General features: G+C 45.2%; 1 protein-coding gene and 1 long non-coding RNA gene across 4 annotated transcripts in view; one reads left to right on the top strand and one right to left on the bottom strand.

Moving 5' to 3' along the window:
* Positions 1-129188: 129188 nt before the first annotated feature.
* Positions 129189-223996, bottom strand: cacul1 (CDK2 associated cullin domain 1). Of its 3 annotated transcripts, XR_015079192.1 has the most exons (10): positions 223416-223996; positions 194712-194838; positions 188467-188569; positions 170800-170895; positions 163588-163690; positions 160865-160954; positions 148844-148982; positions 137144-137187; positions 134854-136183; positions 129189-132283 (listed from the first exon to the last, which is right to left on the bottom strand). XR_015079192.1 is itself a non-coding variant. In XM_085994391.1 (9 exons), the coding sequence occupies exons 1-9, from the start codon at positions 223771-223773 to the stop codon at positions 136122-136124; spliced, it is 1122 nt and encodes a 373-aa protein (XP_085850517.1). In that variant the 5' UTR covers positions 223774-223996; the 3' UTR covers positions 134693-136121. The 3 variants fall into 3 exon arrangements, 2 of the variants coding, with proteins under 2 accessions (XP_085850517.1, XP_085850518.1); XM_085994391.1 differs by lacking the exon at positions 129189-132283 and having other exon boundaries at positions 134693-136183; XM_085994392.1 differs by lacking the exons at positions 129189-132283; positions 223416-223996 and adding an exon at positions 196288-196481 and having other exon boundaries at positions 134693-136183.
* Positions 223997-282123: 58127 nt separating this feature from the next.
* Positions 282124-288358, top strand: part of LOC147113386 (uncharacterized) — a 9291-nt gene continuing 3056 nt past the window's right edge. The window contains exon 1 of the long non-coding RNA XR_015079136.1: positions 282124-282323. This is a non-coding gene — a long non-coding RNA (uncharacterized LOC147113386). The remainder of the gene's footprint in view (positions 282324-288358) is intronic.

Genomic DNA, 288358 nt, shown 5'->3' with positions numbered 1-288358 from the left:
CACAGGTTCACCACTCTCTGGGTGAAGAAATTCCTCCTCATCTCTGTCCTAAATGGCTTACCCCTTATCTTTAGACGGTGACCCCTGGTTCTGGACTCCCCCGCCATCGGGAACATCCTTCCTGCATGTAGTAAGGGTACTACAGTAATCATGGGTGACTTTAATCTACATATAGACTGGCCAAACCAAATTAGCAATAATACTGTGGAGGATGAATTCCTGGAGTGTGTACAAGATGGTTTTTTAGACCAGTACGTTTAGGAGCCAACTAGGGAACAGGTTATCCTAGATTGGGTATTGTGCAATGGGAAGGGGTTAATTAATAATCTTGTTGTGCAGGGTCCTTTAGGGAAGAGTGACCATAACATGATAGAATTCTTCATTAAGATGGAAAGTGAAGTAGTCCAATCCGAAACTAGGGTCCTAAATCTAAACAAAGGAAACTACGAAGGTATGAGGAGGGAGTTGGCTATGATAGATTGGGGAGCTTCATTAAAAGGCATGATGGTGGATAGGCAATGGCTAACATTTAAGGAACGAATGCATGAATTGCAACAGTTATACATTCCTTTCTGGCGCAAAAACACAAAAGGAAAAGCGGCCCAGCCATGGCTAAGAAAAGAAATTAAGGAGAGTATTAGATCCAAAGAGGAGTCATATAAAGTTGCCAGAAAAATTAGCAAGCCTGGGGATTTGGAGCAGTTTAGAATTCAGCTAAAATGGACCAGGAGATTGATTAAGAGGGGAATAATAGAGTATGAGAGTAAACTTGCAAGGAACATAAAAGCAGACTGTAAAAAGAAAAAGATTAGGGAAGACAAATGTAGGTCCCTTACAGTCAGAAACTGGAGAATTTATAATGGGGAACAAGGAAATGGCAGAGCAATTAAACAAATACTTTGGTTCTGTCTTCACGGAAGAGGACACAAATAACTTCTCAGAAATGTTAAGGAACCGAGGGGGAGAAATTTGGTATCACCCCGTTTGGGGCACAATTATCGTCCGGGCACAAAGTTTAACGCCTGCCGTTAATTATCGCCTCCGACTGCAAACTTGGCTTCCATCGCCCCGGATGTGATTGGAGCACTAAATCAGGCACTACACACCTCTCTTAAGACGCTAACGCCAAGGAGCGAGGCGATACCTCAGAGCGCTGGCGAAGCTCGTGATGTCAGTCAGCAATGTAACACAGACACAATGGCGCCAGCCAGTTCTTAAAGGCGAAGGTTGATTTTGCTCTCCATCCACAGCCTGCTCATTGCAGCCTTGAATCTCAGCCTGGAGAGTCCTGTACATCAAATCTGCTGGAAAGAACAATGGAGAGGCCCAGGTAAAGAGCTCAGAGTGCAGCCCCCGTAGTCTCTTCTAAATCGATGCAAGGAAGGTCAAATCAAAATGAACCTGCAAAGTGCTGCTCAGTACCCAAAACTCCTTCACACAGCGTTGAATCTCTCCAGAAGTCTCTCTCTCTCTCTCTCTCTCAGAATGTGTAGTGCAAAAATGTCACCGACAAGAAAAGGCAGGAAACAGTCGCCTTTAAATAACGCTCCCCCAGTCCCTTCCCGACTGCAAAATGCTCCCTCAACCTGTCGTTGCTAGCGCAGGTGGTAAGGCAGGGGGCGCCACTCAATATCTGGTTCGGGATGCTACCGGGGCATTGCACACTCGAATGACGTCACGATCTGCGAGTGCAGGAGATCGTGACGGTAGTGTTTAGCGCCGCCGCAAATGTCTGGTCAATTTCGCGAGCGGCGCAAACATCACAGCGCACGGGCGCTAGTTGCTTTGCGCTTAGGGTGCTAATGGGAGGCGCAAAGCAACCACATTTTCCCCCCTATCGGTCTAGTGAGAAGGAGGAATTAAAGGAAATTAGTATTAGAAAAAAAATAGTGCTGGAGAAATTAATGGGACTGAAAGCCGATAAATCCACAGGGCCTGATAATCTGCATCCCAGAGTACTGAAAGAGGTAGCCATGGAAATAGTGGATGCTTTGGTTGTCACCTTCCAAAATTCTATAGATTATGGAACAATTCCTGCAGATTGGAGGGTGGCAAATGTAACCCCACTATTTAAAAAAGGAGGGAGAGAGAAAGCAGGGAACTACAGACTGGTTAGCCTAACATCAGTAGTAGGGAAAATGCTAGAGTCTATTATAAAGGATGTGATAAAAGGACACTTAGAAAATATCAATGGGATTAGACAAAGTCAACATGGATTTATAAAAGGGAAATCGTGTTTGACAAAACTACTAGAGTTTTTTGAGGATGTAACTGGTAGAATAGATAAGGGAGAACCAGTGGATGTGGTGTATTTGGATTTTCAGAAGGCCTTTGATGAAGTCCCACATAAGAGGTTAATGTGCAAAATTAACGCACATGGGATTGGGGGTAATATACTGGCATGGATTGAAAATTGGTTAACAGACAGGAAACAGAGAGTAGGAATAACTGGGTCATTTTCGGGGCGGCAGGGGGTGACTAGTGGGGTACCGCAGGGATCAGTGCTTGGGCCCCAGCTATTCATAATATATATCAATGATTTGGATGAGGGAACCAAATGTAACATTTCCAAGTTTGCTGATGACACGAAACTAGGTGGGGTTGTGAGTTGTGAGGAGGATGCAAAGAGGCTTCAAGGCGATTTAGACAAGTTGAGTGAATGGGCAACTGCATGGCAGATGCAGTATAACGTAAATAAATGTGAAGTTATCCACTTCGATAGGAAAAGCAGAAAGGCAGGGTATTATTTAAATAGTGATAGATTGGGAAATGTTGATGTACAAAGGGACCTGGGTGTCCTTGTACACCAGTCACTGAAAGCAAACATGCAGGTGCAGCAAGCAGTTAGGAAGGCAAATGGTATGTTGGCCTTCATTGCAAGAGGATTTGAATACAGGAGCAAGGATGTCTTACTACAGTTATACAGGGCCTTGGTAAGACCACACCTGGAGTATTGTGTGCAGCTTTGGTCTCCTTACCTAAGAAAGGATATACTTGCCATAGAGGGAGTGCAGCGCAGGTTCACCAGACTGAACCCTGGGATGGCAGGACTGTCGTATGAGGAGAGATTGGGTTGACTAGGCCTGTATTCACTAGAGTTTAGAAGAATGAGAGGGGATCTCATTGAAACGTCTAAAATTCTGACAGGGCTAGACAGACTGGATGGAGGGATGATGTTTCCCCTGGCTGGGGGGTCTAGAACGAGGGGTCACAGTCTCAGGATACGGGTAGGACATTTAGGACTGAGATGAGGAGAAATTTCTTCACTCAGAGGGTGGTGAGCCTATGGGATTCTCTACCACAGAAGGCTGTGGATGCCAAGTCACTGAATATATTTAAGAAGGAGATAGATAGATTTCTAGATGCAAAAGGCATCAAGTGGTACAGGGAGAGAGCGAGAATATGGTATTGAGATAGAGGATCAGCCATGATCATATTGAATGGTGGGGCAGGCTCGAAGGGCCGAATGGCCTACTCCTGCTCCTATTTTTCTATGTTTCTATGTTTTCTAAAACATGATGTTCCAGTATGTTTGCATTATAAGCTGCACAATTCATAGTAAGCCTTTAATCTTCCTTTATTTAAATTCATTGAAAGTCGGTGACAAAATTCAAAGATAACTTTATTAATATTCTTCCAACAGGTTCATTCGTGTGGAAAAAATTGATATAAAGCTTTCGAAGGTCTCAGAACAGCAACCCCTGTGTTTTCTCAATAATAATTTGAAAAACACGATAAATTAAAAAATATGTGTTTATTTAGAGAATATTGAAGATGCAGCTGAAATAATGGCCTTTGCATACATTTACTTCTCTAATTCTACAACCTGCTGTTCTACATTATACATCTACATGTAATTGCTTTCACATTACATATTATACAACTTGACCACGATTAAGTTGAAAGCTGGAAAGAAAATGAATTAAGTATGGTGCCCTTACAGGCACTGGAGCATTTATGCCAGATGAATATAAAATGATGCAAAAATAAATGCCCGCTCTAATTTTGTCTGCTGTGTCTGAAGAGAGCATAAGTGCTAATTGTTAGACAAACTTTATCCGCCATTCTATAAAAAGAAATATAAGGATCTAATTTGCACCATAAAACCTGATTATATTGCAAACACTCATGCTGCTGGCTTGTGGCGTAAAATAAATTCACAGCGTTTCTGAGCTTTTACCTTCCCTGAAGATACTCAATTTAAAATCCTGCAGAAGCCATATATCACCTTAGATTGATTAAACCATAAAATCCCCCCCCCCCCGCAAAAAAAATGTCTTCCAAATGCTGAAAGAAATACAAAGAGTGGAAACCTTTCACATCTTATGATGTAAGCCAAAGCTCACGAAGTTCTGTTCTGTACTGATTAAGGGAATCTGTAGCGAGGCCTGATGTACCATTATAAATTGAACCAGCACATTGTCAAGATGTCTGATTAAACAAAGCGGGACCTCAAATGGTAAATCGTTTATTCATGGCTGCCTGCCACTGCACCCAAGCAAAGTACAAGATCAATTATCCCCCCCCTCAGTGACTCAATAAGACAAAAAACACCAGGCCATAGCACAGTTACAATGTATGGTATATCCTCTTAGATTAACAGTTAAGAAACTTTTCATAAAATTTATGAAGCACTGTGACAAGTTCAGTCAATAATCTCTGTTAATAAAGGATGAGGTCAGTACAGTGTGAGAAAAGATCTTGGCTCGGAAGATCAAGTTGTAGAATTAGTTTGGGTGGAGATAAGAAATAATAAGGGAAAGAAGTCACTGGTGGGAGTAGTCCAAAGGCCCCCTAACAGTAACTACACTGTGGGACAGAGAATAAATCAAGAAATAATGAGGGCTTTTAAGAAAGGTACTGCAACAATTGTGGGCGATTTTAATCTTCATATAGATTGGACAAATCAAATTGGCAAAGGTAGCCTTGAGGACAAGTTCATAGAGTATATTCAGGACAGTTTCTTAGAATACATTATGGACCCAACCAGGGAACAGGCTATTTTAGCTCTGGTAATGTGTAATGAGACAGGATTAATTAATGATCTCACAGTAAAGGATCCTCTAGGGAAAAGTGATCATAAATGATAGATTTTCATATTCAGTTTGAGGGTGAGAAACTTGGGTCTGAAACTAGTGTCATAAACTTAAATGAAGGCAATTACAAAGGTATGAAGACAGAGTTGGCTAAAGTGGGCTGGGAAAATAGATTAAAAGTTAAGACGGTAGATAAGCAGTGGCAGACTTTTAAGGAGATATTTCATAACTCTCAACAAAGATATATTCCAGTGAGAAAGAAAGACTCTACGAGAAGGATGAACCATACCGTGGCTAACTAAAGAAGTTAAGGAGGGTATCAAATTGAAAGAAAAGGCATACAACGTTGCAAAGATTAGTGCTAGGCCAGAAGTTTGGGAAATTTTTAGAAACTTGCAAAAGATGATTTTTAAAAAAATAAAGGAGAAAATAGATTTTGAGTATAAACTAACATGAAATATAGAAACAGACAGTAAGAGCTTCTACAAGTATATAAAGAGGAAGATAGCAGCTAAAGTAAACAAGGATGAGACTGGGGAAACAAGAAAATGGCAGAGACTTTGGATAAATATTTTGTATCGGTCTTCACGATAGAAGACACAAAAAGCATCCCAATAATAATGGAAAATCAAGGGGCAAAAGGGAGGGAGGAACTTAAAACAATCACTATCACTCGAGAAAAAGTACTAGGCAAACTAATGGGACTAAAGGCTAACAAGTCCCCTGGACCCGCTGGCCTGCATCCTAGGGTCTTAAAAGAAGTGACTGCAGAGATAGTGGATGCATTGGTTGCAATCTTCCAAAATTCCCTAGATTCTAGAAAGGTCCCAGCAGATTGGAAAACCGCAAATGTAATGCCCATATTCAAGAAAGGAGGGAGACAGAAAGTAGGAATCTATAGGCCAGTTAGCCTAACATCTATCATTGGGAAAATGCTGGAATCCATTATTAAGGAAGTAGTAGCAGGACATTTAGAAAGTCATAATACAATCAAGCAGAGTTAACATGGTTTTATGAAAGGGAAATCATGTTTGACAAATTTATTAGAGTTCTTTGAGGAAGTAATGAGCAGTGTGGATAAAGGGGAACCAGTAGATGTAGTGTATTTGGATTTCCAAAAGGCATTCGATAAGGTGCCACATAAAAGGTTACTGCACAAGATAAGAGCTCACGGTGTTGGCGGTATTAGCATGGATAGAAGATTGGCTAACAGAAAACAGAGAGTTGGGATAAATGGGTCATTTTCAGGTTGCCACAGGGATCAGTGCTGGGGCCTCAATTATTTACAATCTATATTAATGACTTGGATGAAGGGACCGAGTGTACGATAGCTAATATTTGCTGATGATACAAGGTTAGGTGGGAAAGCAAGTTGTGAGGAGGACACAAAGGCCTAGAAATTCACTTTGGGGCGGCCAGCTCGCTCGCGCCCAAAAGTTAGCGCTGGGCGGGGAGCCATTAGCGATCGTCAGATATTCAGTGTTTGCGCCCCAATTCGGAACCGGGCGCTATACCAGGGTGTGCCCGCCTCCGCTTGGGGCGCTGACACTGAATTTCAGCGCTCTTGGCGCCGCTGCGCCAGCCGCTGCGGAGTGGCAGGCTGCGGTACTGCAGGCCTCCTCCTTCTCTTAAGGGGGAGCTGCCTGCAACGGGGAGATCGCCGCTGGAGAGTGCCGACAAATGAGCCCAGCACCACGGAGAAGTGCCGGGTTCGCGGAAATCAGCCGGCAATGCCGCGGGGGGGGGTTGGAGGAGGCCGGGGAAGGAGGTGCGGGCAGGCGGCCGCCGAAAAAGCGGCCGGCTGCACCTTCCCCTTTAAAGCGCCCCACTAAGGCTACAGCACGGCCCCGTTTTCTGGTCGCTGTTTGCGGCCGCTTCGGAGGAGGCGGCCGCTACTAAATATGGGGATCGGGCTGGTTTCGGGGCGGAACCGGGGCACTGCGCACACCGATGACGTCATCGGTGCCGGCGCAGTGCTAACGGCTACCGCCGCCAATACCGCTGCGCTGAATATCAGCGCAAACTCATTTTTGGCGCAGAAGCCCTCTTTAGGCGGTAACTGGCTGCAAAGCTGGCAGCGCCTTAATGAATTTCTAGGCCAAAGAGTCTGCAAAGGGATATAGATAGGTTAAGTGAGTGGACAAAAATTTGGCCGATGGAGTATAATGTGGGAAAATGTGAGGTTATCCACTTTGGTAGAAAGAATAGAAAAGCAAAATATTATTTAAATGGAGAGAGACTACAGAATGCTGCAGTACAGAGGGATCTGGGTGTCCTCGTACATGAAACACAAAAAGTTAGCATACAGGTACTGCAAATAATTAGGAAGGCAAATGGAATGTTGGCCTTTATTGCAAGGGGGATGGAGTATAAAAGTAGGGAAGTCTTGCTACAACTGTACAGGGCGTTGGTGAGACCACACCTAGAGTACTGCGTATAGTTTTGGTCTCCTTGTTTAAGGAGGGATATACTTGCATTGGAGGCAGTTCAGAGAAGGTTCACGAGGTTGATTCCTGGGATGAAGGGGTTGTCTTATGAGGAAAGGTTGAGCAGGTTGGGCCTATACTCATTGGAGTTTAGAAGAATGAGAGGTGATCTTATTGAAACATAGATTCTAAGGGGGCTTGACAGGGTAGATGCTGAGAGGATGTTTCCCCTCGTGGGGGAATCTAGAACTAGGGGGCATAATTTCAGAATAAGGGGTCGCCCTTTTAAAATGGAGATGAGGATTTTTTTTCTCTCAGAAGGTCGTGAATCTTTGGAATTCTCTACCCCAGAGAGCTGTGGAGGCTGAGTCATTGAATATATTTAAGGCTGAGATAGACAGAATTTTGAACTACAGGGGAGTCAAGGGTTATGGGGAACAGGCAGAAAAGTGGAGTTGAGGCCAAGATCAGATCAGCCATGATCTTATTGAATGGCGGAGCAGGCCCGAGGGGCCGAATGGCCTACTCCTGCTCCTATTTCTTATGTTCTTATCTTAGTTTATTTAATTTCTGGGACCATCGATCTTTTGACATATCATGGAACTCCTAGAGGATGCGCGATTTCTGTGATAAGTATTGACATGAATCAGTCATTCAATAAAGAAAGAATTATGAAATAATACTGAGTGGCCTGCGGGTGGTGCTGTCCAGGGAGAGTATAAATACTCGGGCACGGGCCCAGCTTGCGCAGGACATTCTTAACAGGAACTAGTGAAGGACACAACTGGACCTCCATGTTGTAAAACTGTTGATTAAAGCTTTGTTTAACAGTTAGACCAAGTGCCTAGTAGTTTTCTTACATCAAGTATGTTCAAGGAGAGCCAATGCAATAATCTTTCTGGCACCCATTTCAGTGCTGATATATCGGAGCCCATTTAATTGGATATCAAATAAGTGAATAGCCGGCTTATGTGAACAAAAGCTCAGTGCACAGATCCTTCTCTTATACTCACCATGTTATCCAGATTATTTAACTGAGTTAGGTATATAAGTGAATGAAAAAGGGTTTAGCTGCTGCCCAGCTCAGCTAGCAATTGCCAATTGCCAAGCAAATGCTTCAAATGCATCATTAATGCTAATTTACTCCAACTCATACACAAATAAAGATGCTATAACACGCTGCAGATAGGAGTGAAAGCTTCTGGTCCATCAGCTATGCTAACAGTACTACTGTTTACCTGCAAGCCTGGACCCTTCATTCGGAAAACAGAAAGAACTCTTCCAAAATGAAGGCTTTGCAAGTGCTAACATGTTGCATTTCAAATAACCGACTATGTTGAAACTGCTACGCTGGTTTAAAAGGGCAGCAGAATTAAATACAAAATGGGAAGAAAAAACAGAAGAATAGATAAGTGAATATTTTATTCTGGTAAATGGCTATTCATTTAATCAGACTCCGCTGTATTGTATTTATGTATATGTATTAAGATTGTTGAAAAACCATCCTTCTTTCATTTGTGGAATATATGATCCTACCACCAAGCACGCCTTTCTGTCTCCGGGCCTCGGCATGCGAGCTTGTTGCTCGCTCAGGCCCCTTGCACGGACTGATCTGCCCCCTCCGACTTAACATCGGGGCCTGAGTGTCAGAAATGATAACGGAAATTGAGGTGGATGCAAAATTGGGTGCAGAACCTATTTTACATAGCCCTGCAGTTAAAAATATGTAGATAACCGTAGAATAAAGATGATTCTATTTGCAATTCTGTTTATAACTATGGCCTCTTCATGTGCAAGCTTTAATTCAACACAAAACTGAAACAAAAGTGTAAGGATATAGTTGTGCAAAGATTATTCAGGAAGTATAATGATTTTTTGCTGGTACACTTTATGTATTGTAATACATAGGGGGAAAAATTTGGTTGGTTTGTGCCTCCTGTTAGCGCCTTAAGAGGGCACTAATGGGGCGCAAAGCAACTGGTGCCCGTGCGCGGCGATGTTTGCGCCACTCACGAAATTGACTAGACATTTTGCGGCGGCGCTAAACACTACTGCCACGATCTCCTGCGCCCGCAGATCGTGACGTCAGTCGAGCGTGCAACGCCCCGGTAGCACCCCGGACCGGATATTGAGTGGCGCCCCCTGTCTTACCACCTGCCACTAGCAACGACAGGTTGAGGGGAGAGCTTTGCAGTTGGGAAGGGACTAGGGAGCGCTATTTAAAGGCGGCCGCTTCCTGCCTTTTTTTGTCGGCAAAATTTTTCAATTCAATTCAATTCAATTTTATTTGTCATATATGCAGCAAACGTGTGTACTGCACAATGAAATGTTGATTTTTACGAGTCCTCCCAACATTGAAATAAATATGGCATAGCAATGATAAAATACTCATAGAAATACAGTAATAATAAATAAAACAACAGTAATAAATAATAATAAATTATTCGTTCATGAGTCTTATGGCCTGGGGGTAGAAGCTGTTTCAAAACCTACTGGTACGAGACCGTATGCTTCGGTATCTCTTACCGGACGGGAGCAGGGCGAAGAGGTTGTGGCTGGGGTGGCTCGCGTCTTTGATGATTCTCAGGGCCTTCCCCCGGCACCTCTCGGGGTAGATATCCTGCACAGCAGGTAGTTTAATTCCTATAGTATGTTGTGCAGCTTTCACCACCATCTGTAGAGCCTTGCGGTCTATGGCGGTGCAGTTGCCATACTAGGTAGTGATGTAGCTGGACAGGATACTCTCGATGGTGCACCGGTAGAAGTTGGTGAGAATCTGGGGGGCCATTCCAAATTTCTTCAGTCTCCTGAGGAAGAACAGGCATTGGCATGCTTTCTTGGTTACGACATCGATGTGATGGGACCACGTTAAGTCCTCCGTAATGAATACACCCAGGAATTTGAAGCTGCTGACCCTCTCCACCTCAGCCCCTTCGATGTAGATTCACCATGCATTCTGAGTGAGAGAGAGAGACTGCAGGAGATATTCAACGCTGTGTGAAGGAGTTTTGGGTACTGAGCAGCACTTTGCAGGTTCTTTTTTATTTGATCTTCCTTGCATCGATTTAGAAGAGAATATGGGGGCTGCACTCTGAGCTCTTTCCCTGGGCCTCTCCATTGTTCTTTCCAACAGATTTGATGTACATGTCTCTCCAGGCCTAGATTCAAGGCTGCAATGAGCAGGATGTGGATGGAGAGTAAGATCAACCATCCCCTTTAAGAACTGACCGGCGCCAGTGTGTGTTCCATTGTTGATTGACATCACATGAGCTTCGCCAGCACTCTGAGGTAACGCCTCGCTCCTCGGCCTTTGCGCCTTAAGACAGGTGTGCAGCACCTGATTTAGCTCTCTAATCACCTCCAGGGGCGATAAAAGCCAAGTTTGCAGTTGGAGGCGATAATTAGCGGCAGGCGCTAAACTTTGCACCCGGCCAATTATCGCGCCCTAATCGGGGCGATACTGAATTTCTCCCCCATAGAATCATAGAGTTGACAGCTTCAAATGTCAAATGAAAGCTCCCAGCTGATTGAGAAATGTTCCCTTAACCACCAGCTCCTCTACACTGCATTTCCACTACAGATTCAGAATGCTGCAAGTCTTTACACAAGTCTCTAGCCAGTCTGACCTCATTACCTCTCCCACCATTGACAGATCGCTTCTGTCATCTTTACTTCACCTGCCATCTATTCCATCAGCATCAGTGCCCGTTATACTCTCTCACCTTGGTCCTCAGAATCTGACCACGACCAGCCTGAACACCAACAGCACCAGCCACACCAGCAGCACCAGGTACACCAGCAGCACCAACAACCACACCAACCTTCTCTGCAATCAGCTGGTGCTGCACAGGACACAGGGCATCAGGACCCGACCACATTGCCTCCCGGGACGCCAGGGATGACCTCACCATGGCCAGATTTACTTCACTTGACACTGTACACCCTGGCTGCCACATGATGCGCCAGGTTGGCACCACCCCACACCAGCACCATTAAGTATCCCTACAATGTCCAAGTCATTCCTTTCACACTCATCATCATTGCGGGGGGTACCGTTATGTCTCACCATTCACTGCAACTCACTAAGCCATTTCCAAAGGTGCACGCAAATCTGTCCAAGAACGCAAAGAGTTGAAAATAAAGATTTCAATGTTTGACAGCACATTAACAGAAACTTCACATGAACATTGGCTAAAACACCCAAGTGCCTACCCTTGTGTGTTGTTAGTTGATATGATTGGACTAGGATGAGTTGGCTAGTGAGGGTTAGGGTTAGGGTTAGGGTTAGGGTTAGTGAGATGGGGAAGTGATAATGTAGATAGAGAGGGATGGGTGGAGGTGCAAGGTAAGTTGGTGTGAGTAAGGGTGTTCAGGAGTACGGTAGGGAAGGCAGAGTGATAGGGATGTGCTGAGTGGAACAGCAGGATGAGGTTGAGTGTAGCTTTGTAGTCATGGGAGGGAGGGAGTCATGGGAGAGCCTGGGTGCAGCCCTGCACCTCTGTGCAGTCATGGTCAGTTGGCAGCACCTCAATGCTGTAAAACACTGACAGCACAAATGTCAAAGTAAATTTGCACATAACCCCTTTAAGGAAACTGGCTGATGATGCGTCATCAGACCCGCTTCCTTCAATTGGCCGGGAAATGCGCTGGGTGGGCCTAACAAGCCCAATCAGGGGAAAGTCATGTCGGAGGCCGGGGTGGAGACAGGAGCGGGGCCGCAACCCACCACTGACGTCGCCCGCCGCGGACCCGCCGAGGTAGTGAAAATCGCGGCCTTAGATATTAAAAAATATATTAAATACTGCTATATGACATTTCTGTGAAAAGCTTCCTTTGAAAAGCAAAGCCTCCAGAGGCACTACTATACAGTCAAATGCGGGTGGACTTGAAACGGTCTCAAAATGGGGTCGGTAGCCTTGCCACCCTGTTAACACCAACGATGCGGCCAGCACCATTTAAAAAGGGGCCTACCTCTGGATGTCCCAAGTGCCAGCCTGTTTCAGGCAATAGGACCCTTTTAATATGGAAATTAGGGTCCTATGACGTAAATTGGACCCGGATTGGCACTTTAGGTAGGAACTGGTCGGAGCCTGTGCAGTGGAGTAGGTAGCACACCTCAGGCACAGCATCCCCAGTAAGTCTGAGCAATGACTGGCAACAATCGTCCATCATACCCATGTAGCTGACTCTACTGTGGAACACCAACCCACTGGGGTAGGACCTGCTGTGAGTCATGTGCTTCCTCTGAGCTCTTGGATTACATTTTCCTCTTCTTTGCGATATGCCAGCCAATGGCTGCTACACCCACGCTCCCTGACAAAAACCACCTCTGGGTCATTTGTTTCTCTCGCTGCTGTGCTGACATTGAAAGTGTTCCGGGTCATTAACCTCAGGAATGCTGGGCCGGAATCTGGTGTAAAGTGCTCACTTTATGGTGAGAGTCCGCAGCTGTGGAATTACATAAAATTCAAGATAACAAGACATTTGGCCCAGCCAATCCATGCTGCCGTTTGTCATCCACACGAGCAGAAGTCCTAATCCCAAGTGCCTGCCCTCTTGCTACAGTCCTTTATTACTCTTTTCTTCAACTACCTATCTAGTTTGGACATCACTGCCTCTAGCCCTATAGGCAAATCATTGATGTGCACAGTGAACAGAAGTAGTCCCAGTACGGAACCCTGTGGGACACTGAAACCCACCACCAACCACCCTGAGAAACTGCCCTTATCCTTTCTGCTTCTTCCCTTCTAACTAGTTTTTCATCCAATTTGCTGTTGTGAATCTTTAACAAGCTATTTTTTCCTTTCATCTCTTTCTTCCTTTTCAGTGACCTTTTTACTTCTATTTGAGTGACAAGAGTGCGCAGAGATGTGCTAAACATGAATAATTTGTCCATTGACACTTTCAGCTGACATTCCACTACTCTTTACTCACAACAGCTGTTTTGTTAAGATGAACAAACACAGGAATGTCGAGCCACGGACGTCCAAAGTGCAAAACTGTTCCATTCCTAGTTGACATTCCTCAGCTCAGTAAACGACTCACTCCCTCCATTTCTCAGACACCATTGTTTGGATTTTGTCAGCCCCGAGGAGGCGGGTATGGAGGTGGGACTGCCGGTAAAGTTGCAGAAAGTGGGGGAGGATGGCAAACTTGCCCCCATCCCGCCTCCGTGCCCTTTTGCCAGGAGGCGGGAAGCCGTCCTGCCCCGGGTCCCAGCTCCTCGAGGCGGGAAAGGGATTAAATCCTTTTAATTGCCTGTTAACAGGTAGTTAACAGGCAAAAAAAAGGATTAGTCCCATGTTACCTTTTCAAGTGCAGGCTTCCCGACCTCGGAGAACCCCACCAGGGTGGAGGAGACGTGTAGGAGGTCTGCGGGGGTCGGAGGGGTCTGAAAGTGCAATGCAGAGGTGAGTGATGGGTGCAAGTGTGGAGTGGTAAGTATGTGAGGTGAGTGTAAAGTGTTAGAAAATGTTCACTTACCTTTGTTTCTGCCTACAGCCTTCAGCTGCGATGGTTCCGGAGTCCCAACATCTTCGTTGTAGATTTCACAGACTGGCTGTTGGATCCTCCGAACCAACAAACTAATCTGATTTCTACAAACTAGAAAAGTTTGATGAGTCCTGAACACAAGGGCTCATCAAACTACACAGAATGTCAGTGTTTGACAGTTTCACAGAGCTGTCAAACGCTGACATTTCTTCTTTCAAGAAGTCTTGACAGATGGCACGTCAGACGTGACATGCTCTGTCAGTGACTTCCCCCTAATTGGCCTGCTGAGCCACTGGGTGGGCTTAACAAGGTCAATCAGGGGAAAATCCCGCTGGTTAGCCAGAGGCGGGACTTAGACCCGACAAGCAGCAGTCCCGCCTCCAGCACGTCTCCATTCACAAAATCCAGCCCCATAAGATCGAACAAAATTATATCAGCAGCGTCGAAGGTAATAGTACTTGCATTTATCTGATGACTTATCACATCAAAACATCTTAAAACACCTCCCATAGTTATTGAAAGCAGAAAATGTGATTGCACTAGAGAGTTACAGAGGAGGTTTACAAGGATCTAGCCAGGACTGGAGAATTTTAGCTATGAGGAAAGATTGGATAGGCTGGGGTTGTTTTCTTTGGAACAGAGGAGGCTGAGGGGAGACTTAATTGAGGTGTATAAAATTATGAGGGCCCGAGATAGAGTGGACAGGAAGGATCTATTTCCCTTAGCAGAAGGGTCAGTAACCAGGGGGCATAGATTTAAAGTAATTGGTAGAAGGATTAGAGGGGTGTTGAGGAGAACTATTTTCACCCAAAGGGTGGTGGGGGCCTGTAACTCACTGCCTGAGAGTGTGGTAGAGGCAGAATCTCTCATCACATTTAAAAAGTACTTGGATATGCACTTGAAGTGCCGTAACCTAGAGCTGGAAAGTGGGAATAGGCTGGATAGCTCTTTTTCAGCCGGCACAGACATGATAGGCCGAACGGCCTCCTTCTGTGCTGTAAATTTCTATGATTCTATGATTCTCTGAAAACATTATCGAATTGTCTTGAAGTGTAGTAGCCATTGTGCTTAGGTGAACACAGCAGCTTCTCTGTGCCAGAACATCCCACAAACAGCAATGAGATGAACAGTCAGTTCATCTGCTTTCCTTCTGATTATATTGGTTGAGGAAAGAATACCCGCAAGGGCGGCAGAAGAATTTCCTGCTCTTTCCTCTTTTATCAAAAGGTCAGCACCTCCAACAATGCAGTGCTCCCTCTGTCCCCATGTTACATCAGCGATTACACTTCCAAAGTGCTTATTTGGCTGTAAAGTACTTTGGCATGTCCTGAGGTTGTGAAAGGCGCTATATGATTGCAAGTCTTGTCTTATCTTGTCTATACTACACTGGAAAGTTAACCTACATTATGAGCTGAAATCCTGGGGGGAACTCACAACCTTCTGATCTACAGGTAACGGAGCTACCAATTAAACTAAGCTGACACATATCTAAATTATACAACACATCGTAAATAAGATTTGAATTTTTATCTTTTCTCATACTGACCTAAAATATAAACAATATAATTTATATCCTCTGAATTTTTGAAGAAAAGAAAGAACTAACTTGCATTTATGTAGCGCCTTTCATGACCTCCGAACGTCCCAAAGTGCTTTACAGCCAATGAAGTACTTTTGAAGTGCAGTCACCGTTGCAATGCAAGAAACGTGGCAGTCAATTTGCACAAAGGCAGGTCCCACAAACAACAATGAGATAATAACCAGATAATCTGGGTTTTTTTTTATGTTGGTTGAGGGATAAATGTTGGCAGGACAAGGGGGAGAACACGCCCACTCCTCCTCAAAATATTGCTGTTGGATCTTTTACATCCACCTGAGAGGGCAGACAGGGGTTTTACATCTCATCCGAAAGACATATTGGGCTGGATTTTGAAGTTTCTGACCTTGCAACTTTTATTAGCAGCAACAACAAAAATCAGCCAATGACGATACACATTTTGTAATGATCCTTCCTGCTTCCAAAGTAGTGAATGATTTACTTGACTCCTATATAGTTCAACATTTTTGAAAAGCCACCTCTTGGTGTAGACCTTTCCAGAAATGGAAAACAGAATCCACGAGGCTCGTTTCAGTGACTGGCATTTGTTGGAGAAAGTAAGCCCTGAATTTGTGAGAGAGGCAAAAAATGTGACGTCATGGGCAGGTTCCCCGCCTGGAACTGGCTTCCATTCGGGTGGGGAAGGCTGGAGAAGAGGCTGCAGCCAACAGGTAGGTGCAGGGTCCAAGGTGGGGAGGGGTTCCAAGCCCGGGGTGGGGGAGGGGGGTCGTCTGATCCCCGCCCCGGGTGGGGTGGGGGTTGATCCCGGTGGGGTCCAAACCCTGACACCGGGCGAGGAGTTCGATCCCAGGTGGGGTGGGGTGGGGGGGGTCTGAGCCCCGACCCGGGGAGGAGTTCGATCACCGACTGCGGTGGCGGTGAGGGACTGATGGTGGGTGAGCTTGGGGGGAGGCCCGGGAGGAAGCACTCCTGCTCCTCCCAGTCCACCAGGGTTGCTCCCCGAGGCTGTGCCCGCCTCGCTGCAGCTAGCGGGAATCCCGAGCCCTGGGATCCCCGGCCAGTCAGAGTTAAACCTGCACAGCAGGTAAAAGCAGAAACTTCAGGGCCTCATAATCATATTTAAAGTGCCAACCCGCCGCCTGGCAGAGGCTTGGTTGCCCACCGCCTCCCCCCCCCACCATCCCACCTGAGTAAAAGTTGAAAGTGGGTGGGTTGGAGGCGGGTTGGGGTTGGGATTTAGATTTATAGAACGTTAACTTCCCACCACCCCCTCTCCCGCTCCCAAACCACCCATTTTTTCATGTTAAAATTTCCCCCATTGTATCCGGTTTCCTAAATATCATTTAAAACAAGACATGGTAAGAAAAACATGTGTCCATTTACAAAAGAACTCAAAATATCTTTCATCCCCTGGAGGATCAGTGCAGGCAGATTTAAATTGGAGGGTCTGAGCTACACTGTGTAATGAAAAAAGGGCTCGGCTTCTAAGCAGAAATGACCCTTTAAAAGTATTATGAGAAATTGCTGTTTATAATGAGTCACTGTTCAAAATGTTCCAAACATTTATCTTCTCATAATATAGCTCTCTAGCTCCTCATTATATTCTGTTAAGAGTAATTTATACTACCTTGAAGAAGGAAGCAGTAGCTTAGGTTTTATATTAAGAGTCACTAAGTGACATTCAAAGCACAGGAATCCTTTCAACTCTACTCTTGTCACCTTTTCCATTTCACAAATTATCTCTAATTTTCTCTCTTCCTTCCTTTGAAATCACTTTTCTTTCTGATTCCCAAAAGTGCTCTGGCAAAACCAAGACACTATGGAACGAGAAGCAGCTATAAAACATGCGCAGTCGTGGGCTCTCTTCCAAATATTCAATCTCCATCGTGTTGTGTAAACTACCACCGTGCTAAATGGGATAGATTCAGAACAAATCTAGCAGCTCAAAATTGGGCACCCATGAGGCGCAGTGGGCCATCAGCAGCAGCAGAATTGTATTCCACCACAATCTGTAACCTCATGGCCTGGCATATCCCTCACTCTACCATTACCATCAAGCCAGGGGACCAACCCTGGTTCAATGAGGAGTGCAGAATAACATGCCAGGAGCAGCAACAGGCGTACCTAAAAATGAGGTGCCAACCTGGGGAAGCTGCAACACAGGGCTACATGCATGCTAAAAGCGGAAGCAGCATGCTTAGAGAGGGCTAAGTGATCCCACAATCAATGGATCAGATCAAAGCTCTGCAGCCCTGCCACATAGAAACATAGAAGATAGGAGCAGGAGTAGGCCATTCGGCCCCTCAAGCCTGCTCCGCCATTCAATGCGATCATGACTGATCATCCAAATTCAGTACGCGGTCCCTGCTTTCTCCCCATACCCCTTGATCCCTTTAGCCTTAAGAAATATATCCAACTCCTTCTTGAATATATTTAATGAATTGGCCTCTACTGCCTTCTGTGGTAGAGAATTCCACAGGTTCACCACTCTCTGGGTGAAGAAATTCCTCCTAATTTCTGTCCTAAATGGCCTACCCCTTATCCTTAGACTGTGACCCCTGGTTCTGAACTCCCCGACCATCGGGAACATCCTTCCTGCATCTAGTCTGTCCAGTCCTGTCAGAATTTTATAAGTTTCAATGAGATCCCCTTTCATTCTTCTAAACTCCAGCGAGTACAAGCCCAATCGACCCAATCTCTCCTCATACGTCATTCTTGCCATCCCAGGTATCAGCCTGGTGAATCTTCGCTGAACTCCTTCCATGGCAAGAACATCCTTCCTCAGATAAGGTGACCAAAACTGCACACAATTCACAAGATGTGGTCTCACCAAGGCCCTGTACAACTGCAGCAAGACATCCTTGTTCCTGTACTCAAACCCTCTCGCTACAAAGGCCAACATACCATTTGCCTTGTTAACCGCCTGCTGCACCTGCATGCTTACCTTCAGCGATGGGTGCACAAGGACACCCAGGTCTCGTTGCACTTCCCCTTCTCCCAATCATAATCATAATCAACTTTATTGTCATTGTTAGTGCACAAGTGCAGTACAATGAAATGTAGGCTTGCGGCTCCCGAGAGTGTACATTTAGATTAAGACATTTAAACATTCAACATTCATTTGGCTTGTAATACATTAACATAAGCATAACCATAATAAAGTGCATTGGCAGATGTGCAGGCTTTAGAGTTTATTTGTGGAGTTCAGTAGGATGACAGCCCTGGGAAAGAAGCTGTTCCTAAATCTGGTCGTTCGGGTGCGAATGCATCTGTAGCGTCTCCCAGATGGCAGGTGGGCGAACAGACTGTGGCTGGGGTGGGTAGGGTCTTTGATGATGGTCAGTGACCTCCGTAAACAGCGTTTCTGGTATATGTGCTCTATGGTCGGTAGCCGGGTGCCGATAATGCGTTGGGCAGTTTTGACTACCCGCTGCAGGGCTTTCCGGTCATAGGAGCTACAGCTGCCATACCATACTGTGATACAGTTCGTCAGGATGCTCTCTATTGTGCAGCGGTAAAAGTTAGAGAGGATCAGGGTTGACAGGTTACATTCCTTCAGCCTCCTTAGGAAATATAGGCGCTGCTGGGCCTTCTTCACCAGAGAGGAGGTATTGAGGGACCAGGAGAGGTCTTCTGTGATGTGGACTCCGAGGAACTTAAAGCTGTCCACCCTTTCCACCACAGCCCCATGGATGTGGATGGGGGTGTGACTTCCGCCTTTAGACTTCCTGAAGTCCACAATGATTTCCTGAGTTTTCTTGATGTTAAGGGCCAGGTTGTTATTGGCGCACCACTTCACGAGATGCTGGACCTCCTCCCTGTAGGCTGACTCATCGTTGTTGGTGATCTGACCTACCACCGTTGTATCATCCGCAAACTTGATGATGGTGTTGGAACGATGAACAGCCACACAGTCGTGGGAATCTATTGCCATTCAGATAATAATCTGCCTTCCTGTCGTGAATGGTGGTGGGCCATTAAACTACTAGCGGGAGGAGGAGGCTCCATGAATATCCCCATCCTCACTGATGGTGGAGCCCAGCACATGAGTGCAAAAGACAAGGCTGAAGCGTTTGCAACCATCTTCAGCAGAAGTGCCGAGTGGATGATCCATATCGGCCTAATCCTGAGGTCCCCACCACCACAGACGCCAGTCCTCAGCCAATTCGATTCATTCCATGTGATATCAAGAAACGGCTGAGCACACTGGATACAGCAAAGGCTATGGGTCCTGACAACATCCTGGCTGCCATGCTGAAGATTTGTGCTCCAGAACTAGCTGAGCCTCTAGCCAAGCTGTTCCAGTACAGCTATAACACTGGTATCTACCCTACAATGTGGAAAACTGCCCAGGTATGTCCTGTACACAAAAAGCAGGACAAATCCAATCTGGCCAATTACCGCCCCATCAGTCTACTCTCAATCATCAGCAAAGTGATGGAAGGTGTCATCGACAGTGCTATCAAGCAGCACTTACTCACCAATAAACTGCTCACTGATGCGCAGTTTAGGTTCTGCCAGGACCACTCGGCTCCAGACCTCATTACAGCCTTGGTCCAAACATGGACAAAGGAGCTGAATTCCAGAGGTGATGTGAGAGTGACTGCCCTTGACATCATGGCAGCATTTGACCGAATGTAGTATCAAGGAGCCCTAGTAAAACTGAAGTCAATGGGAATCGGGGAGGAAACTCTCCACTGGCTGAAGCCATACCTCGCACAAAGGAAGATGGTTGTGGTGGTTGGAGGACATTGCTGCAGGATTTCTTCAGGGCAGTGCCCTAGGACCAACCATCTTCAGCTGCTTCATCAATGACCTTCCCTCCAACATAAGGTCAGAAATTGAGATTTGTTCGCTGATTACTGCACAGTGTTCAGTGCCATTCGCAACTCCTCAGATAATGAAGCAGTCCATGCCCACATGCAACAAAACCTGGACGACATTCACGCTCAGGCTGATAAGTGGCAGGTAACATTCACGCCACACAATGACAGGTAATGACTATCTCCAACAAGCGAGAGTCTAACCACTGCCCCTTGACATTCAATGGCATTACCATCGCAGAATCCCCCACCATCAACATCCTGGGGGGTCACCATTGACCAGCCACATAAATACTGTGGCAACAAGAGCAGGTCAGAGGCTAAGTGTAGCAGAGCACTTGGAAAACAGTGACAGGATCAGACAAAGTCAACATGGATTTACAAAAGGTAAATCATGCTTGACTAATCTACTGGAATTTTTTGAGGATGTAACTGGTAGAATAGATAAGGGAGAACCAGTGGATGTGGTGTATTTGGACTTTCAGAAGGCTTTCGATAAGGTCCCGCATAAGAGATTAGCGTGCAAAGTTAAAGCACACGGGATTGGGGGTAAGGTACCGTCTTGGATAGAGAACTGGTTGGCAGACAGGAAGCAAAGAGTTGGAATAAATGGGTCTTTTCCCGAGTGGCAGGCAGTGACTAGTGGGGTACCGCAGGGATCGGTGCTAGGACCCCAGCTATTCACAATATATATAAATGATCTAGACGAGGGAACTAGATGTAATATCTCCAAGTTTTCAGATGACAAAAAGACATTATTCAAGAAGGGTAGTAGGGATAAACCAGGGAATTACAGGCCAGTGAGCCTAACATCAGTGGTAGGGAAATTATTGGAAAACATTCTGAGGGACAGAATTAGTCTCCACTTGGAGAGGCAAGGATTAATCAGGGATAGTCAGCATGGCTTTGTCAAGGGAAGATCATGTCTGACCAATTTGATTGAATTTTTCGAGGGGGTGACTAGGTGTGTGGATGAGGGTAGTGCAGTGGATGTGGTATACCTGGATTTCAGTAAGACTTTCGATAAAGTCCCGCACAGGAGACTGGTCAAGAAGGTAAGAGCCCATGGGATTCAGGGTGCCTTGGCACATTGGATCCAAAACTGGCTTAGTGGCAGAAGGCAGAGGGTGATGGTCAAAGGTTGTTTTTGTGACTGGAAGCCTGTGGCCAGTGGGGTACCGCAGGGATAGGTGCTGGGTCCCTTGCTGTTTGTGGTCTACATTAATTATTTGGATGTGAATGTAAAAGGTATGATCAGTAAGTTCGCAGATGATACAAAAATTGGTGGGATGGTAAATAGCGAGGAGGGTAGCCTCAGTCCGCAGGACGATATAGACGGGATGGTCAGATGGGCAGAACAGTGGCTAATGGAATTTAACCCTGAAAAGTCTGAGGTGATGCATTTTGGAGGGACTAACAAGGCAAGGGAATACACAATGAATGGTAAGACCCTAGGAAAGACAGAGGATCAGAGGGACCTTGGTGTGCATGTACATAGATCCCTGAAGGCAGCAGAACAGGTGGATAAGGTGGTTAAAAAGGCATATGGGATACTTGCCTTCATTAGCCGAGGCATAGAATATAAGAACAGGGAGGTTATGATGGAGCTGTACAAAACGCTGGTTAGGCCACAACTGGAATACTGTGTGCAGTTCTGGTCACCACACTATAGGAAGGATGTGATTGCTTTGGAGAGGGTGCAGAGGAGATTCACCAGGATGTTACCTGGGCTGGAACGCTTCAGCTATGAAGAAAGACTGGACAGGCTGGGGTTGTTTTCCTTGGAGCAGAGAAGGCTGAGGGGGAACTGATTGAGGTGTACAAAATTATGAGGGGCATAGATACGGTAGATAGAAAGGAACTTTTTCCCTTAGTAGAGGGGTCAATAACAAGGGGGCATAGATTCAAGGTAAGGGGCAGGAGGCTTAGAAGGGATTTGAGGAAGAACTTTTTCACCCAGAGGGTGGTTGGAATCTGGAACTCACTGCCTGAAAGGGTGGTAGAGGCAGGAACCCTCACAACATTCAAGAAGCATTTGGATGAGCACTTGAAATGCCATAGCATACAAGGCTACGGATCAAATGCTGGAAAATGGGATTAGATTAGACAGGGCTTGATGGCCGGCGTGGACGCGATGGGCCGAAGGGCCTCTTTCTGAGCTGTATAACTCTATGACTCTATGACTCTATGAAAAAGCTGGGTGGGCGTGTGTGCTGTGAGGAGGATGCAGAGAAACTGCAGTATGATTTGGACAGGTTGGGTGATTGGGCAGATGCATGGCAGATGCAGTATAATGTGGAAAAATGCGAGGTTATCCACTTCGGTGGCAAAAACAGGAAGACAGATTATTATCTGAATGGCAATAGATTGGGAAAAGGGAAACTGCAACGAGACCTGGGTGTCCTTGTGCACCAGTCGCTGAAGGTAAGCACACAGGTGCAGCAGGCAGTTAAGAAGGCAAATGGTATGTTGGCCTTCATAGCAAGAGGATTCGAGTACAGGAGCAAAGATGTCTTGCTGCAGTTGTACAGGGCCTTGGTGAGACCACACCTTGAGTATTGTGTGCAGTTTTGGTCACCTTATCTGAGGAAGGATGTTCTTGCCATGGAGAGAATGCAGCGAAGATTCACCAGACTGATACCCGGGATGGCAGGAATGACGTATGAGGAGAGATTAGGTCGATTCGGCTTATATTCGCTAGAGTTTAGAAGAATGATAGGGGATCTCATTGAAACTTCTAAAATTCTAACAGGACTAGACAGACTAGATGCAGGAAGGATGTTCCCGATGGCGGGGGAGTCCAGAACCAGGGGTCACAGTCTAAGGATAAGGGGTAAGCCATTTAGGACTGAGATGAGGAGGAATTTCTTCACCCAGAGAGTGGTGAACCTGTGTAATTCTCTACCACACAAGGCAGTTGAGGCCAATTCATTAAATATATTCAAGAAGGAGTTAGATATGTTTCTTAAGGCTAAAGGGATATGGGGAGAAAGCAGGGACAGGGTACTGAATTTGGATGATCAGCCATGATCTCATTAAATGGCGGAACAGGCTCGAGGGGCCGAATGGCCTACTCCTGCTCCTATCTTCTATGTTTCTATGTTTCTATTCTACCAGTTACATCCTCAAAAAATGGGCAATAAATACTGGCCTTGCCAGCGATGCCCACATCCCTTGAACAAAAAATCTAAAGAGTAATCACGGGTAGATGAAAAAAAACAGTGTAATTTCTCTAAGTGACTATCCATCCATCACCAGATCTCCACAATTCAACCCCGGTTGATTGCTATCCATAGATCACCTTCCCCTGACTCCAGCAGCACTGGATCCATGGACTATTCATATGATAGATCGCTGGCTGCAATCATTAATATTAGTCAGCCCATTAAAATTCTTCTCAGTCTTAATTAAAAGCTTCATAAAAAATGAACAGTGAGCATGAACTGATGGTAAATGTGAAGAGATTCAGTACTAAGTTATGAGCCCTCTTGAGATATGATTTTGATGTCAAATGACCTTAAAAGTTCTACTGTAGGATCACCTAGAAAGAAGAGAACAATGATGCTTTAGATGCTATGTTAAATAATTCAATGAAATTGGCACATCACCAAAGCTGCAATTAGTACACTGTGATAACTGGAAAATAATTTCTATTGCTTCAGTCATATACATGCATATACAAACGTTACATCTACATCTCATGGCTACAGAATAGTCTGATCCCTTGTCAAGATGCAAGCATCTTTTTTCTTGCATTTCTCTTCCTCTGCAAATTGCTAGACATATTAAGATAGAAATGACAATTGACACTGTTCTCGTATATTAACCATGGGTTGCCGCCTGGGTTGGAATTAGGTAGAGTGAACTTCAGTGCTCATCAAGTGTTGGTATAAGAGCAGGCCTGATTGTAATTTCTAGCCTATTGTTACACTGTCAAACACATTGAGGTTGATTTTCTGATCTGCTATCAGAATTGCTTAAAGAATCCTTTTATGGCAGGTATTAACAGATCACATCAAACCATGATGGATTGGGATATCTACTCCATTTAGTCTGAGTGCACAATTTTTCTTAATCTAATACCAAGGAAACAGTGAACAAGTTAGCTACTGCAGGGAATTTAAAACATGGTCACGTTCTCCATCAGCATGTCCCCACAACCTCAGGGGAAGTATTTTAATTCCACCATATGTTATACAATGGATGCCGATCTCACTTGTGCAGACAGGATTATAATGGTTGGTAATGCACCTTGGTTTCCTTGAACTCTCAGAATGCCAGTGTGCAGGGGCAGACACGTCGATATACCCTGTAATGCTCTACATGTGAGCACGGCGCTACTACAAGTTTCAGCGCAAAACTAAATGGGGGTAGTTTTCGCATGGCTGGTAAATTGGCAGAGAGTGTCGCCTGCCCAGCATTGAACTTGCCCAATTTCCAACGGGTTCTACAATGAACAGGCGATTCATTCCCCCAAGTTACCACTCAGGTGGTGAAGTTGAAAGCTACCCCCAATACATCTGGCCGTGTACAATTGAAGTTATTTACCGATAAAAATATACCAGCTTGGGGAGGGAGGAGCAGGGATGGGCAAGGTTGTACTTTTAAGTGATTGGGGATCATGGTATTAGGATGTCAGGACATGCATGGGCTTGTGGGCTGCTGTTATATTCAATGCTACTCCGGGGTCACAATACCGTCTTGATGTGGTCTCACTGCAGATGAAGCATCTAAAGCTGAATGCAGATTAGCTGCTTTAGGTTGGATTTTTTTGTGGTCAAATTCATGCCATAAATTGATATAAATTTGGTGCAGAAATCCAAGTGTATTGGGGCATGAGACTGGGAACTTACTACTTGGGAAATGCCATCAGGGAACTGTGCCTGGCACTGTATGGTGCAACATATCAGTGTACTAACACACTGTCCGACCAGCACTTGTGAGTCTTTTCTGTCTTCAGGAAGAAATGAAAGCCATTAAACATAAACTTGAGCTCATCCAAAACTCTGTTGCCCGTACCTTAACTCGCTCCAAGTCTCGGTCACCCATCACCCCTGTGCTTGCTGACCGACACTGGCTCCCAGTCTGACAACACCTCAATTTTAAAATTCTCATCCTTGTTTTCAAATCCCTCCATGACCTCACCCCTATCTATCTCTGTAACCTCCTCCTGCCCTACAAGCCTTCGAGATCTCCGCGCTCCTCCAATTCTGGCTTCTTGCAAATCCCTGATTTTAATCGCTCCACCATTGGTAGTCATGCTTTTGATAAAGCAGTTCGGGAGCATTTAAACTAGTATGGCAGGGGGCTAGAAACCTATGTAGTGAAATAGAGGAAAGTGAAAGGCAGACAGAAATAAATGGTAAAAGGGTGAGGAACAAAAAACAAAGGGCCAAACTAATTCATAAAAAATGTGAGCATAAAAAAAGCCTGAGGGTTTTATACCTTAATGCGAGAAGCATCAGGAACAAGGTAGATGAATTAGCTGTGGAAATAGAGGTTAATAATTATGATCTAATTGGGATTACGGAAACATGGTTGCAGGGTGAGCAGGGCTGGGAGCTTAACATACAGGGGTATTCAGTATTTAGGAAGGATCGACAAAAAAGAAAGGGAGGAGGGGTAGCATTGCTAGTAAAAAAGGGGATAAATGCAATTGAAAGGAAGGATATTAACTCAGTTAATACAGAATCTATATGGGTGGAGCTAAGAAATAGCGAGGGGCGAAAAACATTAATAGGAGTGGTATATAGGCCTCCAAATAGTAAAATAGAGGTTAGGGAGGGCATCACGAGGGAAATTAGAGAAGCGTGCAATAAGAGCACAGCTGTCATCATAGGTGACTTTAACTTACATATAGATTGGACTAGCCTAATCAGTAAAAATAATGAGGAGGAGGAATTCCTTGAGTGTTTAAGGGATGGTTATCTGGATCAATATGTCGAGGAACCAACTCGGGAACAGGCTATATTGGACTGGGTACTGTGCAATGAGAAGGGACTAATCAGTAATCTTGTTGTACGGGGACCCTTGGGTCAGAGCGATCATAACATGATCGATTTCTCACTCGAAATGGAGAGCGAAGAAATTGACTCAGAGACTAAGGTCCTGAATTTAAACAAGGGGAATTATGATGCCATGAGACGGGAACTGAGTAGGTCTGATTGGACAACGTTCTTGGGAGGACTGGAGGTAGATAAACAATGGCAAACATTTAAAGATAGAATGACAAAATTGCAAAAATTGTTTATACCAATCTGGCATAAAAGGAAATCTAAAAAGGTGACTCAACCGTGGATAACAGGGGAAATTAGAGACAGCATAAAATCCAAAGATAGGGCGTATAAAATAGCCAAAAAAAGCGCCAGAGCGGAAGATTGGGAACAGTTTAAGATAGAGCAAAGGAGGGCAAAGGGCATAATCAAGAGGGGCAAAATAGCTTACGAAAACAAGCTGGCGGAAAATATAAAAACTAACTCCAAAAGCTTTTATAAGTATATCAAAAGGAAAAGACTGGTGAAAACCAAAGTTGGTCCATTGCAGTCAGATACGGGGGAATATATAATGGGAAATAAGGAAATGGCAGATCAACTAAATGCATACTTTGGGTCAGTCTTTACGAAGGAAGACACAAAAAACCTCCCTGGGATATCGGGAAAAATAGGGACATTGGCAAAGGAGGAACTGACGCAAATCAATATCTCTAAGGATATGGTGTTAAGGAAGCTAAAGGGATTGAAGGTGGACAAATCCCCAGGGCCTGATAACATGCATCCTAGGGTACTGAAGGAGGTGGCCCTAGAGATAGCGGATGCACTAAGGATGATTTTTCAGAATTCATTAGACTCGGGAACAGTGCCCATGGATTGGAGGGTAGCTAACGTTACCCCACTATTCAAAAAGGGGGGTAGGGAAAAAGCAGGTAATTACAGACCTGTAAGCCTTACATCAGTTGTGGGCAAAATGCTGGAGTCCATCATTAAGGATGAAATAGCGGAGCACTTAGCAAATGGGGACAGGATAGGACAGAGTCAACATGGATTTACAAAGGGTAAATCGTGCTTGACTAATCTATTGGAATTTTTTGAGGGAGTAACTGGTAGAATAGATGGGGGAGAGCCAGTAGATGTGGTGTACCTGGACTTCCAAAAGGCCTTCGATAAGGTCCCACATAAAAGATTAGCATGGAAAATTGAGGCTCATGGGATAAAGGGGAAAGTATTGGCGTGGATAGGGAACTGGCTGTCAGATAGAAAACAGAGAGTTGGAATAAACGGCTCATTTTCTGAATGGCAGGCAGTAACAAGTGGGGTACCACAGGGATCTGTCCTGGGCCCCCAGCTGTTCACAATTTACATTAATGACCTGGATCAGGGAGTCGGATGCAGCATTTCCAAATTTGCAGACGACACTAAACTAGGAGGGGGGGTGGGCTCAGAGGAAGAGACCAGGAAGCTCCAGAGCGATTTGGACAGACTGGGCGATTGGGCGGATAAATGGCAGATGCACTATAATGTGGACAAGTGCGAAGTTATCCACCTTGGGTGCAGGAACGGGAGGGCAAATTATTATTTAAATGGCAATAGATTGGGAGAGGGGGAAGTACAGAGAGACCTGGGTGTTCTTGTACACCAGTCACTGAAGGCGAGCATGCAGGTGCAACAGGCGGTCAAGAAGGCAAACGGTATGCTGGCCTTCATAGCAAAAGGGTTAGAATACAGGAACAGGGATACCTTGCTGCAGCTGTACAGGGCACTGGTGAGACCACACCTCGAGTACTGTGTACAGTTTTGGTCGCCTCATCTGAGGAAGGATGTTCTTGCCATGGAGGGGGTGCAGCGGCGATTCACCAGGCTGATACCAGGAATGGCGGGAATGACCTATGAGGAGAGACTATGTAGTTTAGGGATGTACACACTGGAGTTTAGAAGATTGAGAGGGGACCTCATAGAAGTGTATAAAATTCTGACAGGTCTAGACAGACTGGATGCAGAAGGAATGTTTCCCTTGGCGGGTGAGAACAGAACTAGAGGACATAATTTAAGGATAAGGGCTAAACCATTTAGGACAGAGATGAGGGGGAATTTCTTCACTCAGAGAGTGGTGAACCTGTGGAACTCATTGCCACAGAGGGCAGTGTACGCCAGCTCATTAAATATATTTAAGAGGGAATTAGATATATTTCTACGGGCAAAAGGGGTTAAGGGTTACGGAGAGAAGGCGGGGACGGGATACTGAATTAAAGGATCAGCCATGATCTCATTGAATGGCGGAGCAGGCACGAAGGGCCGAATGGCCTACTCCTGCTCCTATCTTCTATGTATCTATGTATCTATGCCTTCAGCTGCCTTGGCCCTAAGCTCTGGAATTCCCTCCGTCTCTGCAACTCTCTCTCCTCCTTCAGGATGTTCTTTAAAACCTACCTCTTTGACGAAGCTCTTGGTCACCTGTCCTGATATCTCCTTATTGTTATATCCGTGTATCTTAATGTTGTGTCCTTCAATAATCAGACAACAGACTGCAGGGAACGATTCAACAGGTGTTTACTGAATGAGGGTTACTCCAGAAGTAACTCTACAGGTCACTACTCAGGGTTTATATACAGGTGTGGTCACGGCCGGTACTACAGTATACAGGAGCTGTAAAAAGTAGTTCTCTCCCTTAAGGTATATATACATTACATACATTACAATTCCTCCCCTTTTAGATTAACAGTACCATAATACTCATTTAACAATTAACATTTTTAATATACAATGTTATATGAAAATAGTCCATTCATATATTCAGTCTCTGGGGAGGCTACCTGATTCTTTCTGGATAATGCCTTTCCCGAGTGTCTCGCTCTTGGTGCGGAGGCGATTCTAGCACCCTGTCGTCAGTTGATTCATCAGCTTCCAATGCTATTGTTTCTGAGGTAGATGCGACCTGTACGTCGGGTTCCTCACCAGGTACGTATGGCCGAGACATGGGGTTGACTCGTTCCTGTGACTCTAGGATCTGGTCAGCATGGCGTCTCACAATGTTCTCCCCAACATCCACTGTGTACATTAGTGGCCCCTGCCGTGTGCATATCGTTCCTGGTTGCCATTTCTCTGTTCGGTAGTCGCGGGCCAAGACTGGTTGCCCTACATTGAAGCTCCTTGTCGGCTTCTCATTGATGTGCTGGAATTGCTTACTCTCAACATCTCTTCGTACATTTGGTCTGAGCAAATCCAGATGAGATCTCAACCTTCGGTTAAAGAACATCATGACCGGGGCCTGGTTGGTGACTGCATGTGTCGCATTTCTGTAGGCTAACAGGAAATTGTCCACCTTATGCTGCAGTGGAATGTCGTCATCGCACATGGCCTTTACTGCTTTTTTTAAAGGTTTGTACAAACATCTCAGCCAATCCATTTGTGGCTGGATGATACGGGGCGGATGTGTAATGCCTTACCGCATTCCTTTTCATAAATCTTCGAAAGTCTTCGGACACAAACTGTGGTCTGTTATCAGAGCAAATCTGCTCTGGCAAGCCGTTCCTGGCAAAAATGGTCCGTAGGACTGCAATAGTTTTCTCCGTGGTGGTGGAGGACATTTTGAGCACCTCAGGCCATTTCGAGTGCGCATCCACGGCTATTAAAAACATTGAGTCCATGAATGGACCAGCAAAATCAATATGCACCCGTTGCCATGGAGATGAAGGCCACTCCCATGGGTGTAGAGGGGCATGTGGTGGTGTATTTTGGACCTTCTGGCATCCTGAGCAGCTCTTTGTCAGGTCCTCGATTTGCTGATCGATCCCCGGCCACCACACATAAGCCCTAGCAAGGCTTTTCATTTTCACCCCTCCCAGATGACCTTCGTGAAGCTCATTGAGCACTCTCTCCCTTAACTTGGGATCCACACATCAAGGTCCCCTGGCATACTGACAGCTGTTCTCTTCTGGATGAGAATGCTGGCAACAGTGAGTCGCCATGTGCTGGCCATCCCTTCACCGTCAAATCATATACCCGAGACAGTGTCGGGTCATTTCGGGTCTCCTTCTCTATACCAGCGTTAGTTACTGGCAAGCATTCAATTATAGTCGAATGAAATATTTCGACAGGATCCACTGCTGGTGCTTCCTCCGCAGTAGGCAGTGGCAGGCGTGAAAGCCCATCAGCGTTTCCATGCTCTTTCGTGCCCTTATACTCGATTTCATATTGGTGCGCCCCTAGAAAAAGGGACCATCTTTGTAGCCATTGCGCAGTCATCACCGGAACGCCCTTCTTTGGATTAAAGATGGAGACAAGTGGTTGGTGGTCAGTCAGCAAGGTGAACTTCTGCCCGTGCAGATAGTGATTGAACTTTTTCACTCCCCACACTAGGCTGAGGGCCTCCCTGTCAATCTGGGCGTAGTTACACACGGCTGAGGTTAGTGACCGAGACGCAAAGGCTACTGGCCTCTCCGAGCCGTCCGGGAATTTGTGCGACAGCACCGCTCCAATGCCATAGGGTGATGCATCACACATCAACCGAATTGGTAGTGCTGGGTTGAAATGAGCCAACACCTCTTTTGATGTGATCAATGCTTTGCTCTTCTGGAAAGCTCGTTTACATTCGTCACTCCACTTCCATGGTACCCCCGTTTGCAGTAGGGTGTTCAGTGGGTGTAGTACGGTAGACAAATTCGGCAAGAACTTATGGTAGTAGTTCACCAGCCCGAGGAACGACCTCAGTTGTGACACATTTTCTGGTGCTGGAGCCTTGACTACTGCCTCAATCTTTTCAGGGGACTTTTTTAACCCCTCTTTATCAATAACGTGGCCACAATACGAGATCTGCTTCTGAAAAAACTCGCATTTGTGGCGATTAGCTCGGAGCCCATATTCCTTCAATCTAGTGAGCACCTGCTCCAGGTTGGCGAGGTGATCACTGTCATTTTCGCCCGCGACCAGGATGTCGTCCAAATAACACTGGGTCCCTGGAATCCCTTGCAGGACTTGTTCCATTGCCCTTTGCCAAATAGCCGGAGCTGATGCTACCCCGAACACCAGCCGGTTATATTGGTAGAGACCTTTATGAGTGTTGATCGTGAGATACTGTTTCGAGGCTTCTTCTACCTCCATTTGCAGGTACGCCTGGGCCAGATCAATCTTAGTGAAGCGTTTCCCTCCAGATAGCGAGGCGAAAATATCTTCAATCCGCAGAAGCGGATATTGTACAGTGTGAAGGACTGGGTTCACTGTCACCTTAAAGTCCCCATAGATGCGAACCTTCTTTGGTTCCCCATGCGTATTGCTCAACGACCTCTTCATTACAGGAACGATGGGTGTAGCCCACTCGCTCCAGTCCACTTTGGACAGTACTCCTGAACATTCCAAACCTTCCAGCTCTGCTTCGACGGCTGGGCGGATCGCATAAGGTACCGGTCTGGCCTTAAAAAACTTTGGGCTTGCATTTTCCTCTATTTTGATCGTCGCTCTTATGCCTTTTAGTGTTCCAAGTCCCTGCTGGAACACTTCTTGTGCGTCAGTTAGCATTTTTGACAGTCGTCCAGGTGTGACGTCGTCATCCTTTTTGGCATCTACAGTCAGTGCTTGTATGGAATGCCAATCTAGCTGTATCTTCTGGATCCATTCACGTCCCAGTAGTGGTGGTCCTCCATCTGGCAATACATATAAGTCCATTTTTGGTGTTTCCTTGCCGTTATATATAACGTTCACCCTTATTTTTCCTTCGGGGTAGACTTTTTGCCCCGTGTACGTCTTCAAGACAATCTTTGTATCTCTCAAGGGTATATGTGAGAATAACTGCTTGTAGTCCCTTCGGTTTATGACTGTTAGAGCTGATCCTGTGTCCAATTCCATTTTCACTTGGACTCCTGCTATCTTGAGCGTGACCCAGATAGTTTGGTGATCCTCCGTTTTGATCACATTATGTAGTTTCAGACAACCCAGCTCCTTGCTTCCGGAGGCTGTATCACTCTTCTGTTCATCTGAACTACTCTCCGTCACCTTACGTACCTTCTTGTACTTCTCCTGTGGAGATTTCTTGCTGCTGGTTTTCTTTCCCGACCTGCAGACTCTTGCTATGTGTCCTACTTTTCCACACTGTCTGCACACTTTGTCCTTGAACCAGCAATCATTATGGTCGTGTGTTGTTCTGCCGGCACTTCACTGTTCCGTATGACATTTCATTTGTGCCATATTCTTGCGGTCTCCGTTGTATCTCTGCAGCGCCCCGTGCTGCTGCTTCCTGTGATACTGCAATGCTGAAAGCCTTGTCCAGCGTAAGATCCTTTTCTGATAGAAGCCGTTTCTGGGTTCCTTCAATTTGAAGCCCACACAAAAAATTGTCCTTTAAAGTATCTGCTAGTCCCGTTCCAAACTGGCAGTGTTTCGATAGCTTGCGCAGTTCCGTTAAATACTCAGCATTACTTTCATCTTTATGCTGGTTCCTTTTGTGAAACTTAAATCTTTCTGCTATCAGCAGCAGTGTGGGGTTTAAGTGGTCCTGTAGGATTGACACTATGTTTTCAAAATCCTTTTCTACTGGCTTCTCTGGGGTTTCTAGGTTTCATAGTAAGCCATACGTTTTTGCACCCATTGAATTCAACAATACCAGCGCTTTCTTGTCATCTGGCACTTCATTCGCCTTGCAGTATACTTCTATGCGTTCGACATATGTCGTCCAGTCTTCGACTTCATTGTCGAACGCTGTGATACTGCCACTCTTCGGCATTTTTGGGTGTGGTTAGACTGGCTTAAAATGGCGTCTCCCGCGCTTTCCTTTCTTCCCCGCTGCGGCTTAAAATGGTGTCTCCCGCGCTGCTGCCAACGCCGCTCTCGGCGGTCCTCATGGCAAATGGCGACGCCCTGTGGGTTTCGTGCGCTGCTCCTGCGCTGCTGCCAATGCCGCTCTCTGCGGTCCTCGTGGCAATGGCAGCGCCTCGCGTTTTCCTGCACGCCTCTCTCCCCTGTTGACGCTGCTTGGCCCTTGAACACCGGCTGCGCTCTGCTCTCTCTCGTCTCTCTCCCCCGTTGACGCCGCTCGGTCCTGAACACCGGCTGTGCCCTGTGCACTCTGCCCTCTCTCTCTACCCCGTCGATGCTGCTCGGCCTTTTTCTGTGCCGCTCGGTCGGGCTCTAGCCCACCGCTGTCCAGGAAGGGTCTGCGCAGTACCTGTTGCCAGCCCGTTTCACTGGACCACTGTGGCTGGAAAGCCAAGCCTGGCTCTCGACAGCCTCCCCTGCGATGCTGAAATCTCCACTGGATGACTGGGCGGTTACCCGTGGTCGACACCAGTGCTTCTGGACTCGACCTTCTTCCACTGTTCTCCAGGAGCGAATCCCTGGGAGGTGATGCAGAGTTGCAGGTAGGTTCGAATCTGCCTCGTCGCCAATGTTATATCCGTGTATCTTAATGTTGTGTCCTTCAATAATCAGACAACAGACTGCAGGGAATGATTCAACAGGTGTTTACTGAATGAGGGTTACTCTAGAACTAACTCTACAGATCACTACTCAGAGTTTATATACAGGTGTGGTCACTGCCGGTACTACAGTATACAGGAGCTGTAAAAAGTAGTTATCTCCCTTAAGGTATATATACATTACATACATTACACTTATGTGGCTTGGTGTCAAAAATATTTTATTGATATCGCACTTGTTCAGCGCCTTGGGGCGTTTTGTTATGTTAAAGGCGCTATATAAATACAAGTTGTTGTTGTTGTAAACAGTCGAGTCAGTTGAACATGGCCCAGAAATTCGGGTCTCCACGGGTGAGTACGCACGGGGTACTCACCCGTAGTCCCGATGGAAGTGCCGGTTTCCTGCATGAACTGCGCATGCGCGGGAAACCGGCACTTCCGTTCCTCTGATAGCAGGGGTTCAGAGGTCGAACGCGTGCGCGGGGGAGGCTGCGCGTGCGCATCGAACTAACGTTTTTTTTACAGGTTTTTCCATGAGGGTAAGTCTGCAGAATTTAGAAATGTAAAAAGCAGGCGTAAGGCCTGCTTTTTACAAGGTAAGTGGTGAATTAATTAAATTAAAACATTTTTTCCACAGGTTTATTATTTTTAAATACTTTAAAGCAAGGTAAGTTTATTTTTAGCCCCGTTAGAATATAAAATTATTTTTTTTAAAAATTTAAATTATTGTTTTAACTAGTTATTTCGTGTAATTTATAGTTTATTTAAAAAATGTGATTTAAAATTTTTTTTATTTGAAGGTTTAGTGCTATTTTGGGGCCGTAGTATTTATAAGTCTTGACAGCACTTCCTGTCAAGACTTATGAATGGAGCATTCCCTGCTCCGATTGGCTCCCCATGGCCCACGTGATCCCAGGGGACGCATCGAACTAACTGCGCCCGCGGGAAGCCCCCGACTTGAATTTCTGGGCCATTAAGATTTGGGGCCACATATACCTCTGTGCATTAATTTTTAGGGAAAAAGAAGTAGTGCCTAGAATTTCCACGAGCTTGTCCTGGTCTCCCGCCGTAACTTCGGAGGAACCCCTGGAAAAATGGTAGATTAAGAGGTGAATTTTTTATGTTATACACGTTGTTGATTTAGTTTTTAGCGCTCTGTTCTCTGAAAGCTACGCGTTTGCAAGGCTAATTTCTTCACTGCAGCATAATGTGTGAAAAATGAAACCGTTATGGCACTATTCAAAGAGCAGGTCAGCATGCTTTCCTCAACCAAAACCGCCAAGAACAGTCAGGGTTGATTTTCCCGTCTGTAACCCACCATTACGCGCCAGCTCCCAGAGCATTGTGGGCAGGGGCTAGCGGCGATGGCCAGTAGAAACTCCATCTCCCTTTCCGCAGCAGTAATGGGGGAAAGGTGGACAGAAGGGGAACGGGCCAAGAAACTGGGTCCAGCCTCCCAGCTAGCATTTCTGTGCAGAGGGCAGGGCAAGGTTAGCCAATGGTGGCCCCAGGAGGAGCAAAGGAAGTCAAGGCTAGGGCGAGGAGTAATTGGTGGGCCTCGGCACCCAATTTTCCCTGTTGTTTCCGCCACTATCCTGCCTGCTTTTGGGCAGGATAATGGAAAAAAAATCTAAGCCATGGTTCTGACCATTCATCCGGAATCCCGCTTTATCCAACCAGATGTAAAACCGTGCCACTGTGGCAGCGTAACTGTAACGATCCACAGACTGAAGTATCAGTCATACATCCCATACTGTACTGTTCACTCCAACAGCATGTCCCAGCCTACATCCTCCAGCCCACCTGAAGGTTCCCCAGTGCAGCCTCCAAGTGTCAGCCCTGGCTCAGTGGGTAGCATCCTCACTTCTGAGTCAGAAGGTTGTGGGTTCAAATCCTGCTCCAGAGACTTGAGCTCCAAAATCTAAGCACTACTGAGGGAGTGCTGCACTGTCAGTAGGTGCTGTCTTTCAGATGAGATGTTAAACCGAGGCCCCCTCTGCCCTGTCAGGTGGATGTAAAAATCCTATGACACTATTTCGAAGAAGGTCAGGGGAGTTATCCCTGGTGTCCTGGCTAATATTTATCCCTCAATCACTAAAAACAGATTATCTGGTCATTATCGCATTGCTGTTCGTGTGAGCTTGCTGTGCACAAATTGGCTGCCATGTTTCCTACATTACAACAGTGACTACATTTCAAAAAGTACTTCATTGGCTGTAAAGCGCTTTGGGACATCCGGTGGTCATGAAAAGTGCTATATAAATGCAAGTCTTTTTATTTCTCAGACTCTAGACTAGAAACAAACGCAGGCCATTCAGCCCATTGAGCCTGCACCACCATTTTGATAGTTGTGCTAGCTCCATCTTTTTAATCCCAATTCCCTTCCCTTTCTCCATATCCTTTAATACCTTACTTCCCAATTCCGTGTCTATCGCCCTTTTAAACTCCTCAATTGACTTTGTATCTATGATTCTTGGAGCAGTGTCTTCCACATTCTCACAACCCTTTTGTGAAAAGATTTTCCTGGATTCACTTTTAATAAGTTTCATTCTAATTGTAAGATGAAGTCTCCTTGTTTTGGATCCCCCTACTCAAGAGAAAAGTTATTCCCTAGCTACCCTGTCAATTCCCTTCATTATTTTGAACACCTCAATCAGATCATCCTTCAAACTCCTCACCTCCAAAGAACATAACTCAAGTTTCTCCAGTCTCTCACAAAGCGGAGTCACTTCTTCCCCAGTAGCATCTCAGCGAATTGTTGCTAGACTTTCTCCAAGACTAGCACACTCCTCCATAGGTGGAGCATAAGAACATAAGAAATAGGTTTTATTTTTCTTTTTTTTTCTGCCTCTCCTAGGAGATTACCTGGCTGGGCGGGGCAGGGAGAAGGGAGGAGAGGGTGGGTGAGGGGGAGGAGGTGTCTAGTCATGATGCTTCGGCTATCACGGTGTGGGGCAGGCTTGATGGACCAGCTGGTCCTTTCCTGCCCGTTAATTTTGTATGTTTGTAGAACAAGAAAAAAGCCGATGGAAAGAAGATAACAAAAAAGGATATGCCATCCTCTAAAGGCTATTTAACCTAAAAGGACTTCTGAGTAATTTTTATTAAGACATTAGTATTAAGTTAATTAATCTTAAGTGAGGCTATGTCACAAAACATACAAATTTTGGGATGGAGATTAGAACTTAGCAAATAAAGAATAAGACCCAGTCGGAGCATCTATCTAGGATGATATTTCTTGTCTATAACATTAGTTTGAGACAATACAATTTGTTGACACATCACAGAGAGGAAATTGGGTGTAACATGTTGGAATGGCTTCATTCATATAAGCCCAACAGAGAGTGCCGCCAGGGAAGCTTATGCCGAGGAAGGCAGCAACTGGTTGATTGGTAGCTCGGGTGGACAGTCTCGAGGCACACAGAGCTGAGGGAGGGTCATAGCTGAAACCTTTGGCTTCCTGTCCAGTTAAGAAAGGACACAAAGAGACAGCCTCCCAAGAACTGGGAAGAAGTCACACAAAGAGAGAGACACCTTTCTCCTTAACTGTAAATCTCTCCGCCTTTCCACTTCTCTTTCCTCCTTTAAGACGCTCCTTAAAACCTACCTCTTCAACCAAGCTTTTGGTCATCTGCCATACCATCTCCTTATAAGGCTTGGTGTCAAATTTTGTTTTTTCTTTGATAACACTCCTGTGAAGTGCCTGGGGATGTTTTATTACGCTAAAAGTGCTATATAAATATAAGTTATTGTTGTTGTAGTACCAACTAGTTTCAGCAGAAAGAAATGTAGGTCACTAATAGGGGCAGTGTGGTATGCAATGTTATTTTCTATGTAAGATAAATCAGCTTATTGATTTATAGAAACATAGAAGATAGGAGAAGGTGTAGGCCATTCAGCCCCTCGAGCCTGCTCCGCCATTCAATGCGATCATGGCTGATCATCCAAACTCAGTACCCTGTTCCTGCCTTCTCCCCATATCCCTTGATTCCTTTAGCCTTAAGAAATATATCTAACTCCTTCTTGAATATATTTAATGAATTGACCTCTACTGCCTTCTGTGGTAGAGAATTCCACAGGTTCACCACTCTCTGGGTGAAGAAATCCCACCTCATCTCAGTCATAAATGGCTTACCCCTTATCCTTAGACTGTGACCCCTGGTTCTGGACTCCCCGGCCATCGGGAACATCCTTCCTGCATCCAGTCTATCTAGTCCTGTTAGTACTTTATGTTTCAATGAGATCCCCTCTCATTCTTCTAAACTCCAGCAAGTATAAGCCCAATTGACCCAATCTCTCCTCATACGTCATTCCTGCCATCCCAGGTATCAGCCTGGTGAACCTTTGCTGAACTCCCACCATGGCAAGAACATCCTTCCTCAGACAAGGCAACCAAAACTGCACACATTACTCCAGGTGTGGTCACACCAAGGCCCTGTACAACTGCATCAAGACATCCTTGTTCCTGTACTCGAACCCTCTTGCTACGAAGGCCAACGTACCATTTGCCTTCTTAACCGCCTGCTGCACCTGCATGCTTACCTTCAGTGACTGGTGCACAAGGACACCCAGGTCTCGTTGCACTTTCCCTTCTCCCAATCTATTGCCATTCAGATAATAATCTGCCTTCCTGTTTTTGACACCAAAGTGGATAACCTCACATTTATCCACATTATATTGCATCTGCCATGCTTCTGCCCAATCACCCAACCTGTCCAAATCATACTGGAGTTTCTCGGCACCCTCCTTACAGCACACACTCCCACCCAGCTTTGTGTTGTCTGCAAACTTGGAGATATTACATCCAATTCCCTCGTCTAGATCATTAATATATATTGTGAATAGCTGGGGCCCCAGGACCGATCCCTGCGGTACCCCACTAGTCACTGCCCACCATTCGGAAAAAGACCCATTTATTCCAACTCTTTGCTTTCTGTCTGCCAACCAGTTCTCTATCCAAGTCAATACCTTGCCCCCAATCCCATGTGCCTTAACTTTACACGCTAATCTCTTATGTGGGACTTTATCGAAAGCCTTCTGAAAGTCCAAATACACCACATCCACTGGTTCTCCCTTATCTATTTTACCAGTTACATCCTCAAAAAATTCCAGTAGATTAGTCAAGCACGATTTACCTTTTGTAAATCCATGTTGACTTTGTCCGATCCTGTCACTGTTTGCCAAGTGCCCTGCTATTACATCTTTTATAATGGACTCTAGCATTTTCCCCACAACCAATGTCAGGCTTACCGGTCTATAATTCCCCGTTTTCTCTCTACCACCTTTTTTGAATAGTGGGTAACATTAGCTACCCTCCAATCCATGGGTACAGTTCCAGAGTCTATCGAATTTTGGAAGATGACCAGCAATGCATCTACTATTTGTAGGGCCACTTCCTTAAGTACCCTAGGATGTAGATTATCAGACCCTGGGGATTTATCCGCCTTCAATCCCATCAATTTCCCTAACACCATTTCCCTACAAATACTGATTTCTTTCAGTTCCTCCCTTTCATCAGACCCTATGTTCCCCGACATCTCTGGGAGGTTATTTGTGTTCTCCTTTGTGAAGACAGAACCAAAATATGTATTTAGTTGGTCTGCCATTTCTTTGTTCCCCATTATAAATTCCCCTGATTCTGACTGCAAGGGACCTACGCTTAACTTCACCAATCTTTTTCTCTTCACATATCGATAAAAGCTTTTACAGTCAGTTTTTATGTTCCCTGAAAGCTTCCTCTCATACTCTATTTTCCCCCTCTTAATTAATCCCTTTGTCCTCCTTTGCTGAATCCTAAACTGCTCCCAATCCTCAGGTTTACTGTTTTTTCTGTCCAATTTACATGTGCTCTCCTTGGATCTTATGCTATCCCTAATTTCACTTGTTAGCCATGGTTGAGTCACCTTTTTTGTTTTATTTTTATGCCAAACTGGGATGAACAGATTCTGTAGTTCATTCATGCGATCTTTGAATGTTTGCCATTGCCTATCCACCATCAACCCTTTGAGTGACATTCCCCAATCAATCCTACCCAACTCTCGCCTCATACCATCATAGTTTCCTAGTTATTGTTGTTGTAGTACCAACTAGTTTCAGCAGAAAGAAATGTATTTAGGCCACTAATAGGGGTAGTGTGGTGTGCAATGTTATTTTCTATGTAAGATAAATCAGCTTATTGATTTATAATTGGGTCTCATCTCACTAGAGCGTTCATGGGTTTGCCTTTTGGAAAATAGAAGAAACACAGGTAGAGGCATGTGTGAGATTATAGTGTCCAGTTCACATAACAAAAGGTTTTCATTGTTACAAACTCCCTCCTGCCACTCCACCCCTCTCGTCCCCCAGGACATGCTTGATATCGGGCAGTAAAGGTAAACTCTTGATTATAAGGTAACTAGGGTCCACTTGCAGGAGAAACCAATGATACCAAACCTGAGAGAATATACAGACCCAAAATTTATAACAAGAACCTTATCCACGTTAAACCAGGAAATCCATGGCGTAGTGAAAGAAAGTTAAAAGCAACTTTAAAACCTTTTATTCACCTTCTTTTATCTTCCTTCTTTTCCAAAAATTGCATTTTGATTGGCTGAAAATCATTCTCTAAAGCTCGCTATCTAGCTAATGAATGTACTTATAGAAAAATCCCCTTACATGTTTCATAAGAGGTCCCTAGATTTCAAAATTCTGGCTTCAGTGGTGTATTTGGACTTTCAAAAGGTTTTCGATAAGGTCCCGCAGAAGAGATTAGCGTGTAAAGTTAAGGCACATGGGATTGGGGGCAAGGTATTGACTTGGATAGAGAACTGGTTGGCAGACAGAAAGCAAAGAGTTGGAATAAACGGCTCTTTTCCCGAGTGGCAGGCAGTGACTAGTGGGGTACCGCAGGGATTGGTCCTTGGACCCCAGCTATTCACAATATATATTAATGATCTGGACGAGGGAACTAGATGTAATATCTCCAAGTTTGCAGATGACATAAAGCTGGGTGGGCATGTGTGCTGTGAGGAGGATGCCAAGAAACGCCAGTATGATTTGGACAGGTTGGGTGATTGGGCAGAAGCATGGCAGATGCAATATAACGTGGATAAATGCGAGGTTATCCACTTTGGTGTCAAAAACAAGAAGGCAGATTATTATTTAAATGGCAATAGATTGGGAGAAGGGGAAGTGCAACGAGACCTGGGCGTCCTTTTGCACCAGTCGCTGAAGGTAAGCATGCAGGTGCAGCAGGCAGTTAAGAAGGCAAATGGTATGTTGGCCTTCGTAGCGAGAGGGTTTGAGTACAGGAACAAGGATGTCTTGCTGCAGTTGTACAGGGCCTTGGTGAGACCACATCTGGAGTATTGTGTGCAGTTTTGGTCGCCTTATCTGAGGAAGGATGTTCTTGCCATGGAAGGAGTGCAGCGAAGATTCACCAGGCTGATACCTGGGGTGGCAGGAATGACGTATGAGGAGAGATTGGGTCGATTGGGCTTGTACTCGCTGGAGTTTAGAAGAATGAGAGGGGATCTCATTGAAACTTATAAAATTTTAACAGGACTAGACAGACTAGATGCAGAAAGGATGTTCCCGATGGTTAGGGAATCCAGAACCAGGGGTCACAGTCTAAGGATAAGGGGTAAGCCATTTAGGGCAGAGATGAGGAGGAATTTCTTCACCCAGAGAGTGGTGAACCTGTGGAATTCTCTACCACAGAAGGCAGTAGAGGCCAATTCATTAAATATATTCAAGAAGGAGTTGGATATATTTCTTAAGGCTAAAGAGATCACGGGATATGGGGAGAAAGCAGGGACAGGGTACTGAATTTGGATGATCAGCCACAATCTCATTGAATGGCGGAGCAGGCTCGAGGGGCCGAATGGCCTACTCCTGCTCCTATCTTCTATGTTTCTATGTTTCTATGTTTATGATTTATTGCATAATGGGCCTCTTTCCTCCAGGTAGCCCTCAACAGTACTTCTAGGATATCGTAAACCAAGGATTAATGTAAGTAATACTCCTTGTTTGCCAAATTAGTTATTATTTGGCAATGGAGCAATAGGGAAATCCTGAAACCGGGGAGGAATTGGTTCATCAGACTATTGACATGATACTCTGCTGATTTAATGCTCAGACTACTAAAAAACCAAAAGGTGTTTTAATCACATTTGGACTTTGAAAGCAAACCACACAAAGCACTTAACAAGAGCTACCATAAGGCCAGGCCACAGTAAATGCTGCGACATTCTCCAAGACTCCTTAACACACTTCACTTCAGTGTATAATGGCCTGGATTTTGTGGTCAGCGGCGAAGTGACAGCGCTCACCGCTGACCTCGAACAAAGCTGCCCACAAAGATCTAGCGATCTCTGTGGCATGGATTTCATCTTTCCCGACGTTAATTTGATTCTGGCGCCAACTCTAGATCATCTCTGGCATCCAGCAACAGTGATGTCATTCAAGCAGGCTAAGCAGCCAATCACATTGAAGAATTCTCACAGACAGCAAACCAGGAAGTAAAATTCACAGATTATCATTCACTTTTTATAAATTTTATAGAGAGCGAAATAAAGATTGGGACAACACAAGAATTGTTTAAAGAAAGAAAAGAAAGACTTGCATTTATATAGCACCTTTCACAACCATTGGACGTCTCAAAGCACTTTACAGCCAATGAAGTACTTTTGGAGTGTAGTCACTGTTGTAATGTGGGAAACACGGCAGCCAATTTGCGCACAGCAAGCTCCCACAAACAGCAATGTGATAATGACCAGATAATCTGTTTTTGTTATGTTGATTGAGGGATAAATATTGGCCAGGACACCGGGGAGAACCCCCCTGCTCTTCTTAAAAATAGTGCCATGGGATCTTTTGCGGTCACCTGAGAGAGCAGACGGGGCCTTGGTTTAATGTCTCATCTGAAAGACGGCACCTCCGACAGTGCAGCACTCCCTCAGCACTGCACTGGAGTGTCAGCCTAGATTTATGTGTTCAAGTTCCTGAAGTGGGGCTTGAACACATATTTAGTTCAGCAGAGTTATTTTTAAGCACTTTATAAACACTCCTTTAGTTTGAATAATTATACACAGGTTTGAAATGGTCCATATTAGCTTCATGATGTTGCTTTAGAGGAGTGATAATTTTGCTGAGTAACAGAATTTCCCTTACAAATCGGAGTTTTACCTTTTTCACTGAGTGCATTTTTCACATGGAATCCTTGAAATTCTGCAAAATCAGCTGATCCAATGAACTTCTTTGAAATCTTCTAAAAACATTATTAAAACTCCAAAACTGTGTGGGCCATGGCAAATGTCTCGGCGGTTACACTGGGAACGTGTCAACGGCTGCCCTCCAGAGCTGACCCTGCTGGAGTTGGTGGAGATGACAGGAGGCCACCTCATCTGCATGGGCGCATCTCCGGTGTCTGCCTGTCCCATGAGGCCACAAGGCCTGGCCGCCATCAAGGGGGTTGCCCAAGTGCTCCCCCTCGGCCCCCCCGTGTTAGGAGACCGATATAAATCCATCGGGAGGCCAGCATTCCTCATCTCTCTCAATGTACAGGCCTCCAGTAATATGCCAGGTTCCTCCCGTGTGCTAGGGGAAAAAGTGGGAGCTGCCACAGTAAGGATCCCCTGCCCTGCTCTATCCCCTTGGTATCATTAGCCTTATAAGGTAGGTGTAAACTATCCCATGTGTAAGGAATTAGCACACGCTAGCGGGGTTGGGGTTATTGTCTCTGGCCAGTCAGAAGCCTCTGAGCTGCTCCAGTGACCCCCGTGCGGTTTCGAAGTGCTCCCCTATTCCTGGTTCTGACCGCCAGACTTATTCGGTAGCGATGTAGACAGAAAAACGTGACTCGTGGTTTGGGTGCAAAACAGATCAGTATTTATTGAAACAAAAAAAAAAACTTAAAAATCGATACAGCACAGGTTGTGCCTGGTACAGCACTTCTGCTTAACGCAGTACACTCAGTGTCCACTAGAGCGCTCCTTGCTCAGTGCAACACTCCTTTAAATACAGCACTTTAAAACAGCTGCACAGTGTTTACCACAGCACTTCTCTGCTAGGTACAACACCCCTTTTTAATACAGTTTTAAATACAGCCACTCGGTGTCCACTGGAGCACTTCTCTGCTCAGTGCAACACCATCTTTGATCTTCACCTTTTTCACAGACACACACACAAGCTGCCTTTTCAAGTCCTTTGTCTTTTGCCATGCGGTCTGGCAGCCATTTTGATCCCCTGGATTTTTAAAGGTATATTACCCAGGTATTCTTTAATCAAAAATTAATCTTCAGAATTGTAGGAAATTTTGAAATTATTGCAAAATCCTACAGTCCCCCATCGGATACTAAAACTTGCTTGTAGTATCCTTGTCAAAAGTGAGCAATAATTTTTGACCCCCCCACAAACAACCTTCCCTTATACTTAACTAAATCCATCTTCGATCCCCCAACACCTCCATCTCCCCTTCCCAGAGAGAATCATAGTACGGCAGGCATCTATTGATAGAAAACCCAAAATTAATTAAATAAACAATACACAGAGGGGTCCAATGCCCCTGCACCCCTTATATTCACAATAAGTCAAGCATGGAGGGGGTCCTACACCCCTGCACTGCTTGTAACATAATTTTATCATGATACAACATCTTTAAAGGGGCTGTCACCCAGCCAACATATCTGCTAAAAAAACAGATGGAAGACAAACGAGCTTCCTTTAACTCCAAACAAGCAGTAAAATAATTAACAAGTTCTGTAAATTCTTAATCTTAAATTGTATTTCCAGCAGCAGTTTTAAATGTTGTGGGCATCTGTTTCCTGCAGACCCCTTCCTTCGTGGACTAGGGGTGCTTCATCTCTCAAATCCCACGACACGCTGGTCCTCGGTGCCTTCCGGAACACTGAAAAAACAAAAGAAAACATCTCGCCAGGTCCCCTGGCTTGGGGGAGTGTAATCAGGTCCTGTGACCTTGATCCACAATACAATTCTGGAACGGTACCACACTTAAAACTTATACACTAATATTAATTTCAATATAAAAACAAAAATTAACACGTTCTACCTTAATACATGTTCTGCCTGGTTGGGCTGCCACAGGCTGCTCCCTGCGGCATGGCTGGCCTGATTCCAGCTTCTAGTCCCTCGCAGCTTATGGATGCTAGTTGGGGACCTCTGCCTTTTGGCCTCTCCCTGACTCGGGAGACCGCCCTACTCCACTGGAAAGTGGGTGACCATACTTTCTTGGGCTGGGGTACCTGAAGAGATCTCCTAGGGAGTGTTGCCGGTGGGGCTACCCTGGCGAGCAGACCCTTAGCTTGGGTCACATTCCCTGCTGGCTGGGGACCTCCTCCTTCGGGTCCCTCCCTTCCCAAGCCTGGGCTGGGGACAGGCAATCCCTTGCCACCGGCTGCCGGTGGCTGAGAGCCTTCCCCTTCAGGTCTAAAACCTGGTTCAGGCTCCTCCCCAGAGTCCCACAAGAGAGGGGGAATCGCTTGGGCCAAGTGCTGGGGAGCTTCTACAATCCCAGCTGCCTGTTCCCCTGCCCCCTGCTTAAACAACCCGCATTGTTTGATATACCTGGCTGCCTGCCAGTAATCCTGTTCAAAATCATGAATAGCTCCTCCCCTAACACAAGCCACAGTGCCTGCCTGTGCAGTCTGTGAACTTGGACCTGCTGTGGGCTGGGGATTTCTATTCTCAGGTTCACTCCAAGCTGCCTGTTTCCCTGTGGATCCCATTAAGCTAGATGGGACCCCGTTAGACCGGGGTGAATTGGTCAGGTCCTCCAAGTGGACCACCGTGCTGGAGGCTCCAGTCTCCACCGAATATCTCCCCTGCACCATCTCCACCCCTATCTCAACATAGGGCTTGCTCCCCTCAGCATTTTCGCGGGGACACAGGTCAACAGGCTGTGCTAGCTCTAGTCATTGCTGGGAGTGAGGTGGGGCAGACGGGGTTAAAACACCGGTGGTGGCTGCTACTCTCCCCTCACCACTCAGAAGAGACCGTAGGGACTGCAAAAATGACTCAATTGCTGCAGGAGGGAGGTCTGGCCCTGCCTTTTGGGCTGGGGCTGTGGGATCCTTTCCTTTGTCCTTCCAAGGATTTTTACAGTCTTTTCTCCAGTGACCGTCTTTCCCGCACCCATAGCAATTTAACCTAGACTGAGAGGGCCGGTTCCCCTCCTGGTGCCACTCTTTCTTACTCTGGCTCCCAGGTTTAACCTCATGGACTCTTCCCTTGGGTTGGGGAGCCTCGATACCCCTCATGTTCCTGAAGGCTACCGTGAGCCGGCGGATCACCGCTTCTTCAGTGGTCTGGGTCCAGTGCTGCCCGCCCTGGCATTCCCGGGCATGCGCCTGCGGGGACTCCCCTGGGAGCTGCACCGTTCTTTCCACCCGAGCGAACGGGCTACCATCATTGAGTCCCATGGCCTCCAATACTTCATTCTTGAGACCCTCATAATCCCTCTGCCCTTTTTTGCACTCGCCAGATAGGGACTGGAGGAGATCACCTGCCAGGGAAAACAGCAGCATTTTTGCTTGCTCTGCCTCATCGCAGTCGTTTACACAAGCTGCCTGTTCTATCTCCCTGACGTGCAGAGAGGGGTCTCCCTTTTTAGTGAGCTTGGGGATGGGGCTAACCATGTCCCTGAGCTGGTGGGTGCCATACGGCGCCACAAACTGATTCTGGATGGCCCCTGGGTCATTTTCATCAACGGGCGGACCGTACCTCCGTTGTCGGAGGGGGTACACTGGTCCTGGTCCTGGCCCCGGCCTATCTAGCGGGGCCTGCTGTGCTTCCTCTACCTTCCCATCCTCCACCCCCCTTTGCTGCCAGAGCTCCCGAAAGCTCGGAGCTGTGGGTGGCGGCCGCGGGATCTCTGACTCCCTGACCAACCTTTCCCTGGGTGTTGCCAGTGGGACGGTTTTACTTGGGTTGCCAGTAAAATCCAGCTGACCTGCCTTCAGGCTGATCAGACATATCATCCCCTTTGCTCTTTTTAAAGCCATACTCAGGCTTTCTATCTCTGCCCTACAGGGGTCATGATCTGCTTCCTCAAACCCTTGCTCGCAGGCCAGCTTATATGCTGCCTTTACCTCCCTAATCTTTTCCTCCTGCTCTTATAATTCTTGTATGAGGCGAGCGTTCTCCTCCCGCACCCTCATCTCATTGCTCTTGGCCTCTGCAACTAGGCACTTCAGGTACTCTGACTCGTGCCTCGTGTGGCTTTTGCCCTCACTAAACTGGAACACCAGGTGCTCTACCTTGGCCTGGTATTCTTCGACCTCCCTTTCCCTATCCCAACTCTCTGCCCTGGCTTCCCTAAGCCTGCGGGAACCTAACCACAAGCAAACCAGTGGGATAAAAAGAAACCCAATAACTGCTGTTCTTTCCAGACTTAAACCACTGTCTGCCACATCGCACACCGTTGCCGACGGTCCTGCCGCGGTCGCCATTTTGTAAGGAATTAGCACACGCTAGCGGGGTTGGGGTTATTGTCTCTGGCCAGTCAGAAGCCTCTGAGCTGCTCCAGGGACCCCCGTGCAGTTTTGAAGTGCTCCCCTATTCCTGGTTCTGACCGCCGGACTTATTCGGTAGCGCTGTAGACAGAAAAACGTGACTCGTAGTTTGGGTGCAAAACAGATCAGTATTTATTGAAACAAAAAAAAAAGAAACAACTTAAAAATCGATACAGCACAGCTTGTGCCTGGTACAGCACTTCTGCTTAACACAGTACACTCAGTGTCCACTAGAGCGCTCCTTGCTCAGTGCAACACTCCTTTAAATACAGCACTTTAAAACAGCTACACAGTGTTTACCACAGCACTTCTCTGCTAGGTACAACACCCCTTTTTAACACAGTTTTAAATACAGTACTTTAAAAACAGCTTGTTACGGGTGTGATAGTGGACCCAAGTGCAGACAGACAGCCAGAGACCTGAGATGGCGTAAAACTCAAAAGATGCTTTAGTAGAAGGCTCTTCAAATACAGGACGTACAGAGAATTTCTTCAAATAAAAGATCAAAGTAACAATTCCAAGAAACAAAAGTGAGGATACAAAATGCAGGGCCAGGACTAGAAACTAACCTGTGACTTGCAGGCATGAGAACTCAAGACTGAGCGCCTGGGGCTGGAAATAGTCAGCTTACATAACAGGCCTGATTACTCTGATGAGACAATTACTCTAATGAGACACAGGTGAGGAGGGAGGTACAGAGACATGGCAGTAGAGTACTGAGGCCTCCTAAACCGCCCTCTGGCGGCCAGCAAAGGAACATGTAGCTGAGACCCTGACACAGCTACACAGTGTTCACCACAGCACTGATCTGCTTGGTGCAACACCCCTTTTTAATACAGTTTTAAATACAGCCACTCAGTGTCCACTGGAGCACTTCTCTGCTCAGTGCAACACCATCTTACTTAAATAGGGGAGGAGAGAACGGACACAACGAGGGAAGATCGACCAAAATCACAGTTCTAACAAAATTCCCACTTAATTCCCACCCCTATACCTATTCTAAGTTGCCTTGTAAAGGGGCCAGAAAAATGTATGCTCACCAATGAAAACACCTTCTCCGTGCCCTGCGATCTTTAATCTTCACTGCCCCAAAGTAAAAACACCCCAGTATTTTAAAAGTAAACTGCTGGTGTTCCACTTCTTCAGGCAGACTCCCATGTTGTAGAGAGCACGGAGGCGAGGCCACAGAGAGAGAGATGGCTTCTGAGAAGCTATCTTTTATACCCCAATTTGGGGCCGAAATGTTCCCGCCCAGATCCGGATGTATCTGGGCTAAAACAAAAGGGATCCAAGCTGCCCCGTTATCTAGGATGGGTTTGGATGAATTACCCATTCATTTAAACTGTTCCTTTTCAGTTTAAATGTGTCTTCAATTGTCTGTGATGGGCTTTCGAATAAAGCTGCAGTGGTTTGAAATGTGTCCATTTCCTTGATTGCTTGAGTAAATAGCCTTGAAGGTATTGGAAACAGAAAGTCATTGTCCTTGTGGTCAGACTGAAACCAGTCTCAAGTGGTTAATCCTTTGTGTAGCAGTTTCTGTAAACACATCAATTGTCTCTGCAGGGAAGGGGGGGAATCTCCCTGAACTGCCTTTGATTGGCAGTCTGGTCAGCCATCTTTGATCATCACCTTTTTCACACACACACAAGCTGCCTTTTCAAGTCCTTTGTCTTTTGCCATGTGGTCTGGCGGCCATTTTGATCCCCTGGATTTTTAAAGGTATATTACCCAGGTATTCTTTAATCAAAAATTAATCTTCAGAACTGTAGGAAATTTCAAAATTATTGCGAAATCCTACACATGGCACTATATCGAAGAAGAGTAGTGGAAGGGGAGTTCTCCCTGGTGTCCTAACCAATATGTATCCCTCAACCAACATCACTAAAACAGATTATCTGATCATTATCACATTGCTTTATGTGAGACCTTGCTGTGCACAAATTGGCTGTTGTGATTCCTACTTTACAACAGTGACTACACTTCAAAGGCACTTCATTGGTTTTGGGACATCCTGTTGGTCGTGAAAGACACTATATAAATGCAAATTCTTTCTTTCTTAGCCTTGTAATGGGTAGACAGAGGTTCTGTTCCTTACAAGGCTGACCAGAAACTCCCAGAATCGGTGGCAACCAGGCATAACCAGGACCCTGCCTTTTTTGGGTTCCGCTAGGCTCCCGCCAGTGTTGCCGAGGAATTTTTGAGGAAATTCAGGTCCAAAGTACACTCAGTGTGAAACTCAGTAGATTTCTCCAAGTTGCCGGAGTTTCAGGGACTCCATTGCAAATACATTCCTCGTTTATAAAGCTTCCTTTTCAGTTAATTGTGTCAGCCTTGGCTCAGTGGTAATATTCTTGCCTCTGAATCAGAATGCCATGGGCAAGACCCACTCCAGAGACTTAAGCACATAATCTAGGCTAATACTTCAGTCTACTAATGAGAGTGTTCTGCAGTCAGAAGTTCTATCTCTCAGATGAGATGGTAAACCAAAGTCCCATCAGCCCCATCAGGGAGATGTATAAGATCGCACTGCATTATTTAAAGAAGGGCAGGGGAGTCTACTTGGTATCCTAGCCAACATTTATCCCTGAGTGATTGCCATTAAAACAGATGATCTGGTCACTTATCTCATTGCTGTTTGTGGGACCTTGCTGTGCACAAATTAGATGCCTTATTTCCCTACATTGCAATAATGATTACACTTTAACAGTACTTCATTAGCTGTGCAATGCTTTGGCACATCCTGAGGTTGTGAAAGACACTATTTAAAGGCAAGTCCTTTCTTTAATGACCTCTCTAGTAGCTCATTCAAATAGATTCATTAATTATTCACTGTTAGCCAGAGCTCTCTTGGCATTTTATTCAGAGCAGAATCCTCAATGTGCTGCTAGTTAGCTCTGCTGTCTAATCACGTTTGCACAGATCTCATTCACTGCTACGGTCTCAAATTATTGGTGAGCATATTCTTTGTTTGATGTGGTCCATTAATCATGATCCTAACTGAAAGAAATGTCTTAAGTGCTTTGATTTACCAATTTGCAATTTACTAATTTGTCAGTTCCACACCCTCCTTTAATTAACTAAAAGGTGCAGTGTTGAAGAATGTTTGTGAATCAACAATTTCTACAATCAAACAATAACTGCTTTGGAGTGTTAAACTGACTCTGAAAAATATCGATAGCAAAATACTGCGGATGCTGGAAATCCGAAATAACAACAGAAAATGCTGGAAAAACTCAGCAGGCCAGGGCAGCATCCGTGGAGAGAGAAACAGAGTTAACGTTTCAAGTCTGTGACCCTTTGTCAGAACTGTTGTTGCCTGGCCTGCTGAGTTTTTCCAGCATTTTCTGTTGTTATTTCTGAAAAATATCAGTCTGCGATAGATTTTACTGTGTAAAAAAAATTATTTTGTGCATTTGCAAAAACACAAGGGCCGAAAATTCACTCTGTTTTTTGACGACGTTGAGGATGTAATGTGGGCCGATCTCTCTATTTTTTTTTTAGGGTTATCATTTAGGGTGAGAAGCCTGTTTCCACTGATTTTACACCCAGGGAGGCGATTTTCCCACTGGAGGCGAGATGGAGGCAGGTTTCAGTTTGGGTGGGTTTGAAACTCGCCTTCATCAATAGGTTTCAAATTTTTGCGATTTTCCCATGATTGTCCACTTGATTTCAGAGGTGTGGGATGCCCTTGCTCAATTAGTGTTTTGGGACTGAAAGTGTGTTGACAGCACTTTTCCAGTCTGATTTTATGGCTTCTTGCTCCCTTGGCTCATTTCTGCGTCTCCTGCACCACCTCCAACATCTTTTGAGAAACCTATGTCCAATTCCAAGGCAAGGGCCTACCCGAGGCTCTTGGATGAGGCGCTGCAAATGTTGTTTGAGAGGGTGAGAACTAGCATGGAGGTGCTCTTCCACTCATCGCGGAGGAAGAGGCCTGCCAAAAAAACCAAGGCTGTGTGGGTACAGCTGGCAAGGGATATAACCTTCAGATCTGTGTGCAGATTGGGAGACTGTTTCTGTGTATTGATGAAATGCCATCCCTGTTGGAAAGCTTTAAAATGATTTGAAGCCAAAATGTTGGCGTTATGCCATCTGTTCTTTCGCCTTAGGAAGCTCCACATTGCGGGCACCGCCACACTTGCGCTGTCTGGTTGGTGGCCTGAGTGAAAGAAGGCAAGAGAGTCATGTCCATTGTCAATGAAGCCCTAGGATGGAGCCAAGGACATGTGCCAACTTGGGCAACCTATGCAAATCTGGCCATGATAAGTTCATCCCTTGCATCCCTGGCAGCCATGTGCTCGCGTGCTGCCACTGCCACTGGTCGATACACTGGTGCTCTGACCTCCTCCTGCTCCTCCTCCTCCTCCAGATCCTCCTCCTTCTCCTCAGCCTCCTCCTCCTCCTCATCTTCATCTGAGGAGGGCTGGAACTGAGCTGCTTGCTCATCAGGAAGCTGCAAGCCACGGCACTATGTGATGTTGAGCAGTGCACAGCACACCACGACCATTCTGGAGACCCTGGATGGTATACTGCTGGGTTCCACCTGATCAGTCAAGGCAACGGAAGCATATCTTCAACAGCCCAATGGTTTGCTCGATGATGGCCCTGGTTGAAGTGTGGCTGCCGTTGTAGCGCTCTTCAGCCTCGTTAGCTGGCCTCCTGATCGACGTCATTAGCCACTTCTTCAGGGGTTAGCCTTTGTCACCAAGGAGCCATCCATTAAGTTGGTTTGGTGGATTGAAAAGCGGAGGAACACCAGAGTGCCGCAGGATGAAAGAGTCATGGCAACTTCCACAGAACTTGGCGCAAATATGCAAGAACTCCTTCTTGTGGTTACACACCAGCTGAACGTTGAGGGAGTGGTAGCCCTTTTGGTTGACAAAGATAGCTGGGTTGTGATGGGGCGCCCTAAGGGCCACATGTGTGCAGTCTATGATGCCCTGCACCATTGGCATGCCTGCCATATTTGCGAATCCAACCGAACGGGTGGTTATACTTGCTTGATCCCTTGTGAACTGGATGTAATTGTGGGCCTTAGCAAAAAGGGCATCGGTAACTTGGGTGATGCAACTGTGGGCGGCTGACTGGGAGATGCTGCTGATGTCTGCTGATGATCCCTGGAAGGAGCCTGAGGCAAAGAAGTTGAGTGCGGTGGTGACTTTGACTGCCACTGGTAAGGGGTGTCCACCCGTTCCTCTGGGGACCAGGTCTTGCTGCAGCAGGCTGCAGATCTCTCGGACAACCTCTTGCAAAAGTCTCAGCCTCCTTTGGCACTACTGCTCACTCACGTTGAGGCAGCTCATCCTTTGTCTGTAAACCCTCTGTCGGGTGTATCTCCTGCGGCGAGTTGCCTCGATGCGCTGGTGCCCTCTGCAGCATCAGGTGGCTGAGCAGGAGGTTGGGGCTCCTGCTGATGTTGTTCCTGAGCTGCCTGAGCAGGAGGTTGGGGCTCCTGCTGCTGTTGCTGCTGAGCTGCCTGGTTCTGCTGCTGCCCTGGATGGTCCTCATCCTCATCTGAGGTCCATGGTGAAAGAAAATGAATGGTTCCCATGCTGCTTGTAGATGCCTCCTTTGGGGAATTGCTCATTGCAAGCGGGGAGAGGGTCTTCCAAGGAGGTCCCACAGTTGATGGAGTCAAGCTGCAGCACCTCCAACTTCGGAAAGCCTTCTAAAAGTGCTCAGAGACCTTTTAAAGCCAAGGTCTGGCACCTGCAAGTAATCCTTGCTGCAGTGAACGGTGTCTTGTTAGACCTGCTGCAGTGAGGAGGCCACCTACGAGTCAACCCACCAGGTTTACCTGGCGTGGTTCAGGAGTTGTGTGGATCACGCCGAAAAGCTGGAAAAATCACAAGGGCCTCTCAAAATAGGCTTAGAGAGGCCCTTAACGAGCATTTAATGAAGTTAATTAGCGCACTGGCCAGCTGGAGGTGGGAGCATTTCCCGACCTCCAAAACCGGCATTGTCAAAATCCCGCGGAGGCGGGCTGGAGGCGGGTTCCGAACCCAACCTCTTTGAATCTAATTTTCCGCCTTTCCTGCCTCCAAAGCCGCCTCCTCCGACGTCAGAAAATCGCCCCCTCAGTTTTCATTCTGGCAAAATTTCCAATCTGAGTGGGAGGGGCTATTGAGCTGCACTTTAAAATGCCAGGGTGAGGAACTCTCTAGTCACGGGCACCCATCCACTGTATAGGATACCATGCTGCAGTAGAGTTTCCCATTGGGGATTCGCTTCTTTGCCATCTTGATGAAGGTGAGGAACAGAAGGGAGCAAAGGAGACATAATCTTAAAATTAGATCCAGACCATTTAGAAGGGAAATCAGGAAGCACGTATTCACACAAAGGGTAGTAGAAATCTGGAATTCTCTCCCTCAAAAGGCCGTGGATATGGACAATTGGAGCTTTCAAAACTGTGATCAATATATTTTTATTAGGTCATGGTATTAAGGAATATGGAGATAAGGCGGGTAATTGGAGTTGTAGTACAGATCAGCCATGATCTAATTGAATGGCCAAGCAGGCTTGAGGGCTGAATGGACTTCTCCTGTTCCTATGAGAGAGAGACAGCATCAAAGGAGTTTGAGGCCAACCGGCTATTACCCATCACAATGAGTCCATAGGCCCCAAAGATTTTATGAGGATATAAGTGAAGAACTGTACCTTTGCCAAATTTGATTCATTAAGTACGTCCTGGATGAACTATGCCGCTTTCCGTACATTGGCCTGCAGGCCAAATCACGTAACTAAACAGCTCTGCCAGTGGTTGTCAAAGTGAGTACAGCTCTAAACCGTTATGCCACTGGCTCCTTCCAAGCTGCAAAGGAAGACTTCTGCAACATCACCCAGGGTGACGTCTGGTCCTACTTATCAGAGGTCACTGATGCCACCTTCAGGAAAGCTGGGGAATTAATGCATTTTGGGATGATTTTTAGGCAACAGTATGACCGGGCCATTCAGTTCTATCACATTGTTGGTTTCCCTGAAGTTAGGTGGCAATAGAGGTCACTCACATTGTACTGCAGCTCCAGCTAAGGAACCATTAACTCTCCTGAATATGAAGGGACTCCACTCCTTCAATGTTCAAATTGTGTTTTGATCAGGTAAAATGAATCTTGCATATCATTGCCAAATTTGCAGTGCGTGGTCACAATTCCAGCCTCCCAGCCCTATTCAGGGAAGATAGTCAACTATAGGGATGGCTTTTGGGAGACAAGGCATTCCCTTTGCTCCCATGGCTCATGACACCCACTTCAACTACCAAACTCACCAGCAGAACATTGCTACAACTACTCATCAACTCATCATAGGGATTCTGAAGACAAGGTTTTGTTGCTTTGATAGATTTGGAGGGGTATTTCAGTATGGGCCAGAGCAGATTTCTTGCATCTTTGTCGCTTGCTGTGCCGTTAGCAATTTCACTGTTCCAAAAGGACTGGAAATAGAATCCCTGGAAACTGGAACTCAGCCTTGTAAGGATTAGTACTTGGAGGATTCATCTTCACCGGCCATCAGGGAAATACGTAGAGGCATTAGTAGTCATACGTTCCCCTGGGAATAATGTGATATCATTTGAAACATTCCATCACTACATACCCCCTGCCTTCCTGCCAGCTACAATTCTATCTTTCTGACCCCCATTAACCAGGCCTTACAATACCTCATGTGTTCATTGAAGAACTGAGACAATTCAAAGTGCAACATCAGATTTATTAGTTACAGTGATCAGTCCTGCTTCTCGTCACCTTGTATCCCCTGGGTGCGCATACATGCTTTTCTATTTTCTATCTGGGTGCTCCATCTGCGTACCATTTGAGAGCAGGTATCACAAGAGGCTCTTGGGACTGAGGTGGCCCTCGTCTCACAACAGCAGAGTGCTGGCAAGGACCCACTGTGAGCTACATTTCTTTCGCGACTGCCTGACCAGCTTGGACCTACCTCCTATATGCAACAGGAAGGGTTAGGCCAAAGGCTTGGTATGTGCTGCTGTCCTGAGAAACAGCAACATCCTGCCAGTCAACTCCAGCTGTGTCACTGGTACTGGGCCCAGGTTCAGGGTGGTCACTGGTCATTCTAGTTAAGAAGTGAGGGCGATCAGTAAAGGGGTTTATATGCTAAAGTCAAAAGGTAAAGGCAAAAGGTCACTGTTCTCTTACCTTGCCTGCCCTCGTCAGGTTCTTGCAGTTTTTGAGGCAGTGAGAGAGGTGACACTCAATGCCACTACCACCTCCCTCCATATAGCCCATGGCAACTGCCTTACATGACCTCCTTCCCTGGGACTCATGCAGGCGATCTCTTCTCTGGCAGATCTCATCCAGGACGATTTGTAAATCTGCGTCTGAAGCGTCTGAAGCATTCTGGGCTCACCTGCTTCTGCCACCAGTTACCCTTCCTTGCGATTCACCATTGCATGATGTGGGAGCCATGATGAGAAAGCACAAACGAATCCTTTGGTTAAAAAGTCGCTACAGTTGAACGTCCTTGTCAAAGGTTGGAGGGGAAAACCTACCACTTACCTGCTGTGCCTCTAGGAAGCTGCTTCAACCTTAAGTTGCTGCAGGCTTTTAAACCCTGAAACAACAACTTTGCTTCCCCACCTCCCCCCACCTCCCAGCGATTTACTCCCATGTTGCACAGGAATTGCACAATAATTACATGAGCTTCCCCCAATAAATTCTACTGGGATCAGCAGTGCAATTCACTGGTCAGTGGAAGTTATGCCCCCACCAGCATTACTGCAGTGTAAATGCCCTCCAGGGCCTATGATCTTCACGATGAGTTGGGATACATATGAGAATCATGTAATAGCATGGAGTTATTAAACTGCAGGCAAAACCAGAGGGCACCAGGATATTAAACTGCCGATACCATTCTAAAACCAAGATTGCTATAGGAAGCGGGTACAATGGTAATCTGCTGCACACTATAATTTGTTTGGAACATATGAAAACAGCATGAAGTACAACCCACTAGAATGGATAGGCTACGTTTGTGAACCTTCTACTTTTTTGCAACCGCCGCTGTATTATTAGAGGCAGATTACAATGTACAATTGATGATTACACAGAGACAGAGGAACAAATGTGTTCTGCACCATTTCGGAAGGTAACTTCACCAGTCTGAGCCATTGTTCTGACAATGCAGCATTCCCCCAGTACTTCACTGAATTATCAGCCTAGATCATGTGCTCGAGTCCTGAAATGGAACTGGAACTCATGTTCCGAGGTAAGAATGCTACACTAAGCCAAGCTGACACAAACGCTGAACCAAGCTCCTTATTACCTTCAGATCTCCCTACAATGCTTTGGAAGTATTTTCAACGTACAATACTACAATCTAAGGCAAGAAAAATATAAGAACATAAGACAATATGGAATTAAGAAAGGTTATTTGCTCATCAAGCCCGTTGCTTCCACAGACCTTGTACAATGTGTCCTATTTGGGGCTCTCCTGTAGAAGGTAACTAATTGCAGGTGGAAATTTTAAGAAGGTAAAGCTCAGTGACATTTCTCCCTGGCTCCCTAGAGTAGTATAGCGGTACTCCAGAACATCAATTTAACATTCGAACCAACACTATTCACCCCTACTGCACAAATGGCATTTCAATTATTAGCAGCATAGGGACCATTATGCCCCAGACAGTATTTGATGAACCATGTCTGTACTTAAGTACTCAGGACCATTCTTTATCACATATTTATCCAACTCCCTTAAAGGTTTAATTAATTGACATGGCATATATTACATTTTCTGGCATTTTATACCACAATACAACTATTCTCAGGGGTGGGGGTGGGGGGGGGGGGGGGGGGGAGTTCTCCTTTTAGCCTTGCCCAATGTTGTACTGATACCTCCTAGTCTTATGATTACAGTCTAAGTCTTGCTTGCCTATACGCATCCATTCCACAGAGCATTAAAGAAAACAGGATTATGCCCCTTTCAATTCTATTTCACCCCTGTATAACTTATTGATAAAGCCGCATTGGGATATTGTGTAAGGTTTTGGGAACCTTGGCCTTGCTGTTGGTAATATTAACAGACAAATGTTTAACACGTTCGGATGATGTTTCTCTGTTTGCTATTTTAACACAGGCATTAGCCGAGTTATTTTGAATGGGTTAATTTCCTCCAACAAAATAGCAGACAGAGGAAGGTCATGCGAATGCATTAAATCTTCATCTGCTATTATCAGCCAGATTAATTTATAGGCTGCTATCTTTAAAAGGATTTAGTGCATTGGAGAGGGTTCAAAATAAAGGAGGAAGGATGTAATTAATGCACTGAATTTTCTTGGACTTTCTCCAAGTCTTGTTGGAAGTAAATCTCCAGGTGTTGTGTGTTTAATGAAGTTATTTATTGATGCAAAGTGAACACAGCTTCTGAGCCAAAAGAGCATATGTTCATCTTACTGCCTGTGCTGGTTGGTGTAACAAAACTCACTACACGCTTGGTTCGAGTATAAAGCAAGGCTTTAATCAACTTGTTTCAAAACATGGAGGTCTAGTTGTACTTCACTAGTTCCTGTCTTACAAAATGTCCCATGGCAAGCTGGGCCCATGCCCGAGTACTTATACTCCTTGGACGGCGCCACCAGCTGGCCGTCCAGTGTGATTTCATGAGTCGTTTCTTCATGATGATGAGATTTATAACACTGGTCATCCTGAATCACCTGGCTTCAGTCTCCTGTGGCTCAAACACCTCTCTCTCTCTCCGTATAATAGCAAAATACTGCGGATGCTGGAAATCTGAAATAACAACAGAAAATGCTGGAAATACTCAGCAGGCCAGGCAGCATCCATAGAGAGAGAAACAGGGTTAATGTTTCAGGCCTGGGACCCTTCATCAGAACTGGAAAAAGCTGGAAATGTAACAGATATTAAGCAGGTGCAGAGACGGGGGGGAGGTTAGGAGGGGAGGCAGGAATTGAAAGAACATGCTGTGAAAATGTTGCAAATGGGAATGGCAAAATCATACTTCATGAAAAATGGGGGCAGGGATTATTATCTGAAATTGTTGAACTCTATGTTGAGTCCGGCAGGCTGTAAAGTGCCTAATCGAAAGATGAGGTGCTGTTCCTCGAGCTTACGTTGAGCTTCATTGGAACAATGTAATAGCCCGAGGACAGAGAGATCAGAGTGGGAGTGAAGTGGAGAATTAAATTGACAGGCGACCGGAAGCTCAGGGTCACCCTTACGGACTGAACGGAGGTGTTCCGCAAAGCGATCGCCCAATCTGCGTTTGGTCTCCCCAGTGTAGAGGAGACCGCATCATGAGCAGCGAATACAGTATATTAAATTGCAAGAATTACAAGTAAATCGCTGTTTCACCTGGAAGGGGTGTTTGGGGCCCTGGACAGTGGGAAGGGAGGAGGTAAAAGGGCATGTGTTGCATCTCCTGCGCTTGCACGGGAAGGTGCCAGGTGAAGGAGAAGGGTTGTTGGGGGTGATTGAGGAGTGGACCAGGGTGTCGCGGAGGGAGCGGTCCCTTCGGAATGCTGAAAGGGGAGGTGAGGGGAAGATGTGTTTGGTGGTGGGATCACATTGGAGGTGGCGGAAATGGCGGAGGATGATCCGTTGAATGTGGAGCCTGGTGGGGTGAAAGGTGAGGACAAGGGGAACCCTATCCTGGTTCTGGGAGGGAGGGGAAGGGGTGAGAGCAGAAGTGTGGGAAATAGAACGGACACGGTCAAGGGCCGTGTCAACCACAGTAGATTCCAGCTTTTTCCAGTTCTGATGAAGGGTCCCAGACCTGAAACGTTAACTCTGTTTCTCTCTCCACGGATGCTGCCTGGCCTGCTGAGTATTTCCAGCATTTTCTGTTGTTATCTCTCTCTCTCCGGATCTTTTCATCTTTAAAGCAAATTGAATCTATCAAGTCTAATTTCCTCTCTGCTAAAATCCCCATTCTTGGTACTTCACAATTCACCATCAGTAATGGCTCCACTTCTCTTGTTATTTTACTGATCAGGCCAGACAATATGGAATTAAAAAAGGCCATTTGCTCATCAAGCCCGTTGCTTCCACAGACCTTGTACAATTTGTCCTATTTGGGGCTCTCCCGTAGAAGGTAACTAATTGCAGGTGGAAATTTTAAGAAGGTAAAGCTCAGTGACATTTCTCCCTGGCTCCCTAGACTGATTTCCTTCTCTGGTCTAGTAATTCAGCTAATCACTAGACCTTTCATCACTTTCCGTCCTAACTCTTACACTGCATCTGCCATTTTGCCATTTGACCTTTTCTTTGACAGCTGCCTTATATCTGCCTCTCGGAGAATAACCAGCAAAAAAAAATCACACTCTCTAAACTAGTCCCTTTGTGTTTGACATTATATGGTTGATTTTTCTATTCCTGACACAGAGAAGCCCAGACTGAGAAGCTGCAAGGGTATTCCTCAATAACATTTTCAACGTCCAACCTTGTGCTATCTTCTGAGGTCGGACAATTTATGTGACTGCCAGATCTAGCTTATGCCTGCAGCCAGGAGTCTGATGAACGTGCAAAAAATTTTGCAAGTCTCCTTAAATTTAAAAGGATGTAGCTACTTAAAGCTGTGTATGGGATTTGGACTAGATGTGGGAGAACACAGCATGCTAAAGGAATTTGGCAAAGTAAGACTATCTAACAGTACCAAGCCACATGACCTTCCCTCCATCATAAGGTCAGAAGTGGGGATGTTCGCTGATGATTGCACAGTGTTCAGTTCCATTCGCAACTCCTCAGATAATGAAGCAGTCCATACCCACATGCAGCAAAACCTGGACGACATTCAGGCTTGGATTGATAAGTGGCAAGTAACATTTGCACCACACAAATGCCAGGCAATGACTATCTCCAACAAGAGAGCATCTAACCACCACCCCTTGACATTCAACAGCATTACCATCACCAAATCCCCCAACATCAACATCCTGAGGGTCACCATTGACCAGAAACTTAACTGGACCAGTCACATGAACACTGTGGCTACAAGAGCAGGTCAGAGGCTGGGTATTCTGCGGCGAGTGTTTCCACTCCTGACTCCCCAAAGCCTTTCCATAAGGCACATGTCAGGAGTGTGATGGAATACTCTCCACTTGCCTGGATGAGTGCAGCTCCAACAACACTCGAGATGTTTCCAGCACCATCCAGGACAATGCAGCCCACTTGCTGGCCCCCCATCTACCACCCTAAATATTCACTCCCTTCACCACCGGCGTACCGTGGCTGCAGTGTGTACCATCTACAATACACACTGCAGCAACTCACCACGGCTTCTTCGGCAGCACCTCCCAAACCTGTGAACTCCACCACCTAGAAGGACAAGGGCAGCAAGTGCATGGGAACACCACCACCTCCAAGTTCCCCTCCAAGTCACACACCATCCTGACTTAGAAATATATCGCTGTTCCTTCATCGTCGCTGGGTCAAAATCCTGGAAATCCCTACCTAACAGCACTGTGGGAGTACCTTCACCACACGGACTGCAGCGGTTCAAGAAGGCAGCTCACCACCACCTTCTCAAGGGGCAATTAGGGATGGGCAATAAATGCTGGCCTTGCCAGTGACGCCCACATCCCAGGAACAAATTTTTAAAAACATGTTCCACGTTTACTGCTCGCCCATGCCAAGCTTCGCACAACCTTGCAGCTCTTTCAGCCATACAGCTTGGTGTGGGTGCTGAGCATCGGCCCCACAATGCGGTGTACAACTGTGGGAACAGAAGTAGCTGTCTGTGCTGTTGAAGTTGAATGGGAATCGATAATTTGTAATGATTGCAGCAGTTTGAACTTCTATAAAGATTGCTTCAAACCTTGAACAAACTGTTCAGTTACATCATCCAACATATACATCGAGTTGCATTATCCAGGATAATTTCTTCAGGTCAGCCATAAGAAGCTGACAGGTTTCTCAACAATTCTGTAGTTTTAGTTATGGGGAATCAAATACTTTCAGTATCTGGAATAAACATCAGCAGCTTCTTGTTTCTTGTTCAGCAGTGGCTGCCATGATTTACTTGCGTGTTTCCAGGAATAGTGCAGAGGAACTGCAGCAGTATTGCTGTTTGACTGACAGCAGTGTTTTGACGAGCAGTGATATATCCTCATAAAATGTAGGACACCAAAAGGAGCTGCTGGCCAGCACTTTCACTGCATCCATGTCACAATTATGTTCCTTATGTAGCTCAGCTACACAAGGGACATTCTTACTTGTTTAAGCAGTACCTGTAATCCCCAAGGTGCACAATCCATTTCAACAGAGGATGATCGCAAGTTGGTAAAATATGGCATCTAATTATCATTGTGGAATTTTCAGGCCAGAAAGGCACCTATGTCTTGTATAGTTGCAGCTGCAGTTTCTTTGGCAATCGTTGACAGATTGCTCATGAAGAAATATGAAAGAGCAAACATTTTATCTATTGGCAAACAGCTTACCAGATGAGCATTTCATCAATTGATGTTTCTGTGGTAAACCACTGTATTGTATATTGCCACCTCTGGGTGGCACTGTGTATGGAGGCATGCCTCAGCTGACTCCACCCACCACTGTGTGGGTTTCGTTCAGACTTGTTCAGTCACTCACGAAGAAGCATGGTCTCTTCTTAGCTAATAAAAGCCTTATTCATCTCTTCTTTCGACTCATCATCTCTTCTTCGACTCATCACCTTTTATGAAGTAATTGATAAGCGTATCAATTTTATTAGCTAAAAGTTAAATGGCGACACCTGAGGAGCAACAACAGCAACGGATACAGCAGACATTGCTGAGAGCCCTCAGACCACCACGCCTGGACCTCGACCCTCAAGATGTGGGTGCATCAGCCAAGTTTGAACACTGGCTGAGCTGCTTTGAATCCTTCCTCGCAATCTCACAGGTTACAGAGGAGGATCACAAACTGAAAATTTTGACCGCCCAGGTGAGCCATCAAGTATATATGCTAATCCGGGACTCTAATACGTACGTGGCGGCCCTCGAGCTACTAAAAGGGCAATATACGCGCCCAGTGAACACAATTTACGCCCGACACCTCTTGGGATCCCGCAGGCAGCAACCGGGAGAATCGGTAGGGGCATTTGCACAGGCGCTACTGGCACTCTGCAGAGACTGCGATTGTAAAGCGGTAACGGCTGTGGAGCACGCGCAGGGACTCGCCTGTGATGCCTTCGTCAGGGGCCTCCAGTCAGACCACACCCGGCAGAGACTGCTAGAAAGCAAGGAACCCGACCTGAAGACGGCCATTGCCCTTGCGCTCTCATTAGAGGAGGCCCACCGAAACCTCGAGGCATACCCCCGTAACGGCGCCGAGACATGGCAATCGAAACCGTGGGACACGGGACCGCCGCCCCCGGCACCAACCGCTGCAGCGACCCAACCGAGACAGCAGCCTCCGGTAAGAACTGCTTCGATGCCCAGTAACCAGGCCCAAAAATGCTATTTCTGTGGCCAGTTAAAACATCCCAGAGCGCACTGCCCAGCTAAGACAGCTACCTGCTCGGGCTGCGGGAAGAAAGGCCATTACGCTAACGCCTGCAAGGGGAAGCCAGCCAGCAGCGCAGCGTGCGGGCCGTGGGAGCAGCCATCTTATCCGCCATTTTGTGTACCCCCGGCCGCATGGCATCCGCCGCCATCGTATCCAACGCACTCAACCGCCATTTCGTCACCGGAACCGACCACCGTCTCGGCGGATGACTATAGTGACTCACTAAGCCACATACTGGCCTCCGTGACGCTGGATCAAGGCCACCCTCACCATCTATCCAGCTCCATGATGGATATCGCGGTAAACGGCCGCGCCACCAGTTGCCTGATCGACAGCGGGAGCACAGAGAGTTTCGTCCACCCCGACACGGTACGTAGCCACTCCCTCACGATTCTGCCAACGCACCATCGCATTTCTATGGCGTCCAAGTCCCAGTCAATGGACATCAGCGGCTACTGTGTGGTGACCCTGTCAGTAGGGGGCACTGAATATCAAAAATTTAAACTGCTAGTCCTGCCCCGTCTTTGCGCTGCCGTCCTGCTAGGGTTGGATTTTCAGTGCCACCTTAAGAGTGTCACACTAGCATACGGTGGACCCCTCCCCCCACTCACAGTCTGCAACTAACAACTTTTAAATCGCCCGCTGCAAACCACCTGCAGCCTTTCCACATTAAAAGTCCCCCCCCCTCCCCTGTTCGCTAACCTCACCCGCGACTGTAAACCCATCGCTACCAAAAGCAGGCGGTACAGTGCCGGGGACAGAGCTTTTATCAGCTCTGAGGTGGAGCGGCTCTTGAAGGAGGGCATTATCGAAGGTAGCACTAGCCCCTGGCGAGCCCAGGTTGTAGTCGTTAAAACCACTGCAAAACGCCGCATGGTAATCGACTACAGCCAAACCATAAACCGGTACACCCAGCTGGACGCGTACCCCCTCCCTCGCATATCTGATATGGTCAATCAGATTGCGCAATACAAAGTATTCTCCACCATCGACCTTAAGTCAGCGTACCACCAGCTGCCCATCCGCCATGAGGACCGCCAGTATACTGCCTTCGAGGCAAACGGCCGCCTCTACCACTTCCTTAGGGTCCCCTTCGGCGTCACCAACGGGGTTTCGGTCTTCCAAAGGGAGATGGACCGAATGGTTGACCAGAACGCGCTGCGGGCAACCTTCCCCTATTTGGATAACGTCACCATCTGCGGCCACGACCAGCAGGACCACGACGTTAATCTAGCAAATTTCCTCCGTACGGCCCAACGGCTGAACCAAACGTACAATAAGGAAAAATGTATGTTTCACACCAAGCGCCTGGCCATCCTCGGCTGCGTGGTGGAGAACGGAGTCATCGGGCCCGACCCCGACAGAATGCGCCCCCTAATGGAGCTACCCCTTCCCCACTGCCAAAAAGCACTGAAGAGATGCCTGGGGTTTTTCTCCTACTACGCCCAGTGGGTGCCCCTCTATGCAGACAAAGCCAGGCCCCTCATCAAAGCCACCTCCTTCCCCCTGACACCAGAGGCATGTGCAGCCTTCACTCTTATCAAGAACGATATCGCGAAGGCCGCAATGCACGCGGTGGATGAGTCCATCCCCTTCCAAGTGGAGAGCGATGCCTCCGACTTCGCCCTAGCCGCGACCCTTAACCAGGCGGGCAGACCCGTGGCCTTTTTCTCAAGGACCCTCCAGGGCCCCGAGACGAGACACTCCTCCGTCGAAAAGGAGGCCCAGGCTATTGTAGAAGCGGTGCGTCACTGGAGGCATTACCTGGCCGGGAAACGATTTACCCTGCTCACTGACCAGCGTTCAGTAGCTTTTATGTTTAATAATAAGCAGAGGGGTAAAATCAAGAACGACAAGATCTTGAGGTGGAGAATCGAACTCTCCACCTACAATTATGATATCTTGTATCGGCCAGGGAAACTCAATGAGCCCCCAGATGCCCTATCACGTGGTACATGCGCCAACGCGCAGAGTGATAGGCTGCAGTCCCTCCACAATGACCTCTGCCACCCGGGGGTCACCAGGTTTTTCCATTTTATCAAATCCCGTAACCTGCCCTACTCCATCGAGGAGGTCAGGACCATGACCAAGAGCTGCCAAATCTGCGCCGACTGCAAACCGCACTTCTATAGGCCGGACAGAGCAAGCCTGATCAAGGCCACCCGCCCCTTCGAACGCCTGAGCGTCGATTTTAAAGGGCCCCTCCCCTCCGCTGACCGCAATGTGTACTTCCTCAACATAGTTGATGAGTACTCCCGTTTCCCCTTTGCCATCCCTTGCCCAGACATGACCAGTACCACGGTCATCAAGTGTCTGAATGACATCTTCGCTCTGTTCGGGTTCCCCAGCTATATACATAGCGACAGGGGCTCATCGTTCATGAGCGACGAACTTCGGCAGTACCTGCTAACAAGAGGTATCGCCACGAGCAGGACCACCAGTTACAACCCCCGGGGGAACGGCCAGGTGGAAAGGGAGAACGCGACGGTTTGGAAGGCAGTCCTCTTAGCACTAAAATCTAAGGGCCTTCCGACCTCCCGCTGGCAGGAGGTCCTCCCTGCAGCGCTTCACTCCATTCGGTCACTGCTTTGTACTGCCACTAATGCGACCCCTCATGAGAAAATGTTCGTTTTCCCCCGGAAGTCTACATCGGGAACCTCGCTACCGGCATGGTTGACTTCTCCTGGGCCCGTCCTACTGCGGAGGCACGTGAGGACGCATAAAACGGACCCCCTGGTCGAGCGGGTGCACCTCCTACACGCCAACCCCCAGTATGCCTGGGTGACATACCCAGACGGGCGGGAGGACACGGTCTCCATACGAGATCTCGCACCCTCGGGTACCCCTGAATTACCACCGTTATCCCCCTTACCACCATTATCCCCCTTACCACTGTTATCCCCCACCACCCCTCCCAACCCAACCCCTGCAGACGGCATGCCAAAGCCCCAGGAATCTTCGCCAACCACCCAGACACCAGACCCGACGTCGGATGCTGCAACACCACCGCCGCCACCACGATGATCAGGACGTCAGACAAGGCCTCCTGATAGACTTAACTTGTAGTACCCTTCACCCCGCCGGACTTCACATTAAACAAGGGGTGAATGTGGTAAACCACTGTATTGTATATTGCCACCTCTGGGTGGCGCTGTGTATGGAGGCATGCCTCAGCTGACTCCACCCACCACTGTGTGGGTTTCGTTCAGACTTGTTCAGTCACTCACGAAGAAGCATGGTCTCTTCTTAGCTAATAAAAGCCTTATTCATCTCTTCTTTCGACTCATCATCTCTTCTTCGACTCATCACCTTTTATGAAGTAATTGATAAGCGTATCAGTTTCCATAAGAACATAAGAAATAGGAGCAGGAGTAGGCCAATCGGCCCCTTGAGCCTGCTCCGCCATTCAATAAGATCATGGCTGATCTGATCCTAACCGCCAATCTACTATCACTGAACCATCTCCTGAATCTAGCAGAATTAGACACACGAAATAGGAGCAGGATCAGGCTACATGGCCCCTGGGCCCGCTCCGCTACCCACAGGGCCATGACCGATCCGAACCTAGACTCATGTCCAAATTCCTGCCCGTTCCCCATAACCCTTTATTCCCTTTACTTCTAGGAAACTGTCTATTTCTGTTTTAAATTTATGCAATGATGTAGCTTCTACAGCTTTTTGGAGCAGCATATTCCATGGACCGACCACCCTCTGAGTGAAGTAGTTCCTCCTCATCTCAGTTTTGAAAGAGCAGCCCCTTATTCTAAAACTATGTCCCCTAGTTCTAGTTTCACCCATCATCGGGAACATCCTCCCCGCATCCACCCGATCCAACCCCTTCACAATCTTATATGTTTCAATAAGATCGCCTCTCATTCTTCTGAACTCCAATGAGTAGAGTCCCAATCTACTCAACCTCTCCTCATATGTCCATCCCCTCATCCCCGGGATTAACCGAGTGAACCTTCTTTGTACTGACTCGAGAGCAAGTATGTCTTTTCTTAAGTATGGACACCAAAACTGTATGCAGTATTCCAGGTGCGGTCTCACCAATACCTTGTACAGCTGAAGCAATACCTCCCTATTTTTATATTCTATCCCCCTAGCAATGAAAGCCAACATTCCATTGGCCTTCTTAATCACTTGCTGCACCTGCATACTAACCTTTTGAGTTTCGTGCACCAGGACCCCCAGATCCCTTTGTACTTCAGTACTTTCCAGTTTCTTGCCATTAAGATAATAACTTGCTCTACGATTTTTCCTGCCAAAGTGCATAACCTCACACTTTCCAGTATTGTATTCCATCTGCCAAATCTCTGCCCACTTACTTAGCCTGTCTATGTCCCCTTGCAGGTTTTTTATGTCCTCCTCACTCACTACTTTCCCTCCCATCTTAGTATCATCTGCAAACTTTGATATGTTACACTCGGTCCCCTCCTCCAAATCGTTAATATAGATTGTAAAGAGTTGGGGACCCAACACTGATCCCTGTGGAACACCACTAGTTACTGATTGCCAGTCCGAGAATGAACCATTTATCCCAACTCTCTGCTTTCTGTTAGATAGCCAATCCTCTATCCATGCCAGAATATTACCCCCAATCCCGTGATTTTTTATCTTAAGCAATAATCTTTTGTGTGGCACCTTGTCAAATGCCTTTTGGAAGTCTAAATACACTACGCCCACTGGTTCCCCTTTGTCCACCCTATATGCTACTTCCTCAAAGAACTCCAGCAAATTTGTCAAACATGACTTCCCCTTCATAAAACCATGCTGACTTTGTCCTATTAAATTATGATTATCCAAATGTCCTGTTACTGTCTCCTTAATAATGGACTCCAATATTTTACCTACCACAGATGTTAGGCTAACCGGTCTATAGTTTCCAGCCTTCTGTCTACTGCCCTTTTTAAATAAGGGCGTTACATTAGCAGTTTTCCAGTCTGCCGGGACCTTTGCTGATTCCAGGGAGTTTTGGAAAATTATTACCAATGCATCCACAATCCCTACCGCCACTTCCCTCAAGACCCTAGGATGTAAGCCATCAGGTCCAGGTGATTTATCTGCCTTGAGTCCCATTATTTTACCGAGTACCACTTCCTTAGTGATTTTGATCGTGTTTAGCTCCTCCCCCCTATAGCCCCCTGTTTGTCCAGTGTTGGGATATTCTTAGTGTCTTCTACTGTAAAGACTGATACAAAATATTCATTCAGTGTTTTTGCCATCTCCATATTTCCCACCATTAATTTCCCGGTCTCATCCTCTAAGGGACCAACATTTACTTTAGCCACCCTTTTTCTTTTTATATAACTATAAAAACTCTTACTATCTGTTTTTATATTTTTTGCTAATTTACTTTCATAATCTATCTTCCCTTTCTTAATCAATCTTTTTGTTACTTTTTGCTGTCTTTTAAAGTTTTCCCAATCCTCTATCCTCCCACTAGATTTGGCTACCTTATATGCCCTTGTTTTTAGTCGAATACTATCCTTAATTTCTTTACTTAGCCACGGATGGCTGTCTTTTCTTTTACACCCTTTTCTTCTCAGTGGAATATATTTTTTTTGGAAGTTGTAAAATAACTCCTTAAATGTACACCACTGATCATGTATCGTCTTACCCTTTAATCTATTTTCCCAATCCACTCTACTCAATTCCGCTCTCATACCTTCATAGTCTCCTTTATTCAAGCTTAGCACACTTGTTTGAGATCTAACCTTCTCACCCTCTAATTGAATATGGAATTCAACCATGTTATGGTCACTCATTCCAAGGGGATCCTTTACTAGGACATTTTTAATTAATCCTGTCTCGTTACACAGGACCAGATCTAAGGTTGCTTGCCCCCTGGTCGGTTCAGTTACATACTGCTCAAGAAACCCATCCCTAATACATTCAATGAACTCATCCTCAAGGCAGCCCTGCCCAATTTGATTTGTCCAATCAATATGATAGTTAAAATCCCCCATAATTATAGATGTTCCCTTATTACAAGCCTCAACTATTTCCTGATTGATACTCCGTCCAACAGAGTTGCAACTGTTCGGAGGCCTACTAGTGTTTTTTTCCCCTTATTATTCCTTACCTCCACCCAAACTGTTTCATTATCCTGATCTTTTGACCCAATATCATTTCTCTGTATTACAGTGATTCCTTCCTTTATTAACATAGCCACCCCACCTCCCCTTCCTTCCTGCCTGTCCTTCCTGATCGTTAAATAACCTGGTATGTTTAATTCCCAGGCATTGTCACCCTGCAGCCATGTTTCTGTAATGGCCACAAGATCATACCCATATGTAGTTATTTGTGCCATTAACTCGTCTATTTTGTTACGAATGCTACGTGCATTCAGATAGAGAACTTTCAAATATGTTTTGTGACATTTAGTTCCTGCTTTTGCCCTTTTTATTACTTTACCTTTTACTCCATACCTTCTGCCCCTTCCTGACACGCTCTGGTTTTTAATTTCCCCACTGCTACCTAAGTCTATGACCTTCTCTGTTATCATTTTTATTATTTGCTCTCTTGGAACCTCCCCCCCACTAGTTAGTTTAAAGCCCTCTCTACAGCACTAGTTATATGATCCGCCAGGACTCTAGTCCCAGCACTGGCCAAGTGAAGCTCGTCCCAACGGAACAGCTCCCTCCTGCCCCAGTACTGGTGCCAGTGTCCCAGGAAGCAAAACCCATTTCTCCCACACCAGTCTTTGAGCCACGCATTTAACTCTCTAATTTTATTTGTCCTAGCCAAATTCGCTCGTGGCTCAGATTATTACCCTTGAGGTTCTGTTTTTTAATTTGACCCCTAGCTGCTCATACTCCTTTAACAGAACCGGCTTCCTAGCCCTATCTACGTCGTTTGTACCAACATGGACCATGACAACTGGATCCATCCCCTCTCACTGCAAGTTTCTTTCCAGCCCAGAGGAGATGTCCTTAACACTGGCACCGGGTAGGCAACACAGCCTTCGGGACTCTCGCTCTCGGCTGCAGAGAACTCTATCTATCCCCCTAATAATACTATCCCCTACCACTACAACATTTCTATTTACTCCCCCCTCTTGAAAGGCCCCCCGTTCCACGGTGCTGTGGCCAGGTTGCTCATCCTCCCTGCAGTCCCTGCTCCTGTCCCCACAGGGAGTAAGAACCTCGAACCTGTTGGACAAGAGCAAGGGCTGCGGCTCCTCCAGCTCTACCTCCTGGATCCCCGTACCTGCCTCACTCGTAGTCACACTGTCCTGTCCCTGACCATGGGCTACATCTGAATTACTTAACTTCATAGGTGTGACCACCTCCTGATACACAGAGTCCAGGTACTTCTCCCCCTCCCTGATGTGTCGCAGCGTCTGAAGCTCAGACTCCAGCTCATCAACACGGAGCTGGAGTTCCTGTAGCAGCAGACACTTGTCACAGACTTAATCACCGTGAGCCTCAATGGGGTTCACCGGCTCCCACATCTCGCAACAGTAACACATCACCTGCTCCATTCTATTTAATTAATTAAATTTTTTATTGTTAGTTATGGACACCCTCTGCCCGATTTTAGATGCTAGTATCCCCTTTAATTAATTGGATTTAAATTAAATCAATCCCTCTAGTTACACCAGTTAAATGGTTTACCAACAGTCACTCTGCACCAGAAAGGCCTTGGTACACCACAGCAACCTTAAAAACTATAAACCACAGACTTAAAGTTTTAAAACGAGAGAAATACTCCAACCAATCACCTACCTGTTTTGTGGTGATGTCACACCTTGAATACTTTTTACCTCTCTCCTTGCCTGAGGTTGGAGATTGGTGAGGCCTACCTGAGCCTCTGGGGCCTCTTGTAGTCGCTCTGCCACGCTGCTCCGCCTCCACCCGCTGCCGATGCCGCACTGAGGCCTACCTGAGCCTCTGGGGCCTCTTGTAGTCGCTCTGCCGCGCTGCTCTGCCTCCACCCGCTGCCAATGCCGCACTGAGGCCTACCTGAGCCTCTGGGGCCTCTTGTAGTCGCTCTGCCGCGCTGCTCCGCCTCCACCCGCTGCCGATGCCGCACGGAGGCCTACCTGAGTCTCTGGGGCCTCTTGTAGTCGCTCTGCCGCGCTGCTCCACCTCCACCCGCTGCCGATGCCGCACTGAGGCCTACCTGAGCCTCTGGGGCCTCTTGTAGTCACTCTGCTGCGCTGCTCCACCTCCACCCGCTGCCGATGCCGCACTTGTGATGGAGTCCAAAACTAGGGGACATAAATATAAGATAGTCACTAATAAATCCAGTAAGGAATTCAGGAGAAACATCTTTACCCAGAGGGCAGATAGAATGAGGAACTCGCTACCACAAGAAGTAGTTGAGGCAAATAGCATAGATGCATTTAACAGGCAGCTAGATAAGTACATGAAGGAGACAGTTTAGAAGGATATGCTAATAGGGTTAGATGAAGTAAAGTGGGAGGAGGCTCGTGTGGAGCATAAACACTGGCACAGACCAGTTGGGTTGAATGGTCTGTTTCTGTGTTGTAAATTCGATGAAATTCTCTATAATTTGTACTTTATGTTACACTGTAAGAACACAAAATTGGCCATCTTTACCTCCTCATTGCTGCCAAAAAAACAAATGTCTGTTTTTGGACCCAATCATTTTAAACAAATGCTTAATAACATTAGAAAGCATGGAATGAGAAAAGGTCTTTCGAGCCATTTGTGTAACATGCCTGTTGGAGGGCTGTTTATGGCAGACTGATTTGGGATATATTTTTCTAATTTAGTAATGTCAAAAAATAATTTACTGAGGAAATTGTACCAGTCTATGCTGCTTCTCCGATGTACAATGTCTATTATCAACAGGTACCTAGTGAACCAGATTGCAATGTCTCCGCTCCCACCTTGGCCCATCTGCTACTGAAATCCTCATCCATGCTTTTATCACCTCCAGACTCGACTATTCCAACAATCACCTGGCTAGCCTCCCAGTCTCCACCTTAAACGTGAACGCATCCAAAATTCTGCTGCCAGTATCTTAACCTGCACCAAATCCTGCTCGCTCATCACCCCTATGCTCAATGACATATACTGGCTCCTGTAGTGTATGTACCTTTAAGAGAGAACTACTTTTACAGCTCCTGTATACTGTAGTACCGGCAGTGACCACACCTGTATATAAGCCTTGAGCATGCCTCTGTACCCCAGTCTTGAGATTACCCTACTCCAGTAAATACCTGTTGATTGTTCAGTTACAGCATCCGTGTGGTTATTGAAAAACATCATACTCTCAGAATCACGGATCTAACAGTGGCGACGAGTGTCGATTCGAATCTACCTGCAACTCTGCATTTCCCTTCGAGGATTCGCTCTGGGAGGGCGGTGGAAGAAAGTCGAGGCCAGAAGCACGGGCGTCGACCACGGGCAACCGCCCAGTCGTCCGGCAGAGAGTGAACATCACAGGGGAGGCTGTGGAGAGGCGGGCTTGGTTCCCCAGCCATGACGATCAGCAATAGACTGACGACAGGTACAGCGCAGACCCTTCCTGGACAGCGGCGGCTGCAGCCGACCGACGGCGGAGAGAAAGCCGAGCAGCGTCGACGGGGTAAGACAGAGGGTGAAGCGCACAGGGCGCAGCCGGGGGTTGAAAACCGAGCGGCGACGAGGAAAAACAAAATGGAGAGAGAGAGGGTAAAGCAACAGCCGGGTTCAGGACCGAGCGGCGGAAACGGGAAAGGCGCACAAAAAAGAACGCGCAGAGCACAGCCAGGGCTCAAGGGCTGAACAGTGTCCGCGGGGAGAAGAAGGGAGAGCGCGGGAGATGCCATTGAGCCGCGGAGAAGAAGGAAGAGCGCGGGAGACGCCATTTTTAGAAGCCGCAGCGGAGAAGAAGGGCGAGCGCGGGAAGGAAGGAAAGCGCGGGAGATGCCATTTTGTGCCAGCGGAGAAGAAGGGGAAGCGCGGGAGACGCCATTTTTGACAGTTAAATCACACCCAGGGATGCCGAAGATTGGCAGTATCTCTACGTTCGACAATGAAGTCGCAGATTGGGCGACATATGTGGAACGTATTGAGGTGTACTGCAGGGGGAATGAAGTGCCAGATGCTAGGAAAGCACTGGTTTTGTTCAATTCCATGGGTGCAAAAATTTATGGGTTACTGCGAAACCTAATAACCCCAGAGAAGCCTGAGAACAAGAATTTCGAAAGCATAGTAGAAATCCTACAGGACCACTTAAACCCCACACCGCTGCTGATAGCAGAACGATTTAAGTTCCATAAAAGGAACCAACACAAAGACGAAAGCAATGCTGAGTACCTAACGGAACTGCGCAAGCTATCGAAGCACTGCCAGTTTGGAGCGGGACTAGCAGATACGTTAAGGGACAAGTTTGTGTGTGGGCTGCAAAGTGAAGGAACCCAGAAACGGCTTCTATCAGAAAAGGATCTTGCGCTGGACAAGGCTTTCAGTATGGCAGTATCACACGAAGCAGCCGCAAGGGGCACTGCAGAGATACAACGGAGACCGCAAGAATATGGCACCAATGAAATGTCCTATGGAACAGGGACGTGCTATCGCTGCGGCAGAACAACACATGACCAGAAGGATTTTTGGTTCAAGGACCAAGTGTGCAGACAGTGTGGAAAAGCAGGACACATAGCAAGAGTCTGCAGGTCTGGGAAGAAAACCAACAGTAAGAAATCTCCACAGGAGAAGTACAAAAAGGTACACAAGGTGATGGACAGTAGTTCAGACGAACAGAAAAGTGACACAGACTTTCTGGGTTACACTCAAGATAGACGGAGTCCAAGTGAAAATGGAATTGGACACAGGATCAGCCCTAACAGTCATAAACCAAAGGGACTACAAGCGGCTATTTTCACATATACCCTTGAAAGCTACAGAGATTGTCTTGAAGACGTACACGGGGCAAAAAGTCTACCCCAAAGGAAAAATAAGGGTGAAAGTGATATATAAAGGCCAGGAAATACCTAAAATGGATATATATGTATTGCCAGATGGAGGACCACCACTGCTAGGACGTGAATGGATCCGGAAGATACAATTAGATTGGCATTCTATACAGGTACTGAAGGTTGAGGCCAAAAAGGATGACGACGTCACACCTGGACTGTTTTGATTTCTTTTTGGGTTCAATAAAGACTCATTTCTGAAAGAGAATGTTGTTTAATCTAAAGTCTTGTTCAAGACTTTCTACAGCTTTTTACAGAACACACTATGCTGTGATGCATCTAGAATGAAACTGAAAGTAAAACTCCTCTGGACTGCTTGTCTCTCACATGACCTCTGCTGGTCAGGCACAAGTAATCAAAAACACAGACAAATATGCTGTAAGGCATAAGTAATCAAACACAGACAAATATCATCATTATTTGCTGATATCATTACATCTCCCTTTCTTAAAACAAAAGTATTTTACTTTTAACTAACAACATTTAATGAACTTACATTATCATTATCATGATCAAAGTTTTTTACCCTTGCTTTGTGTGCTCACATGAAATATGTCAATACACTAGAACTTGAAGAAAGAATAAGATAACATTACTTCCTTCTTTAACAATAGTCCTTAAATTTGCTCAATGAGTCTCTCAGGAGGCTTCACGTGTCTTGAGGATTTTCTGATTGATTGTCCTTGAATCTGAGTTGTTGCCTCAGATGATTGGTTCTCAGCTGTGTGATCAGGTTGTTCACCAGTATCAGTCTCTTGACCTGCTGTGGCTGGTCCCATGAGAAGATCGCGACGATTTCTTCTCAGAACAGCACCCTCATCTGTCTGAATGGTGTATGATCTTGGTTGAACTTCACTCAGGACAGTTCCCTTCTGAGTCCATGTGTTTGTTTTGTCTTTCAACCTTACTTGGTCACCAGTGTGGAGTTCAGGTAGGTTTTGTGTTCCTCTGTCATAGTAGTACTTTTGCTTTTCTTTCTGTTGCTCTTTGAACTTCCTCACTTTCTCCCCCTCTTTTGTTTTCAGGAGGTTCTCCGGGATGGGTAGGTTTGACCTTAGCCGACGTCCCATCAGGAGTTGGGCTGGTGACATACCACACTCGAGCGGCGTTGTGCGGTATACAAGCATGCTTTGGTAGAAGTCAGTTCCACTGTCTTTTGCCTTGTACATCAGTCTTTTCACTGTCTGGACTGATTTTTCCACTAGTCCATTGGACTGTGGATAGTGAGGACTTGACGTTGTGTGGACAAAGTCCCACTCTTTGGCAAAGTGTCGGAAATTTGCATTGTTAAACTGGGGTCCGTTGTCTGTGAAGACCTCGCTTGCCACGCCATGTCTGGAGAATATGGCTTTCATACTTCTTATCACAGCTTCTGCAGTGGTGGTGTACAGTCTACAAACCTCTGGATACAGGGAGTAATAGTCTGTGACGACAAGATAGTCCTTCCCTTGACATACGAATAGGTCAGCGCCTACCTTCTGGTAAGGTCTGTCTGGTGCTGGGTGTGGCTTTAGTGGTTCTACCGGATTGCTTGCTCGATATTTCAGGCATATTGTGCAGTTTGACACCTCATTTGTCACATCTTGGTTGATTCGTGGCCAGTACATCACCTCTCGTGCTCTTTTCTTACACTTTTCGATTCCCAGATGTCCTCCATGGATCTTTTTTAGCATCTCTCTTCTCAGACTCTTTGGGATAACTATTTTACTTCCTTTGTAGATGATGTCTTCAACCACTGATAGTTCCACCCTGCAGTTCCAGTACTCTGCTATATCAGGTGAGCAGTCTTGCTTCATGTTGGGCCATCCATCCAAGATGCTTTTTCTCAGTCGTCTCATTGTTTCATCTTTGTTTGTCTCAGTCTTTATGAGCTCCATTTTTGCATCTGCTATGGGCAGTGCACTTGTGATCATGTCCACGTAGGCGTTCACTTTTTCATCCATTGTGGTGTTTGCGGGCTCACTTGGGTCAACAGCTCTGGACAACGTGTCTGCTGTATACATCAGCTTACCCGGTGTGTACGCAACATTCAGTGTATAGCGTTGCAGCCTGATCATCATTCTTTGTATTCTAAGCGGACAGCTATTCAGTGGCTTTTGGAACAATGCAATCAAGGGCTTATGGTCAGTCTCTACACTGATTGCTTGTCCTGCCACAAACTGGTGAAATCTTTCACAGGCGTATGTGATGCTGAGCAGCTCCTTTTCTATTTGAGCATATCGCGTCTCCGCGTCTGTCATTGAGCGCGATGCATATGCAATAGGTTGCCAGTAGTCATATTGTTGCAGAAGAACGGCACCGAGCCCACTCTGTGATGCATCTGATATCTTGATGGGTCTCGCTGGGTCATAAAACCTCAGAACTGGTTCCTCTGTGAGCAGTTTCTTTAGATCGCTCCATGACTTCTCATGCTCATGATTCCATTCCCATTCTATGTTCTTTTCAGTTAGTCTTCTCAGTGGCGCTATTTTTTCTGAGAGGTTGGATATGAATTTACCCATGTAGTTGATCATTCCATTAAACCTCTGCATGTCCTTTTTGCATTGTGGCCTTGGCATATTCTCAATGGCGGACACCTTTCTGGGATCTGGTCTGATGCCCTCACTGCTAAGGATATCTCCCACGAATGTCAGTTCTGTCACCCCGAGCTGGCATTTCTCTCTATTCAGCTTCAGGTTTGTTTTCCTTGTTGCTTCCAGCACTTTTTTCAGTCTCTCGTCATGCTCAGTTCTCGTGGTTCCCCATACTATGATGTCATCCATTGGTGTATCAACTCCTTCCAGGTGCTCATAGATCATATGGATAGTCTTGTGATACACTTCAGGAGCTGAGGCAATGCCAAATGGTAACCTTAGGAATCTGTATCTGCCAAATGGAGTGTTGAACGTGCACAGTCTTGAACTTGCTTCGTCCAGCTTCATCTGCCAAAATCCTGAGGACGCATCTAACTTGCTGAAATATTTTGCATTTGCAAACTGTGCCATGATTTCCTCACGTGTAGGAAGCTTGAAGTGCTCTCTCTTTATTGCTCTGTTTAGATCTCTTGGATCCAGGCAAATTCTGAGCTTTCCATTCTTTTTGCCCACTACGATGAGGGAACTCACCCACTCAGTTGGCTCATCTATCTTCTGAATCATGTTCAGGCTTTCCATCCTGTCGAACTCTGCCTTCAGTTGCTTTTGAAGAGCAAACGGAACTTTTCTGCATGGATGTATGACCGGTGTCATACTTTTATCTACTCTGATCGTGTGTTCTCCTGGAATGCAGCCTAGACCCTTAAATAGGTCTTTGTACTCTTTCATGAGTTCATCATAGACTGTCTCTCCTTCGCTTTCCACAACGAGGACTCTCTTTACCAGGTTCAGTCTCTCACAGGCTTTTAACCCTAGTATGGCTTGCACATCCTTTGGCACCACGATTAATGCTAACGTGTGCTCTCTGTCCTTGTGTGTTACTTTGACAATGCATTTTCCTTTCACTGGTATATCAGTACCTGAGTATCCGGTCACTTTCACTTGTATTCCATGTAACTTTGGTCTGGGTCTAATTCTCTTAAAATTGGTCTCTGATATCACATTAACTTGTGCTCCAGTATCCAATTTAAATGGAATGTGTATGTCATTCACTTTTAGTGTCAACATCCAGTCTCTTTCTTTTTTGTTTTCAGACACAACATCTACATTGAATTCCTCTATCTCGCTTTCATCTACTGTATGGACCTTGCTTTGTTGCGCTTGGTTCTTACAGCAACGGGCATAATGGTTGTTTTTGTTGCATCTACTGCATGTTTTACCATATGCTGGACACTTTCTTGGTGGATGCTGTGTACCGCATCGACTGCATGACTTCCGATTGTCTCTTTCATTTTCGTTTGCTGCCACGTCTCTTTTTTCACATTGGCGCTCTCTTTGTTAAACGGTTTGTATCCGTTCTTTCTCACTGCATCCACGTTGCAGCTACTGTCACTGAACAGCTCCTTTGCCTGCAACTTCACAGTCTCTGTAGCCCTACACAATGCTATGGCTTTTCCCAGGTCTAGATCTTGCTCTCTTAGCAGCCTTTCCCTTAGACCATTATCTGGAATACCACACACCAGTCTGTCTTTTATCAGCGAGTCTGTGAGTCCCCCAAATTCACACGATTTGCTCCGGTTTCTCAGTTCAGTCACATACTGATCAATAGTCTCGCCGATTTTCTGTACACATGTGAAAAATTTGTGCCTCTCAAAGGTCACGTTGCGTTTAGGTATGCAGTAGGCCTCAAACTGTTCCATTATTTTATCTAGCTTCATTTTGTCTCCATCAACAGCAAATATGAAATTATTATATACCTCCAGCGCTGCATCACCCACGACATGTAAGAACACGGACGATTTTTGTTTATCGCTTTTCTCGTCAGCTCCGATTGCCGCTAAATACAACTCTAAACGTTGTTTGAACCTTCTCCAATTTTCAGCCACATTACCTGTCAATTGAAGCGTCGCCGGTGGGAGTAAACCTTCCATTTTTTCACTTCGTTAGCTATTCTCTAATGGTAAGCAATGATGTTCTCTTCTGGCTTGCTAATATGTGGAGAGCTGATTTCGCTTACTTGCCACAACTGCTTTCACTGTCCCATCAAGTTGCTAACTTCAGATTTTTTCTCTTTCAGCCACTTCTGACATCATGTTTTGATTTCTTTTTGGGTTCAATAAAGACTCATTTCTGAAAGAGAATGTTGTTTAATCTAAAGTCTTGTTCAAGACTTTCTACAGCTTTTTACAGAACACACTGGCCCAGAAATTCCAGAACGGGGCTTGCAGCGCGTGCAAGCCCCGTATTTACACTTACCCCGCGCTACTGACGATCAGCTCCAGGGACGCCTGGACTTGGTGAATGAAAAAGAAGAATCCCGGGCAGCGTATGACGTCACGCCGCCCAGGAGTGCAGCCAGCGCGAAGCCAGGAGCGTGCAGTGTAAGTGAGACACGCCCCTTGAGGTCTCAGTTTCACTGGACACGCCCCCAATGTTTCTGTCAAGCTGCTAAGGATTTTTACATGCAAAGCAGCAGTTTAAATAGGTTTTTGGAAGTTTTCTGAAGATTTTGGTAACTTTTATAAACTTTTTTAAATGTTTACATTATTTTGAGTAATCTGAAGTAGTTTTAAAGAGAATTAAAGCAATTTAAAGACTTTTAAAAGCCCTAAAAGAATTTTTTTAATTCCATTTATTTATTTAGCAATGTCGTTGTCATACGTGTCTTCACACTGTTCCCTTTGGGGAACTGTATGAAGTGGTGGAAGGATTTATGGCCGTGATTAACGCTCATTCCGTGACCGTAACCATCTTTGAACCTGCCATTAGGGCGGTTAGTCCTATGGCGGGAGGGTTTTACGGGCTCCCACAAGCTATACAAGGAGGGGGGGCCACCCACACCCATGGACGCAAATATCCCACTGGATGTCAACCCAGAATTTAGAGCCGGAGCTCCGACTCCACTTGCCGGGACTGTCTGGAGCGGGGTTCGAAACCCTACCCTGATCTGGCCCAGCGGCGGGGATCCTACCGCTATGACAAAGGCCCAATCCGATTAGCAACGTGAAATGGCAGCATAGGGCTCCAGTCACGGGGAGAGAAAAGGCGCAGGAAACGTATGTGTGTCACCTTTTGTGCGGAGTGGGCCTTTTGCGTAGCAGTAAGCATCCCCACCGCTGGGCCAGAAGGAGTAGGGTTTTGAACCCCACTCCAGACAGTCCCGGCAAGTGGAGTCGGAGTTCCAACTTTAAATTCTGGGTGGACATCCAGCGGGATACTTGCATCCGTGGGTGTTGGTGGCCCCCCCCCCCTCAGATGGGTTGTGGGAGCCCGTAAAACCCTCCCGCCATAGGACTAACCACCCTAATGGCTGGTTCAAAGATGGTTACGGTCACGGAATGAGCGTTAATCACGGCCATAAATCCTTCCACCACTTCATACAGTTCCCCAAAGGGAACAGTGTGAGGATACGTACGATGATGACCTCTTGCGCAATGCACCTCCTTGGACCCTCAGTCGCAGGTGCGAGGGGGCAAGTCGTGCAATTGTTAAATTTTTCATTTTATTGACATGTCAAATGTTGGCCCAGTAATTCCCTTCCAACTGCGCGAGTACGGTCGGGGTACTTACGCATCTGGCCGGATGAAATGCCGGTTTTCAGCATGCACAGTGCTTTTGGGGAAAACCGGCATTTCCTGTCCTCTGAACGAAGGGGTTCAGAGGCAGAACGCGTGCGACTGCACAGGCAGCGCGTGCGCAGTATAATTCGCCGCTTTCATTACTGCTTTCAGTGAGGTCAAGTCCTTACAACTTACACATGAAAAAAGCATGGGTACAGTTGCTCCAGAGGCTGCGGAGGAAGATATTTCTTATCGTGGAGCTTCTGAAAGTATGTATGTCTGTATATATTCCTTTGCGTGTTATGTATATATTCCTTTACTTATGTGTATGAATGTATTATTTAATTATGACTTTCAGAGAAAGTAACTTATTTGAAAATCATAATTAAAAACATACATTCATACACATTAGTAAAGGAATATAAAACATACATACATATACGTAAAGGAATATATGTGGACATACATACATAACTCATTCTCACATTCCATTCACACAGCCACAATTGCTCCTTCTGCCTACCGTTCTGAAAACCCTTTTAAAAAAAAAAAAAATTTTAACTTTAAAACTTACTTAAAATTTCTTAAAATAACTTCCCTCCCTTTCCCAAACAAAAATATTGCATTTCAGAAGCTCCACGATAAAATGTTTCTTCCTCCGCAGCCAATGAACCACTTTACACTTGCTTTTTTCAAGTGTAACTTCTGAGGACTTAACCTCACGGATTTCATGAATGAAATCTACGAAGTTCACTGCGCAAGCGCTGCCTGTGCAGTCGCACGCGCTCGAGGTCTGGAAATGCCGGCGTTCCCCGCATGCGCTGTTCATGCTGAACGCCGGCATTTCCAATGGCCAGATGCGTGAGTACCCCGAGCGCACTCACGCCTTTGGCCGCGAATTTCTGGCCCATTATGCTGTGATGCATCTAGAATGAAACTGAAAGTAAAACTCCTCTGGACTGCTTGTCTCTCACATGACCTCTGCTGGTCAGGCACAAGTAATCAAAAACACAGACAAATATGCTGTAAGGCATAAGTAATCAAACACAGACAAATATCATCACTATTTGCTGTAAGAAGTCACACAACACCAGGTTATAGTCCAACAGCTTTATTTGAAATCACAAGCTTTCGGAGCGCTGCTCCTTCTTCAGGTGAAGTGGAGAAATGCATAGGAGTATCTTTATGCATTTCTCCACTTCACCTGAAGAAGGAGCAGCGCTCCGAAAGCTTGTGATTTCAAATAAAGCTGTTGGACTATAACCTGGTGTTGTGTGACTTCTTACATTTGTCCACCCCAGTCCAACTCCGGCATCTCCACACCATCACTATTTGCTGATATCATTACATGGACGACTGTCAAAAATGCTAACTGACGCAAAGGAAGTGTTCCAGGAGGGACTCGGAACACTAAAAGGCATAACAGTAATGATTAAAATAGAGGAAAATGCAAGCCCAAAGTTTCTTAAGGCCAGACCAGTGCCTTATGCGATCAGACCAGCTGTCGAAGCAGAGCTGGAAGGGTTGGAACGTTCAGGAGTACTGTCCAAAGTAGACTGGAGCGAGTGGGCTACACCCATCGTTCCTGTAATGAAGAGGTCGTTGAGTAATACGCCTGGGGAACCAAAGAAGGTCCGCATCTGTGGGGATTTTAAGGTGACAGTGAACCCAGTCCTTCACACGGTACAATATCCGCTTCCACGAATTGAGGATATTTTCACCTCGCTATCTGGAGGTAAACGCTTCACCAAAATTGATCTAGCCCAGGCGTACTTGCAAATGGAGGTAGAAGAAGCCTCGAAACAATACCTTACGATTAACACTCATAAAGGTCTTTAGCAATACAACTGGCTGGTGTTCGGGGTAGCATTGGCTCCGGCTATTTGGCAAAGGGCGATGGATCAAGTCCTGCAAGGGATTCCAGGGACCCAGTGTTATTTGGACGACATCCTGGTCATGGGCGAAAATGACAGTGATCACCTCGCCAACTTGGAGAAGGTGCTCACCAGATTAAAGGAATATGGGCTACGAGCTAATCGCCACAAGTGCGAGTTTTTCCAGAAGCAGATCTCGTATTGTGGCCACGTCATCGATGAAGAGGGGTTACATAAGTCCCCTGAAAAGATTGAGGTAGTAGTCAAGGCTCCAGCACCGGAAAATGTGTCACAACTGAGGTCGTTCCTCGGGCTGGTAAACTACTACCATAAGTTCTTACCAAATTTGTCCACAGTATTACACCCACTGAACACCCTACTGCAAACAGGGGTACCATGGAAGTGGAATGACAAACGTAGACGAGCTTTCCAGAAGTGTAAAGAATTGATCACATCAAAAGAGGTGTTGACCCATTTCAACCCAGCACTACCAATTCGTTTGGCATGTGATGCATCACCCTATGGTATTGGAGCGGTGCTGTCGCACAAATTCCCAGGCGGGTTGGAGAGGCCAGTAACCTTTGCGTCTCGGTCACTAACCTCAGCCGAGCGCAACTACGCACAGATTGACAGGGAGGCCCTCAGCCTAGTATGGGGAGTAAAAAAATTCAACCACTATCTGCATGGGCGGAAGTTCACCTTGCTGACTGACCACCAACCACTTGTCTCCATCTTTAATCCTAAGAAGGGCGTTCCAGTGATGACTGCACAACGGTTACAAAGATGGTCCCTGTTTCTAGGGGCGAATCAATATGAAATAGAATATAAAGGCACGAAACAGCATGGAAACGCTGATGGGCTATCGCGCCTGCCATTGCCTACTGTGGAGGAAGCACCAGCAGTGGACCCTATCGAGATATTTTATTCGTCAATAATTGAACGATTGCCAGTAACGAACACGGACATAGAGAAGGAGACCCGCAATGATGCGACGCTGTCTCGGTATATGATTTGACGGTGAGGGGATGGCCAACACATGGCGACTCACTGTTGCCAGCATTCTCATCCAGAAGAGAACAGCTGTCAGTATGCCAGGGGACAGTGATGTGTGGATCCAGAGTAGTGATTCCACCCAAGTTAAGGGAGAGAGTGCTAAATGAGCTACATGAAGGTCATCTGGGGGGAGTGAAAATGAAAAGCCTTGCTAGGGCTTATGTGTGGTGGCCAGGAATCGATCAACAAATCGAAGACCTAACCAAGAGCTGCTCAGGATGCCAGAAGGTCCAAAATGCACCACCACATGCCCCTCTACACCCATGGGAGTGACCCTCCTCTCCATGGCAACGGGTGCATATTGATTTTGCTGGTCCATTCATGGACTCAATGTTCTTAATAGCAGTGGATGCTCATTCGAAGTGACCTGAGGTGATAAAAATGTCCTCAACCACTACAGAGAAAACGATTGCAGTCCTACAGACCATATTTGCCAGAAACGGCTTGCCAGAGCAGATTTGCTCTGATAATGGACCACAGTTTGTGTCCGAAGAGTTTTGAAAATTTATGAGAAGGAATGGGGTAAGGCACTACACATCCGCCCCGTATCATCCAGCCACAAATGGATTGGCTGAGAGGTTCGTACAAACCTTTAAGAAGGCGATAAAGGCCATGTGCGACGATAAAATTCCACTACAGCATAAGGTGGACAATTTCTTATTAGCCTACCGAAATGCGACACATGCAGTTACCAACCAGACCCTGGCCATGATGTTCTTTAACCGAAGGTTGCGATCTCGTCTGGACTTGCTTAAACCAAATGTGCGAAGAAATGTTGAGGATAAACAATTCCAGCACATCAATGAGAAGCCGACAAGGAGCTTCAATGTAGGACAACCAGTCTTGGCCCGTGACTACCGAACAGAGAAATGGCAACCCGGAACGATATGCACACGGCAGGGGCCATTAATGTACACAGTGGATGTTGGGGAGAACATTGTGAGATGCCACATTGATCAGATCTTAGCGTCACAGGAACGAGTCAACCCCATGTCTTGCGTACCTGGGGATGAACCCGACATACCGGTAGCATCTACCTCCGAACCAGTAGCAGTGGAACCTGATGAACTAACCGATGAAAAGGGGCCAGAATCGCCTCCGCACCAAGAACAAGAACCTCAGGAAAGGCGCTATCCCGAAAGGATCAGGAAGCCACCCCAAAGACTGAATCTATAAATGGACTATTGTTGTTTAATGTACATGTTAAAGTGTTAATTGTTATTTGAATATTATGGGTACTACTAATCTAAAAGGGGAGGAATTGTAGTGTATGTACCTTTAAGAGAAAACTACTTTTACAGCTCCTGTATACTGTAGTACCGGCAGTGACCACACCTGTATATAAGCCTTGAGCATGCCTCTGTACCCCAGTCTTGAGATTACCCTACTCCAGTAAATACCTGTTGATTGTTCAGTTACAGCATCCGTGTGGTTATTGAAAAACATCATACTCTCAGAATCACGGATCTAACAGCTCCGAGGCTTCAAAAGCCTACACTTTAAAATTCGCATCCTTGTGTTCAAATCCCTTCATGGCCTCCCCCTTCCTTATCTCTGCAGCCTCCTCCAGTACTGCAACCTTCCAATAACTCTGCATTCCTCCAACTCTGGCCACTAATGCATCCCCCACTCCCATCGCCCCACCATTGATGGATGTGCCATCAGCCATCTGGGCCCTAAACACTGGAATTTCCTCTCTAAACCTCTTCATATTTCTCTTGTCCTATAAGACCTGTCTTAAAACCTATCTTTTTTTAACCAAGCTTTTAGTCACCCCTCCTAATATGTCCTTATTTAGCTCGGTGTCAATTTTTGTTTGATTACGCTTCTGTATAACACTTTGGGATGTTTTCCTACGTTAATGGTGCTATATAAATGCAAGTTGTTGTTGTAGTAAATTCAGTTCCAAAAACAGTCACAATTAGCTTTAGGCCTTGTTTTTCTAATTGCTGCAGCCCTTTTACCTCACATCCAATCTCCTGTTCATTACTCTCAGGTGTATCCCGCTCCATAAGGGAGTCAATTGTATAGCTAAATCACTGTATCTGTGTCAGTATTTAGAAATTGCAGAGAGTTAGCATCCTACAGTCTGTTGATGGGCATGCGAGAAATCTAACATAGCAGCTAATGGGTTCAAGGGTCTATTGTCTTTTTCCAGTTCATTGTTATCACTTCTGGACCGAACCCAACGTACTGGGGTCTCATGATACTAAAGCTTTGACTATGAGCAATCCTGTGCCTGGGTATGAATGTTATTGGCTCTGAATCAAATGTAAAGCCTAGGGTTATGGGTCCCAGCTAAAGGCCCTCGGCATATCATTTTTGTCCATGACTAATAGTCCCATTAGTAACAGGACAGTTTAAGCTTTAGGGCCATGTTAGTCCTTACCCTATATATTCTATCAGTACAACTAAAACTTCCCCGGTTTCCCATTCTATATGAACATGACATCTGACTAAGTAAAACCTGCAGATTTCAAAGTTTAGGGGGCGATTTTCCCAGCCCCGAGGAGGCGGGTTTGGAGGAGGGACAGGTGGGAAAATCATAAAAAAATGAGTGCGGGTTCGGAACCCTCCTCCAGCCCGCCTCCGTGCAATTTTGCCAGAGGCGGTTTTGATGGGTGCAATTCGGTCTTGCCTCCAGCAGTCCACAGAGGTAGTTAAGACCCTTAAATGGTTGTTAAGGGCCTCTGTAATCCTATTTTGAGAGGCCCTCGTTATTTTTCCGCATTTTCAGCGTGTTCCACGACCCTCCTCAACCATGCCAGTTAAACCTGGCGGGTTGACAAGTGGGTGGCCTCCTCACAGCTGCAGCTCCACCATTAAAATGGAGCTTTCATCAGAGATTAGTTGCAGGTGGCAGAACTTTGCTTCAAAAGGTCTTTCAGCATTTTTAGCAGGCCTACTGAAGTCGGAGGAGCTGCAGCTTCTATCTCTCAACTGTGGGACCTCCTTGGAAGACCCTCTCCCTGCTTGGACTGAGCGCTTCCCCAACAGAGGCATCTGCCAGCAGCATGGGAACCATTCATTTCCTTTCACCATGGAGCTCAGATTCGGATGAGGAGCAGCCACGGCAGCAGCAGAACCAGGCAGCTCAGCAGCAGGAGCCCCAACCTCCTGCTCACCCACCTGATGCTGCACAGGCCAGAAGGCACCAGCGCATAGAAGTACGTCGCCGCAGGAGATACCCCTGACAGAGGGTTTACAGACAAAGGATGAGCTACCTCAACATGAGTGAGCAGCAGTGCCAAAGGAGGCTGAGACTTTTGCGAGGTGTTGTCCGAGAGATCTGCGGCCTGCTGCACCAAGACCTGGTGCCCAGAGGAACGGGTGGACACCCCTTACCAGTGGCTGTCAAAGTCACCACCGCACTCAACTTTTTTGCCTCAGCCTCCTTCCAGGGATCATCAGCAGACATCAGCGGCATCTCCCAGTCAGCCGCCCACAGTTGCATCACGCAGGTTACCGATGCCCTTTTCGCTAAAGCCCGCAATTACATCCACTTCTCAAGGGATCAAGCAAGTGTCACTGTGCATTCGCTTGGCTTTGCAAATATGGCAGGCTTGCCAATGGTGCAGGGTGTCATAGACTGCACACATGTGGCCCTTAGGGTACTCATCACAACCCAGCTATCTTTGTCAATCGCAAGGGCTTCCATTCCCTCAACGTACTGTACGTGTGTAACCACAAGAAGGAGATTTTGCATGTTTGCACCAAGTTCTGTGGTAGTTGCCATGACTCGTTCATCCTGTGGAACTCTAGTGTTCCTCCGCTCTTCAATCTGCCAAACCAACTTAACGGATGGCTCCTTGGTGACAAAGGCTACCCCCTGAAGAAGTGACTAATGACGCCGATCAGGAGGCCAGCTAACGAAGCTGAAGAGCACTACAATGCCAGCCACACTTCGACCAGGTCCATCATCAAGCAAACCATTGGCTTGTTGAAGATGTGCTTCTGATGCCTTGACAGATCAGGTGGAGCCCTGCTGTATTCAGCAGCCAGGGTCTCCAGAATGGTCGTGGTCTGCTGTGCACTGCACAACATGGCACAGTGTCATGGCTTGCATCTTCCTGATGAGCAAGTGGCTCGGTTCGTAGCCTCCTCAGATGAGGATGAGGATGAGGTGGAGGAGGAGGAGCAGGAGGATGAGGAGGAGCAGGAGGAGGACTGACGCCGGTCTATCAACCAGCAGCGGCAGCACGCAAGCACATGGCTACCCATGATGCAAGGGATTAACTTATCTTGGCCAGATCTGCATAGGTTGCCCATGTTGGCACATGTCCTTGGCTCCATCTTAAGACATGATAGACAATGGGCATGACTCTCTGGCCTCCTTTCACTCTGGCCACCAACCTGACCACGCAAGTGTCGCGGAGCCCGCAATGTGGAGCTGCCTAAGGCAAAATAACAGATGCCATCACGCCAACATTTTGCCATCAAATCATTTTTATGCTTTCCAACAGGGATGGCATTTCATCAATACACAGAAATAGTCACCCAATCTGCACACAGATCTGGAGGTTATATCCCTTGCCAGCTGGACCCACACAGCCTTGGTTTCTTTGGGAGGCCTCTTCCTCCCAGATGAGGGGAAGAGCACCTCCCTGCTAGCTCTCACCCCCTCAACCAACATTTGAAGCGCTTCATCCGAGAACCTTGGAATTGGACATAGTGGTTTCTCAGAATATGTTGCAGGTGGTGCAGCATCGACAGAAATCCAGTGGAATGATCCAAGGCAGCAAGCAGCCCTTAAATGAGGCTGGAAAAGTGATGTCAGCAGAGGAGAGCTTCAGTCCCAAAACACTAATTGGCCAAGGGCATCCCACACCTCGGAAATCAACTGGCCAATTAGGGGAAAATCGCAATTTTTTCCCATCTCTCAGCAGAGGCGGGTTTCAAACCCACCCAAACCTAAACCCGCCTCCAACGGGAAAATCGCCCCCTTAGGTTCTAGGAATTATTAGCCCAAAGTCTATGTGCAAAAACTAAAACAAAAAGTCGAGCACAGTTCTCCCCATTTTGACTTTTTTATTTGCTACTACCATTCCATTTTGTCAGATAATGAGCACAATTCTTCACAAAGGAACATAGTCACCAACATTTCTCTATCTCTGCAATTTACGACACTCTACAGGAACATCTCCTGCCTGTAACCATTAATGATTTTCTCATGGCATTTGTAAAGTCTGTGGGTTGTACAGTTAATAACGACCCAGACTTCAGGAATAACAAACAAACAGGTCTTTACTATTCGAAGGTCAGGGCGAATCTGCCCCAGCAATCCTGCCACAACACTTATATACTGGTGTGGTCACTGTCGGTATTACAGTATACAGAAGCCAAACAAGTAGTGCCACACCTAAAGTAGTTCTCTTAAAGGTGAACGGTTACATACAATAGTTTCCTTAAAGGTAGACGGGTACATACACTACAGCATTCTTCACAATTACCTGGGAGCTTCACTGTAGAAAATAGTTCACTCTCTTTTGAGTTGCCCATTGGATTGTATTTCTGTGCCTGCTTTTAATTTATAACTCATGTCTGACTGATCAGTTAACGGAATAACTATCAAGGAATTTAAGTTAAATTTAACAGCTGTATGATGCCACAGTCTTCTTGTTAAGGGAAAATAATAATGAGAGAGTTTTTGGAATTCTAGATTAATGAAATCCAGAATGAAGCTCATTGAACCTTCTTGTCAGAGACCCAACCTGGGGTGAGGGGCGGACGAATAGGGAGGGTGCAAATTTACTCTTCAAATAAAATTTGGAAGAGTACCCGCATTCTTAGAAACTGCACATTTCAAGAGATGTGAATCTCCACTATTTTGGCAGCAGGTCTCGTTAATCATTTTGGAATAATATCAGAGCTATAAGAACATAAAAGCATAAGAAATAGGAGCAGGAATAGGCCACTTGGCCCCTCGAGCCTGCTCCACCATTCAATAAGATCATGGCTGATCTAGGGCTCAAAGCCACTTCCCAGCCAGCTCCCCATAACCCTTCACTCCCTTATCTTGCAAAAATCTGTCTATCTCCACTTTAAATGTATTTAATGACCCAGCCTCCACAGCTCTCTGGGGCAGAGAATTCCACAGATTTACGACCCTCTGAGAGAAGAAATTCCTCCTCATCTCAGTTCTAAAAGGGCGGCCGTTTATTCTGAGACTGTGCCCCCGAGTTCTAGATTTCCCCATGAGGGGAAACACCCTCTCTGCATCTACCCTGTCGAGCCCCCTCAGTATCTTATATGTTTCGATAAGATCACCTCTCATTCTTCTAAATTCCAACGAGTATAGGCCCAGCCTACTCAACCTTTCCTCATAAGTCAGACCCCTCATCTCTGGAATTAACCTAGTGAATCGTCCCTGAACTGCCTCCAATGCAAGTATATCCTTCCTTAAATAAGCAGACCAAAACTGTATGCAGTACTCAAGATGTGGTCTCACCAATAACTTGTACAGTTGTAGCAGGACTTCCCTGCTTTTATACTCCAACCCCCTTGAAATAAAGGCCAACATTCCATTTGCCTTTTTGATTACTTGCATGCTAACTTTTTGGGCTAGAATTTCCCAGGGCCGTGGAGGCGGGAATGGAGGCATGTGGGGTGTTAAAATCGCGAAATCGGGGGGGGGCACAAACCCATCCCGCCCCCAACCCGCCTCCATGCCCATTTCCCAGGAGGCATGTACCCGACCTGTGCTGGGAGCCGCCTCCCCGAGGCGGGAAGGGGATTAGTGCCAATTAATTGCCCGTTAACAGGTAGTTAACAGGCAGTTTTTAGCCAAATCCCTATTTTTATCCCTGAAGTGTGGGCTGCCCGACGGCTCCAAACCACGCCAAGTTAGCGAGGCGGACCGTCGGGCTGAAGGACTTGGAGGGTTCGAGCTATCCGGTGTTCAGGTGAGTAATGGGTGCATGAGTGTAGAGGTAAGTGTGTTTGGTGTGTGTAAAGTGTTTAAATAAGTTTTACTTACCTTTACTTACTAATGCAGGCTTCCTTCCTTCAGGTCTCGGGAGTCCCTCATCTCACCGGCACAGAAAGCAGAATGGCCGCGAGCTGTCAAAAATTGCAGCCTTCTGCTTTCTGTTCTGGAGAGATCTCTAAATCAGCCTGAGAGGAAGGAATTAACTTGGAGTACAGATTGTCAGTGTTTGACAGCTTCAAAGAGCTGTCAAACGCTGATATTTCATCTGTCAAAAGCTCCTGATAGATAAAATGTCAATCTGTGACGCCACGTGTTGCCGGGTGGCCCTTAATTCAACAAGGTCAATCAAGGGACAATCGAGTGGGTTGGCCACAACTCGATGGAGGCGGGACTACAACCCCAAAAGTGGGAGTCCCGCCTCCTACTCGCCTCCATTGATAAAATCCAGCCCTTATGTTTCATGCACAAGGACCCCCAGGTCCCTCTGAACTGTAGCATTTTGTAATCTCTCTCCATTTAAATAATAGTTTGCTTTTTTATTTTTCTTGCCAAAGTGGATAACCTCGCACTTTCCCATATTATACTCCATCTGCCAAATGTTTGCCCTCACCTAGCCTATCTATATCCCTTTGCAAATTCTTTGAGTCCTCTGCACAACTTGCTTTCCCACCCATCTTTGTATCATCTGCAAACTTGGCTACATTACACTCGATCCCTTCATCCAAGTCATTAATGCAGATTGTAAATAGTTGGGACCCCAGCGACGATCCTTGTGGCACCCCACTAGTTACCGTTTGCCAACCAGAAAATGACCCATTTATCCTGACTCTCTGCTTTCTGTTAGTTCGCCAATTCTCTATCCATGCTAGTATATAACCCCCAACTCCGTGAACTCTTATCTTATGCAGTAACCTTTTATGTGGCACCTTATCTTATCTGGAAGGAGGAGAGCATGCCAGGGGATCTCAGAGATGTCGTAATTGTGACCATCTTCAAGAAAGGTGACAAGTCTGATTGCGGTAATTACAGAGGAGTTTCCCTGCTGTCTGCCACAGGGAAAGTCATCGCAAGAATCCTCCTCAATCGTCTTCTCCCAGTGGCCGAAGAGCTCCTCCCAGAGTCGCAATGTGGATTCCGCCCACTAAGGGGCACAATGGACATGATCTTCACTGCACGTCAATTACAAGAGAAATGAACAGCACCAACCGCTGTACATGGCCTTCTTTGATCTCACAAAGGCCTTCGACACTGTCAACCGTGAGGGATTATGGAGTGTCCTCCTCAAATTCGGCTGCCCTCAAAAGTTTGTCACCATCCTCCGCCTGCTTCACGACGACATGCAAGCCGTGATCCTGACCAACGGTTCCACCACAGACCCAATTCACATAAAAACCGGGGTCAAGCAAGGCTGTGTCATCGCACCAACGCTCTTCTCGATCTTCCTTGCTGCAATGCTCCATCTCACCCTCGGTAAGCTATCCACTGGAGTGGAGCTAATTTACAGAACAAACGAGAAACTGTTACCTCCGTTGCCTCCAGTCCAGATCCAAGGTCGTCCCATCCTCTGTCATTGAATTACAGTATGCAGATGATGCTTGCGTCTGCGCTCACTCGGAGGCCGAACTCCAAACCATCGTCAACGTCTTCACCGAAGCGTACGAGAGCATGGGCCTTACATTAAAAATCCGTAAGACAAAGGTCCTCTACCAACCTGCCCCCGCCACACAGTACTGCCCCCCAATTATCAAAATCCACGACAAGGCCTTGGACAACGTGGACCACTTTCCATACCTCGGGAGCCTACTGTCAACAAGGGCAGACGTCGACGACGAAGTCTAACACCACCTTCAGTGTGCCAGTGCAGCCTTCGGTCGCCTGAGCAAGAGAGTGTTTGAAGACCAGGACCTCAAACCCGGCACTAAGCTCATGGTCTACAGAGCAGCAGTGATACCTGCCCTGCTGTATGCCTCAGAGACATGGACCATGTACAGAAGGCACCTCAAAGCACTGGAGAGGTACCACCAACGCTGCCTCCGCAAGATCCTGCAAATCCATTGGCAGGATAGATGCACCAATGTCAGTGTTCTTGCTCAGGCCAACATCCCCAGCATTGAAGCTTTGACCACACTCAATCAGCTCCGATGGACGGGTCACATTGTCCGCATGCCCGATACGAGACTCCCAAAACAAGTGCTCTACTCAGAGCTCCGGCACGGCAAGAGAGCCTCAGGTGGGCAGAGGAAATGCTTGAAGGACACCCTCAAAGCCTCCTTGAAAAAGTGTAACATCCCCACTGACACCTGGGAATCCCTGGCCCAAGACCGCACAAAGTGGAGGAGTAGCATCCGGGAAGGCGCCAAACACCTCTTCGCCGGGAGCAAGCGGAAGCCAAGCGCAGGCAGCGCAAGGAGCGCATGTCAACCCAAGCACCCCACCCACCCGCCCCTTCAACCACCATCTGCCCCACCTGTGACAGAGACTGTAGGTCCCGCATTGGACTCATCAGTCACCTGCAAACTCATTTTTAATGTGGAAGCAAGTCATCCTCGGTTCCGAGGGACTGCCTAAGAAGAAGGAGGCACCTTATTGAATGCCTTCTGGAAATCCAAATACAGCACATCTACTGGCTCACCCTTGCCCACCCTGCTTGCTACATCCTCAAAGAACTCCAGCAAATTTGTTAAACATGATTTCCCTTTCCTAAAACCATGCTGACTCTGTTTGACTGCAGTATGTTTTTCTAAATGCCCTGCTACTGCTACCTTAATGAAGGAATCCAGCATTTTCCCAATGACAGATGTTAGGCTAACTGGTCTATAGTTTCCTGCTTTCTGTCTCCCTCCTTTCTTAAATAGGAATGTTACATTAGCGGTTTTCCAATCCACTGGGACCTCTCCAGAGTCCAGGGAATTTTGGTATATTGCAACCAATGCATCCACTATCTCTGCAGCCACTTCTTTTAAGACCCTGGGATGCAGGCCATCTGGTCCAGGGGACTTGTCGTCTTTTAGTCCCATTATTTTACCAAGTACTATTTCCTTAGTGATCATGATTGTCTTTAGTTCCCCACTCCCTGTGGCCCCTTGATTATCCATTATTGGGATGTTGTTAGTGTCTTCTACAGTGAAGACAGATGCAAAATATTTGTTCAGAGTCTCTGCCATTTCCCCGTTCCCCATTATTAATTCCCCAGTCTCATCCTCTAAGGGACCAACGGTTACTTTAGCTACCCTCTTCCTTTTTATATACCTGTAGAAGCTCTTACTATCTGTTTTAATGTTTCTTGCCAGCTTAATCTCATAATTCATCTTCTCTCTTAATTGTTCTTTTAGTCATCCTTTGCTGGTTCTTAAAAATTTCCCTTCCTCTGGTCTCCCACCTTACTTCTTTAGTTAGCCACGGATGGTGCTCTCTTCTCTTAAAATCTTTCTCACTGGCAAAGTTATCATTAACTACATGTCCGATGCAGATCAGTTAATCTGCTAAAATGTCCCTAAGGATTAACGTACCGTTTTATATGATCTTGGAAAAAAGTAGGTTTTGGAATTAGAAGAGAAACTGCTGCAAAGTCAACATAAAATGGATGACAATCCAAAAATGAGTCCCAGTGAGCTTTGTGAAACCATGGCCCCGATATTTACAGCGAGGCGCGGAGGGTGCGGGTGAGGCCGAAAACAGCCGAAGAGCCCGGCATGGCCAGGGACGTGGAGGTTCTGCTGATCTTAACGGCAAGACCTCATTAACATCTTGTACTTCCGTCTCCCGCCCGGCAGATGGCCAAATGGACAGCCTGGCCTGCGGGCGGGAGGGAACACCAGTGGCGGAACGCTGCAGCTGGGGATCCTTGGGGACGGTCCACGGCATTCGGGGGCGGGGGTGGGGGCGGGGGGGAAGGTCTGCGATCAGGAGGACTGGGGGAGGCCGAAGGCTTCCTTGTGGAGTCTGGGGAAGGCCGAAGGCTTCCTTGTGGAGTCTGGGGGAGGCCAAAGGCTTCCTTGTGGAGTCTGGGGAAGGCCAAAGGCTTCCTTGAGGGGCCTGGGGGAGGCCAAAGGCTTCCTTGTGGAGTCTGGGGAAGGCCAAAGGCTCCCTTGTGGAGTCTGGGGAAGGCCAAAGGCTTCCTTGTGGAGTCTGGGGGAGGATGAAGGCTTCCTTGTGGAGTCTGGGGAAGGCCAAAGGCTTCCTTGTGGAGTCTGGGGGAGGACAAAGGCTTCCTTGTGGAGTCTGGGGGAGGACGAAGGCTTCCTTGAGGGGCCTGCGGGGTGCACTCCTGCTCCTCCTGGCCAACAAAGAGTGCTGAGAGGGCCACTTACCTTGTGGAGCTGGCAGCTCCTGCCTCCGTTTCACTGCCGAGTTTCCTGACAGAACAACAACTTGTATTTTTATATGGGGAACCCTGCAGTAGCAGTAAATTTCCAATCGGGTTACCAATTGCACTGTAGGAGCTTGATTTAAATATGTTAATTAAGCAGCCACCTCTCCACTGCTCCACTGTGGGACACTCGGACGCCCTGAACTCCGCCGCTGTATAAATGGCAGCGGGCGCGGCGGGTTGGAGTCACGTTCCGTGCATTTCACTTTTTAACTACCTTGACCTTCTCCCGCCCGCTGTGAGGGGGTTAATATCAAAGCCCATATAACCTGTTTAGGTACCCATCACTGTAACAACAAAGTACCTCAATTTACTTTACTGAGGCAGACTCACAGATTTTCTCATAAAGTCTCAATAGACAATAGCCGCAATCTATTTATTACCTATTAATATTTTTTCTTACAGAGGCAAAGCAGCCAAACCATAAATAAGGAACAATGAGGCACGGTATGAATGAGTGAAGAGTTATACAGTACAGGGGAGTTGGAGCAAAACATTAGAAGGGGCAAAATGGTTCTTAGTCTACATTTCTATCACGGTTATGGTTATTTTTGCATTGCGTATTATTGTGCAAGTCAGGGTTTACCTGCCCCTAGGAAAATAATAAACCAACCATTGCTTTTCAATACATGTTGGCTAATTGAGGTATTTTTTTAAATAGATAGTTTATGTTAGAGGATTTAAAGTTAAGGAAGTTGAGCTTCGTGCTTTCTTATACTGTCAGCCATGGCTCAGTTGTTAGCACCCTTGCTTCTGAGACAGAAGGTTGTGGGTTCAGTGACACTCCAGTGCAGTGCTGAGGGGGTGCTGCACAGTCGGAGGTGCCGTCTTTCGGATGAGATACTAAAATGAGGCCCCGTCTGCTCTCTTAGATAGGCATAAAAGATCCCGCGGCACTATTTCGATGAAGAGCAGGGGAATTATCCCCAGTGTCCTGGATAATATTTATCCCTCAATCAACATCACTAAAACAGGTTTTCTGGTCATTATGACATTGCTGTTTGTGGGAGCTTGCTGTGTGCAAAAATTGACTGCCGCGTTTCCTACCTTACAACAGTGGCTACACTTCAAAAGTACTTCATTGGCTGTAAAGCGCTTTGCGACATCCTGAAGTCGTGAAAGACACTACATAAATGCAAGTCTTTCTTTTGCTTTACTGATTGATCTTCCAGCTCTTTGAACGGTGCATGTAGCAATTTGAGTACTAATGATATAGTTGGAGTTGTAAATAGTAGTTTCTTGGTAATGTTGCCCCACATTTTTCAGTGATTGTGGTGTGTTACTGTTGGCAGTCATCCGGGTTTTTTAAAGTTGTATCACAGATGTCTTATAGTAGCAGTGCTAAAATCTGCTGATTGCTGTATACAGGAATGTATTATGTTATTAACATACTTTGTACATTGTATAATCTTTCAAGTGGTGGCATACAATTTACAAATAGTCACTTGCTATTAGTTATACTACAGAACTTTATTGGACTTTAATATAATGCAATCACTGGTGAATTTTAATTTTATTAAGTATTTTAATCTAGAAAAATCATGATGTGTCACTTGAGAGTGCTTTCTTTCTTGATTTAATAGTTCATCCAAAAGACAGCACCTCAAACAGGGCAGCGCTCCCCCTCAGTATTGCACTGAGGTGTCAGCCCAGATTAGGTGCTCAATCCTGGCGTGGTGCTTGAACCCACAAGCTTTTGACTCTGAGGTAAGAGTACTACCACTAAGCCAAGGCTGACACTTGAACCACACAGTCCAGACAGGACCTATGTTTGATCTGCAGTCTGCGCTGAGGTGTGAAGTTGCTAATCTCAGTTAGGGTAGCAACGGAGGAACTACAGAGTCCCGAGGGCGAAGGAGAGGAGAAAGATCCATAAGGACCAATGTTTGTTTTATGATACTCTTGGACTAAGGTCTATTATTTTAAAAGTATAAACAGTTTCACCCACGTTGCATAGGCCATCGCCTCAGCATTGCATAACTGAGAGGCAGTCGCTTCTGTTGCCTGCTATTAAAAATGGGCAGGTGTGCAACTATTTTCTCAAATGTAACAAAAGAGAGAAAATAAATGGCTTTACAATCAATAACATAGCCTTTAGTCTATTTTGCCCCAATGGTGTTTTTTTTGTTGCTGTTTTGCCTCCTTTTTCTCCCTTGCTCTGCCGATGGTGCCAACTCATATTGGGGCCTAGTTGCATGGGCACCAGTACCCCTTGCTGAAGTGAACATCAACAGGCTATTTGATTGTAAGGAGCATCAGAGGTGAGTCTGATCCTGTTCTCATTTAATGTTCATGTGCATGCGCTTCCGAGCAGGGGCACCCAGATAGCGGTCAGACATAAGAAGCCACGATTTTTTAAAAATTCATTCACAGATTGTGGGCGTGGCTGGGAAAGCCAGCATTTATTGCCCATCCCTAATTGCCCTTGAGAAGGCGGTGGTGAGCCGCCCTCTTGGCAACTGAGTGGCTTGCTCGGCCATTTCAGAGGGTAGTTAAGAGTCAAGCACATTGCTGTGGGTCTGGAGTCACATATAGGCCAGACCGGGTAAGGACAGTAGATTTCCTTCCCTAAAGGACGTTAGTGAACCAGATGGGGTTTTATGACAATCTGGTAGTTACATGGTCACCATTACTGGTACTAGGTTTTTTTTTCAATTCCAGATTTATTTAATTGAATTTAAATTCCCCAGCTGCCATGGTGGGATTTGAACTTATGTTTACTGGATCATTAGCCCAAGCCTTTAGATTAATAGGCCAGTAACATAACCACTACGTAACCGTACCTTTTATCTCCTTAGCACAGGGAGGCTGATGCTGGGGGTCTGATAATGAATGTTAAGATTTGGCACGTATTGTCCTCATTTTTCTGTTTCTGAGGATTTGAAATATGAGCCTAGTACCTGGTCAGTGCGTGATATAGCTAATCTATCAATGTCTGAGCTTAACTACAGTATTTATTTACCCCTCCAGGTAAAGCATGTAAAAGTCACATAAAATCACTGTATGTCTTTTTGAAGTGGGCCTCTACTTCAGCCTAGCTTCTCCGAGTCTCATCTCTCCTTGCAGGAGTAATCAGTGAGATAGCTGTCAGGATTAGAATTACAGCAAGATAAGAAGCTCTATCCCTGTTGATTCATAATTGGCAGTTACTTGATGCTGGTACTTAAAGAGCCCTGGCATCTTCGCACAGTGATGCTGCTGAGTTTAGCAGCGAATTCTGGGTGCAAGCCAACTCCCATCACTTTGTGACTGAGGTAAAAATTTGTTCACGCCCAAAAACGGGCTCGCAGGGAGGTACAGGAAACGATCCCAGCGCCTGAATGGATAGGCCCGAGGCACACCTAATATTGGGCCTCGACTGCATTTATGCTCAAACCGGCGAGCTGCAGACACTTCATGGGAGTCCTCCGGCAGCTGGTCAGAGAAAAGGCCTCAAAGATCGTGCCGCTGCATCGCTGGCAGTGGTCCTCAGGTAAGTCCTTAAAGGGGACCGGGAGAGGCGGCGATCGGGAAAGGAGGTGATCAGGACATTGCGGGGGAATAGGGAGGGGGGTGATTGGTAGGGCGGGATCGGGGAGGGTGGCGGTGGCAGTGGGGGGAGGTCAAGGTCACAATCAGAGGGTGGGGCGAGTGGTGGCCCGCAGTGGCCCACGTGGTTTGAATGTGAAGCCAGGAGGAACGCTGTGAAGCAGACTTCGAGTAGGTTCTCGGGGTGAGGGGAAATGATCGGCGGAGGGTGGGTGATGATCGGGAGGGGGCCTAGCAGCAGCCAGCAATAGGCTTTGACACTGCACTCCTGCACCCATCGGCTCCACATTCAGGAAACTATTTTTGAACAAACGTATCTTTTTGGTGGTGGTCTCCAGTGGTCCCTTTAAGGACCACTGGTTAGGCCATATGTAGACCACATTTTCCTGAACACAGCCAGCCTAGTGCCAGCTGTGTTCAGGGCAGACTGATTTTGCAAAGGGAAACTCAAACTAGCGTTAGGTCCCTCATTTGCATATGCAAAGCAGCTAACACCTGCTTCAGGCACAGGCACAAGACGCCTCTTTTTATGCCTTTACCAATATGGCGGGCGATGAACTTCAGGCCTGGAATATGTGCGAGCGCACGCCGCCCGCCATATTGGATGCTTTGCCGTCCATTTTACGCCTTGAACAAGGGTGCTGCATCAACCGGTTTCTAGGCCACTCTGTTTATCTGGTGGCTTTGGTCGAGAGTGTTGCATGTTGGAGAATGTTGGCCAGAATGCTTTCAAACCTGCAGCGGCAACAAATTTCCCACCCCAACCCTAATCACAGCAGATCTAATCCAGGCTAATGAACATGGTGTGAGGCTGACCCCAGAAGATTCAGTGGGGTCAGCCATTCCTAACTTTTGCAAGTACAACCTCCGTCCCATAACAGGGGTACCATGACCTGAAAGTAAACATTTGTGGCCAAGAAAATACCTTATGCAATATTACTGTACAGTGCCTTAATGTGTTGATAATAACATGTTCCTCTGCCTGCTAATTTAATGGAAGTGATAAGTCAGAGGTTAAAATAGCAGAAAGAGATATTAAAGTGTTTAGCGTTCATATGATTATATCGTTCAGTATTATTTCCAGGCTTATGTTGGGAGATATTTCTCTTTTGCTCAGCAACAAATTTTCCCACTGCCCCCAAACTAACTGTCAAGGGAGAATGATTACCAGAGTTCCTTCCACCTTTCAGGTGGCTATCCTTGGCGTGTTTATATACAAGCTATTTCCTGGTAATGTCCAGCACGGAGGTTTGCGCAGTATTCTTCCTGGGAGCTGCATGCTGACACTGGAGTAACAATACGCAGAAAATACTGGCAGAGAAAGACACACACGTGGGTTGGAATGTCACCGTGGAGTGGTCGTGATGAATTTGTTAACGTGTTCTTATGGAATTCCTCTGTCTGCTATTTTAATGAAGATGCTAACTCACTTATTTAAAATGGTTCAATGCCTTTCTTAAAATTGTGGAGAGGGGAATTTCATATGAATGCATTAATATATTCATTACTCATGTGGTGCAGAGATTTCAATCCCTGGTATCATCACGGTTTACTACCCAGCACATTAAACACCCCAAGAAAATTAAATTCCTCCGTGGAAAATTATACTCATAGGACATCAATGTGGAAAATCCTAATCCAAGTTTCAATTTAACTCTTCCATCGCCAGTTTTTATTTGTTCAGTTCTGTTATAAACAAACCTGGTTATATGCACCTTCTACCCATTCTAAACAATTGCATGTTAATGGGACTCTCTTCAGGCATAAATAGAACAAACAGAAATTCAACTTGCATTAAACTGCCATCTTCTGGTAACATTGTAGAAACACAGAAGATACGGCAATTGTTCCATGGGAATAGAATCTACTTGAATTTGACAATATTTCAGTCCCGACGCCGTCAATCTTCAGTCTTCATCCATTGCAGTCCAACCCTCTCGACCTCTTTCCGTAAACATTCTAGCTTGCTACTCGTCTCCCTGTGAAAGTCTCTTGAAACCTTACCTTTTATGATCATGCATTCAGCCACCTTCCCTAACTTTTCCACTACTGGTTGCTGTCCATATCTTCTCTGTGAAGGACCTCGGGACACTTACTGCAATAAAGATGCTGTATAAACGCAAGGTGTTGTTGCGATAGGTTCGCCCCATGAGAAGATCCTGTTCAGAGCCTTCACTTCTGATAAAAAAAATCAAACTTTTTATGATACATTTTTGTACTGCAAGAGGTTAGTTAATAGACCTCACTCTGTTACACAGCACTTACAAGAAACTCTTTATTATCCGGCACTGACGGGACTGGCGTGGTGCCGGTTTATCAAAAAGTCCGGATTACAGAGAGGTATAGTTAAAAGGTACGAGAGCTCCGTACACAGCAACAAATCCAGGCTTCCCTGTTGCTTAGCAACATGTGCAGGAACTCCGGCCACAGACCAAGCATCCCTGTTGCTTAGCAACAAGTGTAGGAGCCCCAGTTGCACAGCCACAGATCCAGGAACTGCCACTAATATGAAGTAAAACTTACCTGAACCTACTCCTGAATTTTGCCGGTTAACAGAGATTTCCGGTTATTTAGGTGCCGGTAAATGGAGAATTTCCTGTACTCTCCAGTTCTCGTCAGACATCTTCTTCTCTCTCTTTAAATGGATGTTCTGAAATTGAAGCTGACAATGCCCCTAATTGCCAGTACCTTTGGAGCACAAGTACCACTTTCTCAGAACTCATTCAGACTGTCATTTATATTATGATGTCTTAGGCTTTTTTGTGCCAAAGTAGCTTTATCTGAAGAGTAATCATCACACTGATGCCCCTATCTCTTATACCCTGAGCTGAAAGTTCCTATTATCACACTTCTTTTCCATTATTTTCATCCTGTCCTTCCTATGTAAAATGAATAGAAATACACCAAGAAAATAGAGAAACTAAAAATATCTCCACTCATTTTCACTGTGTACATGGGGATTTTTTTTAATTATTAAAGTTTTAGCTGTTACAGTTACAAGTTACTCTTTACTCCACTCTCCTCAGTCTCCTTGCTGCTGTTTCTTGCCGACATGAAAGCAAGGAATGAGAAAAGACCGTTCGGCCCATCAAGCCTGTTCCTTGCACAGAACAGGCAGAAACCATTCTATTCAACCCTCCCCCATCAAAGGTAAAGGCAGCGGAATCCCCGTTGGATCTTACAGCCTACAGTAAGGGGCAAGTGACACGCTCCGCATGTAGAGCCGTCAGCACAAGCACTGCGCAGGCGCTGTGAGCACCTGTGCACAAACAAACTGATCTTGCTTGATCTTATAGGTGAGCTCATGTGCATTATTTTCTGGCACTTCAGGCATGCCGGAGCATCAGGGCCACAACGTCAAGGCACCGCAGCCGGTAAAGATCTACTGCCCGTCCATTACATGCAAGACAATTTTCTGGCTTGAGCAGGGGGAGGGACTGGGGACATGAGCAGTGGGGGCTAGGGGCAAGGAGGTGAGAGTCCCCGGGGCCAGGTGTGCAGGAGGGGACCTGGGCAGTGGTAGCCAATGGTTGGTGGTCTTCCTTTCATCTCCAGTTCCAGCCAAATTACAGTAATGTCCCCTAATTTAAACTAAATTCAGGGGCCTAATAAGTCCACCTCACTGGGACCTCAGGTGTATTGTGCGTCTCAAATCTCTGCACCCGATTAGATGGGGAGCAGACATAGAAACATAGAAGATAGGAGCAGGAGGAGGCCATTCGGCCCTTGAGCCTGCTCCGCCATTCAATGAGATCATGGCTGATCATCCAATTTCAATACCCGGTCCCTGCTTTCTCCCCATACCCCTTGATCCCTTTAGCCTTAAGAAATATATCCAACTCCTTCTTGAATATATTTAATGAATTGGCCTCTACTGCCTTCTGTGGTAGAGAACTCCACAGGTTCACCACTCTCTGAGTGAAGAAATTCCTCTTCATTTCTGTCCTAAATGGCCTACCCCTTATCCTTAGACTGTGACCCCTGGTTCTGGACTCGTCGACCATCAGGAACATCCTTCCTGCATCTAGTCTATCCAGTCCTGTCAGAATTTTATAAGTTTCAATGAGATCCCCTCTCATTCTTCTAAACTCCAGCGAGTACAAGCCCAATCATCCCAATCTCTCCTCATACGTCATTCCTGCCATCCAAGGTATCAGCCTGGTGAATCTTCGCTGAACATCCTTCCTCAGATAAGGTGACCAAAACTGCACACAATACTCAACATGTGGTCTCACCAAGGCCCTATACAACTGCAGCAAGCCAGCCTTGTTCCTGTACTCAAACCCTCTTGCTACGAAGGCCAACATACCATTTGCCTTCTTAACCGCCTGCTGCACCTGCATGCTTACCTTCAGCGACTGGTGCACAAGGACACCCAGGCCTCGTTGCACTTGCCCTTCTCCCAATCTATTGCCATTCAGATAATAATCTGCCTTCCTGTTTTTGCCACCAAAGTGGATAACCTCACATTTATCCACATTATATTGCATCTGCCATGCTTCTGCCCAATCACCCAACCTGTCCAAATAATCCTGGAGTTTCTCGGCATCCTCCTCACAGCACACACGCCCAACCAGCTATGTGTCGTCTGCAAATTTGGAGATATTACATCTAGTTCCCTTGTCTAGATCATTAATATATATTTATATATTGTGAATAGCTGGGGTCCAAGGACCGATCCCTGCGGTACCCCACTAGTCACAGCCTGCCACTTGGAAAAAGACCCGTTTATTCCAACTCTTTGCTTTCTGTCTGCCAACCAGTTCTCTATCCAAGTCAATACCTTGCCCCCAATCCCATGTGCCTTAACTTTGCATGCTAATCTCTTATGCGGGACCTTATCGAAAGCCTTCTGAAAGTCCAAATACACCACATCCACTGGTTCTCCCTTATCTATTTTACTAGTTACATCCTCAAAAAATTCCAGTAGATTAGTCAAGCACGATTTACCTTTTGTAAATCCATGTTGACTTTGTCCGATCCTGTCACTGTTTTCCAAGTGCTCTGCTATTACATCTTTTATAATGGACTCTAGCATTTTCCCCACTACCGATGTCAGGCTTACCGGTCTGTAATTCCCCGTTTTCTCTCTACCACCTTTTTTGAATAGTGGGGTAACATTAGCTACCCTCCTATCCATGGGTACTGTTCCAGATTCCATCGAATGTTAGCAGATGATCAGCAATGCATCTACTATTTCTAGGGCTACTTCCTTAAGTACCCTAGGATGTAGATTATCAGGCCCTGGGGATTTATCAGCCTTCAATCCCATCAATTTCCCTAACACCATTTCCCTACAAATACTAATTTCTTTCAGTTTCTCCCTTTCATCAGACCGCATGTTCCCCGACATCTCTGGGAGGTTATTTGTGTCCTCCTTTGTGAAGACAGAACCAAAATATGTATTTAATTGGTCTGCCATTTCTTTGTTCCACATTATTAATTCCCCTGATTCTGACTGCAAGGGACCTACGCTTGACTTCACCAATCTTTTTCTCTTCACATATCTATAAAAGCTTTTACAGTCAGTTTTTATGTTCCCTGCAAGCTTACTCTCATATTCTATTTTCCCTTTTTTAATTAATCCCTTTGTCCTCCTTTGTTGAATCCTAAACTGCTCCCAATCCTCAGGTTTACTGCTTTTTCTGGCCAATTTATATGTCCTCTCCTTGGATCTTATGCTATCCCTAATTTCCCTTGTTAGCCATGGTTGAGTCACCTTTTTTGTTTTATTTTTATGCCAAACTGGGATGAACAAATTCTGTAGTTCATCCATGCGGTCTTTGAATGTTTGCCATTGCCTATCCACCGTCAACCCTTTGAGTGACATTCCCCAATCAATCCTACCCAACTCACGCCTCAGACCATCGTAGTTTCCTTTATTTAAATTCAGGACCCTAGTCTCTGAGTCAACTACTTCATTCTCCATCTTAATGAAGAATTCAATCATATTATGATCACTCCGACCCAAGGGGCCTCGTACAACAAGATTGCTAATTAATCCTTTCTCATTACATAAGACCTAGTCTAAGATGGCCTGATCTCTGGTTGGTTCCTCGACATATTGGTCCAGGAAACCATCCTGTAAACACTCCAGGAATTCCTCCTCCACAGTATTGTTACTAATTTGGTTAGCCCAATCTATATGGGCATTGATGCACTTCAGCACAGTGGGTGCACTGCCCACTATCATATTATTGGCCACAATATGTCTTTGACCAGTTGCCTTGCCTGAATGACAGATCCATTGTCCCAATGGCTCCTGACATTTAATCATCTCTATGGGTACATAAGAATATAAGAAATAGGAGCAGGAGTCGACCATTTGGCCCTTCGAGCCTGCTCCGTCATTCAACAAGATCATGGCTGATCTTCTACCTCAACTCCACCTTCCTGCAGTATCCCCATATCCCTTAATTCCTTTAGTTCCCAAAAATTTATCGACCTCTGTCTTGAATATGCTCAGCAACTGAGCATCCAGAGCTCCCTGGGGTAGAGAATTCCAAAGATTCACAACCCTCCGAGTGAAGAAATTTCTCCTCATCTCAGTCCTAAATGGCTAACCCCTTATTCTGAGACTGTGACCCCATGTTCTAGATTCCCCAGCTAGGGGAAACATGTTCTCAACATTAATCCTGTCAAGCCCCTTAAGAATTCTGTATGTTTCAATGAGATCACCTCTCATTCTTCTAAACTCTAAGGAATATAGGCCTAGTCTACTCAATCTCTCCTCATAGGGCAATCCCCCCATCCCAGGAACCAGTCTAGTGAACCTTCGTTGCACTCCCTCTAAGGCAAGTATGTCTTTCCTTAGGTAAGGAGCGCAGAACTGTACACAGTACTCCAGGTGTGGCCATAACAATGCCCTGTATAATTGTAGTAAGACTTCTTTACTCTTATACTCTAATCCCTTTGTAACAAAAGCTAACATACCATTTGCTTTTCTGGGTGTCGCTGGTAATGCCAGCATTTATTGCCCATCCCTAGTTGCCCTTGAGAAGGTGGTGGCATAGTGGTTAGCACTGTTGCCTCACAGCGCCAGAGACCCGGGTTCGAATCCGGCCTCGGGTGACTGTCTGTGTGGAGTTTGCAAATTCTCCCCGTGTTTGCATGGGTTTCCTCCGGGTGCCCCGGTTTCCTCCCACAGTCCAAAGATGTGCGGGTTAGGTTGATTGGCTATGATAAATTGACCCTTAGTGTTAGGGGGATTAAATACGTGGGGTTACGGGGATAGGGTGGGATATGTGTTGGTGTAGGGGTTATGGGGATCGGGTGGGATATGTGTCGGTGCAGGCTCGATGGGCCGAAACGGCCTCTATCTGCACTGTGGGGTTTCTGTGATTCTGTGAACTGCTGCAGTCTGTGTGATGAAGGTACTCCCACAGTGCTGTTAGGGAGGGAGTTCCAGGATTTTGACTCAGAGACGATGAAGGATCAGCAATATACTTCTAAGTCAGGATGGTGTGTGACTTGGAGGGAAACTTGGAGGTGGTGGTGTTCCCATGCGCCTGCTGCCCTTGCCCTTCTAGGTGGAAGAGGTCGCGGGTTTGGGAGGTGCTGCCGAAGAAGCCTTAGCAAGTTGCTGCAGTGCATCTTGTAGCTGGTACACACTGCAGCCACGGTATGCCGGTGGTGGAAGGAGTGAATGTTTAAGGTGGTGGATGGGGTACCAATCAAGCGGACTGCTTTGTCCTGGATGCTGTTGAGCTTCTTGAGTGTTGTTGGAGCTGCACTCATCCAGGCAAGTGGAGCGTATTCCATCACACTCTTTACTTGTGCCTTGTAGATGGTGGAAAGGCTTTTGGGAGTCAGGAGTTGAGACACTCACCGTAGAATACCTAGCCTCTGACCTGCTCTTTTTGCCACAGTATTTATGTAGCTGGTCCAGTTAAGTTTCTGGTTAATGGTGACCCCCAAGATGTTGATAGTGGGGGATTCGGCTATAGTAATGCCTTTGAATGTCAAGGGGAGGTGGTTAGACTCTCGCTTGTTGGAGATAGTCATTGCCTGGCACTTCTGTGGCGCGAAAGTTACCTGCCACTTATCAGCCCAAGCCTGAATGTCATCCAGGTCTTGTTGCATGCGGGCATGGACTGCTTCATTATCTGAGGAGTTGTGAATGGTGCTGAACACTGTGCAGTCATCAGCGAACATCCCCATTTCTGACCTTATGTTGGAGGGAAGGTCATTGATGAAGCAGCTGAAGATGGTTGGGCCTAGGACACTGCCCTGAGGAACACCTGCAGCGATGTCCTGGGGCTGTGATGATTGACCTTCAACCACCACAACCATCTTCCTTTGTGCTAGGGTTGAAGAATTAGATGCAGAGCTTTGGGGTGCTTGAGGACCAACTTGAGGTGCTGCTGATTTTTGAGAAAATCGAGAATGTCATAAGTAGAGCGTATTGGCTTCTGTACTGATTCTCCAATCCCCAGTCCAGTCAAGTGAAGCTTGCAAAATTTACCCTTTAAAGTCAGCAGAGGGAGAGGATTTTCATTCTTTCAAACTAGACTGCATTCAAACCCAGGTCTTCCCTTCTTAGGCAATCCCTCGGAACCAAGGATGACTTGCTTCCACACTAAAAATGAGTTCTCAGGTGACTGATGAGTCCAATGCGGGATCTACCGTCTCTGTCACAGGTGGGGCAGATGGTGGTTGAAGGGGTGGGGTGCTTGGGTTGATGTGCGCTCCTTCCACTGTTTGCGCTTGCTCCCGGCGAAGAGACTCGAGGTGTTCAGCGCCTTCCCGGATGCTTCTCCACCACTTTGTGCGGTCTTGGGCCAGCGATTCCCAGGTGTCGGTGGGGATGTTGCATTTTTTCAAGGAGGCTTTGAGGGTGTCCTTGAAGCATTTCCTCTGCCCACCTGGGGCTCTCTTGCCGTGTCGGAGCTCCGAGTAGAGCGCTTGTTTTGGGAGTCTCGTATCGGGCATGTGGACGATGTGGCCCGTCCTTCGGAGCTGGTAGCAAAGTGAAAGGACAGCATGCTAACTCAATGCATTCACTTAATTCCCTTTAAATATATATATATATATATATCAGGCATTCTCATAGAGAATATTCAGGGTGATAGGCAGCTAACCTATTGCCCATGCAGAATATGAAGCTTTATTCACAATTCAATAAATTTGACAATTATCTCTTTATGCATATGCTGCATAAATATACAATAGAGGATGCCACTTCTTTCACAGCGGAATATGTTAACTAATTAGTAAATTACCTGCATAATTCATGAAACAAAGCTGCTGCATGAACTGTTTTCCATATCCCACCCACTGTTCCATTTGAGTGTCTTTGTGGTGTTTCTAAAGTTGCACTGTAGGAAAGGCTCATTGTAATTAGACACTTGCTTCTACAGAGCAGGAAGCTGTACAGTGACATTTGTGCAGAGTTTGGTTGTTATTGATGGGTGCCGTCAGCCAAGTGTTGTGTGGCACAGATCAGAAGTCTGCACACACGGGGAGAAAGGAGGAGTAAGTGGGTCTGCTGGCTTCTGCTCGTGGCTTCGTTGTTGCAGTAAAACGCAACACTGGTTTGGATTGTTATTCAGCTCTAAACAGCCGCAGCAGGAATGGGTTATGGTGAAGCAACAAACGTGGAAAACGAAGAGGTGTTCTTGTCCAATTCTTTGTTGTCTTTGCTGTTGTAAAGACAGGGTCTGGTTTAAACACTAACAACTCTTATGGCGATGGTGCAATCATAGCCTTGTAGAGAACTTAAAGCTTGGCCACATTTCTTGCCCCTTTTAGCACATGGGGTTCTCAACCAGGGGTCCGCGGCCCCCTCGGGGTCTGTGAAACGGTTTTAAGGGGTCCGCCAAAAAATAACCAGATTCTACACAACATCCGACCCCTCACACATTCTGATTGGTTGGAGGACCAGAGGGTTGCATTTATATAGTGCCTTTAATGTAGTAAAACGTCCAAGGTGCTTCACAGGTGGGTTATTAGACAAAAATTGACGCGGGCCTATATAAAGAGATAATTAGGACAGATGACCGAAAGAGGTAGGTTTAAAAGAGCGACTTAAAAGGAAGAGAGAGAGGTTTAGGGAGGGAATTCCAGAGCTTGGGCCTAGACAGCTGAAAGCACAGCCACCAGTGGTGGAGCAAAGAAAATCAGGGATGCGCAAGAGGCCAGAATTGGAGGAGTGCAGAGAGCTCGAAGGGTTGTAGAGCTGGAGGAGATTAGAGAGATAGGGAGGGGCGAGACCACGGAGGGATTTGAACTCAAGGATTAGAATTTTAAAACTGAGGCGTTGCCGGACTGGGAGCCAATGTCAATCTGAGAGCACAGAGGTGCAACATTCCACTTATGGACAAATAAAGCTGCTGACAGTAGCAACTAGGATCAGGTTTTCTTGAGGATTCCCACTCGCATTCCTACTGCTACAGATTACAGATATTTTTTTCCACGTAGAAGCCCCAACACAGATCAAGTGTGGTTACTAAGCCAAGGAGCAAAATGTGCAAGTTCCAAAAGACACTCAGCACTCAAAAGGGTTAATCTGCGCCATTTCATTTCAGTGATGCGCGCCAGTGGCAAAACACTTGCTTTGGGTTGTTTTTATTGCAGTTCACTGAAAAGAGTTTGCAATTTGTTTTAGTCTAGAAATAGTCCACCTGGCTTGACAGAGTTATTAATTATACACCAGTTGTTTACCACTGTCCAATTCTGCCAAGAGGTTTTCAGTATTTCATGGGCTCTAACTTTGTGCTAAGCATCAAGAGAATCATTCTATTTTGCAGCCATGCAATTGACAGCATTACAAATCAATCAATTGGCTCTGAACCAAGGTTCGGCTACCATGAGATAGAGACAGAGTTAAGCTGCCTTGACGCTGTCCCATCAAACGCTCCTAGTCCAGGGCCAGCATGAGATAGAGACAGTGTTAAGCTCCCTTGACACTGTCCCATCAAACGTTCCCAGGTCAGGGCGTGCATGAGATAGAAACAGAGTTAAGCTCCCTCGACATTGTCCCATCAAACACTCCGATGGCATGGCCAGCTTGAGATAGAGACAGAGTTAAGCTCACTCGATGCTGTCCCATCAAACGCTCCTAGGCCATTGCCAGCATGAGATAGAGACAGAGTTAAGCTCCCCCGACACGGTCCCATCAAACACTCCCAGGGCAGCGCCAGCATGAGATAGAGACAGAGTTAAGTTCCCCCGACACAGTCCCATCAAACACTCCCAGGGCAGCGCCAGCATGAGATAGAGACAGAGTTACGCTCCCTCGACGCTGTCCCATCAAACATTCCCAGGGCATGGCCAGCTTGAGATAGAGACAGAGTTAAGCTCACTCGACGCTGTCCCATCAAACGCTCCTAGGCCATTGCCAGCATAAGATAGAGACAGAGTTAAGCTCACTCGACGCTGTCCCATCAAACGCTCCTAGGCCATTGCCAGCATAAGATAGAGACAGAGTTAAGCTCCCCCGACACAGTCCCATCAAACACTCCCAGGGCAGCGCCAGCATGAGATAGAGACAGAGTTAAGTTCCCCCGACACGGTCCCACCAAACACTCCCAGAGCAGCGCCAGCATAAGATAGAGACAGAGTTAAGTTCCCCCGACACAGTCCCATCAAACACTCCCAGGGCAGCGCCAGCATGAGATAGAGACAGAGTTAAGCTCCCTTGACACTGTTCCAGTTTCTTTTGATTGAAACATTGTCACATTCAGTGAGCTTTTGATGTGATTTGGTAACAAAAATATTGCGGTCCATTTTTACCTTGCTGCCTGTGTGTAAAACTGAGGGTGCAGTTAGTCGCCCATTATAGAAACTGTCCATTTTTTATTTAAATGAAAGCCGGGGGGTGGGGTTCTATAATGGGCGGTCAATCCGCAACGCCACTTGCAAGTTGAAAATCTACCACATTATTTTGTCTCTTTCCTTTCAGATGAAAAGTTTAACCACTCTGCAAAGACAAATGGCATTACTTCTGATGACACCAAGTGGATCCACGGGATGCCAATTAGAAGTAGTTGGAGGCCAGGGACTCTTCCCTGTTCCTCTGCAGAGCTTGTTAATACCGGGGCAGTGAAACTGCTGATTATGTTCTGGTGTTCCTGTGGAGAGGTCAGCAGTGTGCCACTTCCACGAACATCTAGCTTGTGTTGTTGTTGAGTGCTGTCAGGTAGCAGGGGAAAGCAGTCAATGCTTGTTCTATGTAGACACTACTTCTGCTGAAAGAGGAAACCAGCTGGGCAAAGCCTTTAGCGGCTGCGTCATGACCATCACAGCCTGTCATTTTTTTGTTTGCTTCTGACCAAAAGAATGGTTTTTGAACTTTTTTTGGTCATTGTTTAAACATAAATAATAATCCTTTCTCTTATCCTGTCATTTACTTGTGTCTTTCGGTCTCAGTAATTTTAAATGTCTCATTCGCTCAGTGAAGCAGAGGAGTATAACCAGAAATGGATGTAGAATCTGGAAGACAAAGGACATAAGCTTCAGGGAAAAGGGTGAAAGACCTTCCATTTATATAACCCTTTGTCTTGTCTCTCACAAGCTTCCCAAAGCTCTTCACATACAATAAATTGCAGTCATTATTGTCACCGCAGAGAGTTTTGCATGCAGCAATGTCCCACATACATGATACTGAAACGCTCAACTAGGCTAAATGCAGTAACATTTGCAAATGGTGGGCAAATGTCACCTGATCGGATGTCATGTGATTAAGCATCATGAGTGGTGTCATGTGATCGAATGCCTGGTGATCGAATGTCATATGATCAAATCTCCAGAAATATGTCAAACTAGAGTTGGCAACCCGAGCAGGAATAAACTATCAAAGGATCAGTTTCTGGACAGTGTGTAATGTGGAGATCTGGTTTAAAATCTGAGGAAATTTATAATTTTGTAATGAAGAGCTGGATTAGGTACAGCTTTATGGCCCTTTCTACTCGACTCTCTGCATCTAAATGAGCAGTCATGCCTTGTCATCTGTGGAGGCTAAATATGCAGGTGAATATTTTTGCCCCTTTACCACAGCTGTGGTGACAAGCTGCACTTCATACAAACCTTTTTTCTCGTTAATATTTCATGGACGACACAAAGTAGTGGTAATGATGTGGTCATTTACTCCAGTGATAACATTGCAATTGTTTGCATGCATGGTAAGGATTGTTAATTGATATGACTATGCTTCTCTCAAACGTTTTTCCCGGTTAGGAATGTCACCAACTTTATTTAAAGAGCCTGTTAAACTTATGCTGCGGTTATATTATAGAACTGACCTGTGAATGCAGGCTGCGATTCTCACTCTGCGTCTGCGCTTGCCCACATTCGCAGTGCTTCCCTCCCTGGCAGCTCTCGTTTACATCAGGATGCAAGCAGCTGCATTTGCCTTCTCGTAACTTCGGAAGGATTCAGTTCGAAATTCATTAGGTGCCCTGGGGATTCAAGCGCCTGCCTGGGCACTTCTGAAACCCAACTTCAAACTGAACTGGAGTTGAGCCCCACCTGATGCAAAGCCCAAGTGACGTGAAGCACTCTCCTGCAGAGGATTCGCACTGTAATCAGAAGTCAGACTGGGACCCGACTCCCAGAGTTATACTTTCACATCAATGTACACCCAAAACCGCTCTCTACTGACGTGAAACTGGCAGTATAATTGCAGTCTTAGATTATTTTTAAAGAGTTATGAGATCATTTAAGTGGAAACACCACAGCAAGAATGATCAAATAATGAGATGCAAATTTCAGTAATATTTACCTATAGGTTTAAATTGCATAACAAAATCAACGTGGTGTAATAAGGATTTATTAGTTCTTAAAACAGAACACATTATTTATCTATAACATTAATCTACATCTAGAGTTATCCAGGGCTTTAGAGGCTTTTTCTGAAGTCTAAAATGCAGCTTTAAAAATTAGATTGCTTAGTTGTTTAAATTTAATTTTTTTCTTAGTAACCTGAGTTTGGTTGAGGGAGAAATGTTGGGCAGGACACTGGGGAGAACTCCCCTGCTGTTCTTCAAAATAGTGCCATGGGATTTTTTTACGCTCATCCGAAAGGGAAGGTAGAGCCTCGGTTTAATGTCTCATCCAAAAGGCAGTGCCTCCGACAGTGCTACACTCCTTCGGTACTTATGTGCTCAAGTCTCTGGAGTGGGACATGAACTCTCAACTTCTGACTCAGAGGTGAGAGTTCTACCAGTGAGCCACAGCTGACACCGAAATAATATAAATCATTTTCCACTTTCTTTTATTTGAAGACTTAGCTGTTTTGATTTTCATCACTTCTGCTCCTAGGAATTTTTTTCCCAATCTAGGTTACCGATTAACATTACATTTTGAACAAAAGCTGTTTGATGCCACAGGTCTTAGATGTAACACTTTCAATTATCTAGTGTTCATGACACATGTAACATATATTTTATCCTCTGGATTCTGATTTCCTTTAGAAATAGAAGATGATTTTCAGGATGTCTATTAAATTTTGATTAAAAAGCTGCAGTGTGCATACAGTGATTACAGTTCAAAATAGTACTTCATTGGCTGTAAAGCGCTTTGGGTCGTGAAAGGCGCTATAGAAATGCAAGTCTTTCTTTAAAGCAAAATCATGTTCAAATTTGGGGGGTGGGGTAACACAGATCTAATTATGCTTCCTATAATGTCATTGCAATTGTAATTTTGCAAAGAACTATTCATTCTAGAGTTTCCAATGTATCAGAAAGTGTATCATAATGAAGAATAATAAAGGTTTCCAGTTGTAAGACTGAAACACCAGACTCCTATTAATGCAAAATTTGAATTGTGTGTGAGAATGCATCAGTGCAATGGACTGGAAAGTATCAATTCCTACTCTGAAGTTGATTAAATAGCCATTTAAGATCTGCAAAAACAAGAAAATCAATCTGGCTTAGCCAAATGAGGTTGACTAATTATTGGCTTTAGCTGTCTTCTGTAGTGTATGTACTTTGAAGAAGGAACTATATTCTGCAGCCCCTGTATACTGCAGTACCAGTAGTGACCACCCTGGTATATAAGCCTGTGTAGTAACTTTGTATAGTAGTTCCAGTTTTGTCTCCATTCAGTAAACACCCGTTATAACCAACTCCTGCAGTCCGTGTCTCAATTACACACGGACGTTACATCTTCCATTTTCTTTTGTTCATATTTCATGAACGACACAGAGTAGTGGTAATGATGTGGTCATTTACTCCAGTAATAACATTGCAATTCCTTGCATGCAAGGTAAGGATTGTTAATTGACTGATATGACCATGCTTCCCTCATAATGGCAGGTAACATTCATGCCACACAAGTGCCAGGCATTGACTATCTCGAACAAGCGAGAGTCTAACCACCGCCTATTGAATGGCATTACCATCGCCGAATCCCCCACCATCAACAACCTGGGGGTCACCATTGACCAGAAACTTAACTGGACCAGCCACATAAATACTGTGGCAACAGGAGCAGGTCAGAGGCTAGGTATTCCGCGGCGAGTGTCTCACCTCCAAAGCCTTTCCACCATCTACAAGGCACAAGTCAGGTGTGTGATGGAATACTCTCCACTTGCCTGGATGAATGCAGCTCCAACAACACTCAAGAAGCTCGACACCATCCGGGACAAAGCAGCCTACTTGATTGGCACCCCCTCCACCACCTTAACATAGAAACATAGAAGATAGGAGCAGGAGTAGGCCATTCGGCTCCTCGAGCCTGCTCCGCCATTCAATGCGATCATGGCTGATCATCCAAATTCAGTACCTGGTCCCTGCTTTCTCCCCATACCCCTTGATCCCTTTAGCCTTAAGAAATATATCCAACTCCTTCTTGAATATATTTAATGAATTGGCCTCTACTGCCTTCTGTGGTAGAGAATTCCACAGGTTCACCACTCTCTGGGTGAAGAAATTCCTCCTCATTTCTGTCCTAAATGGCCTACCCCTTATCCTTAGACTGTGACCCCTGGTTCTGGACCCCCCGACCATCGGGAACATCCTTCCTACATCTAGTCTGTCCAGTCCTGTCAGAATTTTATAAGTTTCAATGAGATCCCCTCTCATTCTTCTAAACTCCAGCGAGTACAAGCCCAATCGACCCAATCTCTCCTCATACGTCATTCCTGCCATTCCAGGTATCAGCCTGGTGAATCTTCGCTGAACTCCTTCCATGGCAAGAACATCCTTCCTCAGATAAGGCGACCAAAACTGCACACAATACTCAAGGTGCGGTCTCACCAAGGCCCTGTACAACTGCAGCAAGACATCCTTGTTCCTGTACTCAAACCCTCTCGCTACGAAGGCCGACATGCCATTTGCCTTCTTAACCGCCTGCTGCACCTGCATGCTTACCTTCAGCGACTGGTGCACAAGGACACCCAGGTCTCGTTGCACTTCCCCTTCTCCCAATCTATTGCCATTCAGATAATAATCTGCCTTCCTGTTTTTGCCACCAAAGTGGATAACCTCACATTTATCCACATTATATTGCATCTGCAATGCTTTTGCCCAATCACCCAACCTGTCCAAATCATCCTGGAGTTTCTCGGCATCCTCCTCACAGCACACACACCCACCCAGCTGTGTTATCTGCAAATTTGGAGATATTACATCTATTTCCCTTGTCTAGATCATTAATATATATTGTGAATAGCTGGGGTCCAAGGACCGATCCCTGCGGTACCCCACTAGTCACTGCCTGTCGCTGGGTCAAAATCCTGGAACTCCCTAACAGCACTGTGGGAGTACCTTCACCACACGGACTGCAGCGGTTCAAGGCTCACCACCACTTTCTCAAGGGCAATTAGGGGTGTGCAATAAATGCTGGCCTTGCCAGCGATGCCCACATCCCAGGAAAGAATTTTAAAAAAACATTTTGCCCTGTTAGGAATGTCATCCACGGCCTGATCTGAGTCAGGGGAGCAATTGAACTGGCTCAATATGCCTCAGAGACCCGTTCTTGGGAGTAAAGTTCCCGATCTCCATCCATTGATCTCCACTGAAGAACATGCATTGGGTGAGAGGAGGTTCAGCCTTGACTGTGATGTCCCCATGGTTGCACAGCATGGCAACAAGTATTGCCTGGAGGACTGGTTATTTGGACATAAAAGGTCCAATGGTGCTATTCCAAAGAAGAGCAGGGGAGTTCTCCTGGCCAATATGTCACTCTCCACCAACATCACTTAAAAAACCCCCCCAGATTATCTGGTCATTACCCCATTGCTTTGTGTGGGACCTTACTATGCGCAAATTGGATATCGTGTTTCCCTATGTTACGATAGTGACTACACTTCAGAAATATTTAATTGGCTGTAAAACGCTTTGAGATGTCCTGGGATTGTGAAAGGCACTATATAAATGCAAGTCTTTCTTTTTTACTCAAGAGAGGAGCAAAGGAGAATAACAGGGGAATAAATATAAGCATAGCATGTTTATTCAAAACAAAGTATAAATGAAAATAACCCACAAGCCAGCAACCTATCGATAATTCTGAACATCAGGGGTCCAGAGTTAATGAATCTACACTATTAACTAAAGCAATAAAGCTGTCTTGTGAAAAGATTCTACAAATCTGGCATCAATGTGTGTGGAGGAGCTGGAGCGCGCTCATTGGTTTTACAGATATATCGCAGCCATAAAGCTAGCTCTTCAGGTGAGATATTGTTGCTTTCAAGGCGCATAGATTTCTAACACTGCTGGGCTCGCAGAACGGCTTCAGGACATGCTGACAAGAATTAGTAATGACCTTTATCATCCACCGTGCCCTGCACTATTAACATCAAGAGGCTCAGCGTGATTTCCTGTTAGAATTCCAAAAAATTAATCACGACAAACCTTGCATTGGCAGCAGCTCTTAATGAAGTTCAGAATCTGAGGTTGATGCACACACCTTACTTTGTAACAGTGATATACAATTGTACCTTATTCCTTGTAATTGTTGTGTCTATAGCCTTGGGGATTTGAACCAATAAATTATACTTCTGCATGACAATGTTCCTTAATAATTATTAGTCCATTAATCATACAAAGTTATTAGAAATTTCTTATTGTTTTGCTGCTTTAATTCCATGCACATGAAAAATTACAATCTATTATAAAAAATGTACCTGTGCATGTGATGACCATTACACAATGCTCAAAAAGGGTGATGCAAGCATTTTACAGAAAGTAATTTTTATTAAACCATCAATTTAAATACCAATAAATAACAACTTAAAGGCAGACAGTTTTTTAAGTAAAGATTTCAACAAAGCATATTTGATCGTAAAGAACACATAATAAATAATGGATTCAAAAACAAAATACTGCGGATGCTGGAAATCTGAAATAAAAACAGAAAATGCTGGAAACACTCGGCAGGTCAGGCAGCATCTGTGGAGAGAGAAACAGAGTTAACGTTTCAGGTCGATGACCCTTCGTCAGAACTGGAAAAAGCTGGAGATCGAACAGGTTTTTAAGCAAGTGCAGGGGCAGGGACAGGGGGGAGGGGAGGAAAGAACAAAAGGGAAGGTCTGTGATAGGATGGAAGGCAGGAGAGATTAAGAGACAAAAGGGATGATGGTGCAAGGCAAAAGGAGATGGTAATGGGACAAGTTAAGAAACAAAAGATGGCTCTAGATGGAAGGCAGGAGAGATTAAGAGACATAAAGATTGTTCGGGATGGAATACAGAGTCCTGATTTGGTCTTGTATGCAGTCCACAAATGATGAGAGGCTATACATGTCTGAACAAGGGCTTAATCCCATACCAACTGTTATATTATATTGGACATACAGGGGTATTTTTCCACCTTATTTATATTTGTAAAAAGGGGTGGGAAGCTCCTTGGCGCGAGTTAGCCACATGATGAGGCCACTGATATGGATACTGAGGGAAAAAACTTCATAGATGTCTGGGGTCGGAGATGGAAATGGTCAGAAAATAATCTGCCTATTATGACATAAAAAGGAGTAGTTTACCGAGATAGATTTGCAGAAAATGAATGCATGTACAGTAATTATACAGAAAACTAGATGATTTAAATGTGTTACAAAAGGAAAGACCATCACGACCTCAGGATATTCCAAAGCGCTTTACAGCCAGTGAAGTATTTTTTGAAGTGTAGTCACTGTTGTAATGTAGGAAACATGGCAGCCAATTTGCGCACAGCAAGCTCCCACAAACAGCAACGTGATAATGACCAGATAATCTGTTTTTAGTGATGTTGGTTGAAGGATAAATATTGGCCAGGAGACCGGGGAAAACTCCCCTGCTCTTTTTCAAAATAGTGCCATGGGAACTTTTGTGTCCATGTGAGAGGGCAGACAGGGCCTCGGTTTAACATCTCATCTGAAAGACGGCACCTCCGACAGTGCAGCACTCCCTCAGTGCTGCATTGGCGGGTCAGCTGAGATAGTGAGCTCAAGTCTATGGAGTGGGACTTGGCTGCAAAAGAATGACGTTTAGAATAATCTACCAAGTAAGGTAATAAAGGTAAAGACATTAGGGTTATCCAAAATACAATCAGAGGCCACCATAGTGGACTTAATGTATTAGAGGTCTGAGCCTTGATGACATTTTCTTATCCCTAATTTCTTATGTTCTTGTTAGGTCAGCTTGGCTCAGTGGTAGCATTCAGAAGATCACAGGGATGAAATTCACCTCGGGCATTAGCAAAAAATGGGCGATAGTGAATCGACAGCATGTTTTACACTATATTCAATTTCCTTTTGCACTTGACTTCAATAGAAAAGGATATCGGATGGAGTGTAAAATGGGCGACCGGGTTGCTATCACACATTTTGTGCTACCTCCCGATATGAATTTCAGCCACCATGGGTACAAGCCCCACTGTAGCATTGTGAGGACATAATCTGAAGGCCGACACTTATGTGCAGTACTGCTGGGAGTGTCATCTTTCAGACATTAAACTGATGCCCTCACTGCCTGTTCTGGTGGATACAAAAAGATGACATGGCACTATTTAAAGAAGAGCAGAGGAGATCCACTAGTGTTTTGGTCAAAATGTATCCTTCACCCAACACCACCAAAATAGATTGACTGGTCATTTATCTCATTGCTGTTTGTAGGACCTTACTGAGTGCAAATTGGTTACTGCATTTGCCTACATAACAACGGTCATCACACTTTAAAAGGAATCCATTGGCTGAGAAGCACTTTGGGACATCCTGAAGATATGAATGGCACTATATAAATGCAAGCTCCATGAAACTTACTTGAGGTGCTAATATGACACTATAAACCATGACAGTGTATTAAGCCCTTGAACACATTTCTATCTGTAAGTGGTTTTTTTCTTGTTTCTAATCATTCCTGTTTGAGATTTAGTTAGAAGTTGTATCTTCAATTACCAATCATTTCTTCCTATCAAAATCCATAATTATTCTGGGTGCCAAGCTCCGCTGAATAGCTCTGAATCATGTAACAGGACGAGAGAATTCTTTTAACCTTATGGTAGAATTGTAGTAAAATAAAACATGTAATCTTCTCATGCAACTGAATTTTTTTTTAAACAGAAAAATAGATTCATTGTTATTCAGTTTGTACATATTACAATTCAGTAACCAAAGTGTTTCGAGAGACTGGTCCTGGCTCACATCAAAGCCAGTGTTCCCGCCTCTCTTGACCAACACCAGTTTGCCTATCGTGCAAACAGATCAACGGAGGATGCAATCACAACTGCTCTACACTCGGCACTGAATCACTTAGATGGTAAGGAGACCTACATCAGAATGCTGTTCATAGACTACAGCTCAGCATTCAACACTATCGTCCCCAACAAGCTGGCCACCAAACTCCAAACTCTTGGCCTGAACACTTCCCTCTGCAACTGGACCCTGGACTTCCTAACAAACAGACCCCAGTCTGTCAAATTAGGTAACCACACCTCCCCCCCCCCCCCCCGACCCTGAACACGGGGGCCCCACAAGGATGTGTGCTGAGCCCCCTCCTCTACTCCCTCTTCACCCACGAGGCTGTTCATGGTTCCAACACCATCATCAAGTTTGCGGATGATACCACGGTAGTAGGCCAGATCACCAACAACGATGAGTCAGCCTACAGGGAGGAGGTCCAGCATCTTGTGAAGTGGTGCGCCGATAACAACCTGGCCCTTAACATCAAGAAAACCAAAGAAATCATTGTGGACTTCAGGAAGTCTAAAGGCACAAGTCACACCCCCATCCACATCAATGGGGCTGTGGTGGAAAGGGTGGACAGCTTTAAGTTCCTCAGAGTCCACGTCACGGAAGACCTCTCCTGGCCTGGTCCCTCAATACCTCCTCTCTGGTGAAGAAGGCCCAGCAGCGCCTATATTTCCTAAGGAGGCTGAAGGGATGTAACCTGTCACCCCTGATCCTCTCTAACTTTTACCGCTGCACAATAGAGAGCATCCTGACAAACTGTATCACAGTATGGTATGGCAGCTGTAGCTACTATGACCGGAAAGCCCTGCAGCGGGTAGTCAAAACTGCCCAATGCATTACCGGCACCCGGTTACCGGCCATAGAGCACATATACCAGAAACGCTGTTTACGGAGGTCACGGTCCATCATCAAAGACCCTACCCACCCCAGCCACAGTCTGTTCGCCCTCTTGCCATCTGGGAGACGCTACAGATGCATTCGCACCCGTACGACCAGATTTAGGAACAGCTTCTTTCCCAGGGCTGTCATCCTACTGAACTCCACAAATAAACTCTAAAGCCTGCACATCTGCCAATGCACTTTATTATGGTTATGTTTATGTTAATGTATTACAAGCCAAATGAATGTTGAATGTTTAAATGTCTTAATCTAAATGTACACTCTCGGGAGCCGCAAGCCTACATTTCGTTGTACTGCACTTGTGCACTAACAATGACAATAAAAGTTGATTTGATTTGATTTGATTTGAAAATACTGTATAATTAAAAAATAAATCCACCCTTACAAACAAAATGTTACAAGAAACACTTTTTTATCCGGCATCGACGGGACCGGCGTGGTGCCAGTTGATCAAAAAGTCCGGATTACAGAGAGGTATACTTACTAAAGTACGAGAGCCCCGTACACGGCCACAGATCCAGGCGTCCCTGTTGTATGGCAACAGGTGCAGGAACCCCGGTTATACGGCCACAGATCCAGGCGTCCCATGCAGGTGCAGGAACCCCGGGTATATGGCCACAGATCCAGGCGTCCCTGTTGCATGGCAACAGGTGCAGGAACCCTGGTTACACGGCCACAGATCCAGGAACCCCGATTACACGGCCACTAATATGAAGTAAAACTTACCTGAACCTACTCCTGAATTTTGCCAGTTAAGAGAGATTTCCGGTTATTTAGGTGCCAGTAAAAAGAGAGTTTCCTGTACTTATATAGTCACAATAGTGTACCCTAGCTCATATATTAATGACTTAGGTCTATAGTAATATGGTCAATGAACATGAAATGTAGGTAGAGCTAACAGGAGTGTTGTTTATAATAATAGCATAACATAAGAAAAGACCAACAGAAAATGCTGGAAATACTCAGCAGGCCAGGCAGCATCCGTGGAGAGAGAAACAGAGTTAACGTTTCAGGTCTGGGACCCTTCATCAGAACTGGAAAAAGCTGGATATGTAACCACTATTAAGCAGGTGCAGAGACAGGGGGGGGGGGGGAAGAAATAGAAAGAACATCCTGTACTTTTGTAAGAGGCAGGAAAGATAAAATGTTGCAAATGGGAATGGCAAAAATCATACTGCATGAAAAATGGGGGCAGGGATAATTATCTGAAATTGTTGAACTCAATGTTGAGTCCGGAAGGCTGTAAAGTGCCGAATCAAAAGATGAGGTGCTGTTCCTCGAGCTTACGTTGAGCTTCATTGGAACAATGCAATAGCTCGAGGACAGAGATCAGAGTGGGAGTGAAGCGGTGAATTAAAGTGACAGGCGACCGGAAGCTCAGGGTCATCCGTATGGACTGAACGGAGGTGTTCCGCAAAGCGGTCGCCCAATCTGCGTTTGGTCTCCCCAATGTAGAGGAGGCCACATCGTGAGCAGTGAATACAGTATATTAAATTGCAAGAAGTACAAGTAAATCGCTGTTTCAGATGAAGGGTCCCAGACCTGAAACGTTAACTCTGTTTCTCTCTCCACGGATGCTGCCTGGCCTGCCGAGTATTTCCAGCATTTTCTGTTGTTATTTCAGATTTCCAGCATCCGCAGTATTTTGCAATTATATAAGAAAAGACCACTCAGTCCAACATACTTGCTCCTTCCATACATACACGGTCTACCTCTTCATGGCCTCTTCCCCATCACATTTAATCCTTTGACGGAAAATTCAGTGCAAATAACCCTCGCCTCCAAAGTCATCTAACAAAATTCTAAAGTCTTCATCCATCCCACATCTCCACGATTCAACCCTCATCTGAAAAAGGTAGAATTCCGTCACTGCTCCCCTGCCCCTCCTCTCTCATCCCAACCTCATCTGTACAGGGCCATTCTACTTATTGCCACCAGTTCAGTATATATCTTTCTCCACTAGCCCCAGCCCCAGATGGAACTTGTAACTGGTAGAAATGCAATTCAAAGTGTGCTTAAAAATAAGAAAATCCAAATAAAAACTTAATTTTTTGTTACTCTAAATATATTTAGAAATATAATGCAAGCGTTATTGCTCTTATAATTCACAGGAATTATGCCCAGTAGATGCATTTTGTAATGAATTGAAACCTTAAGCTCTATCTTGTTTATGAGCACGGGAACTGCATTCAGGGCTTTTGGCCTCTGCAAGCATCTCGTTATTTCTAGTGCTCCTAACACAAACATTAAGATGAATGCTGGTTGCTTGAATCAACATTGAAAATTCGCTACAAAGTACATCAGATACCTTATTTAAAAATGTGAAATAAATAGAGCAGAGCCCGTGCACAGAGTTAATTTTAACAGTGTACACCCTTTCATTTTGCTGTTACTGTACTGGTTCTAAGCCTCATCCCTCCCACCTTATATTTCATTGATAAAATGTAAACACTAGATTCCAGTAACACTCGAGTCAGCTACTGTATCCAACCTACCTCTATAGGCAACAGGGCACTCCAGATGTGGTAGCTTTACATCACCGCAATGCTACTCCTTTCCACATCTGTAAAAACTTATTACCTTTAAAATGCATTTTCAAATAGCTTTCAAAGAGAAGGTAACTGCGGGGACAAGTACTTTCAGCACACAAGAGATACCTCCTAATACATTCTACGTCACGATTTGTCCCTTAGGTAGTCTTCACTTCTTAAAGCATATTTTTAAATTATGCAAAGTGAAACAGATGCACTTCATTGATTGCAGCCAGAGGTGAAGAATCATCTTGGAGCACATCCGTTAAGCAGCATTTATTTCCATGCAATGTTTTTTTTTTATAAACTGAGCAGGATCTGCCTGCACCGCTTGTTTTTAAAGTGTAGTTACCGCCAAGTTTTGCGATTTAAAACAAAGCTTGGCACAGCCCACTCAGCCAAAGGAAGAAATCAATGTGCAATTATTCAAGTAAATTGAGAGTTTGTGCGTATGTGTGTGGCCCATGAGGGGTCCATCTGTCACTTGTTTCCTCGGAGGCCTTTTTACTGTGGCAAGCTGTATAATGAAGTACTACAGGTTGCTTTTAAACCCCACATACACAGTTCATGTGACAAGCTGTAGTTATTTGATTTGTCACAATAGACAAACTTTTGAATTAGGAGTCCACTTGTTGGTCAAATTAATTTGACAGTGGAGAACGGTCAAAGGGACTTTCGAAGGTGCTAATCAGCAGTCACGGCCATGGAGTCATCTTTGCTTGGGTAAAGTAAGTCCTTTAAAGATTTATCCTTAAAAAAGTACTTGTGGGAACTTGATATCACTGACTGTTAGTTCTGATGATTTTGGTGTGCAATTGAGTTAAAGTGGCAATTAGCATCTGATTTGTAGAAAATGAAAGGGAGCATTAACTGAAGGAATTTAGAATTTATAACAATGAAAACAATTGATCTGAAGCCAATGGCGCTGTGACTGCTGGCACGGCAACTGGGGGCTGAGCCTAAACACCGCCCCGCCTCTCACCGGAGCCGCTCCCGTGCCTAGCTGGTGTCTGTAGATTGTATCCTCCCTATTGCCAGCCCTTTTCTATCAGCTGCCTGCTTGCCTGGAGAAGGCCAGGAGATCGGAATGGGGTGGGAGAGAGGGGAGAGGGAAATTGGATAAATATTTGAAGGAGGAAAAAATTGCAGGGATATGGGGAAAGAGCAGTGACAGTGGGACTAACTGGATTGCTCTTCAAAAGAGCCGGTGCAGACTCGATGGGCCGAATGGCCAGCATCTGTGCTGTGCTATTCTATGATTCTATGAAGTCAACTTGAACTTAGCATCGGTGAACAGTTCAGCAGTGGGCAGGTGTTGCCTGATGGCACTATTGCTGCTGATTCCTACCATCATTCTGCTGATTCAAAAACAAAATACAGTATTGCAGATGCTGGAAATCTGATATAAAATGCTGGAGACACTCAGAAAGAGAAACCAACTAAAAAGGATGCCAAGGCCTTGGAGAGCGTGCAGAGGAAATTTACTAGAATGGTACCAGGGATGAAAGACTTGGAGAGACTCGAGAAGCTGGGGTTGTTCTCCTTAGAGCAGAGAAGGTTAAGGGAAGAATTGAGAGAGAGGTGCTCAAAATCATGAATAGTTTTGATAGAGTAAATAAGGAGAAACTGTTTCCCGTGGCAGAAGGGTCGGTAACTAGAGGACATAGATTTAAGGTAATTGGCAAAAGAATCAGAGGCAACATGAAGAAAAAAAATATTATACAGCAAGTTATGATGAACTGGAATGCACTGCTTGAACGGGTAGTGGAAGCAAAGTCAATAATAACTTTGAAACGGGAATTGAATAAATACTTGAAGGGGAAACATTTGCTGGGCTATGGGAAAAGAGCAGGGGAGTGGGTCTAATTAAATAGCTCTTGTAAAGAGCTGGTACAGGCATAATGGGCTGAATGGCTTCCTTCTGTGCTGTATCATTCTATGCGGTCTAACCAACGACCTGTATAATCACACTGAGGACACCATCCATCGTGTTGTGTGGCACTACCACTGTGCTAAATGGGCTAGATTCAGAACAGATCTAGCAGTTCAAATCTGGGCATCCATGAGGAGCTGTGGGCCATCAGCAGCAGCAGAATTGTATTCCACCACAATCTGTAACTTCATGGCCCGGCATATCCCTCACTCTACCAATGCCATCAAGCCAGGGGACCAACCCTGGTTTAAATGAGTATAGAAGAGCATGCCAGGAAAAGCACCAGGCATACCTGAAAGTGAGATGCCAACCCAGTGAAGCTGCAACACAGGACTACATATATGCCAAATCATAGAGTTATAGAATTTTACAGCACAGGAGGCCATTCGGCCAGTCAAAACCTGTGCCCGCTCTCAAGAGCTGTCCAATTTAGTCCCACACCCCAGCTTTTTCCCTATGACCCTGCAAATTAGTCCTCTTCAAGTACATGTCCAATTGCCTTTTGAAAGTTCCTATGGGATCTGATTCCACCGCCCTTTCAGGTAGTACAACTCTGGGTGAAGAAATTTCTCCTCATTCCCACTCTAGTTTCTTAACCAATTATTTTAAATCTATGACCTCGGGTTACTGACCCACTTTCCAGAGGAAATAGTTTCTCCTTACTTACTCTATCAAACCACTCATAGTTTTGAATACCTCAAGTAGGTCTCCCCTTAACCTTTTCTGGTCTAAGAGAACAATCCCAGCTTCTCCAATCTCTCCAGATAACTCAATTTCATCATCCTGGTAAACCTTCTCTGTACCCTCTCCAGGGTCTTGATATATCCTTCCTAAAGTGTGGTGCCCAGAATTGTACATAATACTTCAGCTGAGACCTAACCAGAGATTAGTAAAGGTTTAGCATGACCTTCTTGCTTTTGTATTCAACGCCCCTATTTATAAAGCAAAGTATCCCATACGTTTTCTTAACCTGATCAACTTGCCCTGCCACCTTCAAAGGTTTGTGACTATGCACCCCCAGATCCCTCTGTTCTTGCACCCCCTCAAAATAGTACTCTTTTAGATTATACTGCCTCTTCATGTTATTTCTCTCGAAGTGTATTGCTTCACACTTATCTGCATTAAATTGCATCGCCATGTGTCTGCCCATTTCACCAGTCTATCTATGTTCTCCTGAAATCTGCTACTATCCTGCTCACTATTTACTAAGTTGCAAAGTTTCGTATCATCCGCAAACTTCAAAATTGTACTCGGTGTACCCAAGTTCAGGTCATTTATATATAACAAGAAAAGCAATGGTCCTAATACCGACCCCCGGGGGACCCCGCTGTGTACCTCTCTCCAGTCAGGTAAACATCTGTTCACCACTACTCGCTGCCTCCTATCCCTCAGCCAATTTTGTACCCAAGTTACCACCGTCCCTTTAATGCCATGTGATTCTATTTTCCGAAGAAATCTGTTATGAGGTACTTTCATCAAATGCCTTTTTAAAGTCCATATATAAATATATACTTCACTACCTTCATCAACGTTCTCTATTACTTCATCAAATAATTCAATCAGGTTAGTCAGACACGATTTGCGCAGTCCTGCCACATACAGTCGTGAATGATGGTGGGCAATTAAACAAATAATGGGAGGAGGAGGCTTCATCAACATCCCCATCCTCAACAATGGTGGCGCCCAGCTCGAATGCAAAAGACAAGGCTGAAGCCATTCACAACCATCTTCAGCCATTAGTGCCAAGTGGATGATCCATCTCTGGCTCCATCTGAGGTCCACACCATCACAGATGCCAGTCTTCAGCCAATTTGATTCACTCCACATGCCATCAAGAAATGGCTGAGTGCACTAGATACAGCAAAGGCTATGGGCCCCAACAATATCGTGGCTGTAGTACTGAAGACCTGTGTTACAGAACTAGCTGTGATGCTGGTATCTCATCATGGCTAGCCTCTCTAGCCAAGCTGTTCCAGTACAGCTATTGGCATCTACCTGACAAAAGGGGAAAATTGCCCAGGTATATCCTGTCCACAAGCCAAATCCAATTTGGCCAATTACCACTCCATCAGTCTACTCTCAATCAACAGCAAAATGATGTAAGGTGCCGTCGACAGTGCTTTGAAGTGGAACTTACTCATCAATAACCTGCTCACCGATGCTCAGTTTGGGTTCCGCCAGGACCACTCGGCTCCAGGCCTCATTACAGCCTTGGTCCAAGGAATTCCAGAGGTGAGGTGAGAGTGACTGCCCTTGACATCACGGCAGCATTTTGACCAAGTATGGCATCAAGGAGCCCTAGTAAAACTGAAGTCAATGGGAATCTGGATGAAAAACTCTGGTTGAAGTCATACCTAGCACAAAAGAAGATGGTTGTGGTGGTTGGAGGTCAATCATCACAGCCCCAGGACATCACTGCGTGAGTTCCTCAGGGCAGTGTCCTAGGCCCAACCGTCTTCAGCTGCTTCATCAATGATTTCCCTCCATCATAAGGTCAGAAGTGGGGATGTTTGCTAATGATTGCAGTGTTCAGTCCATTCACAATTCCTCAGGATAAAGCAGTCCACACTCGCATGCAGCAAGACCTGGACAACATCCAGGCTTGGGCTGGTAAGTGGCAAGTAACATTTGCGCCACACAAGTGCCAAGCAATGACTATCTCTAACGAGAGTCCAATCACCTCCCCTTGACATTCAACGGCATTACCATTGTCAAATCCCCCACCATCAACATCCTGGGGGGGGGGGGGGGGGGGGGCGGGGTCACCATTGACCAGAAACTTAACTGGACCAGGCACATAAATGCTGTGGCTACAAAAGCTGGTCAGGGACTGGGTATTCTGCAGTGAGTGACTCACCTCCTGACTCCCCAAAGCCTTTCCACCACCTACAAAGGCACAAGTCAGGAGTGTGATGGAATACGCTCCACTTGCCTAGATGAGTGCAGCTCCAATAACACTCAAGAAGCTCAACAGCATTCAGGACAAAGCTTGCTTGATTGGCACCCTATCCGCCACCTTAAACATTCACTCCCTCCACCAGTGCACAATTGCTGCAGTGTGTACCATCTACAAGATGCACTGCAGCTACTCACCAAGGCTTCTTTGACAGCATCTCCCAAACCCACGACCTCTACCACCTAAAAGGACAAGGGCAGCAGGCACATAGGAACACCACCACCTCCAAGTCACACCATCCTGACTTGGGTAGACCTTGCCATTGCTTCATAGTCGCTGGGTCAAAATCCTGAAACTCTGTACTTAACAGCGCTGTAGGAGCATCTTCACCACACGGACTGCAATGATTCAAGAAGGCAGCTCACCACCACCTTCTCAAGAGCAACTAGGGATGAGCAATAAATGCTTGCCTGGCCTGCATCCCAAGAATGAATAAATAATTTGTGTTTTTTTTAAATGAGAGTGTATTCTGTGTTGGTCCAACTAACATGCTTGACATTATTTTTGTGTTTTATATGCCAGACTCGACTATTCCAATGTTCTCCTGGCCAGCCTCCCATTTTCCACCCTCAATGAACTTGAGCTCATCCAAAACACTGCTGCACGTATCCTATCTCGCAGCAAGTCCCATTCACCCATCACCCCTGTGCTCGTTGACCTACATTGGCTCATGGTCCACCAACACCTTCATTTTAAGATTCTCATTCTCATGTGGAAATCCCTCCATAGCCTCATCTCTTCCTATATGAACTCGGCAGAGTGAGTGAGCACTGTGCGTTCTCTGAACTCAGCAGCGTGAGCGTGGTGCGTTCTCTTAACTCGGCACCCTGGGAATAGGGTTCAGGCAGAACAGACAGTGTGGATCAACCACTTTATAAGTTAATAGAAGCAGAATAAGTTCGAGAAATGTAATAATACAACATGGTTGATAACAACACATTTAGAAACAGTTGCATTGCGATAGTGGAAATGCCTGTCTTCATTCAAAGCTAGATTTCACCGGGATGTGTTAATCACACAGAATCACAATCACAGAAACCCCACAGTGCAGATAGAGGCCATTTCAGCCCATCGAGCCTGCACCGACACATATCCCACCCGATCCCCATAACCCCTACATCAACACATATCCCACCCTATCCCCGTAACCCCACATATTTAATCCCCCTAACACTAAGGGTCAATTTATCATAGCCAATCAACCTAACCCGCACATCTTTGGACTGTGGGAGGAAACCGGAGCACCCGGAGGAAACCCACGCAAACACGGGGAGAATGTGCAAACTCCACACAGTCACCCGAGGCCGGATTCGAACCCGGGTCCCTGGCGCTGTGAGGCAACAGTGCTAACCACTATGCCACCGTGCTAGTGAATAGTTAAACTATTATTCATCGTATTACTCATAACTGGAAGGAGATCGGTACAATGCACTCCACAGCCCTTGAAGATTTCCTATTAGACTTAAGCTTTCTGATTTTTTTATTTGTAGCTGATAACATTCAGGACATATGAAAGAACATCACAGCCTTTAGGATCTCAATTTGTCACCAACACCATCTCTTAACAAAAAGTCCAATTGAAACCCAACTTCAAAGTGATGCATTTAGCACTTAGCTGAAAACATAACCTTAAGATTCTCACAACGGTATGAAATGCTTTGCCATTAAAAATTGATCCACAGAGTGCGTCTATGAAACATGAGGCTTTAAAGAGAAACAAGTTAGGGTGTCGATGAGGGGAAATGGAAGACAAAAGATAAATGGATGAGAGAGTAGGAAGTAGAAAATGAAGGTAGGTGATTGCAGGTGAGGGAAGGGAAAGAACAGGAAATAGAAGGTAGGTAAAGTGAAAGATGTACAGGAAAAAGATCGGTAGATGGGAACAAGGAGATCAGGAATCAGGGAAAGTAGATAGAGAAGGGAATAAAACATTAATTAGAAAGAGAAAAAAGCAGAAGAGACTAGAAGGTGGATAAGGAAAGTGAGTAACTGAAAGGGAGATAGAAAGTAGATGAGGTGGAGAAGTGTGGAAGGGTGCTTAAAAGATAAACAGAGTGAAAAAGGAAGTTAAAAGGTGAACAGCAAACGCTCCTATAACTCACCATATCATCTCCGACCCTACAGACCATCAACCAGGATTCAACCGGCCACGTTGTAGTTGAGCGGTTCTCAACCGCTTTAAACTGGACATATATTCAATTTCTACTGTTACTCCTTCATATACAGCTGAAATGCAATAAGCATTTGTTTTAACTTAAGTTTACAATACTCCGTGTCATAAGAATTCAGCCAGGCAAGTGACACTTAGCCAAAGACAATGGCAAATAAGTCAACACTGAAGCCAAGGTGGGCATTTTAGCAGACCGATAAACATGGGATAAATGAAGAATCAGGAAGTCCAGCTGTTGGATCTTCAGTAGGAAAAAAAAAAGTTACAAGTTCTACAGCGTATGATGGAAGCTAAACTAGAATGCAAGAGTGCGAATTATCGCAGAATTAGTAAATTGAGTCACGAGAAGTTCAGACCAAACCACGGTTCAGATAGGGGTGGAGGTTGAATGACAGAAAAGGCCATTTAACATAACGGAAGAAATAAAAACCGCATCCACACCACAGGCCACAATTTTAGACAAACAAAAAACAAAAATAAAACCTAAACCTTTATTGACTCACCAAATAATTATCGGAGACATTCTGAAATAGAAATAAATGCCATTATTTATGTACATCTCCATGGTTACAAAAATAAATCCTGGCAAATTTGCAGCAAACTGGATAATTTTATTGAAAGAGGGGTACACACCCAAGGTACTGCAGATCACAATTCAGACATCCAATACCAAATTAATAATCAATTCTCCTTTACTAAAATAGGTGACTTTACCAAATAGTATAACTTTGTTTTAGTGCAAACATGAATTTAATTACTTTATAATCATCTTATGCAACATATCGCCTTGCTTTCATTTGAATGTATTTTTTTATATAACGTGAACCACTTTTGTTGGCTTCTACTGGCTGAATTTTGAAACCAATTAAACCTATACAACATTTTGCTTTACTTGCATCAGTTCTTTTCTCCAAGCATATTTAAAAATACATTAACAGGACCACATTACCACAGCAGCATCTTTATTTGAAGACACACTAAGCAATCCTACTACAGTACTCAAACGAGATTTTCACAGAAACTACTTGGATGTTTTTCTAAAGGCTTGAGCACTTTGGGGGGAAAAAATGTGCTGCAAAGGTTTAATTTTTAGTTTTGAATTACAGCCTAGTTATGTCATGACAAAAGAATACCATTCTCGCGTCTCAATTTACAGCACAAGAGGTAATGAACATCTCCCTTACTTTCTATGCTGTAATCCCCCAGGAACTTTAATGATCCCTTATAGTTTAATAACTATGGAAATCTGTGGGGAGGGGGAGGGGGAGGCGTGTGGTGGGGTCTTCAGACTAAAACACAAAGATGTTACCAATTTATTTAAAGTACCATATTAAAGAACACATCCAGGTTACAAAAGGTTTGCATTTAATATTGAAATGCCATCATTTAATCATTTCATCTACACAGTAAATTATATTTTGAAATGAACAAAGGTAAGTAATTTCAGTGTAAGGTATTCTTTCCATAAACATCTATTAGAAAAGATTACTAAATGTAACTTCCACCTGTGAAGAAATTTCAGTTGACCTCATCAAGTTTCCATACTGCAAGAGACTCACTAAAATGGCTTTCCTGGTTTGTCTCTCTCTGCCCAGGTGCTTTAGGAGGGTTAGTTCCACCACCCCTCCCCCCCCACCACCTCCGAATATCCTCCCTGCACTCCCTCCAATCCTGAAGTTCACTCCTCTCTCAGGTAAAACAATTACAGAGACTAGTGGCCCTCAGGTGCTCATCAAGTGGCCATTCTTCATGATAAAGAGTATAAGCAGGATATTTGGTTCTGAAGTGTATCTGAGCCCTCATCTAACATAAGACACTAGCTAGCACTCAGGAGAGGGAATCCTGGTTAATTGTTTTCCGGTCCTAGTCTAGAGGCATTTTAGCTCTCCAACTGCTCCCCAAGCTTGGATTGGTTAATTGAGCGCAGTATCTTCAGGACTGTACCAAATAATATATTTACACTGTAATCCAATGGAGGAGCCTCTTGTGGAGAGCTCGGATCAGCATCCTGGCAGTGATCTCAAGGCTCAGAATCATTTGGGAATAGGAACAATACGAATCCTGGCTCTCTGCAGTAGCAACTAGCTGGAGGACATGCCACCAAAGTTGGGTTTCTTCCAAATGAGAAGCCAGTTGAGGTTTCTGACCTGCACTATTTAAGCCACTTTTACAATTACAGGAGTGCAGCCTATTGCAGATGTGTAGAACTCCAGAATATAAATGATCAGATGTTCCAGGAACCAATGGTGTCAAAATGCCATTGGGTTAAGGCTAGCCACTTGGAGTAAACATGGGGAACCAGTCCCAAGAGTTGGCATTCTGGATCTGCCATCTTGTACAACACAGCCCAGCTGTCTACAGAAACTGGCTTCTGATAGGGAGTGTAGAAGCAGGAGTGTATTACAAAGAAGTCTTTCCCCAGAAAGTCCAATCATTATAAAATCCAATAAGTATAAAAACATCTCAGTGAAGAGGTATGTTCAGCCATGTTATCTAACAGGGTTTATGGAAAAGTATATTACACTGAAAATACTTTCCCCCTTTAGATTGACACATCTCTCTTTTAAAGTCCAGGAAACAGTCTTGCTTAAAAGGAGCTACATGCCAGAAATGTGACCAAGCCTAGCATAGGGCTAGCTTAGATTTCAGGAGGTTTTTCTTTTTGTAGAGGATCATACCTCTTTGGAATAAGTTGCTGGCTTGTACAGTGAGTGCCGATTTGCTGCAAATATTGGGTGGTGTACGCTGTGATCACAGTTATCGCATGGAACTAGTTTTGATCGCCGGGGGGGGGGGGGGGGGGCGGTCAGAAAGGCATTTTCCAGAATTATTTTCTCCCCGAATTGGCTTAAAATCTTTTTTATTTGTTGGCTCTCCCGGGAGAATACATGGCTGCTGGTGGATGAGGAACACTGAGACTTAAGTTACTAAGTTACAACATGACTGGATGGGACAAACTCGATGCACGAGCTATTCTTTTCCTGCCCGTCTTTATTTGTATGTAAATTGTTTTAAAATTTTGAATCTTGAATTTAAGTTGCTCCTTTGTGCTCAGAATGGAGTCAATAGACAGTTCCATAGATATCATGGCTTAAATCTCTGCCAGGTTCCTTGCACTCTGTGACAGCCTTTGGCAGATCAAGAAGGCAGCAACCCCACTTTGACAAAAAGTAAACCGTAAGATATAAATTTGGGGCTTTAAACATTAATTCAAAAAGTGCAGTGTTAATTCAAGCTTCAACTGATATCTGTCAGAAACTATTTACCCTGCCCATGAGGTAATGCATCTCATTTTCTGGGCGTTTTCTCCATTTTTACCCCACCCCCTCCTCTCCCCCAACCTTTTTTTTGCTCAACTTGAGGGTTGAGCATTGTGCCTCTTCTGGTAAGGGACTGGGGTAGGTGACTTGGTCCTAAGCAACTCCCAGTGTTACTCCGTATCAATCACTAGGAGACATATGTGGAAGCCTATTGCCAAATCTTTTTCTACGTCCGTCCCTCCCGTCATTGTCCGAGCTTTCGCCTAGCGCCTCCAATCGTGTCTGGCTGAATAAAATGGAAGAATTGAACCTCTGCTCTCCATTCCAGATGCTGGATCATCAGTGCTCCAATAAGCAACAATACCAATCAAATGGGTTTTTGATATGAAATCTCATCATAAACAAAGATCTTCTTATGTTGACATCTTTAAGACAAAAGTTAAGATTTTAAGATGATAGTTTTTAGGATTGCTATAGTTAAAAAAAAAAAAATTGCGACACTTTTCAGCAAACACTGCCACTGCGTCTTTGTTTCCTAAGAGGACACAATTCATTATCTTTCCATGATATTTACTGGCAGCTGTCAGATAAATGAAAAACGTCTATCGAGATTAAATGATGGCAAAGTAATGCCAGGAATTAAATATAGAAGTGTTTTGTGTATGAAATGTATTTTGTTCGCAGCCTGGGGTCTTCCCTGAGGGGGCATAGATTACGACCAAAAGAAACAAACTTTTTATTTCAGACCTTGCTTTAAAATATATGTTTGCAATTCAACCTGAAAGCCAAGCCAGCTGCTGCAAATCATCTTGCCTGTTCGCTGCCTTTATCATGCTTTAATGCATAGAAACTGCATATTAAATAGTCAAATTATCTCATTTCTTAATTATATATTCTTTAAAAAATAACTCTGCTTTGCACAAACTGTATGAACTTTAACAGTTTTTCTATCATATCTGAAACAACTAGCAGAAGGTTCCATAATTTTAATTCATTTAGTCCAATTGGTTTCTGCTGTTTGCCATTTGGCCCAAACATAAATACATTCTTTAAACACCCATTTATAATTTCAGTACAATGTACTGTGGAAATCTTTCCCTGCCCCACCCGAATTTCACAAATATTAGAGACTGGCATCAGCATTACAAAATCGAGATTAATTATCTCCAGTTGGACATCAGCTCAGTCAGAAAGAAAGAAAGCCGCTTTGCGTTCTCATTATTTTCCATCTTTACATGAAGCACTACGATTTATATCTGGAATGTATACTTGTACGTCAAAAGACTTTCCTTCAAAAAGTTTACCAAAAATAGTATAGAGTAACACACTTTGGGCAACATTTTATTTTCAGTTTACATGGCGGTATTAACATAGAGGCTCATAACCACTGGGAGCAAACGCAGGTAAAGGTTTCTTTTTAAATTGGCAGCGCGCGTGAGGTGAAGTTAGACGCTGCTGGAGGACTACTTAAATTTAATTGTTTACATTGGCCACCACGGTGCTGGGGAAAAATATAAAACTATAAAACAACAAGTGCCATTCAGTGCCCCAGCTCAGTTTTTCAACTTTGTTTTTAAATGTATAAATTAATTACCAGTCCAGTCACAGAACAGGAAGCACAAGTCCCCCACTACACCAGCTGAGGGGAGTCGAAAACTTGGGGTCAAAAATATTAGATTGTCACTAATAAATCCAATAAAGAATTCAGGAAAAACTTTTTTTTAACCCAGAGAGTGGTTAGAATGGGGAACTTGCTACCCACATGGAATAGTTGAGGCGAATAGCACAGATGCATTTCAGAGGAAGCTAGTTAAGTACATGAAGGAGAATGGGACAGAAGGATATGCTGAGAGGGTTAGATGAATTAGGGTGGGAGGAGGCTGGTGTGGAGCATCAACACCGGCACAGACCAGTTGGGCCGAATGGCCTCTTTCTGTGTTGTAAATGCTATGTAATACTATGTAATACACCAAAGTGGCCTTTCATGAAGTACCAGTTGGAGTCTAATGCTGCTCCAAAATCGCCACTTTGCTTAAAAAAAACCTGAAAACACCAAGCTCATTTGGCACGTAGTGCAATACACTAAAGGGAATTTCTTGAACCAATCTCCTTCATAGCAGTGTAGCATGGGAATTCTGTAACAGTAGAGGTGGTGGCGGAGGGGGGTGATTTGGAAATAAAATACATTTCTGTGAGCTGTTTACAGAAATGAGTAAAAACAGCTGAAAGCAATATTAGCTACTTAGGGTGATCTGGAACTGCAGTAAAGTTCTGCCACTGGTCTGCTAGGGCCACAAGGTTGTTTCAACCCAGCTGGAAGAGTATGTCTTCATTTTTGTCACTGCATCAAATGAGAGCTCCCTGTTTTTATTATGCTCAATAGGAGGGCTGAGTGCTGGGGAACAGACCATTACGTTTCCAATTAAAGGCTGATTCATCTACAGTGTTAAACAGGTCTTCTATAGCTTACAAAAAGTGGCCATGAGCAAAAGGCTGAAAGCATTATTAGACTGGCTGCTGAGGAGCCATAGTTCAGCACTTGCAGCATCAGAAATTATAGCCTGTAATACTCATTGTATATGTTAATTAATTTAACAAGGGTTGTACACTCAATCGGCCAGTACCACCGGTTATCACCAATTTTCATGGTTGCATCAGAAGAAAAAGCCTTTCCATTCAAATTTCACCTGTGGGTAACAGTCTTTGTTCTCTATTGCACTCTTACGCCGAAGATTCAGTAGGTAATAATATGCAAACAGGTTGCAGTTAAGGACTACTAAGGTAAGCTATTACTACAATGGTTACAGAAGTGAGCAAAAGTGTGTTATAATATCCAAAGTCCAATTTTGAGTTTTATTGCACAATTGAAATAACTGCTATAGCCAGATGGGCAAGAGTTGTTCAATTTTAACCCCAAAATTACAATCATCATTATTTGTTCTCTCATACATTTTTCCTAAAGTTTTTACAATCATACCGAACGTTAGAAAGTTACCCATCAAGCAGGAGTAGTATCACGCTGTTGAATGTGAAATTATCAGGACATCGTCCCTCTTGTGCTTTTGTCCTCTGCTTCCATTTCCTGAAAATTACTGCCCTTCACAGTGAAACAGCAGGTGACATTGAAAGCAATCTCAGCGCTTGCAGTAATGCTTTAACTGCTCAGATTTAAAATAGTAGACCAGCTGTATGAGGGGAAAAAAAGAGTTTACATTCTGACTGCCGCTCGATGAACCAGATTCAAGACGATAGGCAAGGGGAATAATGTAACAAATACAATGGCACAGTTTTCACGCAGTCAAAATACCTTCAATGGCAAAATAGGTCACAGTGTACCAAAACTGATAAGATGCTCTACAATTGGTATAGTGGGATGCTAACAAGTTACATAAACTGAGTTACACTGTATTCAATAGGAAATACATTCAATAAAAACAATGCGGTTGGGGTTTCATGTATGTCGACGGGGTGGTAAGTCCCATTATGATTATTTTTGCGCGCACTACTTTGATTAATCCTTTACCAACAGTGAACTCTCAATATTTTTTAAACAAACCATCTCCAGGTCACCATACATCTACATTTAGATGTGCACGGTTTCTCACTATTGTGCAACCATTTAATTAAATGAGGTGCATATGGGCTAGATTTAGTTGAGATTTTGACAGAACAGTGGTGCAACAGTCAAAAAACACACAATTTGGCGAGGATGAGGATTAGTGTGTAAAATACAGTAAATACCGAAGAATTCCAATCCCTGCTTGTCCAAATGCAAATGCTTAGGAATTAAACTGAGACAGAAAAAAAAAACCATACCCTGACCGACGCAGTAAAATAGGGAGCATTTTTTATAAGGTGTTCTGGATGATAAAAAGCAGTTATGAAACTGGTAAGCGTGGGAAAAGATTACTGGAAACTGTGCTTCTTGCAACAACAAAAAATAAATCAGTTACATCCCATTCAGAAACCATCGCCAGGATGCTGAAGCTCACTCAATATGAACCTATAACAGGTCCAGGCAGGATGCCATATTACGAGCCATCGGAAAGAGTATTCCCAAGTCTATTAGCAGCATGATCATAAGGAAAAAAAACTTAAAGATGACAAGTCCTTCTTTTTAAGGGGGGGGGGGGGGGAGGGCAAGAGAAAAACAGGCCTGAGCTTCAGCAGATCCTTCTCCACTGCATGACTCCTGTACGGTTCATATGCCTTTCAGTTCAGTCCTTCTGTCAAGGCAACAGAAAACATGTCTTCACTTTTTCACTATCTGAATCCTCTTGCATTTGCACATGATGGTGATGATGATGATGATGATGATGACCCATCTAAAACACAAGGGAGGGAGAAGAAGAACAGTTGGGATTACACAATTATAAAAAGGAGGTAAAGGAAAGGTAAACGTTTGCAGTATTTAAATATACTACACAATTTTTCTGGAGGAAACTAAATTAAGCCACAAATAAACTTACTGGCTCGGAGTTCCTGCTTTGGGCCCAATCAACAATATGGGTGCAAATTGTGCCCAAAATTGCGCCAGTTGCCAGAAGTGGTTTTTTTTGCTCAAGTTTCCGCTCAAAATCATTTGTATATCGCTGAGTCTTCCATGTACCAGCGTAATTGGGGAGTGTTATAAAATGTAATTTAAAAAAAAACTGGGCTTTAAAAAAAACATTCCAAGAGTGGTAACTTGGTGTATTTTTATTAATACAGCTGAAAATGGATTTATCACAAAAAATAAGCATTTGTAATCAGAGTGCCAATCCACCACCTGAGACTATCCCGCTTTTAAATAACCGAAAATTACTTTTAAAAAAACTACACGGAACCATTTGCTAGTTACATTGTTGTACATTAGTCAGTTTCTTAGTAAATTAAAAAATATATTTTGAAAGCTTTTTAAAACATGCCTATTAGTGTCCTGGCGCCTAAAACAGGTGCTTCATTTTAAGAGGCTCCTCGAAGGCTGGCAAACGGGCGCAATTAGCAGAAGCTCGCCAGGGTGATTAATTCGATCAGGGGGCGTTGCCAGTTTTGTGAGCGGGGCCGGCTTCTCTCGCGATTTAAAAAAACTAAGCTAAATGATTGTAGAAACTCGATTTGCGCTGGACGTAATCTGCGCTTGAAATTCCTTGATCTTTTGCGCGGGTTCGGCCGAATTGGGCTGAAAAAACAGCGCAACCTAGTGGAAACTCCAGCCTACTGTGTCTTGCATACAATTAGCATATTTTGCAATGTCATTAGAACAAACTTTGAACAAACATATTCAAGATTAAAAAGTTACTTACTAAACATTAGTTCCTCTCCAGCTCTTTTTCGTGACTGGTCCCCTCTAATGAAATAAGAAGGGGGTAAATAAAAGTCAAAATCTCTATGCATCCGAGATCAGAATAGTTCAAGCTATTTTTTGTTAATAAAAATAAAAACCATACTAGAGCAAGAAAAAAATGCACATTTATATTACAAAAGTTGTAGCCTTGGGAAAATTAGCTTTTATTTTTTTTTTTGGAGAACAATGACATAAAATATGAATTAGTTTTTTTTGTTCCCAGCTCACTTGTTCACAAGCCGTCTGATGTGTGGAGAATGTCTGTGATATTTTAGTTATTAACCTGGCTTATCACTTTAGACACTGCTCATATACTCAGGTTGGGAAGTGGTCTCGCATCTCCTACATTTTGGTGTAGTGGGTCAGATCCATGTGTCACAACTAGTGGATCGCATATAATGAAATCACTTTTGAACAGGAAGAATTATGATCACAGTCACTGGCCTATGATGGCTATCTGTGTCATAAAACATTTATGTTATGAGATTCCAATATACAGGAAACTTTGGTTTATCCGGAGGTTGTATGTCCGGAAACCTCGATCTAACGGCAGAAATAAGCAGCCATTTTGGTTAGGTTTTTTTTCTTCCCCTAGTATTTTTTTTTTTTTTTATAAAAACAGTCAGGCTCTGGAAAGCGTCTCTGTAGCTTAGCAACAGCTTCAGAGATGCTTCCAAGGTACGGGCCGAGTGTTTACAAGCTGTTGCTAAGCAACAGTGTTTGTTGTCAGATACGGAGATGAAAACCTCCGTATCCTTCAACATTAGCGCTGGTCTATCCGGAAGTTTTGATAGATCGGCAGCAGCTTGGTCCCGTCGGTGCCGGATATCGCGAAGTTTCCTGTATTTAATCAGTTTTTGAGAATTGTATTCCACAATTCTATGCCTTTACAATTAGGGCCACTGGTGTATGCCAGATGAGTCACATTTGATCAGATAATTAAAATTCTGCTTTTACTGCATGTGTTTCTGGAATTTTTGCAAGTGCTTTGGGGAACCCATTTCACAATGCTGTCCTTTTTTCTACAAATGTTATCCTTTATCATGACTATAAACACCATGTCCAACTCTCAGTCTACTTTGAGCTTTTTGGACTCAATCATTTCAACCTCCTTCAATTCTGTACTTGTGTCTGTACCCGCCCCCCCCCCCCCCCCCCACCGCCTCGTTCCCCTCTTACTCTTCTACTTTTTACAACTCACTCCTTTTTATCTCTGTAGCCATAGGCACCAAGAGATTGGAAGCAATGGGACTCAAGTAGGCGAGTTCGACACAGCAGCATCTGGACTCCGGGTGGGGGCGTGAGGAGGGGGTAGAGGCATCTGTGGACACTGAAACCAGGGATGCCAGACATACTGCCATATGGTTGGGGGAGTGAGAATGGGGGGCGGGGTGGGTTTAGGACAGTCTGCTGGGCAGGCAGGGATACTCGTACATTCAGGCTCAGTAGCATCCCCCCCCCCCCCCCATGTGCGCTGCTTTTGTTTTTGTTATGCCAAGGTCGGCTGACAAAGCCCCGACAATAAACCTCCCCCCTGCTCTCAGTACAGAGCCAGAGCGGAGCACTATGAATGTAAAGCACTCGCCGCTGAAAAACCCACCAGCAGAAACAACTGATTAATCAGTGGAGGATTAAAAATAGCAATCAATCAGTGTCATGATTTGAGCCATCTCTTAAAACACTATCTATGCTCACAGCAACAAAGCAGTATCCATAGGCAGCTCTGCACCTCCTTTGAACCAAATCTTACAACCGTATGCATGGTCTGAAAGGATTAGCATGCTGAATGATTACAGGTCCCCTTTTAACAAGATATTTGGCACTAAAAGGTGCCCGAAATGCCCACTGTCTGCTCCTGATGTGACAGTGTCAGACCATACGCTGAGGCTAAAACTAAAACCTATTTATACAAGAAATAAGTTCACACAAGTAAAATACTGATACAACAAAAGAATGTTTAACTTACTTGTGGGAGCGTACTGTGTAAAAATTGGCTGCCGCGTTTCCTACATTACAACAGTGACTACACGTCAAAAAGTACTTCATGGGCTGTAAAGCGCTTTGGGATGTCCGGTGGCCATGAAAGGCACTATATAAATGCAAGTCTTTCTTTTTTACATAAGCTTTATTTCCTTGACTTGAAAATAACACTTTTTAGAATCTCAAGTCTCTTTTTGAATCTTTTTACAGTGAACCGCTTTTTGCGTCTGGTCTTTTATGTAGGTGCATCCCTCTGCACTTTTGTCTTACCATCATGATGTACAATTAACTGTTTAATGAACTAAACATCCTAGGGCTGTTGTCAAAGTCCTCAATACCTCTGCAGTGGAGGCCAGCTTCTTTGAAAAAGGTGGTAATGATTTTAATCACCAAAAATCAGGGTGCGGATAGTAACTTCACCACTGTCTTGAGAAATGTTTACGAGGTCAGGCCTGAAACACAGCCTTTTGGTATTTGCGTCTCCCTTAATGATTGTGCTAATTATGGAGAGTAAGCTGTGTTTTTTCTCAGTGGCATATTTGCATACATGATCATTTCACAAGCCTGAGGTACTTAGCAAAACAACGTTGACTTAATGGAAGTCTGTTTACAGGCAATGACAGAGGCAGACACCGCCTCACAGTTAACACTAGGCACCATGTGTGTGTATTGCTTCACACACAGGCCTTCATGCCAAGACAAAAAATATCCTACAGATGCAGCTGCCATACCTCCATTTTAACTTCCAGTATATTGGCCTAGCTACAATTTCTTATGACCGGCTTAGGAATGCACCATTGAGCAGGACGACTGGAGGGGGAGAACAGCACTGCTGGAGCAGGAAGGTCATGCCAGACAGCAGCTCCAACACCACTCAAGAAGCTCAACATCATCCAGGAGAAAGCAGACTGCTTGATTTGGCACCCCATCCACCACTTTAAACATTCACTCCCTCCACCACCAGCGTACCGTGGCTGCAGTGTGTACCATCTTTAAGATGCACTGCAGCAACTCGCCAAGACTTCTTCAACAGCACCTCCCAAACCCGCGACCTCTACCACCTAGAAGGACAAGGGCAGCAAGCGCATGGGAACACCATCACATCCAAGTCACACACCATCCTGACTTGGAAATATATCGCCGATCCTTCATTGTCACTGGGTCAAAATCCTGGAACTCCCTCCCTAACAGCACTATGGGAGTACCTTCACCACACGGACTGCAGCGGTTCAAGAAGGCAGCTCACCACCACCTTCTCAAGGGTAGTAAGGGATGGGCAATAAATGCTGGCCTTGCCAACAATGTCCACATCCCAGGAATGAAAAAAAATGCAGAGTTTGCTCCCAGCCATTTAAATCTAATCATTTTGAGAGCACAGGTAACAGGTAAGTAAGCAAGTTTAAATAGTATCCAACAGATCCCAAGAATTGTTAAACTAGGTTTGACACTACATTCTACTCCATTTACACTCTGTATGGTGTCAATTCCAAGTGGTGCAAGACTGCCTCCTCCAGGACTCTTGCACAGCTTACAGAGCGAGCACTTTCAGGAGAGGAGTGGAATGGGATGGGAGGGAGGCGAAGCAACTGGAAAAGATTTGCTGTTTAAAATCTAGTGGCGCTCATTCCAGAGATTGATGTTTGCCAAAAGCAAGGTGTACAACTTAAAGCTTAGTGCAGCAGTTGTTGAAAAATATACCCATTAAGCAGCAAGAAAGAAACAGGAACAACGGAGAAGGAAGTGAGGTACAGAAAGAGAAATAGAGAGGAAAAGAAGGATTGGATTAAGAGAGGAAAAAATAATTTTTGCAAAGGACCTGTGGAAGGCGTTGAGCTGACAGACTGTTGTTTTAATGCAGGCAAATTCATCAGTAGAGCAGCTCTGCTCTACTGATCTTTCACTTGTAAAACGTGATCTATGAGAGGCAATGATATTGATACAAAGCCATTTCAGGGTTAATTCTGCTCCACCGAGTTTTAAAAAGCAAATTCTAAGCTGAGTAATTGGAACAGGCTAAGGCCCTGTAAATTCATTTATATAATTGAAGTAGATTTGGAAGTTTCAGTTTTAACTGCTTTTCACCAGAAATGGCCACTGACTGAACATGTTTATTTTCAAACTAGCTTGATTCCCATTGTCCACAATTGGAAATAACTGTTGAGAAAAGAGGAAAATAGAGAGGTGGACACCACGCGATTTCTGGCTGGTTAACATGTGAAGCCCTGTGTGCAAAGGGGATTGTGATTGGCCGGTGATCAATAGCTCAGTCCCCTATGTCTTGGGCTGAATGAAAAAGCAAAAAATTTCAGTTAAGAGGTCCCAGCAGATTGGAAAACCGCTAATGTAACACCCCTATTTAAGAAAGGAGGGAGACAGAAAGCAGGAAGCTATAGACCCGTTAGGCTAACCTCTTGTCGTTGGGAAAATGCTGGAGTCCTTTATTAAGGAAGCAGTAGCAGGGCATTTAGAAAAACATACTGCGGTCAAACAGAGTCAGCATGGTTTTAGGAAAGGGAAATCATGTTTAACAAATTTGCTGGAGTTCTTTGAGGATGTAACAAGCAGGGTGGACAAGGGTGAGCCAGTGGATGTGGTGTATTTGGATTTCCACATGAAAGGTTACTGCATAAGATAAGAGCTCACGGAGTTGGGGGTAATATATTAGCATGGATAGAGAATTGGCTAACTAACAGAAAGCAGAGAGTCAGGATAAATTGGTCATTTTCTGGTTGGCAAACAGTAACTAGTGGGGTGCCACCAGGATCGGTGCTGGGGCCCCAGCTATTTACAATCTACATTAATGACTTAGATGAAGGGACCGAGTATAATGTAGCCAAGTTTGCGGATGATACAAAGATGGGTGGGAAAGCAAGTTGTGCAGTGGACTCATAGGGCTGGATTTTGTCAATGGGGACGTGATGGAGGCGGGACTCCCACTTTTTGGGTTGTAGTCCCGCCTCGTGGCCAACCCATGCTATTTTCCCTTGATTGACCTCGTTAAGCCTGCCCAGCGGGCTCAGCAGGCCAATTAAGAGACACCTGGTTACTGGTGACGTCAGTGATCGACATTTCATCTGTCAAGAGCTGTGAAGCTGTCAAACACTGACAATCTGTCTTCCAACTTGAGTCCTTCTACTCAGACTCAGTTAGAGATCTCTCCAGACCAGAAAGCAGAATGCTGCAGCTTTTGACAGTTCAGCGGCCATTTTGCTTTCTGTGCCGGTGAACTGAGGGACTCCCGAGAACTGAAGGAAGGAAGCCTGCAGGAGAAAAGGTAAGTAAAACTTATTAAAACACTTTACACTTATCTCACACACTTACCTCTGCACACATGCACCCATCACTCACCTGCACAACGGACATCTCGACCCCTCCAACCCCTTCAGACCGGCGGTCCACCTTGCTAACTTGGCGTGGTTCAGAGCCATCGGGAAGCCCACACTCCCAGGCTAAAAATAGGGATTAGGCAAAAAACTGCCCATTAACTACCTGTTAACAGGCAGTTAATTGGCACTAATCCCCTTCCCGCCTCGGGGAGGCAGCTCCCAGCACAGGTCAGATACCCGCCTCCTGGGACATTGGCATGGAGGCGGGTTGGGGGCGGAATGTGTTCCTGCCCCCCGATTCGGCAAATTTTCCCACCACTCCCTCCTCCAAGGGGCTTGGAAATTCGAGCCCAAAGAATCTGCAAAGTGATATAGACAGGCTAGGTGAGTGGGCAAACATTTGGCAGATGGAGTATAATGTGGGAAAGTGTGAGGTTATCCACTTTAGCAGGAAAAATAAAAAAGCAAACTATTACGTAAATGGAGAGAGATTACAAAATGCTACAATTCAGTGGGACCTGGGGGTCCTTGTGCATGAAACACAAAAAGTTGGCATGCAGGTACAGCAAGTAATCAAAAAGGCAAATGGAATGTTGGCCTTTATTTCAAGGGGGTTGGAGTATAAAAGCAGGGAAGTCCTGCTGCAACCGTACAAGGTATTGGCGAGACCACACCTTGAGTACTGCGTACAGTTTTGGTCTCCTTATTTAGGGAAGGATATACTTGCATTGGAGGCAATTCAGAGACGATTCACTAGGTTAATTCCAGAGATGAGGGGTTTGACTTATGAGGAAAGGTTGAGCAGGCTGGGCCTATACTTATTGGAATTTAGAAGAATAAGAGGTGATCTTATCGAAACATACTAGAGGGGACTCGACAGGGTAGATGCAGAGAGGATGTTTCCCCTCAAGGGGAAATCTAGAACTAAGGGGAAAATTTTAGAATAAAGGGTCGCCCTTTTAGAACTGAGATGAGGAGAAACTTCTTCACTCAGAGGGTCATAAATTTGTGGAATTCTCTGCCCCAGAGAGCTGTGGAGGCTGGGTCATTAAATACATTTAAAGTGGAGATAGACAGATTATTGCAAGATAAGGGAGTGAAGGGTTATGGGGAGCAGGCTGGGAAGTGGCTTTGAGCCCTAGATCAGCCATGATCTTATTGAATGGCAGAGCAGGCTCGAGGGGCCAAGTGGCCTATTCCTGCTCCTATTTCTTATGTTCTTATGTAAGAAGACAGAAGCGCGAACAGAACGTGCTGGATTGTTATTTGGAGCAGCGGCTTCACACCTATAAAGAGACATTACATTGTTCATTCATTTATTTATTTAATTGTTACAAAAGGCACTGGACTCGAGGGAGTAGCAATGGGCAACAGCCAATGAGGAGAAGAAGTGCAAGAGGCAAAGAAACATTGAGCGATGGTGGCAGTGGAATGAGCAGCTTGAGATGGAGAGTCACGAGTTACAAGGACTGAGGATCTTGACACTACAAGGTGGTCTCCTGTTCTTGTCACAGCAGCATTTGTATCTTCTTGGTTGCTCAGTACTGTACATCATGAACAAATTCTCAAATGTGCCAAAAACAGACGCACCTACAACAAATCTAGAATAAAAGCTGAAATGCTTATATTTTGAAGTATGCATTTTTTTTTTTTTTTTTTTTTTTTTTTTTTTAAATGGCAAGTGCCTGTTTTTCAATGAAGAAACCAAAATCATCCCTCACGTAAAGACCAAAACCTGTAATCCTGAATTATAATCATGTGTTTTGTTTTAACCTAAACACTTAGAGGTAATCTACCGGTAAGTACAGAGTCATAGGAGGTGATTTTCCTAGCCCCGAGGATACGCATTTGGAGGCAGAACAGTTGGCAAAATGGCAAAAACTGAGGGCGGGTTTGGAACCCGCCTCCGCGCAATTTTACCGGAGGCAGGTTTGATGGGTGCGATTTGGTCCCGCCTCCATCAGTCGGGAGAGGTAGTTCAAATGCTTAAATAGTAGTTAAGGGCCTCTATAATCCTATTTTGACAGGCCTTCGTTATTTTACCACATTTTCAGCGAGTTGCACGACCCTCCTAAACCACGCCAGCTGATCCTGGTGGGTTGACAAGTGGGTGGCCTCCTCACAGCTGCAGCTCCACCATTAAAACGGAGATTTCATCAGGGAGCAGTTGTAGGTGGCAGAACTTATGTTCCAAAGGTCTTTCAGCATTTTTAGCAGGCCTACTGAAGTTGGAGGTGCTGCAGCTTCTATCTCTCAACTGTGGGACCTCCTTGGAAGACCCTCTCTCCCCGCTTGGACTGAGCGCGTCCCCAAAGGAGGTATCTGCCAGCAGCATGGGAACCATTTATTTCCTTTCACCATGGACCTCAGATTCGGATTCGGCGGATTCGGATTCGGAGCAGCCATGGCAGCAGCAGAACCAGGCAGCTCAGCAGCAACAGCAGCAGGAGCCCCAACCAACTGCTCACCCACCTGATGTTGCACAGGGCAGAAGGCGCCAGCGCATGGAAGCAAGCCGTGCAAGGAATGCACTCATCCTGGCCAGATTTGCATAGGTTGCCCATTGTGGCACATGTGCTTGGCTCCTCCTTAACACATGACAGACAATGGACATGACTCTCTGGCCTCCTTTCACTCTGACCACCAACCTGACCACGCAAGTGTCGCAGAGCCCGCAATGTGGAGCTGCCCAAGCCGAAATAACAGATGCCATCACGCCAACAGTTTGCCATCACCTACTTTTAATACATTTCCACAGGGATGGCATTTCATTAATAATCAGAAACAATCACCCAATCTCCACAGAGATCTGGAGGTTATATCCCTTGCCAGCTGGACCCACACAGCCTTGGTTTCTTTGGGAGGCCTCTTCCTCCCAGATGAGGGGAAGAGCACCTCCCTGCTAGCTCTCACCCCCTCAACCAGCACACCCAGCGCCTTATCCGAGAACCTTGGGGAGGCCCTTGCCTTGGAGCTGGCCATTCTTCAAGGAGATAACAGTTTGGAGGTGGTGCAGCATCGACCAAAAACCAGTGGAATGAGCCAAGGCAGCAAGCAGCCCTTAAATGAAGCTGGATAAGTGATGTCAGCAGAGGCGAGTTTCAGTCCCAAAACACCAATTGACCCAGGGGAACCCACAGCTCTGAAATCAACTGGCCAATTTGGGGGGGGGGGGGGGGGAAAGGAAAAAAAAAAACGCAAATATATTTCCCACTTCTCAGTGGAGGCGGGTTTGGAACCCACCAAAACCGAAACCCGCTTCCATTGGGAAAATCACGTCCATGGAGTTAGCATCTCCTTTAAATCAGCCATTTGTAACTCAAAAAGGTTCTATCACTTGTGTACTCCATTTCTCAGCAAATCCAAGGAGCTCTGCATTTTAGTGTATTAAATGTAGAGCCTTGTGCTTTTTGCACTAAAATTACCTGTTTCGGTCTATACTTCATAATAACATTGAAAATGAATGCGCTAACACATTAAGGATCAATTCCGTCACTGTAATAAGGGGCACTGTTAAAAGCAGAGTAATTGAAAAGGAGAAAATAGGAAACATGTCCACACTGATGGGTGCCTGAATAAGAAATTCTGTAAAATCGTTTCAACATGAAAATGCTGCTTATCTGTCCTAGTTAGTGTATTCACTACTTCTCGGAAATGAGTCTTTCCCTGTAAATTTATTTCCAAACAGCAACAGCAAACAGGTCAGTCACTAATAGTCACATTTAATGACCTTTAACATTTAATTTCAAAGAGGAGTAATATAGCATGTATTTCTACTAGATAGTGGAGCAAAAAGCATGGCAATTATGTACAATTTATCCTGTAATAATGTGGTTACACAGGAGTGACGGTTACCATCTCACATATTGTTGCAAATTTCAACTGGAATGAATGCGTTCTCTTTTTTTAAAGACTAAAAGGTCAACACAGTAACAAACGATGGGCCAGAAATTGCTGCAATAGCGGGTTTGGTGGTGAACGACCTTAATTGGACTCTTTAGCTCACCATTGCCATCGCATTATATTTGCGCTGCAAATTGCTGGAATGCCGATCCTTTAACAGCGCAGCAATGTCAATGTCACAGCTGTGATCTCGTGAACTTCGTGCCCAATGGCTCATCTCCCTGACCAACCACATGGCACCATAGAAAAAGCTAACAGATGCCATAACTCAGACTGAGCTGTGGCACTTGAGCTGAGTGACATGCTGAAAAGACCTTAAATCAACTTTAAAAAGTTATTAAATAACCTTTTTACAATGCAATAAAAAGTAAGTGTTTTACATATACACTTTTCCATAGAAATATGTCTCGAGAGGAATCCAAGGAAAGATCCCAAAATTCTGGGGAGTACCACCTGTGGGCGTTCCTCCCGCTTGGCAAGTTGGGTGCACAACACGCCAGATTGGGCGCAGTCAGGGGAGTGGATCCCCTGACTTGAGCTTTTTTCGCAGAAGGATAGGGCCCTACAGCGCCAAGATTTCCACAGTACGGCGACTGTGGCCCATGTGGAGGTTGGAGCTGTATTGGCACATCAAGGTCTTAGCAAGACCTCAAAAAAGTACATCAAAGTTCCACACAAAACTACTCAAGCTGGAGATTTATGGTAAAATCTGATGTATAAATATCGGCTGGTGAGTAGGATGTAGCCATACCTATTTGCGGAGTTAGGACAGTGTGGAGCGCTGAGTTTAGGTCAACTAGGAATGCAGAGTAGAGTGCCGCAGAACACTCTTGCGATCCCAATTGTTTCTAATTGAATTAACTACCCGGATTCAGGAGCTCAAGGCAAGCTGGTCAAATTCACAGGCAAAACTAGGAAAAGCAGCTCAATCTGAGGAGCAGCTCAAGACCTACAAAATAAATATGCAAGTAGGCAGAACAATAGCAGGCAAAAATTTTAATAAGTATAAAGTACTGCATGTAGTAAGAAACCCCCCCAAAATACTGTATAAATGGTGCTGAAATAACTACGGTTGAGGTTGAGAAATCCAGGCGTATTAGTAGATTCAACAGTTAACATGCCCAATCACTACAGAACAGCAATCAACAAAACAAACAGGAGGCTGAACTATAGAGCTGAAACACTAAAGTACAAGTCGGAGAGGCAAGCTTAAATTGTATAGCGTGCTGTTTAGACCATACTGCATCCAGCTTTGGTAATTAGGATAAAAGGAAAACATTCAAACCGTGGAGGCACTTTAGAAAGAATGAAAGACTTGCATTCATGTAGCACCTTTCACGACCTCGGGACGTCCCAAAGCGCTTTACAGCCAATGAAGTACTTCTGAAGTGTAGTCACTGTTGTAATGTAAGAAACGAGGCAGCCAATTTGTGCACAGCACGGTCCCACAAACAGCAATGTGATAATGACCAGACAATCTGTTTTTGTGATGTTGATTGAGGGACATTGGGGAATGACTCCCCTGCTCTTCTTCGAAATAGTGCCACAGGATCCTATACGTCCACCTGAGAGAGCAGACGGGGCCTCGGTTTAACGTCTCATCCGAAAGGCGGCACCTCCGACAGTGCAGCGCTCCCTCAGGACTGCACTGGGAGTGTCAGCCTAGATTTTTGTGCTCCAGTCCCTGGAGTGGGACTTGAACCCACAACCTTATGACTCAGAGGCGAGAGTGCTACCCACTGAGCCACGGCTGACACTCACGTTTAAAGCAGAGTCGCAGGAGTAATCCCCGACACTAAACTGTGAGAACAGAACAAAGGCACATGCTCAAACACAAACTTCGGACTGATTCCAGGAAGATTTATCATCACACAAAGTGATCAATGCATACAATTCGGTGCAGAGTGCAGGGGAAAGCCCTGAAATCATTTACAGGAAACTTTCGTTTAACCGGAGGTTAAATGTCCGGAAAGCTCTATCTACCGGCAAAATTCAGGAGCCGTTTCCTATAAGTTTTTTTACTTCTCGTTGCTTTTTTTTTCCCCAGTCAGGCTCTGCAAGGTCTAGCTGAAACTGTTGCTTAGCTACAGAGACGCTTTTAAGCTGCGGCCGACTGTTTTGAAGCTGTTGCAACAGGGTTTGTTGATTCACACGGAGCTCAAAAGCTCCGTATGTTTTAACATTAGCGCTGGTTTCTACGGCAGTTTTGATGGTACGGCACCAGCTCGGTCCCGTCAGTGCCGGATACCAGAAAGTTTCCTGTAAAAAGCAGTTGGGTACAGTGACTGAAGGAAGGGGTGACTGTAGGAAGGGGTGACTGTAGGGACTTCCTGGATGGATGAACTAGTAACTTCAGAGAAAAAAAAAAAGGTAAACTTAACAGTGCCCCATGATAAATAAGCAGCCATATTTACAATGGCAGGTTTGAAACATGGGAGTCTAAATTTTACCTGGCGAAGCCATTCTGCATCAATTCTCGCTGGAGTTTTTGGTCTTGAGCAGCATACTCGGAGAGCTTGGATTCCAAAGCAGGGGGAAGGATATTTGGGATAAATTTAGAAAAGAGACTTGGTGCCAACTGTGCCCAATCTGGAAAAAAATATACATTTAGAATAAACAAGGTTATTACCACGGCCAACATCTGTATTTTAAGCAGGTATAGCAGATGCAATTTGTTGAAAATGTTCCTTTTTTTTGTCCCTTGATTGTATGTATTTGACAACTTTTCCCTCTGATGCAAATAAAGTTGTTCAGTGGTATGAAAAATACACCAGATTTCACTCTTCCTTCACACCACCTTCTAAACTGGGAGCACTTTGAGCAAATTGTCATGAATAATTTGCACATCTGCAAGCACCACACAACACAGTAATTGGAAATACAGGCTATGAGCACTGAAAATAACACGTTCACTAAATAAAGTACATTTCATTTCACACCAACTCCTTGGTATAATGACTGCAACTTGTAAACAGAAAACACTGCATAAGCAGCCTCATCTAATTTGTAACAAATGTCCAATCTACCCTTTCTAAATTAAAATCAACTGGTTCAAGTGGGCAGAAAATAGATTAAATATTACACTGCATCATAGTACAAACAGTTTAGCTTTCATACAAAAAGATGTAAAAATTTATGGGGATAATTAACCAAATCTCTTTCAGTGCACCATCAATACTAAATATTCACTTCAAAGTTACCAGTATGTTACAATAGACCTTGCTCTGCCACTTGAATAGTACAGATGGATTAGATTTACTCCAGTATAAGGTATTTCTAGGGAACCTTTTTTGGAAAATGCTCCATTCTTTTCCTGTTTCCATTATTAAAAAGTGAACATGTGAAGAGAAATTAAATTTTATTTAGTGACTATATTTTGAGAACTTTTATTTGCTCTTATATTATGCACTGCTATATCATATAACTTATTGACAAAGTTTTGTACTTTTTCCATGATCTTTGGTTTGTGATTACAACACACAATGCACATGACATTTGGTCTCGAACCGCCCAGGGAAGTTTGCAGTGTGCACAGAAATGTCATTTTAACAATTGTACTCCAAAAAAAGGATCAGTAAAACACCACATGAAGCAGCAAAGTGAACTGTTGCAAGCTGATTGTGGATTTGTTTCAGAATATAAGGGACTGGACAATAATCATTAGCCTTGCTCAATGCTCCATGGAAAATTTTTTAAGCACTCAACACACAAATCATACAATGTTAACATCTCATCAATCTATTTCCTAGAGGGTTAAATTCCTGACATTTCAGTGTCCAAATTAATTGCTGAAGTGCCCACACAACAGGTTTGTTTGATGTTTTGCAGATCAGCAAACTCATTTAGAATTTTTCTTCACAAGGTCAAGTTACATGTTTAGATGATTATCACTGTCAAAGTACCCACACAAGCTATCTTGCCCCCCCCCCACCCCCCCGCCAAATAATTAATTAAATAGGCTGCACCCTTCAATTTCCTTTATTAACAAGTCTCCACTGGCATAAGGGGTATATAAAAGGAGCAGGGATACATAGGAGTTCAAGTACACAAATCTTTAAAAGTGGAAAGACAAGTTGGTAAAGCTACATACAGCATATGGAATCATAGATTTCCTGAACTGGACAAATAGTTCAAAAGCAAAGACGCAATGCTAAACCTATACAAATTTCTGTTTAGGGTGTAGCTAGAATACTGTGTCTAGTTTTGGGTGCCTACTTTAGGAAGGATGGCAAGGCCAGAGAAGATTCAGAAGAGATTCACTAACGTGACACCAGGGATGAGCGGCTTTAGTTATGCGATATTAGTAAAACTCTCTTCATTAGAATAGATTAGATCTGATAGAGGTGTTCAAAATTATAAAAGGTTTTGAAAGACAAATAGGAAAAAACTATTTCATCTGGTCGATGAAGGGCATAAATTCAACATCATCACCAAAAGAATGAGAGTTTAGGAGAATTTGTTCTATTCACAGATTTATAGCAAATTAAGTTCTAAGTTTTTTTCAAATGTCAATTCTGACAACTACTGCCAGCACCGCACAGTGACAGTTTCTCCTTGTCCATTACCTGCCATTTCCTCAGTCTTCTGAAGGGGCCAGTTAGCATCACCATTACATGCCTTATGCTCCAGCTGCTGGATATCCCTTGCAATAGGCCAAGGATCTGTGTGGGAACAGAACTTAGCCATTGCTCGAGTGTGAAGTCCGTCATTAAGGTTCTCTTAAGCAATGTCCCTAGCCTTTGCAACCCAGAAGTGAAAGCCTCCTGTAAATTGGAGCCCCAGCGCTCAATAACTAGTCACTGTATTTGTCGAGGAAACTGTATCTATGCTCAAGGGGCTCCTCAGTAGATGCCCGTGGAGTTGCCACTGGCTCCGAGGTGGCCTGCATATTTCCCAATTCCTCTACATGTCCAAGCAGCATTTCTGCAGAGTGCCTTTTTTAATACATTCTTGGGATATGGGCGTCGCTAGCAAGGCCCTCGAGAAAGTGGCGGTGGGTCGTCTTCTTGAACCGCTGCAGTCCGTATGGTGAAGGTACTCCCAAGGTGCTGTTAGGGAAGGAGTTCCAGGATTTTGATGCAGCGACGATGAAGGAACGGTGATATACGGCCAAGTTGGGATAGTGCGTGGCTTATAGGGGAACTTGGAGGTGATGGTGTTCCCATGTAATTGTTGCCCTTGCCTTCTCGGTGGTAGAGGTCGCAGGATTTGGAGGTGCTGTCGAAGAAACCTTGGCGAGTTGCTGCAGTGCATCCTGTAGATAGTACACACTGCAGCAACGGTGCGCCAGTGATGGAGGGAGTGGATGTTTAAGCTGGTGAATGGGGTGCCGATTAAGTGGACCGCTTTGTTCTAGGTGGTATCGAGCTTGAGTTTGCTGTAGCTGCACCCATCCAGGCCAATGGCCCAACACATCATGCAGATTTTCAAAAGGACTGCATCGATAGCATCTGCTCATTAATAAGCCTCACTGTACACAGGCAGCTCTCAAGGTAAAATCAACTGGCTCTGCAGCACAGGAAGGTCTGGGCCTGGCCCTCTATTCTGGTTGTTCCCGATCCTCTGGAGCCATATCCACGTGCTCCTCTGCACTTGTGCTGCTTGCTTCACTAGGCGCTCCTTCCTGACCCCCCTCTATCTGGTTATCCAGAGCGGAGATGTATCTGAGCTGGTGCTTACACGGTCAGGAGTGTATGAAGTATGCTTATGAGATGATCCAGCTTCCTGCTCATCCTGGCAGCAGGTACATCATCTTGTAAGGCTCTTACACGAAGAGAAAAGGAACATGTACCACAGTGACTGAATTAAATGGTTAAGCACACAGTAACAATGTCAATACACTGAAAGCCATGCTGCTGGGCAGATGTGCCTGAAGGCACTACTCAAATGAGTTTACAGGGGAGCAAGCAGTAGTTAGAGGACACGTGCCTTGTTGGGCTGCCACAAAGCTTTCTTGAGCCCACACCCACGATTGCCTCAACTTCAACAATTGAAAAGGCCATATCTTCATGCTAAGTCCAAGTTTGGCAAGCCCTGTACCAGTCTGGTTTGTGTGCCACCTTCTCCTTTAAGACAATCGCTATTATTAAAGGTCTTATTGTGAAGCACTTATCAACTTCTTGTTCTTCATGAATTATGAGGAAATTTGACCTGGATCCAACGATCCAAAACTGTCATACTGAGCAAGAGGTTAAGGGATCAGCATACTTTAATTTGGCATCGTTGGTGGTTAAATTGTCACAGCAACAATTATACAACAATATGGCATACACTAACATTGATTTATATGGATATTTGGTCTGTAATCCAGAAGTGAAGCAGCATTCTTGCTGCCTGGTGCTACCATTACAGATACTAATGAGCAGACTGCAATTCCAAGCTGCTGCCCATTTGCTGCCTGGTAACATTTCTCAGATCACATATGACACAGTGGCAAACAAGATGAGCTCAATATCTTATCTATTATTCCACAGACAAGGTAGAGGGAGGAGGGGGGGGGGAAAAAAAACTGTGCAATTAGATCAATTCCCTAATACTAAAAACATTAAATACAAACCACTGCAAGAATCAGGTTCACCGGATAATTAAAACAAAAATGAAAGGAAGCAAACTAAGTATATGGCGCTGTGCAAATAAACATTTGTGACGTGCCTTCCGGATGAAGCACAGACACAAACATATTCAGATTCTGAAAGCTTATCAGAGGAGTAACCAACAATGAGAGAAGCAGTGCCCTCTGACGCCAATTAAATTAATGTAAACATGTTAGAATTTAGTTTCTAAAAACACTACAGAAAACTAAGCACAATTAGAGATCATGTCTATCAGACAACAGGATAACAAAAAGCTCAACCCTGTGTTTTTGAAGCATTTTTTCTCCACATTAATTCTTTTGAAAATTCAGTTGATTTTCTGTGGATGTAATTAAAAGCTCCCAAAAAAACGCCTATAAATTTTCCCTCCGCCAAAGCCTGATGCACTGCACATTTAATTAAATCAATATAGCCCACAACAGCCTTCTACTACCCCGATGCATCTTTGTAGTCAAGACACGTCGGCCTAGAAATTCGTTCAGGCAGGTTTTCAGATGCCAAATTGGCATAGGTACGATCCCTGCACCCAAAGATGGAGGCCCGAAGACCATGATAAGTTGGTCCCTGGGCCTCACCTACATAATCATGGCAATCTGCAGGCGCCTCCATCGGCAGCTTCGCAGACTTTTTTTTATTTATTCATTCATTCACGGGACATGTCGCTGGCAAGGCCAGCATTTATTGTCCAACCCAAATTGCCCTTGAGAAGGTGGTGGTGAGCCGCCTTCTTGAACCGCTGCAGTCCATGTGGTGAAGGTACTCCCACAGTGCAGTCAGTAGGGAATTTCAGGATTTTGACCCAGCGGCGATAAAGGAACGGTGATATATTTCCAAGTCAGGGTGATGTGTGACTTGAAGGGGAACTTGCAGATGGTGGTGTTCCCATGCACTTGCTGCCCTTGTCCTTCTAGGTGGTAGAGATCGCAGGTTTAGGAGGTGCTGTCGAAGAAGCCTTGGCGAGTTGCTGCAGTGCATCTTGTAGATGGTACACACCTCAGCCACGTTGCACCAGTGGTGAAGGGAGTGAATGTTTAAGGTGGTGGATGAGGTGCCAATCAAGAGAGCTGCTTTGTCCTGGATGGTGTCGAGCTTCTTGAGTGTTGTCAGAGTGAAGAGTATTTCATCACACTCCTGACTTATGCCTTGTAGATGGTAGAAAGGCTTTGGGGAGTCAGGTGGTGAGACACTCGCCGCAGAATACCTAGGCCCCGATTTTCGGCTTGTGGGGAATGGTCAGGTTTCCCCGAATGTGAGGTTTCTGACACACATAAAAAAGTGTCAGCCAGCTCCACGCAATTTTCTCTCAAGTGGCCAATTAATTCCCAGCATGTGGGAAGCCTTGCTAATTGTCTAAATCAAGTCAGAAATCCCCACAGATTGATGTCCTCATTCGTGGTGCTTTCAAGGTCCATAGCAAGCACTGCATCATCTGAAGGCTTCCAAATGAACCACACAGGATGGCAGAGGAGCCTGCAGCAGCTGTGGCCAGTGCCAGACCCCGAGCTGCCTCCAAATTCGACAAGGCTTCACTGCAGGCATTATTGGATGGGGTTAGGGCCCACAGGGAGGTCCTCTTCCCTAGGTCAGGCAGGGAGAGGCCTCCCACTGAGACCAATGCTGCATGGATGCAGGTGTTAGCAGATGCCAGCTCGCTGGGAGTCACCAGAAGAACCTTGGCATTACATCTCTAACTCCTTCCTTTACTCCCCCACAGGACCATCCAGAGCCCCCGTCCTCACTGTGGAGGAGGAAGAGGCTGTGCAGCCAGACTCCTCAGAGGAAGCTCCAACCTCTGAGGGCGCAGCGTCAGCAGAAGTAAGCGCACCCAGCACCAGTGCAGACACTCACACCTCGGGGGGACCTTCGGGACATAGAGTAGTGTTGTCACCTGGTCTTTCACAGCTCACAAGTGAGCCTCAGCAGATTCTGGAGACAGGGACAGCAGTGGAGAGTCCTTGTCGGAGGGTGCAGGACTCTGCCAGCTCAGCTGCGCTGCGCTGCGCTGCATGTCGACCCTCTGCCTCTGGGTCCATCCGCAAGAGAAGAGGTGATGGATCTCCGTGCGCAGATGCAGGAGTCTCTGGCAGGTTTTGTCTCCAGAGTCGCTGCGAGTGTGGAGCGAATAGAGGAGTCCCAAGCGACCATGAGCTGAGCCTTTGTGGAGTCATTGGCGCATGAACGCATCACCATGGAAAGGTTGGCAAGCTCCATGGAGGAGATAACTCGCCAGGGTACGGAAAACATGGTGAGTGAATATAAGAGAATGACATCTCTTGAGGAGCGTTGGCCATCTGTTGAACAGAGAAACCAGATCCTCATGGAAGTCCTTCTGAGTAGGACTGCCAATGCAGATATGGGTCCCCATGGCCCCTTAAAGCGCAGCAAGGTGCTCTCAAGCCACTTCCAAGCGCTGGCCCCCTCTGGCCTGTGCAGCTTCAAGTGAGTGAGCAGCAGCCTGGTGCTCATCATGCTGTTCCTGGTTCTGCTGCTGCCGCCTCTGCTGCTGGAGATCCTCTAATGGCAAGAAGGGAAGGAAAAAAAGTCATCCCACGCTTCTCGTAGATGGCTCCGCTGAGGAAGCGCTGAGTGAGGGTGGCGAGAGGGGCTTCCCAGGAGATCGCATTGGAGAAGTGTGTGAGGCTCCAGCCTTCCACAGCTGTGCCCAAGCCTTGAAGAAGTAGCCCCAAACCTGCAACAAGGTCCTTCAACATACAAGTGCTGGCCCTTTAAATCGCAGCTTCTCCTTACCTGCAGCTGACAGCTAGCAAGCTTCACGCCAGCTCTCAGCAGCGGGGTTCCCCGCAGGCGGGTTTCAGGTGGGGAAAGCCCCAAAGTCGCAACGGCACGGGAAAATCAACTTCAACAAGCAGATAATTGCTCGTTAGTGCTCCGACGACCAGTCCCGCCAGCGGCGGCCGGGACTGAAGCGGGGCGCGGGGAAACGGCAGTCCGAAAGTCGGACGGGGCGGGGAATCAGGCGGGGTGGGGGGGGTCCCGACCTGCTTTTTTGCCGATTTTCGGCCCCCGGCTGCATGAAAAGCCGCCCGACAGCGGCCAGAAAATCGGGGCCCTAGTCTCGGACCTGCTCTTGTAGCCAAAGTATTTATGTGGCTGGTCCAGTTAAGTTTCTGGTAAATTGTGACCCCCAGGATGTTGATGGTGGGGGATTCGACAATGGCAACGTCATTGAATGTCAAGGGGAGGTGGTTAGACTCTCTCGTTGGAGATGGTCATTTCCTGGCACTTAAGTGGCTAGTAACATTCATGCCACACATCAGCCCAAGCCTGAATGTTGTCCAGGTCTTGCTGCACACGGGCACAGACTGCTTCATTATCTGCAGAATTACAAATGGAACTGAACACTGTGCAATCATCAGCAAACAGCCCACTTCTGACCTTATGATGGTCATTGATGAAGCTGAAGATGGTTGGACCGAGAACACGGCCCTGTGGAACTCCTGCAGTGATGTCCTGGGGCTGAGATGATTGACCTCCAACAACCACAGCCATCTTCCTTTGTACTAGGTATGACTCCAGCCAGTGGAGAGTTTTCCCCCTGATCCCCATTGACTTCAATTTTACTAGGACTCCTTGATGCCACACTCGGTCAAATGCTGCCTTGATGTCAAGTGCAGTCACTCTCATCTCACCTCTGGAATTCAGCTCTTTTGTCCATGTTTGGACCAAGGCTGCAATGAGGTGGAACCCAAACTGAGCATTGGCGAGCAGGTTATTGCTGAGTAAATGCCGCTCGATTGCGCTGTCAATGGCATCTTCCATCAATTTGCTGATGATATAGAGTAGACTGATGGGGCAGTAATTGGCCAGTTTGGATTGGTCCTGCTTTTTGTGGACAGAACATACCCGGGCAATTTTCCACTTTGTCGGGTAGATGCCAGTGTTGTAGCTGTACTGGAACACCTTGGCTAGAGCCATGGCCAATTCTGGAGCACAGGTCTTCAGCACTACAGCCGGGATGTTGTTGAGGCCCATAGCCGTTGCTGTACCAAGTGCGTTCAGCCATATCTTGATATTACGTGGAATAAATCGAATTGGCTGAAGACTGGCATCTGTGATGGTGGGGGCGTCAGGAGGATTGAAGATGGTTGCGCACACTTCAGCCATGTCTTTTGCACTCGCATGCTTGGCTCTGCCATCATTAAGGATGCAAATGTTCATGGAGCCTCCTCCTGTTAGTTGTTTCATTGTCCACCACCATTCACGACTGTATGTGGCAGGACTGCAGATTTTTGATGTGATGCATTAGTTGTGGAATTTCTTGGCTCTGTCTATAGCATGCTGCTTCCTTTGTTAAGTCACCCGGTCCGGATGGGTTGTATCCTAGGTTGATGAGGGAAGCTATGATGGAGATAGCTTAAGCTCTGACCACAATCTTTTATCATGCAAGTAGTTCTGTGTTGTAGCTTCACCAGGTTGGCACCTGCTTTTCAGGTACACCTGGTACTGCTCCTGGCATGCTCTTCTACACTCCTCATTGAGCCAGCATTAGTCTCCTGACTTGACGATAATGGTAGAGGGTTATGCCGGGCCATGAGGTTGCAGGTTATAGTGAAACACAGTTCTGGTGCTGCTGGTGACCCAGAGTGCCTTGTGGATGACCAGTTTGAGCTGCTAGATCTGTTCTGAATCTATTGCACTTGGCACGGCAATAGTGCCATACAACACGATGGAGGGTGTTCTCAGTGTGAAGGCGGGACTTCACCACTCCTACCAATACTGTCATGGATAGATGCATCTGCGACAGGTAGATTGGGGAGGATGAGGTCAAGTAGGTTTTTCCCCTCTTGTTGGTTCTCTCACCACCTGCCGCAAGCCTAGTCCGGCAACAATATCCTTCAGGACTCGGCCAGCTCAGTCAAAAGTGGTGCTACCAAGCCACTCTTGGTGATGGACACTGAAGTCCCCCACCCAGAGTACATTCTGTGTCCTTGCTACCCTCAGTGCTTCTACCAAGTGGTGTTCAGCATGGAGGAGTACCGATTCATCAGCTGATGGAGGGCGTTACGTGGTAATCAGCAGGAGGTTTCCTTTCCCATGTTTGACCTGATGCCATGAGACTTCATGGGGTCCGGAGTCAACGTTAAGGACTCACAGGGCCACTCCCTCCCGACTGTATACCACTGTGCCGCCACCCCTGGTGGGTCTGTTCTGCCAGTCAGACAGAATACACCCAGGGATGGTGATGGAGGAGGAGTCTGGGACATTGGCTTAAAGGTATGATTCTGTGAGTATGACTGTCAGGCTGTTGCTTGACTGTGGGACTAACCTTTTTGGTGGCGGCCGCTGGATAGGCCACATCCAGCACAAGAAAACCCAAGCAGGCCCAATGCCTGCTCGGCCCAGGGCATCCCAAATCCCCCCCCCCCCCCCCGCGACATAGAAACATAGGAGCAGGAGTAGACCATTCGGCCTTTCGAGCCTGCTCCGCCATTCAATATGATCATGGCGGATCCTCTATCTCAATACCATATTCCCGCTCTCTCCCCATACCCCTTGATGCCTTTTGTGTCTAGAAATCTATCTATCTATCTCCTTCTTAAATATATTCAGTGACTTGACCTCCACAGCCTTCGGTGGTAGAGAATTCCACAGGTTCACCACCCTCTGAGTGAAGAAATTTCTCCTCATCTCAGTCCCAAATGTCCTACCCCGTATCCTGAGTCTGTGACCCCTCGTTCTAGACCCCCCAGCCAGGGGAAACATCCTCCCTGCATCCAGTCTGTCTAGCCCTGTCAGAATTTTATATGTTTCAATGAGATCCCCTCTCATTCTTCTAAACTCTAGTGAATACAGGCCTAGTCGACCCAATCTCTCCTCATACAACAGTCCTGCCATCCCAGGAATCAGTATGGTGAACCTTCGCTGCACTCCTTCTATGGCAAGTATATCCGTTCTTAGGTAAGGAGACCAAAACTGCACACAGTACTCCAGGTGTAGTCTCACCAGGGCCCTGTATAACTGTAGTAAGACATCCTTGCTCCTGTATTCAAATCCTCTTGCAATGAAGGCCAACATACCATTTGCCTTCCTAACTGCTTGCTGCACCTGCATGTTTGCTTTCAGTGACTGGTTTACAAGGACACCCAGGTCCCTCTGTACATCAACATTTCCCAATCTATCACCATTTAAATAATACTCTGCCTTTCTGTTTTTCCAACCGAAGTGGAGAACTTCACATTTATCCACATTATACTGCATCTGCCATGTATTTGCCCACTCGTTCAACTTGTCTAAATCACCTTGAAGCCCCTTTGCATCCTCCTCACAACTCACAATCCCACCTAGTTTCATGTCGTAAAACAGGCGTTGGGCCTCGCATTAGCATCTGCAAGGGGCCCAATGCTCGTTTTAGGTGGCTGTCCTAGATCCCTGAAAACGGCACAAACCAATTCTGGGTCGGTAGTTGTTTAGGCATCCTAGTTGTGCACAACGTTAGTCCCAAAATTGGGCCTTCAGTGTGCCTGGTACGAGTTCCATTTTCTACCCCTTTATTTCTAAAAAGGAAATTTATGGTATTTTCTGCCCACATGACACACAGTCTTACACTTCTGTCTCATCAGCCAGCTGTCATATAATGCTAAATCCATGTGTGCTAATACAGTGAATTCTCACAGTAAGGTTATGTAGCACAGTGGTTCTCAACCAGGGCTCCGAGGGGGTCCACAGGCCCCCTGCTGAGAACCCCCGGCCAATAGGACATGCTTTGAGCGGCTCACTAACCTCCCCAAGCAAGTATCACTTTAGTCCCCGGCACCACACTAGACGTGAGGAACCGGAAACCACTGCTTGGCCCCAGGGGCTCATGGTCATCGATCTGCCATGTTGTCCAGGCGATGCCGTCTCAGCAGGCTCGCTCCTCTTCGCTCGGCTCGTTAGTAACGTACAAGAGGAGAAGCGAGAGCTGGTACGGACATCAACATCAGCTCCAGTGGCACTTTACCAACCTCAGCAACAGTCTACTAACTTAAGCACAACTCTACCAACCTCAGAGGCAGTCAACTTTAGAACCAGCAACAATTTTCGCATTAAGTAAAACAAAAATGATAATAAATATATATGTTTAATTGTATAACTAATTTTTACAGAAAAAATACTCGAGTTGTGTTACGGGGGTCATTGAAATTTTTATAACATGGGAAGCGGACCTCGGCAGCAAAAAGGTTGAGAACCCCTGATGTAGCACATTATCAGTTTTTCTGAAAAGATGCATTCTTACTTTAATATATTATTCCATGTGCCTTGAAGAGCGACCAAGAACGATTCAATTGCATGAGCCAAAATAAGATTCCTAAATTGGGATGCTATAGACCCCAGTAAATAACCCAACGTTGTACAAATATTAAAGTAACCACTGAACTGCGTCTTAAACTATACATGTTTCATCTAATTAAGCTTTTCAGTAATATTTACTCCATGGATTAACAGAAGTTGTTTTGTTGTTGAGAAAACTAGGTTCAAGGGCCAAGGCCATGTGCAGGGTACCACCAAAGCCAAAAAGTAGAATAGAGGACAAAATAAACCAACTACTGGAGACAAGACAATGGTATACGGAGATTGCATAAATTGGTAGGTTATAAAGGAGGAGGAAAAACTGAGAGGGTGCCACAATTTTGAAGTTCTGGGGCGGAATGAATTCAAGTACGCAATAGTGGGATAGGTCCCGATTTTAACATTGTGGGCGTGCGTAGGATGGTGTATTTGGAGCCTAAGAATAAAAAGAGAGAAATGAAGCTTTATAAAGTTACTTCACAAGATAATAAAAAATATCTTCAGCTTAGCCTTGGGGAATATATTTTGCAAGACACAAAATCATCTTATTTTTAAAAAACCAGAAGATTCTCACCTTCTGTTACTTACCAGGTCTAAGCGTATATAAGCCTTTAACTATATTTGCCATGGTTGAAGGAGTGATCTTAAATGGCGTTGACTGAGCTTCTATTAGTAAAGCTGAAACAGAAGTAGAAGAAACAGATATTAAACAAAGTATAAGGAGAACCATAATACTTAAATTGAACTGGAGCTATTAACATTTATTCATTAAAGTACTAAATGAAGGTCACCAGCAGGAAGAGAGTTATATTTCGTGCCAGAGTCAAGTGGCTTGAGTACACACTGTTCTGAAGGTAACAAAAGGACAATCAGATCCCGATGTGATACCCGAGTACACTAAAGGCAAGTGCAGAGACCCCAGCCAGGAGGCCAGCTCACATTAGTCCAAGTATAAACTGGCTCCGGTATAATTGTAGCCCAAAGAAAGGCCACATTGTAAAAGTTCCCATTTGAGCCTTTTTAAATGTTACAATAAAATGGATGCTCCCACTCATTCTCTGCCAACATTAAAAAAAAAGCAGAGCTACATAATACATCAAAGAATGCAGCTGTATAGCTCCGTTGTTGGGATCAGAAATCAGTGTGCAAGGTAATATGGGTCTCTGCCAACCACATTACTTTAGTTGGAGGATACTGGTCTCATATGGTACGCGCAGCCCAAAACTGTAAAGGGGAGAGGTAATTGACTCAATGGGTTAAACAGAAAAAAGTGTAAATGTCAATCACTTCATGAAATTAATTCTATGAATTTAGGTGAATAAAATTTAAGTCAGACCACATGACTTACTTACCTCAAAAATTGTGATTTTATTTCCATACAGCACTTCATAAAAAGAGGCATTTACTTTGCACCTTATCACGTCCCTAAGAAGTCCCCAAAACACTTCAAAACCAATTAACTGATGTTATGCAAATACACAGAGTAGCCAATCTGCACATAGCAATGTCCTATATAAAGCTATAGCGAATGAGATGAATGACTAGCTAGTTTGTTTTTGGTGGAATTGGTTGAAGGTGGAATGCTGGCCAGGACACCAGGCCAACTCACTGCTCTTCTCTGAAAAATATCATGGGGTCTTTTGTGCCCATCTGAACCATCAAATTGTCAGTTGGGGCCTCGGTTTAATGTCCCATCCAATTGACGGCATTCCTGGTAATTCAGTACTCCTTCAGTGTTGCATTGAAGTGGCAGCCTAAATTATGTGCTCAATCCTGGAGTGCTGCTTGAACTCACAACCTTCTGACTCGGTGGCAAGAGTGCAACCAACTGAGTCAAGCTGACACAAAAACAAAGAGTCAAAGACAAAGGATCATTTAGCCCATGAATGTCCATCTCTTTAGCACTAACTCACCCAGCCTTGCATCCAACTTTAGTTTGAAAGCCCCAAGTCTTCAGCTCTACTACCTTACCTGGTGAGTTATTGCAAATGTTTATGACTTTTTCAATTTTCTTGTCCAATAAAGTTGTGTGTCCTGGTCCTATTGGCCTGACTTACCTTCAAGTAATATTTATGGTTCACCTTTGCTATTGATACAATTTAATACTTGACATACCTGGACAAGGTCCTCCATTAACCTCCTATACTGTACAGCTCAAGTGTTTCCCATCTTTCTTTTTGGCTGAGCCTCTTCACATTTGAGAACATTCTTATTGCTCTTCTGTACATTTTCTCCAATGCATGCATTTCTATTTTAAAATGCGATGGCCAAAATTGTACACTCCAAATATGGAATGACCAATGCGTTACAAAACTTCAGCATAACCTCTGTTGACCTGTACTCAACTGTTCGGACTGTGTATACCAGCATTTGATTTACTTTTTCAACAGCTCCTACATATTTACCGAAAATTAAAAGTGACGAGTACTCTCAAGACTTTTTTCAAGCCGTCCTGTTCTATTGCTATTCCTTTCATTGTGCACTTAAGTCACTCACTTTTACCCAATATGCAATATTTTATATTCATTTTAATTTGTCTGCCCAATTGCAATACCGACCTAAATCCATCTGTAAATTGTCGATTGCATCCTCTGTCCCTCCTGCTCTCTTTATTTTAGATTTGCATAATTGGAAAATAAAATAAACTACCATATAGTTATCAGGGGATTTTTCATTTACCCGGATAATGTCCTTCTTTTTGACTTTAATTTGCTGTGAAGCTTAAGAGCATCTCAAATGACAGAAGCAAATATACAGCTACACTTCCAGCTGTAAAGAAAATCAGGCAATCTACTGCCATGAGTCACGTTAACTCAACTGCAGTTTTGTAATAGAAGAATAATCCAAGAGGTGGAATGCAAAAGCAAAAGTCAATTAAAAGCTCACTGCCAATTTCTCAAATAGAAAAAAGAAATGAAGCAAGCAAATACAGGAGATATGAGCTGGAATCCGAAAACATATCTGCAATGACAATCTAACTTTCATGTACAGTGCAACTGCTGTCCAAATAACCCTAGGTTAGTCATATTAAAAAAAACTATATCCCCCCAAGACACATCCCAGGAATGTCTGGTAAACATGCCGACAGCCAAGATCAGGGCTTAGGAGAGGGAGTGTTTTCTTTCCAGGATGGCATCTCATAAATCAGCGGCAACCCCATAATTACTGTTAAAGTCTAATGTGTCCAAAGGCAGTACTTGGTAGAATGCATACCAAAAGTACAATTCTGAATAAAGGTTTCCATCTCAGCTTCGGAATCAAGCCAACTCTGGCACAAAAGCCAAGATGCAGAAAGTATCAACACTACTTACGCATTAAGGTGGGAACATGCTTTTCTGCAACCTGTTCTGTAAACAACTTTATGAGGTCATCTTTCAAATCTCTGTTAAGTTTGGTTTCAATGTAAAATTTGTTCTGCAAAGGATGAAAAAAAAGTTATCAGCAGGATTCAATGCTGTAAGTAAAGAGAGCAATTTAAAAAAAAAGCTCAATTCCTCAATCCACATCAGCAATGGAATCGCTAATATGCAGATTCACTCCTGCACCGCTGCTCTAGGATGCCACAGAAAGGGCGATTACTCATTATTCTGGGTCTCTGCCCTGTTATGAATGGCATGCATTTTTGGAGAGGAGGAAGCGATGGGATTAAATGTTCCGCATTATTTTCCAGCCATCAAACTAGCTACAAATTTATATATATATAAAAATATAATGATCAGCCAGGGTTGTACGGTGTTGCGAGTACACTGCAGTACATTTACAAGACCTAACAAGATTCATTCAACCATTTTACAGTCACTTTTACACTGTTTCTTGCTCTTACTTATTTTCTCATGAGTTATTGAGCCAATTAGTGTAATTACTGGCATCGATGGGAGTCCCCCTATCTGCCAAGTTGAGAAGAGAACCACCACTACCAGAGGAATGCCAAGCAGGGCAGGTTGCACAAAAGATGTTCTGTGCAAACCTCAGGTACCCACATCCACAGAGGTCAGCAGATTTCACTTTGGTAGACGAGTTAGTGCTTGCAAAGACACTCATTCCAAAGGAAGCTGGGGCACCGATGGCACAATTAAGATATGTGAATGTTTGACGGTTCTTCAGGAGCATCCCACAGTCGGTCAAGCTTTCAGTGATACTACATATGTAAGAAGGCATGCTAGGATGACCAACAACAAATTGCATTTATATAGCACCTTTAACATAGTAAACCATCCCAAGGTGCTTCACAGGAGTGTTATAAAACAAAATTTGACACTGAGCCACATAAGGAGATAGTAGGACAGGTGAGCAAAAGCTTGGTCAAAGAGGTAGGTTTTAAGGAGCGTTTTAAAAGGGAAGAAAGAGAGGCAGAGGTTTAAGGAGGGAATTCCAGAGCTTAGGCAGCTGAAGGCATGGCCACCAATGGTGCATCGATGTAAATCGGGATTGCGCAAGAGGCCAGAATTGGAGGAGCGCAGAGATCTCGGAGGGTTGTAGGGCTGGAGGAGGTTGCAGAGATAGGGAGGGGCGAGGCCATGGAGGGGTTTGATAACAAGGATGTGAATTTTAAAATCGAGGTGTTTTAAAGCCCGATTGGCCACACAGCCAAGATGACAACTGTATTTGCAGGCATAGTTGCACTTACTTGGCAAATACTGAGAGAACTGAGAGTTTAAGTCAGCAGAGAGTCAGATGCAGGGTTGTGTCATCAGCTGCTAGGGCACCTGCAACTACCATGCAGCAAAGGACTGACACAGCCATTGATGGTACAAGTCAGCTGTAGGCTTGGAGCCTTCCTCTACTTCCTTTCAGACATCTCATCAAGATATTGAAGTGGCCTCACAACCACCACATACTGTACCACCTGCACTTCAGTAGCCTTTAAAAAGGGATACGGTGCTGGGCTGCTCCGTCACTTGATGGAGATGGAGGAGTGAGAGATGAGGTTAGATTGTGGTGGTGTACAATTCTGCTATTGATGGCCCACAGCATCTTAGGGATGCCCAGTTTTGGGCTGCTAGATCAGGTCTCAGTCAGGTTAGCATGTCACTTCTACCATTGTTATCATGGATCGATGCATCTGTAACAGATAGGTTAGTGAGAACGAGGTCAAGCAGGTATTCCCTCATGTTGACTGCCTCACTACTTGACGCAGACTGGCAGCTATGTCCATCAGCTTGGTCACTGGTGATACTACAGAAACAATCTTGGTTGTGGTCATTGAAGTCCACCCTCCAGAGTAGGTTGTGTGTTCTTATTTCTCTCAGTGCTTCCTACAAATGTCATTCAACATGAAGCAGCAATGATTGGTAAGTTGAGGGAGCAGTAAGTATTCAGCAGATTTCCTTGGCTTTGTTTAACCTGAAGCCATTGGACCACATGTGGTCCAGAGCAAATGTTGAGGACTCCATTGTGCCCCCCACTTCCAGCAGATCTATCCGGCCAGTGGGACAGGATATACCTAGGGATGGTGCTGGAAGTGTCTGGGATGTTGGCTGAACGTTATAACTATTTGCTTGACTAGTCTGTGGGACAGACTTTCAAAACTTGGGCACTAGTCCCCAGTTGTTGAAGAGGACCTTGCAGGTTCAACTGAGCTGCAATTGCCCGAATCTTCTCTGATGTTTGGGTTACTACTGATAGAAAACTAGGACAAACCTCTTATTGTTCTGTTTTGTAGCAGTTCTTTTAGAGGACTCAAGTCAGATGTAAAGTGCCAGGTTCCCTTCCCTGGAGGGTGTTAAAGAAGCAGTTGGATTTTTACAGCATGATGATTTTTCTGGTGTGATAGTGATATTTGAACATGCTTTCTGGGTTACTAGTCCAATATCATAACCACAACACACCAGTTTTGCTTAGAATTGACGACCAGTACACACACACAAAAAAAATCGGCCCCAGTAACTTTACTGAATGTGCCATTGGAATTCTGATAAGGCACAAGAGTGGGTATGTGACAGTTCATAGAACACTTGAACTGTGGAAAAATACCCCATAATATAAATCATAGATTTCCACCGTCCAAATTTAGGTTGTCTGAAGTATAACACTGGGATGAAATATTAGTGGTTAGTTAGTGGTAGTGCCAGCAATTTGAGGTGATTAATTTAAAATATAGGAACATGAGGAGGCCATTCAGCTCCTTGAGCCTGTTCTGCTTATTGGATCATTGCTGATTTGCACCTCAAGTCCATTTACCCGCCTTTTCTCCATATGCCTTGATACCCTTACCTAACAAAAATTTCACACAAGAAATTCATTGCACGTGCAAGCTAACTTACTTCAAAGTATTTTTTTTCCTGCAACGCCTTGGTATCAATGTGCTAAATATACCGGGTGACTAACTGATAACTCTAACTATATAGCCTCTCCTTTATCCCACTGAGTATAGACTTCTAATCCACCCAGCAGCCAGGAAGAAGGCTCTTCCAGATGAATTCAGGAGAATTCCCTCAGCATGTTTGCTCCAGAGTGATCTCAATTTACCCTTTCAGCAACAGTATCTCCTTTTTACAAGTCCCAGCATTAAATACCCTTTCCTAAACAAGAAGGTGGAGAGCCCGTTGGACCTTAAGCCCCGTCAATGCAGTTCAAAATATCAAAATAGGCAGCTAAGAAATTGGCAACTGTGATCCAAGGTGACTTGGTCTCCGATCGCCCTCAGGGAGTCAAATACCTTGCCTCTACCCTGCTCGTGCGCTAATGGACCATCATTGCGGGATTACTACTTGCTTTATTCTGTAAAAAGTTTCAATTAAAAGCAATTCCTTTAAACTGAAGTGTTTCCATTGTTTTGTGTAGTAGAGTTAGACATCTGTAACTTTTAAAATGCATAGTCCTTTGACCAATTAAGGGAATAGGCCACAGGGTCTAAAAACTGCATGGCAGAATGATAATAGTTTATTCAACTCAACTGCAGGTGATCTGCAAATATCAGGCAGTATTATTTCTTTTCTATGGCACTTGTAAACTGAAGCGCTTACTAGAGTTTACAAATAACTGTCTAGTCCCAACAGTATTTGCATTCCAGATTGACAGCAGCAAGGATTGCGCCGGGGGTGGGTGGGTGGGGGCAGGGTGCAGGTGCGGGGGGCGAGTAGGAACTCATAAGTGAAGCAATACGGCAATAAAAAAATTCTCATCAGGTCCGAATGTCACCTCAAAGAAATGGAAAGTCAGTTTCCCTGAAAAAATTAGTGTAATTATGTAGCTTAAATGGCAGGCGTATCAAACATGCTATCCATTTAAGTTACATTAAAACCTCTCCCTGTTAATGACTGAAAAAACACATTTTTCTCAAAGCAGGCATAAACTGTTCAATCTCAATCACTAATCCTGCAGCATTCAGTCCTAAACCAGACCTCTCTACAAATTAACAAAGATCTGGCAATAGAAGTGACAAATGAATTGAAGCTAGCTGTTTAAATGCTAACCATATCTGGCAATGCCCGTGTTATAGAATCATAGAATGAATGGTACAGCACATCGTTGCTGTGCCGGAATTGGACTGTGATGTTAGAGAATTATACTGCTGTAAGCTATGACCAGGGTTTGTGTCAAACAACCTGACTATCTAGCAAGAGTCAGCTAATACTAGCAACAATTTGTAACTAAGCTTTGTTCTAATGAATACTTAATTCTGTCACTTTTAGACACTAATTGCAGATAAATTTACACATGCAAATTAAATCTAAAATCTGCATAGCATTGCAGGGCTTCCAGTGGAATTTGGCAGTGTGAGAGGGTTAATAAACAAAGAACAGTATGGCCAAACAGTTTGCTAAACTTTGACGAATGAAAGTGTGAAAAGAATAAGAAAACAAAGGTAAGAAATAGATGATTAATTCAGATATATTGTAGAAGCAGTGAGAAACAAGAGCAACACAAAAGTTGTTAGGGTGGCAGTGTGATAGGACAGAATGTTGGGAGCACCAACACACAGGTCGAATTTGCCAAGTCACTAAGCTCCCAATCTCAGCTGTGCCTTCTTGAGAACGACAATGAGTAAATGCTAAGCATTGTCACATGAGGAAGTCAAGAGTGTTGACCAGTCACAGGTAGTACTGTCTACTGTACGTACAGCAGCAGGTTTTAACACCTGACCTGACTGGAGAGACAGTAATAAGAGGGTCTAATTTAAGATAACCACAAAGGCTCAAGGGGAGGTCAGAATTAAAATTCTTTACAGAGGGTGGTCAAAAGCTGCCACAGACTGCTGTTGAACCCGAGTCCACAAATTCTATTAAAAGGGATAATATAGCAGCTTGAAAAAGAGAAATGACAGACAATATGGGGGCAAGCAGTAGAGTAGAATTAGATTGGGGGCTCCAGCAGAGAAAAACAGCACAGATTTGATGGACCAAATGGCCTGTTTTACTGTTGTGAACTGGGGCATTTCTGAGGTAGACCGGGAGAGAGGGAGGGGTCTCGACTCACAACTGGAAGACGGCTGCTCCTGATGCTCATTAAAGGCACAGACGTGAATTGGAAAAACTACCCCAACTGGGGTCAGAAAACCCTGTGTAACATGAACCATCCCAGTGACAAATTCCCTTCACTCCAGCAATGTTGTCAGTAGTTTCCACAACCAGCAAACATTGTTGCTGGGTGCGAGAGAGAGAGAAAAAAAAATCCTATTAAGATAGCATTTTGTATTAATTACACCATTCTCTCTCTTGGTGGTTTGATTGGCTCTGGTAGTGCACTGGTTAAAATTTTCCTGTAGAGCTCCTTTGTACACTATTTTAACACCATTGTGAACTAGTTTAAAATAAAATGGTAACGACTGCATTAAAATACAAATTTTAGGGAAATCTGTTAACTGGAACATTACCAGAGAAAATTGAGCATCTAGGAAGAGGCATTTGGGAGCTAGGTAAGAGGCGCATGGATCCATTAGAATAGTGTGATCTAATGGCCCGGATTTTGCGGTGGTGAAACTGTCAACGTTCCCAGTCATTAGCCCTCTGAAACTGACCGTAACTTCAGGATTTAGCGCACGCGTAGATAAACGCGGAAATCCTGAAGTTGCTGTCAGTCATTCCCTGGTCCGCCACAGGCTGCGCTGTGGAAATCCCCATAGCCAGCAATTAATTGTAATCACTTGAACTGTCGAAAACTTCCCCTTTTACGATGGAATATCGCTGTTAAAAAAAAACTAAAACGTTAAGCCTTGTTTAAAGAGGTGTAACTGGGTTTTTAACAGCATACTGACTGCTGAACAACCAATCTGGCTCTGAAAAACTAATTTTATATTTATGGAATGTCAAATTTTTCCATTAATATTAAGAATTACAAGTTAACATAATTTTTGTTTTTTAAGTTTCTATATATTTCAGCTTCCAGCTTAATCTTATGTGTATGTCCCAATCTTTATTTCGCTCTCTGTAAAATTTATAAAAAGTACATTAGAATCTGTGCATTTTACTTCCTGGTTTGCTGTCTGAGAATTCTTCGAAATGATTGGCTGCTTAGCCAGCTTGATGACATCACTATTGCTGGACGCTTAGGAGACGCTTGATTTGGCACCAGATTCAAACAACGGTCGAGAGCGCTGAAACAGACGCCGCGACGTGGGCTGCTTTCTTCGAAGTCAGCGGCGAGGGCTGTCATTTCACCGCTGACCGCAAATTCCGGGACATTATGTTTTCTTAGTATTTTACTTGAGTACATAATGGGTTTCAATAGTCTTCACGGAATACCTGCCACTTTTGGGTCAAAACAAGAACATTTATTAAAAGTATCCGAAGTAGTTTAATCTATCTTCCACTGTCAGAGGGCTTAGAAAATGTATTAAGTATATTTCTGGCTGCAGTTAAACTTCCTTCAATCAGTTCCATGAAAAATGCCAAAGGCTCTACCCAAGGTACGTGTAAAAGGAGTAAATCTCTTTCCCCTGCTGACAACACAAGCAATGCCGTTTATCGTAATGAAAGTGCAATTCAAGGGCAGGCTTTAGCAGGGTGTATGCTCCAAAGCAATAATGCTCTGGAGGGCACAGGCTCTTGACAATGGTTTTCACGGGAGAGTTTCTGATCTGGAGGTTGCAGATTGATATTGAACATGGTTAAGCTGCTTCTTCACAAGTGAGAAAGGCGGGGGGGGGGGGGGGGGGGGGAGGGGGGAGTCAGTAGCTGAGGCTGTTCTTGTGCAACTCCCAGCTGGAGAAATGCTGTGTGGCATTAAAAACCATCACCTGAGAGTAAGTCTGAAGAAATAAAACACAAAGATGAATACCTCTTCAATAATGGTTTAAAAATCAAGCCCGCTTTCAGCAGCAGCTCCCACTGAGCTGCAAAAAGAACAAGCAAACCCAAAGCCATTTACGTAGAATTACATTAAATAGAGTTCAAGTTTGAGAGTTCTGGAGTCTGCAATTGATTACTTATAGAGGAGCGATAGCCTTTCATTTAATCCAGTATTTAAATAAGAGCCAAGGAAAGTGAAGTAAAACGCTGGAACCTGCATTTATGAGAGAGGAAAACCAGCCCGCTGTCATAGCATTTAATCACATAAATCTTGCTGCACAAGCAGCTACTCACCATGTAAATGAATAGAGGCACAATGCTCTGCAGAGCTCCCATGTACTGGCTGAGTGCTGCATTAAACCGCTCAATGTATGCATCTGGACAGCTGACCTGCAGACAGAATGCAGGAGAGCAGTAGAGTAAGTAATCTGCATTTCCGAGTAACCTGCAGGAATATACCATTATACAGCAATAAACAAACCTTACGTTAGACAGTGCCTTGGATATCCCAAGATCCATGAAAGGCTGTTCCAATGCTTGTAAATAGAGATCTAAAACTTTGGGTGGAACAGATAAAATGGTTCTAACAAAAGGGCTCTCTAACCAAAACACTAACCTGTCTGTTCTCATTTCAGATACCAACAAACCAGCTATCCACTTCCAGCATTTTGCGCTTGTATTTCCAATTTTCATTTTTTTCTTTATTTTTGATATTATGCTATCCAAGAAAACGTGGCAAATATACAATGATTCCAAGATATACTTACGACGGGCAATTCAGTGATTCTGTACCCTCATTGGGGAGACATACTCAAAGAAAGTGCAGGTCAGTGAACTGCTGCTGAAGTGTTTTAGCACCATCTCCAATCCCTTTGATTATTGCTCCCCACTGGAAGTGCAGAAGTGCTGAATTTACTGTAAATTTTTTTAAAAGCTTTAATCAAGAATTATTGAAAATATTTTGGGGACTCCACGAACTATTCCAAGTGCAAATGTTCAAGATCAATTAGATGTACTTTGTGCTCAGTCAACTTTCCCCTATTATCCTCCCCTCAGCCCTTCTGTCGGCCAGTGGATTTACAAGCCAACTCGCTTACCATGAAGTTCCATGTGAATAAAAATATGGCAGGAAGAGTGTCAGGAAATGTCAACAAATCAGCAGAAAAGGCAAATTCGGAACAGACGAGGTGGGGAGGGGGAACCTACTGGAAATGTGAGCAAAGTATGGAAAGAAAAAGATAAAGATATTCAAAAGGTAGAAAAGCATGATGAAAAGACAGCAAATAAAAAGGACAGAAAAGGGAAGCTGAAAAGGAAAAGAAGAAGAATGTCCTCCTCAATTTCAGAGTGCTAGCTCATGCTGTGCAACTCCAAACATACTGGCCTAAATTTCTCTTTGCTGCAATGTTGTTGGATCTTCAGTGAGGTGGAATTTCTACCTGCCTGACCTTAGGGTACTTTAAATATATTGTGGAGTAATTTCATTGCCTGCCTCAGGTGAGGGGGTGGGCACGGGGGGGAAGGAGATTGCCGTGATATCTTGCTGCAACATAACCAGCGGTGCCAGCTGAAGATGGTTATAAATGTTGTTTCCATCTTGAAATTTGAAGCTGCCACTCTGCCTAACGCAATCAATTAATTGCAGTAGGTTAAACAGCTATTTAAATGTTAACCCTCCCCTGCAGTCCATTACAACACTGGCACAAAGAACCAGTTTTCCTGGCGCCCAGCGTTGTATGATATCATCATTTGTGTCTCATTATAGTACACCTGCCCAGACTTCTACCACATAGAAGGACAAGGGCAGCAGGTACATGAGAACACCACCACCTCCAAGTTCCCCTCCAATCACACACCATCCTGACTTGGAAATATATCAGCGTTCCTTCATTGTCACTGGGTCAAAATCCTGAAACTCCCTACTTAACAGCACTGTGGGAGTACCTTCACTACACGGACTGTAGCGGTTCAAGAAGGCAGTTCACCACCACCTTCAAGGGCAATTAGTGATGGGCAATAAATGCTGGCCTTGCCAGTGATGCCCACAACCCATGAACAAATAAAAAGACATTTGTACCCGATGTCACTTCTGGCAGAAAGTCCTCGAAATGGCAGTAGGTGGCAAGGAGCCAGCGAACAACAACCTGCCCAATTTCCTCCCTACCACAGGAACATAGGAACAGGAGTAGGCCATTTAGCTCCTGGAGCCTGTTCCTCCATTCAATGAGATCATGGCTGATCTGTGACCTAACTCCATGTATCCGCCTTTTCCCCCCCCAGTGTAACTCATTAGGAAAACTGGCCTCAGTTTTTCCAAGACTTCTGTAACTCTGCATTTCAACTTTGCACCAACTCGTCCTAGTAAAATATATTTAACTTCAGTTCATCCAAAACTCTGCTGCCCATATCCTAAGCCACACCGTCCTGTTCACTCACCCCTGTGCTTACTGACCTATATTGGCTCCCGGTTGGCAAATTTAAAATTCTCATCTATCTGTTCAACTCCCTTCATGGTCGCGCCCCTACCTATCTCTGTAACTACAACCCTCAGAGAACCCAGGGTTCCTCCAACTCTGGCCTCTTGTGCATCCCTCACTCTATTCTCCCCACCACTGGAAGCTGTGCCTTCAGCCATCTAGGTCCTAAGCACTTCAATTCTCTCCCTAAACCTATCTCACCATCTCTCTCTTCTCCTTCAAGACCCTCCTTGAAACCTGCCTCTTAGGCCAAGGTTTTATATCACTCATCCCAATAGCTCCTTCTTTGGCTCTGTGTCAATGTTTGTCTGGCTACGCGTGTGTGAAGCGCTTTGGGACATTTTTCTAGATTAATTGCCAGCTGTTGTTGTTGTGGTGTTACCCAATATTGGCATTGCTCACAGGCCTGGTAAAACAATAAGAAGCACAGTAAAATTATTCCTACTTTGCCCCGACTTCAGATGATCGCTCCCTATTGCACGAGTGTTGGCGTTTCTATTTCCCACACCAGGCTGCACGATGAATTTCCTGTGGTTAACAAGTAGTTTAACAGACCCAATGGGGCATATTTTAAAGTTGTTTATTACCTTCCAATTACATTAAATCGCTGAATGTCATGCGTTTACTATTAAACAATAGTCCTTGAGCTGATAAAGAGCTGACCTCAGAAGTTAGATTACAACAGGAAAGTTATATATTGCAAAACTATCAACTTCATTTATCAATTTGAAACTGAATACCACCATGGAAAAAAAATCGATTTCTATTTTTGCTGCATTTCGAGATGTATTTTATTATTCCTGCCAGCCTATCCAATGGCTTTGCATTCATTTATAAACGAGAAACATTAAAAAATGGAAAAAAGGAATAGGAAAATTTGATGAAATTGTAGTGTGATGGTTATGTTAATGGACTAATAATCCCACCATGGCAGTTTAAGAATTTAAATTCAGTTTAAAAAGTCTGGAAATAAATGAGCTGGTATCAACAAAAGTGACCATGAAGCTGTCAGATTGTTGTACAAACCCAGCTGGTTCACTTGCCAGAAGCAAACATTTCTGCAGCAAGCCCACCCCCTACTGTAGAATTTCCTACCGAACACCACTGTGGGAGCACAGTCGCCATAAGGCCTGCAGTGGTTCAAGCAGGCAGCCCACCATCACCTCCTTTGGGCAACTGTGGATGGACAATAGACACTGGCTTGCCCAAGAGGAAACACATTAACAAAGCCGAGAGCACTTGTGAACTGTAAACAGCTCTCAATGAGATTTTTATTTATCCTCTGTGCGGGTAGAACTATGAAAAAAGATCAATGGCGGGAGGGGGATGAAAGATGGTGAGACGGCTTGAGTGCAGGGAATGAGAAGTGCGTGTGTGTGATTGTTCACATGTACAAAAATCATTGCTTCAGTATCCCTATGGTGTGTTCCATAAAAACTCAGATGGTGGCATTGATCTAACCGAATCTGTATTCTGCCCTTGTTTCTAGCTGGGGACATCAGCTATGGCTGCAAAGAATTGCCCATGCCTCCTGACAGCCATCTATCTATTCACCAGGCCAGTCAAATAATGCAGGCATTGTGAACTGTTGCAGAATGAAAACATTGCACCTGCCTGGATATTGGGCATTAACATGCAGGGTGATGAATCTGTGGTCTGAATCTACCTGCATACTGATGTTGATGTATGTATTATGTGGAGCCCTGAAGCACATATGGGTTCCATCTATAATATCCTGGACACTTGAGAAGTCTACCAGGCAGAAACAGTTCTGTACCTTTTCTTGTTGGGGTCTCCATTCCACTGGGAAAGTGATAAAGGCATTTCCCCAGGCAAACATGGAATCAGTTAGTTGCTTTATACTAGAATGCTCTGTGGATTTCACTTATCTGGCAGATGTCACCTAAAAGGATCCATGCCATTATGACTTTGACAGCTACAGGAGGAGCCACCTTCAGCAGTAATTGCCAGAAAGCCAAGAGTGTGCGTCTCAGCAAAAGACTTGAATAAAAAGTCAAATCTGGGGAGAGGCAAAAACAGTAGGTATAAAGTTACAAAAAAACATCGCCGACACAGTGATTCCGTACTTCAAATTACAAACGTTAACCAGCAACCGCACTAGCTTTAAGAAATACTCCAAAGCAGGCAAAGCCTGTTTCCCCATCACATGCCAATTTTATAAACATTATGGATTGTTTATATTCCCAAATTTACTGCACCCTCAAAATGCTAGTGTACCCTCCCCATGGGCTGTGGTTTACAAACAAAAAAAAATTTGGCATGCTCTCTCATCTGACTGAAGTGAAACCATTGTTCCAACCGGCATCAGCTGCCTTTGAGTTTCAAGCTTTCAGTTGTTTCATAAAATTGAGGATAATGAAAGCGTCTTTAATCGATTCGCCAGTCAATGGTTTCAGTTACCAGTAATACTTTCTAACAGGACTATGAAGTAATAAAAAGGTGATCAAAGAACTCAAAAATGACAGTTGTTTGAAATCATGCCAAATGAAAACATACTTGTTCCGCAAGTTGCCAAGCTGGACTGCACCACGACATTTTTTAAAAATGCAAATATATCCTCTTAAAATTGTATATGTATTCATGCAAAACATTTTTTTTAAATAGGTTTGAGAGTTGAAATTTCTGTGAGTGGAGAATTACTGTAGCTCACACTGGAGTTCATCCTGGCCCACTCTCCAGTTTGTTCTGGACTCTCCACGTACCAGTCTCCCACTCCTCTCTTCTGTTTTTATACTGTAATTGTGAGGAAGAGTCAGCGTGCATATTAAAATCAAAATTCCCACTCTTCGGGGAACCATGGCTAGTGATTGGGCAGGTTCCCACAGCACAGGAAATTTGAATCTGCTGCTGTTCTTCTGTCCCTGAAAACTTATACATAAAAAACTTGTACTGCTGATCCTCGTCTTGTACGAGAGTCACAAATATAGTTGTAGCTGGTGAGTGGGAGGGGAAATCTTCCTGTACCTGGATTACCTTTATGCGAGCATATAGAGTACCTTTGTAACTAACGGAAGATTTCAATCTTGTTGATTATAAGTGGTTTGTATATAAATATTCTGGAGCTTCTTGCAATTATCTTTAGGAGGCAGATAGTTTTTTTCAAAGCTTTCCTCCAATAGATTAAATCTTCTATCTATCTATATATATATAAAGCGGTTCCTTCCGTTTGTCTGTCCGGCTATACACTCGAAAGTTAGAGCGTACCTACACGTGCGTTACATCCAAAGAAAGCTTACGATTCCAGAACGGTCATAAGCGTATTTACTTTTCGGTCGGACAAAAATTGTTCGCGCATTATACAAAAAACCTTCAAAATTTCACTCATTATCCACTCATTAGCATTGATTGACTGATGTCAAGGTCGACCAATCCTGTGCCGTCATGATTGACCAATCCTACAGTTCAGTCACCTGATGGTTGACCAATCGGTGTGTGGGCGGGACTAATCGTTTTCATCTCAGGGATCTGGCAGCCATTGCCTCGAGCTAAAAACCCCATTACCTCAACCTAAAAATATGCTCATCGAGGTTAGTATCTTATTTTTTTTCAAAAAGATTTACCAAAAATGTTTTATAAGTACTTTAACTTTCATCTTTGAAGGTATTAAAAGCTAGAAATGTTTAGGTTAAAAAACAATGCAAAACGGGCCTAGGCTTCTCCAACTGCCGACAGCCCAAATCCAGTCCCAGGCTTCCGGACCACACATCCCCAGGCCCAATAAAGCCCTGGAAACTGCCGACAGCCCAAATCCAGTCCCAGGCTTCCGGCCCACACATCGACCAGGCCCGAGAGGGGGGACAGACAGGGGCAAGGAGACCGCGCACCCCAAAATTGCCCTTGCACCGCGGGGCTCCCCTGCTAGTAAATCTATAATGGAGCGATTTGTAGCTGTGGAAGGTGTGGATTTTTCTCATTCAATGCTTTATGTGCTCACTGATGTTAACAGATGTGCAAATAAATTTCAACTGGGTTATTTCCCATCAGGTCTGGGAGTTGCTTCAGTTTTGTACCATAATTTTCTGACAGAAACCCTTTAAGGTAGTCATAAATAGCTATAGCTATCAGTTTAAATCCCTGCCTATACAGAATTCATCAGAGGTTTTTATCAATGGTAACAATTTTCATCTTGTGATCCAGGGAGAGGGACAAGTGGTAGAACTGAAGGATAGTTGCTTCTACAATACTGCAATTTAGCACAGCTACTGGACCTTTTTGTCACAATCGGTATAGCTTCAGGAATGTCAAAGAAATGTTAAAACATCCTGTTAAATAAAGACAGATTAACAAGGAATGTTAGGAATGAAAGAAAGGAATGCTTGGGTTGCATAGATAACAATAATATCTAGCCACGACACTATAGTATTTTCTTTAATACTCGCATCCTGCTATATCTTGAATAGGGTGTTATTACAAATATGCCAGGCATAGAGGCCATGATAGTAAAGGCACAGCTAAGCTGGGCCGGTCACCTAGTCCAAATGCCCAATACTAGACTATGCAAGAAGGTATTTTGCACATGTTTGAAGGTGTGCAGAAGTTACCTCATGATAGTTTAGGACCTGGCTCAATGGACCAGCTGGTCTTTTCCTGTCCCTCATTTTCAGAAGTTTGTGCATTCCTTAAGGCAACAACGTCTAATTGTTATTAAGTAAACACATGTTCAGGCTATGTAGAATATAATTGTTGTTTGATCAGGATAAGTCAGAACTTAACATGAAACAACCTGGTGAAAAATATGACAGTACTCATCAGTCTCCGCTTCAGGTTTAAAAGCACCGAGTATTAATTACTTTCCCCCCCCCTCTCTTTAAGCTTGCTTTGCATTTGTAACAAAGTACAATGTCTGCCATCTGTACAAGCTGATGTACAATTTTTAAATTAAAAGTGGATCACTGCTCATGCTGAGCTAAAAGGATATATTTTAGGAGATGTTGGGGTTTGATAGCAGTGGGGAAAGGTCTTAGAGTTTGCATTTGTAAAATAGCGAGCATAGCGATGTAATTAAGGACACAATTGGATGCACTAGGGAGTATGGGGTTGACGGACAAGTAAAACTTGGTGCAGAACAGGATGTGGGCAGCTGCTTTTTGGGCAAGGTGGGAGTTTCGACAGCCTCTCCCAAACCCACGAGCTCTACCACCTAGACGACAAAGGCAGCAGGTGCATGGGAACACCACCAAGTCACAGACCATTCGGACTTGGAAATATAATCGCCATTCCTTCATCATCAGCGAGTCAAAATCCTGGAACCTAACAGCACTATGGGAGCACTTTCATCACACAGACTGCAGCGGTTCAAGAAGGCAGCTCACCACCACCTTCTCAAGGACAATTAGGGATGGGCAATAAATGCTGGCCTTGCCAGCGACGCCCACATCCCATAAATGAATGAATTCTACATAACTGTATATACTGTTCCCATTTTGAAAACTGCAAAGATTTCTCAGTAAGCAAAGGACTAACCTTGTGTACAATGCAAACAGTGCATACTGTACTACTTAGTGATTCATTTGTCAGAACCATTATGCCCAAGTCGTCCTTCAGTATTCAGCACTACTTATGATCAATATTTTCATGACAGCAGCACAATTCTCTTGCCACTCAACAATGAATGGAGATCTACTTAACTTCTGACAGGTGACTGCCCCATGGTGACATTCGTCTGCTGCCATGCTTTAAATAACCTAAATGATATCTGTGTTATACAATTACTCGAAGTTCACCCATCACATTCTGTAACTGTGGGGTTGATATTAACCCCACTCCCTTGATATGCGGGAACGGTGCGTGGGAGGAGTTAAAATTGGGCGAGTGGACTTATGGCCCAATTATGGCTCCGCTTGGTCTTTGTTGACTTTCCAGGCGGCCGAGGCTCCCTCAAATTAATATGATGCAAATCAAGAACCTGTGATGTAATTAGAACTTTAACTAAATAAAACAAAAGTCCCGCCCACCACGCTAGGGGAAACCTGGCAGGATTGGTTAAGCAGTGGGCAGGCTGCCGGCACTCTGATCAGTTGCATATGTATGTAACAGAGCTTGTTGGAGTCGGGGTGATTGGGCACTTTCCAAATTGCTGATTTCTGATCATATGGGGTTGATTTTAATGGGCCTTTGGTTACTCACCTTCAAGAAGCAGTACAATTGCCCAGCCTCTCTTCATTCCCGACTTTGTGTGCCATCCCGTCCAGCCCCGCTGTATTGTTGTTAGTTTGATATGATCGACAGTACATCTGTACAGTCACTTCTTTATCTAACAGCTGGATACCTTTTATAGTCTACTTATACAACACACAGTTTACGTCAATGTGAAGCAGTTTTAACTTTGCATCGACACAAACTGTTATGTGCTTAGGCAACAGGTGTGAAAATATCTCCTGGTGGTAGATAGTCACACATTGCTTTGGTTTTAGACACCATGTGATACAAAATGAAGTTTAAATGTTCAAAAAGGTACATGAAAAAAAGTGCGAAAGTTAAGAACTTTTTTGCCGACAGAATAATGCAGTGAGTTACATCATCATGTCATGGCAATTAGAGGCACACTTCAAGCATGTGGATTTATCTTTAGGGTAGGAGCCTCAACTTTTTTTTTTTTTTTTTTTGAAAGGTACAATGCCCGACTGAAAGTTCAAGCATCATTTCTCCTGTCTAACCATCATTCTATTCTCACTTATTGGATGCCCAAACTATCACCTCCTACACTCAGGCAGCCTCCTCCTTACACCACCAATACAGGCTCAGCCAGCCACCAGTAGGTACATGAGCACAGCCCCATGAGTACGCCCTATCTGATTTTTCTCGAGTGCAGGGAGACAATTTGTGGCTGAGATTACAAGATCAGCACTGAGCAGTTCACCACTGCAACCCAACAATATACAGGAAACTCTTTGGTATCCGGCACTGACGTGTTGCCGGTTGATCAAAAATTCCAGATGACAGAGAGGGTTATCTACCGAGGCTATTTTTAACAAAGAAATTTTTTTTTTTTTAAATCAAGAAATGTGCAGTATACAGTAATTGGGTACTCACCTACAGAATGCTGTGTTAAATGGATGGTGGAAGATGCTTGATTAAGTACAATACTGCCAGTTGAGGGTAATCCATAACTCTTTAATTACCAGCAGCGTGGGAGACACACAGTACCCCTGTAAAATGGCGGATCAGGAGAGACTACCGGCAGCGCGGGAGAGTCAGACTCCTGTTACAGGGGTATTGAGGCGTTCCGACTTCCGACAGTGCCAAGAAGCCGAGTAGTGGCAGTTTGGAGAACTACCCCCACTGACTAATTCGGCCACCGCGGGAGACTCGGACTCGACAACATTTCCGGTTATTGAGGTGTTGTTTTCGGAGTGAGAATTTTGCCAGTTAATAGAGAATTCCGGATATTTAGGTGCCGTTTAAACGAGAGTTTTCTGTACTGACGTTCCAGTAACGTGGAGCACTGCACTGCCTAATCGTTATTCTAAATATTGGGGTTTTTTTTTAAAACTCATCCAACTTCAATCATTTATACAGAGCACATGTGTGAAAACCTGCTCTTTGGAGCACACGTTTCCTGCATACTCTTTCCTGTGAAACATGACTCCAACCATTATGTGGAACAAAAGCGCATGGTAGAAGTTTAGTGTAAAGAAACATCTACTTCCTATTTCTTTCTTGCACCAAAAAGATCAATTGAAATTAACCAGACGCCACAGCATGCTCTCCAGTTACACCACAAAAATCACTCCCTCGCAGTCCATGAAATGTTCAACTGGCCAAATGGTACAAGTTAGAACAAAGAGTTTTTCTAAAAGGCATTTTTGAAAATTCTTTGCTACAATACCATCAAGGCCGATATACAATGCTTCAATACTGAGGCAAACAACAGCTGAGGCTGAAAATTTATCAAATTAACAGTATCCTCAGTGCTGTGACTTTTGTTTTGTTCAGTTTGTTACTGTTTCCTGCTGTCCTCAATTATACGCACCTCACAACAGTGGCTCGTAAAGATAAACCCAGATGAATGTGCTCATTCGGCCCATTAAGTTCAATGTTCCAACGTAATCTACAGTTTCCTCTTCCCAATCACAGTATCTAACCGCAGATTGAATGATTCCAGAATCTTTGCCCCCACTAACGTACTCATAAGCACGTAAGAAATAGGAGCTGGAGTGGGCCGATTAAAGATCGTGGCTGATCTTCTACCTCAACTCCACCTTCCCGCACTATCCCCCTATCCCTTAATTCCCAAAAAATTATCGGGCTCCGTCTTGAATATATGACTGAGCACCCGCAGCTCTCTGGGGTAGAGAATTCCAAAGATTCACAACCCTTTGAGTGAAGAAATCTCACCTCATCTCAGTCCTAAATGGCCGACCCCTTATTCAGAGACTGTGACCCCGTGTTCTAGATTCCCCAGCCAGGGGAAACATTTTCACAGCATTAACCCTGTCAAACCCCTTATGAATTTTATATGTTTCAATGAGGTCACCTCTCATTCTTCTAAACTCGAGGGAATATAGGCCTAGTCTGCTCAATCTCTCCTCACGGGCAATGAGAAGACCATTCTAGGTGGTGAAGTGGTGCTGCCTGACATTTGACTCAAACCTGTCTTTTATCAACTTGTATATCCTGGTCTTGCACATCAGAGTTTAACTTAAAACAGTGTTCCAGGTGTACCTTTTCTATTCTGCTTTCTATATTATACACCTCTATTAAAGTCTGCTCTATTCAGCTGAAGAGTTTTTTTTTTTTTTTAAACCTACATTCCCCTAACTCTGATTGTAGGGACCAACCTAGTGGCTCCGTTCTACATCACCTCCAGTCCTTCGATGTTCTCCTTGGCTTTCAGTGACCAGATTGAATGCAGCACAAGATGTGGCCTGACCAAAGTATTGTACAGCTTCAGCACAATTGCTTCAGACTTGTATGTTATTGATTTGACAACACAGCTCAGCACAGTCAACTTCACCGACTGCTGTTCTGCAATGACTTGGACATTTGGAGTTTACTATCGAAATCTTCATGCCCTCTTTTGAAGTAGAATGAGTTCTGGAAGGGCACACAATTTCAGATTCAGACAGCAAGACCGTAATTTTAAATTATACAGTGGTTTAGATGTCCCAGCAGCACCCCTCGGCAAAATGTCTGACTCCCAGCCTTAGACTGCCTTGTTCAATTCCCAGTCTCAGCTACCATTCTAATCAGTTCAATTCCATTCGTCATTAGAGATAAAAAGAAAAACCGTGAATGCTGGAAATCAGTCAGCAGCTGACAACAGAAAGATGGGTGTTTTTTTTCCAGGCAGGACCCTTCATCAGGCTGCTTCTGATGAAGGGTCCCAGCTGAAATGTTAACCTTTCTTTCAGAAGCTGTGCCTTATAAAAACTGAATATGCTCATCTCACGTGGAACTACAGGAAACTCTTTTTTATCCGGCACCTAAATAACCGGAAATCTCTTAACCGGCAAAATTCAGGAGTAGGTTCAAGTAAGTTTTACTTCATATTAGTGGCCTGTTCCTGGATCTGTGGCCGGGTTCCTGCACTTGTTGCTAAGCAACAGGGACGCTTGGATCTTGTGATCGGAGTTCCTGCACCTGTTGCTAAGCAACAGGGAAGCCTGGATTTGTTGCTGTGTACGGAGCTCTCGTACCTTTTACTATACCTCTCTGTAATCCTGACTTTTTGATAAACCGGCACCACGCCGGTCCCGTTGGTGCCGGATAAAAAAAAAAAGTTTCCTGTAGCTGGGCTGAGAGAAAAAGCTTTGTTCAGTCACAGTACATTCCATCCATTGGTCTGTTAGGAAAAGACAATAAACTAACACATTTAGAGTAGCAGATTACTCGTTCATTCGAGTGCCACGGTTAAAGGAACACACTGTAAAATGGGTATCATTTTTAATTTTTTCCCCCCATTAGAATTTTACGATGTAAATTTGCTTCAAAGCCTTGGTAAGTGGTCCAGTTCCACTTCCCTAAACTTGCATTATTTCCCTCTCCTACACCCTCCTCATGAACACAATCTGTCACAATTTCCGGCTGCATACCATTTTGATCCAGAACGGCAGCCACAGCCTTTGAGGTTCAGCCTAGAAACTTAACAGGGAGCGCAAAAAAAGAAGCCCCTCATAGCTAGTGTTAAATAATATCATGCACTATACTCTTAATTCCACCCAAAAGACAGCACACGGAGCTGAATTTAAAATCATCTTGGGCACCATCACAACAAATCTGTACAAAAATATGCAACTTTAGCCAGAATAAGTTGCTGCATTCAAAAGTGGAAGGGAGGAGTCGGCGGACAGAAAAATATGGCAGAGCATATGGCCACATGAAAGGATTTTCTCATTACTTCCCCCAAACCTATGATGCGCTCAGTGTAGATTCGGTTGATGAGGTGAAACAGCTGCCTTTATATTTTAAGACACTTTTTTATTTAAACTGCCTGTTTTCCAACCAGCACTCAACAAACATGTGAGGAAATGAGGCAGAAAACAGGTTACCAAAAGATGTTTCATCATGCATTAAAAAAAAACTACAACTGCATGTGCAGTACAATTCAAAATCAGTGATATACTAACCCGGAGTCACTGGCTTTTAGTGACGCTTTTGTGAATTTTATATATACAGTAAAAGATATAAATACATTTTTTTTTAAACTGCTCAAAATTAAGATCCTTTGGATGGAGGGTTCACACCCAATGTGTTAGATTTCATTAACATTGGAATTATTTTGACCTTGTGAGTTTTTCCACGGTAGATTTCTATATTTGACACTGCATCGGTGTAGTGTTACAATTGCTTTTAATTAATACCATGAAGAATTTGTAAATGAACTATAGCAGGCAAGGCACCCAAGTAGCAGACTAGGTAAAATTCACTACATGCTGTGGCACTAAGCCACATATCTGGGGTAGCAGTACATAACCGGCCTTAGTATCCCTAGATGGGGTTGAAACAGGATCCTCACCACTGATCACTGCTGGAAGTGTACATGTAAATGACCACTTGGAAACCGAATAAAGAGCCACTTGTGGAACTCAACCCATCAAAAATTGACCACTTTCAAAGAAAGAAGGACTTGCATTTATACAGTGCCTTTCACAATCTCGGGACATCCCAATTAAGCACTTTTTTTTTTTTTTTTTTTAAAGAAGTGCAGTCACTGTTGTAATGTAGGAAACGTGGCAGCCAATTTGCACTCCGCAAGTTCCCACAAAGAGCAATGTGGTAATGACCAAATAATCTGTTTTTTTGGGATGTTGATTGAGGGATAAATATTGGCCAGAACACGAGGGGTGAGGGAAGGGGAGAACACACAAGGGGGAAACAATAAAAAACCCATGTAAGGACTCACTAGAACTGCTGGTGTCCCAAGACAACCACATTTTACTTCAGACTATATCGACACCTACTGGCTAAAATATCTTAAGACTCTTAGCAACAAAGCCTGTGCATAAAAAAATGCATCAGTGCCACCTACAGTACACATCAGCCAACTTGAAGTAGAATTTATCTGCTAGTTATTAGAAGCTATTAGCCAATGCGCAACATGTGCTGTTTAAATGTGTTACTAAAATGTTCTTAATTATAAAGAAAACATATGCAAGTACAGTGCAGAATAAATGTATGCAAAAATCACAATAAGTGTAGGCAATGTAAGCCTAGACAATTTAAAGGAACACAGGGTTGTTCCACACAAATGCCATTATAATTATTTAATTCTATTAGCTTGCTTCATAAGAAAACTCTTGTGCTTGGTCCTCCCTGACCATCCCATGCTAATACTCTTCTTACGATAAATTACAGGATGGACTAATTGTTTTAGCATTCAACTTCATTGTCATGGCAAAAATCCCCATATGCACATGCCTTCATCATCATTATTGACCTTGGATCCTGTATCTGTATAGTGATCTACAAGTACTATCCCCCAACCCCCTAAAGCCTCTGAATACAGAGGCATGTGGATTTATATGAAGTTTAAACACTTCACATGACAGTTGCATCAACAGAAGCAACACCAACAGAAGCAGCATAATCTGAAAGCAGAGTTGCATGGACGACACAATCTTTCTAAAATTCACTTCCTAGGAGTTTTAATATGCAGCTATTGAAATTTTCCTCAATGGTTATCTGATGTACTGTAAAGGATTGCCTCTTTAATGCTGTCAAACACCCTAAAATGCATGAATACTGCGAAACGAAAACAAGAAAGACTTGCATTTATATAGCACCTTTTATGACCTCAGGATGTCCCAAAGTGCTTTACAACCAATGAAGTACTTTTGAAGTGTAGTCACTGCTGTAATGTAGGAAATGCAGCAGCCAATTTGACACAGCAAGTTCCCACAAACAGCAATGTGATCATGACCAGACAATCTGTTTTTGTTATGCTGGTTGGGCGATAAATATTGGCCAGGACACCGGGGATAACTCCCCTGCTCTTCTTCGAAATAGTGCCATGGGATCTTTTACATCCACCTGAGACAAGAGACGGGGCCTCGGTTTAACGCCTCATCTGAAAGACGGCCCCTCCGACAGTGCAGCACTCCCTCAGCACTGCACTGGAGTGTCAGCCTAAAATTTTGTGCTCAAGGCTCTGGAACAGGATCGAAGTTGAAGCAAAGGAAAAAGTTCTCATAATAAAAATTGAAGTGAAATCAAAAGTAACCAGTTGGTTCACATCTGCACTTTCTGAAACCCCACAGAATGTAAATTTAGTGAACAGTTCCTCAGCAGCAAATCCACATCCTTATGTCTTGAATGATCCTGCTAAATGTTCCACTGGGAGAACTAAAATGTAGTACGAGGTTCCTGAATACATTTACCATAAATAAAAAGAAAAACGATATTTATTGGATGCAATTAAAGAAGCTTATAGGTAATCATTAAAGCAATTCAACCAGCACTGAAGTTATTGCTAAAGAATTCAATGACTACTTCTTAACCATATAAATAGACTCCCAAGCAGTTTAGGGACATTCTGGTAACATGCGGGATGAAATTGCACACTGCGGCATTATAGCATGAATGCTTAATGTGTTTCAATGAAATTCCTTGGACCCTATTTTAAGAGGCGTCAACAGAAGTATTAAGTGATAACGTGTTAAATGCAGAAAGGAACCTTTATCCTGTCCTTCCCCAGACACCTGTCACTTTTCAGAGGGAAATAGATTTAGCATTTGTATAATGCCTCATCATCTCTTTCAGCATATTCCAAAATACATCTCATACAATGAATTACTCCGAAATGCAGTTACTGCTGCTATTTGGTGAAAGCAGCAGCCATTTTGCACACAAGCAATTAAATAAATGGTCGGTTAATTTGGTCTTAGTGGTAATATTTGAAGGAAGAACATTGACCAGGACACCAGCAGAGATCCCTCTGAAAAGTGCCATGCGATCTTGAACGTCCACCTGAGCAGGCAGCCACTCCTCAGTTTAGCAACTCATCCAAATGCGGACATCTCCAACAACCTAGCGCTCTTTTAGTACGGCACTGAAGTGTCAACCAAGGTTAGATGCTCAAATCCTGGAGTGGGACCTAAACCCACAATATTCTGATACAAAGGCAAGAGTGCTACTAACTAACCCAAGCTGACTTCAATCCCATCCTCTGGGTTTGGCTATCTGGCTCCTTGCATTTCCAGCCCCAATCCAGTCTTTGCCCAACATGCTTTCCCAGTAAGAGTCATTTGATAGCAATCGGGAGCAAAAATGCTAGCCAATCTTCTCTTTAGTCTGAAAATACTGATGCCAATTATAAGAAAGACAGACTTGCATTCATATAGCACCTTTCATCACCTCAGGACACCCCAAAGCGCTTTACAGCCAATGAAGTGTATTCACTGGTGTAATGTATGTGTCCTCACTGCTGTTCCAATTGAGAATAGTTAATTAAACACAGATCAGAGATAAAATCTGGGACTTTCCTGATCTGTAACCACTATTTCCTTATTCCAAATATGGAATGAATGAAGTTGCGTACCTGTATCCAATTCTGTTGTTTAATATTAGACACACAGAGAAATTAATTTGCAGATGCAATACCAGAATTTAGACCCGGGTGTTCCGCTCCTCTCCAGTTCTCCTCCCCTCCCCCCAGGACTGCTGCCAGCGGGGCAAGAGGCCCAAATTGGATCAGGCCACAGGGATGAGCGGTCTCTGGAGGCACCACTGACACCAGCAACGCATCCCAACTATTATAATGAGGCTCCAGGACGGTCCTCGGGCTTCCCGGTTCAAGCCATAACAAATTTAGCCAGATCAGGTACTCATCTTGCAAAATCGCCAAAGGGGAAACTATTTTTTTTTCTTTAAAAGAAATAATTTAGAAGAGAAAAATATTTACCTTGAAAACTTTCGATATCAAACTTAAACACTCCATATAGCAGATTGTATTGTTGCACTAAACTGATGCCACTACACTGCACTCCCCTATCTTCCTGTGGTAAGACAGGGGGCCTTTAAAGTGACAAGTCAAACAGGGAGCATGTGGTGAAGTGCATCAGAAACTCTGAGCAGCAGGATCAAACTCTGCACTGCCCGATGGGGTGTAAAGCCAGTTTTACAGTGATGATATGCATTGATGGGAAGCTCATAGTGTTGCCGCTATTACCAAATATGAAAACGACCCACCATCTGGGATCCCAACCGCATTGGTGAGCCAATGATTAGAGGCTAGAGGCATGGTAAACAAGCACCTTTTGGTCCTAATAACCCATCAATACGATTCACAATCAGCAGCAGCATGCTTCAAAAGTAAAACAGGAAGGCAATGCTCAGAGATTTCAGGTCTTCACTTGAGCATCGTTCTGCAGGTACACAGCAGAAAGGCACAATATCAAAATATGGTCTTAGTAATCAAATCCATGCCAATGCACTGAGCAAGGTAATTCATTTAAATTGAGGCTTGCATGAAATTAGCTCGACGGTCTATTTTTTTTTTCCCAGCGCATGCACATTCTATACATGTGCACATAAGACACTGTGTCCGAGTGCATCGGCAATTCCTAATTATTTTGGTTGAAAGCAAGAGAGGAAGGCACGATACAGCAGTGGATTGGTAAAGTTTATATTTCACAGTTCCCAAGTAGGTCTCAGCATGGCGCCTGAACCAACTTAGAACACAGCATTCAGCATTTGCAATAATGAATGCTGACAAGCAAAGATCGGGTGCTGTCGGTTATTGGGTCCAATACAACCTCCAACTAGCAATATCATTGAGAGGCGAGAATGGCTGGTGCTGGAAATGGTACAATCCTCAGCCTATCTAACTGGGCCCAGGTGCTGGAGGTTCAACCTTTACATCATCATATGATATGTCCCTGGTCTTACACTCTAAACAGGACAGTGACTGCGCTGACTTATAATTATTATTACAACCAGCATTATCACGGTGTAAAACTAATCTCATATACAATGGGTATATCAAGTGCGCAAAGAAAACAAAGATATCCAGAATAATATGTACCTGCAGCTCCTCTGAGACTCGTCTTAAGTGACTGGTTATCTTTGTGATGAGGTCACAGTACATCTGCTCTGAATGTTGCTGGCACACACACTTGTAAACACAGCTAAAAATAAAGAAAAAGAAACATAATCTAGCTTTTAGCCTTACTCATTAGATATTGCACTATTCCTCTATACACATCAGACGAGCAGAGGACAAACAAAGTTCTGTAAATCTGATACACTGGTTGTGTTGACCAAGGGTTATAACCACTTAGAGCAACATCCTTTCCCCTCGGGTACCTAGGCTTAAATCCAGACTAGAATGAGCTTATGTGGCATGAGTTTCAATCGACTCAATCCATTTACTAGTCAGCAGGAGTGCACAACACAAAATTGGCATATTTGAGAATAATCTCGCAATCTCACCTGAAAAATCAACGGTATAATGGGTGTGGGAGTCATTGCTAGGAGTGGTTTCCTAAGGCTAGGTTAAAGAACATTGTTGAGGCAGTAGTGAGCTATACTCTGCATCTATCTGTGCTACTCTTTACCCGAGATTGCTGGATACCAACAATGGGTGTGGCAAATGGAAAAATGTCCCATTCTGCAGAGCAGACATTACTCACCCTATTCAGCACAATGTTTACCCCTTTTTTAAATGACTCCAAGATGTAAAGTTTACAGTTTAATGTGCCCTGTAATCGACACCAAGTCCAATCAGTATAGCTGCACACCCAATAAACATTTGGTATTTTAAGAATGAAAATACAGATAAAATGAAAAACTGGAAGAGCAAGAATGGCCTTATGATCTCATCGCAGTGATATCCTTACAAAGAGCAGCAGTTCTACACATTCAACAAAACTTGCTACTTACTGTAAGGCCAGGAGGAGTTTGGAGGAACATAACAGACTCCTAGATGACTGTCAATTCAATCGAAAGGATCTAGTTGGTGAGCTCAGAGACTTAACCCTTTGGATTTTGGATTCAATTCATTTCCACTTATCTGTAAAATGTTGGTGCAGTGCAATTGTCTACAGTCATTCAATATTAATACATCTCTCCTGTGGCATTGCTCATGGTTAGCCTTGGTTCTAGATTGTGGTCTCTGAGTGTTACCATGATTCAGTATAATTGTCTAATTTATATAGATATACTATATATTTGGTCTCCCGTGACATGGGGAGCGAAGGCCAATCTCAGAAGAGTATCTTCTACTGCACCAGTCTGACATTTCTAGTCCACATCTGTCTCCCTGTGGCCTCTCTAACGTGAGATTGCCAATTTAGTCCCACTTAGTTACAAATTAGGAGCAGTTTAGTTAGTGTGGACCCACAGCACAAAAGAACTGGACTGAAACGGTCAAACTCATTTCAGGGCCTTTACATCACATCAGTCGGAGCTCGATTTGAACACAGCTCCCAGAAATCAAAGGCCAGCAGCGTCTAACCCACTGCATCACCCTAGTCCCCATAACTCTGTCCATATTCTGAAGATGCAAAAGTGGAAATAAACAGAATATATAGTTAAATAGTAACAAAACCAAACCTTAAACATGCTGGAATTTCACACTGGCAGGTCATTAGAGCCATGCGGGAAAGCTGGAAAACTGGTTGAATAGAGAACAGATTACAAGGCAGAAATCTCTTCTAGGGGTTCAGAAGTGAAGTATGGGTGATTTATACTCATCTTCCCAACCCCCAAAAGTGATTAAAGGGTGAGGACGGCAGATTTGAATGGCAGGCGGACAGTGCCAGAGGAGAGGGAACCGTTTACGATATCAGCTAACAGGGGGGCCAGGAAGGAAAGTTGGGTGATCAGCAGTTTAGGGGGACTAGTAGCAAGAGAGCAGGAGGTAGGTCTCGTGGACAAGGTGAGCTCAGAGCATGAGGAGGGATAGGAGCGAAACTAGAGAAAGACGAAAATTCAGGGCTGGGGTGATGGGGGCAAAGCAGGAGGGAGGGATGCGGCACAAGCAACTGAATGGATGATCTCAATCTTAGTGACAAAACGGTCCATGAGCACCTCGCATTGTTTTTTAAATCTCAAATTAATTCATTATGTGAAACTGAAGTATTTTGACATGATAAGGTGCTATATAAATACAAGTATTATTTACTGGCAGATTTCTCATGTCACTACTAGGATGAGGCTCTGCTTTATAACAAGAGATTTATACTATGTAACACACAATATATTGTTTGCTGCTAAGATGCAGCTCTGCTTAACCTGGCTGGTCTCTTTAAAGCTAGGAAGTCTAACTGCTGTAAATTGGGACATTCTGAAGTTAATTGCTATTGGCGAGGGAAGTTTGCAGATTGACACACACTTATAAATTCCCAGATCCAGGTCAGAAGAAACCAGCACAAAATAATGGTCTCTTCTTTTTCCAAAATATATATTTTTTTTTAACACTTTGAAGTGTGACATCTGAAATGTGGCAAACACATGCATGACTCACGGCATAATCTCTGGCTCTTGGAAAATAAACAGCATTATTCTTACCCACTGCAAACTGGTAAATAAATAATTAATTTCTGGCATACCATGATCACACAAATAGATAAACCTCTGCGTGTCTCACAGGAGGGAAGCAGTCCTTTACCTAGAATGTCAAATCAGCATGCTCCCATTTTTCAATATTTACCAAGTATCTCTGCAGCAATACTGAATGTTATTAAAAGCTTCTGCTTAAAGCAGCAGGATTTAATTCAAGACTTTTAATCAGGAGCTTCCTCCAAAACTTAAATGGCACAGTCTTTCCAGAATTTCCACTGTTCATATCATTTTTTTTGCTCTCTACTTTTGAGTTCAGGAATTAACTCAAATAAGAGAAATGGAGCTCGTCTAACCATTTAGAACATTACAAAATATACGGTTTAAGGAATTTCAAAGTGCCAAAGCTTCTTTTCTCAACAGGTAGCATGCTATATTTACCAAATAAACAACGGCCTGAATATAGTAACCAACATTGTTTGTGTTCGTTTTGTTTTAAAAGGAAAGTTAATGGGAAAATATTGAAGAGTTTCTGCTAAACTGGAATTTGTTTTTTTCTTGTACAAAACATCCAAACCAGGTAACTTTCATTGATCCAAAAAATGGTTTTCCCAGGGCACAAAGAGCAGCTTATCAGCAGCAATTATTCATCAACACGGAGCAGTGGGGGAGGGCACGAGACTTCGCAAGTCCTGACACAGTCTGCGATTAGCCGGTCTTGCTATCAAGCAGAAAATAAAGTCTTGGAGCTGTAGGCACATGTAGGCATGCTGGGGGAATTGTAGCATACTACTTTGTTGATTTTATTCAGAGGGCAGTGACAAGAACTCAAGCTCTAGGCTTCTTTGAGAAGTACAGGCTTCCAATGCAAAACATAGTTAGACAAATTTTAATCACACCATATTATTACGTAGCTAACTTTAATGATTTTATAGTACCTGTTATAGTTTTTACATTACAAACCTTATTCCCAGTAGTAACACCTCAGCTTAAAGAAGAAACCAACATAACTGCCCACCCCTCTCCCAGAATCCTTGCTGCATGAGTCTTCCCCGTACATTGGTTTTCTCCTCAGCAAGGGATAGGGCAAATAGCAATCTGTTCAATTGCTGATCAAGTGTACTAAAAAAAGAGGCAGGGAAGGGAGTAGGGAGGAGCAGGCAGGTGCCCCACCCACCTAAGCCTAGACCTGCAGTGGTAGCAAGAAAAAAAACAAAACGGTATTTCTGCCAAAGGGCAAGGAGAATGACTGGAGGAGGAGGAGGAGGTATCTGTCCTGAAACAGCAAATAAAAGCATAGCTGCTCTTATGAACATAAATTGCACAAACAACTCCAAGTACTGTATATGCATGGTTTATTCCTGTCATAACTTACACCGGTTTCAATGCAAAAACTGTATTTTTACCTAGAAAGCCCCATAATGTTTTTTCTGACAACACAGAGGAGAAGGAGAAGCAGCAGCTTATATAAAGACAAGTCTGGCACAATCTGACCGACCAGTCTTGCTGGCAAATCATAAAATATTCTACTAATTGTACATACTGGTATATACCGAGAGCTGTAGCCTGTTAGACTTGCTTTAGCCAACAGTAATAACCTGTAAGAGTTCAATGCACAGCTTCTCAACACAGGCACAAGCCTCTGTTGGTTCTATAGTCAAATGTAATCATTTTCCTGTAAATCGCGTCTTTTGTTGTTTTCTTCATGTTACAAACCTCATTTCCGGCATTAAACTTGGTGGAAAACCAAAATGATGGGCAACAGGATATTCAAAAAATATCTGGTGCTATTTGACTAGTTCATCTTTTTATAAATTGATAATTTTGCTGACTGCCCCATTTTGATTGTTAAGTGTTTTTCCCAAATATCATAATCAGTGGTTTTCATTTCTGTATGCTACTTGCTGATTGCTAAGCTCCCTATTGTTCAGTTGTAATTCATTGATATTTCATGAATGCCAAACTATCTGTTCAGGTCGAGCTTTATGAATATGAAATTTGAATCATTCAGATGCAGGTATAACAAAATTTGTATATGAAATCGTATGGCACTCCAAGTGTGATGGACATAGACACATGCAATAAACAACTCAGATGTTCCATGGCACTGGTCACAGTGGGTCAGAAAAAGAACAAAGACTTGCATTTATATAGCGCCTTTCACGACCACCGGACGTCTCAAAGCGCTTTACAGCCAATGAAGTACATTTTGAAGTGGAGTCACTGTTGTAATGTGGGAAACGCGGCAGCCAGTTTGCGCACAGCAAGCTCCCACAAACAGCAATGTGATAATGACCCAGATAATCTGTTTTTTGTTATGTTGGTTGAGGGATAAATATTGGCCAGGACATTGAGGATAACTCCCCTGTTCTTCTTCAAAATAGTGCCATGGGATCTTTTACATCCACCCGAGAGAGCAGATGGGGCCTCGGTTTAACGTCTCATCCGAAAGACGGCACCTCCGACAGTACAGCGCTCCCTCAGCACTGCACTGGAGTGTCAGTCTAGATTTATGTACTCAAGTCCCTGGAGTGCACTATTTTACGTCATTTAACATGCAATATATCAGAACTACTGATCTATAGTGATTCAATAAGTCAATCTGTGCTTTTATTACATAACATTCTAGGAGTGTACCTGTATTTTTGAGTTTAAATTACATGATTGTGTCCATACTTTTATGGAAATTCTAAAACAGGGGCTTTAGTTGTTATTATTCTTTATTTTAATTTAACTATGCACTCAATTTTATCTTTTTTTTTCTTAAAGCCCAGGATGCACATGGAAGATTGTAGGCAAGATGTTAGGCAGCAGGACATAACTTCACAAAATTAAATTTCTGATAGGAGTTAAAACTGTTATGGATATGGTGGAGAAACACTGAACGTACCAACCCTCTGTTTATATAGTACTTTATCGAATCACTCAAGATATTCCAAAGCACTTGACATTTAATGAATTATTTTTTGAAATGCTGTCACTGTTATTATGGTGACAATGTTCAAATATTCTTCCCACTTTTATTTTACATTCTTATTTTACATTCTTAACAGTTTGAATGATTTGTCTAGTTCAGTTGCTGCCTTTTGTTAAAATTGGTAGATTTTTGTTACTGTTCATAGTTGGAGTTTGATTTGTCACTGTTTTAGGAATATTAAATATGAGCAAGTCAGGTGAGTCACATGTGAGCAAAGTGTAATGGGCTTGCTCAGAAAAGATTGATTGATTATTTTTAAAAACACAGGTTCGGGGAATAATCTATCAAGAGTACTATGTAAAGGAGTTCCAATTTATACAGGAAACATATATTAGCTGAGGGCCATACAGCATAAAATGTTAGCTCCACTCATTTTAATGGGGTGGGGTGGGGTGGGGCGGTTGCAACTTCAGACTGGCCTGGGAACCAATCCAGAATCAGGAAGAACAACACAAAGTATACGACCAAAGGAATATACCAGAGGGTGGAATGGGGGCAAGTAATCTTTAAAAATCTCAAGAGCAAATAAAAGGCAAGAAATTACCTTCCTGTGGTCATTTGGAAACCAGATTAGCAAGCTTTTTGTAATCTCTTCTAGTTCCTGGGATGGCCAGATATTAATGGGTCTCCAAAACCTTACAAATCACTCAAATTTGTGAACATTTGAAAGTCTGGACTTCACTGTAAAATAAGGCATCATAAGCATGGCTTTCACAAAGTAAAATCGTTAAATTCAGATCACTTCTTTTAACAGAGTTATTATTGATGACTACAATTCTCTTTGCTCTCACCTGTAAATTTGCTCGTAAGAAATAGGGATGCAGTCTCCAGGAGACTGTGTCAAAAGCTGATCAATGGCACTGTCCAGCTTCGGCCAATAAGTGCGCTGGTAGTCTTCTGTTGTTATAACGTTCATCACTAAACAGAAATTTAAAAATAAAAACACAATTTACCAAATTAAACACAGACTTGAAGGAATTTAAAAGAGTCTCAAGAAATGCTTTTGTAATCTTTTCTCATTCTTGGGATGGCCAGGAATTAATGGGTCTCCCAAGCTTTATAAAAAGGACTGCAGTCTGGGTCAGCGGTAGACATGAAACTATGGTGTGGCTTCAGTAATAGCAAAGATAATGGTCCGGATTTTGCGGTCAGTGGCTAAGTGACAGCGCTCGCCAGTGACCTCGAAGAAAGCTGCCCACAAAGATCTAGCGATCGCTGTGGCGTGGATTCGATCTTTCCTGATGTTAATTTAATTTTGGCGCCACCAAAAGGGGATCTCCGGCATCCAACAACAGTGATGTCATCAAGCAGTCTAAGCAACCAACCACACTGAAAAATTCTCACAGACAGCAAACCAAGAAGTAAAAAGTAAAAAGCATTGATTATCCTTCACTTTTTAATCATTTTACAGAGAGCGAAATAAAGATTGGGACATGCACATAGGATTAAGGTAGAAGCTGAAATATCAAACTTTAACATTTAAAAATTTTTTTAAAAATCTATGGGAATATTTATCATAATGGAGAATTTGGACATTCTACAAATATAAAATTAGTTTTACAGGAGCAGAGAGGTTGTTCAGCAGTAATTATAACTTAGTACACCGCTAAAAACCCAGTTACACCTCATTCAACAAGGCTCAACTTTTTCCACAGGTTTTCACAGTAAGTGGAAGTTCACGTCAATTCAAGTGTTTTGTAAGATTTCCATCTGCAAGGACTTCCAACAGCGCACCCGGTGGAGGAGCGGGGAATCACCGACAGCTACTTCTGGATTTCCGCATTTAACTGCGCACGTGTGGACGCCAGAAGATGCTGTCAGTTTCACAGAATAATGACGACGAATGCCGACAGTTTTGCCGTCATCACACCTGCATATTCCGGGCCATAAAAGCAATGCTCTCATTACCATTTAACACACCAATGATCTGTAATTCAACAGGCATTGTTTATGGCTCTGTCATAAAGCAAAGCCAAACAAAGCAAACAGGATGCTTGCTGCATCACATTTTTAAGACATTTTCTGATGCAATTAGGCAGATTTTATTGAAAGATAATGTCAAGATTATACAATAAGAAAATAACAGCTGCAGAGTTTGTGGTCCAGTAATTGTAGAACTAGAATGGATGTGGATTGCCACCAGAGAATCCCTATACAACTAATTACAGATCAATGCCAGTCAGTCAGAGTGCTTCTCCATAAAACATAGGAACTGGAGGAGGCCATTTAGCCCCTCGAGCCTGTTCCGCCATTCAATGAGTTCATGGCTGATCTGCGACCTAACTCCATATACCCGCCTTTGCCCCATATTCTTTGATAGATTTTTGTTAACCGAAGGTATTAATCTCAGATTTAAAATTAATATACCTAGCATCAATTGCCGTTTGCGGAAGAGGGTTCTAAACTTCTACCATGCGTTGTATGTAGAAGTGTTTCGTAATTTCACTCCTGAACGGTCTGGCTCCCGAGTCCTAGACTCCAACAAAAAATTAAATGCTCAGTCACCCTGCGCTACCCTCACCCATTTCCCAAAATTACTATTAAAACAGTAGACCACCTACCTGTGTTGATGATCAAGAACTGATCTGTGGCTCTGGGTAATTTCTTTTTAAAAAAGAGCTACTTAAAAGTAAACCTAAAAACACTGGTTACAGTTTGTTGTGCTGTCTAAGGTCTTATTTGTACAGCAAGGACATTCTTGTACCAGCCAGCTAATAAACATTACTCTCAAATACAGACATGGCTAAAGGGCGGCAAATGGGAGAAAAAATTAAGTAGACATAATTCTTCGGCCTCAAATCAGTTTCCACCTTGAACAGAATGGCCCAGTTATATCAGTAATGATGATCAATAATCGACTTGCATGAAGTCTTTTATTATTCAAATGTAAGAAGTCACACAACACCAGGTTATAGTCCAACAGTTTTATTTGAAATCACAAGCTTTCGGAGCGCTGCTCCTTCATCAGGTGAAGTGGAGAGATGCATAAAGACACAGCTTATATAGTCAGAGAATAATGGCAGATGATTACAGGTAATCTTTCTAACTGCCATTTATCACACCTCGGCAGAGAGATAATCACAGCAATCAAAGGTGTGAATGGTGTCCAAACAGGTTAGTCAGGAAAACATTACATCAAAGAACAATGAGGTGGGGTCACAAGGGGTCAAATGTTGCAGATGCTGGGGTCTGTATGAAAAACAAAAAAAAAGACAAAAAAACATTTTTTTTTGCTGGAAATCACAGCAGGTCCAGCCGCATCTGTGTAGAGAGAACAAGCCAACGACGACTCGAGTCTGGATGACGCTAAGTCAGGTGGGGTTACATGTAGCGTGACATGAACCCAGGATCCCGGTTGATGCCGTCCTCATGAGTGCGGAACTTGGCTATCAGTTTCTGCTCTACGATTTTGCGTTGTCGTGTGTCTCGAAGGCCACCTTGGAGAATGCTTACCCAAAGATCGGAGGCTGAATGTCCTTGACTGCTGAAGTGTTCCCCGACTGGGAGGGAACACTCCTGCCTGGCGATGTTGCGCGGTGTCCGTTCATCCGTTGTCGCAATGTCTGCATGGTCTCGCCGATGTACCATGCTCCGGGGCATCCTTTCCTGCAACGTATGAGGTAGACAACGTTGGCCGAGTCACATGAGTATGTACCATGTACCTGGTGGGTGGTGTCCTCACGTGTGATGATGGTATCTGTGTTGATGATCTGGCATGTCTTGCAGAGGTTGCCGTGGCAGGGTTGTGTGGTGTCGTGGTCGCTGTTCTCCTGAAAGCTGGGTAATTTGCTGCGAACGATGGTCTGTTTGAGGTTAGGCGGCTGTAATCATCTGGCATTATTCTCTGACTATATAAGCTGTGTCTTTATGCATCTCTCCACTTCACCTGATGAAGAAGCAGCGCTCCGAAAGCTTGTGATTTCAAATAAAACTGTTGGACTATAACCTGGTGTTGTGTGACTTCTTACATTTTTCCACCCCAGTCCAACACCAGCATCTCCACACCATGGCCTAGAAATTCATTGTAGCCACTTTTGGGGCGGTAAAGTGGGGCGGCCGCTAAAGTTTGCGCCCGCCGCCAAATCGAGGCCACTTCTCCGATATTCATTAGCTTCGCCCTAAGAGTTCGCTCGAGCGCTAAAACTGGTGTTGGACGCCTCTGTTTGGGCGCTAAGCCGGAGGTGCTGATCGATAGCGCCGAGGCCGGGCGCAGCGCAGGTGCGGCCATCTCGTGATTGACAGCAGACACCCTGGTGCCGGCCAGCTCTTAAGGGGGAAGGGTCGACTGTGTCTGCTGCCACGCCCTGGATAGTGGAGCCCTGCAGCTAGGCCTGAACACTGCTGCTGGACCCAAATAGCGCCTGAAGCCATGGAGAAGGCCCGTGAACGTGCGCAGCGCTTCTCAGAGCGTGATCTGAGTGTGCTGGTTGGTGCTGTGGAGAAGAGGCGCCATGTTTTGTACCCGCACAATGGCAAGAGGGCGCCGTTCCGCGTCTACAGGAGAGCCTGGAGGCATGTCGCCAGCAAGCTGTCAGCCAACAGCGAGGTCCCCAGGAGCGGTGTCCAATGCCGCAAAAAGTTTAATGACCTCACGCGGATTGTCAGGGTGAGTACCCTTTCCAGTGACCTCCTCATCCTTGCATGTGCACCTCACATTATGGGCAAAGGGACCTGAAAGCCCTAATGGCCAGCCCTCATCCAGCAGCGATGGGACAGGCATGAACATCAATTGCACAATCTGCACTTAACACACTGGCCAGGCTATTCCACCATGGGAGGCAGTGCACACAAGATCAGGGCGACACACTGGCCAGGCTATTCCACCATGGGAGGCAGTGCACACAAGATCAGGGCGACACACTGGCCAGGCTATTCCACCATGGGAGGCAGTGCACACAAGATCAGGGCGACACACTGGCCAGGCTATTCCACCATGGGAGGCAGTGCACACAAGATCAGGGCGACACACTGGCCAGGCTATTCCACCATGGGAGGCAGTGCACACAAGATCAGGGCGACACACTGTACTTAGAGGCCGTCCTTTCTCTTGCAGGCCAAGCTGGCAAATAATCGGAAGAGCCGGACTGCGACCGGGGGAGGCCGACCCCAGATCCAGCCGCTCACCGAGCTTCAACATCGCGTGGAGCGCATCATGGGTGCCCGGGTGATTGGCCCTCTTGCATGTGGAGATGCCGACCCTGTTCTGGCCACCAATGGTAAGGACATCCACGTTTGGACCTCTCTCGTCCCACTTGCGCATCAGATCTACATCCTTTGCCACTGTCCGACCAATGCGCTGAATGCCACCACTCATGCATCCCTTACTGACGCCCTCGCCTCAGTCTAAAGCTACTCTTGTGCCTTCCTGCTTTCAGATGGTGAGGAGGAGGTCCCTGAACTTGCCAGTGACAGCCCCTCAGAAGAGGAGCAGGAGGAGGAGCAAGAGGAAGGCGGCCCATCAGGGGAACCCTCAGCCGCGGCCACCCAGGCCAATGTAGGGGACACGTCTTCCCTGGAGGGGAGCGTGGCGGAAGTTTCAAAGGGGAGGGGAGCCCATGGGACCTGCGGCCTGCAGAAACGCGGGAGGGGGGTGGAAGCTCGGCGGCCTTCTCCCCAGAGGGGGGATGCGTCGGAGGGGAGTCCAATTGCTGGGCCCAGCGGCGAACAGCAACGCAGGAAGGGTCGGCCAGCTCGGCGGCCTTCTCCCCAGAGGGAGAATCCGGCCCCCAGTCCGGAGATGGTCTTCGCCGAGGAGATGGAACGCCTCGAGGACTTGTCTGCGGACTCGGAGCGCCGGCACACGGAGCTCATGGCGGCAGTGGCACGGTTGCCTGAAGCCATCAAGTCCCTCTCTCGGAGTGTGACCAAGTTCGGGCCCTCAGAGGCCATCAGTCGGGCGGAATTCCGGGCAGATCAGGCAGCGAGTCGGGCGGAATTCGGGGCAGATCAGGCAGCGAGTCGGGCGGAATTCGGGGCAGATCAGGCAGCGAGTCGGGCGGAATTCGGGGCAGCCCTGGCAGCGACTGGCCAGGTGATCAGTGGTGCCGTCCAGTCAATGGCTGCTCTGATGCGGTCAGTGAACAGGTCAACACGGGCACTCACTGCTGCCACACTCGCTGTGTCAGCTAGGAATCGCCAGGGCACCCGGCGCGCTGCAGCAGCACAGCGGTCTGTCCCTCGGCAGATTGGTGTGCATGCTGCAGTGCTGGCCCGGGCGAGTGCCAGTGTCTCAGGCGACCAGCGAGCGCCTGCCATCCGCCAGCTTGCCCGCATTCCTCCAGCCGCCACTGCCACTCCCCCAGTGGAGCTGGCAGGAGCTACTGCAGCGACTGATGCTGGCCAGCCACAGCTGCAGCATTCAACAGCCGACCGCTCGACGGCCAGACCTCGACTAGGCCGACCCCCAAGGGCATCTGCCGTCACGACATGTGCCCCTCAGGCGCCTGCCCCCAGCCTTGCAGCAGCCAATGGCCTTACTTTGAGGAGCAGCAGGGTGGGCAGGGGCCACACAAAGATGGCCAAGGCATCGCCCTAGCGGGCCAAATAGTCGAATGTGTGGCCAGTTGTGTTTGTTTTTTGAGGCCGAGATTTGCAGGTTTGTTTTTTGAAGGCCGATGATGTGATGTTTGTTTTTTACGAAGGCCGAGAATGACGGCCATTTTAGTTGCACTATTTTGTTAATCCTCTCCAGGTTGTGGGAGCGAGTAATTTGTTTGAGTGTTTTTTGGGGGTTTCGTCTGTTTTTGGTTTTCATGTGGGAAGGGAGCTGAGTTTGAACAATAAAGCATTTTATTTATTAACATTGTCCATGTTTGATCTTTGAAGTGTTTGTTGCCTTAACCGGCTGAGGGCTTGCGGAGCGGCTGCAATCATGTTCTTTCATTGGCACATGCCATTCCCTGACAGGGGGCCTAGAAGTGACGTTCAATAAGCCGCCGACGGGCGGCCCTTGAACCTTGTGCCTCCCTCCTGGGCTGGTACTCCTCGTCCTCCTCCTCATGCTCCTCCTCCTGAGGTGGTGGTCCAACGTGAGGTGGCAGTGCCCGAGTCCTGCGGATAGCCAGGTTGTGCAGCATGCAGCAAACGACGGCGAATTGGGAGACTCGATCCTGCGAATACTGGAGGGCTCCCCCGGAGCGATCGAGACAGCGGAACCGTTGCTTGAGGACGCCGATTGTTTGTTCTATGATGTTCCTAGTCGCTTGATGGCTCTCGTTGTATGCCTCTTCAGCAGGGGTCGTGGGCGCGCGGAGCGGGGTCATGAGCCAGGTACACAAAGGATAGCCTTTGTCCCCGATAAGCCATCCTCTTGGGGGAGGCTGTGCCTGGAACATGTCAGCCACAGTTGTCTGTCGCAGGATAAAGGCATCGTGGCTGCTGCCTGGAAAGCGGGCATTGACAGCTAGGATGCGCTGCCTGTGGTCACACACCAGCTGTACATTGAGGGAATGGTAGCCCTTCCGGTTGCGGTAATCCTCGGCATGCTCAAGAGGTGCCCGCAAAGCCACATGCGTGCAGTCAATGGCGCCCTGCACCATGGGGAAGCCCGCTATTCTTGCAAATCCCACTGCACGCTGCTGCTGCTTGTCCAGGGTCATGGGGAAGGAGATGAATTGATGTCTCCTTGTGAAAAGGGCTTCTGTCACCTGGCGGATGCAGCAATGCACGGCGAACTGGGAGATGTTAGCGATGTCCCCAGCAGCGGATTGGAAGGAGCCGGTGGCATAGAAGTTGAGAGCCACCGTCACCTTCACTGCCACCGACAGACGTCCTGCGCATCAGCTGTGGCTGCAGATCTCTGTGAAGCAGCTGGCAGATGTCTGCAACGACCTCCCTTCTGAATCGCAGCCTCCTAACACACATCGCGGCAGACATGGTCAGATAGGAGGACTGCTGGCGGTATACCCTGGGTGGGTAAGGCCTCAGTTGGCGACGCCTGTTGCCCCCTCTGCGTCTAGCCAGAGCTGCCACTCTCTCACGGCGTCTGTAAGCCCTTCTGGCATAAGGCTGAAAGTCAGCGTTGGCACCCAATGCAGCCCCCATTATATGCTGGCAAACACGGAGCTCTCAATGAAGGCAAAGATAATTGCTAAGCTCTGGCCTGAGCCAAAAATACCTGTCCTAGTGTTGGTCCAAACCAGTAAGCTCTCCTCCTTGGTCTCTGTCCAAAAAACCGTGGCACAAGAGTGAATGCTGCAAAATGGCTGGCCTTTATAGTGCAGGGTAAGTGCCCTTTAATTAGCGCTCCCCGCGGCCCGGCTCGGCTGTGTACCGTTCCACTTCACAGTCGTTAGGGCCGCCCGGCGCACAATGGGCCGGCGCGAGTGAAGTTCCGGTTTGGGGCGCACAAAGGGCGTTGCACTATTAAATGACGTCATGATCTGCGCGCGCAGCAGGGCGCGCGCTAAGACTTTGCGCCGGCGCTAAATGTGTCCTGAAGTTGGGGAGAGGCGCAGATCGCGCTGCGCCCGGGCGATAAGCGCCTAGCGCTCGAGATCTACTCCTCCTAAGGCGCTAACGGCTGGCGCGCCCAACTGAATTTCTAGGCCCATGTCTTTTATTCAAGTACGCAATCAGAGAAACATCACTTACCACCGGTCTAAAGAAATACAAGTGTTGAAGATTAACACAGTTTGATTAGAGCAAAGATCTCAAATTCAATTATTCCAGCACTTTTTGTTTATGTCACAACATGAGTTGGAACCCTAAACAGCTGACCATTAGAATCTCTATTATCCACCATATTGCAGTAAACCATCGCCTGCTCCATTAGATAATGGCAACTGATGGATCATCAAGAGTCTGCAAATTTTAGTTTCACACATCTGGTTCTGGAATGTCCTTAGCGCACAAATGAAGACAGATACAATACAAATGTAATTTAAAACGGAATGACAACTGCCAACGACGGGAAGCTGAGCAGAAGCGTACTGTGCGTCAATCTGGAAGCTCCAACAACCGGAAGCATGATGTTTCTGCTTTGTTAAAAACGAGCCCACTCCCTTCCTGACATTTTTTTAATAAAACGAGCCGGCTCCCTTCTCGGCTTTTAAAAATAATGTTTTTTGTTGTTGTTTTTTTTTAAAAACGAGCCCGCTCCCGTAACGAACCGCAGAACGCTTCTACGCAACTTCCGGTTCGTTGGCAGCAGTCGCGTCCAATTTAAAATTGGGCCTCGACATTAAATTTATGTCAGGCAGGAGCACATTGGGGTTGGCAGACTATTGTCAGGTGATACCTTGCATAAGGCTTTATCGCACAACATTTCCGGTCAGATAATCAGGGAGGCAAATATGTGAACAATGGAGGTTAGACTGCAATTTATGAAGTCATTTGTTCACAAATCCCTGGCTCAACATGTGTCAGCAGCCCTTCAGTAACACTCCCAATTGACTATATGGTATCTAGGAGTCTAAAACGTGAGCGCACAGGCATCAAGTCTGATCCTTTTCTCATCTGATGCACACTTCCATGAGGGTCACTAGTTAGTAATAAGCAGTAACCCTGGCTCAAAGGCACTGAAGCCAACGATAGCAATTCAGTCGTAACTTCCACCGAGAGCAATTAAACAAGCACAAAATTGAGACCTTCCTAGTCTGTTTGGGTTAGTGTTACACCACATGCTGGATTTACAGTCAGTCAGTGGAGGAGTCTAGTTAACTGTTTGTAGGTCAACAATAAGTCACATAATTACATACTGTAATTCAAATGTAACAATTTTAGCTAATTCAGACACTTCAACCTTGATGTGACATCTTACACACTAATTCACACAAAGATGGGAAATCACTCACAGTGCCACAGCTACAGCAGATCCTCCCTCCAGCAGATGGAATTGGTAACAACACAAGACAGGAAAGAAATTACCTGAATTCTGCCTCTCCGCACCAGGTCTCCAAATACTGGAGAAATTCAATGGCCAGTACAGTTCTGCAAGTTAGCATATAGATTACAAATTTCAGCAGCTGCCACATGACTTCAACTTCAGAACCATACAGCACGAGGCCATTTTGTCCACCGTGCCTGTACCAGCTCTTTGGATGAGCTATCCAATTAGTTCCATTTCCCTGCTCCGCTCCCCCCCCCACCCCCACAATTTCCTGGCTCATTTTTCTTTTTCACGTATTCGTCAAATTTCCTTCTGAAAGTTACTACTGAATCTGCTTCCACCACCCTTTCAAGCAGTGCATTCCAGATCACAGCAACTCGCTGCGTAAAAACATTTTTTCCCTCACCTCCCCACTAGTTCTTTTGCCAATTATCTTCAATGTGTCCTCTGGTTACCGACTCTCCTGCCAGTGGAAACAGTTTCTCCTTATTTACTCTAACAAAACCCTCCATAATTTAGAACACCTCGATTAAATCTCCCCCTAACCTTCTCTGCTTTCAGAGCGTCACAGTTTCTCTAATCTCTCCACATAAATGAAGTCCCTCATCCCTGCTATAATTGTAGTAAATCTCCTCTGCACACTCTCCAAGTAATTCCTAAAGTGCGGTGTCCAGAATTGAACACAATACTACAGCTGAGGCCTAACCAGGGGTTTATAAAGGTTCAGCATAACTTTTGTTTTTGCACTCTCTGTCTCTATTTAAAAAGTCAAGGATCTCATATGCTTTTTTAACAGCCTTATCAACTTGTCCTGCCACCTTCAGAGATTTGTGTATTTGAACCCCCAGATTTCTCTGTTCCTGCACCCCATTTAAAACCGGTCATCCTTTTTGCCACATAGTACACAATATGAATGATAGCTGAGAGATGCAAGATTATCAAATGATCCACAAGCACTGCAATTTTGAGCCACTGAAATAGGCCGTGCTGCCGCGGTGTGGACAATATCCTCAGATCGCGATTACATCAGGGTAGACTGAAGTACACAAAATGTGCCCATTCTATACAGGATCACCTGGCACCAACACAGGAGCTGCGCTTTGCCAAGGATGATACATACACCCTTTCTTCACAGCCTGGAAATTTGATTTTGCGACACAGATGAAAATGCATCTTAGGAAAATATTTGCCAAAAGCTTTTCTTTAATAGGACAGAGGGGGAAATAGCAGATCATCAATTATCTTCAGAAGTCAGAACATGCTCGCCAGTGTTTTCACTATGGACTGTCTGCAGCTGCCACGGCCATACAGCAGGGTTTGCCTTTGGGTGATAGCTTCTTCTCAGGGTGGAGACAGTGGGAACTCATTCACAGCCTTTGCTCACTGTACCATTCAAGCTCTGGGCTTTCAGTTTTTACTTTCGTAGAAAAAAAAAAGAGTATTTTTCAGGATTCATTTTCAACCTTTCAAAAATGGATTAAAATAAAAATCAGAAGTCTGGTGGCAGTCAAGAGAAAAAAAGTCATCTGCACAGTTGAATCTCGGGCAGTAACAGAAAGCATTGGTTTTTGGGGATGCCAGAAGCAGTGTTTGCACTTTAAATCCATATAAAATAAATTGGAAAAATTGACTTTAAAAATCAGAGGATAATGAGCCACAAAGTTTTTTCAAGCAAAAACCCAAAATATGATGCCTACATATCATTCACACCGAGCTCAAAATCGCCCCACATACCTTCTCATTCACAAGCATGTGTCTCAATTAACTATCACTGTATTCTGCTACTACTGGTGACATTAGAAGCACATTATTTGATGCATCTTCATGCAAATCAAAACACTTAAAGAAAATATATAAACACGACAAAAAGATAATGACCCTTGAGTAATTTCCAAAATCCCATTTGTGAAGGGTGTGAGAAAATAACATTTCCAAGAAAAAAGGTAAGCTGCATAACCAGCAGATATCCAACAAGAAAAAGTAAACTGAGCTGGGGAGGAGTGGTGAGGAACTGGGAGCAATTTCAATATAAAAGGAAAGCGACAAAAACTGATGCAGGCCAATTGTTCATCACCAAATCAGTATGGACCCATCTTAGCTCATCCGTCCAGAAAGTCTCTCCCAGTGTGGCCCAAATGCTTCTTAAAATGATCCCAGGGTTTTTGCCTCCGCTTCTCTACTTCGACGGCCTCCTTTCACAACCGAAAAACACACATTTGTTTCAGTCTGTCTTCATATTTCTGACTTGTAGATCTTCTCTGAACTGCCTCCGTTGCAGTGAACTGTTCAGAAGTCAGGGAATCCAAATTTAAAATGAGTTGAAAATATGTCACCCAGAGAATAGCAGAGTTATGGAATTTGATGTGTTTCTGGTGCGAGAGAAGGGATTGAGGGAGATCTTGGGAAGATGGATAGGTAGGGTTGAACTGTGAAAAGGGGACAGGTGTCATTAAAGCCCAATGGCATTCTCCTGTTCCTAAAAATTATCTTCTATTAACCTGACATTGAAAATCTAATGACTCCTGATGGCTATATTTTGTTCATTTGTCATGATACATAGGCACCAATTATCAGAAAGCAAGCTAAGGGAACAAATCTTAGCTGATTACTGTATCAGAATGACAATTCACAAAAATCTCACTAACACTGAAATATTGTCCAGAGATAAAAAGGTCCAACACATTAATCAAGCTTTTAACAAACAGAAACCAGGCCATATCTATTGTAGTTTAATCCAACCTGACTATTCCACAGTGAGTTTCTGATAACCTGTAATAATACCCCAGGAATTCGGCAAGAAGGGCTAGAAAAAAACCACACACAAGTCCTGAAAAATATCAATAAACCTCCATTAATACATTACCACAGAACTATTCAAGTGCATTCCAGGACACAATCTACCTGTATTGGAGCTCCACCAAAACAGAGGGTAGGAATAGGAACCAAAGTGCCACGTAATGCTTAAATCAACATGCAAATATTGGAAAACTTTAAAAACCAATGTTGGAAATCTGAAATACGGGATCCTTGGCTTTTTAAATAGAGGCACAGAGTACAAAAGCAAGGAAGTTATGCTAAACTTTTATAAAACACCTCAGCTGGAGTATTGTGGCCAATTCTGGGCACCGCACTTTAGGAAGGATGTCAAGGCCCTGGAGAGGGTGCAGAGGAGATTTACTAGAATGGTACTGGGGATGAAAGACTTCAGTTACATGGAGAGACTGGAGAAACTGGGGTTGTTCTGCTTATAGCAGAGAAGGTTAAGGGGAGATTTGATGGAGGTGTTCAAAATCATGAAGAGCTTTGAGAGAGTAAATAAGGAGAAATTGTTTCCACCGGCAGAAGGGTTGGTAACAACAGAAAATGCTGGAAAAACTCAGCAGGCCAGGCGGCACCAGAGGTCACAGGTTTAAGGTAATTGGCAAAAGAACCAGAGAATGCGCTGCCTGAAGGGTGGTGGAAGCAGATTCAATAGTAACTTTCAAAAGGGAATTCGATAAATACTTGAAAAGGAAAAATGTGCAGGGCTATGGGGAAAGAGCAGGGGAGTGGGACTAATTGGAGAGCTCTTTCAGAGAGCCGGCACAGGCAGGCACGATGGGCCGAATGGCCTTCTGTGCTGTATCATTCTATGATTAAAAACAAAAATGCTGGAAATGTAGCTGAGTTCACACCTGAAAGAGGAAGATAGATTAATATTTCAGTTCTGATGAAGGACCCCACCCAAAAACAGTTTTCTCTTTCAGAAGCTTGATGACTGACTGTACATTTACTGCACTAATGTTTAGATTTAAAGTTTTCAAAAGGTGTTTTTTTTCTGTAAAAAGCAGTCTTCATGGGTTATAACTTCCACGTTCACATTTCAACCTGCCACCAAGTGACAGGATACAGTTTTAACGTTACCCTCTCAGACACACTAATAATACCTGCACACAGATCAAAGTGGCCACAAACAGCTGTTTGAGGCATGGTTTCCCGATTGCTAGGTCAAGCAAAAAAGTCCACATTAACATGGAGTGTGTTTTGCTTCACACTAACATTAGCAAATATGGGATCCTTTGAGTCATATTTTTATCTAATCTTTATTAAAGAACAACTTGTATTTATATAGCGCCGTTAACGTAGTAAAACATCCCAAGGCGCTTCACAGGAGTATTAAAAGACAAAAAATTTGACACCGAGCCACATAAGGAGAAATTAGGGCACGTAACCAAAATCTTGGTCAAAGAGGTAGGTTTTAAGGAGCGTCTTAAAAGGAGGAAAGAGAGGTAGTGAGGCGGAGAGGTTTAGGCAGGGAATTCCAGAGCTTAGGGCCTAGGCAACAGAAGGCACGGCCACCAAAGGTTGAGTGAATATAATCAGGGATGCTCAAGAGGGCAGAATTAGAGGAGCGCAGATACCTCAGGGGGTTGTGGGGCTGAAGGAGATTACAGAGATAGGAAGGGGCGAGACCATGGAGGGATTTGAAAACAAGGATGAGGATTTTGAAATCGAGGCGCTGCTTAATGTAGGTCAGCGAGCGCAGGGGTGATGGGTGAACGGGACTTGGTGCGAGTTAGGACACGGGCAGCCGAGTTTTGGATGACCTCAAATTTACGTAGGGTAGAATGTGGGAGGCCAACCCAGGAGTGCATTGGAATAGTCAAGTCTAGAAGTAACAAAGGCATGGATGAGGGTTTCAGCAGCGGATGAGCTGAGGCAAGGTTGGGACGGGTGATGTTACAGAGGTGGAAATAGGCGTTCTTAGTTATGCTGTGGATATGTGGTCGGAAGCTCATTTCAGGGTCAAATATGACACAAAGGTTGCGAAGTTGTCGGCCCCTTAGAGGTTGAGACCGGGAAAGTTGTTGGTCCCTTAGAGGATGAGACCGGGAAATTAATGGTGGGAAACATGGAGATGGCAAAAACACTGAACAATTATTTTGTATCAGTCTTTACAGTAGAGGACACTAAGAATATCCCAACACTAGACAAACAGGGGGCTCTAGGGGGGGGGGGGGGGGGGAGGAACTAAATACGATTAAAATCACTAAGGAAGTGGTACTTGGTAAAATAATGGGACTCAAGGCGGATAAATCCCCTGGACCTGATGGCTTGCATCCTAGGGTCTTGAGGGAAGTAGCAGTAGGGATTGTGGGTGCATTGGTAATAATTTTCCAAAACTCACTGGACTCAGCAAAGGTCCCGGCAGATTGGAAAACTGCTAATGTAACACCCTTATTTAAAAAGGGTAGTAGGCAGAAGGCTGGAAACTATAGACCTGTTAGCCTAACATCTGTGGTTGGTAAAATGTTAGAGTCCATTATTAAGGAGAGACAGTAACGGGACATTTGGATAAACATAATTTAATAGGACAAACTTAGCATGGTTTCATGAAGGGGAAGTCATGTTTGACAAATTTGCTGGAGCTTTTTGAGGAAGTAACATACAGGGTGGCTAAAGGGGAACCGGTGGGCGTAGTGTATTTAGACTTCCAAAAGGCATTTGACAAGGTGCCACACAAAAGATTATTGCTCAAGATAAAAAATCACGGGATTGGGGGTAATATTCTGGCGTGGGTGGAGGATTGGCTCTCTAACAGAAAGCAGAGAGTTGGGATAAATGGTTCGTTCTCAGATTGGCAACCAGTAACTAGTGGTGTTCCGCAGGGGTCAGTGCTGGGTCCCCAACTCTTTACAATCTATATTAACGATTTGGAGGAGGGGACCGAGTGTGACATATCAAAGTTTGCAGATGATACAAAGATGGGACGGAAAGCAGTGAGGAGGACATAAAAAACCTGCAAAGGGACATAGACAGGCTAAGTAAGTGGGCAGAGATTTGGCAGATGGAATACAATACTGGAAAGTGTGAGGTTATGCACTTTGGCAGGAAAAATCATAGAGCAAGTTATTATCTTACTGGCAAGAAACTGGAAAGTACTGTAGTACAAAGGGATCTGGGGGTCCTGGTGCACGAAACTCAAAAAGTTAGTATGCAGGTGCAGCAAGTGATCAAGAAGGCCAATGGAATGTTGGCTTTTATTGCTAGGGGGATGGAATATAAAAACAGGGAGGTGTTGCTGCAGTTGTACAAGGTATTGGTGAGACCACACCTGGAATACTGCATACAGTTTTGGTGTCCATACTTAAGAAAAGACATACTTGCTCTCGAGTCAGTACAAAGAAGGTTCACTCGGTTAATCCCGGGGATGAGGGGGTGGTCATATGAGGAGAGGTTGAGTAGATTGGGACACTACTCATTGGAGTTCAGAAGAATGAGAGGCGATCTTACTGAAACATATAAGATTGTGAAGGGGCTTGATCGGGTGGATGCGGTGAGGATGTTCCCAATGATGGGTGAAACTAGAACTAGGGGGCATAATCTTAAAATAAGGGGCTGCTCTTTCAAAACTGAGGAGAAACTTCTTCACTCAGAGGGTGGTAGGTTTGTGGAATTTGCTGCCCCAGAAAGCTGTGGAAGCTACATCATTAAATAAATTTAAAACAGAAATAGATAGTTTCCTAGAAGTAAAGGGAATTAAGGGTTACGGGGAGCGGGCAGGAAATTGGACATGAGTCTAGGTTCGGAATGGTCATGGCCCTGTGGGTGGTGGAGTGGGCCCAGGGGCCGTGTAGCCTGATCCTGCTCCTACTGTGTTCTAATTCTGTGTTAGATTTCAGGAGATGGTTTTTTCCTGTTCCTGGCTGGGGTGGAGATCGCCTTTACAGAAGGTAAGTACTGTAGAAAATATAGGGACAGAGTGATCTCCTGGAAGAATTTTGATCGCCTAGATGGGTTGGAGAGGAATTTCCCAGATTTTTTTCTCCCAAATTGGCCATTGAGTCTTTATCTGGTTTCTCGCCTCTCCCGGGAGATCACATGGGTTCGGGTGGATGCAGAGTGATAAGATTTGAGGCTAGGATCAGATCAGCCATGATCTTATTGAATGGTGGAGCAGGCTCGAGGGGCCGATTGGCCTACTCCTGCTCCTATTTCTTATGTTCTTATGAAAGGTGACTAAACTACCTGGGGGCCTTATGGGCATCACTATAATCTTGCACCACCACCAATACTATCCACGAGCACGACCTACAGGACAAAAAAAATCAAGCTGGCTGAAAATTCATCCCATCTTCTTTCTCCGTATTTCAAATAAAGTATATTGGCCTGAATTTCCGATCAGAGGCTTCCTGCGGGTGGATGCCTCCAATCGAAAAAAAATCTACGAACTTACCTGCTGGTTCCGTAGATCCCGAGGCTTGCGATCCTGAGCCTCTCCTCTTCGAAATGCACAGAGGCCCAGGTATCCCAGGGGCGCATGCGGTTCACAAGCGCCCCAGGATCACATGGGCCAGGCAAACCAATCAAAGAAGGGAATCCCCCTTCATAGTTTTGACAGTTCCATACACACAGAACTGTCAAAAGTATGAATGGGGATCACATTTAAAAACACACTAAAACATTAAATAATGTTTTAAAAAACATTACATATTTAAAATTAATTAAAATGACATTTAATTAAATATTTTAAACAAAACTTTTATTTTTTGAAAAAAAAAAATTAAATGTTTTACAGGACTAAAAATAAACATACCTTTTTGAAGATTATTTTAAATTTATAAATGAGTTACCAAATTTCATTTTTCTATTTTTTTTAAAAAAACTCTTAAGCTGGTAAAAGCAGGCCTTATGCAAGATGTTACTTCTAGGCTTGACTATTCCAACGCACTCCTGGGTTGGCCTCCCACATTCTACCCTACGTAAACTTGAGGTCATCCAAAACTCAGCTGCCCGTGTCCTAACTCACACCAAGTCCCGTTCACCCAGCACCCCTGCACTCGCTGACCTACATTGGCTCCTGGTTAAGCAGCGCCTCGATTTCAAAATTCTGTCGAAGGGTTTCGACCCGAAACGTTGACTCGGTTTCTCTCTCCACGGATGTTGCCTGACCTGCTGAGTTTTTCCAGCGTTTTCTGTTGTTATTTCAGATTTCCAGCATCCGCAGTATTTTGCTAACCAACTACATATTCTTCTTTACCTTCTGAACTCTATATTTACATTTATCTAACCAACTGCATGTTGAACTACTTAACTAAAAACAGCTGGTTCTCTCTCATTCAGTACTGTACAACAATAAATCACAGCATGATTAACAAATATTTGCTTAACAACCACACTAACAATCAAATTAATCATTAAGACATACACAACCAATAAAAATATGCAAAATGCACACATTTGAATATCACTTATTACAGGATGTTACTGCATACCATCTCCCATGGATGAAAAGTCCCTGTTCACATACTCTCTCCCTTCCTCATACTATTAAAAGTTGTGAGTCAGCAAGAATGCAAAGATGTATGAATGTACAACTGATGAAACCTCAAAATATTGCTTGTTGGTCCATGCTAAGCAGGTTATAATTATCCAGTCATGTGGTCATCGCGTGCCAATCAGACCCAGATATTCAATTGTACAAAAACAGAAAAGAAACATAGAAGATAGGAGCAGGAGTAGGCCATTTGGCCCCTCGAGCCTGCTCCGCCATTCAATGAGATCATGGCTGATCATCCAAACTCAGTACCCTGTCCCTGCCTTCTCCCCATATCCCTTGATCCCTTCAGCCTTAAGAAATATATCCAACTCCTTCTTGAATATATTTAATGAATTGGCCTCAACTGCCTTCTGTGGTAGAGAATTCCACAGGTTCACCACTCACTGGGTGAAGAAATTCCTCCTCATCGCTGTCCTAAATGGCTTACCCCTTATCCTTAGACTGTGACCCCTGGTTCTGGACTCCCCCGCCATCGGGAACATCCTTCCTGCATCTAGTCTGTCTAGTCCTGTTAGAATTTTATAAGTTTCAATGAGATCCCCTCTCATTCTTCTAAACTCCAGCGAGTACAAGCCCAATCGACCCAATCTCTCCTCATACGTCATTCCTGCCATCCCAGGTATCAGCCTGGTGAATCTTCGCTGCACTCCCTCCATGGCAAGAACATCCTTCCTCAGATAAGGCGACCAAAACTGCACACAATACTCAAGGTGTGGTCTCACCAATGCCCTGTACAACTGCAGCAGGACATCCTTGTTCCTGTACTCGAACCCTCTGATGCGCAATTAATTACTCATAAAAGACGGAGAGTTAGGAGAGTAACTAAAAGGCTTTTATTAACAAAGAACAGAGCATGCCTCTCGTGGTTGACTGGTTACCAAGAAGGCAGGGGGGCTGCAGAGCAGTCACCTTTATACCTGGGCATGTGGGTGGAGCCAGGGGCGGAGCCAGCTGAGGCATGCATAGATACAAGTGTGCAACAACAACAACGGTGAACAATAACAGTGGTTTACCACATTCACCCCTTGTTTAAAATTGAGTCCGGCGGGGTGAGGTGTACTAAAGGTTCGTGTAAGTAAGTCTATCAGGTGGCCTTGTATGCCGTCCTGATCGTCGTGGTGGCGGCGGTGATGGTGCAGCATCCAACGTTGAATCTGGCGTCTCATTGAGTGGTTGGGTGGTCAATGACGGGTCCTGGGGCTGCGGCATGCCGTCTACAAGGGGTGGGTAGTGGTGGATGGCAATGGTAGTGTTTCAGGGGCACCCGAAGGTGCGAGGTCTCGTATGGAGACTGTGTCCTCCCGCCCGTCCGGGTACGCCACGTAAGCATACTGGGGGTTGGCGTGGAGGAGGCTCACCCTCTCGACCAGGGGGTCCGTTTTATGGGACCGCACGTGCTTCCGCAGTAGGACGGGTCCTGGAGACGTCAGCCATGTCGGTAGCGAGGTCCCCGATGTGGACTTCCTGGGGAAAGTGAACATTTTTTCATGGAGGGTGGCATTGGTGGCCGTACAAAGCAGTGACCGAATGGAGTGGAGCGCCGCAGGGAGGACCTCCTGCCAGCGAGAGGTCGGAAGGCCCTTAGATTTTAAGTTTAAGAGGACGGCCTTCCAAACCGTCGCGTTCTCTCTTTCCACCTGGCCGTTCCCCCGGGGGTTGTAGCTGATGGTTCTGCTTGTAGCAATACCTCTCATGAGCAGGTACTGATGGAGTTCGTCGCTCATAAAGGATGAGCCCCGGTCGCTATGGATATAGCTAGGGAAGCCGAACAAGGCGAAAAGGTCATTCAGACATTTAATGACCGTGGTACTGGTCATGTCTGGGCAAGGGATGGCAAACGGGAAACGGGAGTACTCATCAATTATGTTGAGGAAGTACACGTTGCGGTCAGAGGAGGGGAGGGGCCCTTTAAAATCGACGCTCAGGCGCTCGAAGGGGCGAGGGACCTTGATCAGGCTTGCTCTGTCTGGCCTATAAAAATGCGGTTTGCACTCGGCACAGATTTGGCAGTTCCTGGTCATGGTCCTGACCTCGATGGAGTAGGGCAGGTTACGGGATTTGATGAAATGGAAGAACCTAGTGACCCCCGGGTGGCAGAGGTCATTGTGGAGGGTCTGCAGTCTATCAACCTGCGCGTTGGCGCATGTACCACGTGATAGGGCATCTGGGGGCTCATGGAGTTTCCCGGGCCGGTACAAGATATCGTAATTGTAGGTGGAGAGTTCAATTCTCCACCTCAAGATCTTGTCGTTCTTGATTTTGCCCCTCTGCTTATTGTTAAACATAAAAGCTACTGAACGCTGGTCAGTGAGCAGGGTAAATCGTTTTCCGGCCAGGTAATGCCTCCAATGTCGCACCGCTTCCACAATGGCCTGGGCCTCCTTTTCGACAGAGGAGTGTCGAATCTCGGGGCCCTGGAGGGTCCTTGAGAAAAAGGACACGGGTCTCCCCGCCTGGTTAAGGGTTGCAGCTAGGGCGAAGTCGGATGCGTCGCTCTCCACTTGGAAAGGGATGGACCCATCCACTGCGTGCATTGTGGCCTTCGCAATATCTCTCTTTATGAGAGTGAAGGCTGCACATGCCTCTGCTGTCAGTGGGAAGGAGGTGGACTTGATGAGGGGTCTGGCTTTGTCCGCATAGTTGGGCACCCACTGAGCATAGTAAGAGAAAAACCCTAGGCATCTCTTCAGTGCTTTTTGGCAGTGGGGGAGGGGGAGCTCCATAAGGGGGCGCATTCTGTCAGGGTCGGGGCCGATGACTCCGTTCTCCACTACGCAGCCAAGAATGGCGAGGCGCGTGGTGCGAAACATACATTTGTCCTTGTTGTATGTTAGATTCAGCCGCTGGGCCGTACGGAGGAATTTCTCTAGGTTAACGTCATGGTCCTGCTGGTCGTGGCCGCAGATGGTGACGTTGTCTAGATAGGGGAAGGTGGCCTGCAGCGCGTCCTGGTCAACCATTCGGTCCATCTCCCTTTGGAAGACCGAAACCCCGTTGGTGACGCCGAAGGGGACTCGGAGGAAGTGGTAGAGACGACCGTCAGCTTCAAAAGCTGTGTACTGGCGGTCCTCAGCCCTGATGGGGAGCTGATGGTATGCCGACTTCAGATCAATCGTCGAGAACACCCGGTATTGTGCTATCTGATTGACCATGTCAGATATGCGGGGGAGTGGGTATGCATCTAACTGGGTGTAGCGATTGATCGTCTGGCTGTAGTCAATAACTAGGCGCTGTTTTTCGCCAGTCTTCACTACCACCACTTGTGCTCGCCATGGGCTAGTGCTACCCTCAATAATCCCTTCCTTCAGGAGTCTTGCTACTTCAGATTTAATGAAGCTCCTTTCCCCGGCACTGTACCGCCTGCTTTTGGTAGCGATGGTCTTACAGTCGCGGGTGAGGTTAGCGAAGGGGGGGGGGGGGGGGGGAGAGACTTTAAGCGTGGAGAGGCTGCAAATGGTGCGCGGCGGGCGATTTAAAAGCTGCTGGCTGCAGACTGTGAGTGGGGGGAGGGGTCCGCCGTACGCTAATGTGACACTTTTAAGGTGGCACTGAAAATCCAACCCCAGTAGAACGGCCACGCAGAGATGGGGCAGGACAAGAAATTTAAAATTTTTGTATTCTGTGCCCCTTACTGAAAGGGTCACTACACAGTAGCCACCGACGTCTGCTGAATGGGATTTGGAAGCCATAGAGATCCGATGGCGCGTTGGCCGGACCGGGAGAGAGTAACTGCGCACCGTGTCGGGGTGGATAAAGCTCTCCGTGCTCCCGCTGTCGAAAAGGCAGGTAGTGGCGCGGCCGTTTACCGTAATGTCCATCATGGGCCTGGACAGTTGGTGAGGGAGAGATTGGTCCAGCGTCACGGAGGCCAGCGTATGGTCGAGCGAGTCGCTGTGGTCGTCAGACGAGGCGGTGGTTGAGTCCGGGTCACCCGCGATTGGAGTTGGAGGCGTCCAAGATGGCAGACAAAATGGCTGCGCCCATGATCCCGATGCGGCTGGAGGTGTCCAAGATGGCGGACAAGATGGCTGCCCCCACGGTTCACACGCGGCGCTGCTGGCGTTAGCGGTTTTACCTTTGCAGGCGCTGACGTAGTGTCCTTTCTACCCGCAGCCAGAGCAGGTAGCGTTTTTCGCCGGGCAGCGTGCTCTGGGGTGTTTTGCCTGGCCACAAAAGTAACATTTCAGGCCCTTGAACATCGCTGCAGCAGTTGGTGCCGGGGGTGGCGGTCCCATGACTCAAGGTTGCGGCGTCCACGGTGTGGAGCGGTTAGGGGAGAATGCGTCCATATTCCGGTGGGCCGCGTCTAGCGAGAGCGCGAGGGACACTGCCTTCTTCAGGTCTATTTCGCCCTTCTCCAGCAGTCTCTGCCGGGAGTAGTCGGACTTGAAGCCTGCAACGAAAGCATCTCGGATAAGTCCCTCCGTGTGTGTCGCGGCCGATACCCCTTTACAATCGCAGGCTCGGCCGAGTATCTGTAGTGCCCGTAGGAATGCCTCCACCGATTCCCCGGACTGCTGTTTGCGGGATCTCAGGAGGTGTCTGGCATAAACTGTATTTACCGGGCGTGTGTATTGTCCTTTTAGCAGATTGATAGCCGCCGTGTAGGTAGTCGCGTCCTGGATGAGCGTGTAGACTTGGTGGCCCACCTTGGAGGCCAGGATTTTTAGTTTGTTTCCATCTAGTGTCACGGCTGAGGCTTCCAGGTAAGCTTCGAAGCAACGCAGCCATTGTGCGAACTTGGTAGACGAACCCGCCTCTTGAGGGTCTAGGTCCAGGCATGTTGGTCTGAGGGCATGCAGCAGCGCCTGCTGCTCAGCGTTTGGTGCCGTCATTTGCTGCAGCGCCTGCTGCTCAGCGTTTGGTGCCGACATTTTGTTTTTGTTAATAAAATTGATGCGCAATTAATTACTCATAAAAGACGGAGAGTTAGGAGAGTAACTAAAAGGCTTTTATTAACAAAGAACAGAGCATGCCTCTCGTGGTTGACTGGTTTCCAAGAAGGCAGGGGGGCTGCAGAGCAGTCACCTTTATACCTGGGCATGTGGGTGGAGCCAGGGGCGGAGCCAGCTGAGGCATGCATAGATACAACAGTGTGCAACAACAACAACGGTGAACAACAAGAACAGTGGTTTACCACACCCTCTCGCTATGAAGGCCAACATACCATTTGCCTTCTTAACCGCCTGCTGCACCTGCATGCTTACCTTCAGCGACTGGTGCACAATGACACCCAGGTCTTGTTGCACTTCCCCTTCTCCCAATCTATTGCCGTTCAGATAATCATCATCTAAAAAAGGTTTAGATCTTACATTTTTCACCTACTTTCTATTATTTTTCCCCATCCACTTTTCCTCGCTTCATTTATATTTTGTTTCCCCCCCTCCATATAAGTTCTCAATCTACTCTCCTGCCATCTCCACCCCCACCATCCTTCTCATCCCATCTACATCCCCATGCATTCTTTTTCTGAGGCAGTCCCATTAGCCACATCTACAAGCTCGGGACCCCACTACTTCACTTTTTTCCTTTATTTCCTTGCCATTATATCCATCTTCCCTCCTCTGTAATTGCCTTCCTCCCCAAGCTCCACCATCAGAACAAACAAAAGCAAAAGAGACCATTAAAATAATGGGAAAATATACCAATAATAATCAAAGATTTATGGTAAAATATCAAGCAGCTCCCAACTACGAGAGAGACAGACAGACACACAAGGACAGAGGTAGACAGAGATGAGCAGAGGTCATTAGTACAATCACAAGCTACCAGTCACAATTTTAACCAAATGTTACTCCTATATTTATTTCCTCTTTCTCTCTCCTTACATATCTCCAGATCACATACCATTCCTCTTTGAAGAGGCAAGCAGGCAGTAAGCAGCCTTGTCCCTATTCCAAGTGGTCTGCAACTGACCCCTAGAAGTAGAAGAGCGTCTAAAAGTGCAATGTTCTCCAATTGCCATCCCACTGTGGATAGGGATCTTCTTCTGCTCTGCACTATCCATAAAAATACTTAAGAGCAGCAGGGTCAGCAACATTTGATGCACTAACACACGTCAAGCCCATAGCATAGCAAAACAGATCAATCGTTTTAATCCTTGGAGGACAAAAAATAACCTTATTTCTTATAGCAAATGCAAAGCAAACTTCTGGTACTGAACACCCTAAGGTAGAAATCAAGGAATATAGAAAAGGGACACAACATTTTTTAATTCAGGGTGATGTGGGGCACTTTTTAAATATTCAATATAGGTACACCCAGCAGAGAACATGGTTCACATGTACAAAATATGTTCTTTCTGTCCAGTCACTGTTAAAAACTTCAGAACATTTCAAGAACTGAAGTAATCCCTGAACAAATATTCCCTTCAAACCTTGAACGAGCACTCTTGTCCGAGTCAGAAGGTCGTGGGTTCAAGTCACATTCCAGAGACTGGAGCCCATAATCTCGGCTGACACTTCTGTGCTGTACTGAGAGGTGCCGTCTTTTTCAGGAGACCGAGTTAAACTGAGGCCACGTCTGCCCTCTCAGGTGGATGTAAAAGATCTCCTGCACTATTTCAAAGAGCAAGGGAGTCCTCCCCAGTGTCCTGGCCAATATTTATCCCTCAAACAACATCACTAAAAAACAGATTATCTGGTCATTATCTCATTGCTGTTTGTGGCACCTTGCTGTGCGCAAATTGGCTGCCATGTTTCTCTACATTACAACAGTGACTATACTTCAAAGTAGCTCATTGCCTGTAAAGCACTTTGGTCACTCTGTAAAGCACTTTGACTGCCTGAGGTCATGAATGGCATTATATAAATAAATTGAGTTACATCGAACTAAAATACAATTTATTTATATCTTAAACTTACAGTGCTGCTAACTGGAATTAAATGCATTTCGCTTTCGGATACTATACAGGAAACTTTGGTTTATCCGGAGGTTGTATGTCCGGAAACCTCGATCTACCGGCAGAAATCAGGAGCCGTTTTGTTAGGTTTTTTTTCTTCTCGTGGCTTTGTTTTCAACAGTCGGGCTCTGGAAAGTCTCTCTGAAGCTGTTGCTAAGCTACAGAGACGCTTCCAAGGTACGGGCCGACTGTTTACAAAGCTGTTGCTAAGCAGCAGTGTTTGTTGTCAGATACGGAGATGAAAACCTCCATATGCTTCAACATTAACTTTGTATGTCCGGCAGTTTTGATAGATCGGCAACGGCTCAGTCCCGGATATAACAAAGTTTCCTGTACCTCACTGGCTGTCTGTTTTGTGATTCAGTTGTTCCAGAGAGTAAATTCTAACTTAAATACATTCAGTGTTGACAGAAACCTTTTATTGTCTCAACTGATTCACAGGTCTGTTCAAAAGTCTTGAAGACACATGGGTTATTTCAACTAGTTCTACAGGATTCATCCTAACACCTGCACACTAAGAATCTAATGGCACCAAATGATTATCACAGTCACTCATTCCAGATCGCAAAGTAGCTTTCAATCACACGGAGTTCTCTTTTCCCAATTTCCTCCACTCTTCTCACAAAGCCTCTGATTAATGCTGTGTGGTTCCAGCACACAAGTGGTCATTCTTCACAAGGGACCCTAGACAGTGAGCATCCCATCTCTTACTTCTTCTTCGGCAGTCCCTCGGAACCGAGGATGACTTGCTTCCACATTAAAAATGAGTTCTCAGGTGACCGATGAGTCCAATGCGGGACCGACAGTCTCTGTCACAGGTGGGGCAGACGGTGGTTGAAGGGGCGGGTGGGTGGGGTGCTTGGGTTGGCGTGCGCTCCTTGCGCTTGGCTTCCGCTTGCTCCCGGCGAAGAGACTCTAGGTGTTCGGTACCTTCCTGGATGCTTCTCCTCCACTTTGTGCGGTCTTGGGCCAGGGATTCCCAGGTGTCGGTGGGGATGTTACACTTTTTCAAGGAGGCTTTGAGGGTGTCCTTGAAGCGTTTCCTCTGCCCACCTGGGGCTCTCTTGCTATGCCGGAGCTCCGAGTAGAGCGCTTGTTGTGGGAGTCTCGTATTGGGCATGCGGACAATGTGACCCGTCCATCGGAGCTGATCGAGCGTGGTCAAAGCTTCGATGCTGGGGATGTTGGCCTGAGCAAGAACACTGACGTTGGTGCGCCTATCCTGCCAATGGATTTGCAGGATCTTGCGGAGGCAGCATTGGTGGTACCTCTCCAGTGCTTTGAGGTGCCTGCTGTACATGGTCCATGTCTCTGAGGCATACAGCAGGGAGGGTATCACTGCTACCCTGTAGACCATGAGCTTAGTGCCGGGTTTGAGGTCCTGGTCTTCAAACACTCTCTTCAAACATCCCATCACTGCAAAGCCCAGTTCTGATGACGATCCACCCACGTGCAATTCCAGCACCTGATCACTGGGTTGCAATCACGAGCAGGGACTCCAGCCAGCTTTTCTCTTCCCAGTAACCATTGCCAGCTTTTCCTCTCCACTAACTTGACTCCTAGGCCAATGGACATGGGCATGGACTGGTTGGACCGAATGGCCTGTTTCTGTGCTGTATATCATATGTAATTATAGCACCACTGCTCAGAGCTAACTCAGCACAGAGCAGGGATCAAGTCGGAAATCCTCCAGCTCTGTACAGTTCAGCACAATGGGTTTTGCAGATGCAGACTGAAATATCAGGGGAGCTGCAGTGACACACTGCTATCTGTGTTTTGGCGCTATTTATTTTCAGAACTTCAATTTTAATTTATTCAATGATCAGATATTTCTTTTATATTACTTTATAAAGAGACTGCAAAATTAATTTTAAAATAGGTTGAGCCAAGCGTACTTTGTAATGGATAGTATATTTACAGTTAATCTGTAGTACACAAACATCAAAATAACATTTAACATGGTTAAATAAGTCCATTAATTCCAGGTCCTATTTCATGCTATTTCCATTATTCACAACACACCTCGCTCAAAATGGTAAGAAAACAAAAAATACTACAAACTTTAACAAATGTCTGAAAGTGACCTTAAGGCAGTATTCAATCTTCCTATTCTGAGATTCCTGAGAGAATGGCACTTCATTCTCACTTATATTAACACAATCAATCTACTGAATTACTCGAGGTTATCAATTATCCTAGGTTTACCATTGGTTGTCAAAGGGACAAGTACATTATGTCCAGAGTATCTAAATTAATGCCACAGAGAACACAATCAGGCCACTGTAGGAGGCATTCTGAACATTACTTAAGTAGGCAAGAGCACCTCCAGTGAAATTAATCTGTGTGTTTCCTTATTTTCAACCCAAGACAGGCAGCGGCTTGTTCCTAATTATTTTTTTTTTTTAAACAAGTAAAACCAATCTATAAAAGCCAACTTTTAGTCTTCAAGCTTTTAAGTTTACAGATAAGTTGTTTAGAACATAAGAAACAGGAGCAGGAGTCGGCCATTTGGCCCCTCGAGCCTACTCCACCATTCAATTAAGATCATGGCTGATCTTCTCCCTCATCTTCACTTTCCTGCACTATCCCCATATCCCTCGATTCCCTTAATATTCAAAAATCTATCGATCTCTGTCTTGAATATACTCAACGACTGAGCCTCCACAGTGCTCTGGGGTAGAGAATTCCAAAGATTCACCACCCTCAGTGAAGAAATTTCTCATCTCAGTCCTAAATGGCCGACCCCTTATTCTGAGACTGTGACCCCTGGTTCTAGACTCCCCAGCCAGGGGAAACATCCTCCCTGCATCTACCCTGTCAAGCCCTGTAAGAATTTTGTATGTTTCAATGAGATCACCTTTCATTCTTCTAAACTCTAAAGAATATAGGCCTAGTCTACTCAATCTCTCCTCATAGGACAATCCCCCCCCCCCCCATCCCAGTCTGGTGAACCTGCGTTGCACTCCCTCTATGGCAAGTATATCCTTCCTTAGGTAAGGAGACCAAAATTGTACACAATACTGCAGGTGTGGTCTCACCAGGGCCCTATATAATATCAGTAAAGAATCTTTACTCTTATACTCAAATCCTCTTGTAATAAATGCTAACATACCATTTGCTTTCCTAATTGCTTGTTGTACCTGCATATTAACTTTCAGCGATTCGTGTACAAGGACACCCAGGTCCCTCTGAACTCCAACATTTCCCAATCTCGCACCATTTAAAAAATACTCTGCTTTTCTATTTTTCCTACCAAAGTGGATAACTTCAAATTTCTCCACATTATATTTCATTTGCCATGTTCTTGCCCATTCACTTAGCTTGTCCATATCCCCTTGATACCTACTTGCATCCTCCTCACAACTTATATTTCCACCCAGCTTTGTATCATCAGCAAACTTGGATATATTACATTTGGTCCCCTCATCCAAATCATTGATGTAGATTGTGAATAGCTGAGGCCCAAGCACTGATCCTTGCAGTACCCCACTAGTTACTGCCTGCCAACCCGAAAATGACCCTTTTATTCCTACTCTCTGTTTTCTGTCCATTAACCAATCCGTGCTAGTATATTACCCCCAATCCCATGAGCCCTAATTTTATTTAATAACCTTGTGTGGCACCTTATCGCACGCCTTCCGAAAATCCAAATACACTGGTTCCCCCTTATCTATTCTGCTAGTTACAACCTCAAAAAACTCTCTAACAGATTTGTCAAACACAATTTTCCTTTCATAAACCCGTGTTGACTTTGCCAATCCTATTATTATTTTCTAAGTGCCCTGTTATTTACATAAGAATAAGAAATAGGAGCAGGAGTAGGCCATTCGGCCCTTCGAGCCTGCTCTGCCATTCAATGAGATCATGGCTGATCTTCTGCCTCAACTCCATTCACCGGCCCTATCGCCATATCCCTTGATGCCCTTACTAGTCAGAAATCCATCGACTTCTGTTTTGAATATACCCAATGACTGAGCCTCCACAGCCCTCTGGGGTAGAGAATTCCAAAGATTCACCACCCTGTGTGTGAAGAAATGTCTTCTCATCTCAGTCCTAAATGGCCTACCCTTTATCTTGTTTATTTATTCGGACTTGGATCTGATTCATTCCTGGGACTGGCATTTGAGACTAGGCCTTTCCGATTAATTGCATTTCGACTCCAGCTTTACAACACTGCTCACTTGCGATTACAATATTTTATTTTATTTATATATACACTGTTAGTAGTCAAATGGGGTTAAATGCCCCGGCAGAGCAGATTGAAGAATGCAGGTAGCATTGGTCATCATAAAGTACGCAAAATCCACGTCTTCCAACAGATTAAATCAGAGCTTTAAAATATACACACCCAGCTAAAAAAAAAAACTATTAAAGCCTTATTCGCTTAACAATCACTCGTCGAAGCATTTGTCGCTCAGATTTTTTTTTTCCCCTGCGTGACTTACAGAACTTGGAGGCTGAGCTGTTAATGTTCAGGGTTACTTTACTGGCCATGGGCTCGGGTTCGGGCTCGGGATCCCTGTGCGCTCCCGGCCCTCGCTCTCCCCCGTTGACAGACATGCGACGCTGGAGGAGTTCTTTGGGGTCGGGCTGCGTCCCTCCTGGCTCGGGCAGAGCGGGCTGACCGGGGTGATGGTTATGGTGGTTATGATGATTGTGGTGGTGGTGGTGGTGATGGTGATGGTTGTGGTGGTGCTGGGGATGCTGATAAGCGTCGGCGTTGGCCTCCCAGTTGTTGTTGTGGTTGTGATCGTCCATCATCAGCTGCTGGTAGCTGGCGTCCTCCTCCATGTTCTCGTCCATTGTGCGCGCTGCTGTGGGGGTGAGATAGGGAGGAGGGCTCTTTAAGCCAGATCTACAAAAAACGTTTTATGTTTTATTTTTCTTCCTGCTACATGAATGCTTCGGTCTGTCTCGCTAATTGTCTTGTCTCTCTCTCTCTCCTACTCGAGCTTCAGCTTCATTTCTCACTCGATTCGACCCGACTCCTCCCCGCCCCCCCCTTTACGGCTTTTTTTTGCCACCGATGGTATGTCAGCTTTGCGACACTTGGCGACGCTTTGGGCCCGAACCCCATCTCCCCGCTGCATGCCGGGAGCGGCGGCGCTCCTTAGCGACGGTAACCAAGGGTAACCAGCTATTGTGCGCAGAGCCTCGGCGGCTCCAGGCTCCGGGTAGGTGCCTCATATAAAGAAAGACTTGCATTTTATATAGTCAGGACCACCAGACGTCCCAAAGCGCTTTACAGCCAATGAAGTGTTTTTTTTTGAAGTGCAGTCACTGTTGTAATGTGGGAAACGCAGCAGCCAATATGCGCACAGCAAGCTCCCAACAAACAGCAATGTGATAATGACCAGATATTAATGGCCCAGAAATTCGGGTCGGGGGCTTCCTGCGGGTGCAAGCCCCCGACCTGCACGTACCTTGCGCGCCGGTCGTTGAGCTGTGGGCCAGCGTGGGATTCCGATCCTGGGCCTCCTCCAACAGCCAGCGTGCAGTGCTTGTGTATCCCAGGGGCGCAGTTAGTTCGATGCGTCCCCTGGGATCACGTGGGCCATGGAGAGCCAATCGGAGCAGGGAATGCTACATTCATGTTTGGCAGGAAGAGCTGTCAAACCTATAAATACTGTAAGCCCCAAAACATCACTAAATCTTCAAATAAATTTTAAAAAAACATCACATTTTTAAAATAAACTATAAATTACATGAAATAGCTATTTTAAACAATAATTTAAATTTTTGAAAAAATTAATTACAGTTTCTAACGGAGCTAAAAATAAACTTACCTTTCTTTAAAGTATTTAAAAATAATAAACCTGTGGAAAAAATGTTTTAATTTTAATTAATTCACCACTTACCTTGTAAAAAGCAGGCCTTGCGACTGCTTTTTACATGTCTAACTTCTGGAGATTTACCCTCCCGGGAAAACCTGCAAAAAAAAACGTAAGTTCGATGCGCACGCGCTGTCTCTCCTGCGCACGCGTTCGACTTCTGAACCCCTTCTTTCAGGGGAACGGAAGTGCCAGTTTCCCGCACATGTGCAGTGCATGCACGAAACCAGCACTTCCATTGAGCTTACGGGTGAGTACCCCATGCGTACTCACCCGTGGAGACCCGAATTTCTGGACCAATCTGTTTTTAGTGATGTTGATTGAGGGATAAATATTGGCCAGGACGCCGGATCATCCCCTGCTCTTCTTCGAAATAGTGCCGCGGGATCTTTTACGTCCACCTAGTTTTAAGGTCTCCTCCAAAAGACGGCACCTCCGACCGTTCAGCACTGTACTGGGAGTGTCAGCCTAGATTTTTCTGCTCAAGTCTCTGGAGTGGGACCTGAACCCACAACCTTCTGACTCACAGGGGAGAGTGCTAGCCACTGAGCCACGATTGACTTATCGTACATCTGCTGTTTAGAAAATAGTTGAGCATTAATTTTTAATTATAAAACCTTCTCCAAAGAAATAAAAGAACTTCCATTTGGCCTTTGAATTTATCCCTATTTGCGTCCAGATAGGGGCGTAACCGGGGCTCAAACCAATTGCACGGCATAATAGATTGCAGAATTTTGGGTGTAAATGAGTTACACCCGTAACTACAATATGCCCAAATCTCCTGGGATCTTTTATAGCCGTTTACCCATCCTGCTGCCCAAACATATCTCCACCTGTAAAGCTGGCTCCACCCCCATTTCTAGAGCCTGCTATACGAGTTTTCTGCAATTGCACTTGCTCATAGGAACGCTTCAAATTACGACCAGATTTTCAGGCACTGAAGGAAGCGGTCATTTTTCTGCAGTTTTGCACTAACATTGAACATACGGCACAGAACCAGGTCATTCGGCCCAACCAGTCCATGCCGACATTTATGCTCCACTCCCCTCCTCCCTCAACTAACTCTATGAGCATAACCCTCTATTCCCTTCTCCGTCATATGCATATCTAGCCTCCCCTTCAATGCATCTATACTATTCACTTCAACCGTGCCCTGTGGTAACAAGTTCATATTCTCACCACTTTCTGGGTAAAGAAGTTTCTTCTGAATTCCCTATTTGGTTTCTTGGTGACAATCTTGTATTGATGGCCTCTAGTTTTGCTCTTCGCCACAAGTGGAAACACTCTCCATGTGGTATGTTGGCCTTCGTAGCGAGAGGGTTTGAGTACAGGAACAAGGATGTCTTGCTGCAGTTGTACAAGGCCTTGGTGAGACCACATCTTGAGTATTGTGTGCAGTTTTGGTCGCCTTATCTGAGGAAGGATGTTCTTACCATGGAAGGAGTTCAGCGAAGATTCACCAGGCTGATACCTGGGATGGCAGGAATGACGTATGAGGAGAGATTGGGACGATTGGGCTTGTACTCGCTGGAGTTTAGAAGAATGAGAGGGGATCTCATTGAAACTTATAACATTCTGACAGGACTGGACAGACTAGATGCAGGAAGGATGTTCCCGATGGTCGGGGAGTCCAGAACCAGGGGTCACAGTCTAAGGATAAGGGGTAAGCCATTTAGGACAGAAATGAGGAGGAATTTCTTCACCCAGAGCGTGGTGAACCTGTGGAATTCTCTACCACAGAAGGCAGTAGAAGCCAATTCATTAAATATATTCAAGAAGGAGTTGGATATATTTCTTAAGGCTAAAGGGATCCAGGGGTATGGGGAGAAAGCAGGGACCGGGTACTGAAATTGGATGATCAGCCATGATCGCATTGAATGGCGGAGCAGGATCAAGGGGCCGAATGGCCTACTCCTGCTCCTATCTTCTATGTTTCCATGGCCGCGATTTCGCCAGCCACGGCGAGTCCGGTGCAGCCGGAGTCCTCAAACCCCGCACCCGACTTCATTCGGCCTCCTCCAAGTGATTTTGCCCTGATTGGGCTTGTTAGGTCCGCCCTGCGAGGTTCCCGACCAATTAAAAGGAAGCGGGTCTGATGATGTCATCTGATGACGCATCATCAGCCGGTTTCCTTAAAGGGGCCATGTCCACTTTCATTTTGACAGTTCTGCTGTCAGTGTTCTACAGCATTGAGGTGCTGCAAACACTGACAAGCACTGCACAAAGCTACACGGCTATACCCAGGCTCTCCCATATACACTCAGGGATGACAGACCCGACACTTAGGAAACTGACAAGGAGGCGGGTTTACAGTAGGATACCGACCCGCTGTAGATCACTGTATTTGTTTCTCATTAACGTGTATGATCAGTCTGTGCCATGCCCAATTTTAGTATCTGCCACAGGAGGAGGATATGCAAAAGTAATATATGCCTATATGCATAGCAGGTGAATAAGCCAATGATACTTTGAATCGTTTTATTAAGCAATACCACACACAACAGTTATTATGCTGTACCAGTGTAAAGCACACACCAAGATCATTTATGTTAATATTGATCAGCATTTTGCTTACTTACGCTATCCGATTCAGTAGGAATTTCAAATCAATTGCCCCAGTGATGCCTTTACGTGTGGGGAGAACGCCAATGGAATGTTGGCTTTCATTGCTAGGGGGATAGAATATAAAAATAGGGAGGTATTGCTTCAGTTGTACAAGGTATTGGTGAGACCGCACCTGGAATACTGCATACAGTTTTGGTGTCCATACTTAAGAAAGGACATACTTGCTCTCGAGTCAGTACAAAGAAGGTTCACTCGATTAATCCCGGGGATGAGGGGATGGACATATGAGGAGAGGTTGAGTAGATTGGGACTCTACTCATTGGAGTTCAGAAGAATGAGAGGCGATCTTATTGAAACATATAAGATTATGAAGGGGTTGGATCGGGTGGATGCAGGGAGGATGTTCCAGATGATGGGTGAAACTAGAACTAGGGGGCATAGTCTTAGAATAAGGGGCTGCTCTTTCAAAACTGAGATGAGGAGGAACTACTTCACTCAGAGGGTGGTAGGTCCATGGAATATGCTGCCCCAAAAAGCTGTCGAAGCTACATCATTACATAAATTTAAAACAGAAATAGACAGTTTCCTAGTAGAAAAGGGAATTAAGGGTTATGGGGAGCGGGCAGGAATTTGGACATGAGTCTAGGTTCGGATAGGTCATGGCCCTGTGGGTAGCGGAGCGGGCCCAGGGGCCGTGTAGCCTGATCCTGCTCCTGTTTTCGTGTGTCTTATGCTGTTAGATTCAGGAGATAGTCCTGTCATAGTGGATTGGCGGTTAGGATCAGATCAGCCATGATCTTATTGAATGGCGGAGCAGGCTCGAGGGGCCAATTGGCCTACTCCTGCTCCTATTTCTTATGTTCTTATGTTCTAACAGTCACGTGATATTTTTGTGACCATGGCATCTCATGTAAGCGATGCAGTGATATTTTTGTGACAGTGGCACATTGTGATGCAATTTCCATCATTGCATCACAGTGTTTCGCAAACACAGAAAAAAGTTTGCCAAACACTTAATAAAGTCAGTGCCTTTATTTTAAAGTATCAGACTGCATGAATTTGTGAGTATCTATATTATTGCGTTATCCCTCTGCGTGTGGTTTTGTATAACCTACACACCCACTCCACCCTAACTCATTGTTGAGTCATGCTTAAGAGATGCAACATCATGAAACTTGACTAGGTGGTTGCTGTATTGGCTATTATCTGTAGCTGTAGAAGCTGCTTCAGTGCTATTGGTGAACATTATATCCCTACATTACTTAGAATTTGAACTGCTTCAGATTTCTGTCTAAACCCAGCTATTCAGTATGACCCTGATGTGACTCTGCCATGTTTAAATTGTATTTCATGAACCAGACACATCACCACCACAAGGCCCCAATCCTTAATTCCTCCTCACTCACTAGTAATCATGTCTTTATACCACAACTATAAGGCAAGCAACCACCCTCCTATTATTCTGTTACAGATTATCTGTATGCACCACAATTGTAAATACCGCCCTTCTCATTAGAATGCCATGCCATATGGATGCAATACAACCATAAGGCTATCTACTACTATTCAAACTAGATTATTAGAGACAAGATGGAAACATTGAAAGATTGGTACCACGCGGTCTCATAACCTCGATCCCGTCAGATAAGAGGAGCTCGGTCAGATACTCTACAGAAAAGGGGCAACCCCAGCTGCTAATTACTTTAGCAGAATTAAAGAAAAACTTTTCAACTACTGTAGCTGTTGCTCTGATTATAGATAGCAGCTATTCAGCACCAGTAATATGGCAGGTAAAGTTGAGTTGAGATATAAAAAGGCTAACACATTTGCATCGACTAATATTTGGTGCCTCTGTATGTGCACTGCCATTTTGGAAAATAACAGTCTGTCCAGCTTCAACATGGTTGGAATGGGGAAAAGGCAGAAAATTGCCAATTTACACCACTGGGATTCTGGTTTACTTAAGGTCTTATTTCTACTATGCTAAAAGACAGTTGTTCAAAAGGCCACCGTAGCCTCAGTATGTGCCAGAACAACCCAGATGTCACCTTCATTCTGGCTAGTTCTGGGCACTGCAGCAGAGTGAAACATGTATGTAACTATGGTTCTATGAATGACATAATACTGTATCACTAATCCAGATACAACAACAACAACTTGTATTTATATAGCACCTTTAACGTAGTGAAACATCCCAAGGCGCTTCACAGGAGCGTTAACAAACAAAATTTGACACCGAGCCACATAAGGAGATATTAGGGCAGACTTGGTCAAAGAGGTAGGTTTTAAGGAGCATCTTGAAGGAGGAAAAGAAAGGTAGAAAGGTGGACAGGTTTAGGGAGGGAATTCCAGAGCTTAGGGCCCTGGCAGCCGAAGGCACGACCACCAATGGTGGAGCGATTATAATCAGGGATGCGCAAGAGGCCAGAATTAGAGGAGCGCAGATATCTCGGGGGGTTGTGGGGCTGAAGGAGATTACAGAGATAGGGAGGGGCGAGGCCATGGAGGGATTTGAAAACAAGGATGAGAATTTTAAAATCGAGGCGTTACTTAACTGGGAGCCAATGTAGGTCAGCGAGCCCAGGGATGATAGGTGAACGGGACTTGGTGCAAGATACAGAAACTATTTTCTGCAGCAATGGAAGGAAAAAGACTTTACATCAGTCCATTTGGGAGCATTGGGAGACTTTCCCTGCTGATTAATTTTATTCGCATGTACCCATATTATTTTTGAAAAAGGAAGTAGAAATTTCGTGACAGGTTATGAAATCTACCTTAACCACCAGGGGGCACATGTGTTGCGTTTTGTTGCTGAGCTCATAGCTGTGATCCATAAACAAGTCAGCTCCCCAAGTGGCAGAAAATGGAAAGGTGGAAGAGCCGGTTAGAAACCCTCCCGAACCTCCCCCGTCGAGGATCTCAGAAACTCCGAGAAGCAGCAAATGAAGCCATACCAGATCCCATGATCAACTATGATCCGCCGACTGTCTTGGAAGCACAAGCTTCCATTAAGTAACTCAGGAATGGATGGGATAGCTGCTGAAATGCTGAAAGGAGGCGTGCACTAAAGCCCTCCATCAGTTGCCCGAGAGAAAGAGGTCATCGCGGAAGATTGGAAGCGTGGAGTAATAATCCCAATCTGAAAAGCCAAAGGCAGCAAAACCATATGTGGGAACTGCAGAGGAATCAACCTCATCAGTTCTGGGAAAAAGCCTTTGCGCACACAATTCTTGGAATAACTAAAGATTTATTCTTAAGTAAGAGATGACCACAGCAGTGTGGGTTCATGCCAGGCAGATCCACCGCTGATCGAATATTGGGACTAAACATCACAGCCCATAAAGGCAGAGAACAATATAAACCATTGTGGGCCGCCTACATCGATTTCAAGGCAGCATTTGACTCGGTGTAACAGGAGCTCAAATTGGTTGCAAGTGAGGGCGCCAGATAAATTGGCCTGATTCATTCGACTTCTATACAAAGGTACAGCCAGTTGCTTGAGCCTAGGCGATGATACCAGCGCCGCCTTCTGGGGTTCAGCGGGGATGCATCATCAGCCCTGATCTGATTCTACTACCCATGACTGGAGCACACTGTTGGTCAAAGCAGTAATGGCGCTGAACTGGGTTTGGAAGCATTCACTGACTTTGACTACACGGACAATGTTGCCCTTCATAGAATCGCACAGCCGGCTCTTTGAAAGAACTATCCAATTAGTCCCACTCCCCTGCTCTTTCCCCATCACCCTGCATATGTTTTCCTTTTCAAGTATATATCCAATTCCCTTTTGAATGTTACCAATATTAGTATCCTTCTTGCGGTAATGCTAGAGATAATAAATCTGGCACAGAGTATCCTCAAAGATGAGGTTGAACCATTGAGCCTTGAGCTGGAGTGGCAGAGAACCAAAGTGCAGCACTTCGCAGTCGAAAATCCTCCATTTTCCACCAGTGTGAACACTGAAACCATAGAGATAGTTGACAATTTCAACTACCTTGAGAGTTTGATGCACAATTGGGGTGCCTTTGATAAGAACGTATGGAAGTCAAGAATCCAACTAGCACCCAAGCTCAGATTATACAACCGTCTTCTCATCCCACCCTTGACATTCGGAGCAGGCTCGTGGGCTTGGATCCACACAGTCATGCCGGACCTAATCAAGCTCATTTTAAGCTTACACAATGCATGGCATTACGCGCAAGGCAAAGAAGACTGGAAATGTCACACATGCACCGCCACACTCCCATTGGTGGAGCAGGCGATGAGCAATAGTAGTTGTAAAAATTTAAAACATGGGGGTGATTGTTGAGAAAGTGAAGTGTCACCCTTAAAACGAGGGTGCATTGGAAGGTGTATGTTTCTGCACATTAACCCCAAACACAGAGTAGGTGAAGCCTCTGTTGGAGCAATCACTTACGCTGTGTTGAGCTTTCATACTGTTGGTTTTATCACTGATTTCAATGAGCAGTATATGGTACTGGCTAAATGATTAAACTTAGTCTTGGATCAAACGGTGGGCAGTCTTTTTTGCAAACAAAAATTAACTTCTTTAATTCTTGTTTTTTTAAAAAAAATTAGGTACCGAGTTGCATTTTGCAGAAAAAGATTGCTGCAGTGCCGAGCATTGCAGGTCCTTCCAGTTGAATATTCATAATTATTTCAATAATTATGAACATTATAAATAATTAAAAGATCGTTTCCACTAGTTGGTAAGTCAGTAACAAGGGCGCATAGACGCAGGATTGTCAGTAGAAGAACACGGGGGGGTGGGGGGAAGATAGAAGAATTTTATTTTTACACAGAGGGTTATTCGAACATTAAATGCTTCATCACAAATGGCTATTGAGTTAGGGACTAAATATAATTAATTTGGGAATTGGAAAAGTATTTTAAAAGGAAGAATATTAAAGGATATAGAGAAAAGGCAGGGAAATGGGGGTAGAGTAGATAGCGCAAGTTTAAAAGCTAGCACTGGTACAGGAATGATGGGCTGAATGGTCTGTCTTGTAATTTCTGTGATTCCTTCAGGAATAATGTTTGCTTTACTAATTAGGTTGATAAAATCCATGTGTTTTTCAGATGAAAGATTGTACCACAGTCATTAAGAAACTGATGCCTGGGTTCTGGGAAGATGGCAAACAACTTGAAATTTGGGTGAAGTGCCGTACCTACATAGCAATGAGATAGGAAAAGCAATTGCAGTTAAGGCCCAACAGCATTTCACAAAATACTATGGCAAAACCAAATAAATTTTACATACAGAGTGCTGCAATCAAGGCAGTCATTGTTATAGAGTCATAACGGAACAGAAGGAGGTCATTCGGCCCATCAAGTCCGTGCTGGCTCTCTGTAGAGCAATCCAGTCAGTCCCATTCCCCCGCTCTATCTCCTTAGCCCTGCAAGTTTATTGCCCTCAAGTGCCTATCCAGTCTCCCCTTGAAACCATTGAGGGCTGGATCTTGTCAGTCTGGGCGGGCTGGGGCGTGTCAGGTGGAAATCGTGTCAGGACCCCGACTCCTAAGTGATGTGTTGCAAAAGTGAGATTTTCCCCTAATTGGGCAATTGATTTCCTGTGTGGGAACCACTGGCCCAATGAGTCTTTTCATACAGACAGTCGCCTCCAATGACATCATCAATGCTGTTGGATTTAAGGCCTGCAAGCAGCCTTGATTCTTCTGGAGACTGCAAAGGCTCTGCAATTTATATGAAGGAGTTGAATTGTGGAAAATGTCAACGATCAAGCAAAAGTGTGCTCCTCGGTTTGATGAGCCCTCCCTCCAAGGTCTGGTGTATGGAGCCAGCTGTAATAAGGAGGTGCTGTTCCCTTCCTCAGGGAGAAAAAAACCACCCCAGCAGACAAAAGCTGTGTGGCTGCAAGTGGCCCAGGAGGTCAACTCCATTTCGCTGAGCCGCAGAACCTGGCTGCAATGCAGGAAGAGGTTTCCTGACCTTCTCCGCACAGGAAAAGTGAGTATGACTTATCCATCACCCTCAATTTGATCCCCATTGCCTCTCCTCACCAACACTCTGCTTTGCCAACCTCTCCCTCCACATGTCACTTGATACTTACGTCCCTGCACCCTTATCCATTCCCTCTCTCTCTATGGTCATATTCACTTAACTATTCGACCATGCAGCCCTCGCACTCCCCATCACTGTGATGCCATGACAACAACAACTTACAGCACACAGGCAGGGTCCGTTGTATCCTTCTAAGCATCTGCTATGCATTCACTACACTCACTCCTTCATTCTCACTCAAACTCCACTTGTGTCCCTCATTGCAGGAAAAGAGAGCCCACAATAAGAGGGAAAGAGCCATGACAGGAGGAGGGCCACCCTCATTAGCCCAGCTCACCCCCTGGGAGGAGGCGGCCCTGGAAATCACCGGGATCGAGGAGGAGTCACAAGTGGGGGACGGACAGACGTTGCATCACAGCAAGCTGGTGTCAGAATAGTTTGGAATCTCTCTCATTGACATAGCATGAGTCACGGATAATGATTCTGATGCTGTAACAGATGGACTTATGATCATCTGCAATATTCAATGTGCATGTAACCTTGGCCTCACATCTCTGACTCTTTCCTTTACTCCCCCACAGGACCATTGAAAGCCCCCGTCCCCACTATCCAGGAGGAACAGCCTGAGCCTCCAGACTCCTCAGAGGAAGCTGCAACCTCTGAGGGCACAGCCTCAGCAGAATTCAGCACCCAGCACCAGCGCAAACACTCACACCTCGGTGGGATCTTCGCGAGATAGAGTAATGTTGTCATCTGGTGTATCACAGCTCACAAGTGAGCATCAGCAGATGGTGGAGACAGGGACAGCAGTGGAGAGTCCTCATTGGAGGACGCAGGACTGCCAGCTTGGCTCAGCTGCATGTTGACCCTGTGCCTCCGGGTCCATCCACAAGGAGAGTGGTGCTGGAACTCCAGGAACAGGTGCAGGAGTCTCTGGCAGGTTTTGTCTCCAGGGTCGCTGTGAGTGAGGAGCGAATGGAGGAGTCCATCGCGAACATGAGCAGAGCCTTTGTGGAGGCATTGGCGCATGAACGCATCACTGCGGAAAGGATGGCAACCTCCGTGGCAAGGATGGCTACCTCCATGGTAAGGCTGGCTATCGTAGAGGAGAGGATGGCTACAGTAGTGGAGAGGATGGCTACGTCCATGGAGGAGCTTAGTCGCCAGGGTATTGAAAACATGGTCATTGTTCAGAATAGAATGACATCTCTTGAGGAGCAATGGTCAGCTATTCAGCAAACAAACCAGACCTTCATGCAAGTCCTCTGGAGTAGGACGTCCAGTGCAGAAATGGGTCTTCATGGCCCCCTGCAGTGCAGCAAGGTGCTGTCGAGCCACTTGCTAGCTCTGAAGTGGGGCTGACCCATGAGTGGGAAGTGGGGGCTCCTCTCCAAGCGCTCTCATGACCATGCCACAGCAAAGCCCCACCAGAGTTTTCACCCAACTGAGATGGGCATCTCAGCCCCTGCACAGCCGCAGGAGCAGCAGACTGTTGGCGAGCCCGCACAGATTCGCCACCCCAGAGGACGCCCGCCAAAGGCGTCGAGACAGGAGCAGCAAGAGAGTGAGCAAGGGGCCTCCACATCTGCTGAAGCCACAGGGGAAGCACCACGTAGGAGCTCGCGTAAGAGGAAGATAAAGCACAAGTAGTCACAAGGATAGTCACTTGGGTGCTGTGTTGTTTTGTTTTTGGACCAGCCATCATTGTGATTGTATTATAAAGTGTTTTGATGGCAAACTGTTGAAGTTGTGGCCTGTGTCATTTCGCAAATGGGACTTTCACATTGAGGACTTAGGGTGCCTTGCAGTTGTCAGAATGGTGGTCAGAGTGATAGGATTCCGCAGGTTCTTGTCCATTGTCAATGCTAAGGAGCAAGACTAAAGTGTTTGATTGTGCAGGCTAAGCAAATCTGGCTAGGATGAGTGCGTCCCTTGCATCCCGGGCAGCAATGTTGTCGCGTGCTGGCGCCTCCTGGCCTGTGCATCTTCAGGTGGGTGAGCAGCAGCTTGGCGCTCCTGTTGGTGCTCCTGCTGTTGGTGCTGCTGTTGCTCATGGTTCTGCTGCTGCCGCGGCTGGTCTTCATCCGCATCTGATGTTCAGGAGGAAAAGAATTAAATGGTCGCCATGCTTCTGGTATATGCCTCATTTGAGGAAGCATTTAGTCAAGGTGGGGATAGGGGTTTCCCAGGAGGTCATACTGGTGATGGGTGTCAGGCTCCAAACTTCTATAACACTGAGTATGCATGCTAAAAGTTCACCCCAGACCTGAAACAACAAAGTTCTGCCACCTGCAAATGATCATTGGTGAAAACTCCTTTGTAATGGTAGAGCTGCATCTATTAGTAAGCAATCCACTTGTGAGGCCGCCAGCATTACCTGGCGTGTTCCAGAGGAGGCATGTAGGATGGGGGAAATGTCTAAAAATCAGAAAGGCCTCTCAAAATGGGATTATACAGGCAATTAAGTGGTTGTTAAGGGCCTTAAGGGCCTATCCCGCCTCTTGGAGGTGAGATGGAAAGGGGGTCAGAAAACACACATTTGGGGAAATTGCTCGGAGGTGGAATCGGGCCCACCCGCCATTTTTGACGATTTTAACAACTCGCGCGCCTCCAAACCCGCCTTCTCAGGCCTAGTAAATTCCAGCCCTGAGTGTCTCCGCTTCCACCACTTCTATCAGCAGCGAGTTCCAGGTCCTCAACACTCGCTACGTAAAAAAGCTTTTCCTTACATCCCCCCCCCCCTGTATCTCTTGCCCAAAATCTTAAATATGTGTCCCTTAGTCCTTGTACCATCAACTAGTGGGAACAGCCTTTCCCCGTCTAGCCTATCCAAACCCATCATAATCTTGTACACCTCTATCAAATCACCCCTCAACCTCCTTTGCTCTAATGAAAACAAATCCAGCTTCTCCAACCTGTCCTTGTAGCTAAGATCCCCCATCCCTGGAACCATTCTGGTAAATCTCTTCTGCACCCTCTCAAGGGCCTTCACATTCTTCCTAAAGTGTGGTGACCAGAACTGGATGCAATACTTATGTAGCTTAAAAATAAACATAAGAAGTAGGAGCAGGAGTAGGCCATACGGCCCCTCGGGCCTGCTCCGCCATTCAATAGGATCATGGCTGATCCGAACCGAGACTCACGTCCACTTCCCTGCCGCTTCCCGTAACCTCATTGCAATGAGAAGGGACTTATCAGCAATCTTCTTGTACGAGGCCCCTTGGGTCAGAGCGATCATAATATGATCGAGCTCTCAGTCGAGATGGAGAGTGAGGAAATTGAATCAGAGACTAAGGTCCAGAACTTAAATAAAGGGAATTACGAGGGTATGAGACGGGAATTGGGTAAGATTGATTGGGTGGTGTTTCTGGGGGGATTGACAGTGGATAGACAATGGCAAGCATTCAAAGATAGAATGGAAGAATTCCAGAACATGTTTATACCGGTTTGGCATAAAAATAAACCTAAAAAGGTGACTCAACCGTGGATAACGAGGGAAATTAGGGACAGCATAAAATCAAAAAAAAGGGCATATCAACTGGCAAAAAAAAGCACCAGACCGGAAGATTGGGGGCAGTACAGGATACAGCAAAAGAGGACAAAGGGATTAATCAGGAAGGGGAAAATAGAATACGAAAGTAAACTTGCAGCAAACATAAAGACAGACTGCAAAAGCTTTTATCGGTATATCAGGAGGAAAAGACTGGTAAAATCCCAAGTCGGTCCCTTGCAGTCCGATTCGGGAGAATATATAATGGAGAATAAGGAAATGGCAGACCAATTAAACTCATACTTTGGTTCTGTATTCACAAAGGAGGACACAAATAACCTCCCAGGAATATCGGCAAACATAGGGACTAATGAGAGGGAGGAGCTGACAGAAATTAGTATCTCTAGGGATATGGTGTTGGGTAAGTTGAGGGGACTGAAGGCCGACAAATCCCCGGGGCCTGATAAACCACATCCTAGGGTACTTAAGGAGGTGGCCCTGGAGATAGCAGATGCTCTAAGGATCATCTTCCGGAACTCCATTGACTCGGGAACAGTACCCGTGGATTGGAGGGTAGCTAATGTTACCCCAATATTTAAAAAGGGGGGTAGAGAGAAAGCAGGGAATTATAGACCAGTAAGCCTTACATCGGTTGTGGGCAAAATGCTAGAGTCCATTATTAAGGATAAAATAGCGGAGCACTTGACAAATGGGGAAAGGATCGGACAGAGTCAACATGGATTTACAAAGGGTAAATCGTGTTTGACTAATCTGCTGGAATTTTTTGAGGAAGTAACTGGTAAAATAGATGGGGGAGAGCCAGTGGATGTGGTGTACCTTGACTTCCAGAAAGCCTTCGATAAGGTTCCACACAAAAGATTATCATGCAAAATTAAGGCTCATGGGATTGGGGGCAAAGTATTAACGTGGATAGAGAACTGGCTGGCGGATAGAAAACAGAGTTGGAATAAACGGCTCGTTTTCGGAGTGGCAGGCAGTGACCAGCGGGGTGCCGCAAGGATCTGTCCTGGGACCCCAGCTGTTCACAATATATATAAATGATCTGGATCAGGGAATTGGATGCAATATTTCCAAATTCGCTGACGACACTAAACTAGGAGGAGGGGTGGGCTCTGATGAGGATGTCAGGAGGCTACAGTGCGATTTGGACAGGTTGGGGGAATGGGCGGATACGTGGCAGATGCACTATAATGTGGATAAATGCGAGGTTATCCACTTTGGGGGTAAAAACAGGAGGGTAGATTATTATCTAAATGGCAATAGATTGGGAGATGGGGAAGTGCAGAGGGACCTGGGTGTTCTTGTGCACCAGTCACTGAAGGAGAGCATGCAGGTGCAACAGGCGATTAAGAAGGCAAATGGTATGTTGGCCTTCATATCAAGGGGGTTCGAGTATAGGAATAGGGATACCTTACTACAGCTGTACAAGGTGCTGGTGAGACCGCATCTGGAGTATTGTGTACAGTTTTGGTCGCCCCATCTGCGGAAGGATGTTCTTGCCATGGAAAGAGTGCAGCGGCGATTCACCAGGCTGATACCTGGAATGGCGGGAATGACCTACGAGGAGAGATTGAATAGTTTGGGCTTGTACTCACTGGAGTTTAGAAGATTGAGAGGGGATCTCATCGAAACATATAAAATTATGGCAGGCCTGGACAGGCTGAATTCAGAGAGAATGTTTCCAATGGCAGGGGAGCACAGAACCAGGGGCCACAGTCTAAAAATAGCGGGCAAATCATTTAAAACAGAGATGAGGAAGAATTTCTTCACTCAAAGAGTGGTGAGCCTGTGGAATTCCCTGCCACAGAGGGCTGTGAAGGCTAATTCAATAAATATTTTCAAGAGAGAATTGGATATATTTCTGAAGGCTAAGGGGATTAAGGGTTACGGAGAAAAGGCGGGGACGGGGTACTGAACTGGTAAGATCAGCTATGATCTCAGACGAAGATCAGCCATGATCTCATTGAATGGCGGAGCAGGCTCGAAGGGCCGAATGGCCTACTCCTGTTCCTATCTCTATGTTTCTATGTTAACCCCTAATTCCCTTATCAGCTAGGAAACTGTCTATCTCCGTTTTAAATTTATTTAATGTCGCAGCTTCCACAGCTCTCTGAGGTAGCAAATTCCATAGATTTACTACCCTCTGAGTGAAGAAGTTTCTCCTCATCTCAGTTTTGAAAGGGCAGCCCCTTATTCTAAGATTATGCCCCCTAGTTCTAGTCTCACCCATCAGTGAAAACATCCTCACCGCATCCACCTGATCAAGCCCCCTCACAATCTTATATGTTTCGATAAGATCGCCTCTCATTCTTCTGAATTCCAATGAATAGAGGCCCAACCTACTCAACCTTTCCTCATAAGTCAACCCCCTCATCTCCGGAATTAACCGAGTGAACCTTCTCTGAACTGCCTCGAGAGCAAGTATATCTTTTCTTAAATATGGAAACCAAAACTGTATGCAGTATTCCAGGTGTGGCCTCACCAGTACCCTGTATAACTGAAGCAAGACTTCCCTGCTTTTATACTCCATCCCCCTTGCAATAAAAGCCAAGATTCCATTGGCCTTCCTGATCACCTGCTGCACCTACATACTAACCTGTGTTTCATGCACCAGGACCCCCAGATCCCTTTGTACTGTAGCACTTTGCAGTTTCTCTCCATTTAGATAATAATTGCTCTTTGATTTTTTCTGCCAAAGTGCATAACCTCACACTTTCCAACATTATATTCCATCTGCCAAATTTCTGCCTACTCACTTAGCCTGTCTATGTCTTTTTGCAGGTTTTTTATGTCCTCCTCACTCACTGCTTTCCCTCCCATCTTTGTATCGTCGGCAAACTTGGATATGTTGCACTCGGTCCCTTCCTCCAAATCGTTAATATAGATTGTAAAGAGTTGGGGTCCCAGCACTGACCCCTGCGGAACACCACTAGTTACTGATTGCCAACCCGAGAATGAACCATTTATCCCAACTCTCTGTTTTCTGTTAGATAGCCAATATTCCACCCATGCCAGTATATTACCTTCAATTCTGTGATTTTTTATCTTGTGCAATAATCTTTTGTGTGGCACCTTGTCAAATGCCTGTTGGAAGTCCAAATACACCACATCCACTGGTTCCCCTTTATCCACCCTGTGTTACGTCCTCAAAGAATTCGAGCAAATTTGTCAAACATGACTTCCCCTTCATAAAACCATGCTGACTCTGTCCGATTAAATTATGCTTATCCAAATGTCCTGTTACTGCTTCCTTAATAATGGACTCCAACATTTTACCAACCACAGATGTTAGGCTAACTGGTCTATAGTTTCCAGCCTTTTGTCTACCTCTCTTTTTAAATAAGGGCGTTACGTTAGCAGTTTTCCAATCTGCTGGGACCTTTCCTGAATCCAGGGAGTTTTGGAAAATTACCACCAATGCATCCGCAATCCCTACTACTACTTCTCTCAAGACCCTAGGATGTAAGCCATCAGGTCATGGGGATTTATCCGCCTTTAGTCCCATTATCTTACAGAGTACCACCTCCTTAGTGATTTTAATCGTGTTTAGCTCCTCCCCCCCCCCCCGTAGCCCCCTGTTTGTCCAGTGTTGGGATATTTTTAGTGTCCTCTACTGTAAAGACTGATACAAAATATTTGTTCAGCATTTTTGCCATCTCCATGCTCCCCACCACTAATTTCCCGGTCTCGTCCTCTAAGGGACCAACATTCACTTAAGCCACCCTTTTTCTTTTTATATAACTGTAGAAACTCTTGCTATCTGTTTTTATATTTTTTGCTAGTTTACTTTCATAATTTATCTTCCCTTTCTTAATTAATCTTTTAGTTATTCTTTGCTAGCTTTTAAATGCTTCCCAATCTTTTATCCTCCCACTAGATTTGGCTACTTTATATGTCCTTGTTTTCAGTTGGATACTATCCTTTATTACTTTACTTGGCCACGGATGGCTGTCTTTTCTTTTACGCCCCTTTTTCCTCAGTGGAATATATTTTTCTTGAAAGTTGTGAAATATCTCCTTGAATGTACACCACTGCTCATGTACCGTCTTACACCTTAATCTATTTTCCCAGTCCACTTTAGTCAACTCTGCTCTCATACCTTCATAGTCTCCTTTATTTAAGCTTAGTACGCTGGTTTGAGATCCAACTCTCTCACCCTCCAACTGAATTTGGAATTCAACCATGTTATGGTCACTCATTCCAAGGGGATCCTTTACTAGGACAAATATTTATAAGATAATAAAATGGAAAGAATGAAAACTTATTTTTTATGAGATACTCCATTACATTTCTCCAGTCAAAGAAATGGTCACAGAAATTGATTTAATGTGTTCGTACTATGTGGGAATGCATGCAGTTTTACTCCAGAAACGTTCAACGTATATCAGCAAATCCACTGACAAGTTTGACTCTTTGTAAGTTACTATTGAACTTACAGTAATAATAAATATACTCGCATTCTTTTAGGTTCTGTCGTAAGATTACACAAGTAGGTCCTGAAGGACAGGGTAGATGACCTATTCATCCCAATTTTCCAAGACTCTCCAGTTTGTTGCCTCAGATAATCTGGCAGAGATCAGAAACTTAATATAGTCAAGAGAGATTAAATTCTGTAATTCCATGGTGAACACAAGCGACATCAAAATATTTCACCAGCAAGCTGTCTGCATCATACTTTTGAAAATATTCCAGAGGCCTGTCTGAACTAACGATAAACGACAAGTGGTTTGTTACAGAAGCAAAAATGAGTGACAGGCCTGAAATTGCGAACACACAAACACATACAATAATTACATCCGGCAAAATATATCCTTAACTGGCTGAAAAATCTCACAGTCTGGCATCAGTATGGCAATTGGAACTCCCTCACAGAAACATTTTTAAAAATTGGCAAGGATCCCCCGGCTAACACAATAAGTATTTCACAGCCCGCCAGCAATGATCAACTAATGACCTCAGGATCCGACTTCCACAGTGTTTCCAAACCCTCTGATATACACGTAAATAGCTTCACAGCAATTCAATTTCAACAGTGTTATAGCCCTAACTCTGCAAAAACATCATGGGTATTTAAAAGGAAACTGTTAGCACAGAACCCAAAAAGATTGACGCTTTTTTTTGCTAAGCTTATAGCTACCACTTCCAGGACAATCAACAAGAGTCTCCATTTGAGAGGAACATCACAAATAAGGAAATAATCTGACTAAAGTACTATGAGTTGTAAGTCCTTGTGTGATACATTGTACACACCATATGGTGCATCACCACTAATGGAAAGCCTCCAAAGAACTGATAGACACCATGTACTGGCACTTTATGGTTGTTAGGGCTGTGCAGAGTACAATCTAACTAGGACGAACAACAAGGGCTGGATTTTGTCAGTGTGGGCGGGCTGGGGCATGTCAGGACCCCGACTCCTAAGTGAAGTGCTGAAAAAGTGGGATTTTCCCCTAATTGGGCAATTGATTCCCAATGAGTCTTTTCATACAGAAAATCGCCTCCAATGACGTCATCAATGCTGCTGGATTTAAGACCTGCAAGCAGCCTTGCTTCTTCTGGAGACTGCAAAGACTCTGCAAATTGTATGAAGGTGTTGATTTCCCGACAATGTCCACGATCAAGCAAAAGTATGCACCTCGGTTTGATGAGCCCTCTCTCCAAGCTGTGTGGCTGCAAGTGGCCCAGGAGGTCAGCTCCATTTTGCTGAGCCGCAGAACCTGGCTGCAATGCAGGAAGGTTTCATGACCTTCTCCGCACAGGAAAAGTGAGTATGACTTTCCCATCACCCTCAATCTGATCCCCATCGCCTCTCCTCACCAGCACTCTGCTTTGCCAACCTCTTCCTCCACATGCCACTTGACACATGCCTGCACCCTTACCCATTCCCCCTCTCTCGAAGGTCACATTCACTTAACTATTCGACCATGCAGCCCTCATACCCCCTAACACTGTGACAGCAACAGCTTTCAACACACAGGGATGGTCCTTTGTATCCTTTTAAGCAGCTATGCTATGGATTATCTACACTCACTCCTTCATTCTCACTCAAACTCCACTTGTGTCCCTCATTGCAGGAAAAGCGAACCCACAATAAGAGGGAAAGAGCCATGACAGGAGAAGGGCCTCCTTGAAGTGCAGTAAGGTGCTGTCAAGCTACTTGCTAGCTCAGAAGTGGGGCTGACCCATGAGAGGGATGCTGGTGGCAGACAACAAGGAAGTGGGGGCTCCTCTCCAAGCACTCAAATGACCATACCACTGCAAAGCCCTCGGTCAGAGCCCCACCAGAGTCCTCACCCAACTGAGATGGGCGTCTCATCCCCTGCACAGCCGCAGGAGCAGCAGACTGTTGCTGAGCCCTCACAGGTTCGCAACCCCAGAGGACGGCCACCAAAGGTGTTGAGACAGGAGCAGCAAGAAAGTGAGCAAGGTGCCTCCACATCTGCTGAAGCCACAGGGGAAGCACCACGTAGGAGCACGCATAAGAGGAAGATAATGCACAAGTAGTCACAAGGGTATTCACTTGCGTGTTATGTTTTTTTTTTTTAAATGCCACCAGTTGCTTGTTGTGATAAAAAGTTCTGATGGCAAACTGTTGAAGTTGTGGCCTGTGTCATTTCGCAAATAGGACTTCCACATTGAGGGCTTAGAGCAACTTGCAATTGTCAGTATGGTGGTCAGAGTGATAGGAATCCGCAGGTTCTTGTCCATTGTCGATGCTCTGGTAAGAAGGTGCGAGGCAAAAGTGTTTGATTGTACAGGCTAAGCAAATGTGACCAACAGGAGTGCATCCCTGTCAGCAATATGGTCACACTCTGGCGACTTCTGGCCTGTGCATCTTCAGGTGGATGACTAGCAGCTTGGCGCTCCTGTTGATGCTCCTGCTGTTGGTGCTGCTGTTGCTCATGGTTCTGCTGCTGCCGCGGCTGGTCTTCATCCGAATCTGATGCCCAGGAGGAAAGGAATTAAATGGTCGCCATGCTTCTGGAATATGCCTCAGTTGAGGAAGTGCTTAGTCAAGGTGGGGAGAGGGGTTTCCCAGGAGGTCACACTGGAGATGGGTGTCAGGCTCCAAACTTCACAACACTGAGTATGCCTGCTAAAAGTTCCCCCAGACCTGAAACAACAAAGTTCTACCACCTGCAAATGATCATCGGTGAAAACTCCTTTGTAATGGTGAAGCTGCAGCTGTTCGTAAGCAATTCACTTGTGAGGCCGCCAGCATTACCTGGCGTGTTCCAGAGGAGGCATGAGGAATGGGGGGGAATGACTAAAAATCGGAAAGGCCTCTCAAAATGGGATTATAGAGGTTATTAAGTGGTTGTTAAGGGCCTTAAGTGTCTATCCCGCCTTTTGGAGGCAGGATGGAAAGGGGGTCAGAAAACACGCTTTTGGGGAAATTGCTCGGAGGTGGGATGGAAGTGGGATCAGGCCCGCCTGCCATTTTTGGCAATTTTAACAACTCACACGCCTCCAATCCCGCCTCCTCGGGCCTGGCAAAATCGAGCCCCAAGTGTCTGCTTTTATGGAGAACACCAACGCTAGTCAGGAAATGGGAAGAGGTCCCTCCAAACTGATACAGGACTATATAACAATAAACTAAATAATGACAGTCAATTTGGCTGCTTTTTCTTTTTTGATTAGCCAGTTATCTGGCATGCTTAAATATCCATCGCCATGTTTAAGAACCAAACCACTGAGAAATCTACAACTATAGAATTTCTGATTGTTGAATAGAGTGCAAACTCTTTCCCCAAAGGGACAAATCTCACTTGCCTAAATCCAAAGAACTTTCAATGCAAAGCACTGGTAAGCTTCTTGCTGCTTGCCCAGCTAGGACTACACAATCTGTTAGCGCTTTGGTTTGCAGGGTTATATGGAGCGGAGTTGGAAGAAGCCCAGTCCCCAGTGACAGGTCCACCTTTCCAGGTTCCATTAAATGAGCCACAGTAGCTGGTGAATCCTCAGTGCACTGGAATACTACGGTCCTTGCTTGGTGTGGGTATTGGATTACTGAGTCTATCACAGAGCGTTATCTTAGTTCCAAGCTTCCATTGCCAAATGTGTCATCTTGGAACCGCTTCGACCCCAAAGGGACCCGATAGTCACTAGTTGGGCATTAGAGAACTGACAAGTGTGGGTTTCAGCCTTTACTAAGTGGAAAGCAGGGAGCAGAAACTCCTCTCGAGCAGCAATGGGAGCACCACAAGCTGACCAAAAATATGTGAGTGCATTGCCACCATTCTCCTGATCATAGCACAGACATACACCATAGCCCACTGAGTGGTATTTCCACCAGTTAGAGGTGCGGAGCTTCAGCAGCAGCAGCTTACCTTTTAGCAACCAAATCATGTTAGGTTGTGAACTCTAGATATTTGAGTGCTTGCTTTCATTCCTGGCCATCAAGTAATAACATTCCTGTTGCCTCATCAGCTACATAACAGTCATCTGCTATGAGCATGGTGGAAGGACCTACACAGGACAGCTTGTATCACGCCACGCACCATGTTTTAGACATCTAAGTCTAGTATTATGTATCAGGCCTACTCTTCACCAACTACTTAATTCAAGTCCTCATGCGGGGCTTCAGCAAAAAAGGCTGACTCACTGTTAGGCTGCCTCTCTTTTCAGGCTATCCAGTGACAGGATAATGCAAGCCAGAGCCACCCTCCCTGCAACTGCTTCCCCATTTTAGCCACAAATCCATCCTCAGCTTGATCCTTGACCTCACACATGGGCCAAAGGAAGCCTTTCCACTTCATGCGTGAACCATGAAGAAGAACTATTTGGACACATATTGTACACCACACACTTAGCCTGCATTGGGACTTGTAGTCATTAAAGAATGACCAGAAAGTCCTTTTCTTCTTCTCAGTGCTATCCCGAAAGACTGTGTCCAGACTGAATTTGGCAACCATTAAAACCCTCAGGTACCAACATGAGTAATACTTTTGAGATCCCTGTTACGTTTAATTCCTTTTATTTTTCTTGGATTCAGTGAGCTCAAATTTCCAAGCCCCGTGGAGGCGGGTTTGGAGGTGGGAGTGGTGGGAAAATTGCAGAATCGGGGGGCAGGAACCCATCCCGCCCCCAACCCGCCTCCGTGCCAATGTCCCAGGAGGTGGGTATCCGACCTGTGCTGGGAGCTGCCTCCCCGAGGCAGGAAGGGGATTAGTGCTAATTAACTGCCTGTTAACAGGTAGTTAACAGGCAGTTTTTTGCCTAATCCCTATTTTTAGCCCTGAAGTGTGGGCTTCCCAACGGCTTCGAATCACACCAAGTTAGTGAGGCGGACCGTCGGTCTGAAGGGGTTGGAGGGGTCGAGATGTCCGTTGTTCAGGTGAGAGATGGGTGCATGTGTGCAGAGGTAAGTGTGTGAGGTAAGTGTAAAGTGTTTTAATAAGTTTTACTTACCTTTTACTTTCTCCTACAGGCTTCCTTCCTTCAGTTCTCGGGAGTCCCTCAGCTCACCGGCACAGAAAGCAGAATGGCCGCTGAACTGTCAGAAGCTGCAGCCTCTGCTTTCTGGTCTGGAGAGCTCTCTAACTGAGTCTGAGTAAAGGACTCAAGTTAGAAGACAGAGTGTCAGTGTTTGACAGATTCACAGAGCTGTCAAACGCTGATTTTTCATCTGTCAAAAGCTCTTGACAGATGAAATGTCAATCGCTGACATCACCAGTAACCAGGCGTCCCTTAATTGGCCTACTGAGCCCGCTGGGCGGGCTTAACAAGGTCAACCAAGGGAAAATAGCATGGGTTGGCCACAAGTCGATGGAGGCAGGACTACAACCCAAAAAGTGGGAGTCCCGCCTCCATCACATCCCCATTGACAAAATCCAGCCCAGTGTATCAGACTATTCCCTACAAACTGAAGTGTGTTTTTACCTGCCCAATATGTGGTCATTTGTAGTAAGCCCAAGAGTTGAACACAAAAAGTATTTTGGCTTACTGGTTACATTTCATACACTCAGATGACCTTCCTTGACTTTGGAAGGCAGTAAAATAAACACCAATAGACTGTGGGTTAGGGTAGAAATTGCCAAACAGTTTTATTAAATGGTAAATGGATAAGCAAATAGTAACAATGACACTGTAGATTTACAGTAGTTACAGGCTTAACTATCCCTTCTTGGAAGATAGAAAATAACAAACAGTCATATCTGCTATGCTAAACTTCAGTGTGAACTGGACCTGGCTCGAGGTCCCTGTCTTGACCTTATATGTTGGTTCTCTGCTGACCTTCCATGAAGTCCAGTCATCCTCCTCATCATACATCTTTCTGATAGCTTCAGATTAACTAGGAACAGGAGTAGGCCATTTAGCCCCTCAAGCCTGTTCTGCCATTCAATGAAATCATGGCTGATCTGTGACATAGAAAATTAGGAGCAGGAGTAGGCCATTCGGCCCTTCGAGCCTGCTCCGCCATTCATTATGATCATGGCTGATCCTCTATCTCAATACCATATTCCCGCTCTCTCCCCATACCCCTTGATGCCTTACCTAACTCCATATACATGCCTTTGGCCCATATCCCTTAATACCTTTGGTTAACAATTACTAAATTGGAGCAAGTCAGGAAGTGACATACTTTCAAAATTTGTCCAGGACATAGTAAGTATATGCATCTACATACACACACTCAAAGAGAGCTGCCAATCAAACATGTTTACAAACAAAAAACACAGGTTTCTTGTATTTGAATTGAACGGCTCGGCTTCTCCCTCGGATACCTGTCACAGACGTAACATCTGTTCTGGGGGTATTGTGTATCAAAACAAGCTGGGCCATTTTCTGTGAAGAACCTGATTTTTAAACCTGTATGTAATATGACAGAAAGAAATAAGTCAATGGAATGATACTTCATAGCCAACAATGCTTACTTTTTGTCACACTCACCTCTTGGGCTGTGCAAAGCCATTATACTGAATTTGGAGGCACCTATCATAAACTACAAGGTACTGTATTGTTCACGATGGTGGATAGAATGCATTAGGTCCCCAGATGAGTCTGCCGATAACATAGGGGGGCGAAGTTGGACAGAGGCGGGGCAAAGAACATTGGTTGTCCATTATATGCCTCTGCCCGATTATCAGTTCCATTGTCTTTACTGAATATCAGGGGTGTCGTATAATGGGCGGCAAATGCCATTCCATCTGTTTTGTGTCCCCTCCCGTGTCCAATTTCACCCCCAGAGTATCTGTGCAAAGGAGTGTGGCAATACTTGCAGAAATTTCTGCAACAGATTCCCCAAGTCTCTTCCTTACGGTGCCATCCAACATGTTGATAAAGTGATTGAATAGAATAAGTGATAGAGGAGTTGCCTCACTCCTCTTTTGAGGGAATTAAATTCAGTGAGTTACTCATCCACTCTTGTACAGATCTTGCAGCTGGAGTACACATCCCGAATAAGATCCGAGATTTGGCTTCCATAACTCCCAGCTTCTCTCTACGAGGGTTGAGTGAGGCACTGGGTCAAAAGTTTAATCGAAACTGATGAAATGAATGGGGTAGAGTTTCCGCTTTAGGTCCAATTATGAAATTGGATGCACTTGAAATTGTACTGTTTTTCCGAATTGAAGTTAATGGTTCAAGTTTTCGCCCAAACTCATTTGCATAACACCGAACATAAAATTTCCCATGAATCAGCGCAACGGAGCAGCGTGAACGAGCATGATCAACAAGTGACTGGGAACAGAGCCAATCAGGCCTCAAGTATCTGGGGAGGAGTCATATAAAAAGCCAGTGTGAAAATGTAAGTAGGTTCCCTTGAACCTTAACAAACTCTGCAGTCTCAGATGAAACCACTAAATGTCCTATACATTCCTCATGAAAGCAGAATCCAAACTGTTCCTTTCTACATGCTACAATGTAGTGAATAATGACCATGGAATGCTTCTGATGAAACAGTCAACATCAAATACTCTGTGGTCACTGAGGCATATACCATAGCTCATATAATGGGAGGCTTAAACAAACCTTGGTGGGAGCAGTCAAGAATTTCTTCCACTTATGAGGATAACAGAAATAATCAAAAGGATGGGGTGGGCATTATTTAAATGAATCCATTAGAAATTAATAGATATGTTAAAAATAACTAACTTGTAATTGTGAAATGTACATCCTGCAATATATACAGATCAGGGAGCTGGCACCTCACAACTTGAGCCGTCTCCGGGAAATCCCCTCCGTGCCTTTTTATTCTGCGCGGAGGGGCTTCCTGTATGGGCTGCTCTTGCACACCCTCCATTTTGCCATCCTCGTCTGCCGTTCGGACACACCTTGGTGTACCATCTTGCCGTCCGGCGGAGGCGGAGGTCCTCAATGGAGGGCTGTCTACGCAGGAGTCCTCCCTTTATCTATTGGGAACTTGGCCTGGAGGGTGTTGCATGGCGCAGTCCCGTGCAATAAAGTTTCAAGTAGTTTCACGGACTCCCAGGCCGCCTGCCTTTTCTGCGGCCTGGAGGAGTCAGTGTTCCATGTTTATATGGAATGTGAGAGGTTGCAGCCCCTCTTTCATTATTTGAAGGGGCTGCTCCTCGATTTTTGGCTGCACTTTAGTCCCACGCTCCTGATCTTTGGTCACCCGGTGTGGAGGGGAGCGGGCAGATCGGGAGACCTCCTCGCAGGAGTGCTCCTGGGCCTGGCCATCAACTGGTACAGGCAGCGAGCGGTCAAGGGGGTATTTCGTCCCGACTGCCTGACTCTCTTCTGCGGCCATGTTCGCGCCCGGGTGGCCCTGGAGATGGAACATGCGGTGTCCACCGGCACGCTCGAGGCCTTCCGCGACCGGTGGGCACCGCAGGGACTGGAGTGCATCATCACCCCGGCCAACCAAATTTTAATTTAATTTGTTAAGTTTTCTTTAATGGTTTTTTAGTTACAGATTATTTGTTTTTTGTGTGCACCAAAAGAGTATACACGGATCAGAAAGAGCTTCCAATTATCTAGTGAACATCACATACTGGTAGTCTGGTCATCAGACACATACCACAGCTCATATAACAGAAGTTGCAATATTGGTTTGTATCACAAGATAGCCTATCTAAGCCCTTTCATCCAAAAAAAACATTGTTGCCCTGCTTCCCAATGCAGCAGTTAATTGTTTCTTAAATAATTTCACTACCCTTCTTGAAGTCCATTTCACATGTTAGTTATTCTTTGTGTGAAGACAAACTTCCTGACATCAGTGCTAAATTTGTCTATCACTGTCCCCCCTTATTCTACTGTCACAATATAGCAGTGTCCCAGATTTACCTTTTGATCCCATTTACTATTTTTAATATCTTTAAGAAATCCTCTCTTAGTTGCCCCCTTTCAAGTCTCAAGTTTTTTCAATCTTTCCTCATAACTAGTCTTGGTAAAAATGAGTGGAATTTTCCTTTAATATGGAAACATGCTACTAGCACAATAGTAAATTGGTAAATCTCCAGTTTAAAAATGTGCTCAATCATTGATAATTAGCAGAGGAGTTAGCTGCTGCAATCTGATCTGATCTCAAATTGGATAAAGTTGAGGATCGAGCGTTGAAATAGGGGAGTAGAGTTGACAGGAAAGATTCAGTCACACGTCTGTGGATAATATCTCTAACCCTGCATTGTTGTAGGGATCTTTATTATCCAGTGTATTCCATAAGGTGAGACTTTAAAACAAATCTTTTGTCTGCAAAGTTTCCCATGATACTATAATGATGATTGTATAAATGTTACCAATCATTTTCTTTTCTTCATTAAAATGTTTCATGAAAACTGGAGCATATTTTACTTTTTAACATCCTAGGGCATACTTTTCACTGTTCACTATTTCTTGCAAAAAAAAAGCAGATGCGAGTATAAAGGGGTGTTTTTTTTTTAAATTCATTCATGGGATGTGGGCATCGCTGGCAAGGCCAGCATTTATTGCCCATCCCTAATTGCCCGCGAGAAGGTGGTGGTGAGCCGCCTTCTTGAACCACTGCAGTCCTTGTGGTGAAGGTCTTATTATAGTTTCTTGTAGCGATTTGATACAACTGAGTGGCCTGCTAGGCCATTTCAGAGAGCAGTTAAGAGTCAACCACATTGCTGTGGGTCTGGAGTCACATATAGGCCAGACTGGGTAAGGACGGCAGATTTCCTTCCCTAAAGGACATTATTGTACCAGATCGGTTTTTACAACAATCCAGTGGTTTCATGGTCACCATTACTGATACTAGCTTTTTATTCCAGATTTATTTAATTAACTGAATTTAAATTCCCCAGCTGCCCTGGTGGGATTTGAATTCATGTCTCCAGTTTATTATGGGTTCCCAGCGTTCATACCCACATATCTTTTAGCTGAAAATAGAGGAAAACGTACTCGCAGGTCTCAGCATTAAGCATTCCTGGGTCAGGTACGGTACGTGTTTAGGTGCTTTGGTGTTTGCTAAGGGATTCCAGTGGGTGCAGTGTTCAAATGGAGGCCTGTGATTTCCAAACACCATTCCAGCTTATTTATTTTATTTGGTGCCACCGCTCCTGTTTAAAGCTTTAGCGCCGTGATTCCTGTTGCTAAAAATGAGGCAATCTGGCAGCCTGCTTTTATTTTTAAAAAAGAAATGTCACAGCAGCTCTTGGGACCCTGAAAAATCTGGGTCAATGCTGCTATCAGAACAATGAAGGTCAACTCTTCTACAGCTGGTGGTGGAAGAACAGTGTGGCTGCCGCTAGCAGTGCTCTTCTAATGTAAAAAGCACCTTTAAATGAAGGCTGAGCCTCCCTTCAAGAATATGCTTTCAAAGACTACCTCAGAAGAGCAACCCCTACTGATGTAGTGTAACATTTCCATTGCACACACCAACTCATTCTTATAGTTACTATGTGTGAGGCGACCAGTTTAGTTCCAATTAGTGCAACATTCTGGGCCGTTTGTGCTGTATGCTTGAGCCCACCAGGAGCTGAATTGAAGCAGCCCAAATTCATTTCAAATAGGATCCTTACACCGGTCAGAAAGAAAAGGCCTTTATCCCATCAGTCTGGTCCATATATGAATACAAATCTTAGAGGTGAAAAATATTGTTCTATTTCTCTGCGCCATTCAGTCTATCCGAATGATCCATGGTAATCTTGCTCTTCACTTCATTGACTTTATTCTTTGTAAAAAAGACTTTAAGAAAAAAATACAATCCACTATCATATGACATGAATAATTTCTAACAAGACTGTATTTAAAAAGCTCATGGAAAGGAAAGATATTTCTCCCAGAATCTAACAATCATATCTGGGCCATGACTTTAAACACTAGGGGGGGGGGGAAATTTGGGTGCTTTGCGCCTCCCGTTAGCGGCCTAAGAGGGCGCTAATGGGGCACAAAGCAACTAGCGCCTGGACGCGACGTCGCTCGGGAAATTGACCAGACATTTTGCGGTGGCGCTAAACACTACCGCCACGATCCCCTGCGCCCACAGATCGTGACGTCAGTCGAGCGTGTAACACCTCGGTAGCACCCCGGACCGGATATGGAGTGGCGCCCCCTACCTTACCGCCTGCCGCTAGCAACGACAGGTTGAGGGGAGTGTTTTGCAGTCGGGAAGGGACTGGGGGAGCGCTATTTAAAGGCGACCGCTTCCTGCCTTTTTTTGTCAGTGACATTTTTGCACTACGCATTCTGAGAGAGGGAGAGAGAGAGAGAGAATTCTGGGAGAGATTCAATGCTGTGTGAAGGAGTTTTGGGTACTGAGCAGCACTTTGCAGGTTCATTTTGATTTAACCTTCCTTGCATCAATTTAGAAGAGACTGTGGGGGCTGCACTCCGAGCTCTGTCCCTGGGTCTCTGCATTGTTCTTTCCAGCAGAATTGATGTACAGATCTCTCCAGGCCAAGATTCAAGGCTGTAATGAGCAGGGTGTGGATGGAGAGCAAGATCGACCCTCCCCTTTAAGAACTGGCTGTGTTCCATTGCTGACTGACATCACATGAGCTTCTGAGTGAGCGCCTCACTCCTCGGCGTTAGTGCCTTAAGGGAGGTGTGTAACGCCTGATTTAGCGCTCCAATCACCTCCAGGGGCGATAGAAGCCAAGTTTGCAGTCAGAGGCACTAATTAGCGCCAGGCGCTAAACTTTGCGCCCGGTCGATAATTGCACCCCAAACTGGGCGATACCGAATTTCTCCCCCTGTACCTGAAGAAAAATCATTTTAAAATTCTTTGTGTTAAATAAAGAGGCTTCTGATCGTATACCAATCACTGATCTGAAGAGAAAGTACTTTAGTCTTCCATGGCTAGTTTTAATCTGGGGAAGCAGTCTTAAGTTTCCCTCCACGTCTTTCTTGAATGTGTTGAGCCACCATTCCAAAAATACCAGCTGCCCTCCTCCTGTACCTCAACCAAATAGCCGTTCTTCATGTCTGAGACCAGACTGTACATTTTGTCTGTGTTTCCGACTGTGGTTCATCACTGCCGAGCCTGATCCTGTACTGGCCCAACATTTACACAGATGTGCACTTTCCAGTAGGGGTCAGTAGATAGCAATCAGGAGGAGAATGCTTGCTGATTTCCCCTGCCCAAGTCACTGAGGCCAATTGTAGCATCCAAAAGGCTGCCCGAGCTGAGATCAAGTAAGTGAGCACAGGACAGCAATTCAACTTGGGACCTCAATCCCACACTTAGCAATGTGCTTACCAATTGAATCATCTTCAAGTGTAGTTTTTAAATGCAATTATGTTAGGAATTGTTCTTGCAAAATTACAGCAGAAGGCAGTTATTATTTCCATTTCTTTATCAAACCAGGTAAAAGGGACTGGAGATGATCACAGAATCTTAATTACATAACTGTGCTGAATGTATTACTCTACAAGCAACAGGAGGCATACTCACAGGTATTACAGACTATATTCCAAGGAACAATAATATCCAACACTAATCTCCCTTAACAACATTATAAGCCTAACAAACAATATTACATTAAAAACCTTTATTGGATTTAGAAAACTGCACCTGATGCCACAACAAAAAGATAAACAAGCCCCACCCAACCTCTGGGCTTGTTCAGCTTTTCTTTATACCTGTAAATCTTTCAGCTCCATTTACAACTTGTGTTGGTTTTAACTTGATTCTAAAACTTTTCAAATTGCCCTGAAATCTGTTCGTTTCCAGCTATTTGGCACCCCCATATAAATACAGTAACACAATGCAGATACAGTACCAAGCTCTCTGCTTCCTCAATGTGACAAAAGCAATTTGCCTATGTGTAAGCAGATTACCTGCTAACTCACCAATCACAAATGTTCCTTGCTGACTGTCCTATTCAAGAAATGCAGCACACGGAGAAGAACAACACCACTAATCATCACCTTGTGGGGAACTTCCAGGCATCACCTTTTTGGCAGCACAGCCCGCCATGTGAGCAATCACAGGTGTGAAATTGTCTCCTGCCACTTTGTGGCACAGTGCACTGGAACAGCAACACGCCATGGAAGCAAACTGTTTAATTCTGAGTTTCCCTACATTATATCCACCATTCAGCCATGCGTATTATTGATAACATTTCATTTTCCAAAAGATTTGCCATCACTTTTCCCACTGCACAATTCGCACCTCGATTCTGTTTTCAATTTAAACACTTATGAGCTATTGAATTAATCTTAGCATAAACTAAATGTAATCTTTAACATGAGAAACATACCACTACTCGGTGATTGTACCAGGCACAGAACAGTACTTGTGAGTTGATGTTTATTCACTTTGCAGGAGCTGCTTAATGTCCTCTACACTGAGAAACTGTGATTGGTGCACATGGCTTAAATCAAAGTAATGTATTGAAGTTTAATTTATTGCAAATGTGATTTCCATAAATGGTTAACAAGACAGATTGCTAATTAATGGATTAACCAAACTTTCAATCCAATTAAACAATTGACATTCCTGTAAGCATGCATTAGAAATTTCAAGAAATATTAAAGGAAAAGTTGTGCACATGCATTGATAATAAAGAAAAGTATTTTTGTCTTTGAATCTACCTGCATGTGATCCTTGACCCCCATTTTTCAGTTTCCCCTCCCTCTTTGGGTCTCTGGCCAATAGAACAGATAAGCAACCCCTCTCCAGCCTCTGCCACTGTCTTTCTGTAATCAGCCACACAAATGAGGTGTACGAAAACAGACCAGGATCACTTCTCCTCCCTTCCCTGTTGGAACTACTTCACCGCCAGCCGGGGCCTCCCCCAGGCAGCATGGCTGAGAGTTAGTGCTGACTGCAGAGGACATGGTAGTTACTCACTGCTGTCAGTGTATGGCACAAGGACTGCACCACTACATTGTCTTGTCTGATCTGGTTAATGTGGCAAAACTAAAAAAAAGTTACTAATCAGAATCAAACTGTTACTGATGTATTTTCTCTTACTGGAAAACAGTACATGTTGCATTTCATTTTAAACCTGTTTCATCTTGTGAAACGTTAAAATGCCACAATTTCAAACAATTTTTTCCCCTCCAGTGCTGCTCCAGCCTGTTAATCATAGCTGCACTGCACATCATAAGGTGAAAATCAACATTTTTTTTGTACAGGTCAGCTATTCCGTATTTTCTATCCTGGGAAAAGAATGTGCAAAGAAATCCATATTAAAAAAAAGTGTTATGACCATTTTTAGTGGCTACTTGGTAAGTGATATTTTTAGTGTTGAATTATTTTAGCACACACAATTTGTGGGAAGAAACGCCATAAATATACATGCAGAGAAGTTGGCCCTGAAATTCCACGAGGGTTCCCGTGATCTGCTGCTGACGGCAAATCAGCAGAATCGCAGGGAAATGGAGAGGAGCCGGCGTAACCCAGCTTTCCCTGTGGTCCCGCTGATCTCCCTCTGGAATTACAATGAGAGACTGGGGAAACCCCTGTAGAATTTCAGGGCCATTATGCTTGAGGTCACATTGTAAGAAACTAGGCGCTCATCTGACAGGTCAGTGAGTAAATTTACTGCAGGTATGGTACTGAGCCATATAACCGAGGAAGACCCCAGAATAAATCTCCGGTCTGTGCTGAGTTACCCAATCTCAGCTGGGGATAGCTACTAGCTCAATGATCTCAGCCTTCCTAGGGGGACTTTGCCAGCATTTCACTCCTGACACCTATCCAGTGACCCGTCCTGGAAAATGGCATGTGTGTGGGCATCAGGTAGGACAAGATGGCTTTGTCTTTGAGCCCCCTCCACAGTCAAAATAACCAGAGGACATTCACTGGCTAGGCTCACACCTGAAAGATAGCCAATGGGGCAAGTTTGTCGAAGGGTGTTGGAACATGTGGACATGTGCTGCACTAGAAGTTACAGTGTTTGGGGAAGGAGGATTTAAGAGAGAACAAAAGAGGAAATTACGTTCAACTATTTTAAAATGTTATTAAATATTTAGGGATTTTTTTTTTTAAGACGGCTCAAGTTAGGTATACACTCACGATGTGGTCTCCTCTACATTGGGGAGACCAAACGCAGATTGGGTGACCGCTTTGCAGAACACCTCCGTTCAGTCCGTAAGGGTGACCCCGAGCTTCCGGTCACCTGTCATTTTAATTCACCGCCCCATTCCCACTCGGACCTCACCGTACTCGGGCTCTTGCATTGTTCCACGGAAACCCAGCGTAAGCTCGAGGAACAGCACCTCATCTTCTGATTAGGCACTTTGCAGCCTTCCGGACTCAATATCGAGTTCAACAATTTCAGATCATAACCTCGGCCCCTATTACATTTTTATATATTTTTTATCCACACCTTTGTTCTGGCCCTTCCCCCTTTTTTTCTCTCCCACATGGCAGCTGTCTCCCATTCTGCCAGCGCATTTCACACCTTATCTAGTGCCGTCTTTTGTCTCTCCACTAGTCCTATCACCATCTCGTCTCGTTTTGAATACCTCTTAATGTCTCTTCACTTCTCTTTTGTTCTCTCATCCCCATTTCCCAACCCCCAAACTGGCCTTTTATTCTGTTTCATTTCCTGTGCTTTTTCAGTCCTGACGAAGGGTTTCGACCTGAAACGTTGACTCTGTTTCTCTCTCCACGGATGTTGCCTGGCCTGCGGAGTTTTTCCAGCATTTTCTGTTGTTATTTCAAGTTAGGTATACTCTGTCGAAGATGCAGGAAGGCCATGATATTATTCTAAGACAGGATATGTATTTAGAGTGGAAGCAGCCATTTAGACATTGACAAACAATGTCATGTTGACCTTACAATTCATTATGACATTTCACACATTATATGTAATGGGTTCCATGTCTACTTTTATTTTTTTTTAATAAACTTTAAAAGATACGAATCTAATTGCTGACTGCTGAATATGATTCATAGATCTCTGCTTTGCAAAACCAGCTACAGCACAACCTCAGCTAAATAGGCTATTGTTACAGCAGCAGTACTGATAGACAGGTTGATTTGTTAGTCTACTGATTTATACCCACTTAATGGCTGTTATGGCAACCAGAACTGGTTTGTATAATATCAGAAGGTAGAAGTGCTGAATGTGATTTTGAAGCAAAGGAGCTGATCAGTGGATCTATTGTATACTGTTTGCAAAAACTGACATGATCCATGGTATGTTAGACAGATTACTGATCAAAGCTACGTGCTTTGTTTTAAGCAAAAGTATGCATGTTGTTCCTTATTTCTTGTTCATCAAATTAAACATTAGCATTCAAGTTATTCATGTTTACAGATGGGAGTAAACAGACAGGAACGATGATTTGTAGGGATTCACTGCTCATTCTCCGCAATGAAACAGAGTTTAAGCTTTATTTTCATTGGAGTCTGACACTGAAGTCAACACAACACCCATGATTCAATGCATATCATCATTCCACAGCATTGTACGGTGCCTTTAAACCCACTGTTTTTGCCTGCATGCAACCCATTGGGTTGGTGGTGATCTACTGGCAATTAAGCTTAACACGTACCAGCCAGTTTATGGTTGTCACGTACTGAACAATTCAGTTCCCATCCAAATTTGTAGCATAATCCACAGGTACACAAATGATGCATGCTGCTGCAATTGCCTGGTGGTGCTCCACATTTCACAGAAAAGTGAAGCCCTCAATTGTGTGTGGCGAGTATAACCTGATTGATATGAATAAGGAGTCATATTCCATATACCTCACTCGTACTGGTATGTTAAGAAAGAAAGACTTGCATTTATATAGCGCGTTTCACGACCACCGGACATTCCAAAGCGCTTTAAAGCCAATGAAGTACTTTTTTGAAGTGTAGTCACTGTTGTAATGTGGGAAACGCGGCAGCCAATTTGCGCACAGCAAGCTCCCACAAACAGCAATGTGATAATGACCAGATAATGGGCCGGATTTTCCGATCGGAGGCTTCCTGCGTGCGGTTGCCTCCGATCAGAAAAAATCTACGCACTTACCTGCTGGCTCCATAGGTCCCAAGACATCCGATCCTGGGCCTCTCCTGGTGCGCGCACGCAGAGGCCCAGGTATCCCAGGGGCACACACGGTTTGCAAGCATCCCTGGGATCACGTGGGCCATGGGGAACCAATCAAAGAAGGGAATCCTCCTTCACACTTTTGACACGTCTCTCCGCATAGACCTGTCAAAAGTATGAATGGGGATCACATTTAAAAACTCAGTTAAACATTAAATACATTTTTTTTAAATCACATATGTAAAATTAGTTAAAATTACATTAAATTAAATATTTTAAACAAGAATTTAATTTTTTGAAAAAATAATTGAAGTTTTTTACGGGGCTAAAAATAAACTTACCTTTTTAAAAGTATTTTAAAATTATAAACTCTTATGTTTAGGCATAAGTGTACTGGCCGCGCTAGATGTGCTCCTATCTAGTTATCCAGCAAGTTAAACACTTATTCAAAATAATTCTTCGTGAAGCCGTTTGCTGTTTGCAGCCTTTACTTGAACAATTTTGTGAAACTGTAAACAAAGATAAAGTATGTTTTGTACATAAACTGAGTACTATACATTCGATATTACATAAGATATAACATATTTACAACAGTAGAATAGATTAATTGTATAACTAACTAACATTTGGACTAACTTCTATAACTATCAAATATTAACCTTTTATAAACATAGTGTTATCAAAATACTACTCTGACAACATTGCTATTATGCTAAGAAACAAAGATACTCACAGATATTGCGCTTGGCCTAACATATGAAATCAGATTACATTGGATTGTGAAACCCTTATGGAATCCTCCATTACTGCCAGGTTCTTCCTGGAATTCTACTTCCTGTGTTACACAGGAAGAAAGGTACGAAGGTCAAATGACCTCTCACAGGAAGAAAGGAACAAAGGTCAAATGACCTTGCACAGGAAGAAAGGAACAAAGGTCAAATGACCTCACACAGGAAGAAAGGAACAAAGGTCAAATGACCTCTGCTTCATACAAACACACTGCTAACACAATAACCACCACCAGAGGGTGCTATCTGCACACATAAAATAGTCCATCGGTCCAGAACAGTAAGATATTTAAAGGTTTTCAGTGGGCGGAAGTTGTGCAGAAAGCAGAATTGTCTGACCACGGAGGCCCTTCTCCTGGACAGGTGGAGGACCTGTCAAGAGAATTATCAACAGATTGCAAGTGCCGGGTTTCAGCGCATGCATTTCGCATGCCTATACCCAGCACTTGCTAGGCCCCTACGAGTGTGTACAAATACACACCCGTGGGAGTCGGAAAATTCAGCCCATTCTAGTGATGTTGATTGAGGGATAAATATTGGCTAGGACACCAGGGATAACTCCCCTGCTCTTCTTCAAAATAGGGCCAAAGGATCTTTTACATCCACATGAGAAGGCAGACGGGGCCTCGGTTTAATGTCTCATCTGAAAGATGGCACCTCCAACAGTGCAGCACTCCCTCAGCACGGCACTGGAGTATCAGTCTAGATTTTTGTGCTCAAGACTCTGGACTTGAGCCCACCACCTATCTGACTCAGAGGTGAGGGTGCTACCAACTGAGCCACAGCAGATACTTAACAATTGGCTATAACAATTGTATAACCTGTGCTATGATAGATCTGGCCTAAAATGCTTCATGCTGACATTAGGTACATTAAATGTAAATAATTTCCAGTCTATAACATTCAGACTGAAGTATTGGTACAAGCGTACCTGACTGTAATAGTCTGACAATATTATAGGCACAGTGGCCCTGACTATAACTCTAGGACAAAATTGCAGATACATTGATGTTGTACAAGTTAATACACACAAGAAATGGTTGAAGTGTCTCATCTCTAGTATTCCATCCTGCTTGACATCTGAGAAAGGCTCCACTTGGGACTGTTTCTGATAACCTGGCAGAGATAGGGATCTTCCTGTCCCTCTATAATGGAACACCTTAATATTGTCAGCACATTTGCCTAGTAGTTTTCTTACGTCACCCATCATTAGCACATATTTTTTTCTTTCAAAGCATTGGGTCCCACCGACTCTGGGATTTCCTGGTCAGCCTTGTAAGGGGCAGAAATTCTGTCTGACTCTTACAAAGCCAGTAATACTGAGAGGGTGGTGCCAGGGTGGGGACTCCCTACAATGGAAGCTCCCACTTCTCTGGCTCAGACGGAACCCAGAGTATTACTGGAGGCCGGTAGGGCGAAAAACATGAGACATACTGGCCGCCAGATTAGTGCAAGTGAATCCCACAGGGGTGGAATCCAGGCAAGACTGAGCCTTCCCCCTGATGGCAGATATGTGCCTGATTTTCCAGCTGCCAGGGCAAGTGGGCACCAGAGATGCCTCCATACTAGCATGGTGCCCATACAGATGGGCTGCTCTCTCACTGATCCCCCCCCAAACTCTGGTAAGATCAGTACTGGGGGGGCACCATCGAGCGCAATCCTAGCTTAACCGTGGAAAAATAAACTCCACAAATCCTGCAGAGAAAGGGGAAGGGGGTTCACTGAGAGGAATATAATAAAATGCAGAAATTAGTTAAAAAGATGATCAGAGGGGCAAAGAGAGACCTAGAGTAAAGCACAGGGGCAGAGGCTAGGCATAATAGTTAAAGCTCTTTCAGTACTACAACAGTAAAAGGGCAATTACAGAAAAGGTGAAAGTATAATATAAGCCTCGTAATTCAGACTGGGAAAATAACGCGTGACCAAACTCAACTTCTTTGAGGAAGTAACGTCTTAAGTGGACTGTGGAAAGCCCTAGACTTCCAACCTCATGCTGGGCTGGGGTTGTGCTGAGATGGTGGCGGGTAGCATGCGGTGGGATGGAGTTGAGGACACTCGTGTCGAAGACAGAGTCGTGGTTAAGGAGATCTTCGAAGTGCTCCTTCCAGCGGGCACTGACTGCGTCCCTGTCCTTGATGAGTACCTCTCCGTTCTTGGCTCACAGTGGGGAAGGGCCTTGGGTGCTTGGGCCATAGATGGTCTTGACTGCGCTAAAGAATCCACGCACGTCGTGGTTGTCGGCTAGCTGCTGGATCTCCTGCGCTTTCTCCACCCACCATCTGTTCTTTAGGTCGCGAGTTTTTTGTTGGACCTCGGCCTTCAGGCTTCTGTAGAGCTGCTTTCTTGCTCTCGAGTTCTGTTGCTGTTTCCAGATCAGAAATGCCTTGCGCTTGCGGCTCATTAGCTCCTGGATCTCCTGGTCATTCTCGTCGAACCAGTCTTGGTGTTTCCTGGTTGAGTGACCAAGCGTCTCTTCACAGGTGCTGATTATGGAGGCCTTGAGTGCAGACCAGACACTGTGGGCACTCTGTGTCTCTGCATCACTGGGAGTTGTCAGGTTGTTTGTGAGGCACAGGCTGAATAGGGCTTTCTTAGCGGGGTCTTTGAGTGCTCCAGCATTACTTTTCCTGCGGCATTGTTTCTGTTGCCGCCGCTGTTTTGGGGCTACATTGATGGAGATGACAGAACGGATTAGGCGGTGGTCTGTCCAGCAGTCATCAGCTCCTGTCATGACGCGGGTGATGCGGACGTCCTTGCGGTCCCTCACTCAGACGATGACATAGTCCAACAGATGCCAGTGCTTGGAACGAGGGTGCTGCCATGAAGCCTTGTACTTGTCTCTCTGACGGAACAAGGTGTTGGTTATGACAAGGCCATGTTCTAAGCATTTCGACAGGAGGAGGGTACCATTGGAGTTGGCTTTCCCTACCCCCTCTCTGCCGATCACACCTCTCCAGAGATCTGTGTCCTTTCCAACTCTGGCGTTGAAGTCGCCAAGGAGGATCAGCTTGTCGCCTGTTGGGACTCGGGACAGGGATTGTTCGAGGCTGGAGTAGAATTCCTCTTTGGTCTCGTCTGTGGCTTCCAGTGTTGGCGCGTACGCACTGATGACCGTAGCGCACTGGTTTTGGGTTAGGGTGAGTCGAAGAGTCATGAAGCACTCGTTTATACCACTAGGGGAGTCTCTGAGACGCCCGACCAGTTAATTTTTTATGGTGAAGCCTACCCCATGGAGGCGGCGTTCTTCTTCGGGTTTGCCTTTCCAGAAGAAGGTGTAACCATCGCCTTGCTCCTTGAGCTGGCCTTCCCCTGCCCGCCGGGTCTCACTTAGGGCGGTGATGTCAATGTCGATAGCAGTACGGCGTTCCGGTCTGTCACTGTTGGGGTTGTCCATGAGGGTCCTGACGTTCCAGGTCCCGAACTTCATTTTAAAGCTTCATCTCAGCACAACCCCAGTCCGGCATGAGGTTGAAAAGGCCATACGACAACTGAAGAACAACAAGGCCTCAGTAGCAGATGGAATCCCCGCCGAGGCACTAAAGCATGGCAAAGAAGCACTACTGGCGTGAATTCATGAACTCATTTCTCTTATCTGGAAGGAGGAGAGCATGCCAGGGGATCTCAGAGATGCCGTAATTGTGACCATCTTCAAGCAAGGTGACAAGCCCGATTGCGGTAATTACAGAGGAGTTTCCCTGCTATCTGCCACAGGGAAAGTCATCGCAAGAATCCTCCTCAATTGCCTTCTCCCAGTGGCCGAAGAGCTCCTCCCAGAGTCGCAATATGGATTCCGCCCACTAAGGGACACAATGGACATGATCTTCACTGCACGTCAATTACAAGAGAAATGCAGGGAACAGCACCAACCACTGTACATGGCCTTTTTTGATCTCACACAGGCCTTCAACACTGTCACCCGTGAGGGATTATGGAGTGTCCTCCTCAAATTCGGCTGCCCTCAAAAGTTTGTCACTATCCTCCGCCTGCTTCACGGCGACATGCAAGCCGTGATCCTGACCAACGGTTCCACCACAGACCCAATTCACGTACGAGCCGGAGTCAAGCAATGCTGTGTCATCGCACCAATGCTCTTCTCAATCTTCCTTGCTGCAATACTCCATCTCACCCTCAGTAAGCTCCCCACTGGAGTGGAGCTAATTTACAGAACAAACGGGAAACTGTTCAACCTCCGTCGCCTCCAGTCCAGATCCAAGGTCATCCCATCCTCTGTCGTCGAATTACAGTATGCAGACGATGCTTGCATCTGCGCTCACTCAGAGGTCGAACTCCAAACCATCGTAAACACCTTCACTGAAGCATACGAGAGCATGGGCCTTACACTAAACATCCGTAAGACAAAGGTCCTCTACCAACCTGCCCCCGCCACACAGTGCTGCCCCCCGATTATCAAAATCCACGACAAGGCCTTGGACAACGTGAACCACTTTCCATACCTCGGGAGCCTACTGTCAACAAGGGCAGACATCGACGACGAAGTCCAACACCGCCTTCAGTGTGCCAGTGCAGCCTTCGGTCGCCTGAGGAAGAGAGTGTTTGAAGACCAGGACCTCAAACCCGGCACTAAGCTCATGGTCTACAGGGCAGCAGTGATACCTGCCCTGCTGTATGCCTCAGAGACATGGACCATGTACAGCAGGCACCTCAAAGCACTGGAGAGGTACCACCAATGCTGCCTCCGCAAGATCCTGCAAATCCATTGGCAGGATAGGCGCACCAACGTCAGTGTTCTTGCTCAGGCCAACATCCCCAGCATCGAAGCTCTGACCACACTCAATCGGCTCCGATGGATGGGTCACATTGTCCGCATGCCCGATACGAGACTCCCACAACAAGCGCTCTACTCGGAGCTCCGGCACGGCAAAAGAGCCCCAGGTGGGCAGAGGAAACGCTTCAAGGACACCCTCAAAGCCTCCTTGAAAAAGTGTAACATCCCCACCGACACCTGGGAATCCCTGGCCCAAGACCGCACAAAGTGGAGGAGAAGCATCCGGGAAGGCGCCGAACTCCTCGAGTCTCTTCGCTGGGAGCAAGCGGAAGCCAAGCGCAGTCAGCGCAAGGAGCGCACGTCAACCAAAGCACCCCACCCACCCACCCCTTCAACCACCGTGTGCCCCACCTGTGACAGAGACTGTAGGTCCTGCATTGGACTAATCAGCCACATGGGAGCTCATTTTTAATGTGGAAGCAAGTCATCCTCGGTTCCGAGGGACTGCCTAAGAAGAGACTTCCAACAGGCATTTGACATAACCCGTCACTCAAAGTGTTAGGGATTCAGGATCAACCCTGGGAATTGATATGGAACTGGTTGAAGGGTACGAAGTCACAAGTCCTCATCAGAGGATTTAAAGTGGGGTGGAGAGGAAGTACTGAGCAGGGTGCCATGGGGCTCGGTGTTTGGACCACTACTGTATGCCATTTACATAAATAACTTGGGCTCAGAAACTCAATGCAAAGTGGTCAAATTTGCTGATGATACCAAATTGAGAGGGGCAGTAGAATTGGAGGAAGCAGCTCTAAAATTACAGAATGAGTTAGAAAGAAAAGTATGTGGGCAGACTTCAAGTACTGTGTCCATGTTCAGTCACCAAGACACAAGCACTGGAGGCAGTGCCCAGAAGAGCCACAAAACTGATCCCTGGTGTCTGTGGTCTGAGGAAGGAATGGAGAGACGCAGGCTTTTCATCCTGGAAAGAAGACATCTGAGAGGTGATTTTATGGAGGTATACAAGCTAAAAAATGGAACGGAAAAGGTAAATCCAGAATATTACTTTAAATTAAATTGTAGGCGTATAGGCAAGGGGACATAGGTTCAAATTACTAAAAGGTAACTTTAGGACTGATATCAGGAAGTTGTGCTTCACGCAGAGGGTGACCAACACTTGGAATGGACTTCTGGTAAAGGTAGTTGAGGTGAAAACCCTGGATTCATTTAAGAAATAATTAGATGGCGGGATAGTAAGGTGCTTCTGGATGGATGAGCAAATGTGGGCTAAATGATCTCCCTCGTCCATTATTATCTTGTGGTCTTGTGTGATGAAAGGCACTGCATAAATACAAGTTTCTTTTCTTTTCTTATATTTCACAGGGAGAATAATGTGAGTACAATGTTTGAAAGCTGTGAAGGCTACCATAGCGAAAACACATTCGCTTGACTTGTCCATAATCCTCAATGTTATAAAGGGCGCTATCTGTAGATGTATTGGTGTCTATCAGTTACCCATCATTAGCAAGTTTTTTTTTCTTTCAGAGCAGAAATTCTGCGTGGAACAGCCCTTTAATGTGACATCATAAAGTTTCACCCAAGTGGCATGATTGGGGGTAATATTGATTCCACCCCCCCACTCACCCCACCGCCATTAATGAGTTAGTTGTACACTTGTTGACGCAAGAAAACTACTAGGCACTTGGTCTAAGCGTTAAACAAAGCTTTAATCAACTGTTTTACAACATGGAGGTCTAGTTGTGTCCTTCACTAGTTCCTGTTAAGAATGTCCTACACAAGCTGGGCCCGTGCCTGAGTATTTATACTCTCCCTGGACAGCGCCACCCGTAGGCCGCTCAGTATTATTTCATAAGTCTTTCTTTCATGAATGACTGATTCATGTCACTTGTCTTTCTTTATAACACCCAAAGATTATGGTATAAGTTTTCATAGTATTAAATTACAAACAGTAAGCTTTTTCCATGATGCTTTTTTTTGGAAGCCATACAATATGTATCGTATCATGGGGCATGCTTTAGAGGTGATATTTTATTTTCTATTTGCAATGGAACTATATACCGTATCTGTAATATCACAAAGTATCATAATCAGGAGCTACTGTGCAGATAATATTGCCAGAAAATGTTGCAATCAGGTGTTACTGTACCCATGGTAGTGTCCGAGTGCCAGGGGCTTTTGTGCACATTGTTATTGTTAGACAGAGTAATAGTCAGTGGCTACTGTACCTACACTATGGTCTGAATGTTAGTCAGGGGTTACTTCTACTATCATCTGAGTGTTGCAGTCAGGATTTACTGTGCTATGGTTTGGCTGTTAGCCAAGGATTACTGAACCTGCATTATGGTCAGACTGTGACAGAAGGGGTTAATGTACCAACGCCATGGTCTGAGTGTTGCAGTCAAGCGATACTGTGCATTCTATGGTTTGACTATGATGCAAGGTCCATTGTATATACAATAGCAAAATACTGCGGATGCTGGAAATCTGAAATAACAACAGAAAATGCTGGAAATACTCAGCAGGTCAGGCAGCATCCGTGAAGAGAGAAACAGAGTTAAGGTTTCAGGTCTGGGACCCTTCATCAATCCATTGTATATACCATGGGTTTGACTGCTGCAGCCTGATTACTGTACATACTTTTGGTTTCATTGTTAATCAGGGGTTGTAAGAACATAAGAAATAGGAGCAGGAGTAGGCCAATCGGCCCCTCGAGCCTGCTCCGCCATTCAATAAGATCATGGCTGATCTGATCCTAACCGCCAATCCACTATCACAGAACCATCTCCTGAATCTAACAGAATTAGACACACGAAATAGGAGCAGGATCGGGCTACACGGCCCCTGGGCCCGCTCCACTACCCACAGGGCCATGACCGATCCGAACCTAGACTCAGGTCCAAATTCCTGCCCGCTCCCCGTAACCCTTAATTCCCTTTACTTCTAGGAAACTGTCTATTTCTGTTTTAAATTTATGTAATGATGTAGCTTCTACAGCTTTTTGGGGCAGCATATTCCATGGACCTACCACCCTCTGAGTGAAGTAGTTCCTCCTCATCTCAGTTTTGAAAGAGCAGCCCCTTATTCTAAGACTATGCCCCCTAGTTCTAGTTTCACCCATCATCGGGAACATCCTCCCCGCATCCACCCGATCCAACCCCTTCACAATCTTATATGTTTCAATAAGATCGCCTCTCATTCTTCTGAACTCCAATGAGTAGAGTCCCAATCTACTCAACCTTTCCTCATATGTCCATCCCCTCATCCCCGGGATTAACCGAGTGAACCTTCTTTGTACTGACTCGAGAGCAAGTATGTCTTTTCTTAAGTATGGACACCAAAACTGTATGCAGTATTCCAGGTGTGGTCTCACCGATACCTTGTACAACTGAAGCAATACCTCCCTATTTTTATATTCTATCCCCCTAGCAATGAAAGCCAACATTCCATTGGCCTTCTTAATCACTTGCTGCACCTGCATACTAACCTTTTGAGTTTCGTGCACCAGGACCCCCAGATCCCTTTGTACTTCAGTACTTTCCAGTTTCTTGCCATTAAGATAATAACTTGCTCTACGATTTTTCCTGCCAAAGTGCATAACCTCACACTTTCCAGTATTGTATTCCATCTGCCAAATCTCTGCCCACTTACTTAGCCTGTCTATGTCCCCTTGCAGGTTTTTATGTCCTCCTCACTCACTACTTTCCCTCCCATCTTAGTATCATCTGCAAACTTTGATATGTTACACTCGGTCCCCTCCTCCAAATCGTTAATATAGATTGTAAAGAGTTGGGGACCCAGCACGGACCCCTGTGGAACACCACTAGTTACTGATTGCCAGTCTGAGAATGAACCATTTATCCCAACTCTCTGCCTTCTGTTAGATAGCCAATCCTCTATCTATGCCAGAATATTACCCCCAATCCCGTGATTTTTTATCTTAAGCAATAATCTTTTGTGTGGCACCTTGTCAAATGCCTTTTGGAAGTCTAAATACACTACGTCCACTGGTTCCCCTTTATCCACCCTATATGTTACTTCCTCAAAGAACGCCAGCAAATTTGTCAAACATGACTTCCCCTTCATAAAACCATGCTGACTTTGTCCTATTAAATGATGATTATCCAAATGTCCTGTTACTGTCTCCTTAATAATGGACTCCAAAGCAGTTTTCCAGTCTGCCGGGACCTTTGCTGAGTCCAGGGAGTTTTGGAAAATTATTACCAATGCATCCACAATCCCTACCCTACAGTGTAAACTAGGTGTTTATAGTGAGGGGTCACTGACCCTACTCTATGGTCTAAGTGTTGTAGTCAAGGATTACTGTACGTACAATGGTTGATTGTTGTTCATAGATTACTATATATTATTGGCCCAGAAATTCGGGTCCCAACACGTGAGTACGCGCTGGGTACTCACGCGTAGGCCCAACGAAAGTGCCGGTTTCGTGCATGCACTGCGCATGCGCAGGAAACCGACACTTCCGTTCCCTTAAAGGAAGGGGTTCACAGGTTGAACGCGTGCGACGGAGAGGCAGCGCGTGCACATCAAACTTACATTTTTTTTGCAGGTTTCTCCGGGAGGGTAAGTCTCCAGCAGTTACACTTTTAAAAAGCAGGCACAAGGCCTGCTTTTCACAAGGTAAGTGGTGAATTAATTAAAATTAAAACATTTTTTCCACACGTTTATTATTTTTAAATACTTTAAAGAAAGGTAAGTTTATTTTTAGCCCTGTTAGAAAAAGTAATTAATTTTTTCAAAAATTTAAATTATTGTTTAAAATAGTTATTTCATATAATTTATAGTTATTTTAAAAATGTGATTTATTTAAAAATTTATTTGAAGTTTTAGTGATGTTTTGGGGCTTATAGTATTTATAGGTTTGACAGCTCTTCCTGTCAAACTTATGAATGAAACATTCCCTGCTACCATTGGCTCTCCATGGCCCACGTGATCCCAGGGGACGCATTGAACTAACTGCGCCCCTGGGATACGCAAGCACTGCGCACTGGCAGTTGGAGGAGGCCCAAGATCGGAATCCCACGCGGGCCCACAGCACAATGACCGGCGCACTAGGTAAGTGCAGGTCGGGGGCTTGCACCCGCGGGAAGCCTCCAACCCGAATTTCTGGGCCATTATGGTCTCTCTGACTTGTACGGAATTAATATAGCGGGGCTGGGGTTATTTGTCTCTGGCCAGTCAGAAGCCTCTGAGCTGCTCCAGGAACCCCCTTGCGGTTTCGAAGCGCTCCCCTATTCCTGAGTTCTGACCCCCGGACTTATTCGGTGGCGATGTAGACAGAAAACAACGTGACTCGTGGTTTGGGTGCAAAACAGAGCAGTATTTATTGAAAACAAAAGAAAGAAACAACTTAAAATAATCAATATAGCTCTTATGCCTGGTACAACACTTTTGCTTAAACGCAGTACACTTAGTGTCCACTAGAGGGCTCCCTTTCATTGCAACACTCCTTTATTTAATACACGCAGTACACTCAGTGTCCACTAGAGCGCTCCTTGCTCAGTGCAACACTGCTCTTATTTTAAATCCAGCACTTTTTACTTAAAACTCTTTTGCTCACTACTGCTCCATTGTCCTTTTCTCACAGACACAAGCTGCTCTTTCCAAGTCCCTTTTTTTTGTCTTCGGCCATGCGGTCCGACAGCCATTTTTATCCCTGGAAATTTAAAGGCACATCACCCAGGGATTCTTTAATCAAAAAAATTCATCTTCAGAACTGTAAATTATTGCGAATTCTTACAGACTGTTAGTCAGGAGTTATTGTATGTTTTATGGTTTGAGTGTTGGGTTATTGAATACCCCAAAGTTTGACTGCTAGTTATTGTACCTACACTCTGGACTGAATGTTACAGCTAGAGGCCCATGGATGTGTAAAATTGTTATGGATAAGACCTAAAGCACCCCTAGTACTGTCTACATTGCATTCAGGCCGACCGTACCTGTTATATGGACAGCACTGGAGATCACTCAGTTTCATATGCATGGAAAATAGATTCATTTTAACGTGTGGATAACATTTATGCCTCTGGTAAAACATAAATCAATCAATCGACTCACTTTAATAAGTTTTTTTTTTTAAAACACTATTTTGAAACCAGGTAAACAGGTGGGAACACCGTAAGCCCCACACAGAGGAAAAACGTTGACGAATGATTGAATTCAGATTTTTACACTAGTTAAACTATAACTTTCACTACAATTACAAAAATAGTTGGCTGCAGCTCAAAAATTCAGGATGAGGTGGGTCTGTTGGAACAGTACATCAGTGCAATGACCCGTTGTGCCTGTGAGTAACAGCATTCAGCATTTAGCCCTATGATTCTGGATATTACGAGCTCTGGATCATAGCCAATGTTCTCCTGAAGTAGCATAACAAAAGGCATGGATGAGAAAAGGGCCAATCGAAACTCATCCTTCTAATAGCCTAACTCTCCTATTATAGCATCCAGCCTCATTTTCAACACTTCTGTTTCTGCCTTCGCCACTGTGCTTGTTAGATTGTTCCAAACATCTGCATTCACTGAGTCTCGGAGTTCTTGGTAATATCTGGATATCCTCTGCTTCTTCTTCTCAGGCAGTCCCTCGGAACCGAGGATGACTTGCTTCCACATTAAAAATGAGCTCGCAGGTGACTGATTAGTCCAATGCAGGACCTACAGTCTCTGTCACAGGTGGGGCAGACGGTGGTTGAAGGGGCGGATGGGTGGGGTGCTTGGGTTGACGTGCGCTCCTTGCGCTTGGCTTCCGCTTGCTCCCGGCGAAGAGACTCGAGGTGTTCAGCGCCTTCCCGGATGCTTCTCCTAGGGGGGGATGAGTAAGGGCCCAATTGACAGACACAAGCAAGACAGTGGGAGAGAGACGGAAGGTAGGAAAATTGATGCTCAAACAGGATACTCAGTCACACAGACACACTTCCCCCTGGTATGGCCCTCATCCCTGCTCCCATAAGTCCAAGGGACGTAGACTTGAACGTTTATAGTGGACAACTGGTTTAGCCATTCACCGCCAGATCTGGCTGGACCATGTAAAGAACTATTGGTCCTGCTCTCGTCTGCCAAAACTGCTCACTGTTCCAGGATCATCCTGGAATGCAAAGATAACCCCAGGCTTACCTTCTCTATTGCAAACCATCTTCTGAAATGCTCTCCCTGCCTCCTCCACCTTCACCTCCAACAACAAGTCCAAGGAGCTAATAAAAACAGAAAATGCTGGAAATACTCAGCCGGTCAGGCAGCATCTGTGGAGAGAGAAACAGAGTTAACGTTTCAGGTCGATGACCCTTCGTCAGAAGTCCAAGGAGCTGATGGACTTCTTTGTCACTAAGTTTGAGACCATCTGTTCAGCTGCCTCCACTGCTTCCCTCCCTTCCTCTAGTCCACCAAGGCAAACTTTCCTTAAGGTTTTCCCCTGCCCTAGCCCCGAACTCGCATCTTTCTCTAGTTTCACGCCTCTCTTCCCTCATGCCCTCTCCGAACTCACCTTGTCCATGAGATCCTCCTCTTGCTCCCTCAACCCTATTCCAACAAAATTGCTGACCACCCAACTTCCCTTCCTGGTTCCCTCTCCTCAGATACTGTACCCCTCCCCTTCAAATCTGCCATTATCACCCCCCCTTCTCAAAAAAACCACCCTTGACCCTGCTGTCCTTGCAACCTACTGCCCCATCTCCAATCTCTCTTTCCTCTCCAAAGTCCTTGAACGTGTTGTTGCTTCCCAAATCCATGCCCATCTTTCCCAGAACTCCATGTTTGAACTCTTACAATCAGGTTTCCACCCCGTCACAGCACTGAATCAGCCCTTAAAGTCACAAATGGCATCCTATGTGACTGTGACCATGGTAAGTTATCCCTTCTCATCCTTTTCGACCTGTCTGCAGCCTTTGACACGGTTGACTACGCCATCCTCCTTCAATGTCTCTCCTCCATCGTCCAGCTGGGTGGGACAGCCCTCGACTGGTTCCATTCTTATCTAGCCAGAGAATCACCTACAATGGCTTCTCTTCTCACTCCTGCACCATTACCTCTGAGGTCCGCCAAGGATCTATCCTTGGCCCACTCCTATTTCTCATCTACATGCTGCCCCTCGGCAACAGCATTTGAAAGCACAACATCAGGTTCCATGTGTACGCCAACGACACCCAATTCTACCTCACCACCACCTCGCTCAACCCCTCCACTATCTCTGATTTGCCACGCTGCTTGTCTGACATCCAGTCCTGGATGAGCAGAAATTTCCTCCAACTAAATATTGGGAAGACCAAAGCCATAGGGCTGGATTTTCATTCTGGAGGTGTGTAGGAGGCAGGACTACAACTTTCGAGGTTGTAGTCCCACCTCCATCGAGTTGTGGCCAACCCACGCGATTTTCACTTGATTGACCTTGTTGAGCCCACCCAGTGGGCTCAGCAGGCCAATTAAGTGCCACCTGGCAACAGGTGACGTCACAGATTGACATTTCATCTGTCAAGAGCTTTTGACAGATGAAATATCAGCGTTTGACAGCTCTTTGAAGCTGTCAAACACTGACAATCTGTACTCCAAGTTAATTCCTTCCTCTCAGGCTGATTTAGCGATCTCTCCGGAACAGAAAGCTGAATGCTGCAACTTTTGACAGCTCGCAGCCATTCTGCTTTCTGTGCCAGCGAGATGAGGGACTCCCGAGACCTGAAGGAAGGAAAGCTGTAAAGGTAAGTAATACTTCTTTAAACACTTTAAACACACCAAACACACTTACCTCTCCACTCATGCACCCATCACTCACCTGAACAACGGACATCTCGAACCCTCCAAGTCCTTCAGCCCGACGGCCCGCCTCACTAACTTGGCGTGGTTTGGAGCCGACAGGAATCCCACACTTCAGGAATAAAAATAGGGATTAGGCTAAAAACTGCCTGTTAACTACCTGTCGGGGAGGCGGGTCCCAGCACAGGTCGGGTATCCGCCTCCTTTGAAACTGGCATGGAGGCGGGTTGGGGGCGGGATGGGTTCGTGCCCCCCGATTTTGAGATTTTAACCCCCCCCACACGCCTCCAATCCCGCCTCCACGGCCCAATGAAAATCCTGCCCATTGTCTTCAGTCCCCGCACAAACTCTGGAATTCCCTCCCTAAGCCTCTCCACCTCTCTTTCCTCCTTTAAAGATGCTCCTTTAAACCTACCTCTTTGACCAAGTTTTTGGTCGCCTGTCCTAATATCTCCTTATGTGGGTCGGTGTCAAATTTTGTTTGGTAACTTTCCTGCGAAGCGCCTTGGCACGTTTTACTACGTTAAAGTCGCGATATAAATGCAAATTGTTGTTGTTGTAGTTTGTACACCCCTAGCAATCAGATTACAATTTCAGCACAGAGGCCCAGGAAAATATTTGTTCTTAATTCATTCACTTATGAAAAACTATATTTAGCTTTGAACAAATTGGACTCTAGAGCTATTATTGAACATTTGGTTTGCATCACTGCTTTTGTTTGCCTTAAATAATAACATTTCACATCATTGTGCATGTGCAAAATGCTTTAAAAGCAACACAACAGAAAATGTTTGCCGATTTTTAATTGACTTTTTTGTGCTGATCAAAACGAGCGATAATAGAGCATGGTGCATTCAGTGTCTTTATCAAGCATTCAAAGGTCAGATATAGAGTAAAGCTCCCTCTATCCCAACAATATGTCTGAGCTGCAACACTTTCTGCTGCACCAGGGTGACATTTTTTCATTTGTTACTCCAGCCATCTTGCAGTCTCTCTGAGTGAGATTGCCTTTCTACTGGCAAATCGGGGCAGTCTTGTGCCGTGGGCTCATTCCTGCTAAGAATTGGTGCCGGGAATTTCCTCAGGGGTTCTCCCAATCGGCCACCAGACCTCCGTCGAGGATCAGCGGGCACCCTGGTTACACCACATATAGGCAAAAAGTAGATGACATTTTCATCCCAACAGTTTGGTTTGGATTTGAACCAGGTCCTAGACATAAAAGGCCAATATCTAATCGACTGTACCACCCAGCCCCCTTTAATTGTTTTTTTTTAAGTTAATATTTAAATAATAAAAAATGTATTATTAAAGTTCTTTTTCATTCACTTTGAAGCAGGTGCATTGCTGAGCATGTTGAACATTTTACTGCCAGACACTCGCAGCCGAGGCAGAGGTGGAAGGAGGAAATTCCAGTCCTGGCTTGTCAATTGAACTTTGCTGCAAGGTATTCAGTCATACTGACACACTTCAATCCCATGTTTATATTCAAAAACAGACCCAAATCTATGGTGGTGGTGGTGGCAGTAGAAGGGACCTAATAAAGAAAGTATGAGAGGATTTTCAGGAGCACGAATCTGAATTCCCTCACTCTCCTCTTCCCAGAAAGATACTACAGGTTGAGTGTCCAAAATCCAGAGTTCCAGAATCCGGACTCCGGGACGATTGGTGGCAGGGTCGTCCGGAATCTGTAAAATGAATCCTGTCAAACCGTTTCCGCCGCCAGCCGGACCCAGTGAAAAGTCAAAAAATGAAATCCAACTACTGAACAGTGACAAAAATTGCAAGAATAAAAACGCCAATCCTACCCGCTCCAGGCCAGGTCTTCACAGTCACTGCACATCTGCTCCTGGGTCCGCAGCAACTCTGCACAGCACACAAGTCGCTTCGGCCAGGATCAACTCTGCACAGCACACAAGTCGCTTCGGCCAGAATCAACTCTGCACAGCACACAAGTCGCTTCGGCCAGAATCAACTCTGCACAGCACACAAGTCCCTTTGGCCAGAATCAACTCTGCACAGCACACAAGTCACTTCGGCCAGAATCAACTCTGCACAGCACACAAGTCCCTTTGGCCCGAATCAACTCTGCACAGCACACAAGTCACTTCGGCCAGAATCAACTCTGCACAGCACACAAGTCGCTTTGGCCCGAATCAACTCTGCACAGCACACAAGTCCCTTTGGCCAGACTCAACCCCAGGTGACCCACCTACATCCCATGATCAGACCCCACCCAACCTGACTCCATTGCTGTGGTGTTTTTCCTGATTTAAAGATCTGCACAGGTAAAGATTGTGAATTTGTGTTGTCATTGCAAACATGTCAAAAAGGCCAACAGATACCCCAATGGGTTCAGATAAAGGAAAGAGGAAGCATAGTTTACTTTCAATTGCCAAGAAAGTTGAGTTACTTCAGAGATTAGATAGAGGTGCTTCAGTGAGAAGATCGAGTGAGGAGTATGGTGTTGGACTCTCCACCATCTATGATATTAGAAAACAGAAAGAACAGCTCATGAAGTTTTATGCGGAAAGTGATGTTCATAAGGAAATGAGTAAGAGAAAAAGTGTGCATAAGCCGAAATGTGATGATTTGGATCGAGCAGTGATGGAATGGTGGCGACAGAGGCGAAGTGAAAAGGTTCCTTTGTCTGACCCAATGGTGGTGCAACAAGCTAAAATATTCCACGCACAACTGGGGATTGAAACTCCATGTGAGTACTCTTCTGGTTGGCTAGCCAAATTTAAAAGACGTCATGGCATCAGGCAACTGAAAGTATGTGGTGAGAAAGCCTCAGCAGAGCGTGAGGCAGCTGAAAATTATATTGATGAGTTCATCAAACTAATTGCTGATGAAAACCTTTCACCTGAGCAAATGTACAATGCTGACGAGACAGCACTGTTTTAGCACTACGTACCGCGAAAGACATTAGCAGCAGCAGAAGAAACGCAGCCAGCAGGTGTTAAAGACGCCAAGGATAGGTTGACTGTGCTTGCTGCTGCAAATGCGGCTGGGACACAAGTGTAAGCTTATGGTCATTGGGAGAAGCCAGCGTCCAAGATGTTTCAAGGGTTTGAGAGTATTGCCAGTGCATTATTATGCCAATAGGAAAGCATGGGTAACCAGGGTAATCTTTCTGAACTGGTTTGAGAAGAATTTTGTCCCTCAGGCGCGTGGTCAGCGCACGGAAGCTGGCCTTGAGGAAAACTGCAAAATATACTTGCTGCTAGACAATTGTTCAGCACATCCCGATGCTGAGTTTTTGGTAAAGGATAATGTCCATGGAATCTACTTACCTCCAAATGTTACATCACTGATACAGCCAATGGACCAAGGAATTTTGAGATCGATGAAGTGTCTGTACAAAAATGAGTTTATGAGTTGTTTACTTAAAGCTGTGAACACAGGCATGGGAATAAAAGCATTCTCAAAAGCTTTCTCTATCAAGGACGCCATATGGACAGCTGTGGATGCACGGAACTTGGTAACGGCAGACACCTTGGTCAATGCTTGGCATAACATTTGGCCATCAGCTATGTTTGCTGATGATGCTCCTCAGGACTTTTAAGGCTTTCATGTGTCCAGGGAGAAAGCAATGATTGCTCAACTTTTAGATTATGCAAGAGGGCTGACTTGCGAAGCTGCGCAGGAATTGAATGAGGACGATGTCGCAGAATTCATGGACATAGACAACGATGCTCCCATTGTGCTGCAGTGACAGATGAAGAAATCATGCAGAGGGTTTTGCATCCAGAAGAAAAGGATGAAAGCAGTGAGGATGATGATGATGCCTGTGATCAAGTCGAAAAAGTGCCGATTGACAAAGCAATCAATCTTTGTCAAGAATTAATTCACGCCTTAGAGCAACAAAGCTTCATAAGTGAAGAAGAAATACTGCAGGTCTACAGAATTCAGGAAAGATTAGTGAAAGAAAAGCCCAAATTATTTAAACAAACAACAATATTAAATATCTTTCAAAAGATGTCGCAACAAAAGGCCCAAGACCTACAGCGTGCAACTGCACCAGTAATTTCCACATTTGATAATCCTATTGCTGGCCCATCATCAGCCCCAGACATCATAGCTGAGCCCTCTACCTCAAGCACAACCTCCAGCCAAGGTAACTGTACCTGTTTATTTTTACTCTGTTTAGCAAATAAAAGCCTTCATTTAGGGGGACAAATTCAGTTGGTTTGCGCCTCCCGTTAGCGCCTTAAGAGGGCGCTAATGGGGTGCAAAGCAACTAGTGCCCGTGCGCGGCGATGTTTGCGCCACTCACGAAATTAACTAGACATTTTGCGGCGGCACTAAACACTACCGCCACAATCTCCTGCGCCGGCAGATCGTGACGTCAGTCGAGTGTGCAATGCCCCGGACCGGATATTGAGTGGCGCCCCCATCTTACTGCCTGCCACTAGCAACAACAGGTTGAGGGGATCGTTTTGCAGTCAGAAAGGGACTGGGGGAACGCTATTTAAAGGCAACCGCTTCCTGCCTTTTTTTGTTGGAGACATTTTTGCACCACGCATTCTGAGAGAGAGAGAGAGACTTCTGGAGAGATTCAACGCTGTGTGAAGGAGTTTTGGGTACTGAGCAGCACTTTGCAGGTTAATTTTGATTTGCCCTTCCTTGTAATGATTTAGAATAGACTGTGGGGGCTGCACTCTGTGCTCTTTCCCTGGGCCTCTCCATTGTTCTTTCCAGCAGATTTGATGTACAGGTCTCTCCAGGCCAAGATTCAAGGCTGCAATGAGCAGGATGTGGATGGAGAGCACGATCAACCCTCCCCTTTAAGAACTGGCCGGCACCATTGTGTCTGTGTTCCATTGCTGACTGACATCACATGAGCTTCGCCAGCGCTCTGAGGTAGCGCCTCACTCCTCGGCCTTTGTGCCTTAAGACAGGTGTGAAGCGCCTGATTTAGCGCTCCAATCACCTCCAGGGGCGATAAAAGCCAAGTTTGCAGTCGGGGGCGATAATTAGTGGCAGGCGCTAATCTTTGCGCCCGGCCGATAATTGTGCCCCATATGGGGCGATACTGAATTTCTCCCCCTTACTGTTTTATATTTCATAACTTAACTGTTTTACAAATAAAAACCTTTATTATATTTCATGCTGTGAGTACTGTACATTCCTTTTCAAATTTGAAGATGGTAGCAAAAGATACAGGCCGGGAAGCTCACATTAAGTACAGTTACAGAGTACTGCATTGCAAAAACAAGAGAGGGAGGCTTACCATGCATTGCAAAGAAGCGAGGATGGCAAGGCCTGCGAGGAGAAGAACTACAAGGTGACGTCTAAAAACCGGAAATATCGCAACCTGGGCCCAGGCATTTCCGGACTTGGAACATGTTTCTGATGTCTGAAGTCCGGAAACACCCGAGCCCAGGTTGCGATATTTCCAGACTTCGGACATCAGAAACACATTCCGAAGTCCGTAAAAACACGAAACTAGCTCGGCCTCGGTCCCGAGGTTGCCAGATTCAGGACGCTCAACCTGTATTCACATTGGTGTGAAAACATTGACAAAATGTAGCGCTCCAGCTGGCCCTTCTGTTCTCGGTCCTGAGCAGGGTATTGTGCTAAAGCCCTGGCATTATACACTTGTAGTAGTCAATAAAGATTTCAGGTAAAAAGCATTCACAAAAGTCCTTGAGGATTGATTCTAAATGTTTTTTTTATTGAAACCGCTAGGTTGAAAAATAAGATAAGTCATTTATCCATGTTTCTGATCTTCCTCACTTCCAGATTGAAGGTTTTGAATGTTGCTATTCTCCATTATAAATCCCCATCACTTTCTACAGAGTCGAGTGTTCCTTTATTAATTAGGCATTATTATCAGCTATTTGCATAATTTCTGAAATAGCCTGAGAAAATAAAATTCAATGAAACTTAATTCACGCGCATGAACATACAGCACAAGATCTACAGTTCATTTACATGTTCCAAATTAGACGTGACCCGTATCTTGCTTCGTGCTTTGGTTTAATTGTAAATTTGAATGTGTGTGGATTCATTTTAGTACCAAATAGATAAAGCAAAAAGAAGAAACAAACGTTGACTTATTGGTGTTCAGAGTAACTCACCAAGCAGTACTGAGGGGGGTTCGGTTTGCTATTGCCCCACAGGAAATACAGTGTCATTGCAACAGGAAGATTGGTGATTTTCGCTCTATCAGGGTCTTGGAAAGAGAAGCCACTAAATCCTACAATATTGAGGTGATTAAGTCATTTTTAAAGCTTTTTCTTTAAGCATCATCTACTATGTGTTAGTCACTGAGGGTTTGAGCCCATTATTCAGTGTCTCAGTACCATTCCAAGCTAAGCAAAGCCATTCTTTTCCACCAATAAAAACAGAAAATTATAGAAGTGCACAGCAGGTCTCTGTCCCCTGTCCCCTGTAGGCTGCACTATGTTCTGCGCGGCCTGTCTCTTTCAATTTCTGCGCATGTGCGGTATTTCCAATGTAAAAGCCAGTGAGTGGCCAAGGCGCGGGACCTTGCAGATTACTGTGCGGCCGCACACGCACGCAGCTAAGAGGGAACATTGGGAATTATGCTTCAGAAACTCAAAGGCCTAGAAATTTGTCAACACCACACCCATTTTACCGGTAAAAAATGGGTGCCTATGCGACCAATATGGCCGGCGACATATTGGTAAAGATCCCAGTACAGGCAGCCAGGGCTTGCACCTGAAACAAGCAGTTGGCCCTTTACATATGCAAATATAAGATCATAATAGGAGTAGGAGTCGGCCATTTGGCCCTTCAAGCCTGCTCCACCATTCAATAAGATCATGACTGAGCTTCTACCTCATCTCCACTATTGCCATATCCCTTGATTCCCTTAATATTCAAAAATCTATCGATCTCTGTCTTGAATATACTCAACGACCGAGCCTCCGCAGTCCTCTGGGGTAGAGAATTCCAAAGATTCACCACCCTCTGAGTGAAGAAATTGCTCCTCATCTCAGTCCTAAATGGCCAACCCCTTATTCGGAGACTGTGACCCCTGGTTCGAGATTCCCCAGCCTGGGGAAACATCCTCCCTGCATCAAACATATGCCTGTTTGAGGCCCCCTTCCCTAAATTGGGCCGCCCAACTTGGTCCTCATGGAACCAGTGAGCTGCCTCGGGACGCCCCATTGGTGTCTACAACTCACCGACCATATACTGATCAGGCCCGAGACCCAATTTCAGATGAGCCTTGTGCTTCTGCCGCACACGCCCAGGGCTCTGAAAAGGGGCCGAAATGAATTTCCACCCCTAAGTGTTAGGCAAGTAGAGGGAAATTTTGATTACAAGAGTTACTCTGTACTTACTCTGTAAAATAAAGCAGCTGAATGAATTGTATCCGGCCTTGCCTCACTAAGTATTTCAGTCCACCTTTGGGAACAAGCATGTTCGAGCACATGCAAAAGACAAAACACTTAGGGCTAAAAATTCAGTTGGGCGCCATTTGGGGCACCAAGCTCGCCTGGGCGCCAGAATTACCGCTGCGAGCGGAGCCACTTGCGCCATCCGGATATTCAGTTTCTGCGCCCCAAATGGAAGCGGGCCACTAATCGAGGCTTCCCGCGCCCCGCTTGGGGCGCTGAAACTGAATTTCGGCACGCTAAGGGCCGCAGCGCCACACGCTGCGGTACTGCAGGCCTTCCTCCCACTGTTAAGGGGGAGGTGCCTGCAGCAGCGCGATCCCTGCTCGCGAGTGCCGGCAAATGAGCCCGGCACCAAGGAGAAGTGCCGGGCTCTCGGGAAACAGCCAGCAATGCCGCGGGGGGGCGGGGGGGGGGGTTAGGAGGCCGGGGACGGAGGTGCTGGCAGGCGGCCGCCCCGCACCTCCACCTTAACTAGCACCACTACCGCCACAGGTAGGCCCCTGTGAACCGGTCGCTCTTTGCGGCCGGCGCTGAAGAGGGGGCGCGACCTAATATGGCGATCGGGGCGGTAGCAGGGTGCTGCGCACACCGATGACATCATCGGTGGCAGCGCAGCGCTACAGGCTAACGCCGCCATTAGCGCCCCGCTAAATATCGCGGTGGGTTTGGCCAGTGGCGCTAAAGCCACTGAGTGGCCTCTTTGGGCGCAAACTGGTGGCGCAGGCCACTGAATTTCTAGGCCTTAGTTCAGTCCCCACAAGGAGGTCATATTGTTACAACCCCACATTACACTATTATATATTGTAATCAACCACCACCTAGACCGAAGGGTGTGTTGATGTGGGGGTGGAGAACACAAGCACAGTCACAAGATTGGTAAATGAAAAACAGCAGTTAGCGGTGTTTTATTTTCAGAAAACGGGGAAAAAAGGCTCACGTCTGGCAAAATCCAAAAACACACGACGCTCAAAAAAGAAAAAATGAAGAACAAAACCATCACCCGCGCCAGGTGGCCAGGAAGGCAGTCCCCAAACCAGTCCTCCCCAAAAAAACAAGCAGCCAGGGCCACTTCACCACTGGATCTCTCCCAGCCGGTCTAGGGACCACACCCAGCTCCCAGAACCAAACAACACTCCACCCAAGTTCAACAGCAGGCCCCTCCATGGCAGCTGCAAGCCAGTCCCCAACAGCAGTCCCGGCCCTCCCCCCAGGCACCGGCCCTGAAGGGACGCACCAGTTTGCCTTTTGAACTCCTGAGCTAATGGGTAGATTTGCCTCAGGTGTGTTGGAGGTGGGTGTGGCCTTCACCTGAATTGGAGTGAGAGGGGGACTTTGTCTCCATCTGGTGGCCACATACCATCCATCCACCACAAACCGCCCCCATAGCTCACAATATTTAAATATTGGGCAGTATGGGAGCAGTCCTGAACGTAAGGTGCCTGGACTGTTTACAGGAGTGACCAGCACTGCTGTACCTGAGAGAAAATCTACGGCAGAGCCAAAACCTGCAGTGATAATGTCATCGCAATTATTATTGTGAAGTACAAAAAGTATTTCATTGTAGTGAAAGATAAAGTGAGCTACAAGTCTTATGACCCACCACAAATTCATATTTATGGAAAAATTGAGAAATAAAATATAGTACTTTTAAAGCCCTACTTACAACTAGACTTTGACAATAGGTGCTTAGCACAGCTCGCCCCGAGAAAGGTGTGTTCAAGGCCTCTTGCGCATCCCCGATTTTGTTCGCCCAACCTTTGGCAGCCGTGCCTTCAGATATTTAGGTCCTCAGCTCTGAAATTCCCTCCCTAAACCTCTCCGCCACTCTCTCCTCCTTTAAGACGCCCCTTAAAACCCACCTCTTGGACCAAGCTTTTGGTCACCTGTCCTAAGACCTCCTTGCGTGGCTCGGTGTCAAAACACTCCTGCGAAGCGCCTCGGGCTATTTTACTAGGTTAAAGGTGCGATATAAATGCAAGTTGTTGTTGTTGCTGCTGCTGATAGTCCACCTCAATAACTCCTCAATAACTCAGGTCAGCAGCTGCCATTGCATTAAAGCTGAATTCAATTATCTGGTGACGGCGCAGAGTGGCAGACAGCTCTGCACCATTGGGACACGCAGGGTTTGATTTGAATTTTCTTTTAATAGTATATAAGCCAGTCATTGCAGACCCCCCAGTGTTAGCAGTTACTGCCTCTCTCAATAACACCACTCCTAACAAGCTGCTAAGGGTTCCCAGAGGTAAAGTTCATCGCTGGTGCAGAATACTAAAATACGTGTGAGCCTCATCTTGCTGCTGTGGTTACCAGGCAACAGGTACACTCTCTGTAATTTACAAAAAGATGCTAAAAGATTATAAAAGACTCATCAACTTACCGAGAAATTGCCAAATATTAAGGTATAAACAAGAATCATTTGCTTGGGTTACTGGGGTGTTATATTTCTCGTCATTATTAAATGCATAGTGATAGCAGTAGTCTTATCACTTCCTGCAATACTGTATGTTAATTATTTCTTATTTTCATATCATAATTTCACACTGAAAGGAGGACAATTAATATTTAAGGTGCTGCCATCTCTGACATGTGCAACTGATGCATATGAAATGATGCAAACATCTGGCAATGCTGACAGCAGTATATGAATGTAATTACATGTATGGATTGCGAAAATTGCGTGTGATATTCACAGTGCACAAAATTCTAATGAGTTTCCTTTGGGAATTGCAAACCGAAGGCAGGAGTTCCAAACAGATTAGTCAAGTGACATTTTCAAATGAGGTCTGGGAATCACATTTACAAAAGAACAAAATCTTTTCGACAGTCTTGTTTGTTTGTAATGCTGGATGTCATGTTGGTCTGGAGCTAACCATTGTGTTCCGAGAGGAGCTGGCTCTCTCGTCTCACTGGGATTGGCTGCATCAGCTGCTGGATACGAGGTGCAAATAACCCCAAATACCCCTGTGTGCAGGATATGTAATGGAATGTGAAGAAGGCTGATTATAGGAAATGAATGCCACGCAAAAGGCAGCAGACGGCTGTTCCAAGGGGTAAAGCAGAAGATTGTCATCAAGTCCCAGTTCTCAATGGGAGAAATATAAGTATGTGTGAGCTGGGCAGAATACTAACTGAATTTGCATATGACACGGGGTACAGCTGGGCCTGGATAGAGAGATTAAAATATTGTTGAGGCATATGTAAATTGAAAAAAAATAGTGGAACAAACTTTGAGTAAGTAATGCAGTTAGGTCTGTGTGTTTGATGCTACATTTATCAACCTCATATTAGAAGAGCTGACAGTGCTTTTATTTGTTACTCATTAGTCTGGAGTTTCCAATCAGAATGCATCCCTAGCAGGGAAGGACTTTCCCCTCCACCCCCCCCAGTAGAAATGCCACCCCAGACCTCAGCCGACTTTGCGGCCCTGGTATCATTGACCTTCCATCGATCTTTCAGTGTTGGATGGCTGCCCTAACAGGCTGCCCTGGTTTCCAGTGCTCGACCAGTACAAATGGCGGATACACGGCAGAGTTCTCCCTCATTTTAGTATTGTTGCAGGTGCTCACCCAGCTATGGGCGAGTGCATGTTACTCCACCAGGCCTGCCATTCAAAAACTGGGGCAGACCACGTTCCCCGAGTAGGTTCCTCGCCACCTCCAGCTCAGACCTGTGGGGGAAAAAACAGCAGGAGGAAGCCAAAAAATCTAGACTCTAGCCTCATTTTCTTGTTGTGATTTATAAGAAACAGTCTCAAATGTGATCCCGCCGATGTTTTAGCAATATTAATCATTACAACAAAAAAGGGCCTCATCATCTTTCTCACAAACATCATAAAGTGTTTTACGTCGAATGAACTGCTATGAATTGCAACGACTGCCATCAAATACGGCAGCCATTTTGCACGCAGCAAGACCCATAAACCGCAACGAGATGAATGATCAGTTAACCTGTTTTTTTGCAGTGTGTTGAGGGAGGAGTGTTGGCCAAGACACTGGGAGAATTCTTCTTTGAATACTGCTATCACACCTTTGCACCTGAACAACTCCAACAAGCAGATGGGGCCTCAGTTGAATATCTCCTCTGAAGAACTCAGTACCTTATGGGAGTATCAAGTTAGCTTGTAAGTGTCAGCTGTGGTTCAGTGTGGTAGCACTCTCACCTCTGAGTCAGAAGGTCGTGGGTTCAAGCCCCACTGCAGAGACTTGAGCACATAATCTAGGCTGACACTCCAGTGCAGTGCTGAGGGAGTGCTGCACTGTTAGCGGTGCCATATTTCAGATGAGACATTAAACTGAGGCCCCGTCTGCCCTCTCAGATAGGCATAAAAGATCCCATGACACTATTTCAATAGAAGAATAGGGGAATCATGGCCAATATCTATCCTTTAAATCAACATCACTAAAACAAATTATCTGGTCATTTATTTAATTGCTATTTATGGAAGCTTGCTGTGCGTAAATTGGCTGTGTTTCCCTACATTACAACAGTGCCTACACTTCAAAAGGACTTCATTGGCTGTAAAGCACTTTGGGATGTCTGGTGGTCGTGAAAAGCGCGATATAAATACAAGTCTTTTTTTCTTTTTCCTGTATTTTCATCCTCTCTCCATGAACAGCATATTGAATGAGCCTGTCTGTGGCTCTATGTCAGTCATTTAAATAAAGGAGGTTTGTCTATTCCCTTTCACAGAAGACTGTCAAATATGATCAAAAATGATCTGCAGAGACAGCCCTCCCCTAACAGCTCTTACCTCTTCTTTTACGTACATATTGTTGTATGATAATGTCATGTTTAATTTTTCATCTCTTATTATGTTGTAAAAATTAATTTAAAATTCAATTAAAAATGGCTACTGCAGTCCTCAGATGAAAACTTTTAGCAGGTTTGAAGATAATGACTACATCAAGAAGACAACCAATGCCCATGAAACCAGCAAGGAGTTAATGCCTTCCAAGCAGAAAAGAAAATTGGTTAGAGAAAAATAAATGGGATTCCTGTTTACGGTTGTTAGACCATATCCTACTCCCCAGAACTGAAATCCCTCATTTTGATGAACACAAAATGAATCAACAGTTCTCATATTTCTGTTTTATTTTTAAAAAGCTTAAAAAAAAACTTTATAAAACACTGGTCCGGCATCAACTGGAGTATTGTGTCCAATTCTGGGCACCGCACATTAGGAAGGATGTCATGGCCTTGGAGATGGTGCAGAAAACATTTACAAGACTGGTTCCAGGGATGAGGGACTTCAGTTACGTGGACAGACTAGAGAAGCTGGGGTTGTTCCCCTTAGAGCAGAGAAGGTTGAGAGGAGATTTGATAGAGGTTTTCAAAATCATGAGGGGTCTAGACAGAGTAGATAGAGAGAAACTGTTCCCATTGGCGGAAGGGACGAGAACCAGAGGACACAGATTTAAGGTGATTGGCAGAAGAACCAAAGGCGACATGAGGGAAACCTTTTTACGCAGCGAGTGGTTAGGATCTGGAATTCACTGCCTGAAAGGGTGGTGGAGGCAGATTCAATCGTGGCTTTCAAAAGGGAATTGGATAAGTACCTGAAGGAAAACAAATTGCAGGGGTACAGGGAAAGGGCGGGGGAGTGGGACTAGCTCAAGTGCTCTTGCAGAGAGCCGGCACAGGCTTGATGGGCCAAATGGACTCCTCTTGTGCTGTAACCATTCTATGATTCTAAGCGCTACTCAAACAATATTGCTTTAGGCCTGACTTTTCTAGTGGGATGAGAAATGAGTAACTAAAATGAAGATTAGGCCTACCAGGTCAGAGGTGCATCTATCATATCTGCCGTACCTAATATGTATCTTTAAATCAAAATTCAGAAAGAAAGAAAAAATGAATCACAGAAGTTCATACTGGCGCAGATATAGCCCTCCCAAAAACAGCAATACCCCTTTAATCAAATATGAATGGACGTTCCTTGGCTCCTGGGGAACTGCCGTGACCTAATTGATTCAAAAGGTTTTTTGCTAGTGTTGGTTGAAGGTGAAGTATTGTCCAAGATAAATCCCTGCTCTTCTTTGAATAGTGCCATCAACTTTAACATCTACCTGAAACACTAGAAAGAGGCTTCAGTTTACCATCTAATCTGAAGGACAGCACCCGGTACTACATTGGAGGGTGAGCATAGATCATGTGCTGAAGACCTGTTGTGAGGCTGGAGCCCACAACCTTTTGACCGAGAGGCGAAAGTGCTACCAACTGAGCCAATCCGACACTCAAAAAGCTAAGAGCCTCTCCATTCTGCTTGCTGCTGACCAATCTAATTACTGAATTGCATGTGGAAAATATTCTCAAATGTACTAGCTGTAAGTCTCCAAGTTTGCAGACGACACAAAGCTGGGTGGGCTTGTGTGCTGTGAGGAGGATGCCGAGAAACTCCAGTATGATTTGGACAGGTTGGGTGATTGGGCAGATGCATGGCAGATGCAGTATAATGTGGATAAATGCGAGGTTATCCACTTTGGTGGCAAAAACAGGAAGGCAGATTATTATCTGAACGGCAATAGATTGGGAGAAGGGGAAGTGCAACGAGACCTGGGTGTCCTTGTGCACCAGTCGCTGAAGGTAAGCATGCAGGTGCAGCAGGCGGTTAAGAAGGCAAATGGTATGTTGGCCTTCGTAGCGAGAGGGTTCGAGTATAGGAACAAAGATGTCTTGCTGCAGTTGTACAGGGCTTGGGTGAGACCACACCTTGAGTATTGTGTGCAGTTTTGGTTGCCTTATCTGAGGAAGGATGTTCTTGCCACGGAGGGAGTGCAGCGAAGATTCACCAGACTGATACCTGGGATGGCAGGAATGACGTATGAAGAGAGATTGGGTCGATTGGGCTTATACTCACTGGAGTTTAGAAGAATGAGAGGGGATCTCATTGAAACTTATAAAATTATAACGGGACTAGACAGACTAGATGCAGGAAGGATGTTCCCGATGGCGGGGGAGTCCAGAACCAGGGGTCACAGTCTAAGGATAAGGGGTAAGCCATTTAGGACAGAGATGAGGAGGAATTTCTTCACCCAGAGAGTGGTGAACCTGTGGAATTCTCTACCACAGGAGGCAGTTGAGGCCAATTCATTAAATATATTCAAGAAGGAGTTAGGTATATTTCTTAAGGCTAAAGGGATCAAGGGATATGGGGAGAAGGCAGGGACAGGGTACTGAGTTTGGATGGTCAGCCATGATCTCATTGAATGGCGGAGCAGGCTCGAGGGGCCGAATGGCCTACTCCTGCTCCTACCTTCTATGTTTCTATGTTTCCATGTTAACATTTTTTCTTCCCAGAAACAACTTACAGGAATCAAGCCAATTTGTCTGTGAGAAGCATTACAAAGACAATGAAGAGACAGCATCAGAGCATCATGCGTAATTGTAACAGGAGGCCTCCTTCAACCAGAAACAGCAATTTGATCAGACAGAATTGGGATTTGGCTCCTCCAGTGGCTCAACGAGTTTATCCTCCAGGTAGCGATCCACCGGTTACAGACTTACTTGCGCTCGCAGAAGTGCAGTGGAGCAGGAGTTCCACTGATTGCTTTGAGCTGCTGTTAACAGCATCCCAAGTCCTGGGACTGGTGTCATTCAAATAATCAGGGGAGGCCCCCAGACCACAGAATCCAGAGCCCACCTTGCCACACTAAGAGGTGAGTACGAGGACCAGGTAGACCAAAGGAAAAGGTCTGTAAAAGGTTTTCTGGCTTTCTCCCCTGAACTGCAGTGCCACTCTTCAATGCGGAATCGATTACCATTTTCCTCATGTATTGGGGCCCTCGGTAGGCTGTGCAGACATTGGGGGAAATGTTTGCGCCGCTCGCGAAATTAACTAGACATTTTGCGGCGGCGCTAAACACTACCAACTTGATCTCCTGCGCCGGCAGATCGTGACGTCAGTCAAGTGCGAAATGCCCCAGTAGCACCCCGGACTGTATATTGAGTGGTGCCCCCTGCCTTACCGCCTGTCGCTAGCAACGACAGGTTGAGGGGAGCATTTTGCAGTTAGAAAGGGACTGGGGGAGCGCTATTTAAAGGCGACCGCTTTCTGCCTTTTTTTGTTGGTGACATTTTTGCACCACGCATTCTGAGAGAGAGAGAGAGACTTCTGGAGAGATTCAACGCTGTGTGAAGGAGTTTTGGGTACTGAGCAGCATTTTGCAGGTTCATTTTGATTTGCCCTTCCTTGCTTCGCCAGCACTCTGAGGTAGCGCCTTGCTCCTCAGCCTTTGCGCCTTAAGACAGGTGTGAAGCGCCTGATTTAGTGCTCCAATCACCTCTAGGGGTGATAAAAGCCATGTTTGCCGTCTGAGGCGATAATTAGCGGCAGGCGCTAAACTTTGCGCACGGCCGATAATGGCGCCCCAAACGGAGCGATACTGAATTTTTCCCCCATTGGTCCCAGACGCTTTGGGCAGAATTCCCTTTGTAG

The sequence above is a fragment of the Somniosus microcephalus genome, chromosome 8 (genome assembly GCF_052327205.1).
Source record: "Somniosus microcephalus isolate GS21.2 chromosome 8, FLI_Smic_1.0, whole genome shotgun sequence".
Taxonomy (NCBI): domain Eukaryota; kingdom Metazoa; phylum Chordata; class Chondrichthyes; order Squaliformes; family Somniosidae; genus Somniosus; species Somniosus microcephalus.
The sequence above is the reverse complement of the archived record's forward strand: the minus strand, read 5'-3'. Positions and strand labels throughout refer to the sequence as shown.

Excerpts from the sequence above, each read along its gene's own strand:
- cacul1 (XM_085994391.1), bottom strand. The coding sequence starts at position 223,773 with ATGGACGAGAACATGGAGGAGGACGCCAGCTACCAGCAGCTGATGATG. Across the intron at positions 170,896-188,466 it reads GAGTCTCAGAGGAGCTGCAG|GTCAGCTGTCCAGATGCATA; the intron begins GTACATATTATT and ends TTCTGTCTGCAG. Across the intron at positions 148,983-160,864 it reads CTTATATACGCTTAGACCTG|ATTGGGCACAGTTGGCACCA; the intron begins GTAAGTAACAGA and ends ATTTTTTTCCAG.